General features: G+C 53.0%; 15 protein-coding genes across 18 annotated transcripts in view; 8 read left to right on the top strand and 7 right to left on the bottom strand.

Moving 5' to 3' along the window:
- The window catches only part of CCDC102A (coiled-coil domain containing 102A), a 7,040-nt gene extending 6,671 nt beyond the window's left edge, over nt 1-369 (bottom strand). The window contains exon 1 of the mRNA XM_074152277.1: nt 287-369. The gene's annotated coding sequence lies outside the window, so the exon portion shown is untranslated. The remainder of the gene's footprint in view (nt 1-286) is intronic.
- Nucleotides 370-6,611: 6,242 nt separating this feature from the next.
- Nucleotides 6,612-11,259, top strand: ADGRG5 (adhesion G protein-coupled receptor G5). The gene is made up of 12 exons (XM_074152586.1): nt 6,612-6,675; nt 6,797-6,890; nt 6,991-7,108; nt 8,071-8,205; nt 8,356-8,472; nt 8,644-8,686; nt 8,840-8,946; nt 9,472-9,590; nt 9,928-10,193; nt 10,278-10,377; nt 10,726-10,926; nt 11,124-11,259. The coding sequence occupies exons 1-12, from the start codon at nt 6,612-6,614 to the stop codon at nt 11,257-11,259; spliced, it is 1,500 nt and encodes a 499-aa protein (XP_074008687.1).
- Nucleotides 11,260-22,650: 11,391 nt separating this feature from the next.
- ADGRG1 (adhesion G protein-coupled receptor G1) lies at nt 22,651-29,308 on the top strand. The gene is made up of 13 exons (XM_074151564.1): nt 22,651-22,690; nt 23,211-23,666; nt 24,150-24,273; nt 24,350-24,497; nt 24,582-24,710; nt 24,953-25,069; nt 25,606-25,651; nt 26,025-26,125; nt 26,209-26,324; nt 26,898-27,172; nt 27,822-27,933; nt 28,203-28,471; nt 28,620-29,308. The coding sequence occupies exons 1-13, from the start codon at nt 22,651-22,653 to the stop codon at nt 28,739-28,741; spliced, it is 2,055 nt and encodes a 684-aa protein (XP_074007665.1). The 3' UTR covers nt 28,742-29,308.
- A 790-nt stretch (nt 29,309-30,098) lies between these two features.
- On the top strand, nt 30,099-35,303 carry ADGRG3 (adhesion G protein-coupled receptor G3). The gene is made up of 13 exons (XM_074152609.1): nt 30,099-30,144; nt 30,633-30,662; nt 30,753-30,912; nt 30,995-31,112; nt 31,677-31,817; nt 31,897-32,019; nt 32,103-32,142; nt 32,227-32,327; nt 32,805-32,917; nt 33,069-33,352; nt 33,905-33,998; nt 34,466-34,752; nt 35,188-35,303. Exons 1-13 carry the CDS (start codon nt 30,099-30,101, stop codon nt 35,301-35,303), a joined length of 1,653 nt encoding a protein of 550 aa, XP_074008710.1.
- A 1,126-nt stretch (nt 35,304-36,429) lies between these two features.
- On the bottom strand, nt 36,430-43,662 carry LOC141467267 (uromodulin-like). The gene is made up of 9 exons (XM_074151732.1): nt 43,507-43,662; nt 42,527-42,593; nt 41,833-42,000; nt 40,006-40,211; nt 39,260-39,420; nt 38,464-38,709; nt 37,654-37,813; nt 37,091-37,235; nt 36,430-36,530 (listed from the first exon to the last, which is right to left on the bottom strand). The coding sequence occupies exons 1-9, from the start codon at nt 43,660-43,662 to the stop codon at nt 36,430-36,432; spliced, it is 1,410 nt and encodes a 469-aa protein (XP_074007833.1).
- A 2,647-nt stretch (nt 43,663-46,309) lies between these two features.
- DRC7 (dynein regulatory complex subunit 7) lies at nt 46,310-60,362 on the top strand. Its single transcript, XM_074152240.1, has 17 exons — nt 46,310-46,446; nt 46,893-47,052; nt 47,921-48,046; nt 49,230-49,424; nt 49,761-49,910; nt 50,229-50,447; nt 50,910-51,038; nt 51,939-52,014; nt 52,512-52,640; nt 53,461-53,589; nt 54,246-54,472; nt 55,361-55,576; nt 56,636-56,746; nt 58,162-58,272; nt 59,314-59,508; nt 59,996-60,135; nt 60,272-60,362. Exons 1-17 carry the CDS (start codon nt 46,310-46,312, stop codon nt 60,360-60,362), a joined length of 2,541 nt encoding a protein of 846 aa, XP_074008341.1.
- Nucleotides 60,363-62,882: 2,520 nt separating this feature from the next.
- On the top strand, nt 62,883-80,758 carry KATNB1 (katanin regulatory subunit B1). 3 transcript variants are annotated; one of them, XM_074151765.1, is made up of 20 exons: nt 62,883-63,191; nt 63,319-63,458; nt 66,048-66,178; nt 68,279-68,396; nt 69,811-69,911; nt 70,450-70,491; nt 71,241-71,324; nt 72,307-72,422; nt 72,960-73,031; nt 73,288-73,438; nt 73,872-74,059; nt 74,170-74,303; nt 75,102-75,152; nt 75,323-75,399; nt 76,054-76,173; nt 77,161-77,310; nt 77,641-77,717; nt 78,110-78,184; nt 78,909-79,025; nt 79,628-80,758. In XM_074151765.1, the coding sequence occupies exons 2-20, from the start codon at nt 63,419-63,421 to the stop codon at nt 79,758-79,760; spliced, it is 1,977 nt and encodes a 658-aa protein (XP_074007866.1). In that variant the 5' UTR covers nt 62,883-63,191; nt 63,319-63,418; the 3' UTR covers nt 79,761-80,758. The 3 variants fall into 3 exon arrangements, with proteins under 3 accessions (XP_074007866.1, XP_074007867.1, XP_074007868.1); XM_074151766.1 differs by lacking the exon at nt 62,883-63,191 and having other exon boundaries at nt 63,419-63,458; nt 74,173-74,303; XM_074151767.1 differs by lacking the exon at nt 62,883-63,191 and having other exon boundaries at nt 63,419-63,458; nt 74,173-74,303; nt 75,323-75,408; nt 76,072-76,173.
- Nucleotides 80,759-81,781: 1,023 nt separating this feature from the next.
- On the bottom strand, nt 81,782-106,365 carry KIFC3 (kinesin family member C3). Its single transcript, XM_074151483.1, has 21 exons — nt 106,129-106,365; nt 97,547-97,661; nt 95,751-95,896; nt 94,362-94,509; nt 92,133-92,317; nt 89,868-89,933; nt 89,124-89,267; nt 88,787-89,026; nt 88,381-88,554; nt 88,102-88,249; nt 87,883-88,013; nt 87,674-87,785; nt 87,249-87,430; nt 87,066-87,170; nt 86,682-86,812; nt 85,911-86,034; nt 85,355-85,484; nt 85,014-85,243; nt 84,224-84,358; nt 83,475-83,583; nt 81,782-82,940 (listed from the first exon to the last, which is right to left on the bottom strand). The coding sequence occupies exons 1-21, from the start codon at nt 106,363-106,365 to the stop codon at nt 82,915-82,917; spliced, it is 3,018 nt and encodes a 1,005-aa protein (XP_074007584.1). The 3' UTR covers nt 81,782-82,914.
- Nucleotides 106,366-112,741: 6,376 nt separating this feature from the next.
- Nucleotides 112,742-142,431, bottom strand: CNGB1 (cyclic nucleotide gated channel subunit beta 1). The gene is made up of 32 exons (XM_074151731.1): nt 142,333-142,431; nt 141,951-142,000; nt 141,740-141,811; nt 141,493-141,622; nt 141,214-141,256; nt 140,957-141,038; nt 140,791-140,872; nt 140,331-140,370; nt 139,811-139,961; nt 139,630-139,705; nt 139,047-139,083; nt 135,448-135,622; nt 134,240-134,356; nt 132,019-132,148; nt 130,333-130,567; nt 128,911-129,043; nt 123,170-123,268; nt 122,112-122,269; nt 121,774-121,953; nt 120,808-121,016; nt 119,890-119,940; nt 119,685-119,771; nt 119,253-119,317; nt 118,654-118,776; nt 117,264-117,405; nt 116,862-117,021; nt 116,148-116,245; nt 115,979-116,062; nt 115,452-115,570; nt 114,714-114,860; nt 114,314-114,509; nt 112,742-112,954 (listed from the first exon to the last, which is right to left on the bottom strand). Exons 1-32 carry the CDS (start codon nt 142,429-142,431, stop codon nt 112,742-112,744), a joined length of 3,783 nt encoding a protein of 1,260 aa, XP_074007832.1.
- A 9,681-nt stretch (nt 142,432-152,112) lies between these two features.
- Nucleotides 152,113-156,954, bottom strand: ZNF319 (zinc finger protein 319). Its single transcript, XM_074152195.1, has 2 exons — nt 156,878-156,954; nt 152,113-155,041 (listed from the first exon to the last, which is right to left on the bottom strand). Exons 1-2 carry the CDS (start codon nt 156,952-156,954, stop codon nt 153,376-153,378), a joined length of 1,743 nt encoding a protein of 580 aa, XP_074008296.1. The 3' UTR covers nt 152,113-153,375.
- A 762-nt stretch (nt 156,955-157,716) lies between these two features.
- On the top strand, nt 157,717-162,736 carry USB1 (U6 snRNA biogenesis phosphodiesterase 1). Its single transcript, XM_074152175.1, has 7 exons — nt 157,717-157,820; nt 157,927-158,078; nt 158,219-158,402; nt 159,000-159,053; nt 160,215-160,320; nt 161,179-161,262; nt 161,569-162,736. The coding sequence occupies exons 1-7, from the start codon at nt 157,717-157,719 to the stop codon at nt 161,671-161,673; spliced, it is 789 nt and encodes a 262-aa protein (XP_074008276.1). The 3' UTR covers nt 161,674-162,736.
- Nucleotides 162,737-163,794: 1,058 nt separating this feature from the next.
- Nucleotides 163,795-168,931, top strand: MMP15 (matrix metallopeptidase 15). The gene is made up of 10 exons (XM_074151514.1): nt 163,795-163,920; nt 165,016-165,164; nt 165,402-165,524; nt 165,635-165,942; nt 166,156-166,317; nt 166,437-166,660; nt 166,803-166,941; nt 167,178-167,328; nt 167,417-167,532; nt 167,785-168,931. Exons 1-10 carry the CDS (start codon nt 163,795-163,797, stop codon nt 168,228-168,230), a joined length of 1,944 nt encoding a protein of 647 aa, XP_074007615.1. The 3' UTR covers nt 168,231-168,931.
- Nucleotides 168,932-173,510: 4,579 nt separating this feature from the next.
- Nucleotides 173,511-186,451, bottom strand: CFAP20 (cilia and flagella associated protein 20). Of its 2 annotated transcripts, XM_074152296.1 has the most exons (6): nt 186,266-186,451; nt 179,768-179,847; nt 178,591-178,702; nt 178,051-178,239; nt 176,786-176,896; nt 173,511-175,944 (listed from the first exon to the last, which is right to left on the bottom strand). In XM_074152296.1, exons 1-6 carry the CDS (start codon nt 186,347-186,349, stop codon nt 175,939-175,941), a joined length of 582 nt encoding a protein of 193 aa, XP_074008397.1. In that variant the 5' UTR covers nt 186,350-186,451; the 3' UTR covers nt 173,511-175,938. The 2 variants fall into 2 exon arrangements, with proteins under 2 accessions (XP_074008397.1, XP_074008395.1); XM_074152294.1 differs by lacking the exon at nt 173,511-175,944 and having other exon boundaries at nt 176,777-176,896; nt 186,266-186,349.
- A 5,804-nt stretch (nt 186,452-192,255) lies between these two features.
- Nucleotides 192,256-216,953, bottom strand: CSNK2A2 (casein kinase 2 alpha 2). Its single transcript, XM_074151991.1, has 11 exons — nt 216,850-216,953; nt 216,490-216,601; nt 205,828-205,929; nt 204,972-205,022; nt 198,884-198,943; nt 196,690-196,773; nt 195,531-195,641; nt 195,218-195,319; nt 194,798-194,898; nt 193,964-194,112; nt 192,256-193,762 (listed from the first exon to the last, which is right to left on the bottom strand). Exons 1-11 carry the CDS (start codon nt 216,951-216,953, stop codon nt 193,686-193,688), a joined length of 1,053 nt encoding a protein of 350 aa, XP_074008092.1. The 3' UTR covers nt 192,256-193,685.
- Nucleotides 216,954-222,125: 5,172 nt separating this feature from the next.
- CFAP263 (cilia and flagella associated protein 263) lies at nt 222,126-229,866 on the top strand. Its single transcript, XM_074152534.1, has 9 exons — nt 222,126-222,190; nt 222,620-222,746; nt 224,086-224,247; nt 225,307-225,462; nt 225,884-225,964; nt 226,488-226,643; nt 227,330-227,437; nt 227,992-228,147; nt 229,652-229,866. Exons 1-9 carry the CDS (start codon nt 222,126-222,128, stop codon nt 229,712-229,714), a joined length of 1,074 nt encoding a protein of 357 aa, XP_074008635.1. The 3' UTR covers nt 229,715-229,866.
- The last annotated feature ends 19,397 nt before the right edge of the window (nt 229,867-249,263 follow it).

Raw genomic sequence — 249,263 nt, 5'->3', positions numbered from 1 at the left:
GGTGACGCGCCCCCCGCCCGCGGGAGCCCGCCGCAATTCCTCCGCGCCCGCCCCCGCCCCGACGGCGCCCGGACCGCCCGGTACCGGTCCGGCCCGGCTCAGGTCGGCCCGGTACCGCCGTCCCGCCCGTCCCGTCCCGCCGCGCTCCCGTCCCGCCCCGTCCCGCCCCGTCCCGTCCCCGTCCCGGCTCTCCTCCCACCCCCTCGCGAAAGTTTTCCCGCGAGTTTCCCGTCGCGCCGGTGCCGCGTCCCGCCCGCCCCTCCCGGCCCGCTCCCCGCTCCCTCACCGGTTGTCGGCGCGGCGGCGGTGCGGGCAGCCCGCGCGGGCCGGGGCGCTGCCCGGCCGAGTCTCCTCCTCCTCCCCCCTCCTCCTCCTTTTCCTCCTCCCTCCCGCCCCCCGCCCGCGCCCGGGGCGGGGGGGGGGGGGGGGGGGGGCCGGTCCCGCCGCTGCCCGGCCCCGAGGCCGCGGGCGCGTGTCCTGCCGCCGTGGGGGGGTCCACGGCGGGATAGAGAGGGCGCGGGGCGGTGGTGGTGCTGGCACGCGTGGGTTTGCGGGGTCGTGGGGGCTTTACACGCGGCGCACACGCGTGTTGCACGCTGCTGGCACGTGGCTGCGGGTGGGTGTTTGCCCGTGGCGGGGGCTTGGCCGCGGGTGGTTCTGCGGGCAGTTCTCGGTGCAGGTGGGGTGCACGCGAGTGTCGGCTTCACGGGGGGGTGTGTGTGTACGGCGGTGCCTGCACACACGCCTGTTGTGAGAGCGTGTGCGGGCTGCACGCGGACGTGCTTGCGAACACGCGTGTTACGGGCCAGGGTTTGCACGCGAGAGGTTGCGCGTGGTTGCGGTGGCTCGTGCAGGTGTGCGCGGGAGCACGTTTCCTCCTGGGTATCTGCACAGGAGCATGGTTGTCCCGGTTTGAGCAACACAGGACTAATTTCACTTTTAATGTTTGGAAAAACTGCACTTTTAGAAGAATCTAGTGTCAGAATTCATGAAAATATTTCTAGCCAGCTGTGGGACGTGGGTTGCTGGTCTCTCTTTCTGAGCTCCCCAGGTGCGGGGACAAGGAGGAGCGAGAGCCGGGCACTTGACCCAAGCTGCCCACGGGATTATTTCACACCATGAACGTCACATTCCTTATAAATGAGAAAGTTTGCTGTGTAGTGCTCTCTCTCCCTTGATGGCCATGATCCTGAGAACTTCTTGCCCCAGTGCTGGACCCCCAAGCCCTTCCCTTCCTCCCGAAGCTGTAGCTGGGGGTGCCCAGCTTCTTGCTGATAGAATGGGCTGAGTATAATCCTGGTATATTTTATACTGGTATCGGGATCAATATTGGTTCTTTAGTATTATTAATGTTAATTATTTAGTCTTATTCTATTAAATCTATTTATGTTTCAACCCTTGTGTTTCCTTGTTTTCCCCAATTGCCCTTCCCAGGTGTGTGGAGGTCATCGGGTGAGAGAATAATTGTCTAAACGACAATAAGTTGTGAGTTTCTCAAAGCGTAACAGTGGTGCATAGCGGGGCTTGCACGAGTGCGTGCGCATGCTCGTATACGTTTTCATGGGTGTTTGCACACAGACATGCTGGCACATGAATGTGATGCTCGTGGGGCTGCAGCTGCCAGACTTCAGCTTGGTCCCCAGCTACTTTCCAGCCTGGGCCTCTTCAAGATTTGAGAGGTCCTGGAGCTGCTGCGAGTGTGGTGCTGGGAAGCCGGGTCCGGCTGCCGGAGCAGGCCTGATCCTTCTTCCCTGTGGCTCTAGCTGCTCCTGCAGGATTGGCATCACTCGGCTCCAAATCCATGAGTTGGAGGCTGAGGCTTAGGAGGGGACCCAGGGGGGAACGTGATATCCCAACTGAGGGTCCCACAGGTGAGCAGGTCCTGGACGGCCACGCAAGCACTGTCCCTGCATCCCTGCACATCCCGGTGCTGGCTCCATCCTGCTCCCGACCAAGCAGCAAAGCCCCAAGCCACCATTTCCCCCCCAATATTTTTCCCTTTGCTGGATGCTTTTCAGCCAAAAACTTGGGAAATACAAGTGGCCAAGAGGATTTGTTTCCCATGGGATGTGGAAACAGTGCCATGGGATGCCAACACCCTTTTCTTCCCCAGCATCAAGCAAAGCAGGGAAAAAGAAATCAAATTAAAGCAAAACTGCAAATGCCCATGCATGTTCTTTCCAGGCCCGGTATTTTTCCATTGGAAACAACCCCAAAAAGCTGGAGGAGGGAGCTCTGCTCTCCCACGCCCCTATCCCTGTATTTTGTGCTGGGGAAGCCCAAATTGCGGCTTCACTTGCAGCCGGTAAAGTGATTTTGCAGGCGGTTTGGCCAGAGCTGCTGGCGTGTGCCAGCAGGTTGGATTTTTAACCCGCTCCCAGCACTAAACCGGGCTTTGAAAGCTGGCAAAGTTTTTTTCCAAGTGTGTCTTTACTGTTTGCTTGGACATGAGTGTCACTGGCAGGTTCAAGGATGCGTTGCAGCATCCTGGGATCTGTGGGTTTTGCCCTTGCAAAAATCAAACCTCCTGGGACCAGGGGGACGTGTCCTAAGGACGTGGACAGTGAGCCATCTCTGTGGTCCATGGACCATCCTCTTGGCATTCTCTTGACCTCCTCCAGCTCTGGGTTTCCAGTACCTGGCTGTGCCCAAAGGGCTCCTAGCTTCGGGGTGGGTCAGACGAAGGCAGAGACCTAGAGACCTAGAGACTCATTGCATGAGTGGCTGCCAGCACTGAGCAAGCACAGGGCAGCATTGTAGTCCCGTGGTGGGCACCAGTGTGGCTGAGCCATCTCTGCTCCCACCACGTCTCTGCACATGGCCACATCACTGCAGCTGGATCCAGCAGCCCTTGGAGCACAAGGTGAAGCATTTTGGCGCAAAACTAACCATTTGGGATGGGGGGGGGGAAGAGAAGACCTTTTTTCCTTTGGCTGGGCTGGCTGGCATTGCTGGGGAGCTGTGTCATAGTGCCTGGGGGTGGCACAGACGATGCTAGCTCCATCCCAGCAATAGCCATCAAACTGTAGCATCATGGAATCATAGAATATCTGAAGTTGGAATGAACCCATAAAGATCATCGAGTCCAATTCCCTGCTCCTCGGGGGACCACCCAAAACTAAACCATATGACTAAAAGCATCGTTGAGATGCTCCTTGAACTCTGACAGGGTTGACCACTTCCTTGGGGAGCCTGTTCAGGGACCGACCACCCTCTCAGGGAAGAACCTTTTCCTAATGTCCAACCTGAACTTCCCCTGACGCAGCTTCATTCCATTTTTTCGTGTCCTGTTGCTGGTTATCAGAGAGGGAAGATCAGTACCTCCCCTCCGCTGCCCCCCTTGAGGAAGGTGTAGACTGCAGTGAGGTCACCCATCAGTGATGGGGTCACCCCTCAGTGATGATGTCGTCTGTCAGCGATGATGTCACCTGACAGTGATGAGGTCACTCCTCAGCCTTCTCTTCTCCAAGCTGGACAAGCCAAATGACCTCAGCTGCTCCTCGTAAGTCTTGTCCTTGAGACCCTTTACCACCTTGGTCACCCTCCTCTGGACACACTCCAGTAGTTTGATGTGCTTCTATTGAGGCGCCCAAAACTGCACACAGAGCTCGAGGTGGGGATGCACCAGTGCAGTACTGAGTGGGACAATCACCTCCCTCGACTGGCTTGCGATGTGGTGCTTGATGCACCCCAGGGCACGGTTGGCCCTTTGGGCTGCCAGGGCACACTGTTGACTCCTATTTAACTTGCCATCATCCCAAACTCACAGATCTCTTTCTGCGGGACTGCTCTTGAGCCTCTTGTCCCCCAGTTTGTGTGTGTAACCAGGATAACACCATCCCAGGTGGAGAATCTGGCACTTGCTTTTGACACATCATATGGTTGGTGATTGCCCGGCTCTCCAGTATATCCACATCTCTCTGTAAGGCCTCTCTACCCTCAAGGGAGTCCACAGCTCCTCCTAGATTAGTATTGTCAGCAAATTTACTTAATGTACATTCAACTCCCGTGTCCAGATCACTCATAAAAACATTAGTGGAGCCCTGGAGGAGCCCACTGCTGTCTGGCTGCCAGCCTGATGTTAGCCCACTTACTACAACTCTTTGAGCCCAACCTGTCAGCCAATTGCTCACCTGACGTATGACGGACTTGTTTTGCTGTGTGCTAGACAGTTTATCCAGAAGGATACTGTGAGAGACAGTATCAAAAGCTTTGCTAAAATCCCAAAATATCACATCTGCTGGCTTCCCTTGGTCAACTAGATGGGTGACCTTGTCATGAGAGAAAATTAAGTTGGTTAAGCAGGACTTTCCCCTCATGAACCCAAGCTGGCTGTGACAAATGACTGCGTTGTCTCTCAAATGTTTTTCAATAACTCCCAGAATAACCTTCTCCATAATTTTACCAGCCACTGAAGTGAGACTAACGGGCCTGTAATTACCAGGGTCTTCCTTCTTACCCTTCTTGAAAATGAGGACAACATTTGCCAGCTTCCAGTCAACTGGGAGCTCTCCAGACTCCCAAGACCGTTGAAAAATAGTGTAGAGAGGTCCCAGGATGACATTGTCTTGCTCCTCCAGTGCCCTAGGATGAACCCCATCGGGCCTCATAGCCTTCTGTGCATCCAGCTGGAGCACAAGATCAGGGTTGGCTGGGAATCTATCATTCCCCCCATCATGGTCTTCCAACACAGGGCTCTGGGGGTCCCAGGGCCCATCACTGGTGTTAAAGAAGGAGGTGAAGAAGGCATTGAACATCTCTGCTTTGTCTATGTCCCTATTTGTGAGGTGATCAACCTTGTCAAGCAACAGACTGATGTTATCTCAGATCCTCCTTTTGCTGTTAACATATTTTAAAAAGCCCTTTTTGTTGCCCTTCACAGTGCTGGCCAGCTTGAATGCTAATTGAGCTTTGGCCGCACAAGTCTTCTCCCTACAGTGGTGAAGAGCATCTCCATATTCCTCCCGTGTCACCTGTCCTTGCTCCCAATGTCCCTACACTTCCCTTTTCCACCTGAGTCCTACCAGCAGATCCCTGCTCAGCCACACCGGCCTTCTGCCCTGCTGGCTTGACTTCCAACACTTGTCAAGTGTTGATGCTCTGCTTGGAGCAGCTCCTGCCCTGGTGGCACCACTGTGGTGCTGGTGCTGCCACAGCTGCCGGCCGGGCTCCTCAGCTCGGGAGAGCTGGGGTTGCTGGTGAGCTGGTAGCGGGGAGAAGCTCATTAGAGGCAGAAGGTTAATTATATCAGACATGCCCAAGGAGCAGGTTGTCTTTGGGCCATGCTTAATAGCAGCTGACTGCCATGGCAAGCATCGGCCTCGATGTCCTTGGGGCTTGGCAGTGCCAGGGATGCTCCCCCCTCTGCTGGTCCCTCGATGGGCTGTGAAAACGAGTAAGCAAAAGGAAATCTAAAAACTCTCTTGATGTGATCTGCTCATCTGCATACAAACACTTCCTTTTCTGTCGCCTCAACGGCTGTGCAGGCAGAGACGGAGCAGCCGGCGCCATTGAGGTGCTGCTGATGATGGGAGCTGCCCCATGCCCAAGGTAGGGGCTTCACTGCAGTGAGGGGGGGATGTCGAGGGCTGGTGCAATGCCAGAGGCTTTCCGGGGTGCTGAGATGCTCCCTACGAAGGCAAAACCCACCTGAAGTGACATCTGCACCCTGCCATTTCAGGAGGGTGCAGCGAGGAAATGATGCCCTCTCTGGCTCGGTGGCGGCAGGGGTGGTGTTCGGCATTGCCTGTCTGTGCCGGGTGGCAAGGGAGGTTGGGGCACACACCTGCATGGGCCACCACAGTGAGCCAAGAACTAAAAGTGTTATTTATTGCAAAACGTCTTAAAGGGGACATGGTGGCTGTCCCTTGCTGGGGGTCAGAGGGCAGCCTGTGCATGAAGCTGCCCATGATGCTGCCCACCTTGCTGCTGCTCCTGACCATCACCAGCCTCAGCTCCTCGAAGCATCAATCCCATTGCTGCACCCACAGCAAAACTGTTTGTGCGTCGGGGTTGCACCCCGGCACCGCCAGACTCACGGCCTCTCTCCCCGGCGGTGTTCCCGTGGCAGGCACTGCTGAGAGAGGCACCGGGTGTGCTGTTGCAATGGGTGCAAATCTTGCTGCCAGCTGCCTTCCCCCCACCACTGCCGGCAAGCCCTGGCACCACGGTAGAGCATGCTGGCCACCCTCTGGTTTCCAGGCTGCTTGCTGGGGTCTTGCAACCATGGGCTGGGATGGCAGCAATGTGCGAGTCCCGGCTGGGGCAGGGAGAAGGCAGAAGCCTTGTCCCTGCGGTTTTACAACCTTAGTGATAATAAGACAGATGTGAAGAGCATCCTGCACCCCGGTCACTGTGGCAAACACCCTCCTCCTCACCTCACACTCACATCCGCTGCTGGCACAGCCGCTTAGTGCTTCCAGGCTGGGACTTTGCCACCATGATGGCTTCAGGGGGACTTGGCTGCTGGGGGCAATGGGGGAAGCCACCAGGACCCCATCTTTGTCCTGTAGTCAGCGCGTGGGAAAGGGACAAGGTCCCTGGGGACATGGGTGGGGGCTCCAGGGAGCTGCCCATATCCTGGGTGCCTTTTGCAGGGGAGGACCACGGTGATGCCCACACTACCACTCATCACCTTCATCCTCTGCCTCACCACCTGCGTCCTGTGGGGTCAAGGTAGGGACATCTCCCATGCTGGTGTTGGGCTGGGCACTTCTGGGGCTGGGGCCATTCTGGGCTCCCTGGGCTGGGGCCGACGGGCAGGGTGCCATATGCTGAGGCTCAGCTGCTGAACCAGCTTCATCAGAGCAGGGTGTGATGGAGAATGACATGGACATCCTGGAGGAGCTGCTGCAGCAGGGCTGTGGCAGCACACACCATGCCATGGAGAGGTGAGCGCTCTCACCCCACTGCCTCATGGACCCCCCATGTCCCTCCAGATGCAGGGGCTGGATCCTGTGGCACCCTGGCCCGAACACCCTCCCTGTGCAGGTTAAATCGGCTGGAGACCCGCAAAAAGAAATATAACTTCACGGGCAGCATGATCGAGACTTACGTGTTCAAGCTCAGAACCGAGCACTTCAGAGGGTTAAATCTCAGCAGCAGGATGGTTGGTCTCCCTGCCCGACTGGGGCTATTCCTAGGGGATTCCTGAACCCTTTCCCCTTCCATCCACGCTGGGAGGTGCTGGGGGGGTGCTGGGGTGGCTGACGTTTGCCCATACTGGGTTTCCGTCATACTCCAAGGATGCTTTATACCAGCAAAGCCTCCTGAGATGTGGCTCTGCCAGGGTGCCACAGGCAGCCAGGGTTGCAAGTCCCCAGCACCGTACTGGGATAAATCCAGGGGCTTCTAAAGCTGGAGGGGAAGTGGGGGGGAGAGTGTTCTGCAGCCAAGAGCCAGGATTTCCATCCTGAAGCTCTTCTGATTTATGAAAAAGGAAGCCCTGGCCCCCACCTCCCTGCACTGGGAAGGGAGAGGGAAACTGCGGTGGGGAGCATGTGGGGCGACTTCCCTGCAAGGGGGTCAGGCAGCTGCACCATGGCACTTCCCCCAGCTGTGGGGCTGCCTGGCCAGGGAGGTCCCACTGCTCTGGCCTGAGGTCCCTTCCTGCAGGACAAGGCAGGTTTTGCAGGTGGGGGTACCTGCCTGCCAGCTGGGACCCCCCGCTCGGGACCTGGGAGCAGAGACCATCCCGGGGAGCCCACTAAGGCGTGAAATCCCACTGGGAAAGCATCCTGGTGTGATGACATCTGCCCCGTGCTCGCTTCACAGCAGGGCCAGCAGGACAGGGGCGCACACCCATAGGTGATGGACACCTCTCCCCCCCCCCGACACAGCTCCCCATGTGCTGGGGGGGGCTCCGACATCAAGATGGGAGCGGCTGCCATATCTGCACGTCTGCAGGCACTGCGGCAGAGCTGGAGCTGCTGCTGGGGCTCAGGGATGACATGGGCCCACACCAGTAACTGTGGTGGCTGTGTTGGGGGGGGGTGCACAGCACCCTGAGATCTCCTGAGCCAGCCAAGCACAGGGTGGCCAAACCCATCTCTCCCCTGCCCACTGGTGCAGGATGTGAAGCGGGGCAGTGGCAGGATGTTCAGACATGCCATTAACTTCCCAGCGGAGCTCATGAAGGGTACCCAGGCACAAGGAGTAGAGCAGGAGCTTGTCTGCATCTACATCCACAGCCCCTGCATCTTCCAGGTGAGCCGCAGGTCCTTGCACAGACCCCCCCTGAGCATCCTCAGCCAGCAGCATGCCCGCCCCATCACACCCTTCCAGCTGAGATGCGCAGGGCGGGTGGGATGTCCTGGGGACCCAGGACTCTCCCTGCACGAACCCCGACTCTTGCAGGATGCCCACAATAGCTCCGTGCTGAACAACGACGTGGTGGGAGCTTTCCTGCAGAGCAGGCATGTGGCCGGGCTCAGCCACCCCGTGAAGATCCAGTTCTGGCACGACACGGTGCTGGTGAGCAGGGCTCCACTGCTGGCATGAGCCAGGGAGGGTCCCAGCACCAGCTTTTCCCCTGGAGCTGGGGAAAGAGATAGTGTCCTCGCTTTGCTTTGGAACCAGAAGGTTCCTGGGGTCACCAGGGAGCAGCAAGGGTCTTCAGCTCTCCCCCTGTTCCCTTCCCACCAGGATGCCTCCAATGCCACCTGCGTCTTCTGGCAGCCTGGAGCCGGTAAGTGTGGCCATGGCCAGGACAGGGGCAATGCCAGCTCAGTGCCACCCCGAAGGCATCACCCACCTGGGTAGCCCTGGCAGGACTCAATGTCCCCTCGATGTCCCTGTCCCCTGGCTACTGTGCCACTCTCTGATGGTGGCTCTCTGGCAGGCGCAGGCAGCACAGGCAGCTGGAGCGAGAAGGGCTGCAAGACCATGCACAGGAAGGGCACCGTTATCTGCCACTGTGACCACCTCACCTACTTCGCCGTCCTGCTGGTCCACAGCCCTCCTTCCCCCTTCCTTCTTTTTCCTTCCTTCTTCCTCCTTCTCTCTTCCACCTTCACTCCTTCTTTCTTCCTTCCTTCCTCCTTCCCTCCTTTCTGCTTCTTCCTTCCTTCACTCCTTCCTTCTTCCTTCCTTCTTTCCTCCTCCCATCTTCTTCCTTCCCTTGTTCCCTCCTTGCCTCTTCCTCATTCCCTCTTTCTCCTTTCTCCTTCTTCCTTCCCTATTTCCCTCCTTTCAGCTTCCCTCTTCCCTCCTTCCCTATTTCTCCACTCTCCATATTCGTTTCTCCTTCCCTCCTTCCATCTTCATCTTTTCCCGTTCCCTCCATTCTTGTTCCTCCTCCCTGAAGGTGTAGGTGGGGGTATGGGGTGGGGGGGGTAGGGGCTGTATGGGGGGTGTTCTGCATGAGGCTGTGGCCAGGGAGGTGGTTTTGCAAGCCCCCCCTGCCTTTCCCAAGTGGTGGGTGCTGCTGCAGGTGCTGCCCCAGCTCACCCCCTCCCTCCCCGCTCCTGGCAGGTCCCGATGGGTGCTCTAAGCCCAGCCCAGCTGGCATCGCTCACCCACATCACCACCGTTGGCTGCTCCCTCTCAGCTGCCACCACCTTCTGCACCCTCCTGCTCTGCTGCTTCTACAGGTAGAGCCATGCCGTGCATGCCATGTTGTGGTGGCTATGCCATGCCATGCTGTGTCATGCTACTGGATGTGCCACACCATGCCATGCCTGCGACATTGGGCTGTGCCATGCTATGTGAGCCATGTTGGGCTGCACCACGCTGTGCCATGCCCTGCCCTGCCCTGCCATGCATACCATGTTGTGCTGTTCCATGCCATGCCATGCCATGTCATTCCATACCACACATGCCTCGTTGGGCTGTGCCATGCCATGCTTCACCATGCCATGCATGCCGCACTGTGTGCTGTGCTACCCGGCAGGCACCAACCAGCACCCCCTGCCCTCCCCTCTCTTGCAGGCAGCAGCTGAGGGACAACACGACCAGGATCCACATGCATCTCCTGACTGCACTGCTCCTGCTCAACTGCAGCTTCCTGCTGAGCACACCACTGGCCACCAGCACCATGGGGCTCTGCCAGGTCACTGCTGCCCTGCTGCACGCCAGCCTTCTCTGTGCCCTGGCGTGGATGGCTGCTGAGGCCTTCCACCTTCTCCTCCTCCTCGTCAAGGTCTACAACATCTACATCCAGCACTACCTTCTCAAGCTCTGCTTCTTCGCTTGGGGTGAGCGGGCACTGGCCTGGCCCTGCCTGCCTGTGGCATGGCTGCCCCGGCACAATCCCACACAGCCTCTCCCTGTGCCCACAGGTCTGCCCATGCTGGCCGTGGTGGCTGTTTTTGTTTTCAAGAGAGATACGTACGGGTACCACACCATCAGCACCTCTGAAGGCTACAGGAACGCAACTATGTGAGTGAAGGGGGCTGCCAGCTCCCTGGGCACCCTGGGCACACCAGGCACCCCATAGACCCTGGGCACCCCTGGCACATCACACACCCCAGGCACCCCATGGACCTTGGGCACGGCATGGTCTCATGGCACAGCATGGACCCCAGGCACCCTGGGCACAGAGCAGGCACCTTGGGCACACGGGCCTGGCCCAGGGCTGGGGCCAGCAGGAGCCAGCCGTAGCTCCGTTGTGTGTCACTTTTTGGTGAGCCCAGCTCTTGCCGGGTGCTCACCTTCATCTCGCCACGCATGGGGGCACCCTTTCTGGGGGTGCTGGCCCTTGTCCCTAAGAGAGTCCCTCTCCACCAGGTGCTGGCTCACCAGCCCACCAGCCCATTACGCCACTGTCTGCTATGCCGGCCTCATCCTGCTCTTCAACACGCTGGTGCTGGGGAGGGTGGGGATGATACTGCGGAGGATCCGCCAGCAGAATGGGCAGGCGAGGAAGGACTGGGCGACTGTGCTGGGGCTTACCTTCCTGCTGGGCACCACCTGGGGGCTGGGCTTCTTCAGCTTCGGCGTCTTCCTCATCCCCCAGCTCTACCTCTTCACCATCCTCAACTCCCTGCAAGGTCAGCGGGGAGCACCGGGGGGGAGTTTGGGGAGTGCGGACTCTGTCAGTTGGGAGCTGTGGCGTCCTCGTCACCTTCCTGCTCCTCACAGGAGCTCAGTGCACCCACAGCAGTGACCATGTTGCCACCCACCCACAGGTTTCTTTGTCTGCCTCTGGTACATCACTGTGCACTGCCGGAGCAAGCTGGGCTCCATCAGCAACACCTCCAGATAACGTGCCCCAATGCCAGAGTGAGGGGCTGCAAGGGGAGCTCAGGAGCTGCTCCCTAAGGATGTGGCATGGTGGCATCCCCTGGGCTGGACAGTGGGCGCCGTGGATGCCACAGGTTTCTTCAAGGGAAGAATTTGGGCTCCCCTCCATTAGTAACCAACACTGACTTCTTCTGCTGAAGGTGGACGCTTCTCATTAAAAGCCACTTTTAATTGCTGATGCAGGTCTCCCCTGCCACTGGAGGAGGTGCAGCTCTGCCCAGGGTCCCATAGCTGTCCCGTCACCCCCGGCCCCACGGCCAGCAGAGCTGGCAGAGCCGGCAGCCACGCTCTGCCGTGCTGTTAGTGACAGTCCCACTAGATGGCATGAGGATTTCAAAGATGGTCCCAGCTCTGGACTGTGCGCACACAGGGCCAGAGGGCGGTACTGGGTAGCAGTGCTGGTTAATGGTGCCAGTTACTGGTGCTGGTTAGCGGTGCTTGTTACTGGTAGGTAGCAGCCCCCTGACAGCCAGGAGGGGACATCCAAGCCCCCTCAGGGAGCTGCCGTTGGAGCGTTGCACATGGGACAGGCAATGACAGGATGTCCCTGGCTACATCCCCCCAACCTGTTTGGTGCCAGCACGGCTGCAGCCTGCTGGCTGTGGCTGTAAGGCCACGGCACCCCCACATCCCCCTGGCCCCGGGTTTTCACCCATGACAGCACCCCACATGCTTGCCCCAAAGCCACTGTGAGGACAGAGGCTACGTGCAGCCCCAGGTCGGCCGGCAAACAGGCGAGCAGGGCTCCAGCTTGGCATCGGGTGGGCATGCTGGCGCGGAGGGGAGGGTGGGAAGCGAGTGTGTGAACCAGTAACTCGGCCTTCCTCCTGCTCCAGCTTAGGAAGGCAGACCCTGAGCAGAGCTCCTCAACACAACCAAATGCTTCATCAGGGTTTAAGCCATCCAGCCTGCGAGAAATAAACAGTGAGGCCAAATTGGGGGGACTAAAAGCACCCAAGATTTTGCCTTTCCTGGTGCCCGAGATTTTGGAGCTGGGCATCTGGCTCTGCCTGCCGGGATGCAGAGCAGCATCACAGTGCGGTGACACCGGCGTGGCTGTGGCAGCAGGGTTCCAACCATCCCCATGCTTGTAGCTTGTGGGGTGTGCCAGCGAGGTACCATTTGCTGGTGCTGCCCGTTTCTGGTCTGGTGGCAGGGGACCAGCCATCGATGGGCAGCCTCACGGGGTGACACGCTGCCCGTCTCTGCCTTCCCGTGCCTCTCCGCCAAGCAGCGTTTCCCTTCCTGGCTGCTTCCTGAGGGCTGGTCCCAGGCAGCCAAGGAAGCCACTGGCTCTTGTTCTTTGTTCCATGCACAAAGGGCAGCCAGCGCTGCCGAGTTTCCATCCCTCCCCAGGACAAAGGCCCATCCCGCTGGGGCTGTGCCCCCTGCCTGCCACCGACGTGCCCCCATTTTGCGGGCGCACTCCCACCGCGTGACGATGAGCTGTGCATGGCTCACTGCTCCACCGGCTGACTTCAGCTATTAAATAAGAAGCCCGGGGGCTTGGTGCGATGCCAAGCACCCGGCCTATCCCCCATGAGCCCCACCATGGGAGAGTCACATCCCGGCTGTGCTGGCTCCCCCCGCCCCGGCTGGTCTCAGGATGTGCTTTCCATGCCCCTTCCTCCCCGCCTCAAGATTTTGGGGCTTGCGGTGTGAGTCACGCTGGCTGCTGGTGCCTGTGTACACACCAGCTATGGCGCAGGGATAAACCTTGTTCCAGTATCTGATGGTGCTTGGAAAACGATCGCTTGGTGGTTGCCTCCTGGCAGCAGGAACACGGTACCGCAGGGCACGGTGGTCCCTGGGAATTGAGCTTGTTGTTGGGACTAACGGGACACGATGGTCCCTGGGGAGCTGAGCCCATTGCCGGTAACCAGGGGCAGAAAAGGTACTTTTCCCACCTTGCCACAGCAGGACCCAAAACACTCCCCGAGGTCCCCTGGGAGTGTAGGGCGGGCTCCCACCACCCCTGGTGCCTCCCAGCCCTGGGCACTGCGGGCAGGAGAAGGGGGAGCCAGCCCATCTAACCTCCCCAAGGAGAAATAATCCTGTTTACCTTTCACTGCACTGTACCAGGCAGGAGTACCGGTGCCAAGCTGCTGGCGTGGAGTTGTGGCGTCCCTTTTTTCCCCAGGAAAGGCGGCTTGGTGTCACTGCAGTGCCTTCATGCTCTGCTGCCGGCCCAAGCCCAAGGGGCAAAGTTCTGGATATATTGCAAATTCTCCAAATTGCTGGGAAACAAGCAGCCAGGGAAGAGACTAAATGCATTTGGGAGGAGAGGGGCAGACCTCAGTTCCATTTTGAGATCTGCCTTTGGGAGTTGGCTGCTGGGGAGCAGACAAGCCCAATTCCTGCATCCCATGGGATCATCCTCACCTAGTGCTTGTGCAACCGCCCCCCAGAGCCATTTTTCCCCTGGACTTCCCTAACATCATCGCAGGTTTATTAGCCAAGCCTAAACAAATAAGTTGGGTTTATTGCTCTCTCCACAGTTGGGTTTTACAGCCCTGGCACCTGGTGAGTCACTGTTATTGTGGCTGCCGGCTGGAGAAACCCCAAGGTGAGGTGGGGGAGACCCACCTCCCCTTTGGATGTATTTTTGGGAACAAGGCTGAGGGAGGAGGAGCCAGGGCAACCGGGGAGTGGGAGCACCCACAGCTGCGTAAAGCTGTGGGGCTTCCTTGGGCTCCCCTGTGATGGCCATCCTCCGAGGTTCCCGAGGCTGCCCCGAGATCGCCCACCGCATTTGGATGGGGGACCTCCAGGCACCCCCTCCCACCAGCTTCACCATCCTCATCCTCACCCTCCTCCTCTGCTGGTAGTTGCAGCTCCCCTGAGAGCACTATGGTCTCCCAAGGGGCTTTTAGGGGGGTCTCAGCACCCTGAGCCGGGGCTGGCACTGCTTGGCAGCAGGGCTGGCACCCACCAACTCGCCCTCGGCTTCAGATGGCGCCGGGGCACCGCTGCCTGTACTTGCCCCTCTGTGGCTGGCAGCAGCCTGGCAGGACAGGCCTGAGCCTGCTCGTCACACAACACACTCCCACTTGCGCGCTGCCAGCACCAGCACCTCTAGGGGGCTTTTAGGAAGTTTTAAGGCTTTTAGGGATTTTCAGAAGTTTTAGGCTTCTTTCGGAGCTTTTAGGAACTTCAAAGTGTTTTAGGAACTTTTAGGAGCTTTTAGGATCTTTTAGGGCTTTAGGAACTTTAAGGGCTTTTAGAAACTTTAAGGGTTTTTAGTGTCTTTTAGGGCTTTTAGGAGGTTTTAGGAGCTTTAAGTGCTTTTAGGATCTTTTAGCACTTTAGGAGCTTTTACAGTGTTTAGGAACTTTTAGGCTTTAAGAGCTTTTAAGGCTTTTAGGAACTAAGTTTTTTAGGATCTTTTAGGGCTTTAAGAGCTTTTAGGGCTTTTAGGAACGTGAAGGGGTTTTAGGATCTTTTAGGGGTTTTAGGAAATTTTAGCATTTTTAGGAGCTTTTAGGGCTTTAGGAGCTTTTAGGATTTTTAGGAACTTTAAGGGGTTTTAGGAACTTTAAGGGGTTTTAGTGTCTTTTAAGGCTTTTAGAGCTTTTACAGCTTTAGGATCTTTTAGGGCTTTTAGGAACTTTAAGGTTTTTTAGGAGCTTTTAGGGCTTCAGGAGCTTTTAGGATTTTTAGGAACTATTAGAGCTTTTAGGAATTTTTAGGCCTTTAGGAACTTTAAGAGGTTTTAGGAGCTTTTAGGGCTTTTAGAGGTTTTAGGAGCTTTTGGAGTTTTGAGGATCTTTTAAGATTTTGAGAAGCTTTGAAGGTTTTGGGGAACTTTTACAGCTTTGGGAAACTTTTATAGCTTTGAGGAACTTTTAGGGTTTTCAGGAACTTTTAAGGCTTTAGGAACTCCTCAGGTTGAGCAATAAACCATTACCAGGCCAAGTGAGTGCTGCTGGCCTGATCCCAAGGGCAAATGTCCCTTGTCCTCCCTCTCCATGCTCAGCCAACATCTTTGAAGATAGCAGCATGGCCTACTGAGTTACAGATAACATCCTGATAACATCAACAAGTGCAGACGTTGACCTAAAAATAACTCCTGATAACGTTGTGTGGACAAAAGGTTCTTTGTTCCCTAAACAGCGGCAAGAAGATGGCATAAAATGTCCTTTCCTCCCTGGGACACGGGGTCTGCACCTGAACCCCCGCTCCAGGAGGGCTGGATCCTGCGGGAGCTGCCACTGGGTCTAGCAGTGTTATTCCCGGGAAGCGGATTTACAGTGTTTCCCAAAGAGCTGGTCAGGACGACCCGCAGCAAGAGGCTTGGCTCACCGTGATGCTCCTGTGGCTCCGGCTGCCATCAGCGTGTGTTTCGGAGCCAGCCCCACTCCCCATGGCATGGGGACAGTTGGGCTTCAAAGGCAGCTACATTAGCCACGGTCTGGCCGCGTGAGCCGCTTCCCATGGGAGCCTCTTCCCAAGGGCGCCTCTTCCCGTGGGACCTGGGGAAATTTGGGGCTTGGAGCTGGGGGGAGACACGAGCCTGCGGGACGTCCCCTGCTCCGGGGTTCCCAGCACAGCCATGGCACCTCCAGTGCCGTGGACGCCTTTTATCTCCACCGCCTTCCCTGCCGGAGAAAGAGGTTGTTTCCACCCTTCCCCCAGCAGAAAGAAAAGTCTCATTCAAGCCATTGAAAATATCTGCAAAAGCAACTATTTACCCAGGCCGCTTCCTGGAGCCCTCCCTCCTCCCTCCAGCTCCGAGCAGCCCTGGCTTTCTCCGGTCTGGCTGCTTTTCAGGGCGCACAAAAGGCTGGCGTGACTGGATGCGGGCACTGCTTGGCAGCCGCTTTGTCCACTCCTGCAGCGCCCATCACTGCCATGATGCTTCCAGCCTCAGCTCCCACTGCTGCCGTAGGGTCCCAACGGCAAGGGGCAGGGTGCCCATCTCCGGCCTTGGGATGGGTGGTGGGAGCTGGGGGGGAGGGTCGCATCCAGGCTCTGCCCCCCACATCCCAGCCCACCTCCTCCAGGGATGTACCATGGGGGACCCCCTCCCCAGCTCGCCCCGGCTCGGGACCTGGGCTTCTTGCCCTGCTTCTCGCCTCCCTCATTTCCTGCAGGGAGCGGGACAGGGTTCACAGGGACACTCCGTCCCAGCTGCTTTCCCATTAATTGTTATTTTTTAATCCCATCGGCAGCCAGGCATGCAGCCTGCCAGCCGCCCAGCTCCTTCCCTCCTCTGGCCGCCCGCCAGCCCGGAGCTGAAGGGCGGCAGGATGGGGCACCCCCCGCTCCCCGCTGTTCCCAGCTCTGCTCCCCCAGCCCAGCCGGCTCTCGAGCCCGGTGCCGGTGCCGGTGCCGGTGCCGGCCGGGCGGGCTGATGCAGCCCGGTGCCCCCGGTCCGAGCCGGGCTGGGCTGGGCAGAGCCGGGCAGGTGCCGTGACCGAGGGCTGGTGGCCCCGCGCCCCCGGCAGCGATACCGAAGGGTCCCGGAGGGGTCGGTGCGGCGCGACCCGTCCCGGTCCCCCCCCGCTCGTCCCCCCGGGCAGGCGGTGACTCAGCGGGGCGGGAAGGGGCGGGCCGGCTTCTCCCGCTGCACCGCCACCGGCCCCGCCGGGCTGGGTGGGCTGCAAGGTGCCGAGCCGAGCGGTGCCCAGCGGAACCGGGGCAGCGTGCCCGGCCCGACCCGGTCACAGGAATCGGGGGCTGCGGGCAGCGGCTGAGCCGGGCGAGGGAGGAGGAGCGGGGCCGTCTGATGTTTCCTTTCGGAGTCCCAAAGACCACGGTAAGGGGCGCTGCCCGGCACGCCCTTACTGGGGATACTGGGAGGGGATGCTGTGGGGTCTTCGGCGCGGCAGGGGACACCCACTGGGTGCGGGGGCGAGTGGGGTGGGCATCTGCGCCCAAGGGGAGCCTTGGGGCCAGCCCAGCAGGACTGGGAGGGCGCTGGGGGTCTGCGTGGCTGGGACTGGTCCCACTGGGCAGCACCCTGGGGTCCTCAGCTGGCTGGTGGGGCAAGCCGTCTGGATGGAGCTAAGGGGTTCTCCATGGGGGCATTTGGGATGTCCCCTGCTCTGGTAGGCACGGGGACATCTTGTCTCTCACCGCCTGAGCGGTGGGTGCGACACCTCCGTCCGGGCAGGGCTGTGGGTCTCTGCTCATGGCCAAGGCACGAGTTGTCTGGTGGAGCCTCCATCCCTGCTAAATGGGGCTCATCCTCGCCTGCCCCACCACCCCTCGCCCCTGCCCCGGAGCCGGGCTGAATTCCCGGGCCACAGGGCCACGAAGTCCCCGGAGCCGACCGGGACCAGCTGCTCCCGGCTGCTGCCGACGGCACAGCCGAGCCCCACGGAGTGTCTGTTGCCAGGCTCTGTGTGCCGCCACCGCTTCCCACCCCGCGGGACCCACTGGCGCGCCCCATTCCCCCTCCTCCTCCTCCCAGCATCCCCGTGGGACCGCCGGCATGTCTCGACAGGGTGATCTCCCTCCCCTAAAATGCCTGTTGGGGGGATTCCTCCTGCAACATCTCAGCTTGCTGCTGCTGGTCCTGGCACGCTGCTGCGGGATGCTCTGGGTGCTCCCTGCCCACAAGCTGCCCCCCCAGAGGGACCAGCAAAACCCAGTGAAACCAGCTGGAGAATTGAAATGAAGTCTCCTGGAATAACCTCCTGGCAACAACTCTGAATGGCTGGTGAGGAGGGAAGGCAGCCAAAGCTCGTTTCACGGTCTGAGGGCTGCAGTAACCCCCCTCCAAGCTCCGCTGCCAGTGGGGAGACAGGAGTGCTTTGGAGATGTTGGCGGAGGCAAATCCTTTAAACCCGGGAATGCAGCCACGGTGGGTTTTGCCGTGCCCTTCGCTGGTTTTGTAGCTCCCATGTGAATTGAGCCAAGGCCTAAAAATGCTGCATACTTGGTTGCAGTCCAGCTCTTAATCCCGCAGCCTGGGGGCTGCTATTCACAGAGCAACAGGTTTGCAAGCAACTGTGTGCTGCCGGGATGGGGACTCCCGGGGCTGGCTGTCTCCGCACCTTGTGGTAGCACCTACGGGTGTCGGTGGGACGCAGCCCTGCGGGTTTGCAGACAGCAGGCTGGGTGGCTCCCAGTGTGCTAGCACCTGGTAGTACCAGCTGGACAGCAGCCTGCCAGCGCCTGTTTTTTGGGAGGACTTGATCCACCAACTCCTTTCCCATCAGCTCGCTGACAGCTGGGGTTTGGCAGAGATCTGGGGGGGGGCCTCTGGCCTCTTACCTGGCTCCTTGGGTGCCGCAGCCTTCGTCCTGGCTGTGCTTGGCTTTTCTATAGCTGGAAAAGCCCACTGGGACTGGGATCACGCTCACTGGGCTCCAGTTTGGCTGCTTCCCGTGCCAAATGCCTGGGAGTCTGATTTGGGGTGGTCCTGGACTGCCCTGCACCTCCCTTCCCTGGCACCCATGGCACGGGCAGGCGATGGGGACCTTGCTCGTGTGGAGTGGGATGAGACCTGGGAGGGGACAAGGTGCTTTGGAAGCCGTTTAAAACCCAGGGTGGTGGTTTGGGTGGAGGGAAGGTACAAACTGACTCGCAGGAGGAGGCCAAGAGGTTGCCCCTGAAGAAGGCTGAGTGGTGGGAGAGCACCATAAAGATGGCTGGCTGTACCCCCCGACGCCGGTGACATGGCATGGAGTGCCGGGGGAGGACAACCTGCGCTGCTTCATTCCCCTTTCATGGCAGCCCTCAATCTGCTGCTGGTGTACCTGGTCCTTCACAGGCTGTTGGCAGCCCTGCCAAAGCCACAGGCTTTGCATGCCACTGAGCTGGGTGCCGCGTGGCCTAGGCTGCTGGAAGCAGTGACTTAGTTGGCTGCGACGTTTCTGCCCGTGGTGTTTCTTAGGAAATGGACATTTTCTTTATTTTTGAACACGAAGACCCAGCTTTAAGCAAAACCTCCATTTCAAGAGCCTCAGACTCCGGCGATCTGCCTGTGGCAGCCTCCCTTTGGCTCTCCCCACGCCTGCTCCGGAAGGGATAGTTGCCAGTGGCTGGTGAAGGACGAATCTGGCAGGGAGCTGTGCTGCTCCTGTGGGAATCTTTATCAGGTCTGGTTTTGTCCCATTGGCAAAGCTCAGCTCGCGGGTCCTGGGTGTCGTGTGTGGCCCCGCGGCCTGGGAAAAGCCGATGCCGCAGCACAGGCTTTGGCACGGCAGGGCTGCCGGTGCAGTGCAGCTGCCGCTCAGCTCCTTGGCCATTACCAGTCGCTCTGGGTTGGACCCTGCCACCCACCGGTGACGGGAAAGGCCCGCATGCCGATGCCATGAATAATATGCAGGCTGGCCCCTGCACACACGGGCCACTGGCCAAGGACAAGGGCACTTTGTGAAGCACCCGGGTGACTGACGCTGGGGCATCCCCTCTGCAGGGAGGGTCTCTGCTGGGGTCCCCACCACCTCAGGCAGCTCCAGCCCCAGGGCACATCATCTGCCATCCCTACGATGGAGGCCGGTCATGCAATCTTGGGGAGCTTGGCCTGGCTTGCCTCTCTGTGCCTCAGTTTCCCCATCTGGTTCCCGAGTCCTTGCCTGCGTAACAAGCTGCGGGTGACAAGCTGCACGCTTGTTGCCATCTCGAGGAACAGAGGGTCAGCATATTTTTCTAACAGACCTGGAAGGAAAACAGAGGTTAAAAACCCTGGATTTCCCTGTTTCCAGTGTTTGTTTGAGGCATCAGAGCATCTTCCCTTCTCCCTGGGAAAAACATCACATCCAAAAGCCACATGCCACCTCCAAAAGCTTAAATACCTGCTGCCAAGTCACCCAGAGAGCAGTAAGGTGGTAGTAAACACCAGGCTTTTTGTGTGTGTGTGTGTGGTTTTTTACATTGGTTTTTTTTTTTCCCATTTGCCTCCAGGTTTAGAGGCCGCAATATTATTCCTTGGCTTTTCTTTCTGAGACCAGCATGTTCTTTTAATGGTGATGGGAGGATACAATGTGATGCCCGGGGCTGAGTCTCCCTCTGTGCCAGAGGTGAGGGAGCCTGCTCCAGACTGCATAGCCTCAGGTGCCCACCACCCTTTTTTACATTATCTGGCTGGTTTTGGGGCCAAAACAGGAGTTTTTCTATGTGTTATTGTTCTCAGTGGAGCTCAGCCCCAGGCTCCAGCTGGGGCAGCAGGTAAAGCCATCCTGCCCATGGAGAGGAGGTAGGGTTGGTGCCAAAGGGGGTCTCTGCTTGGTCACTGCCATAGCATGGGGCTTTTGAAGATGGGTGTCACTGGGGAGATGCCCTGGTGGCAGTGGGGACATGCAGCATAGCTGGGTACCCGGGGGTGGAGATGCCATGCGTCCCTACTGCAACCCGGGGATGGGAAGACGATGGGGCAGGACCCAGCCCCGGTGTGGTCTTGGTGCATCCTGCTCCCTCCAGTGCTGATTATCACTGGCACAGATGGGAACCCCGTTTTCCCGCTGTGAAACCATTTTCGGGGAATTTTCTCTCACTATTGTTCGGCTCAGGAAACAGCAATTGGCATCAGAGTGAGCGGGACCATATAGGGCTTGGAGGGGAAATAGCAGTTCCCCCACCCACAGCCTCGCAGGGATTGCTGGTCCCGGTTGAGTAACAGCTGAAAGGGGCTGATCCTGTCCTCTGACCACCCCAGTAAAATCCCAGCAGAGCCAGTGCAGTGGGATGGGCTAAAGCCTTGTTGGAAATCAGCATTCCCCATCTGGAAGGGATGCTTTCCTGGCACGCCGGCTCTGTGCCATCACGCCACAGTTGGCATTCATGTGCCAGTCCGTTGCTTTTAAGTGATCCAGGTGTTTCCCATCGCTACCGGCATCTTGCCACCCCGGATCTGTGCTTTTTGGATACATGTGTGTGATTCCCAAGCGTGCAGCAAGGCCACGCCAGGGATGACAGCCCTGTCCACATCCAGCTACTGCTGCCAAGTTGTGCCTGTGCTGTACCTTCTCACCCAACACTGGGGAACCTCGTAAACGCCACACTCAATTATACCCATGGCAGCAGGTTAATTAATAACCAAACAGCTCATCTTCACTGATACCCATAGCAGCAGGTTAACTAATAACCACAAGGGCCAGTGGGTGGGCTGTGCCCACAGTGATACACCAGTGCAGGATGTGACCTGGATCCTTGCTGGTGGGAGAAACCTCCAGGAGAAATCTGTGCTGTTGGGACAAACCTCCTAACAGCGATGCTGAGTTTTCAAGCAAGCAGTTTTCCCCCAGCCTTCCCATCTGACGACCCTTGGGTGCCTGGGAGAGCTCATGAGCCTTTGCAGGTGATGCTGGTGGGTGCCCGAGCATGCACTTGCAGTGAACAAGACAGGGTTTGGCCACTTGGTGGGTTTCAAGAAGGATGCTTTGAGACTGGCACAGGAGTGGGATGCAGCAATGGCAAACCATGTGCCAGCTTGGCTTTGGGCATTGGCAAGTGTTCAGCTCTGCCAGCTGGTCCAGCAGTCCCCACTGATGTTGTCCCACCCTGGGGGGGCTCCTGCTGATTGCTGGACCCTGGCAGGATGAGTCCCACCAGACTCACCCAGCTGGGGTCATAGCAGGGCGAGGAGGAGGTGAAGCTCGGTGCACCCCAGCAGCACCGGACGTGCAGTTCGGGTGTGGGGAAGGCAGAAAGTGCGATGGGAAGGGCTGCGAGTGTGAAGGCTGTGGCCGGGTGGAGCGTGTGGGTGTAGCAGCACTCTGGGGTGCTCAGCGCTGGCCTGGGTGCAGGTCACAGGAGCTGCTGCTGCATATAAAGACAAAGAAAAGGGTGGTGGAGCAGAGTGCAGGATGAATGGATGGGAACAGGGGATGTGGAGGATGTTGCCTGGCTGGTTGCGAGGGGAAGAACGGGTTTCGGCAGCCACGGTTACTGTGTTGGCATCACCGGGTCAAACCTGGGAGAGCCTGTTTCTGCTGGGCTGAAATGACGGAGTGGTTTGCAACGTGCCTGGCTCCTTGGCTGATCTGCGGGAGCTGAAAGCACAAGAGAAAATAATTTCAGGGCTGGCAAATTAGGAAACCGCTGTTTCCTTCTGTTTCCACCGCTCGTGATAAGAAGCCAAGGCCCAAACTGAGATGCAAAGCAGGGAGTGGAAGAGGGGACTCCTCCTGTGCTCAGTGGTTGGTGGTTGGCGCCTGTGCCGGGGCGGTGGGGCACCCTCCCTGTGCCGAGAGCCCGGGGACCCAGCTGCTGGCCTCTCTCATCCTTCCAGCCCGTGGCCAGGCAGGTGCCCGCTGCTCGTGGCTCCTCCTGGTGGCAGAGGCACTGGGGAGCCAGCCGTTGACACCGGCCTGTGTCCCACTGGCACAACCTTTGTTCTCCATCCCCTGACCCCATGGTATGGGTGATACATAAATACTCACCTGGCCCCTTTCCTTTGTACCCTCCCAGGCTCTGCTTTCTCCTCGGAGGCCAAGTGAAAGCAGAGAGCTGCCCAGGATGAAGGTCCTCCTTCTGCTGCTTCTCTCTCCCCTCCAAGGTAGGCTGTCCCCAGCCATGTCCTGCCCTGGGCTGGTGGACCAGGTTTGGGCTGCTGGACATAATTGGCAGCCCCAAAAAATTGGCTGGGGGGAACCAAGGGGCGTTTGCAGCTGTGGTTTCCACAGACATGAAACATCTCATGGGCTGACATGCCTCTGGTGGGGTCTCTGGGGCAGGATGGGTCTTTTCCAGAGTAAGGAGATAATCTCCATCCATCCCTTCCGGAGATGGAGAGCTCCTCTGTCGGTCCCTGCTGATGTGGGTGGTGGCACCAAGAGATGGGAAGTCCTGCAGTCCCAGGAGCCTCGGCTCCCCGGCAAAGCCACACAGCATGGCTCTGCGGACATCAGGGAGGTGGCCGACATCATGCAGCCCATCGAGGATGCGGTTGGGATGCCAGGACGCCAGGCAGAGAGACTGGTGTGCCACACGTGATGGCTGCCGTGGGGGTGCAGTGTTTGCCAGGTGTGGCCGTCCCTCTGGCTGAACCGGCATCTCCATGCGCTTGTGCACTGCAGGGGTGGGAGCCAGCAGCCACCGGGCAGAGGACTTTCGCTTCTGCGGTGACCGCAACCAGACCCAGAACAGCTCTGTCATCTACGAGCACGGCCCTGCCACCATCTCCATCAAGAACACAGCCCAGGCGCTGATAATAAAAAGGCCCTTTTTACCAAACAAGAGAAACTCTTACTACACATACAGCTTGCCCCCTGCTTTGGGCAGGTACCGCTTCTGTGTCTACTGGTTCAAGGCCAACAGAACCCTGAGGCTGGCGTACGGGAAACAGAGCTTCATCCTGGGTGGGGACCCGTCCAGCAGCATCACCCGGGGGAAGGAGAGTCAGAAGACTGAAAGAACCAGCACCTCCATCTTTAACGTGTCCTACATCTCAAAGGGCGGGAAGAACACCTCCCTTGAGAGTGCATCTGAATACTTCTTCCCTTGTGGAGGCAATTATTTTAATGAAATGAAGGGTTCGTTTCATGCCCAGTTCATTCTAGCCATCAGCAGAGCATTGGTGGTGGTTTCCCAGTATATGGTATAGCATAATGATGTAAATACACAGCTGAAGGGTGATGGAAGGGGACATAGGTTTGCTTGAAGCAGCCTAGAGGCAGACCTGGTACCCAGGCTCCCTAAAGATGAAGACGGAGATTTTCAAGTGTTTTGCCCCTTGAAATCGTGGGCTTTCCAGAGATCTTCAAGGGGCCTGTCTGCATTGCTAGGCACCTGGCTAGCCTCAGCCAGCCTAGTCCCAATGGCCTTGGGGGGAGCCACGCTCCAGGCAGCAGGAGAAGCCCTCTGGGTTGGGGGTCTCCATCAGCTCCCTGGGCTTGGGGTTACCTTGCAGCCCTCTGCTTTCTGCTCCCACCAGGGTTGTGCCTGGCTGGTTTGGGGCATGGGGAATCTGGCTCTGCCCATGCATCTCACAGCATTTCCTTTCATATGCCCATCAGCCTCTCCAGAGAGCATGCCCGTCTGTGAGGAAGATGTGGAGGAGCAGCTCACCGCCTTGGACAGACTCCTTGCCCAGCCCCCGGTGCCAGCAGCGGGAGCCACGGAGCAGCAGATGCTTCGGCGGTGAGTTCCCAACTTGTGCTGTTCCTGCCGGTGCAGTGCCTGCCAAATCTTGCTCACTGCACCCCTTCCCTGACAGCGAACTTGGGGAGCTGGAGAAGACACTGGCCAAGGTGGAGCTCGAAGGGCAGAACCAGACCTTCGGGAAGGCCACCGTGCACGCGACTGTCCTGAGGGTCCAGCCCACTCAGGCTCCTCAGCACCTGGCCTTTGCTTCCCAAAGAGAGGTAGGTTCTGGGCAGCCTGCCCTGGTAGTCTTGGTCTATCAGCATCCTTTCCCAACCTCTCTCTTTACAAATCTCTCCTTGCAGGAGGGCGGAGAGGTCCATGGGTTCGCAGTGGACCTGCCAAGCAGCTTGTTCATGGTGGCGAAGGAGAGGGAGGATGTGGTAGAGCACAGGGTACTTCTCGTGGACATCAACAGCCAGACCATGTTCCAGGTAATGCCCATGCGCATGGCGTGGTGGGGTGTCCTCGCCATGCTGGGGGCTCCAGTGGTACAGGACAGCAGGGATGCTGCCCAGAGCAGGGTGCTGGTGCTTACTCAGAGAAGATGCTTCAAAGATGAGCTAGAAGCTTGATGGGGAAAGAGACATGGGACCTCCTTCTTGGGGATTCTCACCCGCTTCATGCCCAGCAGCGATCACTTCCCATGCTGCCATTGCCTCCTCTTCTCCCACAGGACGAAAACAGCAGCCGCGTCTTGGGTGACAAGGTGGTCGGCATCTCCCTGGTGGACACGGTGGTGGCCAATCTCTCCCACCCAGTGGTCCTCACTTTATTCCACAACCTGCTGCCGGTAGGTGGGGAAACAGCCTCATTGAACCTGGTCCCACCAGGAATGGAGGGGTAGGAAGGACTCAGGCCCTGCCAGCTTAGAGAGTGGTAACCATCCAGCAGGCTCATGCCTTTGGCCTGCCTGCACAGGGTCTGCTATGCCTTCTGGGGCTGTATCATGATTGTGGCTTCACCATGTGCACTTGTGGTGGCGCTGCCTGCTCCTGTACAGGAGATGCTGCTTTGCAGATCCAGCCCAGTGTTCCTGAACTGGTGGGGGGACACTTTGAGTTAACAGTCCCTTGGCTCATTCATGGCCCTGTCAGGCATCTGCTCAAAGCTGAACCGTTTGGAAAAGGGGACCTGAGAAGTATCTGCTCTGTGAGCTGCCAAGAGAACAGTCTCTGCCTGGAGCCTACTCCCATGATATGGGAGGATCCTGTTTGTCTCCAGGATCCATCTTGTCTCCTGCCCCATGTTCTCCCCTATCGAATGTGCTTGCCAGGCAACAAACCCCCAGCTGCATCCTGATCAAGGCCCATGGTTTTCTCATTGCAGAGGAACGTGACCCCGCTGTGCGTCTTCTGGCAGGAGGACACCACTGGTGAGTGCTCCTGCACTTGGGTGTGAATCCAGGCACTGCCTTTGCTCCTTTTGTAGGGTACCACAGACCTTCTGGTAGGGGTAAAAGGCACTCTGCACCTCCCTTCCTCACTCCAGCTCCATAAACCTTTTTCACTTGGCTGATGTCAGGTTTAGTTCTCCATAGCTAACCCAAGAGCTTTCTGCCTTCCTAGGGATGGGTCCTGATGCTGAGGGTGCTGTCTGAGTGTGTCTGCTTGCCATGGGACAAGCTGGGATTCCGACTTTTGTCCCCCTCCCTGCCATAGACACCTTGGACACCTGGCCCTGAAAGTCCACAAACCTGAAGAAGATATTCTGCTGCTCACTGGATGCTCTCCCTCTCTCTTGTGCAGGCAGCACTGGGAGCTGGGACAGCTATGGTTGTACAACAGTGACGGGGAGCAGCCAGACAGACTGCAGATGCAACCACCTCACCTACTTTGCTGTGCTGATGGTGGGTAGTGTCTTCCTGCAGCTCCCTACATCATTCCCTCTGGCTGTTGTTCCTCACCATGTTTCATTCCTCCTTCTCCTCAGGTATCCTCCCCAGAGATCACCTACATACACAGGGATTACCTGAGTATCATAACCTACATCGGCTGCCTGATCTCAGCTTTGGCATCCATTTGCACCATCTTCTTCCTCTACTTCAGGTTTGACAGGTCACCCCATCCTCCCTGTTTGTGTCCTGTCCATTGCCACTACACCCGGGTGGGCACAATGCAGTTTGTGGCCTGGCTAGAAGTATAATGAAGGAGCCATGCTTCAAGAAAGAGGAGTTCTCCTCTCCAGAAACCACCCCCTTGGTCAGGTCTCCCACAGGGTGCTCAAGAACACTGTTTTCAATGATTTTGGAAAATCAGCTTAGTTGTTATCGATCTGGCAAGCAGAAGCCTGCAAAGATCTTTTCAACAGCTCAGTGGAGAGCTCTTCTCCTGAGTCATGTTACTGATCCTATGTGGATGATTCAGAGCTGAAATGATGTCGCTCCATAGCCCGCAATGGCCTAGACCTGAAATGCAGGGTCAGCTGCAGGGACCTGAATTTGCATGTGTAATGGGTGGTCCCACCTGTGAGGTTAGGCTCTCAGCCCCTGACACCACCAGAGGGTCTCCTGGCACTTCTGGCAGGGACGAGTTGCCCTATGTGTAGCTGTTGGGTGTTGTGGGACACCGAGGATGCTGGCCAAACACAGTGGTGAGGTCTCCTCCCCCTCACTTCTCCAGAAGCAAGCAGCGAGACCAGATCACAAGCATGCACATCCACATGAACCTGCTGGGCGCCATCTTCCTCCTGGACATCACCTTCCTCATCTCTGAGCACTTGGCTTCCAGCAGTAGCGAGGCATTCTGCAGGGCTGGGGGGCTGTTCTTGCACTTCTCCCTCCTGAGCTGCCTCACCTGGATGGGCATCGAGGGCTACAACCTCTACCGGCTTGTGATTGAAGTCTTCAATGCCTACCATGACCACTTCCTCCTCAAGCTGTGCCTGGTGGGCTGGGGTGAGCATGGGGAAGGCAGAGATGCCCTGTATGCAGGGATAACAGGATGGAGGGGCACCTGGGTAGGTCTTTCCCACCATATATGGTGCCTGGATGGGGATGGAGACATAGCTGTGGGGCAGCAGGTGTCTGAGAGCAGAGGGGTCTCTCTGTCAAGAGACTCAGTGGAGAAGGAGACCCAGTGGCTGAGAGCAGAAGCTGGTGCTAGAGCAAGGGTGGGTCACCCTGGGGGTCACCCAGCAAAAGAGGCATGTGAGAGCCACTGCTTGGGGTCTTTAAATAGTAATGGGATGCTCTCTTTCTGAAAGAAACATTCAGGACAGCCCAGAGGGCTGGGCTTGATGCACTAAGCACCTATGCATCTCTGCTGTGCTTTGGGCAGGGGGCTGCAGTAGGAAGATCTCATGATCTTTTGTGGCTTAAAATTTCACAACCCGGGAGAGCCCCGGCTGGGGTCAGTGCAGCACAGCTCACTTCCAGGCTGGAGCTTACGCCAGGCATCCTTGTTGCGTGCTCCATCTTCAGTTCCCCCTTGGGAGGGAGGACATTGGTTTGTACTATACATGGGGAGAAAGAGGCAACAAATCTTTCCAGAAGGACCGAGGGCCAGGGACTAGGGTGGCTGCTTCACTCTGTTCTTGCCACCCAGGGCTCCCGTTCTTCTGCGTGACATTGATCTTCCTGGCTAGCTGGACTAACTACGGCCCCTTCTCCATTCCCATCTATGAATCCGTTGGTGGCAAATCCACCAATGCAACCATGTAAGTAATGGGAAATGGGTTGCCTGGTCCCTGGTCTTGGATAAAGTCAAATGGCTAAACCTTCACATGTCCTACAGGCTTTCCTTAGCCCACCTTTTCCTTAGGTTTTCTGGGGCTTTGTGCGGGGTGGTGGTGGGGGATCCCCTCTCCCTGTTTAACTAAGCTGGGTGTTGGGTTTGCACCATGCCGTCCTGCTTCCCCCATCCCTTCCAACTCGTGCCCCTGTGGGATGACACAGCATAAACCCCTGCCCTTTCTCCTCCCTCCAGATGCTGGATCACAAACCCCTTGATCCATAACGTCGTGAACCTGGGTTTCTTCAGCCTGGTGTTCCTCTTCAACTCAGTCATGCTGGGGGCCATGGTCCGGGAGATCCTCCGGCAGAACAAGAAAGGCCACAAGCTCAAGCATGTCCTCGCCCTCTTTGGGCTGAGCATCCTGCTGGGCATCCCCTGGGCACTGGTCTTCTTCTCTTTCACCTCTGGCGTCTTCCGCCTCATCTCCCTCTACATCTTCACCATCATCAACTCCCTCCAAGGTGAGCCTGGGATGCTGGGCACTGGGGCTTTCATGGGGTATTGGTGAGGTGGTGATGGGGTATGAGAGGCGCCATCCCAGGCAGGCTGGCTGGCTTGCTCTTGGCTTGGTTGGTGGGGTTCACCCACCCTTCTTCTCCCCTCTCCCAGGTTTCCTCATCTTCCTCTGGTACTGGACCATGGTGCTGCAGGCAAGAAAGTCCCCTGACTCGCAGAGCAGCTCTGACAGCGTCAAACTGCAACCCAACAGCAGCCAGAGCCACCTCGGCTGAGCCCTGTGATGGCTGTGCCACGCCGTGCCGGGGTTCCCCACACGGACGACAGCCATGGGAAGGACCAATGCCGTCCGCTTTGCTACTGCATCCACCTTGTAGGGCTGCTAGGAGCCCAGGGACCTGCAGTGGGGCTGCCCCCACCTTGCCTCTGCCGGCCCCCCCACCAATTTTCCTAGCCACCTCATCTCGCCGGGCAGCAGTGCATCCCTTGGCTTAGCATCCTTGGGGCAGGAGGGAGGGATGCTCACCTGGGCAGTGGGGGCTGCAGAAAGTGGAACGGGCAGGGCACAGGCTCCCCGGTGCCTCCGGACGTCCCTTCCTGTGCCCTGAGGGCAGGGATGATGAGTGGGAGAGGCCCCATCTTCAGCCCTTGCTGGTGGTCACCGAGAAGTGAAGACAGAAGTCCCCAGTGAAGACAGACTAATTCTGCCCCCGCAACATCCTCTAGCAGCTGAAATAATCTATTTTTGTTATTTTGTTGAATATCTATTTCAGAATGGTGTAGAAGTTTAACGAGCGCATCCACACACCAGACTTGTGCCCATTAAAGTTGCTACTGCTCGGAGCGTGGCTTGCTGGGGTCTCTCTGCTGGGCATGTTGATGGGTTCTCTGATGGGATCTGTCCCTTAGTTGGGGTTGTCCCATCCTTGGGGCAGGACCTGGTGTTTCAACCTGTAGGATTCTGCTGAGCTGGAACCAGTAACAGTGCTCCCAGCAGAGCACTGGTACCCCGGTGCCGTAGGGGTCAGGGTGATGGAGGGGGATGCTGCGGCTCAGGAAGCTGCTGCAGTCTGTGGGGACCATCGCTACCCACCAAAGATGGAGGATGGGAATCTGAAGATGGAGGCTTCGCAGAATGGGAATTGTGTCTCCACCCCACCAGTTCCCCTTCCAGATGCTGCTCCACTTGCAGCTCATCCCCCTCTGCCTGGCTGCTGGCCAGGACGTGGGAACATTCCTGGGAAGGGGATGTTTCACCACCAGCGGTGTACCCCATTTGGGAGAGGGATGTCCCAACACGTTGCTGGGCTGGTAGGGGACATTGTCCAAGGATTTGGCAGGATGGGGAGGAGAAGGGGAAGGAAAAAAGCCCTGAGTCAACTGGGGGAAGTGGCTAAGGGGGAAATGACGTGGCTCTGATGGTTATCGCTGTTGCTTTGAGGTGGGGCAGGAGGTCACTTGCCAATCCACAGGAAGGTGTGAGGGCTTGCAGAAGGGAAATGAGGACACAGCTGTTGCCTCAGGAGGAGCTGCAAGCCCTGGGGGACCCCAGGGAGGGAGCAGAGCCACCGGGACGAAGGGAGCAGAGTGTTGTGGAGGACCAGGAGCAGCCAGGAGACCCCACAAAGCACCATGAACCTGCTCCTGAGCACCATCCTGCTCCTCCTGGTGCAGGCCGGTGAGTGGTGGGTGAGGGGGACATGGGCACCCCCAGTGTGCATGTGTGAAGGGGTCTGAGCTCAGGGGTAGGTTTTCCTTAGGAAAGTGTTGACTCAAAGACCATGGCAGGGTTTCACCTCAGAATGTGGCCAGGCCACAAGGGGGTGTCACCTGGGATGTGCAGAGCGCTGGCAGAGGTGAGTGGAGCAGGGGAGTTTGCTGCTGGGGGCTATTTTAACACCCCGGACCAGCAGCCCAGGCTCACTTCTGCGAGACACCCCGGGGGGCTGGATGCGGTGATGTGTTAACACAGGCATGGTGGCTTTGCCTCCACCAGCCCTGACGGCTGTCCAGTTGCCTTTTGAAGCTTGTGTAACTGTAGAGCTGCACTTTTCGAACCTGGCAGCTGCCAGATTCTCCTGTCTCCCCCTTCCCCTGTGGGCAGGGGGAGGACTGACCCTAGATTTTGGGGGGTTTCCCCCATTTCCCCACATGCTCTTCTTCCAGACACTTCTAGAGGACAGGAGAGCTGTGCTGGTAAGTGGTCCCCCCTCCTCCCTGCCCTCACCCCCAGTGCCCACCCGGTGCTGTAGGGCCCAGTGGTCACCCTGCTCCCTTCCTCCCCAGCCCTAAGCCGCGGTGACAGCCACCACCAATGCTGCAAGACGATGGTGGAGTCGGAAGAGCAAGGCAACAGGATCCACAGCCTTGACCTGCCCCGGCGCTGCCCAGAGCTGGGGCACTCCAGCAGCCCCTCTTGTGCCTGCCTGCGGGAACGCTGGCTCAGGTAGTGGGCAGTGGTGCCATGGTGGGGTCTGGGGGCTCAGCCCCTCCATATCCCTCAGTCCCACAGCCCTCCTGCCCCACAGGCTGCTGCAGTCGGCGGGGCCAGTGCTGCATGACAGGCTGGCTGGCCTGAAGGTGCTGCTCCTGAACATCAGCAGGGCTGTCACCCGTGATGTCCTCATCACCTTTTCCCCCACAGAGGTGAGATGCACCCCTCTCCCTCACTCAGAAGGCCCCGCACTTTCCAAGCATCCCTCAACCCCTGCCCTTGGGGCTTAGTGTACCATGGCGTGTTCTTCCTCCACCCTGCTCCACGGTTGCGTCATGGACCCATGTCAGCTTTAGCATCCCTTGCCAAGGAGTCACGTGAAATGGTGCTTGGGAGGGAAAAGCCCTCCCTGAGGAGCCATCCCAGCAGCTGGTGGGTGGGCAGGGGGAGGAAAAGGAGGAGGAGTAGGAGTGTATGGGACCTTGTGCCTCTTGCCCACCCCCCAGGCTCTCCCACTCTCTGGATGTCCCAGAGAACCCTGTCCCGTGGGGTGATGGTGGGTTGAAACTCTTCTGGTAGCTGCTCCCAGCTCTGCCCCTTCGCTGCTGGGTGCTGGGGATGAAGTTCTCCCCTTCTGCCCTCAGGGGTCCTGCTGATGTTGCTGAGAAAAACCTACCAGGGAGGGCTGAGTTTGTGCCCTGAGCAAGTTTGGTTGGTTCTGAGCAGAGAGGTGATGCTTACAATAAGCAACCCACCACCACTGCTCTCTGCTGCAGGGCCCTAGGATGCTAAACACAACGGAGAAGGGGAATGCAGGCAAAATCCAGCTGCCCAGGGAGATATTCTGGTCCCTGAGCAGCCAGACAGTGCGTGTGGTGGTGACGGTCCTTAACATCCAGCAGATTGGCATGTTTGAGGTATGAGCTAGTATTGCCGGCATCCCTCTGGCCACCTGCTACCTGCCGGCTCGGCTCAGGCAGCATTGTCCCCACGCAGGAGGTCAACCAGACGGGGCAGGTCCTGAACAACACTGTGGTAGGCATCACGGTGGGAAAGACAAGCATCTCCAGGCTGCAGGACCCTGTGCAGCTCACCTTCGCCCATGGGCAGCTGCCCCGTGTAAGCCAGCTGTGCCCTTCCTCCATCTCTCCTCTGGTGCCCCTCACCGTGGCATCGGCTGATGACACTCTCCCCCCTTGCAGGTTGTCACCCAGCAATGTGTCTTCTGGGATCTCAACAAAGGTATGGTCCTTGGTGGAGCTGGGCCAGGAGGTGGGCGCGGGTGCTTTGCCTGGTGCTCACGGCCGTTGCCCGTCCCTGTCGCAGGGCACGCAGGAGGCTGGAACAGCAGCGGATGTGTCACACAGCCTGGGGACAAGGGGACAGTCTGCTCCTGCAACCATCTCACCTTCTTCACCCTCCTCCTGGTGACAATTCCACTCCCCACAGCTCCTGCCCATCCCCCAGCTGCGCTGCCTGACCTGCGTTGGTGGCCCCTCAGGTGTCACCAGTAGCTGCACAGGGAGAGTTATAGCTGCTCCTGGGCAAGCCCAGGTCCCAAAATCAAGCCCAGCCCCAGCTCAGGAGGGCAGAAACAGCTCAGCAGAGTGGGTACAGGATGGAAACAGCCCCCCAGTGTAATGTAGGCTCTGGAGCAGCAGACGAGTGCTCATGGTGGTCCACCATAGCCTTCAGCTATCCCTCACCCCACTCCAAGGAGCATCTCCTCTAAGCCAGCACCACCCCTTCCTCCCCAAAGACTTTCTGGCAGGACAGACTGGGGACTTGCATTGGGTCCCTGTAGCAGACCACCAGGGTTTTCAGCCCCATGGCTCTGGTAGCTGCAGCTGGGTTTTCTCTGTTGGGCCAGGGCCTGTCTAACCCAACATGTGTATGTTTGGCAGAACCCAGCTCTGGACAGGTCCACAGCCCAAGCCCTGATGGCTGTTGCCACTGCTGGCTGTGGGGTAGCCATGGCTTTCTCCATCTTCACTATCGCCTTCTGCATCTTCTTAAGGTAGAATATGCCAGCAGCTCCCTGGGGGCTCGTCAGGCTGGGAGAGATGTGGGGCAATTCTGGTGCCTCTTCATGAACCTGCTGCAATATGGCATGGGGCCCTGCTCAGCTGTGACCCCCCACTTTGTCTGCTCTCTCTGGGGACACTCAGGTGCAGGTTCAGGTTCGAGGAGACCCTCTGCATCAACCTGGGGCTACACATGAACCTCGTTGGCAGCCTGGTCCTCCTCAACCTGGCCTTCCTGCTCAACAGCGGGCTCTCCAATGGGACCCAGCCATGGGCCTGCAAGGTTCTGGGGGGGTTCACCCACTACTGCCTGCTCTGCTGCTTCACCTGGACAGCGCTGGAGGGCTTTCACTTCTACCTCCTCTTCATCAAGGTCCTCGGCACCTACATCCACCATTACCTGGTGAAACTCTGCCTGGTCGGCTGGGGTGAGCACCACCAGCCCAGGGGGAGCTGGAGGGAGAGGGGGGGTAGTGGGTTATGACCAGAGGGAGAACGGTGTAGTGCAGTGATGGGCAGAGAGCGAGCAAGTCCCATCCTGCCCGCAGCTCTTCCAAATGCCATGGTCAGGGCTGGGAAGTGTCTTATATGGGCTTGGTGCCCAAATTCAGGGCAGCACCTGCAGGCACCCTGCATCCTGCTGGGGACCAGCCTCCTGCTCATCAAGCAGGTGATGTCCTCAGGGGTCTTTACTCCCACATTGCCAGTCCTCCCTGGGCACCTTGGGGGGCACTGGAGCAGACGATCCTGAAGAGAGATTAGGGTACACCTCAAGCTCTGCCACCCAGCACTGTCCTTCACTCTCCACACCATGTCCCAGCAACTGTTGTGCCCCCAGCAATTGTGCAACCTCAGCTGGACCCTAAGCCCCATCTTCCCTGAGGTCAGCGCATCCAGGGCCATGCAGAGACCCTAAGCTGACCACCGCACCCACAGCTTGCCTTTCTGGCATTCTCCACATGTGTCCTTTGTTCTTCCAGGCTTCCCTGCTCTCGTCGTGTTGGTGGCAGGAGTCATCGGCAGCTACGGAGAATACCGCATCCAGACCATGGACGACCAGGTCATAGCCCACCTGTGCGTGCACCACTGCCCACAGGGCGTAGGTGGCCCTTTGGCATGGGAATTGTTAACCAGGTCCTGCTGGGAGCACAGCAGATGGGGGTTGTGCCCATCCTGTTCGGATTTACGCTGTGCTTCCGCTTCCCTAATTATGATTACAACACAGCAGCTTTCTACAGCCGTGGTAACCACTACCCACTACCACCACCTCTTGTTCCGAGCCTCCCTGGTCATGCCCACTGGCCTCCAGGTCATGGAGGGACATCCAAGGTCCACGTGGAGCTTCCCCAGGTTCCTTCCCAGCTGAGCAACATGAGGGCAGCAGATCCTCACCACTGCCCCTGCTGCTTCACCCTGGCCTTGGCAAACCCCACCAGCACAAGGGTGTCACTGCATCCATGAACACACCCCCTGGAGAGGCTCCCATGGGTGCTGCCAGAGCTAGCAGAGCCCCTGGAGGCACCACAGTTGTCTCTTTTCAGGTGCTGGATCACTTCCAAACATCTCCCGGTGCACTACATCACCAACTGTGGCTACTTTGGCCTCATCTTCCTCTTCAACATGGCTGTCTTCGGGGTGGTGACCCAGAAGAGCTGCTGCCTGCAGGCCACGGGGACTGTGCAGGGGGACCATAAGGCCTGGAAGGTGGCCCTGGTGGCAGTGGGGCTCTTCTGCCTGCTGGGAGCCACCTGGGCCCCAGTGTTCCTCACCCACAGCACCTCCTCTGCGCCCATGCTCTACCTATTCACCATCCTCAACTCTCTCCAAGGTCAGGGCTGGCTCTGAGGTGGGCTCCTCGGGCGTGGGTGGGGAAGATGGAGGAGGCAGGAGTCAGCCTGACAGTGAGTTGACCAGGGGTCCCAAGGCACCAGCACTGTCATGCCCTTCCTTTTGCAGGGCATTCCAAGCAGCAGGTCCCTGCCACCGGCGTGGAGCTGCTCATGACTCCCAACCACATCCACTCCACTGGGGGTGGTTTTCCCCCAAGGGAGCCATTCCTTAGTATAGGAACAGGGACATTATCCACCCAGAGCATGTCCCAGCCAAATGGCTCACCTGAAGCATGGGGAGACCCTCCTGCAGGAGCAGGAGTGAACTGGGGAACGCCCTGGAAGCATCAGGGAAGTGTCGGCAGCATCCCAGCAGGATGCTTCCCACCATCTCCTGCTGCTGCTGCTGAATGTCTGCCTTCCTTTCCCTGCAGGAGTCTTCATATTCGTCTGGCTGGTTGTCCTCTACTACCCAAAGACAAAGGAGACCACTGGCTCCCTCTCCCACATCATCAGATATGACAAAACCACCGCAGCCTCCCAGGACTAGCTGCTGGCTAGACTTCCCTCCCTGCCTGCGTGCAATTGCCGAGAGCAAGCTTCGATCCTGACAGATGCAGCTTTCCATGGAGGACAAGGGCTGAGTTTACCCTTCAGTGGGCATGATCCACCCTAGCAGGGCTCTTTGCTTTGGCTCTCTCGTTCCCTATGGCCTACCTTGGGCTCCAGAGATGTTCCTTCTGCCAAAGTCCCTTCTGCTGCAGCTCCCCCATGGTCTCGCTGTGCCCCTAAGCTCATTCCTGAGGGGATCTCACATGGGCGAGGAGGGAGTGCATGACCCACCTGCCTTCAGCCAGGATGGAGCCAGCCCCCTCTTTGCTAGAGGTGGCACCTGGTGCTAGACCAGCCCAGCAGTGGGTTTTTCTGCTATTGGATGTGGGAGGACTGACCCAGGAGGCTCAAGTCTGGGAATTAGCAAAAAAAGAGAAATCCCACAAGCTTCTTTATGATACGTCCTCTCCAAATGGACAAGAGCTGAGCCCTTTGGGCAGGGATCTGCTCAACGTCCCTCCTGCAAAACATCCTCTTTTCTTCTCCTTATCTGTATTTTACTATTAAATCTCTGCCAGCTGCCTGAACACGGTGGATTTAGTCTTTGACACTTGCAATATTGTCTGTTATTTGCTTTATATTAGGGATGTATTGATGGGAAAAGTCTTGCTGGCAATTTGTCGTGAATGAAAGGAGAAAACTGGCATGAAGGAAGAACTCTGCATGGGATAGATATACATACGCATGTGTGTGCACGCACAGTGCAGCCCTTTCTCTGCTCATGCTGCGTCTGTGTCACACAGAACCATGCAAAGTCCAGCTGCGGTGGGCAAGTATCTAGTGTGAGTATCTCCACCTCCCCAGGCGCCTGGGTGACTCTCTGGGGAGGAGGACAGCAGGAGGAAGGAACCTCCCATCCCTGGCTACTTATTTCAAGCCTAGAGAGCCTGGGCCAGGAGATGAGAAGGTCCTAGGGATTCTACAGGTAACAGAAACACTCTGATGTGACTCATCCTTCAAGCACTGTTGGCATCCAACCATCATCTCCTTCCCAAAAAAAACCTGTAAAGAAACAGGCAAGAGCCTCTCTGCTACTATCACGTTTATTAGGGAACAGCCGTTCTCTACACCGTTCGCTGCCTGGCGCCGGTGGCCGCAGCAGCCACAGTGAGCACACCGAGCACGCACAGCAGGATGAGGGCTGCAGGGAGCCATGGGTTGGGTCCTGCCAAAGGAGAGAAAGGCTGGTTATACATCTGGGTCCCCTGAGACAGTTCTGAGCCCTGGCTGGGAGCAGATTCAGGGGAGGTCATCTCCTGTGAAGGCTAAGAGCCACTGAAGCTGCGGTTTCTTTGGGTTCCTGAGGGCACTAACAGGACTCAGTCACCCCAACTGGCCTCACCTGGTGCCTCCACCCACACCCATTGCCCAGGGTCTCCATTTAGCTCAGCATTCGCACCTGGTCTGAGCTATGCTGAGGTGGGCTTGTCCCCAGCCCTGGTCCTGGAATGCTGTTTGGATCTTCTGGATTGATCTCAGCGCTCAGAAGGAGCCTGCCTTGCTGGGTTGATGAGGAGGTCCAGCGTGAAAACCCAGCCTTCCTGGCCTGGGGTGCTGCACCGACAGCCTTCTGGCTCCTGGTCCCTTCCCGCCCAGCTCCCTGGCTCAGCCCGACCTGTGCCTGGTAGGGAGTCGCTCACGCAGGGCTATCCTCTCTGTGTTGGTCTGGCTTCTGGAGCACACTGTGCATGGCCATGACACCTGAAAGACTCCACACATACGTACCCCCCAGGTCCTGTTGGTCAGTCCTGGAATGGTGGATCTCTCTGCCCAAGGGAGGGGCAGCCAGCAGGCGGATGGGCCCGTAGGAGACAATCTTACTGTAGTCATCCTCCAGTGCCCGCTTCCTCCTCCAGTGCCTGGGGCATTGCTGTCAACAAAACCAAGGGAAGGGTGATGGGACCAGAGGGCAGGGGAGAAGCCTGCTCTGGAGGCAAGAGCTGTCCTGGTGGTCTCCCCCAGCAGAGGCACAGTTGGGGCTGCAGCCTGTGGGCAGTCCAGACCTCAGAGCATGACAGAAGCCTGAAGGACCTGAGCCTGCTCCTCCCCAACTCCTAGCATAAACCTCTCCTCCTGCAAATATCCAACAGACAGAGGGAAGAGGGAAAGGAGCTCTCTGGTGGGTCCAAGCCCTTGTACCTGCAGTTCAGGGTGCCAGGGTGAGCTCCCGCTGCTGGGAGGTGTTTATTGTGCTGAGGCACCCAAAACCACAGCAGATCCCCTTCTCCAAACAGCAGGCCAAGGGAAGGGAGGTGCCCCTGCCCAGGCAGACCACCAGGAGAGCTCACCTTGGAACAGGGCTCCAGGCTGTCGGGGACACAGAGCCGGACACGGCAGTGCAGGAACACCTCGGGGTAACCAACAAACCGAAACATCTGGAAGCTGAACTTGGCAGTAGTGCTCTCTCCAATAGCATTCAGGTATGTCACTGTCTCATCATGGGGACACCTGGGACATGATGGCTGAATCAGCAGGTGGCAAATGAGGGGAAGCATCCCAGCCTGGAACACCAGAGCACACAGGGACTGGGCGCAGCCCCCAAGCTTTGCTGAACAGGACTATTTCTGTTGGTGCCAGTGGGGATGCCTTTCCTTGGCACTCTGCGTTGTGGGACGAGCTGCCACCAGAACAGGGCCTGGCTCGTGCCTTGCTCTGTGGGGCCTCAGCTGCTCTGCAGGGGTGGAGTGAGCCTGGCTGTGGCTCCAACTTCCCGGATATCTGCGTTACTGGCTTAACTTGGCTGCAGCCAGCTCTAATGCAAGCTCTTCAGCAGATACCTCTATGCGCATCCCAGCAAGGTTTCCCCTCTCCCTTCCTTGCCCTTTACCTCTCCAGCTGGCCAGGAGTGATGCTAGAGGGAAGGCAGCACTATTGGCAGCAGAGCTGGGTTGGGAGAGGGAGCACAGTTCAGAGCAGTTAGGGGGCTCATCTATGGGGCTGGTCCACCTATTCAATGATGGTGTCAACCATAGGTTCCACCTATGATGGTGTCACTGCTCATTGCTCCCACACAACAACCTGTCCTTAGCACCCAGCAAAGAGACATGATTGTGCTCATGGTGCAAGGAGACCAGATGTACCAGGGGCACCCCACTCACCCCTTCTCAATGAGCTTGTGCCGTGTGTCCTGGTAGGGATCGGTGCTTGGTGTAGCCCAGCAGTCCTCAACACTCAGCAGGTAGTATTTGAGCTGGTGCTGTCCTTCTATCTTCAGCAGGACATAGAGTGTGTCCGTGATGGGGATGACTGTAGTTGGCAGGTGATAGGGCTGGAGGTAGGAGGGAGTCTTGTACAGTCTCATGCTGACGTTGAAGTGTCCTTCTCTGACCACAAACTGCACCAGCCTGAGAGGAGAGGAGGAGAGCTCACGAGCAGAACAAGAAGGCAGGAAGGATGTAGCACAAGTCAGGCCATTGGTGCAGAGGCACTGACTCTGCTCCCAGGTGGAGCCTTGTGAGAGCCAGGCCCCGAGCTGCTTCCTGGTTGTCCCGCACCATGTGCAGACAGAGGCAAAGACCTTCAGGGGTTCCCACTGACCTGCTGGCCAGTGACGTCTATGAGAAAGGCAACCCAGGGGGTCCTAACCTGCACCTCCACTCGGGCCTGCTGGGGGCATCTTCTTGTTCCCATCCTTTATTTTTTGGCTAGCTGGTTTCAAGCAGTGAGGATAGGAGAAAGGTAGATTGTGTGTGCCCCTCTGGCTCTGTCCCAGGCCCAAACCTTGTGTTGAAAAACTATGTTGGGAAGAAAAAGGGAGACACTGCGATGTGGCATTGCTCTCAGAGCTCTCTAGTGGCTCCCCAGGGCCTTTGCAGATCACCTTATTGAAGGCATCTACTTTTCTGCAAGTTCACAGCTATCATGTCAGCAGCAAGGTGAAGAGGGATCACTCACTTGTCAACAGCAGTGAGAGTGAAGGGCAGTTTCACCACCTGCTCGTAGGCATAGATGCAGGAGAAATGCACCTCCAGCTGAAACCTCCGGGAGATCACGCCTCCGCGCGCTTCCTGCTCTGACTCAATGACGTTGGAGTATGACACATGGGAGCTATTTCGCTGGAATGACACAGAAACCAAATCTCCAGACCATGTCTAAGCTCATACACAGAGCAACAAGCTCCGGTTCAGATGGTGCAACTCAGCTGTAGCTGTTCCAGGCCTCCTAGATGTCTGCTGGGGTTTTTGCTCAAGTTCCACGTCCAGGGGCAACCATCACCGGAATAGGCAGGAGTCAGCATAGTGACCACAGGTGAGGGCCCTCCTGTGCCCGGTTTCTCTGCACCAGTTCCTCTGCACCCTCCCTGACCCACGAATCAAGTGAGGGACCAAGGGGCTATAGTCAGGGCTGCAGAGCTCAGAGGATGCTGCCAGAAAGCCGAGGGCTGTTGTCAGCTAGTAAAGAGCACAGTGAGACTTCTATGCTCTGCTGAATAAGACAAGATGTGCTGCCAGCAGGGGTTTGCTGGAGGCAGAGGAGCTTTCTGACAGCCCCCAGGGAAGCCTTCCAAGGGGAATGAGAACTTTATAGCACCCAGATATAAAAGGAAAAGCCTTCGGGGCTTCCCCTTGCTGTCCCCACTTAGCGTGTCTGCTCCTCTCGCAGCTTCAGAGCTATGCAGAGAGGCTCTGCTGGATCCTCACCTGAATTATTGATCCGCAGGCAGTGTGGTTTTCACCTGTGAGAGTGGCTGCAAAAAAAAGCTCGTCCTCTTCTTCCCTTTCTGAGACCTTGCATTCCTGGTTCTTCAAGTGGACAAGTTCCCGGGGGATTTTCAAGAGTTCAAACACCTCCTTCCTCACCATCATCTTCATGTGCTCTTCCTCACAGGCCAACTTCAGTACCACATCTGGGGGAAAAAGCAATCTGCAATAGCAATAAGGAAGAGGCCTGGAGGAGCCCTAGGTCATAGAATTATAGCATCGTAGAATGGTTTGGGTTGGAAGGGACCTTGAAGATCACCTTGTTCCAACCTCCTTGCCCTGGGCAGGGACACCTCCCACCAGACCAGGTTGCTCAAAGCCCCGTCCAGCTTGGCCTTGAACACATCCAGCGACGGGACATCAGCAGCTTCCCTGGGCAACCTGGGCCAGTGTCTCACCACCCTCACAGCAAAGAATTTCTTCCTAATATCTAATCTAAATCTCCCCTCTTTCAGTTTAAAGTCATTACCCCTTGTCCTATGGCTCCACTCCCTCATAAAGAGTCCCTCTTCATCTCTCCTGTAGCCCCCTTTAGGTACTGGAAGGCTGCTATAAGACCTCCCTGGAGGCTTCTCTTCTCCAAGCTGAACAACCCCCACTCTCTCAGCCTGTCTTCATAGGAGAGGTGCTCCAGCCCTCTGATCATCCTCATGGCCCTCCTCTGGACCCATTCCAACATGTCCATGTCCTTCCTGTGCTGAGGACTCCAGAGCTGGACACAGTACTCCAGGTGGGGTCTCATCAGAATGGAGTAGAGGGGTAGAATCACCTCCCTCACTCTGCTGGCCACACTTCTTTTGATGCAGCCCAGGATGCTGTCGGCTTTTTCGGCTGCCAGCGCGCACTGCTGGCTCATGTTGAGCTTCTCTTTCACAAACACCTACAAGTCCTCCTCAGGGGTGCTCTCAATCCATTCTCCGCGCAGCCTGGATTTGTGCTTGGGATTGCCGTGACCCAGGTGCAGGACCTTGCACTTGGTCTTCTTGAATTTCATGAGGTTGGCATGGGCTCACCTCTCCAGCCTGTCCAGGTCAGACAGGCTCCAGGTCAGCTGTGGGATCACACCATCCCACCAAGCTCAACAGATCCGCATCCCAGTCTTGTTGGAGGCTGCTGGTAGAGCCCTTCAGAGACACTGGGCAAAAGACAAACCTTTGGGAACATGCAGAAGTTAATGTGGGTCTGTCATTTTGTACTGGTTGCCTAAGACCTGCACAAGTCCATGGCTGCCACTACGCTGAACAGACACAGTCCTTAAGCCTAAGACATCAAAAGCAGATGTTGTGGGTCTGACCCCCTTCAAGGGCTGTCTACAGAATCACTGCAGTCTGTCAAAGGCACCAGACAGGGACAGCGATCCCCACTTTCAGATGAAGAAGACACAGTTTTTGGCCAGTGTCTGGAAGGAGCCTTTACTGTAGCCGTGATGGAGTGCATGTGGTTGTGCCGAGACTACAAGGCAGCTGTGCTCTGCAGCATGCTGGGGTGTCCTGGCATGACTACACCACAGCATGGCTTCTTGACAGCAAAGGCTTCCTTCTTACAGGAATTAAGACTTCTGGGGAGGAAGGAAACAGCCTGTGACTAGGTCTTGTACCAACGTGTAGTCAGGGCATGGCTGGGGGGGGGGAGCGGGCAATGCACCCGGACATGCTCCTGGAGCCTGCAGTGAAGAGCAGGGGTAACACCAGTGCACCATGCCCATCACCCTTCCATCTGGTGCCCGTGGACAGACTGGGGAGGGTTCACCAGCATCCCCAGCCCTACCTTGGCAGAATGAGCCTGTGAAGCCCGGTTTGCAGCTGCAAATTGGTCTGTCCTCCATCACTTGGCAGGTCCCCTGATGCTGGCATGGGTTTGGCAGGCAGGCATCTGGGCTCCTCTTAAAATGGAGGGCAACCCCTTGCCTCGGGTCACGTGGGCTTGCCAGCTCACCTGCAGCAAAGGAAAGGTGAGCAAAAATATCTGAAACAGCAAGAATATCTTCCCAATGCAAGATGCAAGTGAACTCGCCCCACAGTGTGAAGCCCTGCCCAGCTCGCACGGGCTGAGATCCTCACTTAGAACCAGAGCAGGCACATCTGAGGAACAACCTGACACCTCAGCTTGCCTGGGAGGATGTGATTGAGAGCCTGGGAGACCTCCTCAGCATGGCCATAAACTGGATCAGAGCTATGGAGCCTGGCACCGGCTAGCAAGGAGAGCAGTGGCACATCACAGCACCTGTGCCCATCTCCACAGGTTATATTCCATACACGGCTGGGATGGAGAGCTTGAGGTTTCTGCCTATTTTGCACCCCAGTTCCTGCCCCCACTGAGCCCTGCTCTGTTGTCCCCCCCTTAGCAGCCTTCAGCAGCGCCCAGAATGAGGAACCTGGACACAGATCAGGGTGAGGGTTTGACCTCTCCTTTCCATACTACTCGTCTGTGACCCAGCAGGGACAGTGTAAGGGGTACTCACTCTTGTTGCCTTCACAGCCAGCCAGGCAGAGGGCAGAGACCAGCAGCAAATGTCTCATAGTCCTTTCCTGTAAAAACAAGCAAGCTCTGGGTCACTCAGATTTTTAGGATGCTCACTGTTGATGTTTGCAGTCATACAGAAAGAGCCAACACTCAAGCATCGGTGCGATAATTTCTGTACTGTATTTCCTCCAAAAACTCTAGGTTCAATGGCACAAAGTTGTTTCCTATCCTAAAGGGCCAGATCAGAAACACCTCCCCGCCAGGCTAACACAAGGGTCAAGTACCGGCCTGCATTTAGGTAGCTATTCCAGAAAGGGGGTTGGAGAAACCAGACCTCGAACCTGCAGGGATATGCTGACAGTGATAAAGCCACATTTCAGTAAGAACAGGCACTCTGAGTAAAACTGCACAGCCGAGGCTTCAGTCCAGGCTCCCCGGAGAGGAAAGGAGTTTCCCTCTTCCCACTACAGCTTTTTGAAGAGACAGAATTTGCAATAGGATCCTTGCTTTTCCAGTAACTCATACTCATAGCAAGGAGGCAATGAGATTAAAAAAAACCCCAAAGCCTTGAACACAACTAAAATTAATGCTACAAAGCCACAGATTAAGTTGATCTTCCCCATTAGTATAGATAATGGATTTCTTTAGGGAAATTAATGGCACGGTGCTGGATGAGCCCTGACACTGGAGTCTCCTTATCATAGACATAGATACTTGTCAGCTGGGGCTGGCAGCTGGAGCAATGCTCTGCCACCCCTCTGCCCTGCAGGTGTACTGAGAGTGCATCAAAGCCAATGCCAAAAGCCCCGCTCTGGTCTGGCAGCACATCGCGTACCCCCTCTGCCTGACCCCACGTGGCTGCGACCACCAGACCTCATGACAAGGAGGGTTTATTCCTCACTCTGCTCCAGGCTCACTGCAGCAGTCCTGAGAGATCCCACCAGTGTCAAGATCTCACCTTGTTCTCATCCCACTTACCATCAACAGGCCACTTGATTCTCCTCCACCCCCGGGTTGCTCTTGTGCTCCCGCCGCGTGCCTTTTATCACCCTCCAGCAGCTCATCCTTCCCCCCCATGCAGACACACTGCCTCCGTGATTGCACAAGAGTCAGTTTAGCATCCTTCAGCTGCATTTCGGGAGGAAAGGACTCTACCACACATCCTCCGGCACAGATGGCCCTTCCGATTAGCTGAGGGCTTGTGAACGCTGACCCAATTCATGGCCTTGGTGGGATCCCAAACAGGGGCAGTATCTGCAGAATCCCCAGGAATCTTGGGTTTTGCACATCCAACTGGTTTCGTGGCACCTGCTTTTGACGCAGCAATAACAACGGATACCACAGCGGCACACACGAAGGCCAGATAACTGTATGTACTGAATTGAGGGGTTTGCAAGCACAACGTACATTTGCTTTGGATGTTTTTGTACTGACTGCCAACATCTACGATCTGGTGAGAATTACTGGTGAGAGATGGAGGGATGAGGGCTTGATCCTACCACACTTTGGGAAACAGTAACCAGCTGCAAACAGCAGTAATCATTCAAAGTGATGCTTCTTGATTTATACTGACTATATCCTGTGTGTCCTCAGAGCTTTAATTGCTACAGACACCATAACATAGCAGCAAATGTGAACGTCCATCCATCCAGTTTTTTCCTAACCACAATGAAAAACAGAAAACAGAAGTGTTAAGCACCTGACCCTGCTGACAGCCTAATGGACTACCAATTTAAAAAAATGGAAGAAAAAGAAAAAAGAATAAAGAAAAAAGGCCTCCTGCCATCCCTTGCTGCCAGCTTTTGGATGAGAATCTCTGCTTTCCGTTATGTATTTTAGAAAGTAATTAACCGGGGCATAAGCTTGCACAGACTCAGAGATTCAAAGGCAGTGCAGCCCGCAGGCTGAGAAAGCAACAAAGGAAAATGATGAGGAATGTGGGAAGGGGCTTTTTTTGTGGGTTTGTTTTTTTGTTCTTTTTTTTCAAGAGAGTGAAACCTGTAAGTTTACAAGCAGCCTTGTGGCCTCTGAGGGGCTGGTGGCAAAGCTATCCTGGCAGGCAGGGTTTAGCCACTTCCTCTTTATTTTGCCCAAAAGTCTTGTGGACGGAGGAGGCTGCCACCATAAATGTGCCTTCTCCGGGGGGCTGTCGGGAGCTTTCAGCCTGGGGGAGACTCAGGACGGCGGGCAGGGAGGGCTGGGGCAGCCGAGAGGGTGCGAGATGGCCACCTGAGGAGCCCCGGGGGGCAGCCCGGGATCGGGGGTGGCCTGCGGCCCGCCCGGGGTGGCCTGCCGCCTGGGGGGAGCCCTGAGGGTAGACCGAGTGGCGGCCCGGGAAAGACCGGGGGCAGGCCCGGGAAAGGCCGCAGACCCCGGCAGGGCCCCCAGCCGCCCGTGCGGCGGGCGTTGCCATGGTGCGCGGGCCCGGCGGCGGTGCGGCCGGGGGAGGCGGCGGGAGGGCTGGGGAGCAGCCGCGGCGGCTGCAGCCTGGCCGTCCTCGGGGCCGTGGGGCCGAAGGGGTGGTGGCGAGGCCGGGGAGCAGCGCTGGACCCCGGGACACCCCCCGTGCAAGGTCTGTGCCTCCCTCGCGCTGTCGGCTCCTCAGGAGGTCAGCCCGACCTCAAGGAGGGGGAAGCAAACAGCCCCGAACCTCCCTGAGATGTCATTAAATAATATAAACAGCGCTCTGTCCTTGGAGGCTGCTGACTCTGCTGCAAAACATACCCTTCCCTTCAAGGCCCCATAGCGGCCGGCCGGGCTCAGAGCAGCCCAGACAGCATGGGCTATGTGGGCTGTCAGCAGGTGCCCAGCAATGTCCGGAGCTCCTGGGAGCTGCTTCCCAGCTGGCAGCATTCCAGGCAGGACAGAGGACGCAGCATTTGCACGGGAAGCAGGGGCCGCACCATGATCCGAGGCTGGACGTGGGGATGTGCTGTCCCCTACTGAGCCGGGCTCCCCCTGTTCTGCCGTGTACCCCACGCTCAGGGGGGCCAGGAACATGCAGCCACTTATTTACCAAGCCCAGCCCAAACTCACATTCAGCGCTCACCCTTTACTGTCACACTTCTGGCTGCCTCAGCCATCTTCATGTACTAAATTCCAGGAGGGAATTCTGCCCATCTGCTCTGCTCTGGTGAGACACCCCCCCTCCTCCAGCTGCCTCCAGCTCTGGGGCCACCAACATCCGAAGGTCATGGACCTGTTGGAGCGGGGCCAGAGGAGGCCACGGAGATGCTGGGAGGGCTGGAGCCCCTCTGCTGTGAGGACAGGCTGAGAGAGTTGGGGGGGTTCAGCCTGGAGAAGAGAAGGCTCCGGGGAGACCTTAGAGCCCCTTCCAGTCCCTCAAGGGGCTCCAGGAAAGCTGGGGAGGGACTCTGGATCAGGGAGGAGAGCCATAGGACGAGGGGGAAGGGTTTGACACTGAAAGAGGGGAGACTGAGATGAGATATTAGGAAGAAATTCTTTACTGTGAGGATGGTGAGACACTGGCCCAAGTTGCCCAGAGAGGTTGCAGATGCCCCATCCCTGGAGGTGTGCAAGGCCAGGCTGCATGGGCCTAAGTCCAGTGAGCATAGTCTAGTGAGAGGTGTCCCTGCCCCATGGCAGGGGGGTTGGAACTAGATGGTCTTTAAGGTCCCTTCTAACTCTAACCATTCTGTGATTCTGTGATTCTAAAACACTACAGCCAGAGTGCAAATGTTTCTGTGTTGCTGTATATCTGGTGTATATCCCTTAATTCACCCTGGTGCATGCATTTCTGCTGTGCCCAGGAGGAGACAGAATGGATGTCCTGGAGGAGAAGGAGGAAGAGGAGCAAAGAGAAGAAGAAGAGCTGAAGGCTTTGGAGATCAATGATAACCTCCAGGACATGGAGATGAAGGTGTCTGTAGAGCAAGTCTGCATCCCAAGTGATGTACCGTAAGTCACGTGTGTCTGTCAGTTACTGGGATGAGCAGAGACGGTCCCTGTGGGGCCCATGGGGAGATCGCACACGTGTGGGTGGCACATCTGGTCCCCTGGCATGGGGAGGGGAGTGAGCAAGTTTCGCATGTTGTCCGAGAGTGGGCGCGTGTGAGTAAAACAACTCACTTCATTGTACATTCATTTGCTGCTGTATCATGACACTATATAAAGATGCCTGAGTCTCTGGGTATATTTCAGCTTGGCATCACTCCAGAGAAGCTTGGCTATGTCAAAATCATATCCTTGGATATGATCCCCATTTTTTTTCCCTGGGAAACAGGGAGCCCCTGCTATGTTTTGATAGCAGATCATCTTGCCGGAATTGCTTCCGGCTTATTATCTGTGTCTCTGCCCCCTCCTGCCCTGGAAGTGATTTTAACTGGAACTGATTTTTAATTTAGCTCCATTGACACATCCCAATTACCATCCTCGTACAAGACAAATTCCCTGAAGGAAAAGAAGCTGCTGCACATCGCTGACCATTTCCTCCAGCAGTACACTCACCTCTGTCCTGACCGCAAGCCGCTCTTCCTCCACCCGGTCAACGAGTGTGGCGTGGAGGTATGGGGCGGTGTGCGGCTGGGCACGGGGAGCGCTCGGTTTCCATAGTGCGGAATGCTGGGGAAGGACAGCAGCCCTTCCTGCCCTCCCTCCTGGCCAAAGGGAATGGGAGGCCACTTGCCATGCCCACAGCACCCTGAGCAGGCACACAGCACCCTGGGAACACCCCAGCTGTCCAAATCCACAAGCACGTTGTACCACGCACATAGTGATGGTGCTATGTAGGCTGCAGGCAGCTTGCAGCCTTGCAGCATGACACTTAAGAAACAGGAACATAAAGGAAAGTAAAAGAAACACACGAAAGAGTTAAATCTTAGGCTTAATCACAGATATGGAATCTCGATCCAGAGTTAGGTCTTAATCCAAACTTCTTAGAAGTTACAGGGAAGGAAGTAAATGTGGAAGTTTGTGGTCTGGTTAAGCTGCACAACTCTTGTCTAGTTCTGGACCTGATGCTCCCCTGGGCATCTGGAATTGCTACTTTGGGGGACCATATTTCCCCCAAATTTATTGTATCATTAACATGCAAAGCAAAAAATGCTGGAGGATGTAAAAGCTGGAAAGGGCGGTAGCTATTTGTAAGTTTAGAGAAAGAGTTTCTTACTTGAAACCTTAGAGAAGAACTGGCTCGTATCTGTAATGTGTCTGGGATGAGCTTGAAGTTTTAGCCATAGACAAGCAGACAGCCTCTCAGCTCCATGCAGTTTCCATCTCAGAACAGGCGAGGAGGGTTACTGACACTGTTGATATGCTCTAGGGAGGTCCTGAACGTGAGGTGTGACATCCAGGGGTGGCTGAAGGATGGCTTTGGACAGGAGACTCTGCCAGGCATCTGTTGGCTAACCAGAGTCCTCCTGTTGCCCTACAGAAGTTTGTGAGCACAACGGTGAGGCCAACCCTCCTGCCTTATGCAGAACTGTACCACTGGGATGGCTGTGCCAGCTTCATCTCTGATTACCTCACCATGGAGCCCCTCAAGTCCCCTATTGCACCGGTAAGAAAGGGGCTGCAGTCCCATCAGAAGCAACCCCATGACGGAGGTGACAGCAGGACACAATGTGGAAACCGTAGTGGCTGGGATTACAAAGGTCTTTGACCCCTCCATCATCCCCTCATTACTTAGGCAACCCCCCCAGTTTTCCCAGGCCCTGTGCGCTCTGTTTGGACCCATAATCCCAGTACGGTGGAGTGTTGTACCTGTCAAGTAATTGAGCACCGTTTCTGCAAGACTTGGCCTGACCTTGCTCTTGGTCAACCCAGATCTGGTCTGCTGTGGGTTGCAATGGCAGACAAGCTTCCCCTCCAAAGGCTTTGGAACAAAGGAGCATATAAAGCCCAGGGGATGATGCTTGACCTCAGTGACCAGTTCTTAGGAGCTTTAGACATTTCTATCCCAATTTTGGGGATATTTTGGGGTGGCTGAAGGGAGATTTCTACACTGGCAAGAAGAGGTGATGTCAGAGTTAGGGCAAGTTCTTGGCTGGTGTGAATCATCTAGGGCCAAGGGAGCACACTCTTTGCTAATAAGGACTGCTGACGCCCTTCAGAGTGCCCCAGACGATCTACACCAGCTCTGTGCTGGCCGAGTGTGTCCCAAGAGTCCCAGGGTCTCAAGAGGAGCTCTGGCACTTTGCAACCACACAGAATGTATCTCCATTTAGCAGATGGAGACTGCCTTGATCACCTAAGCTGATGTCCGAGCTCTGGGAGTGGACTGTCTATGTAGAACCTCTCTATATGCAGTATATGCATGTTGATCCCTTTGCTTGGTCACTGGTGAGGGCCAGAAGGGAATATGTTCCCTCCTTTGAATTATAACTTAGCTTATGGGTCTTCTGCTTTGAAACACTGCAGACAGTCCAGCTAGAGGGGGAGGTAAGCCCCACTCCAGCGTTGAGGCTAGCATTAGATTTTCAGCAATTTGACGAGCTTGTCCTGCCCATCTCTCCCTGTGGTTAAATTTGTCACCAGATTTGAGGTCAGATTTTCCCCAGATCGCTTTGCGGGGGGGACTTTTGTGGTCTGTGGCATATATAGGAATTTCATATAACAGATTCCCTATGGGTGCAGAGCCTAGGGATGTGGGCAATCCCCCCTCTCTCTCTCTCGCTTTCTGCCTGGTGCATGCTTCAGCTTCACAAGACAAGCACTGAGAACATGCATCTCTCTCTTTCAAGCCCAGTTCGCTCTATTCCCCAACAACCATCCTGAAATACCAGCGAGGGAACTGCTTTGACTTCAGCGTGTTGCTGTGCTCCATGCTGATTGGGGCCGGGTATGATGCCTACTGCGTGCACGGATATGCCACCCGTGAGATGTGCACCCTGGACGAGACTCTGAAGGTGTGCCCGCTCCTCAGGAAACCACAGGAGGTGAGACCTGCAGCAAGCGGGCAGGGAGGAGCCCAGCATTGCATGTGCAGCCTGTTTGTTTGCAGTGAGCTCCAGGGTTGAGCTAGGGGGAAAATCTTCAGCTCCACACTGGGTTTCAGTCTGTACCAAGCAGGGACCTCACTAAAGGAATCTTTTGAGTGATTTTCCACAGTTCCTTAAGAGGTGTCTTTGGCTTCACTGAATTCCTGCTTACCAGGTCCAATACTGAAAACTGCCAAGGGTTGGGAACTGGGAGGTACCTGTAAGCCATAGATTTTCTCCCTTCTTTTGATCTCTGCTGGGTTTCACAGCAATACCCTGCTTTTGTGGAGGCAGGAACCAAAAGAGAGGATGAAGAAGTCCAACAAGTATAGAGTTAAGCCCCCACCAGACCTGCAGAGCAAGTTTGAGCTTCAGCAGGAGGCCAAGAAGGCAAAAACTGAAGCTGCTGAAAAGAATGAGGAAAAAGATGTGGAGAAGGTCACGGTGAGTTAGTGAGGTCCACCTCACTGTGAACTCCAGGAGCAAGAGCTGAGACACAGGTAATGGCTGACCAAAGAAAGGAGGTCACTACCCTCTGCCACAAAGTATGACACGACCCTGATCATGGCCATGAGCCTCTGGGAACACAATGTGTGCTGGCACAGTAATATGTGCTGGGTATGTGCTACATCACTCTTCTGAAGAGTGTTTAGGGCCTGGAGATTATTAGAAACAGGCAGAGGAGAGATTAAGATTGCTGTTGGGTTGGACTAAAGTGACAATAAAATGGTAATAATTACTACTCTGTCCTCTGCACTACAGGAAGTGGAAAAGCCTGAGCGTGACCCTTTGTGTGGCTTACGGGTGCACGCGTGGGTTTTGGTTCTATCTGGGAAGAAGGAGGTTCCTGAGACCTTCTTCATCAACCCCTTCACGGGAAACAGCCACAGCACCATGGATGAGCATTTCCTTGGGATCGAGAGTGTCTGGAACCACAGGAACTACTGGGTGAACATGCAGGACTGCTGGAATGGCTGCAAGGTAACGAGCCCTTAAGCACCCTGTGCCTGTGAAGGACAGTTGGGCTAACCTGAGTCCTGGGGAAGTCCAAGATCAGTGGTGATCCCAGTTTCCACTTACCATTCCCTGGGTTGGCTCTGGGAGGTGAGGGAATGGGTTAGAGCAACTTGACCTTGGGGCCATGCATGCCGCGAGGAAGGAGGCAGAAGCATTTCCAACAACTTCCTCTCATCTGTGGCAGAGGCACCATGAGGAAAGGGGTCTGCAGGCCTCTAGGCACAGGTGCAGTCTTTGGGGTCCCACCAGCCAGCCAAGCATCTGATGAGCCAACCTCACTGAGATCCAGGGCCTGCCTAGGCTCTTTTAGCTCTCTGACACCCAGCCAGGTCCAGAGCATCACAGACGTGCAGGAGCAGCATTTCGTTTAGTGTCAGGCCCTTGAGACTGCCCTGTAGTTAAGTGGGTTTCTTTTTTATGGCCTAGGATCTCATCTTTGACTTGGGTGACACTATCCGCTGGGAAGTTATGCTTTCAGGGAGCAGCAAGCCTCTTCAGCTGCTCTCAGATGCTGAGGAGGAAAAGGAGTTATCTGACAGGGACTCAGATGATACGGTGAGTGACCCAAATGATGGCTCTCGTGCAGTGGGAATGCTGTATGGAACTGGTGTGTTCGCAGGCCTGCCTGCTGCCCTCTCCAGGTCGGATCACTACTGCTCTAGTTAGGCTTTGGTTGGCTCTTTAGATCCTTCTCCATCTTGAATAGTTCTGATGTTTTTTGAAGCAGGACCCCAGGTGGTACTTCTGGTGTCCTAAGTGGCTAGGGATCTCTGTAGGCCTCCAATGCATTGATCTTTGGGATGAAATAATTTAAAAAAAAATAATCCAAACTGAAATTTTTCTGGACACACTTTCTCTGCTGGTCAGCACCTTCATCTCCTGGCTGCTAGGTGGAGTTGCCAGCAAGGTGTAGAAATAACGTATGTACTCTAATAAACTAAAATTGCTGTATCCTGGAAGAAAAAAAAGGTTATGTTTTCCTGGTGGGAGAACACAGCATGATAAAGCAGGCATTGCACCAGCACAGCAGGACAGAGGAACAGTACATTCCCTCCTGTTATCTATACTTCTCAGCCTGCACTCCTAACTGGGGAGCAAAGCGCCTTCCATGGTCTACGTAAAACAAGCTGGTCATTCGTTTGAATGATGATTGTCATCCTATCCAGCATGACCGTTAGCTAGAAGGTAATTGCATTAAGCTGGAGTAGGGCTGTGCTATTGAGAGCGTGGGAATGCAATAAAGCTCTCCTTCCACGTAACCTCCGGTGTGCTGCTTGCCTCTGTCCTCGGGCTGTGTGTGACCGACACAGCTCCCCTAACTGTGCCACTGTGTTCCCCAGGACCAGTTTTGCACTAACTGAGCTCTGATTGCTGCACTGCATTCTTTAGAACCAAAATGTCTCCTGGCACAGTAAGAGAAGCTGCCAAAAATGCAAATCTCTGCTTCTGTTTCAGCAGGAAAAGGAGGAGGGAGATACAAGTTTTGACATGCCACCTTCGTGGGTAGCCCCAATTCAGATATCTCCCAGAGGTATGTATTCTTCCTTTGCCTTTTGCTTGCCCCCAGCTAACGTTTTAGTGGATCTAGGGCATTTGTTTATCTCACTCAAGAGTTCTCCCCTCAGGATGAGGGTACAGCAGTGAAGTGCAGAAGATGAAGGCAGCAACAGCTATCGGTTTGAATGCCTGCCCTCACTGCACTGTCTCATCCCCCTGCAGACACACACACACACACTGTGTTTTCCTGCTAGCTGAATGATTTTACCAGGGACGGACTTTCTGTTACTGCTATGCACAAGGGACTGCCCCTGCACTGTCAAATATTTGCTTTGGGAGAGAAAAGAGTTATTATACTGTTATAACATTATAGCAAAACAGGCAGGGTCTGAACAGCTTTACTGGCAGCTGAATGCAATCAATAAATGCATGGTTTCTCTTAGACCATGTTTTTCTCCCTCTTGAATTATTTTTTCCTGGGGCTGAGTACAAGGGAGTCAGTTTTTCTGACACCTCTCTTGTCCGCTGCAGAGTTTGAGACCCGCTGTTCCGACGGGAGGAAGGTGATCCTGTACAAGAAAGCAAAACTGGAGAAATGGGCACCATACCTGAATGGAAATGGGCTGGTGAAACGCCTCACCGTCTACGCAGACTTAGGCTGTAAGAGGGATGAGGGAACACACTGGATGCACTGAGCCTGGGATGTGCTGATAGGAAGTGGGGGGCAGTTACTTTCTGCCAGTCTCTCTTGTGCTTTCTCATCCTCCTTTCACCTTTGTGGGGGACTTATCTATTGTATTTTCAAACGCTCCATCATGCTCACTGGCTGTCAAGCCCCAGAACTTTCCAGCATTGATAGGGGTTCCTGACAGAGTTTGAATCTGTTTTACACCCCAATGGTGAGGCTGTTCATGTTGCTGCTTGGATTTCCAGTCTTCAGAGAAATGGAAGGCTGGTTTGATTTGATCCAATAGCATCACTATTCCCACTGGTGTTGACAGGAGCCATAGAAAGGGGCAGCTATGGACTGTGATATTTCTGTACTCCAAAGGATTATTCTTCAACAGCTGGTCCAAGAAACTGCAGATTCCTAACAGGACATACAACGTCCTGTCCTCAGCCCTCTTGGACAGTGTACTGTCCCCATCTCATTTCTCTTCATTAAATATTTGGGATAGAATTTCTCTCCCCTAACTGTAGTCATCTGCTGTGCCACCTTCTCCCCCTGAGCTGATTACTTTAGTTCTTGTTGATGGAGAGGAATAAACCCTTTTAAGGTATAATTCATCTAGTCAAGCGTAGTTCAGGATTCATCTACAAAATGCCCCTGGGCACAGGGCCAATTCCAGTGGCTGTCTGACGTGTGCTTTGGCTGTATCTGGACACGGGGTGCTTGTGCAGATTCTGAGAACTCATCAGATGAGTCTCACCACCTCCAATGGAGTGACATAAGGTTGTGAAACGGTTTGTCTCCTGCCAGGTACTGAAGTAGTGGAGGTGAGGGAGTGGTTCAAAAACCGAGAAGACATGTTGGATATGAGAGAAGTGAATAAGCAAACACAGCTGACCACAGATTACTTCAGCCCAGGACACTTCCTCTGTCTTAAAGGTATTCCAGCTCAGCTGGGCAGCCACTGCAGCTGATGGGACTTCATGTGAATCCCTTCTAGCAGTGGCAAAAGCCCAAAGTTGGGGGGGCTGCAAACTTGTGGGATGTATCGCCTAGATAAATAATATGGTCTCCAGTGGAGAGTAGACAATTGGGTTGTTGGTTTCCAGTCCTGGACAGTGCTCCCTCCCCAGAGCAAACCAGAAGAAAAACACATACCTATCACATATATAAGATGATATAATTTACTCTTATCAGTAGAAGTGATAGAAGTAGAAACTTTCTCCTTAGTATTATATTTGGTCTCTCACTGTTGTGCAGCTGGGGAAGAGAAAGTCCTGCATCAAGTCTGTTGCTAAAGCGGCATTTCACGCCAAGAGGCTGTGCCCATTCCTGGTTTGGGAAGAGCAGGATCCAGGCTTCACTCCGTCACTACTGCCTTACTGTGTAAGGAAGGCAGTGGCCCTGCAAAGCTGTCCTGCTGCCCTTAGGCTGTGGAATATCGGTACAGAGCAGTGAGAACATTTCCTTCTTACGCTCTTATATGCATTTGATTTCTTGATGCTGAAGAAAATGAGACTTCCTCTGGACACACTTGTGTTCACCGTACTATGGTTGCTAACTCTGAAAACATGCAATCTCTATTATATCCTTAGCTCATACCTATACGTCGCTGGAACCTGAGACTGAATATATGATGGAGTTTTACAATGAGGCGCGAGTTGATGGCCTCCAGAAACGTGTTGAAACTCCTAATGAGATGACAGAGTACTTCGTGGGGCGGGATGACTTCCTGCACGTCCGGTACATGGAGTTTGGCAAAAGACGAAAGAAAATACACTTGGCTGGCACCAGAACTGACATTAACTCCCGGCCTATAGTGGTACGGCCAAGGCAGAAACAGAAAAATATCCGTCACTGTGATATTTATACTATGCAAAACGTAGTACCTAGGGCTTTAGGCTCATTTTCAGTGAGCACAGCCAAGGCAAAAGTCCAGATGGGATGTCCAAGCCTTGTTCAGCTGCTGTGTCTCGCAGTTGCTTGTCTTAACAGAGAGCTACAGTGTGAGCAGTTGTCATGAACTAAATTGAGCAGCTACAATGATACCAGGAAACTAAGGCTTGGAAAAAGTGTGTCAGAGGAAAGAAAAAAAGCTTGACTAGGATTTTGGAATGAAATTTTTACAGGACTCAAATCTAGTCAAGTGATTTCATGTTCTGACTCCAAGCTAATAACATTTTAGGCTTCTGATGAAGTATCCCACCACTCTGATTAGTTACAAGCAGGTAATCTTCCTCTCATCAGGTCCAATTTGGAGAACAGAAGAGGGAGGAAATCTGACATCTGGCAGTATGGTTCAAACACTTCACCTGCCAAGACAGAGCCATGCAGTGGCCGGCCTTTGGACCAGCGCCCAGTATGCTCCTTTCTCCTTCCCTATTTTGGGGAATGTGGGAAACTTTGTTGTGCTCCAAAATACCTTGCTTCCTGCAGTACCCTCAGGCAGGGATGCATCCCAAGCTAACTTTGAGCTTGGAGAGCATACTTGGCTCCACAAATAGGAGACTTCTGCATTGCTTTAGGCAGCTTTGTGCTTTTTTTTCTCAGGCACAGGAAAGAACAGTAGGACCATGGGCCAAGAGATGCCATCATAGTCCTAGCAGAAAAGCCCAATTTTTACCTTGGGTTTTTACCCAATTCTGCAAATATTGCCAGTTTTCTGTGTTGGCTAACCTGCTTCCATCTCTTTGTCTTCTCCTCTCATTAGCAAATCAAGGAGTGTTTCCACAGAAACCCAGAAAAGCCTGCTGATGAAGATGTAGCAGAACGTATCTTTCTGATCACAGAGGATATGATCCAACTGACGTATCACCTCAAGGATAAATACATTACTGCCTCAAAGAAGGACTTCTTCAAAGTGGCAGAGGGGGATAGGAAAGGAAATGAAATGGTCACGAGCCCAGAAATGTGCATCGCATACCAGGTATGGAGAAGAACTACTTGTATTTTGAACTTTTTCTACATTCACAAGACACAAAGGGAAGGTGAAATGTCAGTAGAACTATAAGCATGACAGACCCCATGGTGTCCCCCTGCTCCATCTGCCCCCCTCCATCACAGACAGCCTCCAGGCTAACAACACGAATGCCATGCTGGAAGTAATGGGGCACGCAGGGCATAGTGTAGGGTGAAAGGTCATCTTTCCAGACTTGGTCATCAGGCAGCATAGACACAGCCACTGGGATCTTGCAAGATGCTGGTTCAGCAGCTGTTGGGCTCAGTCCTGTGGATTCAGAGCAGGGAAGCTGAAATTTCCTCTGCTGTTCTCTTGAAGAAGAGACCACAGCAGAGAAGCAGAGGCAGACATCCTGGGTTCTAGCTCAAATTCTGCCATGGACTTCTTGGGTCACATCGTTGCTTAAACATCCCAGAGTTTACCCTGGAGGTGCAGAGGAAGATGCTGAGGCATAATGCAGTGCTGGTAGATAGATAGCCTTAAATGAAAGATATTCCAAAAAAAAAGTGGAGTGCTGTCATTAAGGCAAATTCTCTCATTCAGGGCTGGGGGGAGTCACTTACTAACATCATTGATGTGAGTCTGTAACCAGGGGCAGAAGTCTGCCAGTAAATTCTGCAGTGATGCTGCACAAATTAGGAAAATCAAAATGAGATTGCAAATACAGAATTTTTTAATGTTATGCACGTTTTTTTAAAGTTTCTATTTTCCATTGGGGAGAATACATGGAACGCAATTGCTGGATGAAAGGTTGCCATCCTTTCATCTCTAACCCTGCCAAACTGCTTCCAACCAAATAACAGCAGCATCAGCAAAGCGCAAGATGTGCCATCTGGCTCACATTACTGCTGGATTCAAAATTGAAATGAAGTCTAATAAACTGTTGACCATGGGCTAGATGTTTCAATGGTGGGAATCGGTGTTACTCCATTGACTGTAGCAGAATTGTGCCAATTTCTGTTAGCAGAGTACCTGGTCCCATGCACAGAGAGCACTACTCTCTTTCACGAGCTTATCTGCTTCCAGGCAGGGTCTTCTGAGAAAGAGGAGAAGCTGCTCCATCTGTACAAACTGTTGCAGAAGCTAACAGTGGAAGAGAAGCAGCTGAAGCTGCAAGTCCAGCAATCTGAAGCAGAGGTAAGAGGGAGTTGTCACACTGTTGTCAGAGCTGGTCAGGCATGGAAACGGTTTCAGCTGGACGGTTGCCAAAGCATCCTCAGCATCAACTGTGATAAAAATAATACTCTGGTGTCATAAAGCTGTTTTCCATGCTGAATTATCAAGCCTTCAACCCAGTCATTGTTCAGCAAAGATGTAGCTTTAATGTATTTATGGTGAGTCACACACTTTCCAGCTCCTGCTCTTACTCTTTATTCTCTGGGAAGAAGACAGTTTCAGAGAGCAAATGACAGCATATGAAGTGGGGCATCTAGAAACATATCTGTCTTTTGCCTGGGAACAAGACCAAAAAGAAAAGATATTGTATGTAATGTCATATCTACTTGCTAGGCATTTCCAGGAAGGCCTATCCAAAATATTGAAGTGACTTTTTGTGGGAGCAACTGTAGAGAAATACTTCATAAAATAGATTGCTTGTATTGCTAACCACACTGTAACTGCTGTAACAAATCCATGTTCTTAGAAGTCTTTGTAATTATTTCATGATAAATACAACCATTCTAATGGTAAATACAACCATTCTAACCATTCTGGGCTGCATAGGGAAGAGTGTGGCCAGTAGGTCGGGGGAAGTCATTCTCCCCCTCTACTCTGCACTGGTGAGGCCACAACTGGAATACTGCGTCCAGTTCTGGGCTCCCCAATTCAAGAGGGATAGGGGACTACTGGAAAGAGTCCAGCGAAGGGCAACGAGGATGATTCAAGGATTGGAGCATCTCCCTTATGAAGAAAGGCTGAGAGATCTGGGACTCTTTAGCCTGGAGAAGAGAAGGCTGAGGGGAGACCTTATCAATGCTTATAAGTATCTGAAGGGTGGGTTGAAGGAGGAGGGAGCCAGACTCTTTTCAGTGGTTGCCAGTGAGAGGACGAGGGGCAATGGGCACAAGCTGGAACATAGGAGGTTCCACTCAAATATGAGAAAAAACTTCTTTCCGGTGAGGGTGCCAGAGCCCTGGAACAGGCTGCCCAGGGAGGTTGTGGAGTCCCCTTCTCTGGAGATTTTCAAGACCCACCTGGATGCAGTCCTGAGTAACATGCTCTGACATGCTCTGGGCAATCCTGCTTCGGCAGGGGAGTTGGACTAGATGATCTTTATGGTCCCTTCCAACTCTAAAAATTCAGTGAAATTCAGTGAAACGGAGGCAAAGCTGTTGGATTTTATTTTTTAAATGTTTTGGTAAGGAAGAGGAACCCCTCAAGGAGCTGGAGAGGGAATCTCTCAGCATGATATGAACATATTTGTACAGATCTTCTATATTTAAGCTTATGCTACAGTTCTTGTACACAGCATCTACTCTGTTGGCAGGTCAAGCATGTAAAAGTACTGTCATTTTGTGGGAAAGCTGAGGGTCTTTTTTCTGATTTTTTGGAAGGTGTTAAATATTTTGAAGGTCCGCAAGAATGAAGAAACTAACGTTAAATTGTCAGTTTCAATTTATAATACGGAGAAGAATGAAAAGAGAAGACAACAGTATGAAGCCATGGTAGGTAGACTGCATTAATCCCAGTATTTATTACATGTACACAAAGAAACACAGAGTAAGCCTTTTCTGTCTGAGGAATTATCTCTGAAGAGCTTTTTGTATCATTAAAATATACTAGGCCACATCCCTAGCAGGTGTAAGTCGGCACAGCTTCAGTTGACTTCCCATGAAAACATAACATGATCATGCTGTGACCTTCTGACTTTCTGCAAAAACTCGCATTACCGAGAAGGGTTACTGTTTTATTTTGTTTAGTTAATAAAGAAAAACAATTAACAAGGATTAGTTTATAATAGGGATTATGGAGGGAGTATGATAAAGGATTCCAAGCTGCATCTTTTTAGCCAGGGCTCATTTTATTAGGCAAATAAGCACTTCTTTATGTGATATGAATCGATTATTTTCTTAGTTTTCATTATTACTTGCAAAGCCAATTTTGTTCCAGGATCTCTGTTGAGGAATTAATACCTTATGACTGGTGTGGACAAATACAAAAAGATTCAAGAATAATTACTCACAATTTTTCTAGATCTCCAAGATGATTCTTGTGAATGATTTTTAGACTGAGCTTTCCTGAATAGAGAGGTTATAAAAGGTGATATTAGGTTTCATGCCAAACTTCTGGCGTAAAAAAACAAGCAGGGGCAAAGATCCAAGCACCAGCTATTTGCCAGCCTGCAAGCTGGTATCACTCACAATACCCAGTCCTCATCCATTCCTGTCCAAATACAAATGCATTTTGTAAAACCCTTCTTGCACCTCACTGAGTAACACAAGAGACATCTCTACAATCAAGGAAATTAGGAGAAATGTTAAAAAGGACAATAGAAAATATAAGGAATAAAATCCGCATTGGGAAAGGGCTGGTATGGAAAGCTAATGCAAAGCAGTAGTTTTTGATCAAACTATAGGAAAAAGAAACATTATTTCCTACCTGGGGGCAAGGAGGAGCTTTCGTCTTTGCTTTTATTTTGCATTATCACAGGATGTTTGGGAAACAGGTAAATGGGACCGTGACTCTCTCTGTCCTTTCCCCTCCAGAAGAAGACAAGGGAGGATGACCTCCGGGGTCCAGGGGAACAGGATCTGGATTACCTGGCACCTTTTATTATTCAAATCGGCCACAGAGAGAAAATGACCAAGGGGCAGGCCCTGCGTGTCAGAGATGACTGCCTGACTGATTTTAAGCACCGTCTCATTAATAAAGCCAACATCATCCAGGCTCGCTTGGAAAAGGTATTCCCAGCCACACTCCAGGATGTGCACGTTACTGGACTCTCCTCTGTACTGGCAGGAGGGTAACACACATCTCTGACAGCAGGCAAGAAACAAACCTCCTTTGATTACTTCAAGAGAGCCATAAACATGCCTGTATTTTTTTTTTTTGTCCTTAGCATGTGAGATCAAAGAACAAAATAGCTCCAGGGTGAAATTTAATCCCTATCTCAATTGGAGCCGATTTGGTTCTCCAGCGCTTCTTAACTACAGTGAAGCAACACATTCAGGTTTCGCTGCCTCTCGCTGTTCCATGTTTTGATTCCCCTTGTTTTCTTGTTCTATGAGACCTCATCTCAGACTTACTGCCTCCCATGAAAAAATACCAGCTCTGATTTGCTGTTTCCTTCATCTCAGGTGCCTGAACTTTAAGTTGCATTTTTGTGTCCCTTTGTTCCTTGCTGTCCTCTCCATCACCCTGACCTCTGGTTGCTTGCTCCCCCAACAGGCGGTGGAAGAGCTGCAGAAGAAGGACCAGTGGTTTCAGAAAAACCAGAATCGGCTCAGCGCAGAGGAGGAGGGTGACTTCCTCACCCGTCGCTCTGAAACCACATTCCACATCCATATTCTAGCACTGAGGCTCAAGAGGTACTGGGAATGGCTGCTTGAGACCAGGGGAGGTCTAGCGGTCAGCTGCCAGCACTCAGCACTGAGGCTGTTCTGTAAAACGTTCCGCTCCCTGTCCCACTGCAGTTCACCTCCAATGTACCCCTTCTTGTTCTAGGGAAAAGCAGGCCGCACCACAGAAGTACCTTGCTCTTGAAGAGAAGCTGCGCAAGGATCCTCGCCTGGCAGAGCACCTTGGTCACACCTGATTTCTTTATTCCTTCACAGCAGACACTGGAAATCCGTGCTGAAGCCTGTTAGAAGCAGCCTGAAAAAAAAAACCAAAAAAACAAATGGGGAGTTTTCCTACTTGACTGCAGTAAATCTTTCGTTATCATCAGATTCATGGAGATTTTAATGGACTTGTAGCATTCCACTGTCTTCTTTTATTTTCTTTTCCCTCTTTTGTTTTAAGGCCCATCTACAATTACATCAATTGCCTTCTCGTGCAATTCCATCATGGTTGAGACTGAAGCCTGAATGAGACCTTAGCTTTAAGGTCTGTTTCAGAAGTTGCTACAAATTACGCACGCTCTGTTGCAGAGCTTTTCTTCCCCAAACCTACTGACATCAGGAGCAGGATTATTTGAGAATACCGGTTCTTTTCCAACAATAATATTTGAGCAAATTTATAATTTAGTTTCATAAGTAGCACAAGCAGATGTTTTGAACTTCTGAGTTCACAACAAATATAAAAATTCTTTGACCTCATTAGAGCTATTAAGTACAAAACCCAGTGAAAACTAATACTCACATTGACAAACTTTGGATTTTAACATCTTTATTCTTCTCTTTGAGTATCTCCACTCACCGTTCACAAATATTGGCAGACAGGGTAAAGTGTCAAGAGGAATCCAAAAAGCATTCCAAATCTAAAAAGTCGTAGGCAATCAAGTCTTTTGGTTAATAAGCATTCCCTGCAATCCCCAAATGGAAGTGAGTATGTGTGCACCATGTATTGGTATTTAAGTAAGTCCCTGAGCGTGCTAGGAAATAATTTCTGATGTCACCTATAGTGCATTAGGCACCATGGACACCTGTGGTGATTCTGCCTACAGTTCCCAACAGTTACGGTCTTCAAGGAACAACCTCTAATGATCACCTTCAGTGAGGACTATATTGATTGCAGCAGGGGGAAGGCAGGAAGGTATTTTGCTGTGATACAGCAGAATAAGGGACGTGACACCAGAAATACAGCACAAACCAGAGCCGATTAAACTTCTTGTTTTATGGTAGCTGTCCATTTTAAGTGTAATAGATACACTAAAGTGCTTTTACAGAGAAACACCCCCCAACTGCCTGTTTTACTGCAAGAGTCATTTTCTCTTGTGTTGTTTGTTGCATTTTAAGAGGTGAATGCAATGTGAAAACCAAAAGCCACCATTAGGCCTAATCTGAATATCTTGAGTGATTAAAACATACCAAATTACCCTTATAGACAGCCTATTAATTTAGGTGCCACTTGAAGGATGCACTCCATTTTGGGCTCAGAAAGGGAGAACAGAGAGTTCAGTATCTCTTGTGGGAGAGGGTTGGGGTGTTTGACACCCACCACAGCAAATCCCCGGGTCTGGCCGGGCCTCCCAGCTCCCAGTTTTGGAGCTCCGAGATGTTTCGTGACAGCACATCATGTTCCAAGCCATTCGACAGCAGCAGCAGCCTATTCCACACCAACACACTGTTTCTGACAGCTCTATGTCCATCAATGCTTGACTAATGTGGCAACCTGGCATGAACAGAAACAGGCCAGGGAAGGAGAAAGCTCAGAATGGAGAGAGAGATGTTCCAGTAAGAACACACTACTGAAAAGGAACTTCAGGAACTAGCCAAAATAATTTCCGCATCACAAGGACCATGAATTGCTGAAGGATTGAGGGAGATCAGGGAACTGAGAAAGAAAACCCTAAGGTGTCTAAACAGAAACAAAAATAGGAGCAAGCAAGCCTGTGGTTACAAACTCATCAGTGTTAGTTCAATACCAGAAAAGACAACAGAACAAATTAATTTAAAATCCTTTGTACAGGCACTAGGGACATTAGCAACTGCCAAAAAAAAAAAAAATCAGCTAATACATATTATCAAGGACTAGTATCAAACTAATTTGATTTCCTCTTTTGATGGAGTAATTGGCTTCAGAGGCAGGGAGGATTGAAGTGGCACAACTCCATCTCATCCAGGCTGAGAGCGCCAAGCACAGCTCCCCGCGGTGAGAAAAGCGAGGCCCCAGCGGCTCGGGGGTAGCAGGAGCCGGAGGCTCTGTGCCTGGCAAAAAGGCACGGAAAGGGAGATTCCGAGAGCCCCGCTCCCGCCAGGGCTGCGCTCGTAACGCGATTCCCTGGCGAGGGGAATCGTTTCCGGGGGATACACCGGCACAACCGCCGCCGGGCCCTGAAGCAGAAAGGCGGGGAAGGGCCTCTGGGCCGCCTCCACGGAAGCTCCTGGCTGAGGCCGCTGCAGCCTCCCCGCAAGCCGAGAGGCGGCGCTGCTCCGCCCCACCGCGCCGCAAAATGGCGGCTCCTGCTCACCGCCCTTCTTATTGGCCTTGCTTGAAAGTCTCCGCCAAGAAGCTGCGTGATGAGTGGCCGGCCGCTCTGCGGTCGCTAAGGCAACCGCCCTTCCCTCATCTCCTATTGGCCGAGCGGCGTACGGAAACCACGCAATTGCGGGGCTCGGCGCGGTGAGGTTCAGGGGCGCCGGCGGCTCTGATTGGCGGCGCTGGGCAGGGGCGGGGCGCGGCCGGGGTTCGTTGTGAGGGGCCGGTTGTCAGGTGGCTACGGTGTCGCTGGGGGCGGGGGGGGAAGGGGAGACCGGTACCACCGGAGCTGCCGCCGGTAGAGCTGGGGCGGCCGGGCGGGCCTCGCCGAACGCCGCCGCCACCGCCACCACCAACGTTCAGGCGTCCCCTGGGTGGCTCTGGGCGCCGCCCGCTGCTCCTCATCGCCCGGTGAGGCTGCGGCGGCCCTAGCAGCGCCCCCCCCCCCAAGGCACCGCCCGCCGGGCTCCCCGCTGGCCTGTCCCTCCCGTGATGGTCCTCAGCGGTAAGGCCTCACCCCGCGCCGCCGCCGGGTCGGGCGGCGGGCTGGGCCTCCGCCCCGCGCACCTTGCCCACCGCCTCGGCGCGGCCGGGCTCCGCCGTAACACCGGCCGGTGTTTTTTTGCCTGCAGGGTGGCCGGGGAAGCTCGGGTGGATGTCCCGGCGGCGGTAGGAGACGGAGAGGCCCCTCCGGGAGGAGGAAGGCGCTTCTGCCCTGCCCGTCGGAGAGCCATGGCCGTGGCCGTCACCACTAAGACGGCGTGGAAGCTACGTGAGTGTCGCTGGGCTGAGGGAGGGCAGAGGAGTTCCCCTCTGGGGGAGGGGGGTGGAAGGGGCGGTTTGTGAGAGGAACCAGCTAATCCCTGTTTTGGGTGTGGATGCCCCGGCCCTCTTCCAAGGTTGCTGACTGGAATTGTTAACGCCTAGAAATCCTTTTTGAAAACATATCTGCATAGTGGAATAGTGTAGGGCCTTTACATTGCTATTTTCAAAAGGTCACTGCCTGTATTTTTTGCTGTAATGCCATCCTAAATTTCTAATTAACCCTCTATGACTCTCCTGTAGCACAGGAACAACCAAGGGAGTGATGGAAACCCAGCTCCAGAGTCTGGGCTGTGGCGAGAGGTCCCTCGGGGTTGGTTTAGCTCCTTTGGGGTGTCCTTCATCGCTGCTCACTTGTTACAGAAGATGCACTGAGCCCTGCTGCAGGAGGGATGAGATGATGTTTGCAGGACCTGGAGGTCTCATGCTTTTGAAATTGCTTTGCAAGAGACAGTAAGAATCTGCTGCTTTTACATCTGTTATTTTTCTTCAGATGGAGCAGTAAACAGTTGCTGACTATAATTTCTAGCTGCTTCACTGGTCACTGATGAGTTGTTTTGTAGGAGCTGTTGAGGAAGGCATAGAAGCAATGGGAAGCGATGGGTTGTTCAGAACTGCCAGCTTTAGACTAGTGACTTGGTCTAGAAATTGGCTAGCAGAAATATGGCATCCATGACTGCTAACACGTTCAGGGAGCTGAGATAATTGACTTAGTATTTCATATCTTTTTGAGCAGAAGGCCAGTTTGCTATGTTTTCTTGCCATCCCTGCAACTCCAGTTATAGGAAAAGCTGGAAGTTGAGCAATCTTTGTTCTCTTGTAAGTGGGCAGAAGTTCTTGATCTTTGTTTTTGCTAGGCTCTGCCCTGTCTTAGCATCCTCTTCAGAGCAAGAAGCGTTCTGAACATTAGAAATGCTTTGGCAATGCTAGTTAGAAGCCTAGTATTATTGAGTTGGTGGGTGATATCTGATGACAAATACTTCATTAAAAAAAAAAGTTTGTGGGTTTAAAGAAATTGGCACTTCACCCAGTGAGAGGATGAAGTTATCTAGCCAAGGCTGGCATCAGGTTATAACCTGGCTTTTCTGAACAGCAGTTTGAGTACTTCAGCAATGACTTTTAAACTTAAAATATATTGTTAAGAATGAAATCAAGAGGAGGGGAGAAAGTGGAGCTGCTGACGCACTGATTTCAGCAGCAATGCTCAGCATCCTTTCAATTTTAACTAGTGAGTTGGTTTGTTAATACTAATTGAACTGTTTGTTACTTTCAAGTCTGTGTATACACAAATACTTTACTTTGATCTTTCAACACAATACAAGCATATTTTCAGATTTGCCTTTCTCATGTAATTTACAGTCCAGTTACCTTTGTAATTTGAAAGGTGTTTCTCCAGCTAAAGTGAAAGTTGCAGTTTTGCTTTCAAAAAAGTACTCGGAGTTTGAGATCAAAGTACCTGTAATTATTGCAGCCGCCTAATATCCTTTCGGATTAGTGTTTCATGCAAAATGATCAAATTGTTCCTTACACCAAAACAATCCAAACAAAAGCTGAGTTGATTGCTACCTAGCTTTTTTACAAACAAGTTTCATAACTATTGGCGTGCAAATCCCATGAACTTTCACAGGAGAGAACTATAAGATGAAGAAATTAGTAAATACGTCTTCCAAAAGACCCTGCCAAAAATTTGAATGGATTTAAAAATTTGCTCTGAAAATAAGATGTTTAAGCAAAGATACTCATTTGGCTTCTGTTTGCCCCCAAACTTGTTTGTTTCTGATGAGGGTTCCTTGGAATTTGATTGTTGCGAAGCCCTCTGTGTCGGAGCTTCCCCTCAGCCCCCAGTTTTTTAACAGTCTTTTAGTATCAATCACATTTGTTCTTTTGTGCTGTTTGGGGCAGTTTCCTTCCTTTGTCACAGTTTCACACTGTGTTGCTAAGTTTCACCTGTGTTGCATAGTGGGAATGTAGCAAAGCCTCTGCCAAAGCTCAGAGAAGGGAGCTCCACCTATGCCAGCTGCCAAGTCTGACTTTATTTGCTGTGTAAGGTAACAAACTGTACTGCTGCTAATCTGCCAGTTCTCCTCAGGTTGGATGCTCTGCTGCTGCTTTCTAGAACAGGATTACAGGGCATTTCGCTAGATGACTCTGGCTGCTGCATATTATTGCAGCTTCAGAGACAGCTTGGCTTACTGAGACCCAACTGGGTAAAGCAGCTTCTGTGAGCAGGTTTCCACAGTTGAGCAAATCTTTTAAAAACTATAGAGCTTCTGCTAGTGAGAGAAGGGTCTTTTTGTAAGCCACATCAGCACTGGAGTCCTGAAGCTTGGTCAGCAAATGTCTGAAGTGCAGCAGGCAGAGCCAAGAAGGACTGTTTCAAGCACGATAATAGTGTATCTTCTTATCTGAACTGTGGGCTGCTGCAGCTTGTCCGGTGGAAACTGGAAAGTTTTTCTAGGAAGAAGACTTTTTTAGTCCTTTGGGAAGGATGGGGTGAAAATTGTTATACTAGTCTGTAGTAACTCTTTGTTTTGTGCAGAAGAGATCACGGCTCACAGCAGCAATGTGTCCTCACTAGTCCTGGGAAAAAGTTCAGGCCGGCTGCTCGCAACTGGAGGAGATGACTGTCGAGTCAATGTATGGTCAGTTAACAAGCCCAGCTGCATCATGGTAAGAACAGGCCTGTTCTCCACTTTTGGGGGATGGGAATATTAATTCTGAGGTATGGAGGGTGCGAATGAGGGAAGAAATTGTTGAGTTGTATCCTGTAGTACTTGTGAATCGAGTTTACCAGCACAAAGCTGAATGACTGTGTTCTAGCTAAAGATAGGGATGGAATTTGGTTACTGGTGAGACCACTGCCCCAGGGAGAATCTGGGCTGGCTGGCTGCTTCAGCTGTGCAAGTGCTTGCTCAGGTAATGAATATTGTCCTTCCATTACCAGGCTACAGATAATTAAATGCAGAGTTTTGTACAAGGTTAGTTAGTTGTATAGTGCAAGCTACAGGGGCCGCTTTTATACCCTGAGTTTGCCCTCGTTGCAGGAAACATCCCCAGCAGGATGCATTCCCACCTGTCCCACAGTCACTAACTGTCAGCACAAAGTTTGTGAGAATAGTTTGCTAATTCGCCTGTGGCCTGAGGAAGAGTAATGCTGGGTGCAGTGTATTAGAAAGAGTAGGGTTGCCCCAGTAGTGATCACTAAAGTGCACTATAAATATATCAGCAGATGTCTATCCTATATTGATCTTTGCTTTGAGTGGGTGTTGTGGGAAACCATCTTTAGCAAGTGTCCCTCGTCACTTGTTTAATTAACAATGCAATAATGTTGTGTTATGAAAGGTATTTCTCTAGCCAGTGTGAACCTTGTGAGGAAGAAATCAGGCAGGTGGGGTCAAAAAGGCTAAAAGGAGTATGCTTCTACTTTATTTTTCCATTCATTTACTGAGGTCAAGTGTAAGGAGGTTGAAATGGGTGCAGAAGGAGTTGCTCACCTTTGGCAGTGCTGTGCTTCTTGCATAGCATAGCTAAGCTGTGTCTTTCCAGGCGCTTGGTGGTGGCAGGACAGCAGTTTGAAACCAGAGTATTGCCTACCATGAAAAGGAAGGTTAAAGGACTAAATATCTCTGCTCCCATGGAAAGGGTACAGAGAGCTGTAGCTCTTGCGCTGCCTGGAAACCACAGATGGTAGAAGCTGGTGTTTCTGAGAGGCAGGGACTGACTGGAGCTGCTGAGGACTTGTGCCACTCTTGCATATCAAAAGAATCTTGATTTTTGGTGTTTGTGCTGTATATTCATCTTTGGGGTTTAGATTGTTAGGATTCCAGATGTGTATGTGTTGGAGAAGAGGGACTTTTTAAGTAGCATTGTGACTTGCTTCAAGTGTGAGCTCGCTCTCTAAGCAGTGGTGGTTGCAGCTGTAGAGTATGTAGAGGATTTCAGTTGTGTGTGAAATCCTAAGAAAGCCCCATCAGAACAGGCAGCTTTCAGCTGGCGTTCCCAGCTCTGTGCCTGTGCGGGAGGCACAGAGCTAGCTTAGCTATTTAAAAAGACCTATTTAAGGATGGGGTAAAGCATTAATCGACAAGCCGAAAATCTGCAATAGTAGTATTGTTTTTCTAGAGCTAGTTTTAAATATCCTTGTGTTTTAATTAAATACCTCCCTTTTCAAAATACTTACACAATTTGTAAGCTTTTTGGATGTTCAAGGATGAAAGGAACGACGTGCATGTGAATTGCTACCTTATGCCTCAAGTTAATACTTCAGTAATAGCACCACGTTATCACTGTGACACCCATTGCTGGCAGCAACATACGGCTCCTTGCTTATGTGATGGTTTCGAAGTAGCCCTGCTTTTGCTCTTGCTTTGATTTTGTAACCAGTTCATGACACTTAAGTGACGCATTTAGAGCAAACACAGTGCCATTGCGTTTGCACAGCATAATTTTTATAATGTAAGCGTGTGTCAACCTTGTCTGGGCATCCACACCTAATGTTTAACTGCCCATGTCTCTGTTGATGCATCCTTTAAAAATTAGTCAGCGTGCCCCAGAAAGTGGGATAACATGGAAGATATGTGCCCAGTGCTGTATGCAGTGATGGTCTGTAGGATGCTCTACCATACTGGTAGCTGATGAGGAAGAAAGACCAGTGGCAAAACCAGGTGGTCCTTGGCTAAGTACTTTAGTTGCTAATCGAGTGTGAGCAGTGTCATTCTGGACAGGGCTGTGTCAGTAGCTGTTAATTGTGACTGGTGGTTTTCTTTGCAGAGCTTGACAGGCCATACAACACCCATCGAGAGCCTGCAGATCAATATGAATGAGGAACTCATTGTTGCAGGGTCCCAGTCAGGGTCCATTCGAGTTTGGGACCTGGAAGCTGCCAAAAGTATGTTTCCGTGGGTTTTCACTTCTGATAATGCATGTTTTTTGGAATATCCTTTTGCTTAGTATCTATGCTGACCCAGAAGGTTCCTGGCAGGTTCCAGGTCAGGAGCCTGGCATTGCTTTCATCTTGATTTCCAGCTCTTAGAGAGCTTTTGTGCACTTCCTACTGAGACTGTAGAAATGTGTATCCATGCTCGAGCAGAAATTTGTATGTTTATTGTGGAGACTGATCTGAGGAACTAGTTTCTAGGGTTTTGACCCGAGTGTGTTGAAATCTATATTCCAGATCAGTTTCCATGCATGTATAGAATAACTAGGCATATAGAATTTGTATTCACAGTCTCAGCTTAAAATTGTCAACTGTAATAAAAGAATCCAAAATCGGATTGGAAGTTTTAAGTATATTAGGTTCTGCACAAGTCCAGGAATTCCCTATTTGCTGGTCTCTTGTTCTTAGGTTCTAACTTTTATTTTGTTCCTCAAGTGATTTTTCTCCTCTTTTTGCTCTTGCATGTTCCTCAAGTGATTTTTCTCCTCTTTTTGCTCTTGCATGACCATGTAAATAGGCAAAGACCTAATTTTTAGTAAATCATAAAAGCTGTGAACTCATTGAGCTCTGATCCTTTAAACATCAACTGTTGAGTCATGTCTTATTTATTGCATTTTTCTCAAATCCTAGAACAAGTTTTCAAAGGTGTCATGAATCACTTGAGTGCATTCCAGCAGGAATACCATAAAATGACTGAATATTTCTTATAAGCTGCTACTTGTTCATAGAAAGAGTGTGTATTGAAAATACGTACATTGGCTGAGCTAAGAAGGCAAACAGCAGGTGGCATAAATAATTAAAAGCACTTTTGTCATTCAGACGGTTAGCATCAGTTCAGTTATAAAATAGTTTGGCTCTACCAGTGGAGAGTAACTGATCTGCCTGAATTTATTAGGAGACCTGTGAGCCAGTGTCTGTGCAAATGACCACTCCAGTTCTGGCTTAAGAGCTGATTTCTGCCATGGGAATCATCAGACCGTCCTGGATGATGGATGACAGAGATTGCCTCTGTTATTATCTGGGCAATTTTTCTTCCTCGAAGTTGACTTCTGCATTCATCTCTTCTTTCAGAGATACAGTGTACCAGTCCTACTGGTCCTTTCTGGTTTCTAGAATTACAAGGGGTGTCACTTGGTTGATGACTTGCTGAAACACTGTGATCGTTTTGTTGTCTCATGCTTCCTGAGTGTCCCTTCCCGGTCTTTGAGATGCTTCTTGCAAGGGGCAATTGGAGGAGTCGAGGCGAATATTGGAATGTAAGAGGTGGTAGTAGTATGGCTAAACTTCTGCATGCTGTTTGGAGGAAATGAACTGCTATATATTTGTTCCCTATTCCTTCTCCCTGCTCTGCCTCTCCTTTTCCCAGTTCTTCGTACTTTACTCGGTCACAAAGCGAATATCTGCAGCCTTGATTTCCACCCTTTTGGAAGCTTTGTGGCATCCGGCTCTTTGGACACAAACATTAAGGTAAAGCTCAGCTTCCCCTAGAGATTACCCACTTTACTTGCAGTATCTTTGTTATGAAGAGTGCCAGAATGTGTTTTGTGCCAAGCTGTTGGTAGATGCTGTACATCATCATTTCCATGTGTGTGGGCAGGTGTATTTGTGAGTGCTTGTGAAATTCGTGCATGTATTTCCAGTGGTAGCTCATGAGTATGATTCCTCTGTTGTGGAATGTGGTTCCGAGTTAGGTGCCAGCTGAGACTGGATGTCAGCAAGCGCAGATGTCCTGATTGCTGTGGATTGCATCTGCTTCATTGGGCTGGTATTTCACTGTAGGAACTGAGCTTCTGTAGTAGGAAATACCTTACAGAAGCAATTTTCACTTGGGGAATTGGGTTAGGAAATACTCCTGAAGCAAACAGGGGTTTAACAGCCCCTTCAGTGTTTTCATTCTGTGGTGTTCATCAGTGTAGTGACAGGCAGAACTCTTGTTCTGATGGGACTCTGGGGCTCCCTACATACTGCTCTAAGCGTATCTTCTCTTTGCTTTTCTTCCCTGTAGCTCTGGGATGTAAGAAGAAAAGGCTGCGTCTTCAGGTACAAGGTAAAATGCTTTATTAGTCTTCAGGCAAAGAGGGGAGAAAGATTTCTGTTGAGGACTTACGAGCAAACCTAAAAGTGATTATGTACAATTAGCTTTCTCATTTTCCACTATAAAAATAAGCTCTGTACTATTTGTGAAGTAGACTGGCAAACCTCTGCAGGCCTCTGTGAACTGTGTGGGAATATGAAATGGATATCATAGGAGCTAATGTTCAGTGGTCTGGTTGAGTGCATGGAGAGCATCCATGAGTGTTTCTTTATACTGTGACTGATATTACCGTGTACCGATATCCTCACTGCACCAAGATGCTTCTGTTCTTGGTGTCTTTCTCTACCGAAAGAACTTTCTGTATATTAATTTCATTTTCTGTATATTAATTTCATTTAGAAGCCAACTTAATGGCACAGCACTTCTATCTGACCACCCATAAATCTGTGTAATTTAAAATTTTATTCTTATTAATTAAGCTGGGTCTGTATTTACCGTGCTTAAACTGATGTCAGAAGTGTCTAGATGAGAGAGATTATACCCATTTAGTGTGGATGGATATAGATCTTGAGTGTAGTGCTTAGTGTTCTGTGAACTGTGGAGTTTGTGAAAGTGACTTGATTTTATGTTATTATATTGTACAGGATTAAAAGACAAAACCCAGAATTCCCTCTTAAAAACAAAACAAAAAAAACCCCAACCCCCCCCCCCCCCAAAAAAAAGAAAGAAAATACTACATGGTTTTTTTTTTCTCACTTCAGGGTCACACAGAAGCAGTCCGATGTCTCCGCTTTAGTCCTGATGGCAAATGGCTGGCCTCTGCTGCTGATGATCACACTGTAAAGGTAATTTATTGTGACACCCTCCTTATGTGCTCGTGGGACTTAGGAATGCTGGGATTGTCTTTTTACCCGGCATTACCAGCACTCATTTATAAACACCTTTAGTTCATTAGGCATTTGTCTGAGCACTGGGGCTTTGCAGGGACCAGTCTGTTTATGAGTATCGTGTCCAGTGGCCCACAACGTCCAGCAAAGAGCTGCATGTGTTGAAATGCACTTACCCAACAGACACGTTGGCACTTCACACATGAAGGTTCATGTTATGATGGTGGTAGAGTTGTGATACCTGAACATTGGCCTCGGTCCTCTCAGTAAATGTTACCGAATTAATTGTCTGCTGCACATTGTTTCACCGTACCAGTTTCTGGCTCTGCTCAGTTAATTCAATAGGAGTGTGTTATCATACACATTGCATGTGATGATCAGTCTGAAAATTGCTGTCACGACTGAGCAGAGCAAGAGAAGGAATTCAGAAAAGTATGGACCGAGCAGCGACATTGCTTTTTTCAGGTGTGGTAAGGAGGAATATGAGCAAAGGACTGCTTTTTGTTTTCAGTTTCACATGAAATAAACCAATCAGTCATTTCACTCTGGATTTTTTGGTGGAAACCAGAGCGCTGGAAGAATGAGTTGTGAAGGGATTCAGAGCTTCCAAATTTCAGTTTGTTTGCTTTTGAGATATAATGTGCAAGGCCAGGTGCAACTGCTGTATTTTATCCAAGTATCTAAATATAAACCAAAAAATTCTAGGGAACAAATTAAATGGAAAGTTTAAAAAAGAATGCTAAAAAAAATTGATAAAAATAATGCAGCCTTAAATGGCTGGGATGGTACTCCTTCCCTGATCATTGCTTGCTTTGACAAACTTGAGTCTGTTCTTGGAGGTGAAGCATGAGGAGGTTGCCAGAACAAGGAAATCAGAAGTGTATTGGAATTCTCTAACATTAAACCTTTTCAAGAGTCTTTCTGTTCTTTCCTTCTTCAGCTGTGGGATCTGGCTGCTGGGAAGATAATGTTTGAGTTTACAGGACATACCGGCCCAGTAAACATTGTTGAGTTCCACCCCAATGAATACCTTTTGGCTTCTGGCAGTTTTGACAGGTACATAAAGGGAGGGAGAAAGAAGGGAATTGTATATGTTGGTTCCCTTTCCCAATGGCCTGTTTTTTAGGAATGTAGAAAATAGGAATGTCACACAACACACAAATGTCACACCTGCCACTGCAAGCGCCTGGCATCTCGCCAGCAGCATGTCACATCTGTGGTGCACAGAACATGAAGATCTTGCCTTCTTATCCAAAATTGATGGCACCTTCTGCCGCACTAGAAAACAACACGATAGCCTTGAGCATCTCACTGATCCAGCTGACACTGTCTGCACAGCAGGCTGCCCTGCTCAGCTGGCAGGGTGTCCTCCTAGCTCTGGGTCAGGTCTGAATACCTATCTGTATCTAAGAGCCTCTAAGTATCTGTGGCTGGATTCACAGATCTTGGCCAGACTAGCCTTCTGTGTAGGTTCATGATGTGTGCACAACAGCTAAAGTCATTCGAGCTGTTAGCGTATTATTTCAGTACTGGATTCTACAGTGTATTTCTAGAGGGATGAGTGATGATCATTTTGTTATGTTGTGTGTACAGGACTGTTCGGTTCTGGGACTTGGAGAAGTTTCAGGTTGTGAGCTGTATTGAAGAGGAGGCTACTCCTGTCAGGTATATTAAATTCTCACTGTGGTGTACTAGACAGACTAAAGAAGAGGAAAAGGGAGGATTTCCTGAAAGAGAGACTTTACTGGGGTGAAGTTTGGGCTGCTGGAGATGTTGCAGAGATGAACAGCAAATCGGTAGGTTCATTGTTAGAAGTGGGGCTGGAGGTGTTCACTGAAGTCAGGGATACAACCCTGGGGTCCTTGTGGGACTATGCAGTGTTTGAAAACTGTGCCTAATTCCCCACCTGCCTTCCTCCCAGATGTGTGCTCTTCAACCCAGATGGCTGCTGCTTGTATAGTGGCTTCCAGGATTCACTGCGTGTGTACGGCTGGGAGCCAGAGCGCTGTTTTGATGTGGTCTTGGTGAACTGGGGAAAAGTAGCCGACTTGTCTATCTGCAACAACCAACTGGTAAGCCACTGCTCCCAAGGAGTGGGGGAGGCCACTGCAAAACACGAGACAAAATCCTCCTGTCTCCTTGCAGGCCTTCTGACTTTTGAGCTTGTGTCAGACTGTAAGTGGCTGGGGCTCACAATGGGCCCAGCACTTAGACTGAGCTTGTGTGCTTTTGCTTTCAGCAGCCTTGTGCTCTGCTTCATATCTCTTTGGCTTCTAGAGGAAAGAACTGGCACTTGGTTTGACCAGTATTTAGAAACTATGGTTGGCAAAAGTTTTATCGTAGCCTGTCATAAAACATTGGCAGCTTCAAGTTGAAAAAGCCAAAGCACTGAACTGAGAAATTCTCAAGCACAATTGCTCAGTGTCACTCCATCATGCCTGCTCTCAAAACGGCTGGTGTGTACCCTGCTCCCTGGTGAATTACCTTGATCTTTTGCCTCTGCAGATAGGAGTCTCTTTTGCACAAAGCACGGTCTCCTCCTTTGTTGTGGATCTCAGCAGAGTCACAAAGTCGGGTTGCATTCCTCATGGGCTGATGAGGGATGACGAACCTCTTGTGCTGCCTACCCCCATGGGGTCCTCCCTTCGCCGCATCTATGACAGGCCCTCAACTAGCTGCAGCAAGCCACAAAGGTGAGGGGATCTGCTTGTTGAACTTCAAGATTTTAAGGAAATGTACAAGAGTGCTCTTGCTCTCTGACAGAGTTCATGGTCTTGCCCTGACAGTATCTCTTTTTCCACAGCAGAGTGAAGCACAACTCAGAGAGCGAGAGGCGCAGTCCCAGCAGTGAAGATGACCGGGATGAGAAGGAATCAAAGGCCGAGATCCAGAACCCAGAGGATTACAAAGAGATCTTCCAGCCCAAGAACGCTATCTGTCAGTACCAGGCTTTATTGTGCTTTTGAGTGGTGTTTGGATTAGAGCTGTAGGTGCAAAACGGTTTCAGTAGAAGTGAGCCTTGGCTTACTATAATAGAAGCTTTGCCTGCAACTGGGAGAGTTTAGAAAGCTTATTTAGTATTCTGTGCTTGGATGTTGAACCACGAATCATGTTGATGAACTGCTGGAAGGTGGTACCTTTACTAGGGTGCAATGATGGCTGGTCAAAGCCTGGCTCAGAATCCAGAGCTCTGCTGTAAGCATGCTGCCTTCCTTTCCTGATTAGGAATGACTGCTGCGTTACAGGATCTTTATTAGCTTAGAATTTTGGTATGTATAAAATCAGCAGCCTCCATTAAAGAAGGAAAGGCAAAATGTTTTATTATAGCAGAGATTGTTGTTTAGGAGGCATAGTGTAATGCCTGTATCTCATTTTTAAGGAATTCGTAGTAGTTATTTTGATTTACTTATGTAAGTCAATTTAGCGGGAGGTGAATTTTTTCTAATATAATTTGTTATGACAGTGCCTTTTATTGTGCTTCACACTTCTACAGCAGCAATGAACTACACAAGTCAGTTTTGTCCCTCCCATCCATGAAGGCTGAAAGCCTTTGGTTAAACTCAACAATAGCATCAAGGCCCGAAGAAGTTAACTCTGTTGCTGTATCACTGACTGCCCTAATCTGTGGTGTTGTTGGAGATCCCCCAGCTCCATGGTTGATTTATTGCTCATCTGTAGCCTCAGACACTCCATGTGTGTGTGTGTTGTTTTTTTTTTTCCCTCCTCTTTCTGTAGGTCGAACTCCTCCTCGAAACAATGAGCCCTTTCCTGCCCCTCCTGAGGATGGTGAGTATGAAGATGACCCCTCTGTGGGAATGGGGTTAATGGCCCTCAAAAGAGGGAGAGATACACATCTGCAGAAACAACTGCTTGTAGTCTAGCTGTCCAGAACCTTTTCAAATTCTCTTGAAAGGAGCAATCAGTTTCTGCTTTCCCACTTCTTTTCATGTCGGTAGAGCCTGTAACTGCAAAGGAAGCAGTGAAGCCCAGCCAAGCTGCAGATGTCCAGACCCTGTCGCCAAAACAAGAACTTGTACGTACTGTATGATCTGTTAAGAACTGCTCATGCCCTCACTCTGAAAGATAATGTGAGTGCTGGAGACTTTTTGATTTCTAGTCAAGCTGATTCCTTTGCTGAAGAACAGTAAACATGCAGCTCCAGTCTTTGTCCTGCCATGTGTCTTGCCTGAGCAGTAGAATCAAAGGCCAAGCCTCCAGCAGGCGATGGTTCTATTGTTTTTGTTTATTACTTGCACTTGCAGTGATGTTTCTCCTAGCATCTCAAAATTGAGGCACTCTGAAGAGAACCAAGTGTCAGATTCCTGCAAGTGCTTGAACTTGAGGCTGTTTTGTAGCCAAAATCACAAGCAGCTGTTGGGCCAGGATACATTATGCTGTCTTCTTTAGAATTCCCTCTTCGCCTTCAGGCTGGCCACGGCCCATTTCCCTGATTTTACATGCCGATAACAACGGCAGCACTTGGCATTTCTGCTGAGGCATCTCCATGTTCTTTGCAAACCTTAATTACATCTTGGTATGTACCTGAGAGAGAACTTTATTGCCTCTTTAACTATGCTAGCAAATTGGAGACTGTTTCCGCATTAGCTGAAAGCAGGTCAGGAAAAAGGGACATCAGCCTAGGACCAGATTGTTGCTGCTAGAGGTTTTATCCCAATTTCTCCTGCAGCCTGAACCGGTTCAGAAGCCACCGATTGCCTCCTCAACTCCTTTGCCCAGAACGGAACCATCGGTGATTCCTGCAGCCAGGAATGAGCCCATTGGCCTGAAGGTCTCTGACTTTCTACCAGTAAGTGTCTCTGGACAAAAGTTTCCAGCTGGTGTCTGTGTTGGGTGGCATCAGAAAGGGAGTTCTCTGAGATGCAGAATAGTGTCTGAGATGCAGGACTGCAGCCTGCAGTCATCAGTACTGAATGAGAACGTGCAACCTCCTGCTCTCCCTCTGCTCACTTGGTGCTTCCCCTGCCCGCTCAGTCTCCCGTCTCCCAACTGCTTTGACTTGCAGTTCCTCTGGAATTAACACCCCTGGGTTGCTGGAGTGACCGGCAGTCACCCCCATTGGGATTGACAGCAGTGCTGGTCCGTGCTCACGAAGAATGTGTTGTTGAAGTAGAGAGTAAGAGATGAGACAAAGACACTGAGCAATCTAGACAGTGATTCATCTAGAAAATTGGTGTCTGCCATTACACATACATAACTGTTTCAAGAGTCTTTCCCTCCTGTGTCTCAGAGGCCTCTTGGTCTCGCTCAGGAGCTTGTTCCCTGCCCTGAAAAGGGAGAAGGACCACAGCATCCTTATTATACCAAACTCTAGATGTGAGCAGAGGAAGAGAGATTCCAGCGTGGTGTGGGTGGGAATCAAATTGAGAGTCTAATAAATTGTGCAAGATTTCTGCTTTGTAATAAAGTTTGTTGATTTTGGATGAGCATTTCACATAAAAAACAGGGTTTGCATGAAATAAAATTCTTCATCAAAACTTACTGGTTTTGAAAGTAGCTTACTTTTAATTAACTTTCCTACATTTTGAGACTTTTTCCAAAGCTTCAAATGTGTTTGTGATTGACCCAGTAGAAGAGACAAAAGAGAAGTAGCTGAAACTGGAACACATTGAGCATTTCTGTTTCAAAATGTTTATAAAACAATCTGCAAGGAAGTCAGTGTTTCCTGTCCCTCTACCCCAAAATCAGCTCTTACTGAGAGAGCGCCAGAGGCAGCTCCTGCCCTTCTGTGCCCCCCTTCTCTGTTATGCTCCTCCATTGGTGTCTGTACTTTCAGGCTGTGAAAAACCAAAACCAGAATGAGCTTGTGGATGAGGAAGCCATGTCCCAGATCAGGAAAGGCCATGAGACGATGTGTGTGGTACTCACCAGCCGCCACAAGAATCTGGACACCGTGCGGGCTGTATGGAGCACTGGTGACATCAAGGCAAGGATGTGGAGATACCTGAGGCTCATGAGGGGAGCAGCTGAGCCACATTTTTGGCTTGCCTGGGGCCGATTCTGCCTCGCACACAATGCAGGGTCTCACAGCTTTTTGTCCCCAGGGGTGCACCACAGAGTGCTGCTGTGTCCCACCTAAAGTTGGATTGTCACAAAGAAACATGGAGAAGACTTTCTCATGCGAGAGCTATCTTTTATTCCCTAGCCTACTCCATGTTTCCTCTACCTTGTTTTTGAAAAGCGGCACTTGATATTACTGCATTAGCGTAGCCAGTTTGAGCTTTGCGATAGACGACTTCTTCCTTTTCTCTCTCAGAACTCTGTGGACTCTGCAGTGGCGATCAATGATCTGTCTGTTGTCGTGGACCTCCTGAATATTGTCAACCAAAAAGCGTGAGTCCTGGGTGGGGGCAGCCCCTGGGGTATCCAAGAGCCATCTGGCTGTCCTCGGAGCGCTGCGTTGTACCCACCACATGTCCAGTGGGCCCTGACAGCGGGGAATGCATGAGTTTGTAGTCAGATCTTCACGTCTGCGGTGCCAGTAACTGCTGGAGTTGTGTGGGGCCTTTTCTGTAGGCAAATGATGTCTTGCAAGGAAAATGGAAGTCTTTGGGCTTCATAAAGTGGTTCTGCTGAGTCAGTAAGTCAGAACCTGCCACTTCCTATCACAAGGGGGAGACAGTGAACTTGTTAAGTAAACTTGGGTGCTGCTGCCCTGGACTTTTTTGCCGGAAAGTATTGTTTATGTCATCTCAGTCTCTGGTCTCAGAATGTGTCCTTTTCAGGTCTCTCTGGAAGCTGGATTTGTGTACTATAGTCCTGCCGCAGATAGAGAAACTACTCCAAAGTAAATATGAAAGGTGAGGCCCCAAGAACGTGGTGAGCTTGGGGGAAAAGGTGTAGATATTCATAGGAGAGCTCCATTGGGTATTTTGTAGCTAAAAGAAAATCCTGAAAAATCACAGCAGATGCAGTGTAGTGCCGATATGATGCCTGGAAAAGAGCAGTGGAGTAGCCAAGTGTGTAGGGGAAAAGATATGGAAAGTATGCCTGGGCAAGAAGACTGGGATATTGAGATTTGGTTTAGGTGTGTTGGATCGAAGGCAGCTCTGGCAGCCAGGAGGGGTCAAATCAATGTAGAACAAGTGGGCTCTGTGCACTGATGGGAATGAAACTGTTGACTTGAGACAAGGGGAATGAAGTCCTGCAACAGCCCTGGGGTCACTTGGAAGATTGCTTTAAACCTCATCATTAGGTGGTAAAAAAAAAAAAAAAATGCGGCCTTTCTCAATATGGAGTTTCTGCCTGCCCTTCCTACCAGGAGAGAGGCTTCGGATGAGTCCCCTCAGCAGGACATCTCTGCTCTTGAGTAGAAGGTCCCACTTAGCAGGTTAAGGGCTCATGTTGTCAGCACTGACTCGAACCAAGCCTGTGTTGGTACTTGGCTGTTGCTCTTCTCACCAGGTTACAGGTGGTGGAGGGGGGTCATTTGAGTAGATCATCCCCGGTGAGTGGATGTGAGTGAGGACTGTGCTGGGAGGACAGGAAGGACATTCAAGAGGGACCCGATTCTCTGTCTTTCAGTTACGTGCAGACTGGCTGCACCTCCCTGAAACTCATTCTCCAGAGGTTTCTGCCACTGATCACAGACATCCTTGCTGCACCACCTTCTGTCGGAGTGGACATCACCAGAGAGGAAAGGTGAGGCACTTACCTCTGCTTCCTCCCTTTCTGAACCAGCCTTTCTCTTGGGTGAGCTTTGCTCCTCACTTTAGAGGCTTTGATACTAGACTGGGCATGCCTTCCCTTTTGTCTGCAAACACCAAACCCTCCCACTCTGAGAAAAAGAGCAAGGACTGCTTTTCCCCTCCGTCACTGTGTATTGAGTCATAACTAAACAAAGTGTGAGAGCGTCAGGAGTAAAACCACCCTGTGGCTTCACCCTCTGAACCTCACAAGACGTGTGAGTTGTCAGCCAGGCCCTGGATTTCCAGTTCACTCACAGGATAGCTCTGCTCTGAGAACTGGCCCTCCAAAACCAGTACCTCCTTCCTCCCTGTACTTTACTGCCAAAGGGAAGAGAGGAGTGAAAGAGCCCTTCTGTGGATGCCATTCTCCTGTGTCATCAGGATGTGGGCTGAATATGTGGTGTTTCTGCAGAGCCGTGCTCACATTTCAGCCTCTTCCAGGCCATTTGCAGTTTTTTTTCTCCTGCTTGAGTTGCACCTTTTGGCACTACAGGAACAAGCACATCTCTCAAGCATCTGAGGACTCATGCTGCGTCTGCTCTCTTCTTTTTGCAGGCTCCACAAATGCAAGCTGTGCTACAAGCAGCTGAAAAACATCAGCAACATTGTCAAGAACAAGTCTGGGCTCAGTGGCCGCCATGGTAGTGCCTTTCGGGAACTGCATCTCCTCATGGCTGTCCTGGAGTGACGGCTGCCACCTCCTCAAGTGCAAACACAGGTGGCCAAGCTCCCCTCTGCTCTTGGTCTGGCTGGATTTTACCTCTTTCTGTGTGTCCATCTTCCCCTTACAGCATGGCAGGGAAGTGGAATCCTGCTGGCCCTGGTGCCTTATGGGCTGGATGGAGGACCTTAGTGGGGACAGGCCACTGCTGTTGAGGGGACCTGGCTGGCAGAGGCCTCGCAAAGGCCCTGTAGGGAAGCAGCTTCATTTCAGCTTTTCATCTCAGCACCAGGCTCTTGGCTGCTCTGTCTCTGTGCTGGCCTTTCCCTGGTAGGAGGGCTCAAAGCCTGCTGTCATCCCTCCTTCGCCTGTGTGTGTTGTTGGTTCTTGTCGCTCAGCTCTGTGGTCTGGGGCCGCCTGGCCCTGCTCTCTTTTTGCACCCCACAAAGCCCTGCAGTGGGGTGGAGTGTCCATTCCCTGCAGAAGGGACATTTTCAACTGCTGTGTGGGACCAACCCCTTTGGCTTCATCAAATGTGGGCCAGGACGCTGTGCCACCCTGCCTGGTGCAGTCTTGAGAACCCGTATGGAGAGGAGGCTTCTCTTGGCTTCTCAGAAACCCCTGCTGGCACCTGGACCACAGAAGATGAATTTCTTCAGACTGTTGCTGGGACCTGAGCTCTGCCTGGATCTGTTAATGGATGTGGCTGAAACAGGACTTGTCATATGTGTTTGCCTTTGCAAATGAGGATTTGGGAGGGTGGAGGAAGAGAGGGACACGGACTAATGTCTTTCTACATCCACTGGACCATTCTTAGAGGGTTTTTTGTTTTTTTTTTTCTTTCCCCCTAATAAATGTCTGTCAGAACCTTTCTGTCCCTCTTTCTTCTTTCCTATGGGGAAAGAGGTCCCTGTTGGTGCTTCCCCTGCTCCTCCCAGCCTGTCTCCCATTTTATACATTGGAGCCTGTTCTCCAGGAAACTGTAACTTATAATGAGTTTTATTAAAAGATTTGTAACTTTTTGTAAAAAAAAAAAAAAAGTTGTGTTAAATGCCTGACTCTCTTGAAGTAGGGTTCACCTTGGCACAGCTCCTGGCTGGGAGTGTCCAGGGAAAGCAGGAGTCCTAGTAGCATGTCCCATGGGGGCAGCTGGTTGTTCTCGCCTGTCCTACTGAGAGGCTGCGGTGAGTAAGTGCATGTGGTGAGAGAGGCGGTGAGCAAGTGAGAGAGACAGCACTCACCTGGTGGCTTGCAGAAACCCTGGGGGAGGTTTCACTCTGCCTTGGAGTTCCCAGCCCAAAGAGCACAGCCATTGTTTGTGGCTTGTCCTTCTCCCTGTCTCTTCTCCCTAGCAGATCGGGCATAGTGGCAGTTCTTTGTCTCCGTGGTTTTCTGTGAGCTCTCGAGCTGAGCTCTGGTGTTGGAGGATGTAGGAGACACTTTCAGGTGTGTGTAGTGGGGCCAGCAGGAAACCTAAAGTCAATCCCTTCATTTCTGATGCTTCATCCAAACACAGGTTTTAGGATCAAAGGGCAATGTCCTGCTCTGGAGCAGGAGGAGCCTCTGGGCTCTGGAGGAGGTGGCTCTGACAGCAGCTCATGCAGCAAGGCACCCTGGCATTGTTCCATCGCAGGACAGCCCCACCATGGCTGAAGGTGCTTTGAGGACCAGGGAACTGGTGATGTGTCCTGCTGCACCAGCTGGGGCTCTTGGGGATAATCCTGTGCCTGGATCTGACTGAGGTGTGAAAAGTCTCCACCAGCCCCCAGAGCTGGCAGCAGCTCGAGATGGAGCAAGATGCTGCACTGCTGGGGCTTACTTAGGATTTAACAATTCCATCTCCTGCTAATTAAGGGAGTGCGATAGCTGTGATGTGGGGGGCTGTGCTGGCAGGATCCTCTGGTGACAGCTGCAGGAGGAGGGATTTAATGGGCTTTTCTGGCCAAGTGCTGAAGGAGCCAGAGGGGAGCTGCTGTGCAAGGGGGAGGGAGCACCCACCCCAAGGAGGGCTCAAACCCACTGCAGGGAAATAGCAGCACAGGAGGACTGGCTTTAACAGTTTATTTAAAATAAGTTTTGTTACAAAACAGGATTATTTTTTTTTAATTATTAAAATACATAGAAACATCTAATCTTACAAAAGGCTAAATTTATTTTTCCCTTTTTTTTTTTTTTCTTAAATAGAATACGCTGTGGAGGAGTGAGGGGAGAGGGGCTGCAGTGGGAAGGAGCCATCAGTGCATCCACTTGGTTATTTGCAGCAGGAAGAGGCGCGCTCACAGGTGAGTGCTCGGAGGTGCAGGGGGCAGTGCCATCTCCTCCAACTCCCCCATCAGCCACCATCGCCACACATAAGCCAACAGGCTTTTGGGCTGGAGGTTTAGGGTGGTTTTTTTTTGTTTTCCACTTGTCTTTCATTCCAAGACCATGTAAACAGGGTATAAATATTTCAAATGCTTTCATCTTGACCACACTGTGATCTCTCTTGACAAGACAACAGGTAAATAACTCTACAATAGCTTCATTCGAGACCGCTAAATCTACCCTGGTGCTGTGTAACATGGGCAGCCCCGCCACTGCCCTCCCTCTGTGCCGGGGGTCCAGCGTGGGGCCTGGCAGCACCAGCACCAGGATGAAGGGCAGCTCGACTCATGCACGGCACCAGGGCCCCTTCATGCAATGACAGGGCTTAAGAAACCTACAGGGACAGGAGCTACTGGGATCTTTTCCTGGCTTAAAATGGAGGAGGTGCTGCTTCTGAAGACAGTGGGCAGCTGCCCAGACACAGTCTTGGGGGAGCTGTGGCTAGGCTGGCCCCGTGAGGGGAACAGATAAATGTTGGGGGGGCTTGCCTAGCTCTGACCACCTCCTCCAGCCAGACACCTACACTGTTGTAAAAACAAAGCTGGAGCGAGGGAGGGAGCACCCAGCAGCTCCCCACTCTGACTGAAAACAAAATAAAAAGTCACAGAGCTGAGGGGCAGAAGGGGACAGATCTGTGTCCCCCCACCCTGAGATGGAGGTCCGGCTGCTGGCAGACCCTGGCCCTGCACTGCTCATGGTGAGAGGTGCTTTCATCCTCTGATGGCAGGTCCTGGTGGGCGAAGGGACAGCACCAAAGCCTTTCGTGTCCTCCAGCAGCCAGCTCTCTGTAGCACCTTGATGCCGGGGCTGGCACTCATCACACGGGGACTGGCCTCAGCTTCCCTGGGGGGGGGAAGACGTGTGGGTCACAGCAGGCAGGGGCCACGGCTGTCACTGCCCCAGCCACATCCAGCAGCATTTCAGCAGGTGCTGCGTTGAGCTGGTATCATAAGCATTCCCACCAGCATCCCTGTGCATGGCATAGCCCGGCACCCCTGCCCTGCCTGGGAAGCGGGGCCAAAGCAGAGCCCTCCACCGGCTCCCGGCCGCAGACACTCACCTGGCAGCCGCGGCTGCCCCTAAGTCAGGCTGGAATTGAAGGGGAGAAAGGTTCAGCCCCGGACAGTGCCCTGCAGCATCACTCCTCCCACTCCCTGAAGTGCACCCCGAGCTGCCACCAATACTTTTGCATGAGGGTGCCCTTTGGGAAGTGCTAACCAGGCTCCTGATGGCTAATTAACCATTACTTAACAAGATTACAGATCAGGCTTTGCCTGCCCGTCTCTGGCTGTGATGAGGCTGGTGGCGGAGCCTGCTCTGACAGACCCCAGCCGGGCACCGGAGTGGGGAGCGGGACCACGGTGCCCCACCACCCACCTGAGGCCTGGAGCTTCCTGCGAATGGAGGCGGCGCGGCTGGAGAGCTGCCCCGGGCCGGTGGACACATGGCCCCGACCAGGGGGTGCTGCAGTCCCTGGAGAGTCACCCTGGGGGAAGATGGGGCACAGCCCCAGGGTCAGCCCATGCCAGTCCCCAGAGGGAAGGAATGGGGATGGGTTTGCAGGCAGATCACGCCTGCCTGGGTAGTGATGCCCAAATATGCTCTGGGAGTACCATGGGGCTGCTGCAAAACAGGGCTTGGAGTCATAGAATCACAAAATCATAGAACGGTTTGGGTTGGAAGGGGCCTCTAAAGGCCATCTAGTCCAAGCCCCTGCCATGGGTAGGGACATCTTCAACTACACCTGGTTGCTCAGAGCCCCATCCAACCTGGCCCTGGAATGTTTCCAGGGATGGGGCACCTCCCACCTCTCTGGGCAACCTGGGCTAGCGTTTCACAAGGAAGAAATTTTTTACACTGAGGACAGTATCTCGTCAGAATCTCCCCTCTTTTAGTTTAAAACCATAACCCCTTGTCCATCTTGGCTTGGAAGAGCCAAGGTGGCAACATCAGCTGGATGCTACTGCTTGGGGAGAGCCTGTTCCCGCCAGGCAATGGTTCCCAATTGGGGTGGCTCCAGGGGCACGACCAAGAGCAAACAGCCCTGAGGACCATGTGGGGGCAAAACAGGGGGGACCCCCCGGGGCAAGGGGGAAGAGGAAGGGCACTGGTGTCCCCTCTGTTACCTCTAACTGCTCCTGACTGGGCCAGGAGGCCAGCTCAGCCTTGCGGGAGACGGGCCCCAGCTCCACGGAGCGAACCCTCTCGGCGAACTTCAGGGAGCACAGTGTCTCGCTGGTGTTTTTCTCAGCGGGGGAGACCTGCAGGTGGGCAGGAGGAGGCAGAAAGTCACCCTCCCGGCTGCCTGCACACCCCCAGGGCTCCCTCGCCCCGGCAAATGCAGTGGTGCTGGGTCGGCAAGATGCTATTCTTAACCTGCAGCTCCCAGGATAGCCCTCTCCACCCAGGGCAGTGTCTGAGCCAGCCGGGTCCCCAGCGTGAGGGACAGCTGGGAAAAGCTGCAGCAGGTGGCAGGGGCTCAGACAACCCCTGGGGGGGGCTTGGTGCAGTCACAGGCAGCCGGGGATGGGGGGGGGGGGGGGGGGGGGGGGGGGTATCACAGGACAGGGATGGAGGGGCTGCCAGAGCATAAAATCCTCCCCGCAAGAGAGGGGATGGAGAGATGCCAACACGGAAGGACACTGTGCCTATAGGGACGGCATCCATGTGCAGGCAAGGAGGGCAGGATCATGGACCTCTTGAGTTCATCCCCCATCCCTCCTTTTCATCCGGGGCACAGAGCTGCCCCTGGCACTGCAGTTGCAGACCAGATGTGTACACCCAGTCCCTGGATCCCAGCCCGGCTCCTGCCCCCAGCATCCCTCCTGCCTGCCCCAGTGCCAGGGCAAGCAGAGACCAAATCCGTCTCCAAAACCACGTCAACGGGCTGCGGAGATGCCAATGGGTGCTGGGTACCTGCACCATCATGAGGGTCTTGCTGTCGCCACTGAGCGAGTCCTGCAGCAGGTAGGTCAGCTTGGAGTTGCGGAAGGGCACGTGGCCCTGCCGGGAGCGCAGGGCATAAATGACGTCACCCAAGGCCGAGAGGGACTTGTTGATGTGCTGCGCCTCGCGGAGCCGGCTGCCCTCTGCACCCGACCGCCCCACACGCTCCGATCCCGCCAGGTCCACTAGGTTCAGCTTCCCTGGGGACACACAGCCAAAGCCCCCCCAGCTGGGTCAGCGCCTGGCCCCATGCATCCTGGAGATGCTGCAGCCCAGATGCCCCACTGAGGGGCTTGCCCTGTGGCACCCACCTGTGGTGCGGAGCCCTGTGCTGCGGTCGAGGCCACGGATGGTGACGATGAGGAGGGCGTGGGAGCGGGAGCTGTGCTCGTTCAGGTTGGTGCACTCCGTCGCCCGGTTGACATGGCCAAACTCAAAGACCTGGGGAGAGGTCGGGGAGTTGCGGGGGTGAGGCCAGCCTGCCCCAAACCTACCACAGCTGCCCCTGTCACCCAGGGATATAACCCAAGCAACACAACCCCATGAGGTGCCTGGTCCAATGGGGTGATGATCACTGTCAGGTCTCAGCCTGGGTGACACACCAAAGGCAGAGGGTGACAGACAAGACACTGTAGTGACAGCCGGCATCCTGCTAATCCTCCGGGAGCTGCTCAGGCCTCACGCTTTTATTTTTAACCCCCTGCGGCTCATCCCATGGGACAGTGACCATCATGCCCTACTCAGGGACCTATTTTGGGGTCTATCGCTCCCCAGTTTTCAGAAACACTCCTGAATCTGGGGGTCACGCACTAGAGACACTCCCCCAGTGCTACCCTCCTGCTCCCGCCGTCCCCCATCTGCTCGCACCTTGTTGATGTCCTCCACACTTTGCACCCTGAACTCGGTCAGGCCAGGCACGTAGAGCTGCCCACTGCCGTCGGGGCACAGCTTGATCTCCAGCTTCTCCTGCGGCTCCTTCACCAGCAAGTCCCTGGGCAAAGGGGTACCTGTCACCATCCCTACCCGGCTCCCCTTTGGCACAGCATTACCGCTGCTGGTGCCAAGGCTGCCAGAGCAGCCCTCTCCTCCCGGGGATGCTGCACATCCTATTTATAGACCTTGACTCTCCAGCTCCCCGTGTGCCCGCTCCCCCCCCCAACCTGGCCCACGTTCTCATCCCATCCATTGCTCTTTATCACCATTCCTGATCCCCATTATCCACATGGATGCGCTTCCAGCCTCCTCTCAGCCCCTCCTGCCTGCAGCTGGGCAGGGAAGGAAAATATTTCCCATGTTCCAGCTCCCAGTTAGTGATTTCTAAATATAACATCCAGGGAGGCAGGGGCAGGGAGGAGAGGGGGACGCTGCATCAAGGCCAGGGGAGCAGAAGTGATGGCAGAGCTGGAAGCCCGTATAAGTGACAGAGCTCGAGGGCAAGTGCTTTGAAAGGGCAGCGTGCACTGAAAAATAAAAATAGATCTTTGCACAGCCAAATCCAGCACCCAAAGCCCTGGGGACAAGATGTGCAGCCAAGGCAGGGCTGGTGGGATGGGGAGGAGAGCAGTGTGGGGTGATGCCCATGTCGGCTCCCCAGCAGCTCCACTCATGCCCCCAGAACACCTTTCCCCCTCCCCATACCTGAGTGCCTCATTGTAAATCTCAGCAGCGCTGACACTGATGGCATAGTCCCAGTCGGCCGCCTTGCCCCGCACCTCGGAGAATAGGAGCTGCAGGGCCCGCTGGTTGATCCCTGGGTTTGCTGGTGTTCCCTGATGGATTGGGGGGAGAAATGGGAGGAAAAAACATTCTCTAGCATTTTATGCTGTGGGTTTTTTTCTAAGCAGGAGCAAAGACCAGGGGGGTGCTGCAAAGGGCTGTACAAACCCCCTGGCAGCAGCAGTGACCATCACTGGTGCACGCCAGGTCCGAGCTGGACACCAGCCTGGTTTAGGGAAAGTGCCCAGACTGGACACCACGGGACGAGAAGCTGAAGAAGAGGGAAGCAAAGCCAGGCAAATTCACCTCCATTGTGTAGGTTTTTCCTGCCCCTGTCTGCCCGTAGGCAAAGATGCAGACGTTGTAGCCGTCGATGCAGGAGGTGACCAGGGCTTGAACCTCCTGAAATACCTGAGGGAGACCAGGAAGCGTCAGGAGAAGGTGGCTGCATCCCCAGCACATGCCAACAGCATGGATGGCAGCACCCACCTCCTCCTGGGATGCTTGTGGGGGGAAGACCTTATCCAGCTCAAAGGACACCTGCTTCCCCTTGTGCAGGAGGTACAGGATGGCATCATCGTCATCATCAAAGGTCACCGCGTTGGCTGCCTCAGGGCCCTCACCATCCTCCTTTGTGATGGGGCGGACTCGCCCGAAAACACGGATGTTTCCTTGGGTAGGGGGATGCAGGGATGGTGTTAGCTCCAGCGCATCCTGCTACCACCCCCGGTCACTGTCAAACACCGAGCGGGCTGAACGCTGCATCACACTGCTGATGGAAGCATCCCATCGCTGACCCGAGCATCTCATGTGGACGCGGAGCGCCATGAGGGTGATGCTCCCCTGTCCTTCCTGCCCCGCCTCAAGGACATGCTCTCCCGCAATGGGACCTGCCACCCCCCCCCGCCACGCACCTTTCAGCCGCACCAGCTCGTTGTGACACTTCTTGCGGAGCTGCAGCTCCCGCCGGTACTTGCGCAGCAGCTCCCGATTGGTGTTGTTCACCTCCTCGATGGCTTGGCCGATCTGAGAGGGACAGAGAGCAGCGGTTCAGCAAAGTCCCTAGCATCCTCACCCTGCATGGAGCAGGGGAGCTGGGGTGGTAGTTCTGGAGGGGCCTCACCTCGGTCCTGGCACTCCGTAGGGTCTCCTGGAGGAGCAGGGGGAAGTCGCGGACCTGACGCTTCAAGCTGTTGTAGTCGTGGGTGAGTGTGCGCAGCGCTGGCTGCAGAGTCAGCAGGTTGGTCCGGACGCCTGCAGGCATGAGGTGGGGTGAGGGGCAGGCAGCACAACCTCCCAGCACCAGCCAGGTGACCCTGCAAGCCCCCCGTCCCCTCCTCACCCGCCAGGTTTTCATGCACCGCCTTCATCTCCACTTGGGCACGGGAAAACGCCTCTTCAATGGCGCGGTTCTTCTCCTCCTCCATCACCTGCATCTCCTCCAGCATCTGCCCATGGGCTCGCTCCAGCTCTGCCTCATACATCATGATCTGGGAAGGGAGCAAGGGGGATAAACACTGAGCCGGTGACCACCCGCTGCCACATGGCATCATCCACACAGGCAGGAACCACGGTGGAGCTGGAGGGGGTGATTTCTGATTTAAACCCGTTGTGCTCAGACCTGAGCTCGGAGCTGAGCTGCTGTCTTCTGGGAGCTCTGCAGCTGCTGCTCCATCTCCTTCAGCACCTGCCTCTGCATCCCCACCTGCTCCTGCAGGTACTGGTTTCGGGACTGGCTCTCGCATAGGGCTTGCTTCGCTTTGGCCGACTCCACCTCCACTGTCTTGATGATGTACTGGGGAGAAAAGTACCCAGAGATGGGATGTACTGAGGAAGCAGCACCCGAGGGGCACAGGATGGAGCTGGTGTTGGCCCAGGGGGCAAATTTACAAAATCGTGGTACCATGCTGATGTGCTCAGGGCAGAAGTGTGGGTGGCAATTGCAGGGCACCCACTGGGCACCACTCGGCACCCAGCCCAGCTCCCTTTGCCCGGCCAGGAGAGATAGAGAGCCCCATGGTGCTCACCTTTATCTGCTGGGGCTGGGACTTGAGGCTGGCGATGGTCTCCTGGCTGTCTCGCAGCCGTCGGCTAAGCCGCTCCTCCTCCTCGGCTCTCTCGGCCAGGGAGTCCTTGAGCCGCAGCTCCACCTCAGCCAAGCGGTTTGTTTTCTGCTGCACCTCCAGGTCCAGCTCCGCCAGCTTGGCCCGTGTCTCCTCTGCCTCTTGCTGCAGCTGGGACAGCCGCTCCTGCAGCTCGGCGTTCTCCTGGCCCAGAAACAGTACAGCCGAGGCCACGTCACCCATGGGTGCCCATCACCCTGCTGCCACCGCCGCCACCACCACCATCACCACCGCGACTCACCTGGAGGTGGGCACAGTCCTGGCACGGTGCCTGCTGCTGCTGCCGCAGCTCCCGCAGCTCCCTCTCACACGCCTTCATCTCCTGCTGCAACCGCTCATTCTCGGCCGCCAGCAGGTCCCGGTGCTTCTCCACATCCGTGCCACCCTGCCAGGAACGGGGATGGATGCCTGCTGCACCCCAGGGAGCCTCTGCATGCCACCCCCTGCCTGTTACTCTCAGCGGAGCCCCCCATCTGCTGCACTGGGGAGCCTCAGCCTGCTACACCCCAGGGAAGTAGCCCGTAGCCAGCCCACCGTATCTGGGAACCCCCAGTCCACAGCATCGGGGGAGCCCTCAAGCATGTGGCACCCCAGAAGCCCCAGCCCACCACAGGGGTCAGAGAGCCCCCAGTACGCCCAGGGACCCCCCAGCCTACCATATCAGGGAGCTCACACTCTGCTGCCCCTCGGGAGCTCCAGCTGCCAGAGGGGCTTTCTCTTCCCACCACAGGGTGACAATACCAGGGAGCCTCTGCCGGCTGGGCCCCAGGGCCACCAGTCATGCCATTGCATTGGCCAGAAAATCCCACAAACTTTCATCCCTCAACATCTCTCTGTCAGCTCGCAGGGTCCAAACTGTAGCCCTGGGGAGGTTTTAGTCCTTCTCTGCCCTCCCTGTGTGCCCCCCACCCCACTCCTCAGGGACCCACAGCTCTGGCATCCCTCGGGGTAATGGTGGCTCAGCCCAAGCCCAGTGGCAGCTCACCAGCTCTGAGCGCAGCCGGCTGATCTCTTGCGCTTGCTCCAGGAGCTTCGCCTTCAGAGTTTCAACCTGTCAACATAGGCAAGGTTAACCAAGAGGAACCTCAGCTGCTTTCGGAGGAGACCCTGCGGTGCCACCCCAGCCACCGGCGTCCAGTCTGGCTTGCACCTTCATTACGCCTTAATTTTCCACCTTGCTCTGAGCACCTGATTCACATGAGCTGATTAAAACAAACATTAATGAAAGGCTTGCTTCGACCTTGTTTGACCACGGGTATAATTTGTCCATGTTGAGCATTAGGAGAAACCATTATTAAAAAAAAAAAACACAACACATCGTCTTTGGAGAAGGAAGAAAACAAACCTATCCACAACAGGAGCCAGAAGCGCCTCATCCTGCCCTTAAAACAAGCTTTGCTTTGCCTTTGCTATTTTTCTTTCTAGGAAAGTTATCTTGGGAGAAAGGGAACAGGACCTCAAGGAGAAGTCAGGACTCAAAGGAGAAGTCCATGTGTCTGAGTCCAATGGGAGGATGCTCCCCAGCCACACCATCCAGGCAGCCGCCCACCCCATGGGGACCAGGCTGCCCTCCCTGCAGCTGGATTTCATAAATCCTCCAATCTTTTGTGCAGGGACCAGTGAGGCTCCCAAAAAAACATGCAGTTATTCAAATTAACAGCTGCAGCAAGTGCTTCACAAAGCCATTCGTCTCCTGGGTTGTGTTTTTACAGGGTTTGCCCGCCCGCTCCGTCCCTCAAACCATCGTCCTCTCCCCAAAACTTACCCTGGGGAGGGCTGGACCCAGCCGCGTGGTTCACCATCATTCCCCCGAATCCCAGCCCGGCTCCTGGTTTCCCCGCGCTGGGGAAGCCACCATGCCATCAAACCCGTCACCCTGACGCGGCTGGCTATTGCCCCATCCCAACAACTAGCTTTTTCTAAGCAACTGGGCCTCAGTGGACCATAATTTAGGAACTGCTGATTAACACTGAATGCAGATGTGCTGACATTGTGCTGTAATTAATTATGGTAAGTTATTAAGCCACGCCCTCGCGGAGCCGGCAGCGTGGCAGGCCCTGCGCGGGTTCCGCGCGCTCACAGCCCGCGCTGGGGAGGGCGGCTGCTCCCTGCTGGCGTCAGGAACACCCCTCCCGCTGCCTGGGTAGGAAAATCCCATTTCCATGTTCAGTAAAGTAGATTATTAAGGTATTTTTAAAAGAGGGGAGGGACTGAGAAGACAGAGTCACAGCTCGTTCCTGGGAAGCTGCCACCCCGACTGGCCAACGCGCGCGCCAGAGCCTGCCACTGCTCCCCACGCCAGCAGCGCCCGAAAATGCCGACGCTCCTCCACCCCCCCTACCTGCTTGGGCATCTCTGGCCACGTCCCACTCTCCAGAGGTGACAGGGACTCCTTGGCAGCTGGATCCGGCTCGAGCCGTGGCCCGGCCATCCCCAAGCTTTGGAAGTTCAGGTCAGCACCTCCCTCTGGGCAGCTGCCGAACTGGCCGGCGCGGGGCTGGATCCTGCCAGCGCTCACACTTGTGTCATGCAGACTATGCCAACCAACTGCAGGACGATTACCTCCACCTTTTTGACACCCGTGGAACAAGCAGAACCTGACTGTAACAGCTTCCACAACAGCCACATGCAAATCCCTTTATGAGCACCCAGAATTTCAATCTCCCTGGGACAACCCAGGTCCTTGTGCCGAGGATGTGGCCACACCGGCTCAGGAGATGGTTTCGAGGGGATTCTGGTTGCGGCAGGCAAAATGCTCTCCCCTTCAGTGAACAACTCTGTGCCTTCACCTTTGCTTTCCATCTCCTGACCCTTGAAAATCACTAAAATTAATCTGCTGGGTCGGTCTAGTGAGCTTAACTTGCAGCAGCAGCATTCCTGTGCTGGGAGGATGGACAATTGCCGCTGCAACCCCGACGGCCTCCTGGCTGCATCACATCCATGGAGCTGTATGTCCTCACCAGCATTATTGTGGATGTCAATCAGGGGCCTGCGAGCATCCTGAGGGAGGGATCCATACGGATGGGATGGGATCCATCCCATTCATGGTGGGACAGCTGCAGTGCTCAGGAGCACCTAGCTCCCAGATCATCCCTACACACACGTGTGGAGAAAATGCTCCATGATGGACATCCTACGCTCCTTCCAAGCACACCCCTCACTAACTGCAAGCCACTGCACTCTGGCCAACCCAGAGCATGAAGCTGGTGACACCAACAGACCCCCTCGTGTCCCCCTGTCCCTCTCATACCTGGCCTTGCAGCTGGAGAGAGTGGGAGAGCTCATCGTTCTCCCAGACCTGCAGCCCCAGCAGCTCCTCCTGCAGCCGCAGCTTCTCCTCCTGCAGATGCGCCATGGAGGCCATCACCTTCTGGATCACTGGGAAGGGCTGGGCCGCTGGCAGGCTGGTGCGTTTCCCAGTGCAGAGTCTCCCTCCTGCAGCAAGAGCAAAGATGGAGCCGGTCAGGATCCAGCTGCCTCGCTGGGGAACGGGATGCCAGCAAAGGGAAGAGTCCCCAGGGGCTGCAGTGGAGATGGGACAGCGGGAAGCAGGATTTGCGGAAGTCCCACAGAGAGCAGCGATGAGCCAGGAGGCGTATCCCGAGCACCACGGTGCCGGCCAGGCTAAACGGTGGGGGTCTGGCCAGGTGAGCCCCTTGTAGGGGTAGGAGCCAAAGGGATCTGCTGATACCAGCAGAGCATCCCAGGCCATAACACAGAGCGCCTGCCCACGCCACCGCACCGTGACCCAGCCCCATCACACGCCAGGATGCTGCTGTCTCACTCAGATAACAACCGCCTTCACCACGGTGCTCTGATTCATCCCAGCATCCTTTTTTCTGAATGAGCAGGTGCTGTGGAAAACTAGTATGCAACCGTGTTATTAAAGACTGCATCATTATACACAAATATAATGGAAGCCCAATTAAAATTATACGGGTACCCTGAATGGCCATATTGCCTAATCCTTGCATGTTTGGTTTTCTAACCTTCCTAGTATTATTTTAAACATCGTTTTCTGCATGTTAATAGAGCCACCAGTGCTGACAGAAGCCAACCTGGCTGTACATCAGAGCCTACCAAACGAATCCCTAAATGACTTGGTAGTTCCCAAGAAGAAATGAGCTGGCCTGAGTCATTCCTGATGTGGGGATGAGGCACCGTGGCATGGAGGCCAGGATCCTGGCTGCCCGGCGCCCTTCCCTGACTGCTGTGGATTTTGTCTGCTGCCACCAGAAACCTGAGGTTTTAAAGACAGGAGGTGATGCTGGGAATGGCTTTGCTGCCTGTGGGCAGATGCTGCCTGCTTTATGGGAAAGGTCCTGAATACAAGAAACAAGACTTTTTTTGTCTATGAGTCAGACCTTCTACCTTTAAAAGGAACTAAATAGCCAGCAGAGTAGGCAAAAAACGAAATGCTGGGACCAAACCGTGGCTCTGCTGTTGTGCTGGGCTGGATATCCTGAATGAGCACCAACAGGCACCAGCTTTTCTTTCTTTCCATGCCGAAAGCTCAGCCCGGCTTAGGCAGGGGACTGTGATCTTCCCTTTAAAGCCAACACACACAAAACCCACTTCAAAACTTCTAAAGTTAACAGGAACACCAGCTCTCGCCCCTTGGGGAGCGTGCAGGGATAAGAGAAGATTACGGGAGGCACCAGGGCTCCTGAGGACACACCATGTGTCTGCACACAACATCCACACTAATCCTGGGCTGGGACTGAAGACAGAGCTGGGTTCAAAGCCATGGCACCAGACTGCAAGTCAAACTGCCGGGCAAGGGTGATCCCATATGGATGATGCGCTCCAACACCTTCCTCCTGCAAGAGCATCCCTGGGAGAGGAGCTGCCAGCAGCACCTGCCCTACATCCTCCAGTGGGCTCCAAGCACAACAGGCACGACATGCTGACCCTCCTGTTTTCCAAAAGGTTTGAAACCTGGTTGGAAAGGCAGCTGTTTCCATGGCTCTGCTCCATTACCATTGCCATGCAGACTCCCTTCCTCCTGCATCCTTGTCCCTTCCCACCAGCTGCCCCGGGAGCTGCTCAGGGACGCAGCTAGGGCCCATGCCAGGAGCAGCTCCCGGGATGTGCCCCAACAAGCCATGACAATTTGGGCCTGACGATGAACAACGGGAAACCACGCGGGTTCACCTGCCCTGGCACAGTCACGCATGCTGCAAGCGTTTCCACAAACGTTACATTTTCCTTAAGAGGGAGGAAAGAGCAGTGGGTTTGCTGGCGCTCACCTGCTCTGTTCACCCAGTTAAATAATTCCTCGGTTGCCTGGCGTCACCTGACAGCTGGCTGGTGTTTCATCTCTGCCAAGACCCGATCTCCCCAGCAAGCACAGCCACATGTCTATGTGCACCCCGAAGGAGAAGAGGTCCCCCCAGTACCCACTGGCAGGTACTGGGCACTCATCCCATCGCATCCCTCCTCCCGAGCGCCCACCGGCGAATCCCAGCTTCCCCCTTACCTGCTTTCTCCAGGTTCATGGTGGATGCCGCCTGCACCTGCGCGGCGGCTGCCGGCTCGTGGGGGGACGCCGGCGGCTCCTCTGTGGCTGATGCCAGAGCCTGGTGCTCACTCCCCTCCCACCGCTCACCTGCTGTCTCCCGGAGGACCTGTGTCCGCAAGAAGAAACAGGATGGAGAACTGAGATGCAACGACCGTGCCCATGGTGGTCACATTTCACTGGGCCAGCCAGGAGCAAGCAGGGAGGAGGTCGCAGAGGGATTTCGGTGTTGGGAAGCTGCAGCAATGAATTTATCGTGTTGCTTTTAGTTCTCCCCATAAACAACCCCTTCCCCCAGCTTGATCATGCAGTTATACTGAATATTACCCATTTTTCTCTTTATAGCCTTAAAAAAAAAAAGAGCCTGCCTTGCCAGCAGGGTTGAATGTGAAGTTGCTCACTGGTGAGCCGTGGCTCAGGTAATGCCACAGCCCGTGGGATGGAGCACAGCTCCAAAAAAAAACAAAGAAGAAATCTGGAAGGAGGGAAAGGACTATAGAGAAGGTCCCAAATTTCTGTATCTAGCATATCTATCACTGGCTTGCACAGAAAAAAAATAAAATCTGGGGTTTTTTTTAATCACCATTTAAAAAAGCAATACAGGATGGATGCCTTTGGAAAGCTGAGCTGCAGATCGTCCGAGCTCATAGAATCGCTCCCTGCCCTGCTCACAAGTGTCTTTTCTTACTTATATCTTATCTCAGAGCCCGTGACATCACTTCATGGGCCAACGACGCCAAGGAAATCCATCTCACCCCGGGAGAAGGGCAAATACTTGGTAAATGCCAAATATTTGTGCAAGTAATTGGGAAGGAGGCGGCAGGAACATCCTCCTTGAGAAGCCATGTGTCTGAGGTGCCTCTACATTTGAGACTCCAGGAGGGTTTCGCCAGACAGAATTCATCAAGGCTGGTGTGAGATAAGAAGGAGAATTTAAATGATTTGCCCAAAGCCCAGAATGAACCGGTGGCAGCAACACCAGTACACGTTGTCCTGACACTGTCCCTGGCTGCGGTAGCCTTCCTCCTCTTCCTCCTCCATCCTGCTGGCAAACACCATTTCATGGCACTGCATTTTTTCATCACCCTTCTGCCTTAAGCTCTCCTGCCTTCCTGACCCAGAAATGTTATTCTGAGCTGTTCCCCGGCATTTTTCAATGCCTTACAACTTCCACACACAGGCAGCAGCTCTGCTCGAGGCAAGCAGCGCTGAAGAGGAAACCGGCTGTGGTGATGGGGGGAGACCAGCCAGCTACCCTCAAGGGATGTCCCAGCAGGATGCAAGGCATCCTCCCCACCACCCCAAAACCAGCCACCCCGGCCGAGCCGTGGCCATCTCCGCGCTCCTCACCTGGAGAGCCCAGCAGAGCCCGCTGGTGTCTGTGGTGTCTGACCAGCTCACGCCAAGGATTTTACGGTGAACCAACACTGGCAGCAGAGGAACCTGGGGAGAGGCAGCCGCTCCACTCCCAGTGACCAGCGTGTCCTGCCCACGGCCTGAGACAGAGAAAAAAAGGTGTCACTGGATCAACCTGAGAGCCCAGGAGGGTCACAGCCTTCGGCCCCACTCAGCAAACCCACCTCCTCCTCCCCGCTGCCGCCACCGCACCGGTGCAGCTGAGACAGTGCATGAGTTTTATTAAAAATGTTAATTATGTTAATTAGAAAAATTAGCCCTTCGGGGGGTGGAGACTGGTTGCCAACAACTAGTAATGAGAATTCAAGGTGTAGCATTCGTCTGTCCTCTGCAGGACCAGATCGGTCCCCACACTGGGGACATCCCACACCTGCCCTTTGCCAAGCCGTTCCGCTCCCGCGATCCTATCTCAGAAAAGCCGCCAAAGCCAGCTTGCATCACCGAAACCAGACGGACAGACCAGCGTCACCTCCCTCCGCTGCCCCCAAATATTTCCTTTATTTGTCAGGCAGCCAAACCCAAAAGCAGACAGGGCAGCAGTTCTCTGCCCTTCTGAGCTGCACAGAAGGAAAACAGGATCTCGAGGAGCTTTTTCCCATGGCTGCATTCTCCTCTGCCATGGGAAAAGAGGGTACGTCCCCACAGGACCTGTTGGGGACCCTGTGACCCCTCCCCATCCGCCTGCCACAAGCACTGCCACCACTGCAGCCAGCCAAACGGCTTCTCTGGCAGGCAGGAAAAAAAAAAATCAACAACCCACAAATAAAACCCCACTAATGTGTTTTTTTTTTCTTCTCTAAAATCATGTGGAAGTGCTTGGGCCCGAGATGGAAGCAGCATCTGGAGGGAGATGTGCCCCGATGAAGTCGGTCCAGCACTCTGGACTTCTTCCCAGCCTGTAATTAGCTATAACATTTCGTGCGCGCGCGTGCTGTGAAAATTGAGCATTTCCGAAGTGCTGGTGAGTGCCCGGATAAAAGGCGTTGAGTTCCCCATCCCGGCACCAGCGGCGGCAGCTGCCAGGCAGAGGAAACGCCGAAAACCCCATTTTCAGAGGCTTTGATGCTGGTCAGTGTTCAGCTGGGCTGGCCTGAACGCGAGGGAAGAAGCAGCTCCCAGCTAACCAGCTGCCAGCACTCAGGGATGGTCAATGCTGAGGTCAACAGCAAAAAAAAAGCCCAAACAGGGGGGTGTTCAGCCTCCCGCTTTGCCTAAACCCATCCAGCACCACCGTGAGGGAGATGGGAAGGGCTGTTTCCCCCCAGGCGGCTGCAGGCTGGGGCAAGCAGCTGCCTGCCTGCCTGCTCAGCCACCACCGAGAAAAGCCCTCAACTAAACTCACCTACAGGGTCTGTGCACCAGGGAGAGACAAGCAGTCCTTCCAAGGAGCCAAGGCCTGGGAGAAGCAAGGGCCCCGTGTCTTCCCTGCCATGCGTATCACTTCGTTTTCTTTCTTACATGTTAAATTTTAACGTTTTTCCCTAACCTTCCCTCTTGGAAGGGCCAGGAGGGAGACGGAGGCAGCCCTCTCCGCTCACCTCCCTGGCTGCCTACCACTTTGTGCCCGCTTCTGAGTCTCCGTTTCTCAAATCCCAAGCTTCATCCGGAAAGAAATGTGAAAAATGCAGGCTGGCCTGTTCCCAGCCTCTCCTTCCCCAAGCGTGAGCGAGGGCGTGAGCACGGCAGGCTGAGCCCCAAGGGAGAAGGACAAGCCACCACACTGTACTCACCGTCCAGGGGAGGGCCCTTCGGCTTCCAGGTGGCTCTGGCAAAGGGCACGGATCCCAGATCCCAGGTTTTGCGGGATGTGATCATGGCACGGGGGTCCCGAGCGCAGCAACACCTCTGCGGACAAGCGCAAGGAAAGACATCTCAGCCCGCCTTGGTTTCCAGCCGGGAAAGCCCAGGGGACCGTGCCGGTGGCGCCAACCGCGATGGCAACCCCATCCCCAGCTCCCGAGGGAGGTTGCATCAATCCCGATTTCCCTCCCGGGCACTGAAAGCCCCGGGCTCCCTCCGTGCTCCCAGCGGACGTGACATAAACCCTGCCTGTAATTAATTTACTCATTCCTCAAGCCTTTCCAGGCTCCTCCGAGCCGAGGGCTATTTATGAACTGCGGGAGGGCGGGCAGCCCCCTGCCCGCTGCCCAGAGCCGCCTCGGCGGCGGACGGGGGCGCGGAGCCCAGGGGGACCCTCGCCCTCCCAACCCGTGGCCCCGGGGGGGGCGGTGCCGGTGCCGGTGCCGGTGCCGCTCCCGGCGCGCAGGAGGAGCAGCTCCGCCCCGCGCCGCCCCCCCCCCGCCCGGTGCCGGTAACGGTCCCGCTGCGCAGGGGCCCGGCAACGCCCCGCCCCGCCCCTGTCCCGGTGCCGGTCCCGATCCCGATCCCGATCCCGGTGGCGGCGGCGCCGCCCGCTGCAGGGTAACGGGGAGCCGCGCTCTCCTTGTCGCCGCCCCGGGTGTCCCCAGCCCCCTCAGACAAAGGGAGCCCCGCTCCGCTCCGCTCCGGCCCCGCTCGCGCCCCTCCCCCGCCGGTGCCGGTGCCGGTGCCGCCCCCGCGGGGCCACTCACCGGGCGCGGGGCGGCGGCAGCGGCGGGACAGCCGGAGCCAGCCCCGGCGCCAGCCCCGCCCTCGCCCTCCCCGGCACTTCGGTAACGGAAACGGCGGGCTCCGCCCCCTTCCCGTTCCCATGGAAACCCTGGAAACCCCCCGACGGGCGGCGGAGGCGGGGCTCCCCTTTCCCTCCCGCCCCGGGCGGGCCCGGCGGGGCCCCGGTGCCCCCCAGCCCCTTCTGCCGGAGCCCTGGAGAGCTCAGGGGAGCCCTGGTGTCCTCCCGGCCCGTTCCAGGGCGTCCCGGGCCCCCCGTCCTCCCCTCACCTCCCCGTGTCGGGGCCCTGGGGGCTCCCGTTGCGTCCCCCGGTACCTGCGCTGTGTCCCTGGCCCTTCTCACCCCGGTCCCGGTGCACTTCGGGGAGCCGCGGTGCACACCCCCCCCCCGGCACGGCCCACTGGGGTGCTCCTGCCCCTCTCCTCCTGTGCCAAGCCCCGGCGCGGCCGCAGTGCAGTTCCCCAGGGGGACAGAGCCACCAGCACCACCGAGAAGGGAAGGGTGGTGCCGGTGACCCACACGTGGAGGACCGTGGTGACAAATCGCAGCCTCACCCCCTGCCATGTCCCCACCGCTCCCAACCCCCAGTGCATCCGCAGGCACCCGTGCTGACTGGCACCCTGGGCTTCCCGGGGCCCGAGGACCCGGATTTCACTGGAAAAACGACCTGGTTCTAACCCGTGGGCGTGAAGGAAAAGCACAACGTACCCCAAGAGCTTTCCAAAGGCCCTGGTGTCGGAAAGGCAATAAAAAGTTCTGCTTTAAATATGATTTATATGCATTTTTAGGGTGCGATTTGTATCTACCTGCCTGTACTGCACACACGATCGTTATGCTAATGGCTGGCTTGGGTGACACCAGTTACTCATGACTTGTTCATGGTAATTAACCGGCAGTACCGGATATTTCCCACAACAAAACTTAATTGGCATCCATGGCAGCAGCGTGCTCACGTCCGCATGCCCGATGTGGAGCGAACCTGTGGGGCGCATGGGTCCTGGGCAGGTTTGGGGGTGCAGGGGTAGCCATCCCTTGGGAGGTACAGGTTTGGTGCCAGCCCTGAGGGGCCAGGAAGGCAAAGGCTCTGCCCGCCAGCGGGGTGTGTTCCTCTTGGGCCAGGGGTCTGGCACGTCCCACCTCAGTCACAGCCTTTCGCTCGCTCCTGGCCGGGTTTGGAGCAGGATTCAGCCTTGTGCTTTCATCTCAGCGTCTCCCTCTTGAGCATCCTCTGAGACTGCCCCCCAGGACACACTGCTGCCCCATCCCCTGCCACGAGCCAGCTCCACACACGGGGGATGACGGGAAGTCACTGTGGGGGGGACAAACCACACCAGCTACTCACTCCAGGGAAAGAGGCCTGGGAAGGGTCACCTCCGTGTCCCCATGCTATCTACCCCAGCACCTTGTCCCCGAGAAGCAAAAGCCACGCTGACCCTGTGGCTGCCCCACAGCCAGCGCAGCAAAAACCTCCCGTCATCTGCACAGCGGCACCTCCCCTTCCCTTCAGCCTGGGTTTATCGGCGTCCCCAGCGCAGAGCCCTCGGTGTGGATGGATAGCTGTTTGCCTATACACACACACACATATATCTACACGTATGTACCCGTAAAGGCCCTAAGCAGTTGTGCTGATTTGCATAAATATTCTATTATCTGCTCAGCTCCTTCAGCTGGTTTGGTGATGATACTAACACACATAAAGTTACTTTCTACTTTCCGATAACAACCGTAATGCCATGTCATCACTGACGTCATTTATGAGCTGCAAGGGTAAAATAAATGTTTATGTGAATTACTTTAGCTGGTAAGTAATTTTCTGACTTTTGAATGCTTCAGGTTTTTAACGCTATTGCAATTATGCCATACACCTAAGTTGTATCAGTTACATCAAATAAATCTAAATTAATCAGGCGTATGTGTGAATTCCCCAGCTTAGAAAAATAACTTAATGAATAAGCATGGAGCAAAATTTGAGATGGGGTTTTGTGCCAACCCACATTAAACTCCCCCACCCTCTGAGCCGCAGGGCTGATTTTTGGCAGCCCCAGCACCCCAGGGACAGCATCCCCAGGGATTCAGGGCCGGATGCCCGCCGGTGGCCAAGCTCCATTTCCCTTGGCCACAATGCTCAAGGGTGTGCTGTAAATCCCATGGGATGCCCACTCGTTCCTGGGCGAGCTGGGGGGCTTCAGGCAGTGGGACAGCACAGGAGCCCATGCAGGCAGCCGGTACCCTGCTCGTACACCCGTCTCCCCAGGGATCCATCCACTCCAGGATAATCTCAGCCTGGTCCCCTAGTGATGCTCTGGCTCTCCTTTTCTTGGATGTCACGTCTCTATGACCTGAGCAAGCACTAGCTGACGACATCACCAAAGGTATTTTTAGAAACGCTGCTTTGCAGGCAGGCAGAGAGAAGGCAGCGACCCGCAGGGCTCGCTGCCAGCAGCACCCTCCTGCCAACACCCAGCAGGTAGCGGGGAGGCTCCATTTATCAGCGGCCATCGGCGCTAAAACACAGCTGCCCTCCACGGGTGGCACTGGCGGCACTGGCCCACCACAGGGCACGCAGCTGGGGGACACTGACCCCGGCGCAGGTTTAGCTCTTTGCTTTTAGGCCAGCCTTTTCCCTGGCCAAAAAGCATCACTGCTGTGACACTGTTACATCAGGCAGGTTAATTCGCCTTTTACTTGGATGAAGGGAAGCTCCAGCAATCGAAACACATCGCTGAGCGGGGCTTTTTGCATTAGGCATTTGTTCTGCCTTGGGCAAATATTTAACCTACATAGACAGCTAAAAAATCCCCCAATTCCCAGCAAAATTTTAACTCCCCCTCCTCTCCCTTTGAGCAACCCAATAACCTAGTGCAGTAATGCAGGCAGGAGCATACCTGAAGCCTCTTGTATACTGGGATGCTTCCTGTAGAAAATTCCCACCAGAAGCACCAGACATTGTGAGAACATGTCCCCAGAGCACAATTAATTATAGCCCAGCTCATTATTCTAATTTTGCTCCTCCTTGAGGAGGTGAGGGGAATTTTTAGCATTGCTGAGACACCGTTTGCCAAGCTGACATGAAACGCCTACCAAAGCAGGAACAAACCCCCTACATTCCGACATTGCCATTTCACACAAAGACCGGGGTTTTAATTAAGTCTTAGCATGCTCCTGAGAAATTTAATACTCATATTAAAGTTCAACAGCTGAATTAATTCAACCCAGAGGCTCCGATCCTCGAGATAGGGTTGCATTGAGCTGGGTGGGGAGCGGGAGCTGGGGAGGGGTGTTGCAAGGATCGCTACTAAAATCCAGTGCGTTGGGATGCCTCCAGCCTTGGCAGCAGCTTTGGGTGGTGGCGGGGGGCTCGTCGCTGCTTCGGTCGGCCCCCCGGCCAAACCCTACAGCCGGTTAGGCCAGGTCTGGGCTGCCAGGGCAGGAGGGAGCAGCCCAGGGCAGCGTGGAGCCAGTCCAAAGCCAAGGAGACAGCCAGTCCAGCTGGGAGCTGCTGCACGCCACAGCTCGGCTCTGCCTGGGTCTGTCCCCATCCCCCCCCAAATCTCCTTTAGATCAAGCAAATGACAAAAACAACATCTTTTTCAACCTCTGCATTCTGAGAGAGAAAATCCCTACTCTGCAAGATGTATCAGCCATCAGACGGACGGCTCTTCCCTCCACTCTGAATTTCCCACCTCGGACTGCGATGCAGAGCCATCTAACCAAAACCTCAGCCTCCGTGTCTCCCTTTTACCTACCTTTTCTCTTTGTCATATTTTTCAGCTGGCTTCAGGTACAACTTGGGTTTGGCTTTAATACTGGTGCCCTCCCCCAGGCAAAGCACGGCTGGGCTCATCCTGCACCACGCCGGGAGCTGCTCTGCGGGAGGACCGCAGCTCACCTGCTAAGTCATTAATGTTTCACGGCATTAACCAATACGGGTTCCTGCTTACAAAGCACTTCTTAGAAACAGGTCTAAAAATATGCATGAGGTGTCCCAGCCGAGGCTAAAACTGCTGGTTTGAGCGGACCCAGCAAGGGAGGCAGCTTGATACCAAGTAAATTCCATCCAGTACGTTTTATTCAGCAAATAAAAATTAAGGCTGTGCCGAAAGATCGCTGCATCCCAAGCAGGAGGTCCTGGTCCTCTGGCAGGAGCCTGCTGGCGGTCCCCTTGCTTATGGGGCATCCTTGGGACCCTCCACTTGGGACCTTGGGTTCTTTCTGCAATTCTTTGTCATTAAAATAAAATGTATGAAGATAGAAACTGCAGGTGGGTGTTTTTTTCAGAGTTTTGCCACTGTTGCTGCTCATGTTCTCCTTGAGGCCAAGCCCCCATGCTGCCACCGAGCCCCTGACCCTGGCTGGTGACACTGGTGACAGTGTGCCAAGGCAGGGTTCAACTTTCCTCTGCACAGGCAAAAGCAATGGGAATGACCTTTAAAAAATACATCCTGTTTTCAGCAAACCCATTTATTTTTAGTGCCCTCCAAAGTGTGCTTGACTTTGGAGAATAAATGAAGCAAAAGCAGTAATTCTGAATAATTTAGGGAACAGAGTTTTGGGGCTGATGTCAGTGGCTTTGCCATGCCGGGGGCGGGGGAGGAATGCAAGGCTCATAACAATATCCAGCTAGTTTAGGCATGGGCACTGGTAAATCAGTAGAGCCTCTACAGGGAAGAGGGAAATACCCTGTGGTCGTAAAGTAAATGCACCCATGTAAAGGAAAACACTGTGATGGCGGGTAATCCACAGGGCAGGCTTGGCTGCATCCTGACTGCAACGTGAAAGCTGCACCTGACAAAAAGATGAATATGCAAAAGAGGCAGGATATTCTCCAATGGAATTAAATAGCCTCCTGCTAACTGGTTTTGATTGCTCAATATTGATCTGTCTGCAAAATCCCACTGTGAGTCTGTGCTGGCATGGGTACAGCCATGCTGGTGCTGCTGCCACCAGGTCCTCGGAGCACTCTGTGTCACCTACAGATTTTAATGTGGGTGGACTGTTCGGTGGATGAGGAATTGGTTGGATGGTCGCATCCAGAGGGTAGTGGTCAACAGCTCAATGTCCAGATGGAGATCAGTGACAAGTGATGTCCCTCAGGGGTCCATCCTGGGACGAATACTGTTTAATATCTTCATAAATGACAGTGGGATCGAGTGCACTCTCAGCAAGTTTGGGGACAACACCAGTCTGAGTGGTGCAGTTGACACACCTGAGGGAAGGGATGCCATCCAGAGGGGCCTGGACAGGCTGGAGAGGTGGGCCTGTGTGAACCTCATGAGGTTCAACAAGGCCAAGTGCAGGGTCCTGCACCTGGGTCGGGGCAACCCCCGGTATCAGCAGAGGCTGGGGATGAAGGGATGGAGAGCAGATCTGCCAAAAAGGACTTGGGGGTGTTGGTGGACGAGAAGCTCAACACGTGTCGGCAATGTACACTGGCAGCCCAGAAAGCCCCCCTCATCCTGGGCTGCATCGCCAGCAGGGCGAGGGTGGGGATCCTGCCCCTCTGCTCCGCTATGGGGAGAACTCCCTGCAGTGCTGCTTCCAGCTCTGGGGCCACCAACAGCAGAAGGACATGGACCTGTTGGAGTGAGTCCAGAGGATGCCACGACAATGATCTGAGGGCTGGAGCCCCTCTGCTGTGAGGACAGGCTGAGAGAGTTGGGGGGGGTTCAGCCTGGAGAAGAGAAGGTTCCGGGGAGACCTTAGAGCCCCCTCCAGTCCTTCGAGGGGCTCCAGGAAAGATGGATACAAACTTTTTAATAGGGCCTGTGGTGATAGGACAAGGGTAATGGTTTTAAACTGAAAGAGGGAAGATTTAGACTAGGTAGAAGGAAGAAATTTTTTATGCTGAGGGTGGTGAGACACTGGCCCAGGTTGCCCAGAGGGGTTGGAGATGCCCATCCCTGGAAACATTCCAGGGTAGGCTGGATGGGTCTCTGAGCAACCTGGTCTAGTGGAAGCTGTCCCTGCCCACGGCAGCAGGGTTGGACTGGATGGCCTTTAAAGGTCCTTTCCAGCCCAAACTATTCTATGATTCTATGTGCCCTAGGGATATTCAGTGGGCACAGTCCAGCTGTTCCGCCTGTCCCACCATGTCTCAGTGCCAGTGTGTGTGGGGTGCTGTACCACCACCGCTCTGCAGCTTTGACACCAAAAGTCCTCCAGCGGGACTGAAACATTATCCACCCATGCATTATTGACACGTTATATATAATGTATGTCCCTCTCTCTGCACGGGGGAGGCAGGTCAGAGCCCCACAGCAGCAGTGCCTGCACCAGGGGGGCATCAGCAAAGCCCCTTCGTGATGCCCAGGCGCCCATCTGCATCCGAGCCCCCATTTCCCTGGCACCATGGGGATGCTCCCACTGCCTCCGTGCACTGCCGGGTGATCCCTTCCCTGCTGTGGTCTTCCCTGCACCAGAGCGTGCCAGCCCACCCCATACTATCGTGGCTTCCCGCTTAAAAAGGAACAAGGCTGGCATTTTTCTAGTTTAACTTACTGAAATGTATTTCATGGTGATTTAATTATTGTGGATCCTACTGGGACCGTATTCTCATTCTTTTTTCTTCTAAGGTAAAATTGAGATGGTGAAGAAAACTGCACTCAGTTAATAGAGTCACCAAAGAGATCTGTGAATCTCTCTGCCAAAATTTTACAGGGAAAACTATTTTTTCCTCTTAAAACTTAACACACAAATAGATGCACGACTACCACAGAAACTCATCTTGTTTCAACATAAAAGCATAATTTCCTGTTCCTGTGTTGCTGTTTCAAAGGCATCATTCTGTCGCAGCAGACTACAGAACTGAAAACCGCAAATAAAGTGCCAGGATCTGTCCTCAGAGCAGGTTTTACACGCAGTGAGGGTCTTCTGTGTCTCGGCTAAACCAGTGGAAGTTGGGGAGACAATCAAAGGAGGAGTTCAGTTCCAGCCTCCTGTGAAGGTTTAGGGGAAACAGAGCAGCACAGTGCAGTGCAAGGCTATTTTAGAAAAGAAAACTTTTACATCTACACCCAATGAATATTAAACAGCCACAGGCTTTGGCTCTGCCACCTGTGCCTGGCACTGCGTGAGCAGATTTAATTTGTCTTTACGAAGAGGATTGGACCCACACCCATATTTTTCTGCATATGCCTTAGAAAGGACTGGGATGTGAAGGGTGAACCCAAGTCCTCTCTGCCAGGAGACCACTCACAACTGGAGAAACAAGGAGACAGTAAGGAAAATCTGGCAGCACAGACAGGAGGAGCAGGCAGGAGGGTGTATGCAGACTGACATGGAATAACTGCCAGCTCGCTGTTTTTTTTCACGCAAACCTTCCTGGGCTTTCAGGTCTATTTGGGGATCCTAGAGAGGTGTTGGGTGAAAAAATAAGGATGAGGTGGAGAAAGAAATGGTACACAAGGAGGGACTGAGGCATGGCCAGCAAGCTTAGCATCCTGGGTGAGGTGGGACCAGGGCTCTCTAGGGCTCACACATCTCTATTCAGCTGTCTTCACCTTCAGCCCAGCAGCCAAAAAGTGCTGCTTAATTAACCCCTTGGGAAACAGCAGCAGAAGAAATACAGAGCCTATGTGCAAACATCTGGGCAAATTTCACGGAAACTACTGCAATCCAGAGGCATTTTGCTGGTTTTCAGCCCCAGCCTTTGCTTTTGATGCAGCCTCTGCCCGCTCACCCCCAGCTTCACCCCACCACTCTCACCTGTGGGCCCAGCCAGGCCAACCCTGGTCCCGGGCATAGTTTTTGGAAGCATCCTCCTCCATGTGTCTGTCTCCACACGGTGCTTACAGGTAGGCAGCGATCCCCACCAAGGCTGTGCCGCTCGCCCTCCTCACCACGGGCAGGGATGCTCTCTGCAGCCTGCATCTGGCTCCTCCTGCTGCTCCCCTTGCTCCAGCCCTGCACCGACAGCCCAGCCAGCGCACACAAAGCGTGCATAGCTCCACACAGCCCGGGAAAGGGGGCCGAGCTCCGGGTACCCCACCGCAAGCCCCCCCGGGACCCTGGGAGTGAGCCAGGCTGGTGTGGCCGTGCTTGCGTGGTCAATGCTGGCAGCAGCTCTCTGGGGTGGGATGCTTCACCACACTCTTCCACACATGGTGCCACGCAGCTGGCACACTGGCACTGAGAAATCGTTGCCTTTTCATCAGGGACTTTGTTAACTCTGTCCCAATCCCAGGGGTCCCTGCACGAAGCCCCCTAGCAGCTCTCCTCTTGCCTTGTTAAGACCCTTTTGTAAAGATGGTCTGTTATGGTGCCCGGTCCCAGAGTGTTCCAGCGGCTGATACAGAGCCAAAGTGGCAGGGATCCCTAGGGACGCTCCACTCGAGCGAAGGCAGAGGATGGCTTCCCGCACCCAGCACCGCCTTCGCCACTGAATTTCTCAGCCTGTGCAAACCTCCGGTGGCTCTGCCCTGTCTGTGACCGGAGATGGAGAAAGCAACGTCCCTTCCACTCCCATCTGCCAATGCATTAAGAAAATGAGAGCCGATTAAAGTCCATCCCCTCCTGAGCACCATTGGTCCTGGGCAAATTGCTGACACAACCTATTTAGTAGCATCAGCAAGCAGGTGGACTTTCCTCCCTCTGCAGACGCCCAGATTTAGATGGGTTCATGGTTGCTTGGGTCTGCCACTCTGAGCATCGGCGATAGTCAAAACAAGTGGTTTGATTGCACAGAACGAGTGTGTAAATTGGATTATTTATTTTCCATCACCTGTTCAAAGATTGGCTCAGCCAGTGTCTTTGCTTGCGGACCTGCTCCTCCACTGCACACTGTGGGAGGGGGATGGGATGGGATGGGATGGGATGGGATGGGATGGGATGGGATGGGATGGGATGGGATGGAGCTCAGCAGAAAGGGCTCCTATGTGCCCACACCACCCCATCGGCCCCAGGGCTCCTGAAGCACCAAATCTCTCCTGTTTCTCAAGGCAGGCAAGCTGGGAAGTCCCATTTCTCTCCCACTAATCTCCACCTGCAAGCACATTCTAGAAGGCAGCAAAGAACAGTAAAATTGGGGAGATTTGCAAAATAAACAATGATCAAATGCAAAGACCTTGGTTCCTGCTACGGAGGGTGCCTGCCAAGACTCACAGATCATATCAGGCTAATTTACAAAAGGAAAACCACCCTAATTAGTGTTCAGGAAAGCACTTTAATGAGAAGCACTTTAGTGTAAAAAGAGAGAGCGCCAAGAGGTCAAGTTGTTCCTAAATGCCAGAAAAACAGGAAACGAGGTGGAGTTGCTCTCTGCCTGCTCAGGCCGCAGCACCGTTTTCTCGCTTTTTTAATAATATTTCAGGTTATTTATGAGGAAATAAAGTCCAGATCCTCATGCTGAGGGACAGGGCAGTGACACTGGACACAGTGTGCTCTGAGCGTCATAGTGCCGGATGTGGCCAGCTCACCCTGAGGAGGGCTGGGCAGCCCTGGCAGATGTCTCCCCTGCTTTTGGGGCACAGCGTAGGTTTTATGGCTGGAGTTTCCCCTTGCGAAGGGGAGACCAGAAGCCCTGTCAATGCTATGAGTCCCCTCTCACCAGCGGCTGTGACGGCAGCTAGTAACCATGGCAGCGGAGAGATTTTCACGTGATATTGGCATTTCTGCAGCACAAAAGAGCTTCTTATCTAGAATGAGTAACTAGTCTGGCTGGTCTTCATTCCTCCAGTTAGTGCTAGGACAAGAGTGGCACAGCACTGCCCACGTGATGCTCACTGTGGGGTGAATTTGGACCGTCCACAGTGAGACTCACGATATATGGGAGGTTCCGCGATGCAAAGGGACGCTCGCACGGGGGCTGCAGCATGGAGGCAGAGCCAGGCACCACTCCTAGGCAGTTGCAGCTGGAAGGGCAGTGGTGGCTGTCCTGGTGAGCTCAAGCTTGCAAAGCGGGCACCTGCAAAATGTCTGAAGCACACTGGGATGTGCCATCCCCTGGATGTCACAGCCCATGGCTGGCAGGGATGTCCCCCGGCCCCCGCATAGCATCCCCACAACCTGATCGATGTCACTTCTCCAGTTGTTTACATTTCTCCCCAAATTCCTTCCAATTTATCCAAGAAAACAGTTTTTAGACTTCAACTGTTCAGCTTCCAGCTCTTCTCATGCATCAAGTGACTTCTAAAAGCAGAAAAAAATGCATGAAATAACATAAGCCTAGGTATCTTGGCTTTCCTTCTTCAGATGACTCAAACCCAACCTGCTGGGTATTGCTCAGCTCTCCCTAAGACATTCACCCTAGGGCATGAACTAAAGTTGGAAAGTTTCATCCCAAAATAAGAATGGGTAAATGATGAGAAAAGGAAAGAATGAAGAAACAATGAGAAAAGGAAAAACGTCATCCAGCCCGAGCTAAGCCTAAGCTGCTGTTAATAAACGCTGGTGAGGGCACCCATTGGCTTGTGTCCTTCTGTGCCACTCCTTCCCAGAGTGTGGTCTGGCTTTTTTTCCAGGGTGTTAACTCCAGTGAGACCATTACTACACTTAAAAGGAGCTGTGTGCTCAGGGCAGAGAAAACCAGGCTCTTATTGGCTCCATTTTAGAGGAAAGTAAAAGGGATTCAGGGGGATTTAATCGCAACTGTGGACTCAAAGCAGATCTACAGAACAGAAAAAAAAATATATAGGCAGAAAAAGTGGTTTACAGACTGTTTCCAGAATTAGGACTAAGTCCTGCTGGTCAAGGTCTCCAGATTTCAAGGTTAAAGTGCTTAATTTTGTTTCAGTCTTTCTAATTAAACACCATTTAACTGGGCTTTCCATTTATCTTGCAATTTCTTTCTAGACCCGAGTCTAATCCCCAAACCTGCTTATTGTTTTTACTTTCGTTATAACCTTATCAGTGATTAACCTGCAATTGCACTTAATCTTTTTAGAAGATTGCTCCTACTATAAATACAGAGAAGCTACCTGCTGTGTTTCTATCCAGAGGAAAACAACTTGCTCCACAGTCAGGTGACTGTGGTGGGTTATATTATTCCTTTTGTAAGTTGATTTTTTTAATGAGAGACATTTGTCTTCTCTAACTTCATACAAAACATTAAGTCAGTATCACTTTTCTGCAAGACATAACAGCAGAGGCAATAATGAATATGAATATTTCTTCAGTATAAAAAGTATATATCTCTCTCTATTAAAAAGGGTGCAATTATATATTAAAACATTATATATAAAGCCTCCAGTAAAGATGCTGCTTGTGATAGTGATGCAAAAACCACATTCATACAGATCCAACAACAGCAAGCTCTGCTGCTTCCTTCAACAGTTATATATTCCAATTCTTTCACTCAAAAGCAGCAACAGCTAAAATCTCATTTCAAGAAAACCTGGTTTCTATGGATATGCACCTCTGAGAAATCCGTTAATCAGAAATATGTCAGGAGGAAGACTGCAATGCAGAATTTCCAGGGTGCTGGACTGGCAATAAGCAACTGCCCGGCAAGATCCCCCAAGTACTGCGTTATATTATTAGAGGATCCCATATTGGATCGATCCAATGCTTAAGGACATCAAAGCGGGATGAGCAAAAGCTAATAAGAAATGCAGTAAAAGTACATGGAGCGTTACCAAATCCATCAGGAACATTACAAGGGCAGTGGAAGAAACAGACCTGTGGTAAGTGCATGCTGCAAGATATTTAATAGGAACAAATGCAAAGGGAGCCCATTCCAAATACAGCAAAACTGATAAATTAATGGAATTACAGAATTCTGCAGAAAGCCAATATATGGCAATCCTCAAAACAAGAAGCATTGAACAAGTTGCCCGTCTCTTAGCTGACCTGTCGTTTCTAAATAGTCCTGCACAGCAAATAGATCTGAGCTCAACTCTCCTACCCAGCCTGTAAGCCCAACCCTACTTTGACCTTAATTATTACCTGGAGAATAATCTCTCCAAAGAACTAAAGCCATAAACAGATCGCAGAGGAGGATAATTTAAAATTTCCATGTGGTTCCAGAATTACCAGTTATGTATCCATCACCACCTAATGCTGCATCTTGAAAACTTAAGATCTTCATGCAAGTATTAGCCATTTAATAAAGCTTTTACCCCTCCTTCTGGTGATTAAAAATATATTACAATTCTACTGGTAGTATTATGTGACCTCTGAGCCTCTAAAAAGTTTATTGGAAAATCTGTGGGGACTTTCCTGGCTTTTTCGGTACCTCAGTGAGCAAAAAGATGGAAAACAACTGGAATTTTGAAATAATTCTACAGTAAATGAATGGTAATCTGCATGGTATTTATTGTAGATATAGTGAGTTATGAAAGCCATTACAGCCCACTGCTTATTTAAACATTTTTTCTAAACCATATCAAATTGTAGAAGCAAATCGGAACCCCAGTTTGACTTTTGCAGGTTTCCTGGTTTGATTATATAAATATTTATATAGTGGGGGGAAAAAAAAAAAGAAAAAAGACTTTGCACTCCCCACCAAAACCTTCTGCCCAGCAGGAAACCACTTGCAAAGGACGAGAAGTATTTAGGGAGGTATGGGTGAGTCCAGGTTTTCCCCTGCACTGTTTAGGGCAGTGGTGGCTTCAGACCCTCCTGTGGCTCATTAAATTTGTTTAAAAGAGAGCAAGGCATGGTTAATTAACACTAACATATATTATGGCTTTTTCTGCCACAGAAAGCCATCTAGTTTGCAAGAGAGTGAAAAAAATGCAACAAAATAAGAAGACCCCATAGGTGGTGAAGATGATCCCCAGGCTGCTGATGGAAAGAGGGATGACCCACGTAGAGGGGTGATGCCAGTGCTGACACCTGCCGTGAAGAGCCTGGCCGTCTCACAGCCAGACCTGTGAAACCTGCGGCACTGCTCACAGGATCTGCTGAACACCCCAAAAGTCCCTTGGCTGTGGCTGCTCCCTGTGGCAAAACCTGTCCCAGGTTTTCCTCCTGAGGATGGAAACCGGCTCTTCTGGATGGAGCTAGTGGTGCTGGGGCGACCTGGCCAGCCAAAACCTTGGGGAGGGTCTGCGTCGTCTCACCCAGCACCATCTCGCCCACTGCTGCTTGCCACCTCTCAGCTCACCAGCAGTGCACTCCAGTTGACGCTGGGTTTGAGGAAGGCAAGGAACTGGTGATGCTGGAGGAGGATTGGACACCTCGATCCATCAGCTGGGCGTGCTGGCTGCTGACCAGGCGTTCGCCTTCCCATCCCTGCACAACTGGGAGTGTGCTTTCACAAATGCCCTGTCTTGCAGTGATGCACAAAACCAGAGTGGCTTCTCCATGAGAAACGTGGCCAAGAGCCAAGTGACCGAAAGCGGCTGGAAAATGGCTGCTGGAAATGTGGCAGATCACTGAGGTCCAGAAATGAGCACAGGTGACCATCTGCACACTCATGCACGCTTCCTTACACACTACAGGCTCTGGCCTGACTGACATTCTGGCTGGGAAAGGAGAGCCCTTACTGCATTTCTCTTTACAATTCCAGCTCGAAACCAGCACAGCTTCTCCCTTCCTGCACTCAGTTTATCCCTCCGGCAGTGGCAGGTTGGTGCACCCATGGAAGCCCGGGGCTGGAAGGCATCTCCAGAAACATCTCCTCATCCAGGATTGTGCTTCTCCATCCCTGAAAGATGCTCATCAAATCTCTCTGTAACAGCCACCTGTGATGGAGAGCCCACCACCTCTCTGGGGCGGATGGCTGGCAGGAGCTCCTCTTCCCAGCAGCAAACCCAAGGTGGTTTGCTGGGACCATGCAGGTGCAGGTCCCACCATGCAGGGACCTTCAAAGTGCCTTGCAGTCCATGAGATGGACTTCAGCCTTCTCGTGACAGTGTGATGCGATCTGTACTCAGCTTGTGAGCATAGTCCACATCCTTTTTGGATGAATCACTCTCCAGCTGCTGCTGACAACCTTGAGCCCAACAGAGAAACCTTTTTTTTCCTCTTTCCCCTGGTTGTTTCTGGCCAAGCAGTGACTCAGCTGTCAGAGTTGAATAACTCTTCACACTTTATCTGAGCACTCATTAAACATCCAGAGCCATAAAAAGCAATTTCTTCAGGGCTCCCTCTCTGTAAGGCTGCATTTCAAAGCAAGAGGGCTGGCCTGAGGTTTAGTGGGAATATTCATAAAGACACTCAATAAAAAGGGATCTCCAGAGCATGGAAACCTTGTACGGTTCTGGGTCATATGGGTTTTATCAACAGTGGGTGAAGGTCTAGGCAGAAAAGAAAGGCCAATCCTAACCGCAGCACATAGTGAAGCCTACAGCCACTGCATGGAAATTGTTAACAACAAAAAGCTTCTACCCTAGGTGTTTGCCTGACTCCTAGTCCTACCCCAGGACCTTCTTGTTTTTCATTTCTCTTCTTTTTCTTCTTCTTTCTCTGAAATCTCAGCAGCAAGGATTTCTTCATCCTCTTGTGCCGTGGGAATCACACGAATGGTGACTAAACTATCAGAAGATTTTGAGAATATTTCTTCTCCCAGGTGGGTGCATGCTTTGTGGGAGGTGACAGGCGATCTCCGGTGCACTGGTGATTTCGGTGGGATTGGACTGCAGGTGGAATCCTGCAATCCAAAAAAAAAAAAAAGCAAAATCAACCTTAGGAGACCTTTGTCCACTACCCCCAACCACAGTGTCTGCAGTGTGCAAAGCCAGGTGGGTGTTTTGTGGAGTTTCACTGCACTGGACCTCATCAGGACGTCAGCTACCTGCCAAAGACGACCCCTGTGAGGACGCAGCTGGATTATACCTTGCACACCTTGAGAGAAGTGCATAGAGATGAGTGCAATGGAGCTTTCTCATGCCTCTCGCACTAGCTCCTGTTTTGCTCCTGAAGTGTCTGTAGGGGTTGATCTCGGCAAAAGCTTGGCAGAAGTGGTGTTGTCAGGGAGCAGCCCCAGACTGCCCTGACCCAAAGCCTCCTTTAGAGAGAAGCCTCAGAAACCTCACCTACAGCCATGCCGTGGACAGAGATGTCCTTCTAACGGGGTCCTGCTAACCCCATGAGTGGGGTGAGCAACTCATTCATGCACCCTCCAGTGATGGGTCTTGTTGCCACTGCCAGATGGAGCACACGATACCACTCGTCCCCACTGCCTTTAACTGGTTATTAGTGTTAAGCACCGCATGGTGGGAAGGCTCATTGCACTTCTGTGAAGGACTGCAGAGATGCAGTTATGCTCAGCGTCTCCCGAGATATTTACCCAGCCTCAAGGCCACCACACTCTCCCTATCAGCTGCTCTTTCACCTCCCTTTACATGTCCAGACGTGAGAGTCTACATAACTCCATGCTGGGAAGAGCAACAACAAGGTCTGCACGTTTTTTTTTACCAGTTCAGCAGAGATACTTGGAAGGAAAAAAAAAACAAAAAAAAACGCAACAAGAGCAGAGCCATTTTCTTTTTCAGTTGCTCATGATAAAAAAGCAAGGGCTACTTCATTGCAGGTCACACAGAACTGGCAGGATGGTATGCCTGCTGTGGGGGGCCTCTGCCACAACCATGCCATGAAAGCTTTGCAAATATTGACTGGGCTGTGGCTGCTGGGTCCCAGCATCCCCCTCCGTCCCACTAGCACATCAATTAATTACAAGTGGCTCTGTCTCTGTGGCACGGAAGAGAAGTTCATCTGTGGCTATAGCCCAGCTAGAAACTAGACTCAGGTTTAGCATAGCTGGGCAAAAAAATCAGTGTATTCCCCTTTTGTGTTGTACAACAAACCCCTGTGGGACAATGACATTCTCCCAAGGCTATGTGTAAGACGCTGGACAACCCCTTCCCATCTGCCCACGCTAGGTCAGACCCCAACGACCCAAGCTCAGGCCTTTGAGCTACCTAAATGACAGTCTTTGGAGCTGGTTGGGGAGACCTGCAACTCTGCATCTAATGAAGCAAAGCCAAATTGCCATCCTCCCTGCACTGACCTGCATCGCCTGCATCGCCTTCAGCTCCTTCAGCCTCCACCGGAGCTGGGCCAGTGGCCCCTTACCCCCCATCCTCCCTGTGGCGGCCAGGGCGGCCTGGAAGAGCTTTGGGGTGTCAGCTTTCGGAGGGATGATCAGGGAGTCTCCAGGGGCTCCTTTCTCATCTTTGGGTTTATTGTTGTTTTTCAGCATTTTCCTACAGGAAGGAAAAGCAGACAGTCTGGGGACATGCTATATTAGATGGATTTTATAATGCAGAAAAATCAGACTTTAAAAGGACAGGGATTTTTTACACCTTAGGAAGGACAGAATAACAAATCTAAGTAATGCTAAAAACTAAAGTGAGTATTTTAGTAGAAATTAGTAGAAATTTAGTAGAAAGCAGCAGCCCAACACGCACTTGGCCTTCTTACGCAGCAGCTTCTGAGACTCTGGATAATGTACCAAAATCTCATTCAAGTCCTTCTTATCCAAAATGAAGAGGTTAGCGAAGCCGTGAGCTACGACGTTCGCTGTTCGGCGATTCCCCCCTCCTGCCGCCAGCAAGCTGAGAGACACACAGCAAGACGTTAATGCTGTTATTAATGGGATCAGCACAACACTTGTAATTTAAAATCTCCCTTTTCCCATTGTGTCCCCTCATCTCTCTCTTTCAGAGGACTCACAGTTTAATTTTCACTCCCAATTAAATTTTCCAAGCCCAATTTTCAAAGAATGCTGGGAAATGCTGACATGGCACGCTATATTAAAAATGATTTGCCTGTTTGAAGGTTTAAATGTTGCATTTTACACCAGTCTAGTGTCTGCCGGGCTGTAGAGGTGCAAACTCTGTCACTGTGTTATGAATTGGTACGGGACTTTACATGCCCATGAAATGGGCATATTAATGGCTGGGGGACTGTTTTATTTCTTATTCGTTTTCCCATCACTCATAGACCTCTGCTCACTGTCACTAACTCCCCAGGCAGAAAACAGCACAATGACAAAATAGCGGGAAAGCTCCAAGAAAAATGCTGTAATTTGGGTAGCAGACACTGCTCAGTGTTTGTGGCTTTCAATCGCAAAGATTAATTAGGGTGTTGCTGATCTCCCCACTTCCCACCCAGAACCCCTCAGCTCTATTTTCCTGGCTCCTCACCTTATTTCTCCAAACACGGATCCGGCTTTCAGAGTCACCAGCACAGTTTTTCCATCGGGTCCCCCCAGCACCTGCACTTGTCCCGCTTGGATAATGTACATCTCACGGCCGATTTCTCCCTGCAGTGAAGATGGGTGCTGTGGGGGGTGCCCAGAAATAGGGAGACCTTATGGATGCCCTAACCTGCATCTTGTTGGAAACCCTCATGACCATACTGCCCTCTCCAAGCTCTCAAAACGCTTTGTCCTGACAGTTCTCACTCCCAAGCACCCTCATCTAAGCATCCCAAAGTCTTCTCCAGCTCGGCAGAGAGCTCTCCTGCTCTCTGTGGCTGCAGCAGAGGATGTCAGTCTGCACAAGACCCACAGCAAGCCAGGATGTTTTCGCTCTGAATTCCCTCCCTGTGAAGTGGCTGGGTGCCACAGTGATGGGCCTGGCCTGGCTTTCCCCGCTCTGCATTGCTTCTAGTGCCCTGCACAGCCCTGCCACGACACCGGGGATGGGAAAGCACCTGAGCATCTCATTACCTTCTTACACACGTAGTCATTAGGCAGGTAGACCACTGATCTAAGCCGCTTCAACATGTCAAAGATCATCTGCCTGTCGCAGCCCTGAGCCAAAACAGAGCCAACAGGGCCATTAGTCTGTGCCAGCATAGCAGGCTCCGCCAGCCAGGAACCACCTGGCAGAGGGTACCTGGAAGAGGGCCACTTTGCTCACGATGTTGTAGTTCACGTCGATGGCAATGTCCAACCTCATCTTGTCCGGCAGCTGCACCAGCAACTCCGACTCATCTGTGAGACAAAGCAGAAAACTGGCTGTTTCCAGCACTTGGTCCAAGAGCATGTCCTTGGTGTGCCAGTGGGAAAGCAGCCTGTGTTCTGGTGGCAGAGGGCAGGAGCCAGCTCACCCAGAAGGGTCTCCCCCAGCCTCTGCCCACCCAACAGCCTGCAGGTCTAAAGCCCATGAGTGATGGAGAGCTGCCCTTTGCCCCGACGGCTCTCAGAGATGGACCAAGTGAGCCCAAGCCAGCATTTTTCTTGGCCAGGAGAGCGGGCACAGAGGTCCTGCCTGATGATTTACTGGTAGGGTGAGCTGGTGGACACTCTGGCCAGCGATTGCCAGTCACTGCCCTCTCCCCAGGGACCGGGGGTGGATGTTGGGCTCAGTGTGCTGCGAGTGATGCTGGGCCACCATGGCGCTGCAACCTGGTGGCAGCCTAAAAACTCTATAGGTGGGCAAACAAGCCCGTATAGTGACGAGTCACATAAGCCACACCCCCCCATACACTGCCCCCCTCCCATACAATGGAAAATGTAGTCCCATTTGACAGTGACCTATCTGCTCTGCAAAGCAACCACAGTAAAACATGAGGTGCAAGTGTTGACCTTCAGAGCGGTTGGATCTCACCTAGCATGCCTTGCGAATGCCACGTGTACTCATACCACGTTTTCACCCGGTTCTGAACAGTTTTGGGAATTTTGTAGAAGTTCATGTATTTAATGGTACTGTCCATGCAGCTCCGATAGTAAGTTTGCCCTGCTGTAGCCGCGCCAACCACATCTCTCATCTGAATGGGAGGAAGGGGTGGAAGAGATGTTTTAATTGCTGTCACTTATCCATCGTGGAGGTTAAGCAGTCTAGAGCACGTATGCTGAGTCCTAACAGCATCTATCAAACCCTTTTTGTCTTCTGCTGATGCTGAGAAGGTCCTTGCATGGGGAAAACAAACCTGGACTTACAAACCTGTGGACAAACCCCGCCAAAACCTTCCCTACCTGAGGCTGGGTATCCCACGCGACTCCCCCTCACCTGCCCTATCATGACGGAGAAAGCAAAGACGCCCGTGAAGTAGTTCAGCAGCTGGAAGATGATCTCAAACAGTGTCTTGGGGTCTGGCAGGCCCCCAATGGTGATGAGGGTTTTGACTGCCCAGTAGTAGCAGCGGATGTAGCTGGGAGGAAAAGAGGAGGCAGATTTGAAGGCATTTCTGGCATGAAGGCCTGTTTCACCCCTGGGAACTGAGCTCACATCCTCTGGCCATGGCACGACAGAGCCTGCTGAGAGTAACTATGGGAAAATTAAGGGGCTGCAGCCTCCCCACCACATCTGCAGGTGCTTCTGGAGACGCTACAGGAGCAGGACATAGGGTCCCCCTAGAAACTTCTGCAGAGCTCAGGTGCTCTGCCTACTCTCATTTTTTGCTTCTTTCGGCCCCACTGCTGTAAACTAGAGATGTATTTTCGGCCACATTTACGCTTTTAGAAATAATCAGGGGAAAAAAGGGTTTGTTGACAAATTGGTGGCATAAGACTCAAGAGATGTCAAATGAATTCTTGATTCACTGCTCTTGGGCACTCCCTTGGATGTTATAGTTACACCTACAGATAGATACAGATATGTATATCACACAAAATAACTAGATAGCAACAACATTAACATGGGAAACTGAGTACTGAAAGGGAAGGCAAGACCAGCACTAAGGCTGCCTAGGTGACAGTCACTTGTCTCCACGCTATGCCCTTACCCATCCCTTTTTTTTTTGCAGGAAACTCATTTATTGCATGGTGCTAAATTAGTCAAATATTACTTAGTGTTTTATTTTGCCCATGTTGTACAACTCGCAGTTGTGGGCATTCGCCACAAGGCAGCTTTCAGTTCGCGAGCCGAGTGCTCCCCCTGCGGCATCCATTACAATGAACATTTAACACGTGTGTCTTGGAAATGCCACTGCGAGGAGACCGAGTGGCCACTGTCCCTGTCTCCCACCCTGGGAATGGGGGCGCTGGGCTGGTCGGAGGAGCCTGACACATGGCACCTGGAACCCACACAGCTTCAAGCCTCCATCCTTACCTGGCAGCAGGTCAGCACCAACAGAAACAGGGCTCACACTGCCATCCTGCTCAGCCAGGGAGTATTTCCTTATTTCCCAGCACCAGGCTCCCAGTTTTTCAGCCTCTTCGACCTGCCACTGCCTTCCACCTCAGCCCAGTTACAGCCTCTGCCTCGCGGCACTGTTTATTACTGCACATCCCATCCATTCTGCCCCTGTCGTTCTCCCTGGCTCCACATCTTCTCCTGGCACCCCCAACCCTTTGCTTCAGGGGTTTTTATGAACCCAGCTGCATCCTAACACCTCCCTTCTTGCTGCCACTCATCACAGCAAGCTGTGCTACTTGAGGACCCAAGCCCTGGATTGTACCTGTTTCCTTCCCCATCGTAGACCCAGGTGGTAGAGCCCAGTCCCTCGTAGGCTGATGCCCAGTAGTAGAGGCAGGAGTTCACGTGCAAGCTGTACAGTAAATAGGCAGTAGTCCGAATCACTCTGTAAAAAAAAAACAACGGAGAGAGCAGGAGGGGAGATGATACAATGTGTGCTGGGAGAAACACATCAGATTGCATTGGCATCACAAGGAACTTCGAAATGATGAGCTGGGTGCGGACAGTGCAGGTCCTGCCAATGCAGGAACCACAGAGCACACAGGAACGTGTGTCTCTGCTGCTCCTTCCCGCAGCCCTGCAGCTCCAGAAGTGCCAGAAAAATCAGCTTATCCACTGGTGGCTCCTCTTCATCACCAGGACCCATGTCCCCGCTGGGTCGGGGAGAGGTGATCCTACCCACCCAGACTCCAGGATCCCCACATCCTGCCTGCATCAGCCAACACCCATATCAGCCGGCTTGGGAACAGGGAAAATAGATCAGAAACCCAGAACGGGCACATACCAAAGTGAACCTTCTTCCCCTGTCGCAAACAGCAACTCTACGCTCCCTCCCTCGCTCCCTCCCTCCCTTCCCCTCACCTGTAGATGTATGCCTTGCTCAGGATAGCCTCCAGGCGGTTGTTGAACTCGAAGAAGGCCATGTACTGGGAGGAGAAGGAAAGCAGCGTGCTCCAGCTTCCCGCGGCCCCCACCAGGAGAGTTATGTCCCCATAAAACCCCACTCCCCTTCCATTTCCCTCCTACAGCCCCTCCACAACGTGAACTGCCACGCAGCGATTTGGCCCCATCTGTAGGTGCCCTTTTATTCAAATGTGAGTGTGTTTTAGGATTTAAATGAAGTCTTTGACCAACAGCCCCACAAAGCCTTCAGGACAAGACTTCCCATTCATTTTACAATCCTCTTGTCACCACTAATGAGTCTGGCAAGCCGTAGCTTACCCCAGCCAGCATGGGACTCCTTCATATCCATTGCAAGTGGTGTTCTGCCTGGTTTTATAAGTACCGACTCACCTTCAGACAGCGAGGAAAGCGCAGGAGCGGGTTGACACCAACTTTGAAGTAGAAGAAATCTAGGGGAAGGAGGCACACCACATCCATCTGAAATAAATACGCACAAAGAGAGAAACCTCTGTGGGACCTGCAGGCGTGGTGGGGTGGAGCTGCAAACCACCATTCAGATTAAAGATTCAGATTAACAAATAAAATTATGTCAAACCTTAAAGCGCTGTGATCGCAGGTAGTTCTCTTTCATGGCCTTTTTATCAGTCTGGTTGGGAATAGGAGGGGGTAGAGTTGAAGATTGATCATTGCTTGCAGAAGGGAAAGTCATGGCCAACATGGTTATGCCTGGCTTTCCTTTTCTGCACCACAACAGGGAAGATGCTCCCTTTGTCCCTGGGAAGGGGAGCAGAGCAAAAGGGGCAGAAGACTACCTGGCCACATGCCATCTTTCTATCCTATCTTGGGACATGCTCTGCTCATTTTGCATCCCAGAGAAAGCACATCACAGTGCCAGCACGACAAAAGTCAGAGTTTACAGGAGAAACCTCCTTGTCTGAGCATTTGCATGAGCCATGGGAAGGCTGTACCCTTGAGGTTTTATTTTTCACAACTTATTTAATTGGATATGGAAATGAAATCAAGGGCTTTCACTTATCTCGGGCATGTGATCTACGCATTCAGATTGCAATCGCTTTTGTCATATCGCGAATGCATTCTGTGCTCCTGAAAATTAAACCCAGTTTATTATGCCACCTGCTCTCAATTAGCAGTGTATGGCTGTGCTGGGGCCAGTCCCCGTGCACGCCACTGCACTGCTGGCAGCACTGCCCCATGGACCCTCCTACCCAGAAATGGGACCACCACAGACCACACGTTTTCTAGATGGGCTGGTGTTGACTTTAGGGGAAAAATACATTTGGTGGACAAAAAGACTTATCCACTACATGGCAGGAGAGATGATTGCAGTCCTCCAAAAGTGGACACAGCTCTGATGGCCATGGCCATGGTGGGAGAGCTTGGAGAGCTTGATTCAGAGGTTGGTGACCGGTACCATCCATGTCTTTTGGGGTGATGGGCATGGGAGGTCCCTGCAACTGATCCCCAGTGGTGGGATGCGCGTGCTGCCACTCACTATTATGTCTCCCCCTTGGACAAACTGCAGCCGGGTCTGAAAGACAAGGATGTCCAGCAGATAGATGAGGTCACAGAGGTAGTCCACAGCCAGCCAGCAGTGGATGTTTGATGGTGTCTGGTACGGGAAAGCCCAGCGGACGGGGATCAACCAGCAGTTCCAGTTCCAGGCCATCACAACGAAGAACAGCCACAGAACATACATCAGGTCTGCACACAGGGAACCGCATCACGATTAGCTGGGCACATGTCCCTTGTCCTCATGAATCCACTACACAAAGGGGTTTTCATCCCCTGCCCTGCCCTGCATGCAAGGAAGAAACCTGCAGGAGGTCTCTTATCAACAGCATTTAATTGCAAGTAAGCTGGGCTCTAGATGCAAAGTGAATACCACCGGTTGCAGAGCACAGTGCTTTTTATCAGAAACCCTCTTCTAACTTTGCTGGTTCATCTAGGTTTGCTTTTGCTTGGCTCCCACAATACCAAATTTCTTGCTTGGCTATTTTCCCCTTGAGGCTGTGCTGAGCCAGGGGCTGGCTGCCTGAGCCTGTGGGCTTTGAAAAGGCTGGGAAACAGCAAAGACTAAGGAAGGAGCTAGGTTCCTATGGGTTGTCCCCAGGACAGGGGTTATTTAATTTGTGATTTTTATTTTTATTTGGAGTTTTCACACCACAGGGACAGCATTTGCCCACTAAAAGCCTGAAAAGCAGAATGTGGCTGCCCCTTCCCTGAGTCCTCGTGCTCCTGATACCCACAGCCATCGGGAAGTATTTCGGAAATCCTGTGCCTTGCAGGGGAATTTAAAACTCTGGGGTTTAGTAGGCAGGTGTAAGATAAATTGCTCCTTGCTTAATTGTCCTCCCTTTTCCACAAGGTCTCATCTTTTACACCTCCTCCCTTCCTCACCCCCTCTCCCCCCTCCCAGCTTGCCCCAAGCCTGGGTGCATGGCTGCGCTCCATCACTCACTGGTGAGTGGGTCGATGCTGCTGGGGAACCGGTAGTTTTTCAGACGGTCCAGCCAGGGCCGGTACTTGAACACACAGCACAGCATCTCACAGTAGTGCTCGTCCCCTGCCAGCCTGTCCCCCTCCGGCTCCTCTCCTGGGGGAGGCACAGGTGCTGCTGCGGGTGCCGGCCTAGCAGGGGCTGGGAGAGACCACACAGTTATTTCAAAAGGGCTGAAGATCTTCTTACTGCAATTTGTTTTAAGGTCTTTAAATTATTAATAAAGCAGCTGTCTCCCTGAAAACATGGCGTGTGTGTGTACCTGTCAGTTAAACACTCCCAGCCCCGCTCAAACTCACATGCCGTAGGGCTCTCGTCATCTGAGGTGACATCAGGGTCAGTCAGCTTCTCCTTTACCTTCTCAGTCCTCTCTTTGAAGAGCTTCACAAGCTCCTGGAGCCGGTTGTTGATGATGGCACTGCTCAGGCTCGTGGCTGAACCGATGCGCTCGGGCAGGCTGCAAGGAGACCATCAGGCTTTTCATGCAGGTAGGCAAGCCCAAGTGCAGGTTCATGACCCTTTTTTTAACTTACAGGATCCTGAATTAGGATTTACCCATATTTATTTGGCTATTGCGTAATCAGAACAACACAAATTAAGGTGGTTTCAGTAAAATACCATCAAGCAGCACCAGCCTCAGCCTCATCCTTGCCCTGAGGCGTGAGATGCCCTCAGAGGGACTTGGGAAACACCAAGATCCCAGGCTAGATTTTATGTGCTCAAGAAAAGAAGATTTTAGAAGAACTATGGGGTGGAAATGTGCACCAAGCCCCTGAATTTATGAACTATCGCATCTCTTTTCAGCCTCTTTATTAAAACTAGGTTGGATTCAGACCAGGATGCTTTACCCAGCATGACTGAGAGCAGCACTAGAAGGGAGGACAGAAACAAGCAAGACTTTGCTTCCCAGGGAGGGCAGGTCCCTCCGAGGCTGTCTCCTGAGGCTACAGGGAAGCCAGGACCAGAGGTGCGTGATGCACAGCTTCTGCTGGCTTCCTACATGGAACAAAAAGTTAATTTCCCTGCAATCAGTTAAAAAAAGGTGTCCCCATAGTCCTATAGCATATGTAGATCAAAGGTGCATCTTCTCTGTGGTTAAACCTACTCTTAAGGAGAATATTTCTGCCTGGTTACAGGAAAAACAAGAGAGCAGTTTCTGCTCCAGGAAACATCATGATTGTTATTTTTGGAGGAGGGGTGAGTTACTTGTTACACAGCGCTAGACCTACTGCGTGCATGGCTCCCTCTCCCTTTGGTATCCGAGCACTTCTAGGATCTTTGCTGTTTCCACCCAAGCCCTGGAATCCGAACCCCTGGGAGCTCAGCTGATCTGGAGCCCCTCGGTCGCACCACGCACCTTTCCTTCTGCTGCTCATCCCAGCCCAGTAGTGCTCGGGTGGGGGACTGGCTCACCAGTCCCTCGTCCAGACCATCCTCTGGGGCCGGCAGCTTTCTCCTGTGGGCACAAACACAGCAACCAGGCTTGACTTGTCCTCCATCCTCAGCCAGCTCCTCTTTCTCCTCCTCCTCCCAGGTCTCATCTGTTTTCACTTCCCCTTCTCCTACCACGGTCAGTTTTCCCCTAATTTTTAGTGTTGTCTGAAGTCAATGGGAGCAAACTACCCTGCTGTGTTGCTGATAAAGCCCTATTTCTTCCTGGGCACCACCGAGCCATGGGCTTCATGCCTGTGCAGCTACCCAGCCCATTTTGCAACCCTTTTGGGCACCTGGCAAGATGCACAGAGGGTTGGCCCAGCTCTGTGCTCGTCCCCGGTGCCACACCATCACACCACCATGCTTCGAGAGACAGGCAAAAAAATGCAATACCAGTAAGGTGGCATAAGAAAGTGAGGTCTGGAAAAATGGGAAGGTACTGGGGACACCACCTGGCTCTGAGCTGGCTCCATCGCACCTTAAATCACTGAATCAAAGAGTGAATGGCAGAGCAGGGGGTACATAACACGGACCCTCCAGTGGCTGCTGGTACCTGGAAAGCCAAGTGCAAAGTGCAACAGTTGAGAATAGCTCCAGGTTCAAGAGGAGCACTATAAGGGCTGTCCTTGCAATGCTGAGCCAGTGGCAGCTGATGTCTTCCTAGAATCATAGAATTTTCATGGTTGGAAGGGACTTTTGAGATCAGCGAGTCCAACCACAAAAAAACCCACACACAAACAGACACAAACCAACAATCTCAGGCACTAGAGCATGCCCTGAAGTGCCATGTCTACACGTTTCTTAAATACCTCCAGGGATGGCGACTCCACCACCTCCCTGGGCAGGCTGTTCCAGTGCCTGACCACCCTCTCAGCAAAGTCATTCTTCCTAATACCTAATCTAAACCTCCCCTGCCACAACTTCAGACCATTTCCTCTGGTCCTGTCTTTATTCCCTTGGGAGAAGAGGCCAACACCCACCTCTCTACACCCTCCTTTCAGGGAGTTGTAGAGAGCAATAAGGTCTCCCCTCAGCCTCCTCTTCTCCAAACTAAACATGCCCACTTCCCTCAGCCTCTCCTCGTATGACTTGTTCTCCAGACCCCTCACCAGCCTGGTGGCTCTCCTCTGGACACGCTCCAGCAGCTCAATGTCCTTCCTGTAGTGAGGGGCCCAGAACTGAACACAGCGCTCAAGGTGAGGCCTCACCAGTGCCCAGTACAGAGGCACCATCACTGCCCTACTCCCGCTGGCCATGCTGTTCCTGATACAGGCCAGGATGCCGTTGGCCTTCTTGGCCACCTGGGCACACTGCTGGCTCATGTTAAGCCGGCTGTCCACCAACACCCCCAGGTCCTTTTCTCCTGGATCTTTCCAGCCACTCTGCCTGTATCGCTGCCTGGGGTTGTTGTGACCATAATGCAGGACCCGGCACTTGGCCTTATTAAACCTCATCCCATTGGTCTTGGCCCATTGATCCAACCTGTCCAGGTCCCTCTGTAGAGCCTTCTGACCTTCAAGCAGTTCAACACTCCCACTTAGTTTGGTGTCATCTGCAAACTTGCTGAGGGTGCACTCAATCCCCTTATCCAGATCTTCAATAAAGATATTAAACAAGACTGGCCCCAAAACTGAGCCCTGAGGGACACCACTGGTGACCAGCCGCCAACTGGATTTCACCCCATTAATCACAACTCTCTGGGCACAGCCATCCAGCCAGTTTTTTACCCAGTGAAGAGTACACTTGTCTATGCCATGATTCGCCAGCTTCTCCAGGAGAACGCTGTGGGGGACGGTGTCAGAGGCCTTACCAAAGTCCAGGTAGACAACGTCCACAGCCTTCCCTGCATCAAGAAGGCGGGTCACATGGTCATAGAAAGAGATCAAGTTGGTTAAGCAGGACCTCCCTTTCATAAACCCATGCTGGCTGGCCCTGATCCCTTGGCTGCCCTGCATTTGCCATGAGAGCTCACTCAAGATGATCCTCTCCGTGATCTTTCCTGGTACCGAGGTCAGGCTGACAGGCCTGTAGTTCCCCGGATCCTCCTTCTGGCCCTTCTTGTAGATGGGCGTCACACTGGCCACCCTCCAGTCATCTGGTACCTCTCCTGTTGGCCAGGATTGTTGATAGATAATGGAGAGAGGCTTGGTGAGCTCTCCCGCCAGCTCCCTGAGTACCCGTGGGTGAATTCCATCCGGCCCCATAGACTTATGCGTGTCCAGGTGCATAAGCAAATCATTAACTTCCTCCTGGACTATGGGGGGGTTGTTCTGCTCCCCATCCTTATCTTCCAGCCCAGGAGGCTGAACACCCTGGGGGTAGCTGGTCCAACTATTGAAGACAGAGGCAAAGAAGGCATTAAGTATCTCAGCCTTCTCCTCGTCCTTGGTCACAATGTTTCCCCCCTCATCCAGGAAGGGATGGACATTCTCCATCTCTCCCTGATTCTCTTTTTGTTGATGTATTTATAAAAACTTTTTTTGTTGTCCCTTATATTAATGGCCAGGTTGAGTTCCAGCTGGGCTTTTGCCTTCCTAATTTTTTCTCTGTATAACTTAACAAGATCTCTGTACTCCTCCTGAGTTGCCTGTCCCTTCATCCAAAGGTGGTAAACCCTCCTTTTTTCCCTAAGTCCCATCCAGAGCTCTTTGTTCAACAGGCCGGCCATTCTCCCCACCCTTTAATTTTGCACCTCATGGGGACAGCCGGCTCCTGGGACTTTAGGATTTCCTTCTTGAAGAGCATACAGCCTTCCCGGACCCCTTTGCCCTGCAGGATTATCTCCCAAGGGACTCTCTCAGTCAGTGTTCTGAACAGCCTAAAGTCCACCATCTGGAAGTCCAAGGTGGAGGTTTTGCTAACCCCCCTCCTTACATCACTAAGAATTGAAAACTTGACCATTTGATGATTGCTAAGCCCAAAACTGCCTCCGACCTCCACATCTCCCACTCATCCTTCTTTTTTTGTGAAACGTAGGTCTAGCGAGGTGCCTCCCCTGGTAGGCTCTCCTACCAGTTGTGTCAGGAAGTTATCTTCCATACACTCAAGGAACCTCCTAGCCTTGCCTGCTCTCTGCTGTGTTATATTTCCAGCAGATATCCGGTAGGCTGAAGTCCCCAACCAGAACAAGGGCTGGCGATTGCAAGACTTCAGCCAGCCACTTATAGAATACTTTGTCAACCTGCTCATCTTGGTTGGGTGGTCTATAGCAGACTCCCAACACAAAATCCCCCTTGTTAGCCTTCCCCTTCATCCTTCCCAATAAACACTCAACTTCATCATCCCTGGAATCTAGCTCTATACAGTCAAAACATTCCCTAATGTACAGCCACACCCCCCCCTCTCCTTCCTTGCCTATTCCTTCTGAGGAGCTTATAGCCATTCATTGCAGCATTCCAGTCATGACCATCATCCCACCACGTTTCCGTGATGACGACTACATCATAGCTGTCCCGCTGCACAATGGCTTCCAGCTCATCTTGTTTGTTGCCCATGCTATGTACATTAGCGTAGATGCACTTGAGCTGGGCTCCCAATTTCACCCCCATCCTTGGCCCTTTACCCCCAGGCTCGTTACCAGTGGGCCTGGTTTTATCCCCTTCCCCCTCCACCTCTAGTTTAAAGCTCTGTCCATGAGCTTTGTTAACGCCTGGCCTAGTACCCTTTTCTCCTTTCGGGATAGGGTTTTCCCATTGTTCGCAAGCAGAAGTTTCTAAACGTCTATCCCTTTTCTCAAACGAAATGACAGAGTGAGAGTCCTCACTAACCCAGCATCCTTCAAGCCTTGGCATGCTTCCCTTGGGTTTAATCCTGACAGGCCCAGTTAGCTCCCTTTCCCCTCTCATATCTAGTTTAAAGCCCTGTCAATGAACCCTGCTAACTCCTGTCCCAAAATTCTTTTCCCCCTCTGGGACAGGTGCATCCCATCTGCCCCCAGCAGGCCAGGTGTCTCGTATAGCTGCCTCTGTGCTCAAAAAAACCCAAAACCCTGCCAATAACACCAGTCCCAGACCCACGAGTTGACCTGTTGCCTCTTCCTATTAATTTCCTCATTCATGGTTGCCACTGAAGGAATAGAGGAGAACACAACTTGCGTTCCTGATCCCTTAAGCAGCCGTCCCAAGGCCCTAAAATCTCTTTTAATTGATTTTGGCCTCCTTCTACCCACTTCATCACTACCCACCTGAAATACTAACAGAGGGTAATAATTAGAGGGGTTTACTAGGGTGGGAAGTTTGTCCAGCACATCCCTAACCCGTGCCCCAGGGAGGCAGCAGACTTCCCTGTGGTCGCGGTTTTTTCTATATTTTCATATAGAAAATATGACCTAACACAGCTGATGGCTCCCTTTGGCAAAGGGGTTTTCTGGGATTCCTTCCTTACATATAGGCAAGCAATGTGACAGAAAAAGATCTGCATATGACGATATCAATCACGGCAAAATCTGGTTTGCAAACTTGCACTGAAGTCCAGAGTAAAAACTGTGTTGATGGACTCTGGGGTCCAAAGATGCCCAAGATGTGCTGGGATGCATGATGTAGGTGTTAATCTGAATTGTTGTCCATTTTCTACATCACCTGAAGGGATAAGAGAAAGCCCATCACCTTGACCCTGATTCAAAATGAGAGCTGCTGTGCCTGCTGCTGGGACTGGAAAACATGGACATTTCTGTCTCAGAAAAATAGCCTGTCCTGTTCATTAACTTGAGAGAGAAAACATGTCCTGAGCAGCAACTGCCAAAGGTGTTTTCCCAGACTGATCCCAAGTGCCGTGCAGCTGAGGATGAGCCTCAAGTGCTCTCCAGCGATAAGCTTGTTGCCACAGGACAATTTTCATCACTGGGCTAATAGAAAAAGGCAGTGAGATTCAACAGGCTTTAAATAACTGGCCTCTTAATGCTGTTAATATTTACACTGCAGGTATTTCGTATGACTTCTTAGGTTGTGCTTTCCCAGTTTAAAAAGCTGTTCAACAGACTGGATTATGGACATTTTTGTGATTTTAGTTTCAAGTCCTTCAGGAGCTTGTTTACTAAAAGATCCAAACTGTTTGTTTTAGTAAACAAGCCCTTCATTTTTATTTTTAATTCTCTGCAAGAATGAGCCTCAAAAAAATACCACCAACAACCAAAAAAACCCATTGGCTTCCTCTAGCCTCAATTTTTAAACTCAATTTTAGTCCTCCCCCTCTCTGAGCATCCTTGATCTGAAGGCACAAAGTCCGGAGGGATATGCTGCAAACCCTTCCAGCAAAAATGCAAGAAGAAAATTGTTGGGTTTTATGATAAAAGCCCATACCCAGCACACAGACTCTCTGGGCTCTGAATTTGGGAGCACAGATGCATATGAAGACAAATGCAACCTGACCATTCCCTGGGTGCTGAGCCCATCTCCAGGAGGACACACAGTTAAGACTGTCCCCAGCCCCCAAAAGCTTTGAACAAAATTTAACCATTTAATTTAAAAATGCAAACAAGAGGCAAGGCTTTTGCTATCTCCCTGCCTTGCATGGGGTGACACACACCACACACACATCATCCCGACTCGCTGTCCGAACCTGCCAGAAACAGGTTGCTCCATATGGTTGTATAAATTTTCCTGTACCGGCACTGCCAGGAGGGTGAGACCCCCAGAAGCCAGGGACCGCGCCAGGGCAGAGCCATACCTGGGGGATGCCAGCACCGTGCCAGGCACCGCCAGCATTTTGGGTGTGCCAGCAGTGGGCACTGGTAAGTGGTTGTTCTCCACAGCATCACCTCCGCTGTCCACGTCCCTGATGTCCACAGTGGGGTAATTGCCTGGCCCATGGAGAAGACAATAATTGCAGTGAGAGGGGTGCAGCCAGGATGAATCCCCCATGCCCATGTCTCTGCGGAGCTGCCCCCAAAACCCTGCAGGGTGCTGGAAGGACTCCCCTTTTCCCTCCATTCCCTTCTCACCCAACGCTCCTTTATCCTAGCAGTTTGGATCATTTCTTTTTCTTTTTTGCCCAGTTTTTAACACTATAAGAACTTCCACCTGCTTCCCTTCTCCTTTCCCAGCTTGCAGTGATTGCAACTACTCCATGCCACTGTCAGAAAATGGTGGAAATCAGGATTACCAGTTGCAAGTGTTACACAGGAATCCAGGATTTCCAGCTGCGAACCTGCCTCCCAGGGTCTAGAAAATCTCCTGGGTCTTCTGAACATAAACATATGGATTGTGCAAGCTCAAAATTACACGAGTGTTTGCTTTTCATGCAGAAAAAGGCACTATTTAAGTATGGATTAACAGCCTCTCTCTTTTGCAGAGACTAAAGTTTAGGAGCTAGAAAGTTGGCTGTTTGTAGTGGGTAAGGAGATATGCCCATTGCGCAGGGAGAAATGGCGCTGGGGGTTATCTTGGCTGGACCCCGCAGCTGGCTGAGCTGTGAAGTGTCATCCTGTTTCTTGGCTATACAACAAAACGCAATGAGCTCCTGCAGGATTTCTTCTAAGAGAGGTTTTCACACATATGAAAGACCCTGTGCATCCCCTCCTGTCCCATGCTGATGGGGGACCCGTGAGTCGGAGTCTGGCTCAATCAAATCACTGTTTGGGTTGCAAAGTTAAAATCCCATCACGTGTAAGGAAAAGCAGCAAAAATTGTCTCACTGGTAAAAAAACACAGCAAAGCAAAGCTACAGAAACATAATTTGTCCTTCTGGATTAAAAGGCAGAAAACCGTGAACAGCAAATCTCCATCTTACTATCCTCTTAGTACAAATGGGTTATATGAACACTAAGGAGAAAACTGCATGTGTGCTGGATATTTAACCCTCTGCCTGCAGGTCCTTTGGGAGAGTTTTTGGCCAAGCAGGTCAAAACATATAGCTTGTCATTTACAGCTATTGGCAAACACTCTCTAGGCATTAGCTAGAAAGGCACATAGTGATGAGGTGAGAGCAGAAAAAAACATGAATTTTGTTCCCCAGCCTCTGTGCTGCAACATGAAGCGGGCTTTTATTTATTTTTTCCTGAAAAAGCAACAAAAAGCAACTACTCCAGGAATAACCCCTTGCCCCCCTCAAGCTACACAAGCCCATGGTCAAAGCCAACATCTCTAATACCTAGGGGGGATTGCTCCTCATTGCAAAAATTGGGGTTGACAACTCCAGCCTTTGGCTTGCTGGCAACAAGGACAGGGATGCGGGAGGCAGCGGTGGCTTGGTAGCTGGGGACATTAGGGAGCTGGTCTAGTGCCCTGCGGCCCGGAGGGGAGGCGTCCCCACCATCGGGCTGCTTGTCATGCACCAGCCGATCTAGCTCGACGTCTTGGACACGCTTGGACATGCTGCTAGGCGCCTAGGTGCTTCAAGCAAAGGACAAGGATCTGAAACTGCAATAAAACACAGAGTGGTTTGAGACAGGACAACTGTGTCAGCACAGAGAAATGCAGGACTGCTGGGGTTTTTGTTGCTGCCCGCCACTCACAGATGTTGGTAGCAGCAGTGGTGAGCATCCTACCACACACTTTTCTAGCATCGCTGCAAGATCAGGGTGCTCTGCAGGGCTGCATGAGCAGAGAAACCTGCAGTCTGTACCAGGGGTCAGGTCAAGCCATCCCTTGTGCAACTTCCCCAACATCAGTGGAGTTATCATTAAACCATAGAATAGTTTGGGTGGGAAGGGACTTTTAAAGGCCATCTAGTCCAACCCCCTGCCATGGGCAGGGACATCTTCCACTAGACCAGGTTGCTCAGAGCCCAGTCCAACCTGGGCTGGAATGTTTCCAGGGATGGGGCATCCACTACATCTCTGGGCAACCTGGGCCAGAGTCTCACCACCTTTGGCATAAAAAATTTCTTCCTTATATCTAGGCTAAATCTTCCCTCTTTTAGTTTAAAGCCATTACCCCTTGTCCTATCGCAACAGGCCCTTATGCCAGGAACTGCCTTTGCTCAATCAGTCTGCAATAGGAGCTCACCACCTAAGTTTTATTACTAACCATTTATCTCCTAAACAGTTACATGAAAATGCACTTTATGCCAGTGGTTATTTCCCAATTTGAGAAAAGTGTAGAGAAAATCCTCTTTATCCCCCCTACATTCTTCAGCAGAAGGAGGAACTCTTATTGCACATCAGAGATTGCTTAATCAACAAGGCTCAGTACTGTGTAAGGACCAGCCTTTCAAAGCTGGCTCCAGCTGATGACAATATTGCCATCAGGCTGTGCCCACAGGATGCTTTAAGGCAGTGAAAAGCCCTGACGGCCCACGCAGGCCCATGTTGCAGAAAATGCCACTGCCCGCCCCCAGACAGCAAGCAGCAGGGAGGGAGAAGCTGGGCATCGCATTGCCTGCTTTGGTTCATCTTCATTCAACGTTACGCTGCTATATATTATACCTTCGGCATCGGTTTCAGCAGCTTCAGCTGTCGCCTCTTCCACCTTCAAAATCAAAAAAGCCATTTTAAGGAGAAGAAGACCCACTCTGTCAGTAAAAGAGCAGACTTTGCAGTTTGATTGGGTGCCCTGTATCCCCCAACCATTCCCCAGCCTCTCAGCTTGTTGTTCAGTGCCAGTGTTCTAGGGTGAGAGCACCTCTCCTGTGTTGCAGAGTTACTGCTGCTGTCTCATGTCCCCATGTCCACTCAGAGGTGGGGACATCTCAGTGGGCAACATTCCCAGAGCTCATCCCAGTCCTTGTTCCTTGCCAGGGCACTGCATCCCCCTGGGCAAGCTCTGAGCCCCCAGCACGTGCTGGGCAGCAAGAGCTCATTGCAGACCTGAACCCAAGCAGGGAGTGGTGACATACCTGTACAAAAGCACCTTCAAGATCACTTATCTCAGCTTCCTCCAGCTGCTCAAACCTGAGAGCCTCCTCTGCAAAGTAGACTTCATCCACACCCTCGTCAGTGGTGAGACAAGGCGAATGGAGCAGGGGTCTGCATGGTACAGATCAAGCAGACATGAGTGCCTGAGCTCGCTTTTGCCCTTTCTGAGGTTGAACATGTTGCGGATGGGGGGCATCATGTCAATGGGGCACATATCACATCAATGGGGATGGCATCACATCAACAGGGGACATATTACATCAACGGGATGGGCATCATGTCAATGGGGGATGCATCATGTCAAGAGGGAGAACATCATGTCAATGGAGGGGGCATCACGTCAACAGGGATGGCATCACATCAATGGGACTGCATCACACCAACAAAGGACACATCATGTCAACGTGGGGGCATCACGTCAACAGGGATGATGCACAGATCTCCCAGTTTCAGGGAGCACTGCTCCTCCAACTGCATCGCAAATGCCATTGGCAGGTGGGCAATACTACAGAAATACAGTAGTGGTGCTGCTTGGGTTAGAAGGGAGTTGGAAAAAATCCTACATGGGAGACAAGGTGAGAGGTGCATAAGCATAAGCAAAAGTTACATATGCAGAAAGTACAGGCAGTACATTTCTCCTGCTGTGCATAATAATTTCTCATAGATATAAAATTTGCCAAATAAAAAGCCAAGACCCTAATTTCCAGGCAGGGCTGTCCCACAAGCACCATCGGAATCCCACTTTGCCTGTGCAAGACACCACAAGGACACATAATTCTCATTTTCCTTTAGCACTAGCACAGACCCCCAGTTCCACCATTCTGACAAAGGAGGCTCACAAAACAGATTTTACTGCTTTTATATAACTTTAAACTGAAAAACAAAAGCCTCATTGTGTCATTCTTTGCGCCTCTCGCCAGGAAAGAGAAAATCAGGAGATAAGTGCAAAGTGAGGATTTGGGATAATGAAAAAATTTTATGGCAGCAAAATGCATGAAAATTAAAAAAACATATTTCTGCATTCTTGGCAGGTCCTAAGTCAGAAGATGTATGTAACAAGCAGGGGATACTTTTTCTCTTTTATCTCCATGCTCTGAAAAACTGTTATTTTCCAAAGTAATTTTAAAATTCTTTTTAATAATTTTCCACCTTTTTTTTTTTTTTAATTAGGCTCCCTTCAAATGCAATCACAAGTCTTTTCATCCTAATCTAAACAGAAAACCTGTTGCTGTCTCTCTTTTCCCATAAGCAGAGAAATGTATCAAAGAATGAAACAGCATCTCATTTACCCTACAACTGAAGTTCAAGTTTCTATAGTGGAGCCCCAGGAACAGATTTTGATAAAATAAAAAGATATGGTTTTAATACTGAATAATCACATGTTTTCAGCTCCCTCCTGAAAATCTAGCTACTTCAGAGGAATTAACAGAGGATAATATTTTAGCACTAGGTAATAAATCCCGAAACGTTTCTCTCACGTGAAATCAGAGCAAAGCACTAAACTAAGAAGAAAGGTTTTTCTAAATACAATCTAGACCAAAGTCACCATCTACAAGAGCTGACAATAACTCAACTATTTTCTATAACAGGAAAAAAAAACGTAAAATTCTACCTACTTGTATTAAGCAGCATTTGCAGGTACAACACATAATCCTGTCTTTAAATTCAGCACTGTAACACTCATAATAATCCCATCTGCCCTGAGTTATTCGATATGGTTTTAAATAACGTGGACCATCCCCAGGGGCTGGCTGCTTCCAGCTCCGGATGAAGGCACAAGCCGCGGCTCCAGACCCCGCGGGAGGGGACGGCCGGGGGCTGCGGCTGCCACGGGTGGCTGCGATGGAGATGGAGCCTGTGTCTCCAGGAGACACTCGCCTGTCACCACGTGCTGCGTCAGCAGCGAGCCCTGGGCTGAGCCAGTTTGCTAAAGCATCCTTCCTCAAGCCCATCCTTCCTCAAGCCCATCCTTCCCCAAGCTCATTCTTCCTCAAGCCCATCCTTCCCCAAGCTCATCCCTGCCCAAGTCCATCCCTCCCCAAGCGCACCCCGGCCGCCCGCTGGCTGGGAGCTCCGCTCTGCCAAGAGGAACTCACTCCTCCGCTGGTGTTTCAGCCTCTCCAGCTTGTGAACGCAGCTGAAACAACAACTGTGTTCACACTCCTTTCCAACAAAGCCATAAAGACAACGGCAGCCACTCACCCCGCGCTCTCCTCCTCCTCCTTCTTCTCCTCCTCTTCCTCTTCCTCCCCCTCCTCCTCCTTTTCCTTCTCCTCCTCCTCCTCCTCCTCAGCAGCACTCAGGGAGCACAACCACAGCCTGGGGAGGAGAAACTCATTAGGTGAAATCCAGAAAGCAAGGCTGACCTCACAAGAGGAGCACTGCCGGTCTCCACAGCCCCTTTGGCTGGAGGTGCTCTCCCTCTACCCCCCAGCCAACATCTGGTTTCACAGTCCATTAGTGTCTGCAGCCCCAAGCGGGTGGGAGGAAGAATGGGAAAAAGCTTGGGAACGCAAAACCAGAGTCCTGAAGCCTTCAAATTTCCCTTGCAGTGCAGGGAGAGGGTGTGCTTCGGGGTCATTTGTTGCTGGTTTTGACCAAAACCTCCTTGTAAATGAAATCCAACCTCCGGGACAGGATGTGCTTGCTGCCCACAGCTTCTCAGGCTCATACACTAAAGAGAAAAAAAATCTGAAAAATATTTTTGTAACATCTCCAGTGTCTTCTGGCTGAGCAGAAGAGAGCTCTGCTGAGCAAATGTGGCTCCAGGCATCGCTTGTGGCTTAGTGCAGTTAAGTGGAGTGCACCCCACCTATGTTGGAGTTGGGGACCACCGTGCTCACCCTCCCCTGCACATGTGCTGGGCACAGGGAGCATTTTGTAGGACTCCCAAACCCTTTGGGAGTGTGCATGGACACCTCTCATCCCCCTGCTGCAACGCAGCCCACTCCCAGCTCTGAACACATTGCCCAGCCCTTGGAGGACGTCAGCAGGGGTTCTTCTTTCTTTTGGAAGAAGCAGGATGAATTATATAAAGACTCCTGCTTCCCAGTGTCATAACAGCTGGATGCGCAGTTGATGGTACCGAGGTTCAAACTCTTTTTTAGGGCCAAAATCTACTTTAGGGAAGCCTAAGCAGAGCATCCTTCTGTAGAGCATCATGAAGCATTGCACTCATGGCTCTGCCACTCAACACTAGAAGAAAAGATTGGTTTGGCTCAAACACCTTTTGGGTCCTTTTGGTGCCCCTCTCTTTGGAAACGAGCACCTTGGCCTGCCCACTGCCAGCTCCACCACCAGCACTGGCAAGGAGAAATGCCCAGGGATGTGCTCATCCCCTTCCATGGCCACCATGCTGGTGGTCAGAGGGCACGTAGAGCTGCCCATCAACAGCATCTTCTTTCTCCTACCTGTTTTCTTCTTCCTGAGGTTCCTCCTGTATGGGGGGAAGGGGATGAGCATCTGCCACCAGCTCAGCCTCACGACCCCAGCCCATCATCTCACATGTGGCTTCATTAATCCAGTCATCATTGACTTCTTCCAGGACGAGGTCGGTGTCCTCAGTTTCCCCAGGGACAATATTAACTGGAACGGGAACGGAGAAAGGGAAGCCATGAAGTAAGAGTAGCCCATTTTTGAGAGGCCAGAGGTAGGGCCAGGGCAGATGCCACATGTTTAGCTGCTCGATGCGGAGGTGCTACCATGTGCCAGGACTGAAGCACTTTTAGCAGGAACAGACCCGTGCAGCCCCGGTCTCCTCGAGCTGTGCCATATGGATGCCTTGGGCACTTTTGCCAGAAGAAAGAATAAAATTCACCATTTTGTATCAAGCGCATCCAAAGCCCTATGAAGACTATAGCCCTTTGCATACAGATGCCTGTGGGCTTCTGTACACACATAGCAACCTCCACCAGCAGACAATTTGGCCCATCTCCAAGCCACATTTTGGCTCTTCCTGCAAATAGGAGCCACGGCAGGAAGAGCCCAAAGCCCTTACCAATCCTGAGTGAAATGCTGCGCTGGCACAGCCTGAGTGCCCTGGTTTTGCAGAGCAAAACCCAACCCAGAGCCCACATTGCAACGCCAGGAGCAACATTCCATGTCTGCTCCGAACGCTGCCCCAGGCACGGTGTAGGAAGCATCCCGCACACTCCACAATTCCCCAGCATCACTGGGGTGAAACACACTGTGGGTTCATGGGGGGTTGTCAGACCAGCTGCAAAGCAAAGAGCGTGGGTCTGACCCAGGACCAGCCCTCTCCATGTCCCAGAGGTACCCAACGTACCATGTCAGGCACACACCGGAGAAACAGAGGAGGAAGCGCATCCGCATACTGTAAAACCAGTTTATTCTGAGGTCTGGCTGGCAACAAGACTTACATGTCTGCGCTGAAGCTAATAGGAAACATGCAAATTTAACTACAGAAAGGCAGGAAACCCACCCCCAGTCAGCTCTGTGTTGCATTTACTCTCCCCATGGTGCCCACACTGCCTTTAGCCCATTCCCTCTAGATCTCCATTAAGTAAAACGCGGGACAGCAATCAGCGAGATGGCTTTTAAAATACACCACCACTTTTGAATATATTACATGAAAACAGGGCAAATACTAAAATTGTAGCCTGGTGCCAGCAGGGTCCACTATGAACACGGGGATGGGGCTCAGGGTGGTTGCTCGGCTACCTAGATCATCCTAAAGAGATGCAATGAGGTGGTGGGAGACCTTTCAATATATCAAGGGGACTTATAAGAAAAATGGAGAAAGATTTTTTACCAAGGCCTGCAGTGACAAGAAAAGGTGCAGTGGTTTTAAACTGAAAGAAGGTCGATTTCAATTGGAGAGAAGGGAGAAATGTTGTACGATGAGGGTGGTGAGACAATGGAAGAGGTTGTCCAGAGAAGTTGCGCTTGTCCCATCATTGGAAGTGTTGAAGGTCAGGCTGGACGGGCCTTTGACCAACCTGATCTCGTGGAAGCTGTCCATGACCACGGCAGCAGGGTGGACTGGATCATCTTTGAAGGTTCCTTCCAACCCAAACCATGGGGTACAGGTGCTCTCACCCCATTCAGCCCAGCATGCCAGCTCTGGCTACTCACACACACACACTTCTGGGCTGGTGACAGCCCCTGGGATCCCTTCCCTGCCAGGACTCTCTTGCCACTACCACTAGTGCTGCATCTGAGGAGCTGTGAGCTTTGGGAGAGAGCAGCCACAGCTGGGAGTAAGGAGAGTTTGGGGTAAAACATCAGGAGAGTTCAGGCAAAGGCTTTTAACCATTAGCTCCTACCTGTTTGCCTAGAGATTAACCTCAGCTGCCTGCATTTGCTGCTGCAAACCAGAGCCCTTTCCACTTGCTCAGAGAAAACGCTTAATGGAAGAAAAACAGTAAGAAGCTGATGAAAGCTTAAAGAGCTTTATAACATTACACCTTGGAGGGCAGAAGTCGACTAAAAGACACCTGTGGGCTTCAGCTGCAGGTCTCAGGGGTGAATATTTGGATGCTGGTGGGGGGGTTGAGAGGGCCAGGAGTGCTGGGAGGGTGCAGCAAGAGGCTTTCTGCCTCTGAGGTGTCCTGAGTGATGCTTTTCTACCCTCCTATAAATTATAGCTTCAGTCTCATAGACATTATTCTGCAAAACCAATAGCTCTGGTTCCTGAAGCCAAGAGGGAGCCAGGACAGGGACAGCCCTAGGACCAGGGACAAGCAGCCAGCCTTGGGTCCCTGCCTTCCCAGCTGGGAAGGAGCTAGAGACCATTTGCAGATTCTCCTTTCCTTTTTCTCCCCAGCTGCGCTTTCTCCTCAGGTTGGTCTCATGTGGTTGTGGGAAGGGCTCGCCCGCCACCGTCTTCGTTTTCCATTTGTTTCAGAGGCACTAAGCCCCTTTGCCCCCTGAAACAAAAGGAGAAGGAAAACATTAATGAGCATGCTGGCAGTTTGGTGCCGGGGCAGATCTCTCGCTCGACCCAATCTCTCCCTTATTCGGGCAGATTAAGTGACCTTGAGATGCCTCAAGGCACCAAAGTGAGCTGTAACGCGGGCCAGCCATGCACAAGGGGTGCAACTGCAGTGGCATGCAGTGCCTGCACATCCAGTGGCATCCCACTGGTTTTGCCTCTTCCCAAGGTCCATGGCAGCACTCAGATCTCCAGTTTGTACAAACACATGGAGAAATGCCTTCCTGCAGGGTTTCCCACTCTGACATCTCACCAAGCGGCTGCTGGCTCAGCAGGAGCAGCCTCCTGGCATGTCCCTGGAGGGATGCACAGCCTCCGCAGTGGGTCCCTGCTCCCATTGGCAGCTCCCATGGCCCAGCCAACCACTCCTTCCCAGGGACAGCACTTACACAGCGTTGTGGCATCTCCCCTGCTCAGTCCTATCTGTGGAGGCAGCAGAGACTCCCAGTCGGGCTACCTGTTTTGCTCAGCATCCTGCAACACGGCTGGCATGGGGAACCAAGCCCAGCTGTCCCTTGTCCCTCTCCATGGGCAGGCAAGCAGCAGTGTGAACCCCGCAATGTCTTCCTACACCCATGCAGACTCACATCTAATCCCAGGATTTTGTTTTCCCAAGGTACCTCCCTAGACATCTCACACCGGGCTTGGCAAGCACCCTCCAACTCAGCAGCAAACATGCCAACGGGGGTGATGAAGGCAGAAGGTTTGAATTCCCTTGTAATCCTTTGATCAAATCCCACCAGCTTGGCAAACATCTTCCGGCACAGCTTGAGGACAGACCTTGATCAGTTCTAACCTCAAAACCCGGGAGCCAAGGATGTGGGGTGCTGCACTCAGAGAGACTTCCAAGGCCTGAACTTTACCAAGCCTGTGCCACAACCCTGGATCTGCTCCTGCTTCTCAAGTGGCAACAGCCTCTCATGGCTTCCCAGGAGATTTCAGGGGCTCCCCAGCTGGCACCCACAGCAGACCAGGCCACCAGCAGCTCCTCATCCCAATAACCACTTTCTGACCTCAGCAAGCTAACCAGCATGGTGAGATGGAGCAACCACTTACTTTCTTCCACAGGACTCCAGGTTGCTGTTGCCACTCCCTGCCAGGAGGAAAAGGGAAACATGAGAAGTTGCCCATTTTCAGTAAACCTAAATTTTTACCCTAAATGCCCCATTTTCAGTAAATGTGTCCCTTTTACCCTAAATAGCCCATGTGATTTCTAAGGGCATGTTGGATGGCTTGGCTGTGGGCACGAGCATCCCAACACACAACACTAAAGGGCAGGAGCACATCAGTGAGCTTGCCTAGGTGCAAGGGAAGGAAAGGATGCCATTGCTGCTTCTCCTTAAAGCTGGGCTGTGCCCAGGTGAGATGCCAGGGCCTGGACACCACCTGGTGCCATACAGAAAAGCAAGGAAGCGGCACAGAAAACACAGGCTACGAGCTCTCTTGCTGCTTAGAGGCCAAATCCTGCTTTTCATCAGCTAAGCAGGTCATGGGGATTTGCTTTCTGGAAGGAGCTGGGTGACAGTGCAAACCACAGCAAGTCCCAGCACTGATCTGGTGGCATCTGTACAGCAGGGGACGCCCTCCCCACCAGGGACAAGGCATTCACGCGCCTTTGCCTACCCAGCAGACAGCATACCTGTGCGTCCTGCTTCTCCCTGGTCACCGGTTGTGGCATCACCTTCTCCAGCCCCTGAATAAACCAGGCAAACATCCTAGTGACCAGAAACCACTGTTAGACCTGGCTGCCGGAGCCTTGGATCCCACATCAGTTGTCCCTCTGGCCATAGTACCCAGGCAGAAGTTGCCACTGTGGTTACCTGCTGCCATCCCCAGACAGGGACTGAGGGATGACGGTGGCCACCTGCTCTGGCTGCCTCTCGGCGACTGCCGGCTCCACCGTTCCTGGGATGCTCTGAGTGGCTGAAATGCTGCTTTTTGACTTTACCTGGGTTTTAGTCCCTTTTGTACCTGCTCAGGTTTATTTGGAAGGAGAAGGGGAATAGGCAATGCACTGATCATCTTATAAATTTTTGAGGAAGGGAAGCAAATGAGGAAGGGTCACTTCCCACAGAGGGACAGGCTTAGGGGAATCTCCCTGGCAACTTCTCCCCCAGGGACCCAGCCTGGGATGAGGACACAGGTGGCTTGGGGACAGACGTGGTGGTGTAGGGGCAGTGCTGTGCTGCCAGGACCCAGCATGCCCACCCCTCTGGGCAGTCAGTACCCCGGGACACAGGGGTAGAGGGCAGCCCCAATGTTGGTGCCTGCCTGCACCCAGCTTCTTGGCAGCAGAGTCTCCCCTCTGAAAGGGCCACCCAGGGAAGGGGCATCGCTCACCTCCTGCCACAGCTTTGCATTTCTGCTCCTTCGGCTCCAGCTGCAGAGGAACAGAGGGATAGAGGGACAGAGGGACAGATGGACGGACGGATGGATGGATGGATGGTCTGCAGCCCCACATCACCCTGGGCAGGCACATCCCCCACCCCAAGGGGACCCAAGCTTAGCCCCATACACCCTCCGCTGCAGTTTCCCCTCCATTTCATTGACAAGAACCATTAAAGCCACACTCCAGCAGCATTGCTGGCACCAGCGGGTCCCAAATGGAGGGTGCCCCTGGCATGCAGGCAGGTCAGGGAGAACCAGGACAGCACCCTGAGGTCTCTCTTTCGGTCTGCTGAATTCCCCGGAGGTTTTCCTCTCCAAGGTCCCAGCCAGATTATGCAAGAGGATGAGGAGCCCACTCCACTGTCACCTCTGCCCAGCAGCCCCCTGTCTTCCCCAGCTGGGCGGTGCTCACCTCTGGCTTTTTCAGCATCTCTGGCTGCGGCACGATCCTCTCGAAGCCCTGCACCAGCCAGCCGAGCACCCGCGCTCCTGCCCTATGAGGAGAACATGGTTGGGGAGCTCATCCTGCACCCCTCCTGCCCTCCCGCATTCCCCTGCCAGCCTCCCCAGGGACTCACCATTCCTCTGTCACCATATCTGAGCCAGCCTCAGACCTGCAGCCATCCAGCTCATCCTCCTCAGGATCAAAGGGGGTTATCTCTGCAGAGATAAGGAGAGCGGGGCTGTGGGATTGGGGGAGAGCCAGGACCTGCACTGCTGGGACCTCCTGGTCCCCCCATCAGCTGGCTCAAGGAGCCAATAGCACCAGCATCAATGATGGGGTAGGTAGGATGTGGGATGCAGGAGTCCCAGAAAGGCCCCCGACTCTCCTTACCTAGAGGATCCTCTTCCTCATCCTTGAGGACCTGGACCTCCGTCTGAAAAGCAAAACAGACCGTAACTTGCCTGGCAGCCCAGGGAGGCTCATCCCTCTGGGCAGGGAGGGAAACCGGCCCTCTCCCCAGGGATGGATGAAGGCAGAAGCCCACACAGGGCAGGTTTAGTGCTCCCATTTAGCATTGGAAGAGTGATAGGAAGAAAGATAAGAAAAAGAAAAGGTAAGAAGAGTTAGAAGCCCAAATACGCCAGACCATTGCTCAGATCTGTCACCTACCTGATCGGGAACATCGATGCTTGTCTCGAAGCTCTTCCCGAGCGCCTGCAGAGTCCCTGGGGCCGGGACCGGCTGGGGAATCACCTTCTCCAGACCCTGAGAGAGCCAGGAGAGCACACTGCTCCCCACGCTGCCAGGGAAGGGGGTGAGTCAGGCTGGGACCCCCCCATCCCAGGCATCCAGTCCCCAACTGAAAGCAAAATCCCAAGCAAACCATGTTGCACACTGGAGGGTGCAAGTGCAATACCTCTCAAACACAGAGCCTGGGTCCTCAGGGACCGCAAATCCCACCTTCTTTTCCATTTCTTCAACGGCAGCAGGAAAAAAAAAAGAAAGCTCGCATCACTGCTCCACCAGCCCCCAGTGTGCTGGGCAGGAGGAGGACCATCCGGTAAAGGAACGCTGATCTGCTGCCTGAGCCAGCGCGTCCCCCCTGCTATGGGGGCTTACCCTCAGTGCGTGCGTGGTCAGCAGCATCCCCGGGGCCACTGGCCTTTCCCATCGTTGCCTTCAGGGTAAAAGGCAGAAAGTGTCAGAGCATGAGGTGCAGAGGACACTGTCCCCCGTTCAACGGCAACTGCAAACCCTAGGGACGACTTATCCTTCCTGCTGCCTCCCAGCAGCTCAGAGGGGGGATGCATCCTGGCCCCCATCCCTCCCGGGGAGATGCTCCATCTCTGGGGGCTGCAGTGCTGGGGCTGGAGCATCTGGGAGATACTCCCATTCCGGAGATGCTCCATCTCTGGGTGCCGCAGTGCTGGGGCTGAATGCAGAGGCACTGGGCATCTCTCCACTGAGCTCACGGGGCCCCAGTACACTGCAAACTAGCACCCCACTCACCTTAGCCGGCTCCGGGTCCTGCACTGGGCCCGGGGGCCTCTCCTCTGTCAGATGGGGCACTGGGGGCTGGGGAACCACCCGCTCTATCCAGCCCAGCATCCCTCCAACTGTGGGTTGGGGTCTCCGGCTGGTGAGAGGCCAGCAGCAGTGGTGCACGCTCCCCAGGGAATACCAGGTGCACTGGACGCTCACGCTGTCTCTGGGGAAGCCCAAAAAGGTCCTTGGTGTCCTTCCGTTTCCACTTCCTGCTTGGGAAATACAGCACTGCAGTACAGCCAGACCAAACCCAGCTTAAACCTTGACACATCACCGTTACTGCGAGCAAACTACACCCTTCATTTTAAGCTCACAGGCTCAGTTAAACTTGCTTTTCCTAAATGCAGCCACTGATTTGGGGGTTTATTTTGCACAAATCTCCATGGCTAGGGTCACACAAGGAGAAGCGCTCATGAAGCCATGTCAGATAGATCACAGAAACTGTGATGCTCTGCTCAGGGTCCTCTATGCTCTTTTCATTTGAGGGCTGAAAAACAACAGTAATTTGTGTGGAATTTGTTTATGAGCAAGTTCATGCCCCAACATGCATCAACTCTTTGTGCCCCTAGGCATTACCTTTCAGCCACAGCCCACGGCCACCATGGCCACTGGGGCACCTGCCTGGGGCCCTGGGGAGGGCAACAAAGGCAGCCAGCACTAACTTGCTGTGGCTGCCGAGATGGTGATGGAGTAGGTAAACATAAGATGTTGCAGAGCTGGGATTCAGCTATTCAAGCTCTGTTTGCTTGGTCTTTTTGGGTCCCCCCACCCTTTCTCAGTGCAACTCTGGGTTGGGGTGCAGCACCAGCAAGCTGAGTGATGCTGCATGTTCCCAAGCTTGGGTACAGAACAAGAGCTGGGGACTCTCACCCAGCTCAAACTGGGGATGTCTTCAGCTGCTGCCCCTCCAAAAAGCCCTGCTCTGCCCAAAATGCCCTTCCAAAGACCACTGCTCAAGGAAGGGCTCAGAAGTATCTTGGGTGGCCCCCATGCTGCTGCTCACGTGCCTGTGAAGGGCAAGAGAAAGCAGATCACCGAGCTCCATCCAGCCCCGCCAGGAGACTGCACAGGAGTTTTGATCCCGGGTTAACGCATGGCCCCAGTCCCATAGGGCAGCAGGTTATAGGCTGGAAGCCGCTCAGCGCCGGGCTCTTGCCCAAAACCTGGCATCTTAAATCTCAACCAGCCAAGGTCCCCAGGTGGGGTGACATGCATCCTTGGCTCTTTGCTTGCCCTCTTGTGCAAGCCCAGGAGCCAGGTTTGGGTGCAGCCAAAGCATCACCCCACGCGGCACGTCCTCACACCATGGGCAGGCTCAGCTCTCTCAGAGACCCTCACATCCCCAGAGCAGGACAGGGTGGCTGTAAAACACCTCCCAGGAGGCCTGATGACCAGAAACCAATTAAGAAATTGCCTTTTGCCTCCTACTGGGTACAAGGGATTAAGGAACTGTGAATGACCCAGGAACAGCAATGAAAACCCAGCAGCACCATGTGGCACAGTGACATTTCCACCCATGCTTCAGAACCTTCAGAGGTCCCAAATAAGCCCAATGAGCCCAAAGAAGCCCTGAGAAAGTCCCCCGGGGCTGGAGCGAGCCCCCTGCGACAGCCAAGGTCTCCTTCTCCCTCCACATAAGCTTGCACAGCTGTAAAAGCCTGGAGCTTAAGCCTGTCCTTGACCCGGGAAGGAAAGTGGAGGGCTGGGGCCGTTCCTCTGGCACAGCCGAACAAGAGAGGGGCAGCAACATTTGTGCGTCCTCCAAAAAGCAGTTGCTGGAAGAAATTGGAATCAGCAGCCAGGATTTGCCTGTAATGGTACCCATTGCAATCCTCCATGTTGCAGGCACTAGCTGGTGCCCATTGTGGCAGCTCCACGGGACTCATGCCAGCAGGCAAAGGGCCCCGGTCTCTGAGAGCAAGAAGTGGAGCACAGGCCCATCATCCCTATTCAGAGCATGGAGCACCACAGCCTTTCCCTCCCCTCCGGCACCAGACCAAACTCTTCTACATTATACAGCTTCATCGGCCTCGCAGCATCATGGACCTGCACCCCCGCTGTGGCTCATCCTCCAGCTCTGTTTTGGAGCACCAAACCCCCACCACCACATGCAGAGTTGGCCCCACAGAAACCCCAGCTGTGTCCCTCACCTCCATTGCTGCCACTTACCCCACACGCTCACTGCCGCCTCCCTGGGAAGCCACCCCCTGGATGCACAGGCTCCCTTGGCTACTGCAGCTTGCCACTGACCCCCCAGACCCATCCCAATCCGCTCAGGGCTCTGTGAGGATTATCCCAGCGCTGCCCGCAAATGGGATTACCAGCACTCAGCTGTCCCAAATGCCCCAGCTCCCAGCAGCCAGCCTGGTTTTGGTGCAGGATAGTGCAAAGAAAACCCCCAAATCAAGCAGGTTTGAGCATCCTCAAAATCCCTGCAGCCACCAGAGCTGCCCCAGGCACTCACTGGCTGGGTGCAAGCCTGGCAGAGCTGCGGGGAAGGTTGATGTCTTACCCAGGCACACGTGGGTGCAGGGATTTGCAGACAAAGAGCAACGGAGCTGCTGGAACCCCACGGGGCAACAGAAGGGTGACGTGCTGAGGGTGCTGCGTACAGGGATGCTCCACCTTCAGCTCTGTCCCGGCCCTGGAGGATCTGGGGCAGTGGGCAGCAAATCTGTGCTGGGCTGAGCTAAGCCTCCCCTTGCTGAGTGTGCCAATCACTGCCTGATCCGTTTACCTCCGACCCTGCGTGACTGCCAGCCTTTCCCATCGCCCCTAATCTCGGCTGCAATCACACCCTGGTATCAGCACGGCTTCACTGTGCAACGTCCAGCCCCAGCTTCTGTTTCTGTCCAGAACAGCACACGAGCCCCCTGGTTTGATTCCTCCTTTCCTGGTCCCATGGGTGTCCCCAGCCTGGTGAGCAGGTACCCATCCTGCCTGGTCCAAGCTCAGCACCTGAGCTTTGGTTCACAGCCAGGGAAACTGAGGCACACAGCAGTGGTCTATCATATCACACCCTGTGCACCACCTGCCGGGCCCAGGGAAGCCAACCAAAAGGCATTCCTGTATTTCTAAGATATTGTTCACTCTGAAGCAGAGTGATGACTGCTTAGACCTCAGCATTAGCCACTAATTTTAATGGCAGAAACATGAATCGAAGGTGCTTGCCACACTCTCCCGGGCCTCGTGGCTACCAAAGCCATTACCCAGCCTCAGCTCTCCTCACTTTTCTCCCTGTGACTCTGACCAGCAGAGCTGTCCCAGAGTCAGCAGGAATCAGCAGCAAACCCTCTATGGTGGCCAGGAGAGGAGCTCAGGGCTCCCATCCCAGGCCAGGCATCCCTGGCCAGTGGTGCTAAGGGGCAGTGAGGCAAGCTGCGTCCCTGCATGTGCCAAAGCCCTGTACACACGTGCCATCATCACATGGAGCAGATGGGCCACTTCTGCTTCTCCCTGGTCCAGCCTGCCCCAGGAAGCAGGATGAGCCCAGAGATGGCCACCACTGGCATGCTGCCTCCATCATCAGGCTGCAGGGTCTGGGGGTGCTGAGTACAGGGGCAGGAGATGCTCAAGCACCTCAAAAAAATAATCTCAGTTTTATCTGTTGGGGGCTTCAGCTGCCCCAAATGCGCACCTCCAGGCCAGGGGGCAAACCCTCTGCTCCCCGCTGCAGGATGGATGCTGACCCCTGCGCCAGGGCTGGGGGTGGCAGAGGAGCCTTGGTTCTGAAAGCAGGGGATGAGGGCTGCTGTGTAATGCCTAGAAAACACTGGATCAGCAGGAAAAACCACCCCCGTGAAGGGAGCAAGCTGCAGTGGGCCCAACAGCCCCATGTGCAAGCTCCTGAGGAGCAGTAGTGGCTCCTGGACAGACACTCTATTAAATCGACTTGTCCCCACAGCAGTGTCAGCAGTGGAAGTGGCACAGGCTCAAATCCTGCAGTCCCCCGGGGCACAGCCTGGCCCAGGTCCCACCTGAGAAGACAGTGTTGCCTGAAAGAGCAAAGCAACGCAGAGACAGTTTCAAGTGGACTTTTGTACACTCATGAAATCCTGCAGTGAGGGGTTCCAAAAAAGCAGCATCTGCTGATGACTAAACCTGCATCTCTTCTGGAAACACTTTGTCTTTGAGCCAGACCTGCCTACAAAGGTCTTTTGACTTATTTCTGCAAGGGAACGCCCAGGAGGAACCCTGGGGAGGAAGAGGAAGGTTCCACTCCTCACCTGGGTGATGTTGCCAACACTCCTGGCACATTTGCTTGAGAACTACTTTCCATCTACTTCTGCTGACCTTTCATTTCTGTCCCTAGCTTTTATGCGTGTGGGGTAAGGCAGGAGGGATCAGTGGCAATGCCTGCATGGAAAATAGGTGCCAAGCAGGTAAGGTCTTCTGGAAAAGCAATCAGACCTTAAGGGGTTCTTTATAAAGTGCTGAGAGGATGCTGCTCCTGGTCCTCCCCCAGCCTGAGCCTGGGGTTCTGGCACATGCAAAAATTATGCAGCTTTGCTGTGATTTAGGGAAAGCAAAGACGAGAAAGTAAAAGCCTGTGCAACCAGTGGTGCTGATGCAGTTTGCTTGCCTGCCCCGAGGAGACGGAGTATTTCCTCAAACCACAAAGTTCAAACATGGGCACAGTTTAGGACTACTGGCTGCCATTTAACTTTTTGTCTTCCCATTCCAGCCAGGAATAAGAACTTAAGGCAGCTGGGAAAGGTATCATCCTTCTGTCACTGGACACGATCCTGCTGCGTGGCACCAACACGCTCAGCACAGCCGCCACAGAGGGACTGGTGACCCAGTATCAGTGCCAGTGAAGGGGAAGGGGTTCCTGCCTGACGTGGACATCCCTCGTCCTCCTCCACAACAGCTCCCCGCTGTAATTTAAAGAGCTCTGAATGGAGCAGCTAGCTGGAAAGGAATGCCCAGATGTCTCCCAGCCACAGGATCCTGGACGAGTGGCTGTCCCCACTCTTGCCTCAGTTTCCCATTTCTGCATTCCATCCCCAAACCTTCAGCCAGAAGCGTTTTCTCAGTGATCTGGAGACAAACAAACATGCCACTTGGCTTGGGTGTAGAAGAGAGGAAGTCAGGTCATCTGCACGTAGCAGGCTCTTCTCTTCCTATCACAGGACAGGGGGGATGCAAAAAAAGCCAAAGCTGAAACAGTCGTGTGTGGGGTTGAGGTCCTCAGAGCACAAAACGCATCAGCTTCTGCCTCGTGTCTGGCAGGCAGAGAACCCTGCCTGCTTCTGCCATGAAGCCCCAGCAGCAAGCTGTGCTCCGAGGAGGGAGCAGTCCCCAGCTAGCAAGGGGCAAAACCACATTGGAGACTCTGCTTGCATTTGCTTTTGGCCCCTGGAAGCCTTGTCCATACCCTGTGGCTCGATTTTTGGTTACCAGGCAGATGAACTATCATTTTTCCATCAAAAAATTTCAGGGGAAATAAAAAAAACCCATGAAAAAAAAAAAAAAATCAAGCGGAGCCAGACAGAGCACAAAGACAGACATGGGAGGCAGTGAGGGGCACACGGCCTCCACTGCAGAAACCTTACACACCCACAGGAAGGTATAAATAACTATAAATTTATTAGTAAAGCAAAACCAGTTGACACTCACACAGAAGAGCAGGATGTGTTAATACAATATATATACACACATACATGGAGTATCATCTTAGAAACACACGGAGAGCAGTGTTAAAGGCACTGCAAGCCACACAAACCTCATCATCCTTGGCTGCAATTTCCCACGGCCCTGGGAACTCTGCCAGAGGCACGAGTGCAGGTTGGGAGGAGCCTGAGAACCTCATCAGCCATGAAATCCCTTGGACCCAAGGCCCAGTGGCATTTGGAGACAAGCCCATGGTCCAGCTGCCTCCCTGCCGAGCATCCCGGACATGCTGCAAGAGCAGCATCTTCACATCCAGCAAGCTGCAGAGGCAGCTGCCAGGAGATGCTGCAGGGGCAGCTGGGGAGAAGCCAGGCTCACCAGGGCCTGCGTGTGAGCCACCGTCCCCAAACCTTGCCAGCCTGCTGTTATTGCATCTCAGCATTATGCCTGCCTATGCAGGAACCTTCCTGCACGTGAACTCACCACCCAACAGAGGAGTCGTCAAACTCTGACGAATAACAAGGGTTTTTTTTGCTTATTATTAATAGCAAGGCTCCGGCTACAGCCTGGACTTGATGGTAAATACCCAAGGGAATCATAGAAAGTGCTCTCCTCCCTCCAAGCAGTGGAAGGCCAGGCTTGAGCACCCACAGATGGTCCCAAATCACTGTCAGATGACACTTTCCCCCTTGCCGCCTGCTCCAGTGCACAGGCCCCAAGACCAGAGCCCGAATGTCTTACCACCAAGCTATTTGGAGATGGCACCTGCTCCCCTGAGAGCCGGCAGGGCCACCTGGGCATACCCATGGTCCCAGGGGTGTCCACACCACGGCTCACTCAGCACACAGCTGCTCCACAGGCATTCCCGGGGAACTGAGCAGTCTGACCCTAGTCCAGTGCCACGACTTCTCCCAGGAACATCTAACAGCCCTTCACTGACTTAACCCCCAGCCTTGGAGATGTGCCAAAGGGACCCACCACGGAAATGGCCACTGTCACCCCAGTGTCTGTTTGCTACTGCTCTGCTCTGGCTCCTGGTCCTGGTTCACACTCCCTTGCCAGAGCCAGCTGTACCACGGACACGACCTGGCTGAGCCAAGCTGCCAGGCCACAGGTAAAGCTGTGCCCAGCGAGATGGACAGCCTCATGAGGGGAAGGACCAGAAGCATCTGCTGGATTCCAGCAAGGTTCAGGTGCCAAACACCTGACCTCATCAACAGTGTTTTGGTACCACCTGGATCCAGCCTGGGAGAGAAACTGGGGGTGTGGGGGGAGGAGAGAGGGGAGAGACTCCGCAATCAAAATGGAAAAAGGGATGAAAACCAAACTGCTGCTTACAAATAAGAAGTGAACAAAGGGCAAAGAAGTAGAATGTCTTATAAAAGTATAAGCAAAAGAGCCATGGAGGGGAAGGGGCTGGGACACAGCTAAAGGTATCTCGCAGGTAGGGTAAGGGGAAGTGAAGATGGGAAAAAAGCCCAGGCAAGAGACTACCTTCTTCCTGGACGCAGGAAGCCAGAAGAACAGGAGCACTAGAAAGCAGGATTTATCTCCTGGACAACATCTCCGCCACCTCCGGCCAGCCTAACCCTCCCTGCCACCTCCCCAGCAGCATCCTATGCTCAAGCTGCCTGCCAAAGAGAACAGCCCTTTGGAGGGACCATCCCCTACTCCAGCCTACAGAGCATCCTCAGGCAACCTGGCAAGCAGGTCTTGAAGACACATGTGAGCACTTGCCAGAGGGGCTGATGCAACACCATCACCAGCATGGCGACCCTTTTGAGTGCTGTGGGGTGGTGAGCGAGGCGAGAGGCCAAGCGGAGGCAGCACGAAGACATCCAAAAGTCTCTTGAACTAAACGCCAGAAGGGAAGTGCAACACAGGGACAGAGTAGAAACACGTTTTACTCCCAAGAGGCTTTGGCCACAACTGCTCTTTGGTTTGCAAATGAAAAACCAGCAGTTAGCAGAGAGCCCTTCATGGTGTAACGCCCAGGGGACATCCATGGGCTCCTCAGGCCAGCCCCTGCCTCCCCACCCAGCACCACGCTCCTGACACCCATGGGCCTCCTGCTGCTTCCATCACGTCTCACCTCGCGCTACAGAACATGACCCAAAGGCACAGTGATGGAGATTGACCTACTCCCCTGGGTACAAAACACAGCTACTTCCAACCAGACAGTCTCCCTATAAAAACACACCCAAGACTCTTGGTGGCCACTCAGCCACCTGCTCTGCACAGGTCCTCCACCCACCGGCACTGAAGTCTGGCAACAGAAGCCACCATAGGCTTCTACTGGATTTGGGCTGTTGCAGGACAGCAAATGAGATGAAGAGACCGAGTCACCACGGCCCATGGCCAGTCCTACTTAATGATGCTCTAATTACACATCAAGACGTTTTCCAGCCTGGAGGCACCTACTCACAGGCACCGGCTGATGACCTGGACCCGTGCTGGTCCCCACTGAGCTGCCCATGGCGTCCCCTCTTTCCCTGGCACGGACCCCCCAGGCACACAGTCCTGATGATGCTTCCTCTGCCCAAGATGCTGCTTGGCTGTTGTCACATCCTAAGCAGAGCCGGAGCTCCTTGCTGGGACACCAAGGGCTTTCCCAGCATGAGGGAAACGCTCCCTGGAACAGTCTCTGTACCCAGCTGGTACCAAGGAGACAGGACCTGGCAGCTCTGTGGCCAGCGCATGGTGTGGAGCCGTGTCCAGGGCCCACCACCATCCTCCTCTGCCCCAAGCACCTGAGGATGTGCAGCCACCCAGGGAGGGGAGAGAGCAGGGCACAGCCCTTCGGAGGCCACGCTAACCATTTCTCCAAACCCCTCCTCTAGCCAGCAGCTGCCTCAGAAAGAAAAACAGCCGTAAAAGCCCCCCAAGGCTCCAGCAGCCTCCATTCCACACTCCTCCTCTTACTAAAGATGAGCCTCTCTGCAAGCTCCCAGCTCTGGGCACCGATCCTGGCTGCTGGTGCTGTGCTCAAGCAGTCAGGGCGACCACTGAACCCCAGCTCTGTGGGACCTCTGGCAGCAGTGCCGGGCCACCCAGGGCAAGAGCAGAGCTAACTGCAGCCCAAGGTAGGAACAGAGCGAGGGGTCAAGGGGTGCCGCACTCCCCATCTGGCCCCAGCCCCATGCTCACAGCCTCTGTCCCCACCAAGCCCTTCTGTAAAGACAGGATTAGCCTTCCTTGGTTTTACTCCTCATTTTTACTCCTACAGTAAAGCATACACTGAATTTACTACATATTAAACAGCAAAAACCAGCTACCTAGAAACAATGAGCCTTTTAAAAATCCAAGTTATCACTTCTTTTTTAAAAGATCCAGTATGACATCAAGTTAAACTATACAGTATTTTCAATGAATATTAACAAACTGCTTTAAAAAAAAAAAGGGAAAAAAAAGGGAAAAAGAAACACAGACAGAAAAACTCAGTAGGAAGTTCCACATCCTTGAGGCAGCATGAAGTAATATAACTATCGGTCCCTCTTCTTTGGGCAGCAGAGAGCAAAGTCTGCTTTAACCTCCTTAAAGCTGCGCATAAAGAAGACTCAGCCCCAGGGTCACCTGTCACTGACTGTCCCAGCCCCCCAAAATGTCCCGTTCCCCCTCACTGTGCTGGAACTGGAAATGAAAACTTTTCTCCACCTTTCAGATGAGCATCCCCTACCCCCAGCAAAGCAGGCACAGCCCAGCTCTCTGCATCTGTCTATACTTGACAATATTTATTAAACTTACCCTAATCACCTGTGCAGCACGTGCGAAACTTGCTGGCTGCTTTTCACTAATTAACAGCTCGTCACAACACTCTACCTCAGCCAGCCAAGACCACAGAAGAGCTGAGGCTGGCAGAGACCTCTGGAGATCATCAAGTCCAACCCCCTGCTCGAGTAAGGTCAGCTACAGCAGGTTGTCCAGGACCGCATCCTGTCAGGGGCTTGAATATCTCCACAGATGGATATTTAACATCTTAGTATCTCCACAGACAGAGGGGGAAGGCTGGTGGGCAACCTAGTAGGCATGCCTTCAACCTCCAAGGCATCTAACTGGCCTGTAACGGGTCTCTCAGTCATGAGAAACTAGCAAAATCCTGCAGAGGAAAACACCTGAGGCTGCATCGACCTTGCTAGGGGAAATTTATTTTTAAGTGATGTTTACAAGAACTGTGCAAAACCTGAAAAATACATAAGAGGTAAAGAAAGAGTAAAGGGGTAAAACAGGACTCCTGCAAGAGAGGGGAAAAAAAAATACTCCTCTTTTACCCACTGCTAACCTTCCCTTCCTGTGGAGCTGAGCCCACAGGCCAGAAAGGATTCTCCTGGCTTGCTCTGGTTTCCCCATGCAAATCAGACAGCAAGCCTGTGGCACAGGTGTGGGTTACTGTCAGTGATGGAAATGTCTCCAAAGTTGTACGTTACTAGTAGTGTTTGCCTCACCCTTTAGTGTTTGACCTGCTGAGACAGCCCTTTACCTGAGGCCCCTGGGGGTATGCTAATCACCCCAGCAGTGCAAAGAGGGAAGGGGCCTGGGGCTGGAGGCATGTCTTGGCAGGAGAGCCAGGTCCCTCAGGAAGCAGCTTCTAAACGCCAGGAGCAGGGCATGGAGGCTCTCCTCGCCATGCTCTCCGGTAGCGGCGTAGCACTTGCTACTGTTCCCTGTGCTGCTGGCAGGGCTGGAGGCAGACAGGCACACTCACAACCCCTGCAGAGTGTGACAGCCAGCAACTGCAAAAGCAGCAATGCCAAAGTGCTTTTGGAGCTGTGCGACCCCATGGCTTTTCCCTTTCTGCACTCTGGGAAGAGGGATTGCAGGGGAGGTTGGGGCAGTCAATCAATGCTAACGATCCGAAATCATCCTCTCAACTGAGCTTGGAGCAAGAAAGTCAGGAGATCCCAGCAGTGGAAACCTGCTACATCCTCGCTGAGCAGCACACCCCTGGAAAAGTGAGGGCTGGCTTTGCCTGGCTGCAGAGACCTCTCCAGGAGGAGAGCTACCCAGCCCTCCCTTCCCACCCTGCCAGGCAGGGCAGGGGAGAGGCCGCATGGCAAGGGCCAGTGCCCGCAGCGGGCAGCTGAGCGCCCAGCACTGGAACTGCAGGTACAGCCTGAGCTACAGTCCAGGGGATGCCAAGCAACTATAGGTATCGTTTCCTCTCCCCACCGCCCTCCTTTCCTCTCCACCCCTTCGAGCTTTTCCTGTCGTCCGTTGCCCCTGCGATACAGGTGGCGTATCAACTACAGAGGCCAGAGGAAAGTTTATCTGCCCACCCACTGTACCTCCCCTTTCCCCCAAACTCCCTGGAGGCCGTCCACAACTGAGAAGAGGGAAGGGGTGGCCGAGGCTCAGGAGCGTCACATGCAAGCTGAAAGCCGCCAAGGGGCAGGAGCCTCACGGCAAGCAGGTGGCCACCTGGTAGGCGCCCTCGGCCGTGTGCTGGACGCTGTGCTCCTGCAGCAGGCCCAAGTCCAGGAACCGCTCCCCACACCACATGCACTTGTACTGCTGCTCCCGGGCGTGCACGCTGTGGTGCTTGTTGAGGTGCTCGCGCTGCTTGAAGGCTTTCTCACAGGAGGGGCACTTGTAGGGCTTCTCACCCGTGTGCACGCGCCGGTGGCGTTGCAGGTCCGAGGCGTACTTGAACCGCTTTTCACAGTCGGGGCACTTGAGGGGCTTCTCACGGGCTGGGTCGCAGCGGTGCTGCACAAACTCAGAGGAGGAGAAGAAACGTCTCTCGCAGAGCGTGCACTTGAGCGGCTTCTCGGCGCAGTGGGCCAGCTGGTGCTTCTGCAGAGCCGAGGCTCGCTTGTAGGACTTGTTGCACACCGCGCACTTGAAGGGCCGCTCCGCGTTCTGCACACACTTGTGCCGCAGCAACTCTGAGGACTGGTTGAAGCCCTTCTGGCACACGTTGCACTTGAAGAGGTTTTCTATGCCGTGCACGTGCTGGTGGTACACCAAGTGCGAGGGCTGCACGAAGCCCTTCTCACACAGGTTGCACTTGAAGGGCTCCTCGGCCTTGTGTGTGCGGCGGTGGCGCATGAGCGCATACTGCTGCTTGAAGCTCATTTGGCAGAGGTCACACTTGAAGGGCCGCTCTTCACTGTGTGTGCGCTCATGCTGCCGCAGGTCCGAGGGGCGCTTGAAGGCCTTCTGGCACTCACTGCAGCGGAAGGGCCGCTCCCCGCTGGGCGTGCAGGGGTGCTGCAGCAGCTCCGACGACTCCTTGAAGTGCAGCTCACAGATGTTGCACTTGAAGAGGTGCTCCCCTGAGTGTGCATACATGTGGCGCACCAGATGGGAGCGGTGCTTGAAGGTCTTCTCGCACACCGTGCACTTGTACGGCCGCTCTGAGCTGTGTGTCCGTTTGTGATGCACCAGGTGGGACGACTGGCTGAAGCTCTTGTCGCACAGAGTGCACTTGTATGGCTTCTCCCCCGTGTGGATGCGCTCATGCCGGGACAGCTCCGAGAGGTGCTTGAAGGTTTTCTGACAGATGGAGCAGCTGTAGGGCTTCTCCGAGGGGTCAAGAGGCTGGGAATGCTCTGCCTCGGGAGGCTTGTAGGTCTTCTCACAGATAGAGCACTTCATGGCGTTGCCATTGTGGACATTGTGGTGCTGCGCCAGCGAGGTCAGGAGGGAGAAGCCCATTTTGCAGACACCGCACACAAAGGGCTTCTGCTCCACCTGGATGCACTGGTGTTCAAGGAGGTCAGTGGCCTGGTGGAAGACCTTCAGGCACTGGGTACACTGGAAAGAGCGGTCATGGCCTGGCAAGCACTGGTGTTCATGGGGGTTGGATAGGTGAGCGAGGTCGTGGCCACACACACCGCATTTGTGGGACGGCTCTCCAGCCTGGACGGGGGTGTGCTGGTGGTGCTGCAGCCCAGGGTCCGGCTGGAGCAGGATGCCGTAGACGGTGCAGCCCAAGGGGTTATCAGCAGTGCTGGGCGGGATGGAGTGCTCTGGGAGTGCAGCTGCCCCAGCGTGGTGCTGCTGCGGTGGTGGCGGCTGCTGCTGCGGTTGCTGCTGTGGCTGCTGCCAGCTTTCTGACATGCTTGGGAAAAAAAAAACAGGGTTTTAGTAGTGACAGCTTCAGCTTCTCGGTTGAAAGGGTTCAAGTCAAAACAAAAACTCAAAGTATCCAAGATCCCAATTCCTCCTAGCTGATCCCCTGAAGTCGAGGACAGAAAATCCAGCCCACAGCCAGGATCTTGGGAAACAAAGGGGTGACAGACTCCACAGCCTCCTCCTTAGATCAGCACAAGTTCTTTGTGGACTGATTTGGTTTGACTTTTTCTTTTTTGGACAAAAGAACAGGAGGCAGAAGCAAGTGCCTTGAAGACAGGAGGAGTCCTTTCTCCGTGCTGGCTGCAATGTGCTCACATTTGGGAAGGGCAAGGGATGCAGCCCAGGGAGCAGCTCTCTCTGCAATAAAGAAGACAGCTCATGTCAGGTCTCAGAGGAAAAACAAGGCAGCTCTCATCAACCTCCCCCCATGGCTCACTTTGAAAGCTCTCCTGTGTCCCTGCAAAGCTACTGGGAAGCCAGTGGAGGGAACTTAACCAGAAGCAGAGTCCCCCTTCCTGCTGTGCAAAGGGCGCGGGATAAGGCATGCTCTGCCCAGCACACGTTTGAGCGGAGCGCTCTCACGGGAGGCAGTACAGCTGCCCAGGTCCCAGTCAACCCAGCCCACTACGCTGTCAGTTGCTCGATCTCCCAGCCTCACTGGGGCCACTGGTTGAGAACACCAGTCCCTCTGCAGGGCCTGAGGTACACCAAATGTTGTTCAATTAAGAAGCTACTGGGTTAGATTTTACAGATATCAAGGCAAACCCCCCCCGATCCCATCCCAGCTGAAAAACCCCTGTGAAGCAGTTCTGCTCCTCCTGCAGATCGGGTATTGGGTGCATTTCCCAAAGCATGTATGGAAGAGATTTCCCCCTCTACAGGCAGCACTTGTAGACTAGGAATAGCCGGAGAGCTCAGGGGAAAGTTTTCCCTCGACATTATCCTATTCACAGACAAAACACAGAACCCACAGGTATCACGGACAGCACTCTCTGTGAAGACAAAAGAAGTGTTAAAAGCAATGGTTCAGCTGAACTTCCTACCAAACCACGGAATAGAAGTACCCTGGAGTCAAACAACCTGCACCAGAGGTGCTGCCTGGCATTACTATAAAGCATCACGGGGATTTTGCTCACTGAAAAGTTCCAGTCTTTCTAGATATGCCCAGTAAAACCTGATATCAACTTAGAGAAGAGTAAAAGCTGCCAGTGAGAAGCAGATAGCAGCAGTGCTGACACACCTCGAGAGAGAGGAGTCCAAGCCTTGGTGAGCAGCAGCCAGCGCTCCTGGGCCACTAGCCCCTAACCCTGCAAGAGCACACGTGTTTCTGCGTCAAACCGCCTGCCCTCGCTCAGAGTAAGTAAAACTTTGGTCTTCCAGGTTTGTTGTATTTAAAACTAAGTGATAAGGAGCATCAGAGAAACATACCGCCCAGCGTTCCCATCTCTGCTAGCACCCAGCTGGATCACGCCTCAGAGTTTGGGCAGTGCCAGACCACACTTTTGCGTATGGTTATGCTGCATTACTTTGTCCACCAGCACAGAAAAATGTTCAGAGGCCCCATGGCAGTCCTGCCGGTATGCAGGATCTCCTCTTTCTCCTACATAGCTCACCTTGACTGTTGACACAAAGGGCTGGCAGTTACGGTACCTAGCACCCGAGCTCAATGGGACACACGACCTCTACGCAGCCCAGCCACCACCTTCCCCGCAGGCAACACAAACCATGGCAGGAGTGACCCAACGGCAACAGCATCCCTGATCATCCGGCCTAACGGGGAGGGGAAGCTTGGGAAGAGTAAGAGATACCAACCTTGGCTTACCGAGGGCTCTGCACAGGTACCCGAGCCGGCTCCGAGCCTAACTCATCCCTCCGTGGGAGGTGGGAAGCGACAACCATTCAAGGAGAGCAGCCGGGAAAGCCGAGGTACTTTCAAACCGGAGCAGCGGCCCGCAGTACGGCCCGCTCCGGCATGGCCGGCCCCGACTCCTGCCCGCCCGGGCTCCCGCTGTCCGGGCCTCCCGCAACCGGGCCCAGGACGCCTCAGGGAGCAGCGCGGCGGACCCGCGGGGCGCGGGGGCGGCCGGGGAGCTGGGAGGCCAGCCACCCCCGCCACAGCCCGCGGGGAGGCCCGTCCCGCCGCTCGCCTCTCCCCATGGGACGGCTCCTCCGGACCCGCCGGCCTGCGGACAAATGCGGCGGCTGCGCCCCGAGGCCTTCGCTGCCGCCGCCGCGCCGGGTGGCCCCGCGGTGGGGTGGGGGGGGTGCCTGTCCGGCCGGGGCTGCCCCGGCGAGGCCCACACAAAGGGCGGCGGCGGCGGCCGCCGGGCCCCTCACCTGCGACGGGAGGCCCCTGTCAGCCCGCCCGCTCGCCGCCGGCGAGGCCGCGGCCTGCGCGCTGCGCCCGAGCCCCGCGCTGCCGTGGCGGCGGCAGCCGGGAAGAAGGGGAGGGCAGGGGTCGCCGGTGGCGAAGGCGGGCGGGCGGCGGCAGCAGTGTACGGGAGGGGAGCGGAGCGGGCCGGGCCGGCCGCGGCGGCGGCGGCGGCGGAGGAGGAGGAGGCGGGGCGGGGCGGGCGGCGGCGGTGGCTGCCCCCTGCCGGGCAGCGGCGACTACAGCGCCGCCGCCGGCACCAGCAGGGCGGGAGGGCTGGCCGGCCGGCCATGCGGGCCGCGCTGGTGGTGTACAGCAGCTCGGAGGAGGAGGAGGAGGAGGAGGAGGATGGGGGGCGCCGGGGCGGCGGCGCGCAGGGTCCCCCCCCGGCCAGGTGGGTGCGACGGGACGGGCCTTCGCGCGGGGGGGGCGGCGGGAGCCGAGTGGAGTAGGCGCGGCCTTCTCCTCATCCTCCTCCTCCTCCTCCTCGGTCCCTGCAGCACCGGCCGCCCCCGCCTGTCCGTCCCCGCCGGCCTGCCGGGCGATCCGGAGGCGGAGGAGGCCGTTAGAGACGACAGCTCCCGGCACGGCGGCCGCGTCCGCCGCTTCCCCCACGAGCGGGGCAGCTGGGCCACGCACGTCTACCTGCCCTGTAGGTAACGGCGGCGGCGGGGGGCCCAGGGCCGCAGGGCCCTCCCGTGCGCGGCGGGGCCGGGATCGGCGGGACCCGACCATCCCCGGTGGGGATCCGCGGGGGAGGGACGACCCGGCCCTGACCGTGCTGCCCCACAGACAGAGCCCAGGAGGAATTTCTGGAGCTGCTGGAGCTGCTGGTTTCCTGCGCTCGCACCTACGTCTCCTCACTGGCTGCCATGGAGGAGTTTCACCTCAGCCTCTCGCAGTGCGTGGTGCTGCACTACCACTGGATAGACCCCTTCATCCGCTCCCTCAAGGAGCGCCTGGCCCCCTTCCACAGGTAGGTTCGACATCCATACCCGAAGCTGTCTCTGGCAACAGTAAAGCCCTGGGGAGTTTTCCTCTCTGCCTCAGGATCTGGCACCGGACAGCTCACGTTGCTCTCAAAGACAAGGCTGGAGCTGTGTCATCCCCTAAACCACGGGTGGTTTCATTGCTTACATCTGGTCAAGCACCTGCCAAGCATCACAGGGCTTCTGTCCGTGTCAGGGCCTCAGAAAACCGTGGAGGAATGGGTTAATTTAAGCCCAGAAAGGTTCTAGTTGCACTGATTCAGGCCATTTGCAGCATGCATTTGCCTTTGTCTTTCCACAGCTTGGTAGAAATCCTCTCCCCCTTCCCTTCCCTTCCCTTCCCTTCCCTTCCCTTCCCTTCCCTTCCCTTCCCTTCCCTTCCCTTCCCTTCCCTTCCCTTCCCTTCCCTTCCCTTCCCTTCCTTTCCCTTCCCTTCCCTTCCCTTCCCTTCCCTTCCCTTCCCTTCCCTTCCCTTCCCTTCCCTTCCCTTCCCTTCCCTTCCCTTCCCTTCCCTTCCCTTCCCTTCCCTTCCCTTCCTTCTTTTTCTTTTTCCACTAGCTGAAATAGGATCTTTCTTATTTCAGGTTCTTCTGCGTGGCTGACCAAGTGAAGGTTTACACCAACGAGAACAAAACCAGGTGAGCGAGCAGCGGGGCAGCCTGCGGAAGAGGCTGGGCAAGGTGTTGGGTGGATGGGAAGTGTCACTCTGCCTGTCCCACAGTGATTGGGCTGAGCTGTGTGATGGGGCAGCATGCAGCCACCTTCTGTCCAGAGGTTTCACACCTTTCCCCGGCTACTTGCACAAATTTTTAGCTTCAGCACTGATTCTCTACAAGCCGTTGGTCTCGGTGGTGGTGGGTGAACCTTCGGCTGCAGGATTTCATTGTTCTGGAGAGAGGATATCTGTTCACAATATGACCTGATGCAGGCCTTTCTGCTGGGATTCAATTTGTGCTATGGTTTCACAACAGCTAAAGGATGCAGCCGTGTTCGCTGCCGTCTGGTTTGTTCTGCGGTGTCACAAACCCTCCTGCCCGTGTGAGCAGCCTGGGGCAAGCATAGCTGGGGGCCACCTCTTTTGGCAGCAGTGCTGGTTGTGAAATTGCAGTGCAGGTCTTGTAAGAGCTGGAAAGAAATAGCTGAGACGGTGTTAATTCTCCTGGCTGTCAGCTCAGAAGCCTGATTCCAAATGAACACGATTAAGTAGTTTAAATGTTAAAGCAAAGGTGATTAAAAATTGTGAAAAGTTGCTGAATCTGGTGGGAATGGCAGCCCACGATAGTCATGGGCAGGGCAAAGCGGATCCTGGGTGAGACTTAGTCTTCCCTCTCCTCCTGGAGTCTAGAAAGTGTTGTCCAGACAGTCCTTGAGGTACCTCTTTGTCACATCTCTCCAGCTTGATACTTCCTGTTCCCCACTTCCCCTCCCACCGTAAAACCCCTCCGGCAACTTCCACTTTTTGAGTGTAGCTCCTGCACAGGCACGGCGCTCTGCTGAACCCCTCGAGCTCGTCCTTTGCCTGGAAAATATGTTTTCATGTCCCAAAAGGGTGCTGAGTTAATCTGGTAAATCTATGTGGTATATCATCCAGTCCTGCTTCTTCCTGCTACCACATCTTTATTTCTGTTTTTCTTCAGAATATGGTCATTTTCCCTGAGTCTTAAACCTGCCATTCCTCAAATTAGCTTTTGTTAGGGGGTAGAGAATTTGACCGATAGGAATGCAGGGCTAAATGCGCTTGCTGCGGTGCTTTCTGCAGCAGGAAAGGGTGCTCGCTGTCTCTCCTTGTCTTTCTCTAGGACCTTCATTGGCTTGGAGGTCTCCGCTGGGCATTTCCAGCTGCTGGAGCTGGTCTCGGAGGTGGACAGAGTTCTGGAGGAATTTGACCTTCCCACGTTCTACAAGGTGAGGGGTCTCCCAACCACTTCTCTGCCGGTCTGGACATGCTGGCTGGTTCCTTGTGAGAGGTCCATGAAATGTTCACCTCAAATAAACAGGAGCAGTGAGGTTAGGCTCTGAAGTGTTCTCCTCTGGGCTGGTCAGTGATGCTCGTACTTAAGACCTTAACATCCATTCTCTTGCTGAGAATGGGACTAGCTCAAGTCTGTGACTCTGTATTCCATGCTGTGCAGGAGGCTAAGGATGTTAACTATCTGGTGGCCTTTTGAGAGTTGGGTTTCTGGGACAAAGGGCCAGAGCTTACGTCATGGTCACGTGCATGTGCATGAAAGCAGAGCTGTCCTAGGATTGAATGACCTTAGGGTGAGCACTGTGGGCAATGCTTGTGCCTCTTCCTTTGGCAGTTTCCTGGAGCATCGGTCCATCCTCTTTGCTTGGTACTAGCTTCTGGGACAGGTTTTGGGTTTTGAAGGCCCAAACCCTGATTTTTCTGTCTCCAGAGCTGAGCAGGGGGCTCTTGTTATTCAGAAGTGACTCACCTACTCGCTCCAGGACCATCTGTGAGTGGTTCTCTGTGAGTGGTGCAGTTGGAAAAGCTTCTGCAGAGCTGACCACAGGGAGGCTGGGAACCAGGCATCCATGCCTGCTGTTGTCCAAAAAGGCTGAGATGGGGAGCCCAGGGTTCATCTCACCTCCAGCACTGTCTGTGTCAGCTCTGCAGCTGCTGAGCTGGCAGAGAGAGCTCCCACGTTCAGGATCCTCCTACTTCTGCTATCCCAGGCAGGGCAGCATCACACCAGATCTCCTGCTGCGGCTCTGTGTATTTTCAAAGTCCTCATGAGCCTATCCCTGTTTTGTCCGCAGGACCCATCATTCCATATCAGCTTGGCCTGGTGTGTTGGGGACATGTCTGGCAGACTGGAAGGGCAGTGTCAGCGGGAGCTTCAGGTGTGTCCCTATGCAGTGTGGAGAGCAGGGGAGGAGCAGAGCTGGTGTCCAGCCACGTCTCCCCGCTGCTGTCCAGCCATGTCTCCCCACCGAGGGCGGAGAGTGGGAAATTCTCTTCACTGAGCAAGACAAACTTCACTGGGTTAAAAGAAGAGAAGCTTTTGAGGGGAGCGTGAGTTAAATCACCCTCCAGAGGCTTCCAGCCACAAACAGCCTCATCTCTGTCTTGGTTCAGAGAGGGAGCTGTCGACTCCTTCCTCTGGCAGATCCACCCGCCTTGTACTGATTCCTGCATTTGTTTTCCAGGACATCGTGGACAGGTTTGAGGACTCTGCGCTCCTGCTGCGTGTCCAATGGGAGCAAATCCGTTGCAAGTCAGGGAACAAGTACTTCTCTTTCCCCTTGAGGTAGAGAACAGTGGGTGTGTGCGTTTCAGAGCCTCGAAGACCCTAGTCTTCATCTGAGCAGCTCGGAGTGGTGTGGGTTGTCACGCATCTTCCATGCTCTTCTTGCCTGCTCAGCATCTCTGGGTTGTTTGTGGCCTCAAGTCAGGCTACTTCCAAGTTTGAGTTGCTGGCTGAAGAAATGTGTGCTTGTAGCAGATTTCAGTCTCGCTGCTGTATGTGCTGCAGTCAGCACCGGCAGTTCCAGCCATCCCACACTCGCTGATTTTGCTGAATTTTTAAAAAAAAAAGAAAAAAAAAGTTCTCTATAAAAGCCATAGATGCCTTATGGGAAGGAGGAAGAAGGTAGCGTGGGAGGCTGTTGCTGAAGAGAGAGTGTCTCGCACGTTGGAAATGGCACTGCCCGATTGTCAGGAGCATGCCTTGAGTAGCAGGAGGCGAGGACGTGGAGCTGGGCTCTCTCACCAGAGCATCTCCCAACTTTAAGTCAGGACAAGTTCCTGACTCATTTGGTGTCCCTCTCACGATGCTGCTGCCTCTACGGAGAAATTTCAGTATCTGATCCTTTTGCCAAACAGCAAAAGATGAAATCCGGAGGGAAGAGGTTGGGAACCCCTTGTTTTCAGTCCTGCGGGCTGGGTCTAAAAGAACAGCTTTGGTTTAAGATTGTGCATGCCATAAGCCCAGGACGTTTTTGGTGGGCTGCTGCTCTCTGGAAGCTCGCTGCAGCGTGTGGGCGAGCTGGAGAGAGGGCACTGTCAGCTTTTGCCTGAGATGGAAGGGTCGTGCCCACGGGCGAGTCAAGGGGTGGCAGCTCCTGCCTGGGCTCCGTGCTTTTTCCCTGTGGGAACAGCACCCCTGGTGTCGTGGTGACCTTGGGGACCGTTGACTGGACATTTTCCCTGGGGAGAAGCTCCTTTTTAATGCTTTTGTTCCTGCTGGGAGGGTGGCAGCAGTCTCTCGGGTGTTCGGAGCAGGATACTGATGTGCTACCCTGAACCTTTCATGCCGTGTCTGTCTGATGGAAGATTCTGGGACTTCTGAGCAGTAAAAATCTGTCTCCTAATGTCATAAAATTGTTTCCGTGATATATTTCAGCTGTTCCCTTTCAGACGTGCCCAGCTCCCGCAGACTTTAGATGAGGCTGTGCCTGCAATCCCGTCTGTGAGCTCAGTGCTGCCCATCCCTGCACGAGAGAGACCGGGGGTGTCGTGGCCACGGGAGCGTCTCAGCATGAGTTGTGGTGTCCGCCAGCACCCGTGCGAGAGCTGGGATTTTAAAAAATCCGTACCAGGTTCTGTTAAGTCTGTAGCCGGTTAGTTTCCGGGCTGAGGATCTGCCTGATAAGGCGGGCGGTTACACCCTGAGTTTTCTTTTGGGGAGGGAAAAGCAAACGAAACTGGATATATTTAGTCCCTGGGGACTTCCAGTGAAACCGGCTCGGGCACAACCGGTTTCTCCGTGCCCCGAGTCCAGCAGCGCCAGGTTAATGCTCAACCAGCAGGGCCCGGGTCCTGGCCCTGCGCTGCAAAGCCAGCAGGTGTCGGGGACCTCGCTCCTGCCTTCCGGGGACGGAGGACGCAGCCGGGCTCGGTGGGGGGGGGCGGCGGGGACAAAGTCCGGGGATGGGCGGCCCGAGGCGGCGGGCGCGGGGCCTGGGCTGCGCGCGACGGGACGCGGCTCCGCACGCGGGGCGGCTGCCGGGGGCGGCGGACACCCGTGGGAGCGCGCCGCGGCCCCGCCCCTCGCCGCCGCGGCCCCGCCCCCTCGCCTCGGCCCCGCCCCCCGCTCGGCGCGCCCCCCCGCCGCGCCCGCTCCCCGCCGCGCCGCCGCCGCCGCCGCGCCCGCCGTCCTTCCGCAGGGCTCCGCTCCGCTCCGCGGCTCCCGGCGGGCAGGGCCGGAGCCGAGCCGCGCCGAGGCGAGCCGCGGTGGCTGCCCATGTGCCCTGCGCCGCCGGCCTGATCCCCACACACAAAGGCGGGCTGGGAGGCGACGGGCCGCGCCTGCCCATGCACCGTGCGCGGCCCGCGGCGGCGGCCCGGTACCGGGCCATGAGGGCGGTGTAGCTCCCGCGCGGCCCGGCCCGCTGCGGCCGGGGGGGGCAGCCGCGAACCGGCGGCAGCGCGGGATGGCAGGAGGCGGGGGCGCCCCCTGCCGGGCGGGCGGGGCGCTGCGGGCGGCCGGCCGCCCCTGGCCGTTACTGGTGCTGCTGGTGCTGCTGGTGGGGGCGGTGGGCGAGGAAATCAACGCAGAGGTGAGCGGGGGGCGCGGTGCGGGGCTGGCGGCGGGGGGAGCTCCCCTGGGACACCCTCCCACTTCCCCTGCCTGCACCTGCGGCCGCCGGGCAGGCAGCGCCGGCGGCCGCAGGTGCAGGCAGGGGGGCGGGCGGGGATGTTTTGGGGGGGGGGGGGGGGTAGTTCAAAGGGGGGCCCGGGTCTCCCCCGGGGGCGACGGGCAGCGACTGGCGGGGGAGAGGAAGCGCTTTGTGCCCGTGCGAGGCCGCGGCGGGGGAGGGGGTGAAAGGGCCTTTGATAAAGTCTCTGCTCCGCCACCCTGCCTGGCGGTGGTGGAGGGGGATAAAAGATGAATTTTTTCCCAATCAGGACATTACATCGGGTTTTTTTGGGAAAAGAATTGGAAAAAGGGGGGGGGGGGAACTGGGAAACGGGAAAAAAATGGGACATAGGGAAAAGAATTGGGAGAAGGGGAAAAAAAATGGAAAATTAAAAGAGAAAAAAATAGAAAATTAAAATTAAAAGGGATAAATAAAGAAGAAAACCCAGCAATTAAAAGTAATAATAAAAATTAAAAGTAATTAGAAAAGACAAGAGGAGGCGGAGGCTGGTGCAGGAAGGAAGGGACCCGGCGCGCCCCAGCAGCCCCCTGCCCCAGCCGCTCTGCAGGACAGAAAACCCTTTGTGGGTGGGAGCCAGGGCAGGGGTCCTGGGCTGCTGGTGGGGGTGGGCCTAGCCCCACGTCCCTCTGCAGCTCCTGGGGAACACCTCTGGAGGAGGGCAGCAGGGGGACAGGCAGCCAGCCAGCAGGCTGGCCCCCCTGCCGGCCGCCTTCTCCCCAGGGTCAGGGTGGCCGACAGCCTCCCCTGTAGCTGAGGGTCCCCCCCACTCCGCGGGGCAGGTCTGGAGCTCTGTTCCCTGCCCACGTGCTCCAGCTTGCCCTGCCTGCCTGGGTGCGGCGTTTCCCCCTGGCAGCTGGCAGGGACACCCCACAGGAAGGGATGGGGCTGGGGTGGCAGTGGGTGGGGGGGCCGGATCCTGCAGCTGTCTCCCCGGGGAGCTCCAACTCCCTTTCCCCGCCGCTGCGGCCTCACGCCATGCTCCCCCTGGTGCAGGCATGGCTGCGGCTCTACGGCTACCTGCCACAGCCCAGCCCACAGATGTCTACCATGCACTCGGCTCAGACCTTCTCCTCTGCCCTCGCCGAGATGCAGAAGTTTTACGGCATCACCGTCACCGGCATCCTGGACGAGGAGACGAAGGCGTGAGTTTCTCCGTGTCCTCTAGCAGAATGCAAGCTCCAGCTCTTGGGCTTTGCCTGCCAGCCCCGGAGCTCTGCCTGCACGTGGAAACGTGGGCGCTGCCTCCCGTGGGAGCTGTGTCTCCCTTTTTGGGGGCTGCACCCCTGCAGCCAGGACACCTCCCTCACCGTCCGCGACTACTGTAACTCGGGGACCTTGGCCACGGTTGGCTGAGCCCTGGCTCCATGCCCTCCTGGCAGGTGGATGAAACGTCCCCGCTGCGGGGTCCCGGACCAGTTTGGGGCACGGATGAAGTCCAATATGCGGCGGAAGCGGTACGCGCTGATGGGGCGGCGCTGGAGCCAGAGCCATCTCACCTTCAGGTACCCACCACCTCCAGGGCTTCCCACTCCCCCGGCCCATGGAGAGCCATGGACCCCCTCGGGGAGCGAGCACTGTCCCAGGCCATCCCCAGCAAGCTCTGTACCCCCAGCATCCAAAACTACACAGAGAAGCTGGGTCGGTACCACTCATATGAGGCTGTCCGCCGAGCTTTCCGGGTGTGGGAGGAAGCCATACCGCTGGCTTTCCGGGAGGTGCCCTACGAGGACATCCGGCAGAAGCGGAAGAAGGAGGCCGACATCATGGTGCTCTTTGCCTCTGGCTTCCATGGAGACAGCTCCCCCTTCGATGGTGTCGGGGGGTTTTTGGCTCATGCCTATTTTCCTGGCCCTGGCATGGGGGGAGACACACATTTCGACTCGGATGAGCCCTGGACACTGGAGAACACAGATGTGTCTGGTGAGTTGAGGACCAAGGAGGTGGTGAAAGCAACCAGAGGAGCCCGATGGGCCTCTGGGTTTGAGGGCAGGGGGATGCACTGGTGCTGGCAGGGGTGGCAGGGAGAGCAGCTCCGCCGTGGGTGATGCAGGCAGCTCCCACCGGAGCACCCTCATCGCAGGGTGCTGGAGACAAGGACCTACCCTGGCTTGCTGATGTTGCCTCGCCCTACAGGGAACAACCTTTTCTTGGTGGCTGTGCACGAACTTGGGCACTCGCTGGGCTTGGAGCACTCCAGTAACCCCAGCGCTATCATGGCCCCCTTCTACCAGTGGATGGACACTGAGAACTTCCAGCTGCCCGAGGATGACCTCAAGGGCATCCAGCAGCTGTACGGTGAGGAGACGGGTTGGGGATCAACCCAGAGGTGTGACGCTGTGCATGTGTTTGGGGAAACTGAGGCACGGGTGCTGCTGGTCTGCATCACCCCATCCCTTCTCACCCACCCAATCCAGGTACCACAGACGGGCATCCTCAGCCTACCAAGCCTTTGCCCACTGTGACACCTCGGAGACGTGGCAGGCCAGACCAGAGACCCCCTAAACTTCCCCCCCCCGGGAAACCAGAACGACCCCCCAAACCTGGCAGCCCAGACCGACCTGACCAGTATGGCCCCGACATCTGCGACGGGAACTTTGACACAGTGGCGGTGCTGCGTGGGGAGATGTTTGTGTTCAAGGTACCTGCTGGGACCCCCTCCTGCCCATTCCCTGGGGATGTGGTGGGTCCCTGGGTGGAAGGACCCCCCTGGCGAGATGCCTGGCACTGGGACTGCGTTCCCGTGTCCCCCCATCCTCTGCCAACTCCCTGTTTCCCACCAGGGCCGGTGGTTCTGGAGGGTCCGGCACAACCGGGTGCTGGACAACTACCCCATGCCCATCGGGCACTTCTGGCGGGGCCTCCCCGGGGACATTGATGCTGCCTATGAGAGGCACGACGGGAGGTTTGTCTTCTTCAAAGGTGAGCAGCAAAGCTGGCTGGGAGGGCTGAGGTAGAGGGGGACCCCAGTGCCCCCCCAAGCTGCTGAGAGCTGGTTGGCTTCATCCCATCCCGATCCCCCTCCCCAGCTGGAGCCACTGCCAGACTCCAAAGGGACAAGGTTGCCACAGGCATCATGCCCCAGTCCCTATCCACGCGTGTCCCTGCCACAGCAGCTGGGGCATGGCCACCTCATCCCCTTTTCTGTCCCCCTCCAGGTGACCGGTACTGGCTCTTCCGAGAAGCCAACCTGGAGCCCGGGTACCCACAGCCCCTGGTCACCTATGGGCAGGGCATCCCCTACGACAGCATCGACACGGCCGTCTGGTGGGAACCCACGGGGCACACCTTCTTCTTCCGTGGGGACAGGTAAGTGGCTCTGGGTCCTCCTCCCTGCTCTGCCACCTCCCAGCCCGCAGCAGGGACCCCCATGTTCCTCACTGCCTCTCTCCCCCAGATACTGGCGCTTTAATGAAGACACCCGCTCGGTGGACCCCGGCTACCCCAAGCCTATCTCTGTCTGGGCGGGCATCCCTCCCTCACCCAAGGGTGCCTTCCTCAGCCAAGATGCCTGTAAGTAGAGGAGGAGAAGAGGGCTGGGCAGGAGGGGGGGACACCAGAGAAGATGGGGTCACCCCTCTGGTGGCCTGACCACATGGGATGGAAGCCAGGAGGGTCTTCAGGAATCAGCAGTGAAGCCCTTTTGAAGGATTTCACTGGTCCTGGAGCAAACTCTGCTATCCTCAGCACCTGCAGGGATTCCCAGGTTATGGGGTGCCCTGCGCCTGCCCACTTACCCCTTGCCTCCATCTTCTTCCCCCCCAGCTTCCACCTACTTCTACAGAGGCACAAAGTACTGGAAATTCGACAATGAGCGGCTCAAGACAGAGCCAGGTTATCCCAAATCCATCCTACGGGACTTCATGGGCTGTTATACGGAGCTGGTCCCTGACCCTCATCCCCACTGGCCTGATGGGGACCGACCCCCCTTCAACCCTGATGGGAATGGGCGGGCCGATGGCGAGGAGGAGGAGGAGGAGGAGGAAGACGAGGAGGATTACAGTGAGGGAGGCCACCAACCGGGTGGGGACGTGGACGTGGTGGTGCAGATCGACGAGTACACGCGCACCATGAGTGTCGTCATGGTGCTGGTGCTGCTGGTGCTGCTGCTCTGCATCCTTGGCCTCATCTACGTCATTGTCCAGATGCAGAAGAAGGGCACGCCCCGAATGCTCCTGTACTGCAAGCGCTCCTTGCAGGAGTGGGTCTGACCCTGGCTCCCTCCCCACCCCACCCCACCACCATGGTGCTAACGATGGACCTGGCCTTCCCCTCCCCTGTCCTTCCCTACTGCCTTGGCCCCTCTTGCCCCATTGTTGCTTGATGCCCCCCAGCCCCGCCCCCCCCCCCCCCCAAGCAGCTGGGCTGGGACCAGGGGATGGTTACAGAGAGGCTGGAGGGCATCCAGGTCCTGCCTGCTCCCCCACAGCTGTCCTCCTTCCCCAGCTGTGACCCTCAGGTTGCCACTCATCATGTTGCACCTGCCTGTGCCACAGGGTCCCAGCAAGGTCCCTTCCTGCCCCCTGAACCCACCATGGCTTTGCCTGTTCCGCATGGGGCGGTGTGCGGATTGGGGGCCGCTTGTAAGTGCTGTGAGCTGGCGAGTCTCAGGTGCCAGCACCTGCAATGACAGGGAAGTCCAAGGGGAAGGGAGGGCCAAGCTCCCAGCCATGTTTCCAGTTGAACTGCAGGGATACAGGGATGTGGTGCCTAAAGATAGTGCAAGGGAGGAGACACCACCACCACTACCACCCCACCACCCCCTCCTGCCCCTCCCCCCCCCCGCCATGGGCTCAGCACAGCCCAGACACTGCCTCTGTCGTGGGCACAGCCCTGGGGACACGCGGTCCCACGGGCAGGGCAGCGGGCACGGCCACCTTGTGTATGTATTAAACAGGTAGGGTGTGTGGAGAGCCGTGGTGCCATCCTTGTCCTTTCTGCTGCGGGATGGGGACAGGAGACCTGCCAGCTGCCCTGCACGAGGTAATGGAGGATCGCTCAGGGGTGCCACCCTGCCTGGCTGGGTGCCGTGCTGGGGGATGTAGAGAAGGGGCCACCATGGCCAGCGATGTCCCCACAGCAGCCTCTGCCTTGGGGCTACCATGTTTTGGGGGAGTCAGTGAAAGCATCCCGGCAGCGGACAGAGCTGCCTTTCACCAGCTCCCATGGCAGCAGCAACAGCCTGGCCGGGAACACAGACAGCCTTGTTCTCCCCCGGCCGGCACCACACTCCAGCCCCGGGCGGCCACCTCCCTTCCCAGGGCAGCCGGGGGATGCTGCGGGGACCCTCCCGCAGCCGGCTTAACGGGTGCTTTGGCTCCCTGTCCCCACACAGCCCTGGCGGGTTTCCTGGGGGGGTAGAGGGTGGCTATATCCTGCCTCATTGCTGCAGAGACTGGGGAAATAATGAGGAGTGGGAAAGATGAGACCCGGGGAGGGCAGTGGGAAATTGGCTTTATCCAGAGAAAAATGTTACTCAGCCTTTGATGGGAAGAAAAACAGCCACAGCAGGCACCGCGCAGCAGTGATGAAGATAGCGGCTTCCCTGCCTCTGCTGCGGATGCTCACCAGGGTGGCGAGAGCTGGGGCTGGGTTTGCGCTGAAGTCAGAGGTGCAGCCTCAGGGTGGGTGGCTGAGGCCTGGTGCAGTTAATACACCAGTGGTGGGGGGGGGGCAGCCAGTGCCAGGTGGTGGATGTGTGGGTCTGACCCTATGGAGTCAGGGGGTTCTCCCTGTGGGACTGGACTCCAGCCAGCATCCCCTTCTCTCCCCTCCTCAGGCTTCCTCTGGCAGCACCCAGCCCTGCACCTCAATAACCCCCCAGCACCCCAACAGCGCCTAGTGCCCCTGCCGGGCTCCCCCCATTGGGCTGGTAGCTCTAACACAAGGAGCATCAACCCCTCCCTGCCCTGCTCCCCCCCCCTCCCTGGGGCTCCAGCTGCCCCTCTGCCCCCATCCCCATCCTGGCAGGAGGGCAGCCCCCCCTTCATGGGTGGGGATGAAGCCTTTGTGTCCCCCTTCTGGCCCCCATCCTTCCGCCTCCCTAGGACCCAGAGCTGCTGGCTCAGCGCCCAAGACTCGGCTGCAGCCATTCCCGGCACTAAATTACCCTGAGCCACCCCACTACTCATCAGCCACTAATTACTTTAAAAGGAAAGCACCGATGCTGGCTCTCGCCCTGCTTTCCCGGGGCTGCCGGTGCTGGTGGGGGGGACCCTGTGGCCCGGGCAACCCATCCCCTGGCCTGGCCTCCATCCCTGCCCACACCGGGCAGTGATTCCCCACCATTAGCCGATTCCCTGGGAAACACACTTGGCTTGGACTCAGCACATCACTGCAGCCAAGCAAGAAGCCAAAATCAGGGACAGAAAAACCCTGAAGAATTGGGGGGGGTGGGTGGGGGTGGAAAAAAAGGTCTCCAAGTAGCTGTGGGCTGTTGTATTCCATCAGCCAGGCCATGCTGGGTCACATTCCTTGGCTTTTATCTCCTTTCAGTTTGGTTTTTACCATTTTGCCCGGATTTGCACTTGTGTGGGTCCTCCCCAGGGCCATGGGAGGATCCACAGCTCCGCAGAATGGGATCCCTGGGCGGGCAGCCCGGCACCCCAGCCTGCCCTGATCCGGGGCCAAACCAGCACCAGGAGCTACCAAACAGCACAAACCTGACAAAAGGCGAGGCAGGAGCAAAGCGTGGCTGGGATTTGCCGCTCCCTGCCCCCACAAAGGCAGCTCCAGATGCATTTCCCATACTAGATGCACTTCCCATGACAGATGCATTTCCAACAACAGATTTATTTCCCACGGCAGCTGTGTTTCCCTGTCTCCCGGGGAGTGCTGAGGGCTCGGCAGGATGCAGGGGTGGGGACCCCAAAGCCTGGTACCCAGAGAGATGCCAGACTCACAGGGAAAGCCAGCTGAGCTGGCCAAGGATGTCCAGGGCTAGAGGCTCATGGCATGCTCTTCCCTGGGCAGTCCCTCGACAGGGCAGGGGGCTCCTTGCTGATTCGGGGTGGGACAGGGGCTGGGAGCCATTCCCTGGGAAGAATTAGTGGCGCTGAGAGCAGAGGCCGAGGCTGCCTGGGTTCAGCGTGCTGGGACACCACTTCCCACCGCCTCCCGCTTTTCCCCAGATGCTGCAGCAGAGCCAGTGCCAGGAGCCCAGGGCCATCTGGAAATGCTCATGGACAGCACTGAGGGACCCTGCCGGAGACAAAGCTCAGCATTTCAGCAGGGGCGGGGCTCTTTGCCAGAGGCTCCCGCTCTGACCTACATGCCCACAGCGGGGTCAGCTCGCCTCCAGCCACCAAGGGATGCAAGACCCCAGAGAGGGCAGGGATGCACCTGCTGCAAGGGACAGGGGTTTTGGCGGCTTGGGGGAGTACAAGTCCCACTCAGCCTGGCCCTGGCAGGCACCACGCAGCCCTGCCAGGATCCACCCCCACCAGGCAACTCCCAGCTTCCCAGAAATAGACTGGAGAAGCCTGACCTGGAAAAGACCCCAGGAGCTCAGCGGCCTCCAGGCCCTGCCGCTGCAGGATGGGGCTCCCCATGCCGCCAGAGCCTGGGTGATGGTGGTGACGAGGGCTGGCAGGGGCTCTCTCTGCCTGCTTGGCACCATCACAGGAGAAACAGCACTTCCTCCTGCCGCCTCCTCCTCTTCCTCTGCGAGCCAGGGTGCGATTCCCCACACACCGCTGAGAGGACCCGGAAAGCAGAGAGGAAGCCAGGCTTGGTGCAGAGGAAGAACCGGGGCTGGGATATGCCAAGCAGCGACTGGCCAGCCCCAAGGCTGGAGGAAACGATGCTGGGGACAGAAGGAAGGGCCGTGGGGCCCTGGGAGGGGTTGAACCTGCTGCCTGTGTGCGCTGCAGGCAGAGCTATGCTCCGGGTACTGTCCGGGCAGGTGTTGGTGCCAGCATAGCCCCGCTGGGGGTGGGATGCACTGAGCACAACGTGCACTGCTTATGCCTGTCACCTCCCCTTACACCCACCCCGCAGCCACCAGCACAGCTCCCCGCAGTGCCAGACCCTTCATCTCACAGGGAGGAAAGTAATTTCTGAGGGCCCAGGGGCAAACGCACGAGGTGATGGTGGAGCAGACAGTCTGCAGGTCTGCTTCAGCACAACTTAGCATCCATTATCTTCTCACCTCCGAGGCTTTCCCTGTCACATCCCGGGGTAGCTCTCGGGACGTACAGCCACTCCCTCATCCAAATAAAGCCTTGCTTGTGTGGTCCCATTTTGCAGCCTGCCAGGAGAAGCTTTCACCCCTCTCTTGCAGGCACTAGCTGGGCAGGAAGATCAGCTCTCCCTGCCTGCAGAAGTGGCCAAAGTCCCCAGTACCATCACTCATTTTTCCTGGGTGGCGGCCAATGGCAAAACTCAAAGTAAGTATTTCCCTCACCTCCAGCACCACCCACCCCACACTACAGAGCAGCTGCAGAGGATTAGCATCACCCTGGAGGTGTAATCCCTCCACAGACTACCACAAGACATCCAGGGAGATGCAGAACGCGAGGCAAAGGGCAAGGAGCAAAGTTTGGCCCAGACTTCTTTTGATTCCTGCATATCACCTCCGTGATCAGCGCTCTGTGCTTTGCGTCAGGGTCTACTCAACAGGAACAAGACAAAAAGTAAAGGGAAGGCCATAGGCAGGGGCAGACGCCTGGATCAGTGTCCTGCTGTGCTGGGCTCTTACCCAGGCTGCTTCTGCCCCAGCGGCAGGGCAAAGGGACAGAAAGCTTTCCAGGAAAAACCCTGTTGTCTGCTTCCCTTGCCCTGGCAGAGCCACCAGAGCCGAGGGAGGTCCCAGCCTTGGCTTGCATTGCACGGTGACTGCCGGCTGCTCCAGCTCAGTCCAAAGCATGTCTGTTCCAACATGGGGAAGGTTGCTCTCCCCCGGCTCTTGCTCTGAGGTGCTGCAGCCTGTGCACTTGCCCTCCTTCGACAACTGAGATTTCAAAAAGCAGCTTTGCATTTGATGTAGACAGGAAGCAGGGTCCCAGCACTTCCGTCCCGACCAACCACGCGCATGCAGGACCTTGCCCCAGCCAATGGAAGAAGGTGAAAAGCCAGTGGAGGCAAGGAAAACTCACCTTTGGGAGGGCCCCACTCCACCCCAGGTTGAACACAGGGCTCCCTGCGAAGAAAGATTCCTTTCTCTCCCACTAGACATGAACCACAATAAGGACTTAAGCAGGAGGGAAGGCGCAGGCCACCCACAAAAAGGCATACGAGGAGATATTTAAGGCCTTTTCTCCCCAGGCTGCCTGCACCAAACTAGGACCCCCCTTTGCTCGCCACTCACCCCAAGCGGGGGCTGCCCCAGGAGCACGCAGGCAGTAGCCATCCTCAGGGCAGACTCCCATCTCTGCACCCACGTCCTTCTTGTCTTCCTCCACTCTTTCCACGTAGGAGAGCTTCGTGTCCCAGCCAGGCCAAGAGCCATAACCAAAGCAGTAAGAAGCTGGACACTTCATCGCAGGAGTTTTGCTAGTGCACATTTACTGTAGGAAACAACTGCTGACAAGATGCCTGTGACATTGTGGCCTAGCGCCAGAAGCATCCTCTTCTCCTGCAGGGAGAGCATCCAAACTTCACTCACAGTTAAAGTTTTGATAGGAAAGGGGGAATAGAAGAGGAAGACTTTTTTAAGAACACGACTTAAGTCCACCACTATCTGGCGCTAAAGGAAAGAGCCAGTATCTGATGATGCTCCCCTTTGTGCAACATGTAAACAGGAAGATGCAATATTTTGGTTTACATTAAAAAAATATACAGAGGGTGCACATGGATGTAAGGGTTTATGGCTGAGAGTTTGTTCCAGCAAATCCGCTGGCACAGCTCCTAGAGGTCAGGCAGGAATTGGCAGCAGGGCCCATCTGGTCTCTGGGCAGAGGAGCCAGCTCAGGACCTTGGGGAACCCAGCCCCTCGTAACACAGGAAGGTCACTTGCTCAGAGTAAGCCCCACTCCTCAAGGACAAGGGGTGACTCCAGCGTGGGCCCCAGCGGGCCAGGGAAAGGCAGCAGCTCCTGCTGAGCGTTCAGCCACCGCTGACTGACAAAAACACATGCTCATGAGGGAGGGCCTGTGGGAAAGGATGCACTCTTTTCTCTGCTAGGGTGGGATGGATTCCCTCAGCAGCTTTCCCAGCCCTGGCAAGCTTTGCAAACATGGCAGGAAAGCCTCACTATGGACTTCATTAAGGTTGATCCTTGGCACACGATACAGTGCAATTCCACTTAACAAATCTCAGGTCCAGCCAAGCCTTGATAGATGTCAAAGCAAGATGGATGGTGCCTTCCCATGTGGGTTTCCTTGGCTTGGCTCCTCAGAGCTACCAAGCTCTTCAGCTGCTACGAAAATTGGAAAGGTCTTCTGCAGAAAGCCTTCTGCAAGTACAATCCAGCACCACGTGGCAACACGGGGTCAGCACCTCCAGTTCAAAGCCCACTAGCTTTAAAGGCACAAATTAGGCAGCTGCATTATAGGTGTCCCAAGAGCTGGCCACAGTGGTAAAGTGGAGTCCACACAGAGGACCTGCTGCCCATGAGGGTGCACCAAACCGTCAAACCAGGTGGAGAGTCAATGGGCAGGATTAAACCCAAAATCTGGGGCAGATGTCACCCAACAGGCCCTCCTCATCCTGGGAGAGACCAGCTTTGTTTTACAGGATAATAATGAGAGTGAAGTCTTCCCAATTCAGTGCACAGCCCAACACCAGGGAAGGATCAGCAGCTGCCTTTGGTACCTACCCAAAGGAGCAGCCGTGGGGACCTTGGCCGCAGGGAGGAAAGGCATCAGCTACTCCCAGACTCTTTCTGTTACTGGGAGAGGACTGCAGCCTCCCATCTGCAAGCCTGTCAACAACAAAGGCAGATTGGTTTGAGGCAGGGAAGGGCAGCTTCAGCACAGGAAAAGACTTCCGCTCCTCTTATGCTGCTTTGCTAAACCTCCCCTTTGATCCCTGGGGAAAAGGACAATTTGGCAGCTGGAAGACTATTGTGTGCCTCTTGCTATAAGTAGCTGCTAAAGGCTTAGTTGAGAGGTGGAACGACTTGTTTAACTACACAGCAAACACAGTGGTGCCCTAACTGGCAGGTAGGACCAGTTTGTCACTGCTGGGAAAATGGCTTCAAGTAAGAAGGGAACGAAAAACCCATTTCCATGTACTGAAAGTGAACAGTGTGAGATTTTGTCATAGGTAGAGTACCACAAACCTTCTGAACCGGAGACAGATCCTGTATCCTCTACGGAAACCTTACCATTTTTCCTCTCTTGTGTTGTTCACATCTGTGCTATCCCTTAAACAACAAGGCTGCCAATCAAAGTCAGAGGCAAATTCTAACATCTGGGTTCCTAAAGAAACTCTTCAGCACTCTCTGATGTGCTAACATGTGCAAGTTAAGGATCCATCATAGGAGGAAGAAGCCAGAAGTAGACTTACAGAGTCAAATGTTTAATAACTTTCCAAGAGTATTTCGTCCATATTTAGAGCATATATAAAATAAGACATGGAAAACAAGGAAAGAAAAAATAAAATTGGTATCTTCAAGAACACACACTTAACCCCGTAATTCCTGCTTGGATCTTCTCTTTGGAGGCACAGTGGCCGCTTAGAGCAAGCCCTCTGTGCAACAGAAGATCAGGTATCATGCTACTTGCAGTGTTTAGGCTCAGCACTTTAGGAACAGCTAGGAAAACTCTGATTCTGCACAACTCGCACACCAACAACATAGTCCCAGACCTGTTACACGGTTAATTGTGTCCTGTCCAGAAGAGGGATACCAGATGAATCAAAGTTACCCCAGCCAAGGTGAGCTGATCTAAAACTTGGTCTCAGGAGGGCCTTCTCTTCCACCTGCTTTTGTTTTCCTACTGACCCCAAACATTTCTCACATCTCTTCCCAGTGTAGTGTTATTGCTGGACAGAGCAGGGAGAAGAAAGGAGACACTTATTAGACTCAGCAGCACCAAGACAACTGTACTGTGGGCGCTCCAAGCATTGCCCAGATACCTCCAGGAGGCTGCTACAGCCCAGAAGGCAGGGACAAGTTCCCTAGAGGTGTTACCTCCTGTTAACACTGCCTTCTACCTCCCACTAAGGTCAGCACCCAACAGCCTTCCCCAGTTCCTTGAGATTTTGCCCAGGAATCTTCTCTGCTAGAAGAAGCACCTGCACTGTGACAGGCTGGCCCTGGCAAAGAAGGTGCTTCCTCACAAACCTCAAGACTGCTGCCAATATGCCAGGGACTCCTCTTCCATCACCATAACAGCAGAGTTTGGCATCTCCTCCTGCTAGGCAGCCACAACCTCGCCTATCCCTTTCCCACCTTATAGCACCACCGTCTGCGCTGGGCAGGCAACAGAGCAGACGGCAGTAAGTATGGGCTAGAGGAACACGAACAGCATCTCTCCAGCAAGACAAGTATGGAGCTGCAGCCAGCTCTGAAGAGCAAAGCCGCTGTGCTGAGTAATAGGTGAAAGCTCCAAGAAATGCCAGGAGGCTGCCACAGTACCCAGAGTCCTTCAACCCGAAGAGGAAGGACGTGGGGAGCACAGCTCCCTGCACAGCTCACCCTGCTTCTAGAAGGGAAGGACAACTTCCACGTGTTTTGGCAGGAAAGCCACTCAGCGAAGCACCCCCACAGACTGCTCACCCTGGCAACAGCTAGAAGAAACTCTGGATTGTGAAGGCAGTGGGACGAGGAAAGCCAGCCTGGCCCATCTGCTGCTCCCACCCTCCTTGCCCACAGTTAGCTCACCTTGGCCTTGTTCTGGACAGGCAGGTATAGCTTGAACTCAGCTGGGAGCTCATCCTCCGAGTAGAGCCGGTCAGAGAAGTAAACTCGTCGGATGCGACAGTTGGCGTGGATCTGAGAGTCAAAACAGAGTCAGTCCATTTTCCATATGCTCTTTCCACATCCAGTTTCACTGTCATGCAGCAGCCTGGATTCCTTGGCTCAGCAGCTGGAGAAAAGACCTCACTGCCTCTCTCTGAATCTGACAGGGCATCAGAGAAGAAACATTGGGTCATGCCCTCTGCTTTGCATTAGATGGTCTCTCCAGCTGGCTCAAGACAGTTGGCCAAGCTCTGGTGTCTCTGCAAATTGAGATCTGCCTTAGTTGCTTAGAGGGTTATTTGCTATGAACCCACCTCTGCTTTTCCACTGATATCAGCATTTGCTAGAACACTTTCAGTCTCAGCTTGCTGCATGTTTAACACTCCCTCTTCGGGGCCTCCCTGAGGTCAAGAATGAGACTGTCCAATCTGCGCTTCCTGCACTATCAGCTGGCAGTGAAGTAGTCGCTCCAGTCCCCCTCATGGGTATGTGAGAAGGCAGACATTTCCCAGTTGTCTGCTCATCTCAGGGCAGCCCCACAAGGAACTTTAGCAGTTCCATCATGCTAAGGCACAGGTGTGCTCCGCACAAAGGCATTCCCCAAAATAACACATGCCACTGAACACAGCAAACATGAATCCCTGGCAAATGGAACAAGTGTCACATCCTCAGCGGGAACAAACACTGCATCAGCTCTGGTCCAAGGGGCTCAGTGAAGGTAGGGTCATTCCACCCGCACTAGGAAACAAGCTTGACCGCGTTTACATACACACCATAACACCCTGGGTCTTTACCAGCCAGGCTCCCGCTCAGCCGGTCGCTGTCTGGCAAATTGGGCAGTAAGGCAGCACACAGCTCATTTCCAGCAGACCTCCTCCCAGGAGGACGTGTGGCATGTTGCATGGAGCTTTAAGGGGACTGCAACTCTTACCCTAACTGACAGCCAGCAAGAGAAACAAGATGGAAATGAGCTCCTTCATCCCAGTGGCATGAGGCAGCACCAAGACCTCTGTTGCCTTGGTTGCAGCCTTTTTCCCCTCCTGCAGTGCTCCTCCATGCAAAGACCAGGACTGGCAAAAGAACCAGTCAGGGCAAAACCCAGATTCCCAATATACAGTAAGGCTGTCGCAGCCAGAAGGAAGATTACCAACCACAGTTTCTGTGGGCAGGACGTGCCTGCTTCTCACCTGAACTCTGAGGGTCTCGATGTAATTTGTCCCATAAGCCCGGCGTGTGAAGTCTGACAGGTTGAACTGGATTTGGTTCCAGCCATCGTCCAGCCGCATGGGCATGGTGCAGATGAAGGGCTTCACCCGAGTCGTGCTCTGGTAGTTACTTGCCCGAAAACGCCGGCGTACGTTCTTATCATCCAGCACCTGGGGCAAGGAAGGAAGGCTGCTGACCCAGGTGTCAGGGGCCCCCAGCTCACCGAGACAGCTCAGGCTCTACCCGTCTCTGAGACAAGGCTCTCCTACTCCCACCCCTCCATTTCACAGCAGAAGTATTTTTAACACAGAAAACAGACCCATTTTCAGGAATAGCAAAAAGGTGCTTGTGAGCTGACTCATGCTCCCATAGCAGAAGACCCGACACATGACACAGCCAAAAACCCAAAATCGTTTTGGGGATGACACGCTGCCTGAGACAAGCTCCAACATAAGGCTGCAGGCTCCCTGGCACCTTCCTCACTGGTTCCTGGAAGGGCCTCCCCACTGCACGCTCCTCACCTGCACTTCGAAAGTGAAGTATTTCTTCAGGTTCTTGATGATCATCACTAGGAACGGTAGTTTGATGCCCAGGGTCTTCTTTGGGTCAGCAGGGCACGTGATGTATGTGGTACTGAGAGGGACAGAAAACTACTTTAGGATCTCACACGGCACAAAGCACACAGCCTGGATCTCAAGTCTCTCCCTTGACTTAATGCAATTTTGGACGACAGGCAGAAAAAGACAGCTGTGATCGTAAGTTCTCAGCAACAACCAAGGCTTCCTGCAACAGGATGGAGAGTTTCAGAGGTGGCTGCAGGAAGAACCAGATAAAAGGCCCAAAGAATGCATTTTTAAATCCCACTTTTCTCACCCAGGGCATGAAACGCCTTCCTGGACAGCTACACCTCCCCAGTTTCAAGGCCATGTCAGCGCTGTTTCTTAACACAACCTCCTCTTACCCTTGACTCAACAGGCAGAGTTCTCCAGAGCACAGCAGAGGCCCTGCATGCTCTATATGGCTGGGAGAACAGAGGTCATGAGCCCCAGAAGTACACATCATGCCTGGCAAGTTCTGTATCAACACATCTTGGGAAGAGAAGTGTTGGCTCAGCCTGTCTGCAGGAGAGGAGTCTCCGCTGCCCTTATAAGGAGTGCCCTGATCTGAATCACTCCTGGAGAAGCCTTGGAGACTCAGAACCCACTCATGGAGCTGGCATCTCTCTCCCTGGTCAATGGAGACGAGGTTGCTAAGTGAAGCACCACAAGCAACTCCTCTAATAAATCTCCCTTTGATCTTCCTGCTGCCGGGAGAGCAGCTGTCACGTGGGGAGAGCAGCAGAGCAGGTCCAAGACAATAAAAGATGCAGAAGGCAGAGTGCTGCTTTCTCAGTAATTGGCAGTGCTGGCAGTAATTGGGACCGGTATCAACACAGCTTTTTTCCCCAAGTGATGGAAAAATAACAGGACTTTATTTTTTTATCTCTTAGCCTGACTGAGGATGAGACAGAACTCTACAAGCACGTACATGGAAAGGCACAGTACACTGCCACAGAGGGGTATCGTATTCTTCAACTTATTGACAAAGAGGTTGGAGCAGAGTCTGAAGGAGACGTCTGCTGGGCACCGACATCTTTCACTCTGCTCCAGGGCCAAGCCCACAGGGCACACTAGAGCAGAAGAAGATGCCTTCTCCTACCTGACATTAGTTCCTTCAATCTCCAACACCAGCGACTGAATGTCATTGTCGGTGATTCGCTTGATGTGGCCGTTGCGCACCTAGAAGAAGAGTGAGGCAGTGAGCACAGATGTTACTTGAGAGGGAAACAAGAGGCACCCACAGCTCCATTGAGAGGGGGAAAAAGATCTCAGGAAAACCCATCTATGTTCACTGGGCTCTTATTGTCCTGGCCATCTCCGTCTCCAAGGCTTTGATCACTGCCCCAGAGTGCCAGGACTCCAAGCAAGAGTTTATGGCCCAGCATGCTGCAGACACCAAGTGCAAGACTTAAATTTATCAAAATACACTACGGTGAAAATGAGTGACTCAAGCTTCATGTTAGAGGCCCAAACAGACAAACATAAAAGTGTCAGAGCAAGATCAAACTAGAGTGGGATAAGGGGTAAAAACAAGTACAAGCAATACAGGGGCAAGAAAAGGGAGCCACCAGCCAGCCACATCACCAAAGGCTGTAAGTCTCTACTGCTGGGCATGGCTGACAGCCTCTGTGGAAGAGCAGGACCATAGGAGAGCTTGCTTGAAATTCTTCAGAATCACAGCGTACGGAAACACAGAGCCATCATCTGCTCTGCTGAGGAGCACAAGGATTTTGCTACTCAGATGCAGCCGGCTCCTCACAGAGCTCAGGGAGGCCGGGGCCAGAACCAGGAGCCAACATAAATGCATTTTTCTCCACAAGCCACATGGCTGAATCCCAGGGTCTGAGGATTTATTTTTATTTTGATGAAGCAGCTTACTTCCCATCAAATTTATCTCCATTTAAGAGGCACTTTTGCTAATTAAGTCCTCTGCTCTTCCCCAGTGCTTGATCAGCAAATTGCAATTCTCCTTCCGGCTCCACGAATTAATTTCTTTAGCACCTATCACTGCTGCTAATATAAAGGATACATTAAGCTTCTAATGGGATGGTTCCAGTCATGAGCTACAAAATGATTTACAAGTTTAGCAATTCATCTTCAGAGTTCATTTCTTCAGAGGACCCTACCTCGGTGGTGTTGCATACATTTGCTGGAAGAAAGAGACAAGCTAGATAAGCCCTACGAGCAGCCCACCGCCTGACCCATCTCTACACTAAGCAGTTTCAAGAAACCTCAGCCTGGATCCCCAGCTGCTGCTGCTAAGCATGAGAGCACATCTCACCCTGCCTCAAGCCTACACAGATACTTCCAGAAAACATTAAGCTCAGAGAGAGGATCCTTACAGGATAACCTTATCTCTCCTTTGCATCAAATGCAACTCCCATGGATTTATAGGTCTGTTCAGGAGAAACCAACTGCCCAAGGTCTGGATGAGTTGCCTTTTTTTTTTTTTTTTAAAATAAAATCACCAGGCCCGCAGAAGCCCCATGTGCCTCTTTGTATTTGAAGCAGTGACTGGCATATGGAAAATTAAATCCTGGAAACCACAAGGATACAGCATGCAGACTTAACACTGGGAAATAACCATGCCCAAGCAGGTGACAGCAGTGCACAACAAAGCCTGCCTCCACGCCACGTAAAACAGCTTTCACCAAGGATAGCTTATGGGCTCCACAGAGGGAAAAAGGTTCAGGTTTAGACTTCTCTGGAGAGAACAGTAAGAAAGAAAACAGCTAAACATGCTTTAAACCAATTAGTCAGCAGTGTTTCTATCTGTAACCAGGTCCCCTTCCTTAGTCTGTGAAGGTTTTCCTTCCCCAGATTACAGGGACAATGAAAAGCAGCCACTCTTCCTCCTCAGCATTGCCAGAAACAGGATGAAAGACAGCAGAAAAGAGAGGAGCTAAGCACAAAACAGCGAGGCTGTGGCAGAGCCCTTCCTCCTGGTCCTACCTAGCTCAGTGTAAGTTTCTGCGAGCTGCACTAGTGCCCAGCTGCAGGGCGACAGTGGCCAGGTCACGCAGGAGCCCTTCCGCACAAAACCCAGCCTGTCTGTATGTCCCTACAGCCAGCACTGGCTGGACAGACACACAGACATTTGGAGTGCAACGCCCAACACCGGCTGGATCAGAAGTACAAGCAGCCTCACTGTTTTGGTAAGATAAGGCTGAAGGGCACCGTCAGTGCTCGCCGCCAACAGTGGCTCAAAGCGCTGCCCTCTGGGACTCGGTGGTGCCAAGCACCCCAGCTCAGCCCCTCGCCTCACTCCAGAGGCCAGCCCCCTGCCGGAGGCTGAGCCCGCCTCCTGCCTGCTTCAGGGACCACCTCCCTGACAGAGGACACATCTTGGTCACAGCCAGAGGAGCGCTTCTCTTCCTCTGCTAGCTCTGGAGGTCCCTTCACAACAGGCTCGCACAGACCAAGAGGCAGCCTCTGGCTCCATCGAGCAGAGCCAGTCTCAGGACCCAGGAGGGATGGTCCTGCTGTGCTCGCAGTGACTACTCAGCAAGAGCTCCCAGTCTCCAGGGTCTTTCCCCTACCTCACGGAAGCTCCAAAAAAGTTTTCAGAAAATTTCAGAAATCTAAACAAAACACTCCACATTTCTACTTTGCCAATATTCTCTAGCCATCTTAAGCCTAAGAAGGTGGATTTTTGAAACTGGAAAAAAGGGCAATAGCCCTCTTAGAAAATAAAAGTTCTTCAAATGTCTAATATCCTCTCAATCAGGATAACTGGGAAGTTGCCTGCTGCCCAAAGACAAACTGGGAAAGCTTTTTTTTGTAGATGCAAGCCTCAAATCTCACAGGGTTTGGAGGGAAGAGCAGCTTCACAGACAGGCTGAACATATATATTTCTTGGGGCTGCTGTTGCTGCTAGCAACACTAGTCAAACGTAACAAAGACCAGAGGAAAAACAGAAAGGAGCAATCCTCCCCAGGCCAAGCCACCCACCCACTGGCAGACGGGATGCTGCGGTCCAAGGCCGACCTCTGGAGGCTTGCTCCCACATTGTTGATGGCTGCCCCGTCATTAGGCAATGGACTTGTGCCAGCAACAACAAGCTGAAACACAGCCAGCACCATCACCCAGACTACCTTAGGCATGGGTACACCCTTGCCTTGGGACAGGCCAGCGCTTCTCAAAGCCACTGGTGGGTCCAGAACAGGCACAACGCCCTTATGCCACCTCCTTCCCCCAGGGAGAAGGGGCAAAAGAAGAGGCAAAAGCAGGAGCTACCTGGTGGTGCTGTACCACTTGGTGCATGCAGGTTTGGGGAGGAGTGAGCAGCATGGACTGCTGTACTTGAGATGCAGAGATCTGGGATGACCCGGACAAGGATGCTGTGTGAGAGAACTAACAAGTCAGAGAAGGGCTGCAAGAGAGGACCCCACGTTCGTTCGCAGGGACTTGATCCTGGCCATGCTTATCAGGGAAATTGCCGTCTGCATCCTGATAGCAGAGCACGTGTTTGATATTCAGACAGGTATTGAACACTAGCTGACCTTGCGCCCTCCCAACAGCATTTGAAATTGCTAACGATATTCCACACTGACATGCCAGCAGAAGGAATACGGAGAAAACAGCAAGCAGATCAATAGGTTTGACAAGTTTCATTGAACTGTCCCCATTTGCTGTGCAGAAAATCGTCAGCGAGTCCCCTGGAGACTGGCTAGCTTGTCTCCACGTGTCAGCGGGGGGAACCATGGTGGCAGGAATAAACAGAAGACTGAGCAACGAAGGCAAACAGAAAACACATTGCAAACAGGTCTCCAAACCAGGCACACACAGTGCTGGAAGACGGAAGAAGAGAGCACAGCCCAGCAGTTACTGTCTCTCTGTGGATGAGGCTGAAGGAGGAAGCTCTGCCTGCAGGGATGGTGGGACAGTCACCACGCTCTTCCCGAGATCTGGACATTTCAGTCCTGCCAGAGTCCCCTGGGACAGGACGCTGGTGAACAGGCCGGATTGGGCTCAACAGGGTTTGCTGCCAAGGCCTGCCCAGAGCTTACCCACAGCCCTTGAAGGAGAAGAGAAGGACTGTATCCTACTACTTAGAGGGAGGTTACAAATGCTCACAACAAGGAAAGGCTTCCAGTGTCCCATTTCTACACCTATATCAAATGAAGAAGCCTCTACTTCACACTGTCTCCATCAGCACAAGCAGTGCACATCCTACTAGGGCCGAACAAGAAATAGTTTCCTCTATGTCACAAAAGCTTGAGATTCCCTAAGATTTAAACAAAACAAAACCAAACAAAAACAAAACAATCACTATCTGCTGGTACTTTTTGCAAGGATAAGAGAGTTCATATTAGGCAGCTATGAATACAGTAATCAGGACGTTCACCTAGGACATGGGAGAACATAAAATCACTTGCTTCCAATTCTCACCAAAACTACGGGTGCATTTTATGCACCGTTGAAGAGAGCACCAATCACTTACTGCAAAGTGATTTTTCCAGAAACACTAACCCTCTCCTGTGGTGATGCCAGAGCTGGACCATTTCTGGGATGTCTGAGTTTGAACAGATCAGCATTTTCCAATAAATAAACAAACAAACCCACTGGAAAAATCCCTCACCGTTTCTAGACATTTATTCACTTCATGGAAGTGCGGCCCAAGCCAGACGCCAGCCTGCCCCTCTGCTGCCAGCCTGGCAGGTTCTTGCCACGAGCCAGAGAGGCTTCACCAGCAACTGAGCACCCAGCTCCCTGCCCGCGGCAGGTCACCAGCACCCAAACCATCAGAGGCACTTCCCCACGCTACAAGCTCACAGAGTCTTCGCAGTGACCAACACACCAGTCAGTAGAAGGAGCAGGATTTTCTGAAGGGGCTGAGCAGGGGAGATGACACCCACACACAGTGGAGCAAAGACCTGAGGGACTCCTCTTTCTCAGCTCCAAGGCAGTGAGATGCTCTAAGTGCTGCCCTTTGCCTCCTGCTGCTGCAAACACACCAATGGTGTCGGATCAGGCATGCCAAAGCTATTACAAACCCACCACCCAAACTTCTTTTAAATGGAAAAGCAAGGTGAAAGAACAAGCAATGCCAATATTGACAGGCAGAAAACCCACTCTGGTTTTACACCACACCTTTGTGAGCAGGGTGATCCTCACAGCAAGCTCACCCAAGCTGGCCGTGCTTTCTTAGCACAGACAGATGTCTGAGCGAGGAAGAGTACCCGCACACAGCCCTGCCGCTCACAGGGCTGCTGCCGCTGGGCAGTGCCAGAGGAATCCAGCCACATGCAACGCCTACAGGAGGTGATGGAAACAGCCTGCATACGCAGCTGCTGTTGCCATGAACATTTTTCATCAGTCCTTTCTGGCCAATCCAACGACTATTGCACTCAAATAGACCACTGTTTACATCCATCCTGCAAGCAGAGTTCCTGCTGGCTACCCCACAAGTTGTGCAATTGCAATGGTATCACCCTGCAAAGGACAATTCACATTGGAAGGCACCTCAGGAGATCTCCAGTCCAAACTCCACCTCCAAGCAGGGTCAGCTCAGATTGCTCATGGCTTCATCCAGTGTGGAGATACACCACATCCCTTTGCCTAAGAGCCTTTAATGTGTCATGTCCTCACATCATCCAAATAAGCTGCCGATCTTCTTTTAAAGTCATGAATATTTGTGCAAAATCCCTATCGCAGGCACATGCACACAGCCAGACTATTGTGGGGCAACCCATTTCTTCTCAGAGCTGCATGGGTAACCCACTGATGGGAAACAGGATGGGCCTGTGCTGCCTGTCAACCATCCCACGGCTTGTAAATGCTCACGTGAGCCCACTGAGGTGAAACAACACTGCTGCCTGCTGAACTGCCTTGAAGGCTTTCATTCCTGCTGAAACTACAAGCAATTCAGGTTAAGTTCAAGCACCAGTAACTGAATACCTGTCACAACCTCAGAGAGGGGAGCCTGCTCTCAGAGAGTATAACAAGCTTTTGCAGACTTGCTTTTAGGCAGCAACACGACCTTGGGTAGTTTGTGACGGGGAGGAAGCAGCAGGTATCAACACCTCCAAACTTCCTGATACAGGCTCCCTGATGCAAGATACCCAGGAGAAGGCAGGGGACCTCCAGAAACAGCAGGAAGGAAAAATAAACAGATCAAACATTTGTCACTTGTTGTATACCCTAAAAGCCACCACGTGGCCTAGTACCTTTAGCAAACCAATTTAAAAACGGGTCATATGTGAGGGAAGACCCCCATTTCAGTTACACCCAGCAACCACAGGGAAGCATCATTTTGTTGTCTGCTCCTTATTTCCCGTGTTTGGCATTTTTTGCAGCCTCTTGCTGTGCTGCACATCCTGACACGGGGCTGGCCTGCTCCCCTGCGGGGGCTCTGCTGCTCAGCAAAGGCAGAAAAGACACTTTTTACAGTAACACAATCTCCTGAAAAAAATATGCTCAAACCCCGGGGAGCTTGCGGTAACCTGGTCCAGGTGGCCTACCGAGGGCAGCCTCACAGGGGCCCGGGCCTCAGTCCGTGGGCCACGGCCCCTCGTCTCGCCACGCCAGGCCAGGCCTGCCCCGGGCGGCTGAGGCGAGCGGCCGCGCTGCTCCGCCGGTCCCGCCTCCGCCTCACCTTCTTGTCCCAGATCTGGAGCGGCTTGCTGCCGATGCTGTACAGCACCGAGAGGAACCCGCTCTGGAATGTGTTCTTGAACATGCCGGGGGCCGCGGAGGGCCGGGCCGGGCGCTGCTCTCCCGCCGCCGGGTCCGGTGCCACCGCTCTGCGCAACGATACTGCGGTTCCTGCGAAGGCCTCGGCGCTTCCGGGTCGTGGCGCCGCCGTCACCAGGGAACTACTTTCCGCGCCTCTCGGCTGACGCCGGATCTACTTCCGCCCGCCGCTGAGGTGTTGTGGGATCGCGCGCTGCCATGGCAACGGGGATGGGCGGGGCCGGGGCGGGGCGGGCAGGCGGGGCCCGAGTCCCATCGCCCCGCTCTGGGCGTGTTCGTCAGCCCGGGGGCTCGGCTGTTCCCTCCGTGGCGCCCCCATTTGCCTCCGTGCGAGTTTTACAAGCCCAGAGTGTCTGTGTGGTGTTTGCTCTCCTTTGCTGCTGCTTCCTAGTTCCAGTCTCCTCCACAGTTCTCAAGCTATACTTGTCCCAGTGGGTGACATACATCTCTCCATCCATCCACCCATCCATCCATCTGTGCATCCATCCATCCATCCACCCATCCATCCGTCCATCCATCCATCCGTCCGTCCACCCATCCATCTGTCCATCCATCCCGTCCATCCATCTGTCCATCCATCCACCCATCCATCCACCCGTCCATCCATCTGTCCGTCCATCCATCCGTCCATCCATCCACCCATCCATCCATCCATCCATCCATCCATCCCATCCATCCATAGAATCATAGAATCATAGAATCGTCTAGGTTGGAGGAGACCCTTGGGATCATCGAGTCCAACCATCTACCCTACTCTACAAAGTTCTCCCCTATACCATATCCCCCAAAACCACATCTAAACCAGGTGAAACTATACCTTTAAATGCGAGGCAACAGAATTTTACACCAATCATAATAAAGGTATTTATGACTAAAGTCACTCAAACTCCACCTTGAAGGTAAAAAATAATATAAAAATAGCCCGAGAAAGGGGGGATGCTAGGGAAGACACCATTGGGAACAAGTCAGGGAGGACCCCATCACAGACTGCCTCTGACTCCGGGGACCAGTCGAGGGGCTGAGCCTTTCTTCCCCCCCATAGGGACGCCTGTGGGTAAGACTTAGACTGTGCCGAGTGCTTCCTCGGGGAACTTAGAAATCTCTCTAGAGGGTTACCTGTCACATTTATAGCCAGGCTGTATTGTTTGGAATTTTGTCACGCGCTTTGTACCATTAACATTTTTTCTTTTACTTGCACGTGCTTCACAGACAGTGTATTTATCACCGGCAAACCATAAGAACCTTTCTATCTGTTGCTTAAATAAACTGCACTGCTTAAGTAGCTAGCCGTTTGGGTTTCTCACTGAACGCGACCAGACACTGGAGTGCGGCAGTGCTAGTTCGTGAGCACGACTAGACTGAAGGTGCAGTCCACTGTTAGTGTATCCAGAATCATGATAGTTTAAAATATATTAAACGCGACTGGGCTGATAGTGGTGAATTGGGCATCGCTCAGGATTTAAACCCAGCCGCCCCGAGCCTCCCACCTCGGTGAGGAGCGTTAGAACACAAGGTTTATTTTCTGCAAAAACTATTTTGCCTCTTGACGCAACAACGGGGCCTTGCAGAGCTGAAGAGGCTTAACATGAACAGCCTGGGCAAGAAATTACAGTTTTTAACTGAAACATATTACATTTCTTCTTGCTGTGATAACACACGTAGCATCTATTTTCAATGTACAGGCACAAAAAATTACCATTCTGCACCAGCGCTATGGTCCTGCAGTTTAAGGCCAGGCCCCCGTGTAGCTCTTGCTGCTCACTGATGCCCGGTCCAAATCCTGCTGATGACCCCAGCACTGCCTGCTGGTTGTGCTCATCTGTCCCCTGGGCTACCAATGCTCCAACTGTCCCAACCGCACAGCCCCTAGCAGCAATCGGGTTCTCGGCACTTTCTCCTTCGTTTACAAAATTTCTCACACAAACAAACGGAGCACATGAAAAGCAAGGCATTATTTAGAAATGACCAGCTATATTTAGTCGGTGGGTTAGAGAACGCTTTATATGGCACAATTAAATAAATTGTTCCCTTAATCAGACGGTAGGAGACAACCGGGACAAATATCCAGCTGCCATTAGGGAACAGCCTGTGCATTCACACACTCTCCACTTACCATTTTAATGTCGTGTTTTGCTGCGAGTGATGTACATGTTGTGGTTTCGTATTGTCCCTATTTCTCAATGAATTTTAACAGAAAATAATACCCATTGCCTCTCCTCCTTCCCCAAGGCACGTGTGGGCTAAAGGCGAGGGCAGAAGCCAAGAAGCCTAATGAGATGTTAACACGTATTAATAGTAAAGGCTGGCATTTGGAAAGAGGCCTCTGGGAGATGTATCTCAATGAGACTCACACACTGATGTTATCCACCTTGAAGATTGCTGGGAAGATGTGGGAGGTGTCCCTGCCCATGGCAGGGGGATTGGAACTCGATGATCTTTTAGGTCCCTTCCAGCTCTAACCATTCTACGATTCTATGCTACATCACCCTGGTTCCCAGGGTACAGAGCAATTGGAGTCTGGGGAGCAGGTGGAGGAAAAGGCCCATCCTAAGAGAATAATCTGGTCCAAGATGTGAGCAGAGGTTGCCTGCTCCAGAAATAACCGTTCACTAAAGCATTTCCTGCCCTTGAGAGTTCCCAGAAATCCAATACCTTCAGAGGAATGAGATCTTCAGGAAGCGGCTGAAACATTCCTCCTCTGAAGTTTCACATTGCTGGGTGCAGTTACTAGAGCAAAACGTAGCAGCTCTCTCCGGTATCACCAAGTCTGCGCTTGCCCTGGAGCACACACTTCAGGTTCACACTTCAGGCCTGGGAAATCCTAACCTGGGCCATCGACCTCTCAGCTTATGCCATCGCTGGAGAGCAGATGCCAGGGGTGGGCTGCATGGCCCAGTGGGCCAGCTGAAAAGACAGTGCTAGGACCAGTAAAACCAGAACCAGGTTCAGTCAGTACCTTTGTGAGTCAAAAGCCTTCACTGCACGGCAAAAAACCAGAACAAAGCAAGGAGTGTGGGATCCTGGGGGTTGTCCAGATGACTCCAGCTGTCTTTCCCAGACTGGATTTTCCTACACGAGCAGGACTGGATGACGGGAAGCTGTAATGAGGAAACCAAAAAGGAATTGGGCAGGAGATCCATAGCCACTCCATGCAAGAGGAGGCAAGGTGCAAAACTGTTTTTGGGAGGGGACCCAAAAGGCTTTGGACCTACTGCTGGCTGAACTCCGAGCAGTGCAGGAGGAGGAAGAGGAAGCCGGGCTGCTGCAGAGCAGAGGATCAGAAGAAAACAGGGGTGTAAACATCAGTGAGTGCAGGAGGAGATGGTGCCACTGTGTGCTGGAGCTCTTTGGCAGAGAAAGTCAAGGAAGCAGGACACACTGCCTTGGTGGGACCACTGTGCAATGGATGTCATGGTGAAGCAAGGGGCGAGAAGGAACAAAACTTTTCTGACTCTGGACAAACTGGAGACAAATAACAGGCAGGCAAAGAAGAGTTTATTTCTGACAAGCAACAGTTAAAAAGAGCATCCTTTATAGATGAGCTGTCGACTTGGAGAGGACCTGGGCTGCAGCAGGCAGGAGGTGGGAATGGGGGCCATGACCCAACAGCGTCAGGAGAGGGATGGATGAGGTAGCAATAGCACTTGGACATACCTCCAATGCTGCAGGGACCTCAGTTCAGCATATGCTTGCAGCACTGCTTCTAGCCAGCACATGTGGACCTCAGGTGGACTCTGCCATGGGCTCTTCCCTGCAGGGACAGGCTCTCACCACTGGCCAGATCTACACCAGTCAAAAAATGAGTCTTGCTGAATTTAGGCATCAGGGATCACCAGAGTCCGAGTCCTGGATACAACAGGGCTATCATTACACCATGCCTTGGCAACGGACCAAGCCCTGCCTTACAGCACCAGTAGCTTGAGTTTAACTGATGTACATGTTCACATCTGGCCCCACGTAGGCACAGCTCCAGGGGTGATGCATGAGGAAGGTGTTGGCAACTTTCCACCTGTACCACTCACAGGTTTTGTGTGAGGAATCGCTGCTGCATTTCCGCTTCAGCCACTGCCCAGGGCTGGGCGAGAGCAGGACCCTGTGGTTCTGCACCAGTGGGAGCCCATGGCTCACCTTACCGGAGCTCTCCTCCCTGGAAACCAGCCACAGGGCTATCTTTCCCAGTCAAGCCTTAGCCCGGGCAGCTTCAGTACAGGGGAAAACTGTGTAGTGAAAAACACAGGGCAGTGAAAGGATGGGACAATGGAAGAGAAATGACCATGTACAGTCATACGGAGTCCAGCTGGAGGTTTTTAAACCAGAGTTTCAAGTGGTCCATTAACATCTAAGATCACAGCTCAGCTTGGACAACCGTCAGCGTCACAGCCAGGCTCTCCTGAGACCTGCTGGTGAAGCACCACTTACGTCAGGGAACACCTGCAACACAGAGGCCCATGGGCAGAGCTCCAAGCTCAAAGCTTTTTGCAGTGATGGTGCTGGGGAGGAGAAAAAAAGTCTCAACCCGAGAAAGAGGAAGAGATGGGAACTCCTGGGGTGCAGAGGCAGAGCCCTGTCCAAGCCCCATGGCCTGGGAAAAGCAGGTACCAGCATTAGGTACCAGCATTAGCACCCAGGCCACCACCCAGACAGGCACCTCCAGAAGAGTGTGGGGGCATCAGAAGGTACACCTAACCTCACAAGGTACACACCTCTGCTGGCGATGATTTTGCACAACTAGTTCTCCTCGCCCAGCCTGTCCTCGCAGGGCACCGGGAACAGCTCACACTGCCAGCATCCTCCAGTGTGGCCAGTCCTGCTCCCACAGCTCCCCTCCCACTGAATACTCCTCCTCATATGGTTCTTTTAAAACTTTTATTCAGCAATATAGAATTATTTTTATTATAATATAGAACTGTCCATTGTGATACTACATCCCCTGCCACCCCCATACCCTGTCAGAGACAGGCACAAGCTGGGTAACTGTGGTCCATCAAAGGTTGGGGAGGGAACAGCCAGAACAGAGAAAGGAACAACTAACCAACAACTGCTTTGCACACCCTTCACGTTTCCACACTTTCTGGGTCAGGACGAGCTCAACAAGGAACCAAAGGCAGAAGAACCTTTAACACTTGGAAGGAGGGGCTGCAGTCATAGAGAGAGGAGTGCCGTCCAGCCAGGCACGCTGCCCCGCTCTCAGCCCTGCCCGTGCCGCACAGTCTGCCCACCGTCGCTCTGCACACACTGATAAGACGTTTGATTTGGTTCTCATTCTGCTTATGGAAAATTGGGAGCAACAGCATTGGACCTGAGAAGAGATGGGAGGAGGGAAGTGAGCGTGACAGGGCACTGCTGGCTTGACACAGAGCTTCTCCAGCCCCAGGTGACGAGGAGATGGCTCGGCCCACGGCCCGCCACTCCGCTCCCAGCCAGGCCTGGCCGCATCCTCCATGCAGCAGTTGCATCCCAGGGCGGGAGGAAGGAAGAGCTACTCCCTGGCTCAGCACGTCTTCAGAAAGAGTCATCCACCCAGGCTGAGAGGAGATAAGCATGTGGAGAACCCCCAACTTCCAGCCATGCGTCGGTAACTTCTCCTCTAACCAGCCACGCACCAGACAGGCTGAGACCGCTACCCCGGGCACTGGCTGTCCAAGTCCCATGTTCCAGAACAGCCAAACCCCCGCTGTCCCCAAACCCTGGCATCTCCTGTGGAAGTGGAGGCAATCTGCCACAGCGAAACTCTCAGGGCTGACAGCGGGAAGAACTGCAACCAAAGACTATGAGATCCCAAAATACTCAGGCAAGAGGGGCTGGAAGAGCTAACCTAACCTCCTTGAGGAGGCAATGCCTTCGGCTCTCACTCTTTCTGGCTATCCCATAGATTTGAGACGGCAGACGTTCAGACGTATAGATATTTATTGGTTTCAGTGAATTATACAAATGGATTGACCTGCTATTGATGCCAATAGAACTTTATTGGAATATGGAATGTAAACAGATGTTTCAAATAGAAACATTGCAACCTTATAAAAAAATTAACTATTTCAACAATGCCGCAGAAGGAAATTCTGTGTTTAGGTGCTGGTGGGAAAACACTATCTCCAGCTTCTAGGTTTGAGTGTCACCAGAACCACTTGATGAAATTACACACAGAACAAGTAGAGGAGGCAACTGTGAATCGTGGGGCTATAAAGCCATCGAGGGATCTGATGAAAGAACCCGCAAGATGAACCCCCCACCCCCCACAACAGGATCAGCACCCTGGAATTCTACAAATGGCTGACTTTGTTAAACACTACGTGGGATCCCAAGTCCTGGATCAGTAGCTGCACAGCCCCCTCCCCAACAGACCACGCCACTGTTTGCTGATCCTTCGCCCTCCCCACGCTCTCCCGCCCGGCCTCCTCTCACTCTTCCATCCTGCAGTGCTGGACCGAACTGCTCCAGAGCTGTGCTCTGGCACCAGTTCTCATGGGAGCCACATCATGAGGTACGTGGTTGCACACCTATCACAAGCAGTCTTGCAACACTGACTTTCTTGAGCTCAGTAGGAAAGTCTGGATAGTCCCTTTGTGCTCCTGCCACAAGAGCGGCCCCCATTCACCAGTTTCCAAAGCAGGTCTATTGAGTTTCTTCTCAGAGCGAGCCTTTGTCAAACACATCCGGAGGGAGGATCTCACCTCTCCCCAGCAACTCAGATCAGCACCTTCATTTTAATGCTCCAAACCAATCCTGAGATGCTGCTGGGTTTGTGGGTTGTTTTTTGTAGAACCTCCCCCCTCCCCCCAATTGCCCCTGGCATTCGCAATTGAAACTGGAATTCAAGGGCCAAATTCAAGCCCAGAGTGAGCAGTAGGACTTGGAGCTCAAAACAGAGTTGCACCTGCTGACCCCCAGCCTGAATTTGGTTCATCCAGTCTACAAGTCAGAAAGGCATGTTTAGAAAGAGGCATGCTAAGGGCTGATGGTGGAACGACCAGTTTGTCTCCACCAGCATGGTGGGAAAGGCTGGACTGAGAAGGAAGAGAAGGATCCATAGAGATGTGAACCAGAATCAGTTGTGTTGAGCCCTGGGGATATCACTACACGTTTAGCTCTTGTAAGACCATTTGCCCAGGGCTTTGGTACCACAGGGTTAGAGTTAACATTAACCACAACCACCAGAGAGGAACTGAGGTTTATGACCCCCCCCCCCCCGGTTAGATTTCTGCCAAGTATAAAGGGGAGGGGAAGGAAGGGGGGGGTGTCCTTGGTTCTTTGCCCTTCACTGTGTGACTGAAGGTTTTGCTTTTATTTGTAAACATCTTGAATTACCCGTCGTTTTCCAGTCTTCATCGTGCTGTTGTCAGGCCACTGGAGAGCACAGCATTTTCTGAGCTGGGTTGGGACTGCTCCTTTACCACTGGATCTGCAGGAGATACAGACCAGGCAGGAAGGGGAAAGAGCATTTAATAAAGCGGAAGCTCCACCCTGACAAACCGTTCCAGAGAAACTGCCCTTAGAACCCACATAGCTGCTAAGGCTTTCACAGAGCAGGCAGCCAAAATTTGCCCCCACAACCCAAGATCCCTCTCCATCCCAGCTGGCCCCAGCTTTTCCACAGACTCACAGAAATAGGGGTGCTCCATCGCCTCCTTAGCAGTCAGCCTCTGTTGATGGTCATATCGCAGGAGCTTGTCCAGGAGGTCTAGGACTTCAGGACTGACCAGGTGTCTGTTCTCACTGTGGATGAAGTTCTCCCAGCGCTTCCGGGAATGCCTGCAACGGGACCAGCTGTCACTGGCCAGCTCTGACCAGCACAGCAGCACCCAGAGGTCCCAGAGGAATCACCTGCCACTACCCAGTTCTGAGAAGAGATGGCTGTGACAGACACTGCCCACAGCTCCTCCTTGCACAAGCTACTGCTCGGTAAGCGCTTGCCCAAGGCGGAAAACCCTAGTATTTAGGTACACAATTGTGTGGATGTCCTATGCCTGGGAAAGGCACAATATTGCACATTCCCTTGTCTACAGGGACTAGAAAACAGCATGCAGGGTGACACTCTCGGGACCAGAAGTGCTCTGGCTTGTCAGCCAGCCTCACAGAAGCTGTCCTTGCTACCCCATCCACCTCTTGTCCTATTCAGAAATCTCAACTGGGAAGTTTTGAGCCCCTCAGCCCACACTCAACTCCAGTGCCTACGTCTCCACTTCTAGGATGTCAACGAGCAGGAGAAGGAAGAAAAACAGGGGATGGCTTGTGGATCATGGGAGAGGCAAAAGGAAACAGCTTGCATTTCAGTGGCCTCCTGAGATGATATGAGCAGCCAAATGGGAAGTCTGCAAGCAGCACTGTGACCCAGAAGATCAAAGCAGGCCTTTGCTGAGAGTCTTTCAAGGGGATGGACATCAGTTTATCTCCCTCTCTGTGTGGAAAAAAGCCTGCATTTCACTTCTCCACTTACTGGCCCAGGATATCATTGAAGTGCGGGTCCAGTTCTATGTGGTACTTCTTGAGATACCCATACAGCTCATCTGTGCCCAGGACCTTTGCGATGCGAACCAGCTGGAACAAAAGGCATGTTGAGAGAGAGCAGAAGGGCAGACCACCACTCTTGCAGAGGCAGAGCTGCCCAAATCTTAGAGCTCTCCTTCTGGAAACATCCCAGATGGAAGGAATATCTCCCCTGAAACTTGTTTTTGCAACACATGCAGAAAACAAGTCTCCTACACAAGGCAGTAAAGCATAACCCCAGATGGCTTAACTAAACACATAGCAACATCCTCCCAGCTGGTGTCTGATCCCCAGAACCTCCCCACTATACACACAGAGATGAGGCAGTGACAAACGTCTCAAGAAACAAGCCAGGTAGCAAAGTCTTTACTTGGTCATAATTGTCCTGGCCATGGAAGAAGGGCTCCTTTCGGAAGATCATGCTTGCCAGCATACAGCCTAAACTCCACATGTCTAAGCTGTAGTCATACATCTAAGGGGAAAAAGGAGAAGCTGTCAGAAAAGGCACGCTCACCACAGCCCGGTTCCCCAACTGCACAGGCAGCCTCAGCCTTTTCACTTCACAGCCAGCCTCTTTCCAACCCAGGCAATGCCCTGGCAGGCAAAACCAGACAACCCGAAGGTGGCCAAAGTGCAACCAACAAGTGGTATCACTGGCTAGCAAGGAGGAGGCAGACTCTTACTTGATAGTCCACAAGGAGCTCCGGTCCTTTGAAGTACCTAGAGGCCACACGGACATTGTATTCCTGAGCTGGATGGTAGAATTCGGCCAGACCCCAGTCTATGAGCCGCAGCTGAACATGCAATAAAGAGACACAGAGTCAGGAGCCTCAATACGAGCCACTTAGGTGAAGCTATGTTGGCCAAACCTCTCAATCCTGTGATGTAAGTGTGGAGCCTGGAGCCTGGGTTGCAGGGAAGTGCTCTGAGGACAAGAGATGCTCTCAGCAGTGCTCTGGTCAGGCTCTTCCCTTTCCCCCATCACCAGGTGGTGGGACAAAGCCCAGCTAGAGAGCTCCTCTGCCTCCTGAGTCCAAGGACACTGTTACTGCTGGGCAACTGGCTCCTTACCAGAACCAGCAGCCACATGGACAGGTCACTGCATACTAGGGAACAGGCAAGAGCCAGCTGTCTGATCCTGCTGTTTAGAGGGGCTGGGCTGAAGGCAGTATTGATTTTAACTGGGAGCAGGAAACGAGGTAGGAGGGGGCCCCACCACATCCTGCAAGGCAGACCACTTCCTCCACAGCCGCAGGGATGGATGACCTGCCGTGTTACTGAAGAACAGCAGGTCCAGTAAGAGATTTCCCCCACCTTATAAACCTTGCCTTGCCTGCAGAGACACCGCTGATTGAGAGGGATGGACCTGTGGACCAGCTGCTGCAAATCCCAGGTCCCTGAGTAGACAGGGACACATAAGACCCAATGAGGTACAAGTACCAGGATGGGGTGGGGAAGCTCCCTGTACTGCCCATTTCCATGGTAGTGAGCTGGGAACAAACGTTTCCCGTGATCTAACTAGCATGCTCCTGAAGTGAGGAAGCCAATGCAGGACAAGCAGGCTGTACTACAGGAAGAGCTTACGTTCCCTGGGTAAAAATAGCCACGTGTGTTTCACACAAGGCCACCCTTCTTCTGGCCAGGGCCTCTGGACCCTACTGCCACACCTCCCCAGGTGGAGATTAACAGCCCAGACCTGCTCCTCTCAGCAAAGAAACCCGGTGTGGTGAGCCAGTAAAGGTTAAAAGGGTAAGTTCAGCTGCCCAGGCTACGGGTATAGAGGCAGCAGAATTTCAAGTTTCCCTAGAAAAATCCTGCTTGTAAGCCCTGGTGCCACAGTACCTTTTTCTGTTGGTGGTCTATCATGACGTTGTGGGGTTTGACGTCCCTGTGCATGATCCCCATGCTGTGACAGTAATCCAGGGCCTGGCAGACACATGCACATACATTAGACACATCTGTAACCACAGGCACAGCATTAACAATATAACAGACAGTTCTTGGCTAGGACCACGAGTGCCCCATCCACGAGGAAGTGCTGCAACCCTGGCACAAGCAACTGGCATTTTCAGCACGTGATGAAGTGACAAGCTGGCAACTAGACTGTATTGATCTCGTGTCCCGCTGCAGTCCTGGAACTGTTCCCTGCAGAGTCTTTGAAGAACACAATGCAGAGAGGTGACCCACCTGATGACAAGCCCAATGCTCCAGCCTGGGCAACCCTGTGCTTCCTAGGTCACACTCTCTTCCCCAGAAGGGGATTATTCTTACACGCCTATAGTTTTATGGCCTTCCAGTGCAGCTTTCCAGTTCTGTCCCAAAACACATTGAGCTAGAAAGTCACCTCTGCCCTGTTCATTTAAGCCGAATGTGCACTTACAAAAGGCAGGTGATAACATGCGAGGGAGGGCAATGCTGCTTAAAGCTTGAAGGCAGGAGCACCCCAGCTCCATGACCTTGCACCGCCCCCCCCCACAGCTGTTCCCTTGAGCAAGGGAGTGAGAATGTTGTTTTCTCATCTCCAAGGGGAAGGGAGATCTATCCATCAACATCTATCAGATGCTCTGAGATTTCCAGCAGCACGGAAGGAGGGTACAGCCTGCAGTCATTCAATATCCAAGACATCAGTGCCAGGGAAGTAGCACTGTCCTTAGGCCCCTGCCAGTGGGAGGCAGAAGAGGTAATAGCTTCCGTCACAGCAAGGCCTCAGGGGATAATCCCTGTAATGACGTGAGGCCTTGTAACCACCAGAAGTCACAGCACTTGGTAGCCCTGGGACCTCCAGTACAGGAGATCTACAACAGGCTGGGCAAACTGCTTCCAGGGATGAGGCTGTTATGGTGTCTTGCTTGTCTCAAGGCTGGATCATCTAAACCCCTCAATGCTAATCCTGGGCTGCCTCAGGCTCCTTCCAATCTTCAGTAGGAAGGTTTTTCCCTTGCAGACAGGTGCAGAGAAGAAAGCCTTCCTCGAGCCCACTAGATCTATCTCAGGAGGTGTCCTGTAATCACCAAGTCCTGGAGAGCAAAGGGCTTCCCCTAGCCTGTCCCACTCAATTCCAGAGGCAGGGGACCTGCTAAGTGCCAGCCCAGAAGTCCCGAGGCGCTGCTAGGGCCTGACACAGCCAAGCTCCAGCGGGTCAGCACAGAGCAGCCCTGGGATCAGCCAAAACCTGTAAGGGCTCCTTAATGCACTGCTGGGCCCCATGTCCTGCAGCCAGAGACCCCAGAGAGGCAGCGCAGCAGATCTCACAGATCTGCCACGTGGCTCCATCAGCATTTCCATGGGGAGGTGCAAGCTAGGCTAGTTAAGAGGAGGTACTTAAGGCACTCCTTGCCCTTCATCACAGGGGCAGAGAAAGCTTTGGTTGGGAGGTCTCAAAGGAAAATAACAGGCAGCATAACCAAAAGCTTTGTTCCGTAAGACCACATCCATGGAGTTCTGTGACCACAGGCCACCAGGACAGCCAGCTTGTTCTTGAAGTATCCTAGATCCCCCACCCAGAGACAGAGGGGATCTAAGACCAAGTGGGCAGAAGTCACCTTCTGGGGCTGTATTTGAATACTGCAGCAGAAGAAAGCCTGGAGCTAGCAATTCCTGTCCTCCACTGTCCTAAATGTGCTAAGTAGTCCCCAGTTCCCCAGCCCTGCAAACACCTCTCAGTGTTTGTCCTGGGTCTGGCTGGGAGGGAATCAATCGATCTTATAGCAGCTCAGCGGTGCTAGAGACTCAGGGAGAACAAGCACAGCCCTTCCTGGCAACTAACAATCACAAACACTTCACGGGGAAAGAAAAGACCCCAGAGAATCAGAGACTCTTTAGAGGTGACCAAAGGTCCCCACTTTGGCTGTAATACCTCGTAGCAACAAGCCAGGTAACCAGATCTCTTCCCAGACCTTCTCGGGTTATGAGACATGGATTCTCATTGAATTCTGCATTGAACACGAGAGAAGTAACCGCTTAGTAGTATAGCCCCACTACTGCCACTCTCATTCCTGGTCTCCCCATCCAGACTGCCATATACAATGCCACTCACCTTCAGCAGCTCATACATATAAAACCGAATATCAAAGTCTGTCAGGATCTGGTACAGTTGCTGAAACAGATTTGGAAAGGGAGGAAAAAAAAAAGAGAAAAAATAAATACTCCAGATATGGATTAGTTTTGTTTCCTGTACCCCACCTGCCTCCAATCACTGATCCCATTCCAGACCCCTGTGAATGCTGCCACTCTCATGGGCTGCCCTTGTCTCAGACCTGCCAGGGCTACGCACTAGGAAATCCAGAAAGACCTCCTGTGAAATGCTGCTGGGATCTTTCAGACCTGTCATGACTTCTTTCCAGTGGGAGACAGGCAGGCTGTCTGTCCAAAGAGAAGACAGCAAGCCCTTCAGAGCGTGTTGGAGTTGGTACAGAAGATTTTGACTCTGCTCACTTGCAAAGTCATCACGGTGACTTGACAACAGGGGTAAAAGCATTCAGAGCAGGGAGCCTGGAAACACGTTCGCAAGGCTTCTAAGTGCTCAGGGTGGGGCAGAGAGAGGAAAACATTAACCTAAAGAAGCATGGGATGGGGAAACACGAAGGGTAGAGACAGTCTCAGAGCTGTGGAGGCTCCCCTCTATCCCAGGATAAAGCCTAATGCAACTCAACAGCACGGAAATGCTTGTGGGGCCGAGGAGAGCACAGCTTGGAGTCTCAGGGAAGTGCTTGTTGCCAGCACACACTCACCATCCTCCTCTCCTCTCTGTCCTTCTGTGGCTACTCATGCAGAAGTGACAAAGATCCAGGGTGCACTTTATCCTGCACCATGCCACCAGCACCATCACTGAAGAACTCATCATCCTGCTGCTCCCACACCAGGTCACAAATGGCCCCAAATTTGCCTTCAGCTCTATACCTGTCATTGGCAGCGGTGCCAGCCCGACCCCCTTGGGCTGTGCTCTCACCCAGGGAAAGCAAGGCCAGATGCCAGGAGAGGGCAAGGAAGGACACTCACAGGGCAGCAGCAGGACCAGACCCCTCTGCCCTTTCCAACAAACAAGGATCATCTCACAGCTCAGTCAAATCACTGATTGCATCAGCACTGGAGCCAGCTGCCCATCACAGGCACCACTTGGCAGCTTCAGCAAAAATCCCAGAGCAAGGGATTGAAATCCACATTCCAAGAAAGCAGCTCTGGCCTCGGATCCCCTCCAGGCCCATGCCGAGATCCTCAGGATCCTGCCTTACTTAGGGCCAGATCCAAACAACCCCACCACCCCCAACGCTGCTCTGGGAAATCATCCGACAACATACAAGTGTCACACACACAGAGCTTTAATAGCCTCCAGGACACAAGCTGTATTATATTCTCATGAGCTGGGATGATCCTAACGCTTCAGAGCAACCCACTGAAGCAGAGAAGTGAGCAGGATGCAAAAAAGACAGCCACAAACTACAGCATGGACAGAACTCCTGACTGGGTTGCGCATGGCTCTGATGCATGACCCAGGGCCAGCAGAGGCCAGCTGAGCCCTTCCAGGAGTTTGTTTAAATGGCTTGCTTAGGTAACAAACACTACAGGAGGACAGAGACACTTAAAACCTGTCTTTCTGGGAATCACCACCCTGTTCAACTTCACCTGCAACATCAATGCACCTGGGGAAGGGGGAGCACAGGAGAGGCAGTGCAAGAACAGGGCTATTTTTCCATTTTCCCCATTCCCTGGCTCCTCTGCCTCTCACTGCCCGTAAGCAGGAAGGGGATGGAATGGAGGTCACCGATGCCTTTCTTCTCAGGCCCACAATGCTGTCACTTCTCCAACTCATAGCCTTCAGCAGAGGCAGCCATTGGGCAACCAGCTTTCAACAGACTACCCTAGAAACCCAGCACCTCTGACCCTCTCACTGTGCCAAGGCCAAGAGTATGGCCAGCAGAGCCCCAGCTCTGCTTGCTGGGGGGAACAGTGCCTGCAGGAGTGCACTCAGTCTCACTGCAAGCAGCCGGTGAACACAGGTGGGCTTTGAAGGACAGAACCAAGGTTTCCACTGCAAGTGGCTCCCGCACAGCAGCTTTGAGAGTGAGCTCTGAATCCCCTCTGCCCAGCCTAGCAGGGGAAAGCAGACCCCTCCTCTGCAGACATGTCCCATGTCCCAGCTCTTACAACTGTTTCTTTGGAGTAGAACTATCAGAAACATCACTGTGGGGATCACTCAGACCCAGCTCAAACATATGCTCAGGTAGTAGCCAGCACTCAGGATGACACAAGGCCTCAGAGACCTGGGCTGGTCTCTGTTCTCCATACAGGGCACAAGGAAAGGTCAAACTCACCCCTCGGCCCCCTCCACCCCTCTCCAGCTTTCAGTGGTATTTTGTCACATATCATGTAACCAATGGTAAACTAATCCTGTTAGTGCTCAAGGAGGCAGAGACATGCTTCCCCTCTCCATGGGGCTGACAGGAGTTAAATGCTTATTCTTCTCCCTTGAGTGAGCCACACAGCTGGCTACCTGCAGGAAGCATCTGCAAAGCAGCAGGATGGCTGCGAGGAGCTGTTGGAGGAGAGACACTGCTTTGGAGTGCAGGGCAGACAGCAGCAAAAGAAAAGGAAACAGCTCTCAAAGCATCCTGGCCTCAGCAGCCATGCAAGGGAAAAGAATCTTTCAGGCTTCTGCATTGCGTATTCAGGGCAACAACTGTTTTTTAAACTAACCTTGGATGTACAAGGTTAGTTAAACGCTGGCACATGCTTCCCTCACAACTTGGCCTGAAAATTCAGAGGTGCACGCAAAGTAGAAGATTTCACTCAGAAGTCCTCTGTCCCCACAACTCCAACAGGTTGAACATCCTCAAGCAACCATTCACTGCTCACCGTTCTTGCCCATCTCTTCTTCAGCTGCAAGCCTGCTAGTACGTTTAAAGAACACAACAGCAAACCCAACTTAGCACTGCTCCCCAAGACCTGGCTCTGCCCCCCCTTCCTCCCCCCCCCAAGGGATTTGCCTCTTTGGGGCAATGAAAGGCACAGCACCACAAAATATATGACAGGTGACGGTGGCTGAAGGACAGGCATCTCGTTTCTAGTTTGAAATCAATTAGCAAAAGACGTTTAATTTAACTGATGGTTACTCAATGGACTGCGTGGCTCAGCAGTGCAGCTATTGTTTAAGGAAGATGACTGTGGGTAGCTTGAGTGCTCACAGATGATAAGCAATACAGCAGGTCTGAATTGAAACACGAGCCCCATACACAAGCTGCCGTCCTCACACAGCAGAATACGCATATAGCCTAGATACAATTCATCATCCCTGCAAACACAGAGCCGGCACTTTCAGAAGGGACCCAGTCAGGTAATTTAAGAAAATGTGATTAGCTCTAGGGAGGTATCACCTAAGTCTCCTGTTTATACCACCATTTAAAAATAGCCAAACCGTGTGGAATATAAGCTTGCACTTCTGATTCAGAATTGTCCACAGCCATGGCTTAGGCCCCACAGAACTGCAGCTTCTGCCCATCACAGAGAGCTGAGGAAACCCAGCTGCCATTTTCATGGGCGCATGGACATGAATAGTGGCCTGCCACTGGAATGTGCAAAGGGGTGAAAGTATTAACATTATGCAAAAAATAATAACGTTGAAGGAAAGAAACTTCCAGAAAGGAGACAACTGAGGAGACATCCAAGCTAGTGAGCAACTATTGCCAACAGGCCAGAGAAAAACACAATTCTCTAAAGCAGTCGGCAACCCTCTGCTATACGTGAGCTGCCCTGGGAACCCCCTCACACCCACGGAGGGTGACATGCCAGCGAGGTGCATGGGACTCATCAGTACTGCTGAATCCACAAGCCAATGCAGAGATGGGCAGATCAGCAGCAGCCACCTCAAAACAAGAAGAGGTCCCTGTCACCAGGATCAGCTCATGTGTCACAGAATTTGGCTGCCTGGGGAGATCAGGACTGTAGAGCAGAGGAGACAATGACCGGGTGCTCTCCAGCTGCACTTCAGAGCAAGAGAAGACAGCTTGGGAGCCTCTGTATATAAGATACCCATGGGCACTTGCGAGTAGCAGCAGCTCTGTAACCTGCCGGTTAGCTGCAGCCCCAAGGACCTACCCAAACAGGCAGGAGAGCTCATGGGAGTGTAGCTCAGCCCACACGCCCCACACATAGCTAGCGAAATTCAGACATCCTGCATGCCCTGGGGGACGTGCTTGCATTCCCAAGTCAAGTTATTCCTGTCTTGGTCCAATCAGCATCAAAAGCATCAATACTTTCTAAGATTTGCACAGCTGTGAACCTGAACTTCCTCCAGGACCCAGGCTTTTTCCTAGGAGTCTAGAAATGATCTGCTGCAAACTCATATAGTTGTTTCTAATGCAACAGCCAGAGCTGAGCACTGCTGCGGCCAGACCAACGCTGCCTCACTGGCTGCAACAGTGACCATGTCAGCTCTCACAGTGGCTGGGACTGCTGACCTGCCATGGGCTCCAAGCCCTGCATTTTTATGTTAAGAGTTCCTGTTGGCCACCAGCCTTAAATTACTACTTAACACTCCACTTCATAAATGTATTTCAGTTACTGAGTGATAGCTTGAATGATAATTTTTTCCTCTAAGGACATGACAGAGTGGTGTAATCACATTTTGACTAGCAGACACACAAAGTGATCCTCAGCAAGGTGTGCTGCTGCCCCTATTTTATATTTTATTTTGCTGCAACAACCTATTTTATCTCAAGCCATGTATTAAAAATAAATATGAATAAACAAAAATTTTCGAAATAGTTAAAAGCTTCCAGGATCAGCCTTATGAAGAGTCCCTGGGTCACCAGGAGAAGCATAGGGGCACATTCCCAACATACCTGAGGCACTGGAATAGCCCAGCTGATGCCATTGAAGCCCAGACAAACCAAGCCTGCTTTAATTAGCCCTTGAATGTCACCACATAGCACTCCTGGCTGTTTCCTTGATGGAGGCAACACTCGATCTCCCCACCCAGAGCTGTCAGGGCAGACGCTGTTGCAAGTTACTATTATTCTAGCCTCTGCAGTAAGTCTCTACATGAGATTAAATAGCACTAAGACCACCACTGCCAGCGCGCTCTGGCTGTGCACAGGTTCCCACCCAGCAGGACTCAGCACACCAGACCAACCCCAGAGGGATGGAAAACACGTGTGCTGCCGTGCAGGGCTGCAGGTGAGATGGTCCTTGGGCCAGCTGACAAGCTGCCTCCTGCCACCAATCCCAATCCAGGGTCCTTCTCTGGGTGCTTGGTGTATCTGCTGAAGCTGCATCCTGTAAGGCATGCACCTACAGGAAGAAAAAAGCACCATCCCATACCATGGAATGAAAGAGATTTCTGAATAGTGCAGGAGGGAATGGCTGCTGGCTTTCTAATGGCAACTGCTCAATTAATTCCCCATCACTGACTTAATGACTTAGGGTAAAGATTCACATGGGGGAAGCAAAGATACCATTAAAATAGGTGTGGTTGCTAATTATATATCCCTTTTATGCATCAGTTGCTTCTGCCAGCCAGCAGCATTTCAGCAGCACAGGCAGTTGTAACTGCACTCAGACAGAAGGACCCCAGTGTCAGGGAAGAGTGTAACCACCTGGAGTTCCACAGGAATCAGAAAAGCCAGGGAATACCCTGCAGCCTCCAGCAAGCTCTAAAGATGTATGCAAGACTGCTCACTCCTCTGCTACCAGGCCCAGCAGCAGTGGGAGACATGCTCTCCAGCCTCTGCCACCCCACAGTCCCCAGGTCTGAAGGATTCCAGCACAAATCGGTGCCACCTGCTCCATCAACTGCACTGCTGTAAATAGAGCATCGCAGCACAGGGATTAACTTGGGTCAAATATATAGCACAGCAGTAATTACTAAATTGAGAGGGGAGTAACAGTATCTAACCAGTTGAACTTACTCCTCAAAGTTGGGAGGAAATTCAGCACACAAGCTTTTTACTCCTTCTCATCTAGAGCTTATTTACAGGTTTCTGATTTACATGGGAAAATGAAGGTGAAGCTGACAGAAGTGAAAGCCCCAAACTCCCCCCATAGCTCTGGCGGAGTATCTGACAACCCAAGATCACAGCACTCTTAGCAGAAATGGGAAGCCTCCCCCTTCCACCCTTGGGCAGACTCACCTTAAAATCTGTGTTATTGATGTACTCAAACACCAGAGCAGGGGTCTTTGACTGCAAGAGAGAGAGAGAGTCATGGTTTAAAACACCCTCTTGACCTTTATTTGCTCCAAGAGACCTGAGAAAGCTTTTGCTTCCTGCCCAGCCCTTGCTGAGGAGAGCGGGGCAGGAGCAGGACAGTGAGATGCAGCCCTCCTCTGTCAGCGGGCAGAGGCGAGCTCCACTTACACCCCACGCAGCAAGCACCAACTTTGGACGGTGCTGCTCCTCCCCATGCCACAGAGCAGAGACAGCACTGGGCAAAAGGTGTCACCAGGGGGTAAGGACTTGCAGCCCATCACAGGAGGAAGGTCAGCCAGGACTGCCAATGCTATAGCAGTGTCATTTTCTCTTGGTGGCTGCCAGCAGGCTGAGAGTCACAGACCCCAGCCAGCTGCTAGTCAGAGCTGGGAATGGGGTAACTGTGGCAATGCAGACAAAGGATACAACCTCTGGTCACTGGGCAGGACAGCAACCAGAAGGATAAGAAGTGATTAATACCCCATTGCCCTGGCAGATACTTATGTTCCTGTAGCCTTCCAGCTTCTGCCTGGCATCTGGCTCTGTTTTCTTACAGCAAATCTGTAGGGCTACAAAACTTCTCCCCCATCAGCCGTGGGAAACTCACAGAAGGGGTGTAAAAGAGTCTGGGGAACATAAGCCCATCCAAACAAACCCACCACCTCAGGAGACCCTCATGAGCTGGACACCACTTGCCCCTGGCTGGCACGAAGGCACAGACAGCCCCTAACTCGAGCTGAGGGCAGGCGCTGCCGCATGGCTTCTGCTCACCACCCCACCGCAACACACAGCCACCTACCACTGGATCCTTGACAGTGTCAATCAGGTTAATGATGTTGGTGCCACCACGTAAATTCTCCAGAATCTTAACCTCACGTTTTATCTTCTTTTTCTTCACTGGCTTAAATAGACAAAAGAAATTAGAAGTGAGAGCCCTTTCAGAAATTAACATTGATTTCTGCCACCGATTTTGATTGGATCATATCATCTCCCCTCTTCTCTCTGCTCCCACCCTCACAAGGGAACATTTTTAGCTTCGAAGAGGAGACAGACACCTTGCATGAACTAGGATTTCCCCCTCATCAGTGAAAGCTTTCCACTCATCAGGGGAAAACTCAAACTGCTCCAGAGAAACAACCACAATTGTGACTCCAGTAACTGTGGTTAAAAGAGCCTTGGCTGCTATATGGAAATCTCAGCACACTCCTGTTACGCGTTTATAGCCACAGGACAAGCATGGTGGACCTCAGATCTCAGCTTTTTTTATTTTTTACCAGTACAAATAAATTTTTTACTCCTTATCTCAACCCATTTCCCAATGAGTACTTTAATGCAAGGAAATGACAACCTGAGAGTCTCCCAACAGCAAGATTTCTAGTAAGCTTAGGCACTGCTGTGCCTCATTATGTGCATGTATCTTTCGCAACCACCCTGAGAGCACAGACCCAACTGCACAGCATGCCATTGCATCCATATACCATGATTATTTTTAAAGCTTACAAACTTTTAAAGTTTTTGACTCCTCCTTGAATCTGCGTAGTCCCAGGAACTCCCTTTGCAAAGTAGGCTTTTCTCTGGACATCACCCTGCAGTGAGTGACAAAGAACAGCTGTTCCCAAGGCAGGGGCTAGGAGGCTGGGTTTGCTTTTACGCTCTCCTGATCCCGCGGTTCACTTCAACACAAAGGAACGATCATTTCTATAACTCATCCACTCCCAGCACAACTCTAGCTGTGTGTCTGCTTGAAAGGAAAGGCAGCTTAGAGCAGCTAAGAGGTGAGACTGTTTTAATGAGCCTTGGTTAGCGAGCAGTGTGGGCATCACCGGCTACAAGTCACCGAGTCTAGCAGCCCTTCACTGCAGAGCTGGAACATCCCCTCCTGTGCCACCAGTAGCATTGCAGGGACATCCTGCAGGGACTGGTAAAGCCCTTGCCCTGTCTGTGAGGTTTGCTGATGAAAAGACTCCTCCCCTTCAGACATTCAGCTTTCTAAAACATTCACGATCTGTCACAGAGTCTGGTGTGTGAGGAGGGGAGTAACAGGGCATGGCAAAGAGGCACCTTACCAAAGTGGCCCATGTTATCAGATGTCTACGTGAAGGACATGGAGCCTCAAGCGCTCAACAGCTCATGCTCGCCACCTTGCCTCTGCAGCAGCCTCCCACTTTGATGATGGCTGCAGAGCGCTGATGGGGCAACTCACACTCCCGTTACAGGTGAATCCATGGCAATCCCTGGTTTCAGACCCCTCGCAGGAACAGATGAGCAGACGGGAGAAGGAACAGAAGCTTTTTATATAGTGGGAAAATATGCCATTTATACAAGTGATAAAATATGCTGTCTTTCTAGGCTCTTCAGGTGGCTGAAACCTTCAGATTCAAATCCTACCCTTCTCTTCCAAGTTAAAAGGCAGGAGCTAGACTTTCAAGCCAAAAGATGAGATCTCAGCCTGAAGCAAAGTGCCAAAAATAACAACAATACTGGCACAGGGAGCATCAGCACCTCATAAAGCCACCATGGAAAACGGCAGCAAGGTCACCGCAGCTGTCAGCCAGGGCTGGAGCGACACAGGGCAGGGTTCACTGGGGAGGGGGCCACCAACAGCCCTGGGGCAGTGCCCAGACATGGCTGGGGCCCAGACATGTCCCATGTCCCACATGGGAGGTGGGACAGACAGGGAGAAGCAGCCAGAGCAGGGAGATGAAAAACAGCAGAAGTAAGGGCTACATTTCTGAACCTGAGAGGAAGATGCTTCATTAGGGACTAATTTCATTTATGTCAGCATGGGGACAGACGCCACCCTTGTGTCGCCTACATGCACTGATCTTACCAGAAGGCCAGGATGGAATTAGAGAATGTAATGCAGTTACTCTGCTCATCCAGAGAGGCAGATGCACACGCAGGCTGTTTTCCAAGGCACTTCAAAGAGGGAGCTGAGCTACTACTGTCCTGAAGGTGCTCACTGAATGGCATCACAGTCGGTCTGCTGCCACACCTGCACTTGACTGGGAGCCGAAACAGTGCCCAAACACAGCCAAGAGGATCCAAAGCCCACTTTGAAATACCTTTTCCTTTGCACTGTTGTTATTTCAAAGGCCTTTTGCATCAGCTGGGTAGGGGAGGATATCCCTCTGAGATTTCCTTCTTCCGTAGCAACTACCACTCCCACTGGGGCAGATGATCTTGTCTTCCAGTCACTTCCACGTGTTTCCACCTTTTTCAGGATGGGAAAATGATGTCCTGCGTGATCTCCACAGGAATCTACCCCTACCTACAACACACTTACTAAGTCTTTTAGCAGATAGAATCAGTGACTTCTTGAAAAAAGGAGAGAAGAAAGCTGGTCCTTTTTTAATGAAATGCCTTCGGGTAATCGCCAACAGCAGCATGTCCAACATCACCGAGGGAAGACACTCCAGCGAACGCTGGCTCAACACAAGGGAGAGGGAAGAGCTGCTGGCTGTTTGCACGTTTTCCTGCTGAGCTGCAGCAGCAGCAGGGAGCTCGGGCCAGGCCGCTCGTGCGTGGCTGCACAACCTCCACGCCAGCCACCAGCCAGGGCAAGGGCCCTGCAAGCCTCTGGGCAGGGTGGGAGCACAGCAAGCCCTGCTCGTTGTGGGGCCATAAGCAGTGCATCGCCAGAGCGCTCTGCTGCCGGCAGCCAGTGGTCAGGACAGGGGTTTCCACCACTAGGTAAACAGAGATGAGGCGAGGAGAAATGCCACAGGCTGAAGTAATGTTGTCAGAGGAAAAGCTACTGCCTGGAAGTTTCCTCAGAGAGCAATGCAGGGGAACGGAGGATTTCCCCATTGCAGATTTGCAGGACAAAACAGTAGTGAGCACTGGCCTCCCCCCCACCCCGCACAGCTTTCCCCACGCCAGCCTGCCCAGCCACACACCACCTCCTACCCACATGCCCACACCACTGCTCCAGCCACAGCTGCCATTGCCATCTCTACCCAAGAGCACATCACCGGGGCTCAGATTTTACCCGGTAACTAATTCCAAGTGTAAGCTCTTACATCTGGGAAGTCAGACACCTCGGTGCAAACCACTCCAGCACATGGAAACCGTCCTGCACTGGAATAAGCGCCCACAGCCACAGAGACTGCTGACTCTCCTCCTGTCCCCAGACCCCAACACTGCTGAAACCACGGGCAATCAGCAGCATATCATATCCTCCAAGCATCAGGATTAAGTCTGGGTTGCTGCAACTGTCTCTCAGTCACCCGATCCGTCTCTCCAAGGATGTTGACTCCAAACACACATGGATTAAATGTGAACTAACTGAAGCTATTATGGCCTCCAACCATCTGCCTCTCCCAGCAGGGATAGCTTCTAAAACACTAGCCCTTGCAGCCAAAGTATTTTAACAGTACTCATTTAAGGCTATTTTATTAAACCAGGTATGAAGAGCAGCATTTCAGGTTGTTTCCTACATGGCTCAGTCCCCCCACCACCCTGGAGATGGGGATTTCCAGCAGAGGAACGGAGCAGTCACCTAAGACAAAATTAACTGCTTCAGAGTTTGATCCACTTGCGTTTAGCAAGGCAACGCTTTATACAGGTGCAGACTCCCAACTCCATCTGTTCCCACAGCAGAGGCATTTCAAAGCTTTCCTCCATGCTATGATCCTCCAGCGACCAGTCTGAGTCAAACCCTCACTGCAGCCTTTCCCTCCAACACAGGCTCCAACAGAGTCCCTCTGCTCTATAAAAACACCTATTTCCATGAAATCTGTAGAAACCTGACAGCTTGGAGACTTCTGTCGCATTTGACCAACCAGTGCAAAAACTACCGTGGGGGAGGAGGGGAAGAAAGGCTGACAGACAGCAGGATTGCATAAGGCTTGTCTCCATAGGAAACCAGGCTAAAATACATGTCTGGGTTTAACTGTGTCTACGATGGGAGGGGTTTAATTACTTCAACTGCAGCAGTACCCTTAAAGCAACATGACTGTCTCACACAAGCCAGTTTTCCAATTTCCCAGGAAATTGCTTCCTCCCTCGGGCAAACTGGAAGCGAGATGGCTGTAGACGCTGGAAACAAAACACGCAGCTCGTGGCTGTCCACTTTGCCCAGAGCAGAGGGACAAGGTGAACTCCAGCCACATGAATGAAGATGGTCTCTGCTGGACCTGGCTGTTCTCCCTCGACTGTCCCCAGCTGGCTACCCTTTGCTCCAGGCTTCCCACACTACCAGTCAAAAGGATTCCATGAGGGTGCTTCAATCCACTTGAAAGTCAGGCAGAAGAGACCTGTGCTGTCCCAAATCAGGGAGCATCATGTGATGCCATCCCTCTGCAGAGGTAAGAAATGGCACAGGATAAGTAGTTGCTTTACAGTCAGGTAGATGCAGAAAAAAACACCTCTTTGTGACTGAGAGATCAGATCCTGGGTCATTTTCCATGAGATCATGTAAACTTTTAAGCAGGGAAGGAGTCCAGCTGCAGCAAACACCAGCTGGGAGAATTAACATTGTTTGCTAAAATAAACCTTTAAATACAAGGCTGCAACCATCACTTCCTGTCTTGAACAAATAAATGGCTGCCTGGTTAATCATCTTTTTGCTTGGTTTATAAAGCAAAGGGAATACACTCTTCTGTCAGATGCTTCAGTTCCAGCCTTCCCCAACAACCTGGGGACCCATGGCTTGAATTCAAGCAAACAGAGGAAATAAATTTGTTACCCAAAGTTCTCTGCGCATTTCCACACTGAGAAAGAAAAGTAGCAACCAGGAAGTCACGTGAAATACGAGTTAAATCCAAAGCATAAAAATCATTTTACATTAGCCAAAAGCTGGCAGTCAGGCAGCGCATACACACTGCCAGCTGAGGAGCACACGTGCTCCTCTGAAGGAGTCACAGAAGGTGCTGGGTTTTGCCCAGCAGGTGTTCTGAGAAAGAACTGGGGTCAGCACAGCAGGGGAGAAGGTTTAGCAGTCAGAAGATACAAATCTGGGAGAAACTAAAGTAATTTATTCCACCATCCTTAAAGAAAAAGATCTATTCTTTGCTCATCAAACCTGAATAGCCTGCAAACACCACGATGCTTCCAGTGAATAAGCAGGGAAATCTCAATAGACAACGTTCAGGAACAGCAAAAGGCTTGAGCAGCATCCTTATGACAGGCTTTTAACATTTAAAAGCTCGCACTAGAAGCTCATTTGTCTCTAGCAAGTATTATTGAAAGGATCACAATGATCAGCCTATGAAGTGCAAGCCAATTGCTCAATAGGAAAATTGGCTTCAGAGCAGCAGTGCTTATTTTGCCAGACATCAGCTGGGAAACCAAATAATCATATTCAAAAGACTTACAAAATCAAGGAGCCCACTTGTGTTAATATTCTGTTGGTTGTTTGCATCTTACAACTTCCATTATGGGAATTCGAACTTTCCCGAGCTGCTCTTGAATTTTAGAAGAGAGGGGGGAAAGAAACTACTCTGAAACTACTACAATGCTTTCGCTTTTTTATTTAAGCTCAGTAGAATATACCAGCACGTGTTTTGAGGACAGTGCCCTTCTTTCCTCCAGAATGCCCCTCCTCTCCTCATAGTGCATCCCAAAACGGCCTTTCTGGGGCTTCAGAACTGCCCACAATGCACCAAGACATCTGCTGTCAACTAAAAGGGAGATGGAGAAGGACTAAGCCCCGACCCTCACAGCTACAAGGGATGAGAATCTTTCACTCAGGCTCTGCCCCAGGCCACTGCTCTGCCCCCACACACTGCTGAAACTCACCCTCCTCCTCCTCGCAGGAGCTGCAGCTTAACAGCTCACCAGTTCCTGGGTGCTAGAACACCGTCACAGGAGTTAGCAGCAGCATCTCCAGCCTCTGCGAGACACCCAGTACTGTTTCTTGGTCTCAGCTCCAAACAAGGCCGGACTCCAGCAGCCAACTGTGCCAAGCACAGTGTGGGCAACTGGTGTTGAAGAGAGAAGAGCTGTGTGCCCAGCATTCTTGCAAAAGGGCTCATTTCAAGACTGCCAGAGGAGGAAGTGGGCCAGGGAGAGCTGATTCAGTGCGTGCAAATGCAGGAGGAGCAAGAGACACAGACAGCTACCAGGAGCAGGCATTGAACGGCTTTGGTGGAAGGTCACCGATGCAGTCAAAAGCTCCAGCCTGAGGGGCCAACATCATCCAGCCCTATTTCCCTGTGCAATCCCTTCTGCACACCAGCATGGGAGTCATTTCAGCCCCCGTCTAGAACACGCTCATGTATGTGGGCTCTAAAGCTTTTAGGGACAGAAGAAAATTTACCAGACCCACATGGCTACCTCCCCCAAATGGTTCTCTAGCTACTGGAGCGATAATTTGAGTTCAGCACTGGAAGGATCTTGTAGCAGTGCCTGGTATGAGCAGCAGCTCTGGAGGGTTCACACAGCACAAAAGGGGGGACAGGGGAAAAACAAAGCCAAACAAACAAGAATGCACTTGTGAAACCATGTACATGGTTGAAAGTTCCAGTTCATGGACTCAGCACAGAAGGACAAAAGCCACCAAAGGAGAAAGGGGTTATTTCATCACTGCTGCAGAGCCTTCATTTCACTGGTCCCTCTCCTTGTAACTGTATTTTCCCCTAACCTCCACCTGTGTGTGCTGCCTATGCAGATAACAACCATACAAGGAGACAAAACAGTCTCTTTATGTGATGGGTTCAATGCTTTGCAGTCAAGTAGAGTATAGACACACACACGCATCAGGAAAGGAAGAGGACTCCCGCGCAGGGCTGACAATATGGATGCTGTACTCTCCGTACTGAGCAGACACTCAGATGGCAGTAGCTGGTACAAGAGAATAGGCTGTGAAGGACGCTGCGGTATAGCCGAAGCTCACCAACAGCCATAACCATAAGTAACTAACAGCAGCATTCTTGCCACAAAGAATGACCCACAAAAGTTACGAGCAACGTGGAAAGTTTATCTTTGGCTTTTAGAGTGGCAACTTGCAATGCTGTTCACATCTCCCAGGAACACTTACCCTTGAACAGAGGATTCCCTTTTAAGGCATGAGGCAGATGTTTTGGAGCCGCATTAGCGGAAAAGCAAAACAAGAAGTTCATCAAAGAGACAGCCCAAAGGTTGCAGACTGACCTCAGCAGTCCACCAAAAATCTAAATCTATGTGGTTAGATATGAAAGAGCAGAACTGTGCTTTAGATACCTGCATTGGATGTAGATGACACATGACTCACTGGAAACAAGGATGTCTTAAACTTCCTTTGTAGATGCCAAGGAATGTCAGACCTCATCCTGGGAGTCAAACCTTAGCATCAAACTTAAGCAAGACACAAAAGCATGTACAGGACATATTCACACATTCCCTCTTCTTGGCTTGGCCCTCCCATACGCATGCAGTAAGCATTCCCACAGCTGTACCGAGGCCAGTCAGATCAAATAGCCCACAGCAGCCTCCTACACCAGCTAGGCACTGCAGGAGCACAGCTGCCGGCTAACTCCATGCCCTGCTACCCCAGAGGGGTAGGAAGGTCAGCACAGAGCAGAGTCCTCCACTACCTACCAAGACGACTTCAGCCCCGCGGCTTTTTTTTTTGCTGAATCTTTGCTCCCTGAACAGGTTGAAAAGATAGGGAGTTGTCCTCTGCTTCGCTTCTCAAGATAAAAACTTTTGGAGGACACCTGGCATGGGGTGTCTTGTGTGACAAACAAGGGCTCCTGCCTTGCTGCTTTGCACACACTGGCCTACACAGTGCATCCTGATATCTGGCTGCAGTGGAGTGAGTAGCAACCTGCTTGCTTCGTTTGCCTTTTTTTAAAAGGGTTGCAGAATTTTCCTGGGAAAAGGGAAATTAAGAGCATCATATTTGCAAAGAAAGGCACTTGACCCAGGAAATGGTAATGTTATGGTCATCTGCATGACCTTAATTCTGCTCCTTTGCTGACAGATGTTATGACCACAACATAGTGGCAAGAGCACATCCCATTTTCCTGCAGTATTATGCCTGGTCCTGCACTTGGGGTAGCAGAACAGAAAGGCAATGCTGGGTGTGCTGGCTACTGGCCAGGGAAATGGAGCACCTTGCTTTATGCAAGCCCAAAAGGCCTGGGGCACTGTGATACCAACCAGAGCCATTAGCTCCCTGGACTTGTCCAATGCTAAAGTCTTCACAGGGCACTTAAACAAGGCAAGTGACTGCCAGAAGAGGAAAAGCAGTTATATGTTCATGCAGCACTAGACTAGGACCTATGCTCTAGTCTCAGCTTTGTCGAGGCTAAGGGACTTGCCCAAAGTCACACAGGAAATCTCTGTGGCTCAGTTCTGCATCAGAGAAAGGGTGATAAAATTTCCTGACCTCTCTGGAGGAGGGTATAAGATGTTCAGGTAGCACAACATCAAAGAAGGGGAGAAAAAGAGGCAGGGGAAGTACTTGCTACATGCTAACTTGAGCTTAGTAAGGATAAGCTGCTTCAAAGAGCAAGGCTGGGAGGAGACACCAGTCACCTCCCATGAGGTACAGATACTAAAACAGCGACTCTTGCTAAAAATCACTCTAACACATCACATAAATTGTCCTCTCAAAAAGCTCTTAAAGAGGAAGGAGCAACTGTGCTGAACAGCCACATCCATCACCGAGCAACAGTCTTCCCCTTTGTCCCACCCCTACAGCCACACAAAAACCTGAAGTAGGTTGTGTTTCCCACCTCACAGGACCCAGCCTGAGAGACCCAGACTCTTTGCTAAGGCTCCAATGTAGATATATGTAATTGCATTCACATTTAAGTCTAGCTACAGGAAACCAGAGGCACTTTCCAGAGATCAGAGTGATGTTACTGCCACACTTCACAGGTTTTCATAACATACACAAGGCGGTGCTCTGAAACTCACTTTTCACTGACACACTTTCCACAGAGAAGAAAGTTCATCTTTATTTATCTGGACTTTCTGCTTTTCCTTGCTCACTCGAAGGAATGCCATCTGCATGTTAATACAAGTAGGGGGAGCTAGGGGAACTGGTAGCAACACCATCTTCTTCAAACCTGGGACAATCTAGTCCCTTGCTCTCAGGGAATCAAGGCAACCTAAAAAAAAAACCAAACAAATTCCAAAACCACATAAAAGCATCCAAAGGAGGGGGAGGCCCAAACAGTATGCCAGAGATGCTCAGCTTGGTGAGGACACATGAGCCTCACCACTCTATCACCCAGGCTCAGCCACCGGGCTCTCCTGGACGGCTCACCTGGCCACCACCTTGACCACAGCCAAAGCAGAGGTGTGCATACCTCCTCCCAGAGACAGATGGGAGATCACATCTTGCCTAGGGGCGCTCTTGGACAAACCGTGACATGTTCTCTGGGAAGCCAAGGAAGATCCCAAGGAAGCAGGCACAGTGAGCGAGTGGGGATATCAGGAGAGACAGCTAGCCACACCATCCGAGGGGATCTAGCAAATGCCCTAAGGCTACAGCCCTGCAGAGAGACACATGTGCTAAGTAGCTGCTAGTCTTAGGGGCTGCAAGGGCAGGTTAAGCTCAGACACCCCCCACACACACGCTGCCAATCAACATGTGCCCAAATTCTTAGAACACCCATGGTCAGACACCAGCTCCCATGTGCTCTTGGGGAACAAGTGACATGTGTTGCTAGTCCAACAAGTGACAGCCACAAGTGTCAGCCAAGCCAAAACCAAAAGCACCTCAACTCTTAACTTTTCATTTCTGTTTTTTTTTAACACCCCTGTCTACCCCTAGATGAGCAAGGCAGATTGCTGCTAGGACACTTACCACAGCTTGCTGTGAGCCTGCTGCTTCAGCGCCAAACATGTCCTGCAGCGTCTAAACCCATGCGTTCAGCCACCCCAAACAACAACCTGTTACTGCTGCACAAGGGTCCCCGCAGCCTGACTCCACTAGGGCCAACACACCAGAACACAGGTCACTGACACTGCCAAAGTTCAGCCTCCTCAACTTTCATGGTGGTTTTGGCCTGCCTGTGGTGAAGTTCTTTTCCATGTCAGATCCTCTAAAAGACCAAATATAAAATTTTGCCTGCTTTTTTACCTGCTGAGCATCCCACAGCCTGGCTCTGAAAAGGCCACACACCAGCTGTCTAGAGGTTAACAGGATTCCCCCCTCCAGGCTTCACATTCCTGTTGACATGGCAGTCCCTGGGCTGTTTTAGACAGGCATTACCAGATACGATTTACCAAACGCAGGCAGTACATGCAATGCTGTTCAAATGTCAGGACTCGCCGCTCTCCTCCTCCACAGGATCTCTCAGCCCAGAGCTATGCTGGAGAGGAGGGGTGGAGACATCAAACATCTCTACAGCACGTGGGACACCACATGCATTTCCAAATCCACCATCCCAACGTCCTTAACTAGACAACAGGAGTTTTGGGGTGAAGAAGAAGATCCAACAACCCTTTGGCCCTGCCTAACCCAGATCCTCTCCTCATCATTTCCAGCCACCGCAAGCCCCTACACCATCAACGGGACACTCACCTTGAGGATCTTCACGACGACCCTCTCGTTGTTGGTGATGTTGATGGCCTCGAAGACCTCACTGTACTTCCCCCGCCCGAGCTTGCGAACCAGCTGGTAGTCGTCCTGATTGCTGCGGGCACCAGGGGAGAGGAGGAGGATGATGATAACTGACAGGGCAGCAGGCCGGAAGGGGGGAGGGTACGGGGACGGAGGACCCTCTCCCAGCCCCCCCCTCAGCCGCCCGCAGCCCCCCGGGGACACCCTAAAACGGAGGGGAGGGGCAGGGACCCCTCCCCGTGAGGCCCACGGGAAGGTGCGGGGCCGCCGCCGGCCCGGTGAAGGGGAGAATGGGGGGGGTTTCCCCACGGGGCGCTTTACCCCCAGCTCGGGACGTGCGCCTCGTAGTCCCAGTACTCGCGGCTCCTCAGGCTGTTCACCTCGGCGTACACCCGCGCCCGGCTGCCGGCGGCCGGGCCGGGCATGGCGGCGCCGGGCGGCGGCTGCAGGAGGAGGAGGGCGCGGGGCCGGTGCGGGAGGCTGGCGAGGCGGGGCGCAGCGCGCAGGAGGGCGGCGGCGAGCGGCGGCAGGGCCAGGCCGGGGCGGGGCAGGGCCGGCCCGGGGGCGGCGGGCGCGGGGCCCGCGCGGAGCGTGCCGAGGCCCGGGCCCGGTGCCGGCGGCGGCGGCGGCGGCTGCAGCCTGGGCCGGCCCCGAGCGCCGCGCAGCCAACCCGGAAAAGGCGCCGCCGCCGCGAGAGGTGCCCGCCCGCCGCCGCCCGCCGCGCAGCAGCGCCCCCCGGCGGCGCGGAGGTCCGGCCCCGCGGCGCCCGCCCGCCGGGCGGCTGTCGTCACGCCTCGTCACGCCCCTTCCCGCTCGCGTCGCAACCGTCACTCACCCGTGGGGCCGCCGTCGCCCCTCCTCCGCCCGCCTCCTGTCGGCGCCTTACCCAGCCCCCCGCCCTCTGGCACCCGCCCGACCTCCTTCTGTCCCCGCCACGGCTTCGTCGCATCACGCTCTCGTCACCCCCCGCACCCTGTCGCAGACTCTGTCACCTTTGCCGCCCCCGTCACCCCCCCCCTCAATCCTGTCACAGCCCTGGTCAGGGCTCTGTCACACCGTCACCCACCCCCCCCAGCTCCCCACCATCACCCACCCCCCCACCCACACACACCGCCCCCCTCCCCGGCACCTGCCACAGCCCCTGTAACAGTCCCTCATTAACCCCTGTCACCCCACCACCTCACCCCCAAGGTGGGACCTTGGATGGAGGAAAGGCTTCATGTTCCTCTGGAGGGACTTCGCAGAACCACGGGCTGGCTGAGATTGGAGACACCTCTGGAGGTCATCTGGTCCAACTCCCTGCTCCAGCAGGGCCACCCAGAGCTGGCTGCCCGTGACTGTGTCCAGATGACTTTTGAATACCTCCACGGATGGAGACTCCACAGCCTCTCTGGGCAACCTGAGCCAGTGCCTGGTCACCCCCACAGTCCAAATGTCTCCATTTCAGAGAGAACCTCCTGTGTGTCAGTTTGTGCCCATGGCCTCTAGTCCTGACACTGGAAACCATGGAGAAGAGCCTGGGTCCATCTTCCTTGTACCCTCTCTCTGGTCCCTCAGTCATCTTCATGACCCTTCACTGGGTTCTCCCCAGTATGTCCCTGTCTCTTTTATACTGAGGAGCCCAGCACTGGACGCAGCACTGCAGGGGTGGCCCCACCATTGCTGAGAAGAGGGGAAGCATTTCTTTCCTCTAACTCCTGGCAATATTTCGCCTAAAGCTCCCTGGGACACCATTAGTCTTCTTCACAGCTGTTGTTCAGCTTGGTGTCCACCAAGACCCTCAGTCTTTTTCAGCCATGCTGCTTCCCAGCTGGGTGGCCCCCAGTGTATATTGGTGCCTGGGGTTGTTCCTCCAAGGGACGGGACTTTGCACCTCTCCTTGTTGAGGAGAACTTCAGGAGGTTCCTGTCAGCTGATCTCTCCAGCCTGTCCAGGTCCCTCTGGATGGCAGCATGACCCTCTGGAGTACCAGCCACTCCTCCCACTTTGGTGTCATCTGCCAACCTGCTGACGGTGCGCCCTGCCCCATCATCCAGATCATCAATGAAGATGATTGGACTGACAATGCTTTACCTAATGCAGAGCCCGCGAGACCATTCACCTTCTTTGCAGCAAGGGCACCTTGCTGGCTCCTGTTCAGCTTGGTGTTCACCAGGACCCCCAGGTCCTTTTCAGAAAAGCTGCTTCCCAATAGGACTGGACCCAGTATTGACCCCTGGGGTATGTCACTAGCAACTGGCCTCCAACTAGACTTGGTGCCACTAATCACCACCCTCTGGGCCAGTTTTCAACCCACCTCACACCCTCATCTCCTGATGTGATGTGACCCGGGGGAGCTGCCAACTCCAGCCCTTCCCCAAGCCCATGCCAGCTGGGTGCAGCCAGGTCTCAGCACCAGCCACCAGCCCATGAGATGACAGAGCAGAACTCGGGACACGGGTTGCTTGGTCTTCCTCTGGTGCTGCTCCTGACTGGCCTCCAAACATCAGCTTAGGCTTGGCTGGAAGTTAAACTTGGCTCCAGGCTGTTTCATGCTGGCTGCTGAGGAACCTTTCCAGACATCAGGTCACAGAGCCACCACTGTCCTTACTTTTCTGTAGACACTTTCAAATCAAAACCAAGGTGAGGTTGGAGCCTTCAAACTGTGTGTAGATTTTGCACTTCTTGGTATTGCTATTAATGGGAAAAGCAGCACTTGGTAGACAGAGGAGATGAGCCTTAGGCTGCTCGCCCTGATGGAAGTACATAGAGAGATTGTTTTCTTTTCCTTGGGGTGCTATCAAAGGAAAAGGATCCACAGGGTCCTTGTTTCAGAGGGCTGAAGCTGATGTGAGGGCTGGCCTTTGAGTCTTTGAGGAAACCTAAGGAAAGTATCCCTGGAAAGATAATCACGAGGAGTCAACCGTGCACTGCAAAAACCAGTGAGCCTTCCAGGTGCCTGAGACTGAACGATGAGAAAACTCAGCAAGACTTTATAATTTCATACTTTGGGTCCTGACCAAATGCAGTCCAGGCAAGACTTTTGCAGGCTCTTTGGAAAATAAGGAAGACGTGTTCAAAATGCTTGCTCTCCCAGGGCACTCAGCACCGGAGAGACAGTGCAAGCTCGAGACCCACTCCTGCCAAACCTGCCTTAGCAAAGCGAGACAAAAATCAGCTGTCCTTGGGGAAGTCTGCCATGTCCAGAGTCCAGCTTACTGACCTCTTCCTACCAGGACTGCAGAGTGAAATGAACATCATCTCCTAGGACCCAGAGAAGCCACAGAAATGCTAAAGCAAAGCAGTCAGCCGTTGCATAAACTAGAATTAATAACAGTGTATGCAAAGGCATTGAGTTACAGGTTTAAAGCAGTGCCGTGATACTGGCATGTGCATGTGGCTTTTTCACAGAGCAAGATGGCTGGAGCTGCAGCGCTGCACAGCTGAGACGTTCCTCTCTCCCAGTAAATTCTGCGTGGGACCAGGGTAAAACCCTGCATTGAAAGGGAGACTTGCATTCCACAGGGTGCTGCTCAAACATCAAGTTGGCTAAAATTTTTCTGCAGGATCATTTTCCCGGTGAAATACGTCGGGTTGTCAGCAGTTTCATCACTGGTGACATCTTCCTTGGCGCTTTCCAGTGGGACACAGGCAGGCTACCGAACCAGCATGCCAGCCTGATCTCTGCCAGCTCCTCCAGCTGCCACCCCAGCCGCCTGGCTGCAGCAACTGGGGCTGCCTGCTGGTTTCTGATGCTGCCCGACACTTCCTGCAACAAAAGCACTGTCTGCAGTTTCAGTGCAGTTTGCCAGGCTTTACCTACTTTCTCTGAAATGCTAGTGAGCTCTTTTCATTATTATTATTATTACTGTTTTCAAATCTGACCAGAAAGGTCCAGCTGTTTGCCAGAGCAAAGTCAGGAAATACATGTTTTTGGAAAACACAGGTTTTAACACAGGTTTTAATTTGACCCCATGTTAAGCTTTTTCATGGGATCCCCGTCCCATGCTGCACCCTCCTCCTCATCTTGAAATGCTTCATATCTGGCACTGAGTTCTGTAGGGGATGAAGACCCTGCAGTGAACACCCCAGGGTGTTCTTCCCTGCACCCAAGGAGGCCACGAAGCATGGTTCCTCCCATGGATCAGATGCCGTTATGACTCAAGATGTGTTTCGAAGATGAATTTTGACATATTCTGGCCAGAAATAGGACAGGCATTGCCAGGGCACTGATTTTTCTCCTGTTCATGTAATTAGGTTGACATGCATCCCTCATACCAGAAAAGCAGTGGAGATGCATCACTGGCTACATCATCAACTTCCAGGGGAGAGATACACCTTTAAAATAGACCTGCCACCCACCACTGTTGGTCCTGAGCGTCCAGCACAGGGGAGTCAGAGCACATCACTGTGCCGTGGTCTGGATCCAGCAACAGGGACACTTAGAAACGATTTTCCACACCCTCACAAAGCTCCTAAAATCAGACATGCCTGCCGGGGCGGCTGCCTTCATACTGGTGCTGCTGTTCCCTCCGGTTTTACAGCCAGGCCATGACAAAGCAGAGTTTGTGAGAGGTAGATTGCGGTGTCACAGGCAGAGAAAGCCCTGTTGTGGTGCAGGTGCCCCCCAGATGTGAGCTGGGGGCTGGTGTTTGCCTGCACCCGGCTGATGGCCGGATCCTGTCCAGCGTGTCTGGCGAGGAGGAGCCTGGAGACAGCGCCTGACCAGGAGCTTCTGGGAGCGGGCACTGCGGAGACGGGAGCGATGTGTACCCCAGGGGACCTCCGGGGGGTGTCCCTTTGGCATCGCACCCCACTGTGTCACTCTGCCAGCCAGGCAGAAGTGCATTTGCACCACAGGCACCTCGCTGGGGGCTCAGGGACCCCACTGTGCTGCAGCCGTTCAGGCAGGGCCCAGCTGTGTCTCTGGGGCTGCCTCCCCCACACACACACCCCATGCCCTTCCAGCAGCATGTTTCCCCCCTGCCAGAGGCTGCAGGACCCTCCTGGACTCCATCTGGATGGAGAAGCAGGGCTGGAGCATGGGGATGTGTGCACACGTGTCCCAGTGTGTGTGCACATATGTGTACATGAGACCCCATGTGTGTCCATACATGTGTGTCCCTGTGTCCCCACGTCCCATGCCCCTGTCCCTGTGTCCCCCCATGTTCCGTTCCCTATGTCCCATGTCCCCCTGTGTCCCCATGCCCCCTATTCCCGTGCCTGTGTCTCCCCAAGCCCTCTGTCCCCCCATTCCCCTTGTCCCCATGTGCCCCCGTGTCCCATGCCCCCTGTCCCTGTGCCCGTGTCCCCCCATGTCCCCTCTCCCTGTGTGTCCCCATATCTTATGTCCCATGCCTGCCTGTGTTCCCGTGTCCCATGACCCCTCCATGTCCCATGTCCTGCCATGTCCCCATGACTCCTGTGCCCGTGTCCCCTATGACCCCTGCCCCCCCGTCCCCCATGCGTCCCCATGTCCCATGCCCCCCTGGGCCTGTGTCTCGTGTCCCCCCACGTCTCACGTCTCCTGTCCCCATGTCCCATGTCCGCCCGTCTACCCGCGTCGGCCCCACGTCCCGCCCCGCGCCCCCGCCCGCCGCCCGTTGCCAGGCGACGCCATGGCGGAGCGGGGTCTGGCGGCGTTGCCGCTGCCGCAGCTCCGGGAGCGGCTGCGGGAGGCGCGGTACGGGCGGCCGGGCAGGGACGGGGCTCCCCAGGCCGCTGGGCTCTGCCAGGGGCTGGGCCGAGCCGGGGTGGGCAGGGCCGGGCAGGCTGCCCCCCGACTGCCCCCGCGCTGGGCACCATCCCCAGAGGCCCCGGGGGTCGGGCTGGGCCGCGGGTGCTGCCCGGCCGTGGTCGGAGGCTGCAGCCAGGCTCTCCCGCCCCAGGCCCCTGGAGGGACACGGTTCCCCGGGTTCTGCTGGCTGCCCCGGGTCCGGGAAGGAGCGGCTCTGGCCGAGACCCTGTGTCCTGGCTGGGGTGATCGGCCACAGGCCCTCCCGCCCCATTGGGCTGGCCGCCATGCTCTGCAGCCACCTGGTCTGGCTCAGCCGCTCCCCGATGCCATGCTTGGCTCGGCCAAGGGCTCAGTCTGACCCCCTTCTTCTGGCAGCCACACCAACGCCCTGCTCCGAACCGAGGCAGAAATGTTTGAGAAATGGTACTGTAAGATGGAGCCATCTGGCCCCTCACTCCAGCTGCTGACCGAGATGCAAGAAGCCACGCCGGAGCTGATGCAGGTACTGCTCCACAGCCAGGGCAGCAGCCGTGCAGCCACAGGGATGGGATTTTCGGGTCTGGCTGCACAGAGCCATGACCCTTCCTCCCTCCGCAGCCCCTCTGATCTCCCAATCTTGGTGCTTGTCTGACAGGAGGTCAGCAGGCAAGCTGTCCAGTTTGACTTGGGGTGAAGAAAGGCCACCAGCAGTGCTCTGCGCTTGGGCTTCACGGTGGCGAGCCCTTAACCCAGACCCTTGCTTGCAAAAACGTGCTGCTGGACTTGTGGGTATAGGAGTTTAGTCTGCCTTACCTTTCCTGCACTCTGCAAAGGCCAGGCTGCCTTCTGGTTTCTCCTCTTCCAGCTGATGCTGTCCCTTCCCTGCACTGTGTCCTCCTGAATGGTGACTACCAGGGAGATCTGGAATGGGTTAACCCACACACAGCATAATTTGAAGTAGAAGTTAAACAAATAGGGAGGCTGGTGACAAGACAGCAGGGCTGTCAGGTCTGTGACGGCTCCTCTCCTCCCTCCTGGGGAAGTCCATGAGGGCTCAGACCTTTGTGCATTCCCACTCAGGTACCTCTGCTGAGTGCATGTTGATCTCTTCCTTCTCGCTGGAGCCATGAACAGGCTTTTGGAGCAGATTTTTACCTGCTGGCCCGAACATCACGTACTTGCCAGAGGCACAGTGAACAGAAGCTCTAGACTCTTTGCGATAGAGCTCCTTTCAGCCAGCGTCCTGCACTGGGTTTTAGTGCCTGCCTGAGCCCCAAGTAGCCGCTTTCTGCTTAGTCCCAGACTGAGCCCTTAGAAACTTTGCCTTGGCCAGGTGGGCACTTGCCCTCTGCAAAGCAGCGCCTGCCTCACTGTGTCCCCACAGCACTGGGAACTATTCCCAAGTGGTGTCAGTTCTTCCGAGACCACACTCCAGCCTGTCTGTGCTGCAGTAAGCTCAGCTCCTTAGGGTGTCTGACCCAGGCGGTGGTAGGAGACCCCATACCTACACTAAATTAGTATCCTACACAACAATTAGTATCTCACCACAAAGAGGTGTTTTACCTGCCCATGTGCAGTTGTCACGTTGTGTTTAACCTCTAGCCCTGGCTTTGCCTGTTGAATTGAACTGAAAGTGCTTGCATAGGAGGGTTTTGAGGGAGGATGAGAGGACAGATGGGGTCAGCCCAGGTGTGGCCCTGAGTTACCTGTGCTCTGGAGAGGCCTCCTTGCCCTTGCTGTAAACTGGAATCCTGTTAATGTGACTGCTGAGATTATTTTCTTTTTGAATACAGGAAAATGCAGCAACAGTTGGCCAGTGCTAGCTTTCTAATGGCATCTGCGTTGTTCCTTGGTTGTTGCAGACACGTGGCAGGTACAAATCCAAGTTGCATGGGGCCATGGACTACTTTGTAGGCCTGACAGTGGAGCAGAAGTGTGAGCTGGCTGAGCGGGAGCTGGCTGAGATGAAGGATGAGATTGAGAGGATGAAGGAGGACTCGGAGCAGATGTTGCAGAACCTGGAGGTATGACTCTTCAGGACCCTTAAGATCACCAAGGTGTCAAACGGTCTTGTTACTTTTCACACCTCTTTTGACGTGCCGTGCCTCAGGCAGTGAGACAGACTTGCTTGGTAGGGCTGTTCATAGCAGAGCATTGCTGTGAGTGGTCCTGAGTTGAGAGTGGGAACTGGAACTGCCCTCTCACCTCACCCCTTTCTTGAAGGCAAGCACACCAACAGAGATCAGAGGTGTCCAGTCTCTAAAGATGGATCTTATTATAGCAGGAACTAATAATAATAGAGGCGAGGGGAATATTTTTAGGTAGAGTAGCTCAAATCTGCTATGTGAGATGAAGAAGTCAATGCTTGAAAGAAAAATCTCCTTTTAGACAGTTTCTTGAAGGTCTGCTGTTTGTGCCAGACATATTTTTAATTCTAGCAGCTCCCAGAAACTTCCCTATTTGGCTGGGCTCCATGCAGTCCTCTCTGGGGTCTGCCTTTCCGCTGTCTCTGGGATTTCTTCAGAGCATGCTCCAAGTCTCTGAGACTGCGTTCCTGCTGCAGGCTCTTTGTGGCTATATCACCATCTCTGCCTGCCCTGTGCTGGCTGCCAAGACCTCCTCCTAGCCAAGATGCTCAGGAGTTTTTGGGGAAGGAGAGACCTTTGCAGTCGGTTCAGACCACTGATGCTGCCTGCAGTGGCCAGAAGAGGTGAAGCAGGCAGCGCATCCCTCTTGTGTGGCCACAGGGCATGTGTAGTAAACAAAGGGTGGTAATTTGTCTTGTGTTGGCTTTGTCAGACTGGCAATGTTTGTAGGCCAGGGTGGAGTGACAAATGTTGAAGTTCAGGCACGTGAAAGATTTTTGTTCTTGTTCTTTTTGAGTCAGTGAAGTAGCAGTGCTGTCTGAGCCTGCACCACGTGCCCTGAGCTGCATAAGGCTGAAGCTCAGTGCTCTCACGGGAGAGATGCTAGTAATGCCAGCAGAGAGCGTGCCTGATACTTTCCAATGTTCTCTGTTCCCAAAGCTGTTTGGACAAGGGAAGTTAGCACCTCTTGACTGTTACGTGACTTTCTTTCTACAGGCAGTCATAGAAGAAGCAGATGTTTGGTGGACTGATGTTAAGAAAGCCATGAGTGACTTTGAGAAAGACATCATCAGCACCATCTCCAGCAAGAAAGGAAGTATCATAGCTTCTGAGAAGCTGCTGAGATACATGGAGGAGAAGAATCGCCAGAGGGTCAGTCCGTGATGGCAAATTTTGAGGCTGGTGTGTCACCTGACAAGTATGTTGGTTAGGAAAATCCTAGTTCCTGTGTGGCCATTTTCAGACTGTCTTATCAAGTCTCTTTGGACAGCCCTTGTCAGAGTTGTCAGTTGGTGGGTAGCCAGGTGCTCATCAGGCTGCTGAGCTGCAGCCCAGCTGCCAGCACAGATGACACAGGGCTCTTAGCGGAGCCTGGGGAAATGCATGCACCTGCCCCCACGTTTGGGGCAGGGTGATGCTGAGCAGCGTTTCTCACTGGGCTCCTTTCTAAGCCAGCAGTGAAGGCCACAATGCAGATGAGGTGAATGGGAACTGCACCATAAGGAGTGGGATCTGGGTGCTCTTTCTCCTCCCAGGCTCTGCTATTCTACTCTAACCTGTTGCCTTTCTTTAGGATCTACTGAGAGAGAAGTTGCGCTTGAAAAATTATTTGCTCAAGGGTTACAAGAAGAAGCTGCAGCAGCAGCTCAGGCAGGTGCGTTGAGGAGAAGCAGGGACTAGATGGGTCCTTCAAAAATGAAAGGAGCAAAGCCCAGTGCAGACACAGGGCCTGCTGCGTGTAGAGATGCGTGGCCCTTCTCCTCCTCCCCTTCCTCCTTTGCTCCTGGCCTTTCTGCCTTTGTCTTCTGCCCAAGTTCAGATCTTGCACATGTCTGTGTGTGTGAGAGATGACCAGAAGTCTCACGGGAAGCTGGCAGATCTCTTTGTGCCCTTGGTGCCCTGGAAAAGATGTATGGTGGATCAGGGGACTGACTGCTGCTGGCATGGCAGAAGCCTCGCCAGAGGGGCCCTGTCTGCACTGCTTGGACCCTCTAAGCTAGGACACAGAGCGCCCAATCAGTAGCATGCTGTGTCTTGCATTTCTGCCCAAGCCCCAGGTTTACAGCCAGGCTGAAGACCATGATGTTCAGGTCTGCTTTCCCCACAGAGCAAAGCTGTCTTCCTTGGCATGCAGCTTTGGTCAGCAACGTACAGCTCTGCTTCCTTGGGGTTTACAGAAGGAGCAGATGGGAGAGACACTCTGTGAGGTCCGTTTGCAGGAGCTGCAGGTTAGAAATGCCCAGTACCAGGAGAAGATTGATGAGAAGAACCAGGAGCTGCTGCAGCTAAAACTGACCTCAGGGAAGACTGTCCAAGTCTTCAACTTCTATAATGTGAGTGAACATCCCAGCACCTCCTGTTTGACTTTCTTCTCTTTCTGAAGGTCACACGCAAGCTGGTTAACAGCTCTTGCATCCTTCCCTTTCTCAGTCAGAGGGTGCCGAACACCTCTCTGCCTTCCCACTGACTTAGTAGTTCGGTTGGGAGGTTTGCCCAACACACCAAAAGCAGCTCATTTATGTCTGGCTGCGGCCTGACAATGGGCTTCATGCTTTGCAGCATGGTTATTTTACACCCCAGTGGAAAATCATAGTAGGAGAGAACTTTGGTGCTGACTTGCACAGAAAAATACATTTTTTACATAACCTGTGACATTTGAAAAGATGTGATGAGCTGCAACATCACTCTGAGTCTCTGCTCTCATCAGTGAAAAGTGCTTCTCAGATGGGTGTATTTGCTTCTCTCCGATCAGCTGTTCTGTCTGGATCAGTCCTAAACCCTGGCTGCTGTGCTGTGGGCTGTGCAGCAATGTGTCACCGGGGACATAACGAAGCAGGAGCTGCATGACCAGGGCATGATGCTGCCTTCTGCAGGGGACGAGTGGTGCCACAGAGCTGCCCTGGGAGCAGAGCTCCTGTACCGCCAGCTGAGACCAAGCTGGAGGAGTAGAGGGGTGGCTTTGCAGGTGGCTGGGAGCTGCTGCTATGCCCGCTGATGCTGTCCTGCTCTCATGTTCCAGAGGAAGCTGCAGGACGCCATGGAAACATCCACGTCTCTGACGAAAGACATCTCCCAGAGGAAGGAGCTGCTGGAGAAAATTGAAAGAGAAGCTGCTGTGGTGGAGGAGGTAAGAGAGTGATTTGGGAAGACCTGAGACTTCATTTGGGAGGACTCTTTTGAGGTACTTTTTGTGGTATGTGGGATACTGATGCTCATTCAAGGCCCAGTGCTGAGCTGGATAGCTGTGTGCCTTTCTGGGTCTGAACAAGTCCTGGGACTCCTGCTGGTGCCGGTGAGCACTGGCAGGTTTGCAGAACAGGCCATGTTGTGGATTCTGGCCCTGGCTCCACAGGGACCTGCCACTGCCTTCTTGAAATTCTGTTTCCTTGAACTTTTCATCAGCAGTGTCCTCCCCAGGGAGAGGTGGCACTGCTGTCATACCAGTCTGGGGACACATAGCCTGGCAGGGACACCACAGCTTTGGGAAGTGGGTTCGAGGGACTCCCTAGCAGTGCTGCCTGGCAGAGATGGAGGCACTGGTGGATGCATCCCAATGCTCCCCCTACTGTGCTGGGGAGTTAATTTATCCTGCCTGCCTGCTTCCCTGGGGGACTGGCTACAAGCTGGCAGAGGGACGTTTCCCTGGGATCTCCTTGCCCTCTGTCCCTGTTCCTCCGACAGCAACGAGCTGAAGATGAGAGTGTGAATCGGCAGCTGCGGAAGCAGCTCTCAGATTACAGTGTCCCCCCTGTGCTGAGTTACGTGCAGAAGAAGATGGCTATTACTGAACTTGAAAATAACCTCAAGGGTTGGGAGAGGAAGGTGGCAGTTGCCAAGGTGAGTGAGACTGGGCTGGGCATGCAGGCGTCCAGATGTATGCCAGCCGGGCACTGGGTCATGGTGGAGCTGTATCTGTCTGCCCACCTGCAGCTACCCTGGGGACTGGAGTGCTTGCTCCTGACCCCCCAGGAAGCCATGTGCGACTTCTTGCATGGTGGTTTCACCGGTGCCTGGCAGAGCTGGAGGCTCTTCCTGTTTACGGAGCAGCGATTGCTCCCTACCCCGAGGATGGAGGCTAAATTTTAATGACTGGCCTCAGAGGGGAAGCCAAAGCAAGGACACAGCTTGTAATTTGACAGGAAGCACTGTTGGGCTGTTGCTATATTGAAACCTCATGTATGTAAGGAGAGGGGGACGTATGGCAGCCCGATATGTTTCCAGCTCTGCATATGTGACTGCACTGGCCTTTTCCAGCGCCCCCGATGGCTCCCTAGTGTTTGTAGTCCTCTTTGATGATTTCAGACATTTCTTACTCACTTGTATCTTGACTCTTCCTGAAAAGGAAAGGCTGGCCAAGACCCATGAGTGCATTACAAAGTTGCAAGAATATCTTTGATTGTTCTCCTGTCCCAGCTCTTGCAGGCTGGGAGATGGAGAGATAACACAGAGGAGCATAGTCAAAGCCTGGAAGTAGCAGGACATGTCTGTACCCTTGCCCCATGTGCACAGCAGTGCAGGGAGAGAAGTGTCTGGGCTGGATGGGACAGATAGTGTGGTCCTTAACACCCTGTTCATCCTCGAGTGGAGATAGGCTTAGCTGTGGCTGAGACGGGGAGAGGTCTGGGCTTGCACCTGTCGAGCGCTCGGCTCCCCAGCACCCCAGTCTGCAGTGGACAGGGCTTATGTGGTCTAGCCTTTCTCGGAGGTCAGAACTGTGGGGATTTGGGCTTGACCCCTCAGCACCAGTGCTGGGAGGTCAGAAGTAGTGGTCCAGCTGTGCCTACCCCAGAGCTGGTGAGCAGCCAGCCTGCTGGCTTGTCTTTGTGCAAGCAGATCCCTTCTCACCCAGTGGCTCCCCTTGACTAGGAGACCCAGGCTCTGGCTTGCGTGCTGCCTATGCTGCAGTGCCCAGAGTCTTGCCAGCCTCTGGGAGCTGGAGAGCAGCAAGGGCTCAAGGGGCTAAAGAAGGAACCTGTAGTTGTCCCTGAGATGAGAGTGAGGCTATAAACCTGTTTTCTTTGCCAGCCTTTCTGTGGCAGGGCATGTCCAACACCCCTGCTACCATGCGAGGGGCTGTAGGTTGTTATACAATGCTCGTGTGTGTGGTCTCCAGGGCCTGTGGAGAGCTGTGGCATTCAAGGGAGAAACCAAAGCTGATGTAGACCTGCAGGAGCTCTTCTCAGCACACCACAGTCAGCAGCGATCTCAGTGGGAGCAGCAGGGTTGAAGGGGCAAGCAATACAGCAGCTCAGGCCAGGCTAGATTCCAACCTTGCTGCTTTCTCCACAACATATCACCGCTGTCTGAATGTATTAAGGGCTTCTCCTTTCTCCTTTTGCAGATGTCCTTGCAAAGCTACCGCAGAGCATGGAATGAGGTCAAGATGTCTGCTAACGAGCACTAGGCTTGTCTGATGCTGCAAGGCGGGCAGTGGAAGCTGCAGAAGGAGCCAACCTGTGGGGAAGTTCGCTGTCAAGTGGGTAAATGTAGCACCCTGCAAGCTACAGTGAGGTGAAACCACTTCTGCATGAAATGATAAAGAAACCCATGGCTCTGTTGTGAGGCGATCTCTTTGGTCTGCCCCAGCATGTCCCAGGCTCTGCTGCCTGGCCCCTTCGCAGGCCCTGCTTGATCAGACAGCTCTGCTCTGGGTGCTCTCCCGTTCTCTCCATCACCACAGGCAGTTCTTCTCTGGTGATCAAATATGACATATTCATAGGAACTGTCCTTTCTCTCTGGGCAAGCCCTGGTGATCACTTAACGCAGGAGGAACCAGAGGGGATTCCCTGGGAGACATGAGAGTTCAACACCTCTGGGTGTGCACTGACAACAGAAGACAGCAGAGCAGTGTGAGCATATAGGGCAAATCATTTCAACATGGCATGCATGAACCACGCAAGCTTTCTGATCACAAAAGGATACTTCATTTACCTAAAGAAACAAAACAGCAAGAAGGGAGCAGCTACCCCTCTCCCAAGCACCTGGGGCAAATGTAAGTATCCCTTGGAGATGGGAAGCATTTTCCCAATGCAGCAGTTATAAATCTTCTATGACTGCTGAGCCTCAGAGGAGTTCAGGTCTGTCTGTCCCTTCTTGGGGTTGAAACCAACTTCCTGAAATATCCTCACTGCTGGTCTGGAAGCCTCTTCCCAGTCTTTGGGTGGAGCCTGCAGATCAGCTCATGCCCTGACTAGTGTGGGAAATGCAGGAGGTCTTGTCCTCTTGGTGGTGGCCAAGATCAAATTTGCTGTAGGAGGACACTGGGGTGTAACAGGAACAGTCCATAGCATTTCATGCCATCCTCACTGAGAATACTTTTCAGGACCCATTTCTCAGTGACTAATCTGACACGTGACAGGGTTGCTGGCATCACTGCCAGACAAAAAAGGCAGGACTGTGTCTCAGCAGTGTCCCTCCTGCCATTGCTCTCGGTGGCTGTGGACTTCACCAGGCTGAGAGGAGGGCAGATCACAGCAGTTCGGTCCTTTATCATCACTGGCAGCAAAGCACCACTGCTTCAGGGGGCTGGCTGCCTTTGGGCCGATGATGTGCCTGTGTGTCCCAGATGAAGTGACCAGCATCGGTCCCTGTGGCTGCCCATGATCCCTTCAGCCGAGCTCCACACCTGATCTTTTGGTACGTACTACAAGGAACCCCTCTCAGTTTTGCCTCCTGAGCATCTCCTGTGCTGCCCACATCAAAGGCCCTTGGAGGTCCCAGCAGCGGGAGAGGTCCAGCGACCAGGAGGAGTGCACTGCAGGGAGACGGTCACCCTGCAGTTCATGCAGAGATGGGTGTCACACATTCAGACAGTCTCCCATGCCTGCTGTTTGCAAGCCATGCGGAAGCCCAACAAGTGTTCTGCCTGTTGTCCCAGCATGGAGTCGGAGATGAGCAGAACGAGCAGGAGGCAGTTTGGCTAAATGTCTGCCTGGTCTGGGTTGGCACTCTCTCCCTTACCAAACAGCCTGCCACTTTGTCAGCGTCCCTGTGGCTGCAGCATGTGGTTGCAGCAATCCTTATCAGCAGGCAGTGATCCATGTCCACCACAACGGGCATCCTCAGGAGGTTGCTGCAGCACTTTCCCCTGCCTGGCTGAGGGACCACCATGAGCCTGTGCCTCTGGGCAGCCCCTGGCCTCAAAAAAAACCCCAAACCAGTGGAAGACCAGTGGGTACTTCTTCCTCCCAGGACAAGCCCTGTTCCCCTTCCTTCCATGGGGCTGTTGGCAGGAGGGAGTGGGAAGGCAGCTCTCCACCCTGCTGGAGGGAGATCTTTGCCACAGGAGCTGGGGGTTACCTGTGGTGGGATGGATCCAGCCCGAGACCCAGCAGTTCACAAGGTCCGAGGCAGAGAGGCTCCCATGGGGGAAGCATATAGGCTGGATGATGCTGCTGAACTCCAGCAGGGCAGCTGTCCTGGGCATAGTGATGTTGTTGTACAGCCTTGCATTGTCTAAGTCCTGGTGGGGGATGACAAGAGCTGATTGAATTCTTGAGCTGGTCCTCCCATTGCCTCTCCATGGTGCTCAGCCCAGCCAAGGCCAGCACCTGCTGCCTGCGAGGGTGGGCAGAGGGGACTGGGTCCAAGGAAGTGCCAGGGGCAAGCACTGCCTGCCTCTGCTCTGGCTGAAGGATGCTCACCCAGCTGCTGGGCAGCAGCAAGACCCTGCTGAACAATGCGAGGTGGTGTTATTCCTTGCTGATTTCAAGCCTTGCCCGGGGCGATGCGGGGCCCCTCACAGAGCACAGACCTGCTTTGCAGGCTGGATACGGTGCTGAGGATCCAGCGCTCATTCAGAATGGAGCTGAAGGCCAGGAGGTTACACTGTACATCCTGCAGTGCCACCACCCACAGGAATTTGTCTGTGGCCACAAACTGATCTCCAGGGGGACAGGCTAGCTTGGATCCCACAGGCTGCAGGGGAACAAGGGCCACATTGCTGGGTGCACCTGGCCCTCACTGTGTGGTGCTCACCCACTGTCCCCGTCTTCCCTCTGATGGCCCCCCCTGTCACTTGCTGTGGCTGTCCTGAGCTTTGGCCTCGCCTGGGATTGATGCCAGCATTTCCCAGGCTTGCTCACCCATGGGGCTAAGCCAGTGGCATGGTGTGTGGTGCACGAGGGTCACATTCTGCCACCTCTTTCACCTGACGCTGGGACAGCACAGAGACACACAGCGCGTGGCTTCGTGCTGCCCTAGCCAGGCAAAGAGCTGGGGCCAGGGAGCCAGGGCCCCCTTCCCTGCATGCCCACAGGGAGAAGAGGGGACAGCTGCTGGGTGCTGGCTTGGAGGGGCTTGGCTTGTGCTGAGCATGTTGGGCCATTTTTTTGCCCTGGTCGTGGGCACTGGCATGTCCCAAGCACCCTGGCAGTGGGCAGGGACACAGGGAGACGCGATGAGCCCATTTCAAGCGCCCAGTTCCCAGCTCCCAACCCCTCTCCATGGGCCTTAACCTGCTGCACTCTGCCTGCTCCCTCACACCCTGATACCCCCCTAGTCCCGTGCTCTCCCCCTGCTTGGCACCCTGATGCTGTTGGGTGCCTGGGAAGCAGGACGCGTCACGAGCTGCTCAGTGAGCTCACAGTGGCATCCCTGCACAGTGGAGGGTGCTGCTGGAGGCTCTTGCAGCACATCTGCCTGCACAGTGCAGCATACAGCTGAGGCACAGCTCCTCCTGCCCCAGGTGCTGCCAGATGGTTTCTCCCTGCGATAACCTCTCCTGCTCAGGAGCTTCCTTTCTGCGTGCCCACCAGGGGTCTCTGCCCACCCTGGTCCCACTTGCAGGCAGAAGCAAGGGCAAGGAGGCAGGAGGAGCTCTGGTGCTTGCTTAAGGGGACTTATAAAAAACTGAAGGACCCCAAAGTGCATGGGGGTGGTGATTGGAGAACCCAGAGCAGGAGCTGTTACAGGGGCACCATCAGGATACAGCTGCCTGCGGCTGGTCTTTCCCGCAAGGAGGTCCTGGTGGGAACAAGAAGTCCCTTCCCAGCTCATTCCAAGTGTGCCTTTGGAGAGCAGTACAGAGAAGGTGGGATGGTATCAGGGATGTGAAAACTCTTTCTTTCCAACAAGGAACAAGGAACAAGGAATTACAACATTCTCATTCTCTAAGCAATCCTGCTTCAGCAGGGGAGTTGGACTAGATGATCTATATGGTCCCTTCCAACTCTAAAAAAAAATTCAGTGAAATTCAGTGAAGGATGAGAAAACTGTTGAGAAAGAGAAATTACAGTACCCTGTTGTATGCAATAATTAATAGCTACAAGCGAGAGGAGCTGGCAAGGGGCAGAAAGGAAAGGCACTGTGGCTCCTGGAGGGCTGACACACTCCAGCAGGTTATCCCCGGATCACACTTCTCCCTGGCAAGGTGTGCAGTGGCTGTGGATGCACGTACCTGGATCAGCCCCTTGGGAGCCCCTTGGGACAGCCAAGGGAAGGGAAACAGTGCAGGGAGAAGGCTGGAGGGAAATCCAGGTTAAACCTGTGTCCAGACCAGGGGAGCGTTATTCCCAGCGTTTATTCCCAGCATTTGAATACGTTTATTATATGCAGAATTAGCAAGGGCAGGGTCCATGCCATGGCATGTTTAGGACAGGGGCATCCCAGGGAAACCTTGGATGTTTTTTTCATGGTTCTCCTCCCTAGATATAGCCAGTCCTGCATGGAGGAAATTCAGTACTCTCTCTGTGTTCCTACAATAACTCTGTTAGTGCTGATCTGTCCCACTCAGAAGGGCCTTTTGTGTGTATTATCGCTAGCTCTTGTGATGTTGTGTTTGAATTAACTGGGAGGCAGCTGATGATCTCAAGGCTTGTTTGTACTTGATCTGTGCCAGAAAGGGCCACTTAACCCTGCAAGAGCCAGGAGAACCTCTCTGAGAGGTGGGTTTCACCTTGCCCTGCCCATGAGGATGCTGCCCCAAGGCTGGTGCCCAATCACTAGCTGGGCTGTTCCAACATGGTGCTACTGTTACTGCAAACAGAATGTTTCCAAAGGTGACACTGGCAGCTTACAGTGACACTGGCTGAGCTGTAGGTGCCTAGTACCTGACTCACTGTAAGCACGACTTGACTTACTTCATGTTATCTGGATCCACAGGAGTCAAAGACAACCTGCATGAGACCAGGTGCTGGTGGAACCATGACCAGCCCATGTTCTTGACCCATGGGCTGTTGGCAAGCCAGCTTGGTGACACTGATCCCTTCCCGCTTTGCAGGTCTTAGAGGAGGTCAGCACTGCCAGAGAAGCATGACCCTCATGGCAGCTCCTGGGCAGCACGGGACCCTTCCCAAGGCCAGCCTTTGCCCAAATGACCAGCTGCCTCCTTGCCACTGCTTCTGGGAGACAGGCACCTCTTGTGAGGAACTGCAGCCTCCCAGCAGCCTGGCTGCAACCTCAGAACTAACGAGTTTTAAGCCCTGTGGTTAATGAAGGCAGCCTGACTCTGCATGGAGAGAAAGCCCAAAGCCTACCTCCAGCTCTGCCCACAGCAAGCTGAACACAGCACTTCGGTGAGCTTGCACAAAGCCTCCCTTGTGCAGGAGGGGATCCAGCCAAACAAGTGATCCCCTCGGCTGCATGTCTCCTGGGTACTTCATCATTTATCTTATTTGCTGGATTGTTCCCACTACCAAGGAAAATTTAACAAGTAAAAGCATCTGATAAAAATCTATTGACCGCAGTGAAACACCAACCTAGTCAAACCAGTCTGTACAACACGACCTTTGCAGCCTTCGAGACATGTTCATTCAGTTTATCACCTAGAAAAACAAATGCTGTGTGATACCTGCAACACCATCAGTGCAATCAAAGCTTGTGTTTCCAAAGCACAGTGAGATGTTTGAGAGCCGAGTACTGCTTCCTCCCCAAAGCCCAGTTCCCTGCTGTGCAATGACGTGTTTCTTAAGTCATGTCCTTGAAATTTTGTGCTTCTCCTTTCGCATTTCCAGATCACACTGCTCTCCTTGGGGCTGGCCTTAGCACTAAGGTCCTGACTCCTGGTGACAGCCCTTATTGCTGGCTGCCCAGCAGGAGCAACTCACCTTGTCTTTGCTGAGCGACTCTAAGAAAACAACTTTGGGCCACTGGTGCCTTCAAGTCTTACAGGATTACTCACAGGTGGTTCAAATGTTGTCTTGGAGACAAATCTTCAAAGTGAGATTTGTCTCCAAGGCAAGATTTGAACCACCTGTAAGTAATCCTGTAAGACTTCCAGTGCTGTGACGGATAGTTTTGGTTCTGTGCCAGAGGTAGCAGCTGCAGTAGAGGCTCCTGTGGTGAAGGCATGCATGGCCTGGATAGGTCAGGTGCCAGCACGCATGGCAGATCAAGGCCACCAGCATGACAGTGAGAACACGTGCAAACCCATCTAACACCCAGAGACGATGGTGTTTCCTGTCCTCAGAGAAGGTGGCCTAGGACTGTGCTGCCAGTAGTGAATGACTCCAGGCAAGCAGAGCTGTTGCACAGGAGATCTGCTGCACTTAGCCAGCTCCATGGCTTGAATACATCTCTCAAAGCACATGTGGAGACCATGGCAGCTGTTGCCTGCACCAGCTGCGGCAGGGGACTGTTTCCTGGCGTGACCCAGGGTGCCCTTGGCCAGAGTTTGCATGGAGCAGCCTGGTGATGGAGAGGGCACCAAGTGGCCCAAGAGACATTTTGTGAGTTGGCTCAATACCTTTTGAAGGACACTGGAGTCAGGTGACCCTTAAAATCCCTTCCAGTCCTGTCCAACATCAAATCCCCCCTTCCCAATAAGAACAGAGGACAGCAAATAAAAAGAGAGGGAAGGTATTAAGAAAGCAATGGCAGAAAAGGAAGTGTCTGAGGAGGCCTTTGTTCAACATTATAACAATGGTGCCAAGAGTGGATCCAGGATAAACCCATCTTGCTAGCTCAGATTTCACAGAATCATAGAATGGTTTGGGTTGGAAGGAACCTTAAAGATCATTGAGTTCCAATCCCCCTGCCCTGGGCAGGGACACCTCCCACCAGACCAGGTTGCTCAAAGCCCCATCCAGCCTGGCCTTGAACCCCTCCAGGGATGGGGCAGCCACAGCTTCTCTGGGCAACCTGGGCCAGTGCTACACCAGCCTCACAGCAAATAATTTCTTCCTAATATCTAACCTAAATCTCCCCTCTTTCAGTTTAAAGTCATTACCCCTCGTCCTATGGCTCCACTCCCTCATAAAGAGTCCCTCCCCATCTCTCCTGTAGCCCCCTTTAGGCACTGGAAGGCCACTACAAGGTCTCCCTGGAGCCTTCTCTTCTCCAGGTTGAACAACCCCAACTCACCCAGCTTGTCTTCATAGAAGAGGTGCTCCAGCCCTCTGATCATCTTCGTGGCCCTCCACTGGACTCTTTCCAACGGGTCCATGTTCTTCCTGTGCTGAGGACTCCAGAGCTGGACACAGTACTCCAGGTGGGGTCTCATCACAGTAGAGCAGAGGGGTACAATCACCACCATGGACCTGCTGGCCACACTTCTTTTGATGCAGCATAGGATGTGATTGGCTTTCTGGGCTGCCAGCACACATTGCTGGGGCATGTTGAGCTTCTTGTCCACCACCACTCCCAAGTCCTTCTTGGGAGACAGCTGTCTTGGGAGACAGGGCTGCTCTCAATCCATTCTCAGCCCAGCCTGGATTTGTGCCTGGGATTGCTGTGACCCAAGTGCAGGACCTTGCACTTGGCCTGGTTGAACTTCATTAGGTTTGCAACCACCTCTCAAGCCTGTTCATGTCCCTCAGGATGGCACCCCTTCTCTCCAGTGCGTCATGCATGCCACACAGCTTGGTGTCATCAGCACACTTGCTGAGGGTGCACTCTATCCCACTGTCCATGCCTCCGACAAAGATCTTAAACAGCACTGGTCCCAGTACTGACCCCTGAGGAACACCGCTCATCACTGGCTTCCACTTGGACATTGAGCCGTTGACCGCAACCCTTTGAGTGTGACCATCATGGCAGTTCCTTATCCACCGAGTGGCCCATCCATCAAACCCATGTCTCTCCAGTTTAGAGACCAGGATGTCACGCAGGATAGTGTCAAACGCTTTGCGTAAGTCCAGGTAGATGACATCCGTTGCTCTCCCCTTATATACCAATGCTCTAGTGCCATCTTAGAAGACCACCAAATTTGTCAGGCACGACTTGCCCTTTGTGAAGCCATGCTGGCTGTCACCAATCACCTCCTTGTTTTTCATGTGCCTTAGCAGCAATTCCAGGGGGATATGCTCCATGATCTTGCCAGACACAGAGGTGAGACTGACCAGCCTGTAGTTCCCCAGGTCTTCCTTTTTCCCCTTTTTGAAAATGGGGGTTATGTTTCCCCTTTTCCAGTCAGCAGGAACTTCACCAGACTGCCATGACTTTTCAAATATAATGGAAAGCGGCTTAGCAACTTCATCCACCAGTTCCCTCAGGACCCGTGGTTGGATTTCATCAGGTCCCATGGGCTTATGCACCTTCAGGTTCCTTAGATGGTCTCAAACCTGGTCTCCTCCTACAGAGAGCAGTTCTTCATTCTCATAGCCCCTGTTTTTACCTGGTCCTTCAACTTGGGATGTGTGAGGAGAGAGGCTGGCAGTGAAAACCAAGGCAAATAAATTGTTGAGAACCTCAGCCTTCTCCTTGTCTGTTGTTACCAGTTTGCCATTCTTGCTCTATCTATACCTGAGATAGCACAGCAGTAAACATCCCAAACCGGAACACCTTCAGTGAGATGCCAGTTAGATACTGGAAAAGACAAGATCAAGAGTCTAACATGCTCTGTCCTGTGTGATCATGTCTTGTATTGGCTCTGTAGGTGAGGCGTAGTTGAATGAGCATGAAGGACCCAACGCTAGTCAGACTTCAATGTCAGGTTTTCTTCATATTGGAGCGAAACATAAGTTAAAAGGAATTTAAAAGGGGAAAGAAAGCCTCGAGATCCGCAGCTTCTGCCAGGCCACCAGTCTATGGCATTGTTCCCACCAAGTAGAGCAAAACTAAGCCGGCCAGCCAGGATGTTGGTCCCAAGTCTGATTTTTCCAGCTTTGTTCATCTGTTTTTCTGATGGTCCCATCACCTTGGTCTAAACAACAAGGATCAGGAGTATACAAAGAGAAGTCTCCTTAACACTCTGCCTTGGACTGGGGCACCACTGGCTTCCTAGGGCTTCCCCAGAGCAATAGCTGGAAGTCACAAGGCTGTGTTCTTGGTTTAAGTGATGGTGTAATTTGTGCTACAAATTCTTCTGTCCTAGGAGGAGGAGATGCCATGCAGACTGATGGCTCTTCCAGTTTCTGCCTTCATCCCTGCCTACATCCAGCTATCCTGCCTCATCGATGTGAGGATATGAGAGCTCCCTAAATTTTCTTGTGTGACATATCCCTACTCCCGGGGGGAACTGGGCTGTTCTACCACCTGCAAAGCTGCAGGATGCCCGAAGACACGGATGACTGATAGAGCATCCAATGACTAATGCAGTGGTTTGCACTGCAGAACAGGGTCATGCTTAATAGCCTGTGACAGAAAGCTGGCCAGGGCCAAGATGCGGTGCACAGATACTTTTATGAACAACTCTGCCCGTTGGGTATGGGATCCTTTGCAGTGGGAGGCAGCGTGGCACAGCCTATTCACATTTGCTGAACTGCTGCAGTGCCACTTTCCTCCAGGCATACTTACCTTTTAACTGACCCCATGCTGTTTCCCAGCCACTGTTTCCTAGGTCCTGGGAAACTAAAAATTTTCTTCAAAGGTCAGCTAAAGGTCCCTCCTCTAACCACTGACATTTCTAGCTTAATCCAAAGCTTACTTTGAACCCAAGGTAGCAGATTGTCAGCATGGGCAGAAGGTCAAGAACTGAAAGCACTCAAGCTCCTAATGCAGCAGGGACCCAGCCACTCAGCACTGCTGATATAAGCATGCTGCAGCGCTAATCTAATCGGTTTGTGAAGCTCGAGTGTTATTTTGCAATGTGACTCCTCTCGCTAGAACTCACATCAATATTTAAAATCATTTGCTAGCTAACTCGCAACCCCAAACCTTATTCCTTTCGTCTAGATGCTGGTCTCAGCACAGCTCAGCTTGGGATCTGTAGGCAATTAGAGCAAATCTGAAAATCTTAGCTGCTTCCCACAAAGCAATGAGTTTACATGACCAAGAGGTCACGGCTATGACAGGACAGCTGCTACGGTGACCTATCTTGCAGAAACACGCCAAGAGAAGGAATGCAGCCAGTCAGGGCTGCCACTTGGCGTAACGGGGATGCAGTAAGGGCTTGTAGACGTGTCTGCTTACAGAGCACAGAAAAACGGGAAGAAGCTCGACAAATTGTTCCCAATGCACTGCTAGTCGTTAACGCTGGGATTAATCCCACAGAGCAAGAGAATGTGGTTTATATCAATCAGCCCACTGAAGCTAAAGGAGTTGCTCCAAATGCACACACAAACGAGCAGGGGGAGCATCTTGCACAGCAGCGCAACGAGTTGTGGAGCCACAGTCCTTTTCTAAGACCTCAGCGTTGAGTGATGGAGCTCGAGAGGCGGCCGCTCTGAACCTGCCGCATGAAATGAAGTCTAAACCTTCACAGTATGCCCACATCCATGTACTTCGATAGAGGATATGTTCTAACCCCTCCTTTGCATCTTTCCCTCTGCACATATCAGAAATCTATTAATACAGGAGGAGAAGAACTTAAAAAATGGACTTAAGTTTAGCTCTCTGTCCATACAGAAGGCATGGGAAAGAAGCAACTTTCTTCTGGTTTTCATGAGTGCTGAGTACTGGATGCCATGAAAATATCTGAGGCCATTTATTTGGCTTCCAATTTATTGGCCTCAGGAGCCCGATTTTATGAACTACTTCTTTAAGCTCAGCAAAAGTTGTTATCACCACAAGATTGACACAAGGGTCCTCCAGAAAATGCTTGTGACTTTGTAGGGGATGAGTCATCATCAGAATGTCACAGATGCTGCCAGTCCTGACCTCTTCACTTAAAAGGCTTGGTATTTACACTGCTGCCTTTCCAACACAGCTCCGGCAGTAAAACAGCAGCAATCCTGACGCATGTACCCACTCGCCAGCTGTCAGCAGGTGACCGTGTCTCTCTCCTGGAGGCTTTTGGGCTAAAACACATGATCATTCCTTACCTTTCTGAATCTGCATGTGACAATGAACAGCCTCCCAGAGGCACTAATGGAAAGAAACATATTCTGACTATTTATAGATGTAAATAAGATCCTGTTTCCAGCTGAAATATCAAGGCTTTGGAATCTGCCTCCTTCCTAGACAGCTCCTGGAGATGCTCACAGCCTGGGCTTCTGGGACTTTCCCGAGACTTTGGGGTGAAGGAGCAGAGCTGGTGATGTAAGATGCATTCTCTGATGGGGAATACTGACCCGCTGCAGTGGGACTCCCCTCTTGGATCCCTCCTTAAAGAAGGGACAAGATTTAGATTACTGGGATACAGTGCTATTTCTGAAGAGCTTGTCCCCAGCAATACAAGCTACATGCTTACAGAAAGTTTGATGCTTTTAAATTAACAAAGTTATTTCATTTCTGCCAGCAACCTGCTGTTCCTTTGAGACTATGCTAAAACGTAAAGCTTGCTCATTAATTACTTCAAATGTCAAGGTTTCATTACAATGCCTCTGAGTTAAATTTCAAGCCAGCCAAATGTTCAGAGCTATACAGCAGACAGACAGACATACCCACAGCAAGTTAATCCTTCAAAAAAGATGATGATGATTAATGTTATTGATTTCCCAGCAGCAGTATTTCATCTTTCAAACACAAAGCACGTTAACTGGACTGTGCAGAAGCCAGTGTCGTACCTGTCTAGCCATCTGTAGCCTGGGCTATTCCACCCCGACCACAACTGCAGGAGTGAGTCTGCACTCGTGGAAGGGGAAGAGGAGTAAAACCAGGCTTCATTACACAGCTCCAGAGAAAACACGCACCCATCCTGCTGGATGGACATCCTTCCCCATGGGTGAGGTAAAGGTGCATTAAAAATCAAATTGCACGTAGGCGGGTTATCACAGCACAGCTGAAAATCTTCCTTTGAGCATGCTGGATTCCCAGCCGCCCCTGGAGACAGAAATGAAGGCAACACTTGCTGTCTGTTGCAAGCCATGCCAATTTGAATGTCAGTGTTCCTACAGCAGTACCCCATATTTTCTCCAGATTTAGAGACCATGACTTCAAACATAAGATAACAGCTACAGTGTTGATGGGGTAAATCACCTAACTTAAAGCTGTAAGTAATTTTTGGCCCTTCTCAGCCATGAATGTGTATCAGGCTTAGTTATGAAAACATGACTAAAGTCCTGGCTACCAAGAGAAAGCCCCTAAAAACCGGCAGCTTTAGATTTCAGCAAAATCAGGTGCTGGAAAGCGTGAAGGAGATTAGCTGTTAGCTGTAGGTATTTCCCAGGAGGACAAAAGGAAACACCTCTCACAGCCTCCGCACCTGACCTGTGATGCACATTGGGTGCCACTGCTGCAGAGCCCAGTGTTGGGCTGGAGGTTTCAGAGTCTGTAATTCAAATGGCACCAGTCCCACTTTCCCTTTTTGTGGCAGTCTGAGGGAATCGGAATGGTTCGTCAGTGAAGGTGACAAACACCTTCTAGATGAGATGTATCAGCACGTGTTGCCTTGACATCGCCTCTGCCTGAACATGAAAGTTTCGACTTCCTGACAATGCTTTCAGCGGTGAAAGAGGGTGAAGCATCCAAACAAAGCACCTCCTGATTACACTCTGGGGACTGTAATTTTGCAGTCCTCTTAGATGCTGTATCTGTATCAGAAACTTACATTTAATTTATACTGTTTCAGTAATGAACAGTCAGGATTTAGATGACCGTGGCATGTGTTCATCTTGCAGTATTTACTAACTTCCTTAAAGCTCCAGCTCTGGAGCCATGTTTCAGTAGGGGGAAAAAAAAATTAGCACTTTTTGAAAAATTAAAAATTGTTAAGAACTAGACATCAGAAGAATATTAAAAAAATATCTAAGACCTGCTAAAAAAAATACCTATGACTTCTAAGCCAGTTTCATGACTTTTAGGGCTCAATTCATTATTTTCTAAAGATGTAATTGTCAAAGATGTAATTTAGCTCATAAAAATGTTTGTTGTTCTAGGGATAATAACAAATCCTGAGGTTAATGGATTCTGTAACCTCCTATGTTTTGGTTATTTTTAAAAATCAGTCATTGGCAGCCAGCTGGAGAGTGCTTTACTAGTGAACATCCCCGGAGAGCAGACACTCTAACACTTGATATCATTTTGGCTTAGAGGATATGACAAGGACACAAAGCTCCTCACTGCACCTTGGAAAATGAGAGAACAGCAATGATACAGCCTAAAACATCCTGTGCAGCATCCCACTGACCGGTGCTGCCTTGGCACAGGGTCTGCCCTGTGCCACTGCCACCACGTCAGGGGCTGCTGAATGTGGACTTCAGTTTTGTTTTTCATATAAAGTAATACCACAATATCAGCATTAAGTATTAACAAGTTTGAATGCATTTTACAATTTTTTATCAATGTTTGAAAGCAAAGGGTCACTTTCTTGACTAACGTGACACTACCTGAGAGATCACAAACAACTTATATAAATATCCATGCATACATATAAATATCTGTCAAGTCAAACCCCATTCCTTTAATGCATTGCAGATCCTGTTTCCCTTTTAGGTCGATATATGTTCCTGTTCTCTGTGGAAACCCATGTTATAATTTCTGTGCCATCAATATTTAACTAATATGTTTTTTCAACAGAATAATTAGTGATATATATGGTAAATACGTATCTAAAGAATGTATAAATACATAATAAACATCTATACATATAGGTGCAAAGAGTATTAACATATATTAATGGTGTTTTACTGGCTAAAGATAAAAGTAAGATAAATTCAGCTACCCCTAAAGCAGATAAAACCATCCATTTGAAAATTAAATAAACATTTCAAAATCAAACAACAAGGGTAACCAAAATTAATTTTTGAGAAAGTGTTGTCTCGCGTTTGTTTTTTTTTTAAACCTTCTATCAGAAGTGTTCTTTCCCAATGTGAAAAAACAGGCTTCTGATTGATTTCAGCTCTAGTCAAGGAACCAGTAGTTGGACTGACACTCATTTTTGTTTAGCTGCTGACTCCCTGTCATCTGTTAGCAATACCAAGATGTCTAGCTTTTCTTAGCCAATTGCACTGGAAAAGGAGCTGACATTATAGAAAATCCAGCAAAGACTAAAAACATAAACTTCATTTAGAGTCTTCCTGGCACGTTTTTCACAGATCTACCTCCTTGTATGGGGATGCTAATGGAAACAAGAAACAGAAGCTAAAATAACATTAGGTGCAGGATTATACATTCAGCTAAAACAGGTAAGGATTTGATATTTTTGGATCTTGTCCATACCTTACTTGCATAAATCAAGCGTCTATTTCTGAAGAAACAGCAATGAAAGCAAAAGTTAATTCTTACTCCTAACGTGAACAATGTATATTAGCTGAAGCTGTTCACACCACAATAGGTATGAAGTCATTGCCACCCTGCCAGTAACGTTTACTGTCTTCTCCATAACAATCTAAATGACAATACTAAATGTGAAATATGTGTATGACTTTTTTTTTCCTGAAAGCTTTACCTTGCTATTGCAAAATGTATTACCCACTTAGCCCGTATTACCCATTTAACCTGACGTGTTAAATTCTAAGACAGCATTCAGTGTCTAGAGATCTGTCAAACTAGACCTGTACCGGCTAATCAGTGTTCTTGTTTGAAAACTGATTCACAGTTCTTCATAAACCTGAAACATGTCAGCTAGCAGTTTTATTCCAAACAAATCAGCAGCACACTCTTTTTGCATGAAGTGAAAGACACCTTACCACCCGCCGGGTTAAAACTGCCACTCTCCGAATTGAAGCAATGCTGCAAGGCAATTGAGGCAGGAACAAAAGTATCAATAAAAAAATGACCAGATGAAATGATTTGCCACTTATAGGAAAAACAGGCAATAAAAATAATCCTTCCCTCTTGGTTCAATTCCACTCCTTCAGCATGGTTTGAATATAATTTAATATAAACGTGCCCTTTCCAGAGCAACTGTTCTTATACGACAAGACGAGAGATATAAGACGAGAGATTTACCTCATCTTGATTTAAAGTATCCATTTGCAGGCCAAGCACCACGAGAAGCTTTTAAATATGGCGTGAATATAAAAGATGACAAATAAAAACAGTTCAGATATAAACAAGTTCATAGACCAATAGAGGGCAAGGTACTAAGAGTAAATTGCAAAGCTATACAGATCTATGGTGTGTAAGGAGATAATTTTGGAATTGAGAGCATGAGAAACAGAGACCCCTTAAGGGAAGAAGGCTAAGACAGCTGTGCTCTCTGCTGGTGGGCCTTAGCCCCCTTGTCCAGGCATGAATGAGGGGGGATGCCCTGTGGTGATGGCAAATGTGTGTGAAATTTCTTATTTTAAGTAGAAAAGGCATCATTAGGTCAACTGGGTAATGGCAAACACACCTACCCATCACCTGTAGTACAGAAATGCTAGTACGTTAAACACGGCATTACCTTCAATAAGTATTATCAACTTGAACCTTGCCTGCATACAAAAGATGTAACACTAATTATCAAGAACTATACCAATATTACTCTCCTAGCATGACCAGTTACACCAGACTAAAGATACTACTTGTATACTGGTATTGATGGTACGAGCAGAGGTATTTAAAAAATAGTATAAAACTATTTTATAAATGGTTTCACAGGAAAAGCAAATAGAGGTATTGGACCTTTGGGCTATAAACTCAGGCTTCCAGGTAATTCCCCTGACACATCTCTGGATTGGGCAGGAATTGCCTGGGTGATTTTTTGAACCTTCTTTTGAGAGACTGCCCACGCTCAGACAATGACCAGGGCGTGCACACAAGCCACCGTGGGTCTGGGAGCCACGCAGCCACGCCAGCCTAGCAATGAATCATGGAATAATTTGGAGGGCGCTGGACTCAGCGTCCTACCCAAAGCAGGGCAGACTTTGAAGTTACAGCCAGTCTGAGCCAAGAGGTTACATTAGCTTGAGCTCAGCGCTGTGAAATGCAGGATTAATTGGAAGTGGTGTGTGTCTGGCAGCTTCAGGCATGGTTGAAGACGGCGCGTTGTTGTCTACACCTCACTGTGTTGATATGCCTGCTATCTCCTCAGAATACGCTGAAGGGTTTTGCAATTTTCTGCTTCTAGGCTAAACAGGGAAAGATCTTGGCACTGGCAAAAAAAAAAAGGCAGGGGGAGAGAAAGGGCACTTTTAACACAAGGCACATGGTCTAAGGCACGAGAGACTAATGCCATGACAAACTACCAATATGGAAAACAACCTTATCAGTCATTGTAAGACCCTGTGATATCCTGGCACAGACCAAAAAAAAAAAAAAAAAAAAAGTGTAAGATCTAATTAAAAGGTTAAACTCTGCAGAACTGCAAGGAAGCAAACAAGGAGAGGTATTGTAAACTTGCCATGATTAGAAGAGTGATAAACACCGCCTATTTCAGCAGAAACATGGGAGCAGGAAAATCCTTCAGGCAAGAGGAATTTCACTGAATTTCACTGAATTTTTGGAGTCGGAAGGGACCATAAAGATCATCTAGTCCAACTCCCCTGCTGAAGCAGGATTGCCCAGAGCATGTCAGAGCATGTTACTCAGGGCTGCATCCAGGTGGGTCTTGAAAATTCCCAAAGAAGGGGACTCCACACCCTCCCTGGGCAGCCTGTTCCAGGGCTCTGGCACCCTCACCAGAAAGAAGTTTCTTCTCATATTTGAGTGGAACCTCCTATGTTCCAGCTTGTGCCCGTTGCCCCTCGTCCTCTCACTGGCAACAAAAGAGTCTGGCTCCCTCCTTCTTCAACCCACCCTTCAGATACTTATAAGCATTGATAAGGTCTCCCCTCAGCCTTCTCTTCTCCAGGCTAAATAAAATCAAACTGCGACACTGGGAAGGGTGTTGCCCGTTGTGGGGCAGGTCAGGGTCCTCTGCTGCATGTCTCAGACAGAGCAAAGGAAGGAACTGAGCTAGAGCTAAGGAAAAAGCTAGGTAAATTGCAGACAGAAAACATCTGCCAGACCCTCACTGTAAGACTGATAGTTTAAGACAACAACAAATGGTGAAACCTGCTCCTCACAGCACTCAGAAAAGAGACCATTGACCTGGACAGGCTGGAGAGGTGGGCCCAGTTGAACCTCATGAGGTTCAACTAAAGCAAGTGCAGGATTCTGCACCTGGGAAGAAACAATCCTCGGTATAAATACAGACTGGGGGATGAGGCATTAGAAAGCAGCCCTGAGGAAAGGGACTTGGGGGTGCTGATGCACGAGAAGCTGGACATGAGCAGGCAATGTGCTCTCGCAGCCCAGAAGGCCAATCCCATCCTGGGCTGCATCAAAAGAAGTGTTGCCAGCAGATCCAGAGAGGCGATTCTGCCACTTTGCTCTGGTGAGACCTCACCTGGAGTACTGTGTGCAGGTCTGGAGCCCTCAATATAGAAAGGACATGGACCTGATGGAGCGGGTCCAGAGGAGGGCCACCGAAATGATCAGGGGGCTGGAGCACCTCTCCTATGAGGACAGACTGAGGGAGCTGGGGTTGTTCAGCTTGGAGAAAAGGAGGCTCTGGGGAGACCTCATAGCGGCCTTCCAGTACCTGAGGGGGGCCTACAGGAAGGCTGGGGAGGGTCTGTTTACAAAGGCCTGCAGTGACAGGACGAGGGGCAATGGTTTTAAGTTGGAGAAGGGGAGATTTAGATTGGATATTAGGAAAAAGTTCTTTACCATGAGGGTGGTGGAACACTGGAACAGGTTGCCCAGGGAGGTGGTTGAGGCCCCTTCCCTTGAGATATTCAAGGTGAAGCTCGACGAGGCCCTGGGCAACCTGGTCTAGTTGGGGGTGTCCCTGCTGACTGCGGGGAGGTCGGACTAGATGACCTTTGGAGGTCCCTTCCGGCCTGGACCAATCTATGAATCTATGAATCTATGAATATCTTTCCTACCATAACCTCCTCTGGAGCATGCTGAAGCGTTGTGTTGGGGCAAGGAAAATAACTAAACACACCAGGGAGCAACGTCAAGATGCACTTTGCACTGTTAAAGTAAACATGCAAAAAAATAAACAAAGTAAACAAAAAGGTCAGATGCTGTAAGAGAAAACACACGTCAAACAAGGTGTTCACACTTCTTTTGCCTGACACGGTCATTGACTATGCTCTCAGAAAACCTGTTGATGGATACAGCACCTGGCTCAATTTTCATACAACAGAAGGTCTGGATTTTGTTGGCATTATGATTCACTGTACATGGACACCTGGAAAAGCAGGCAGCAGCAAAGGAAATCAGATGCAATCTAGCTGTGAAAACATACGTATAACAAGAATCTCAGGTCCTTTGAATCCCATCTGCACATTAGGGCACACAAATGCAAGTCAATTCCTATGTCCTGACAGCAGTGTACAAGGTAGTGGGGTAAATAAGCCAACGGTGGCAGCTGCTTCCCTAAGATTAACAAGACTTGTTCATTGAAGATCTACAGCTCTCCAAGGCAAACTGCAAACCTTCAGTGTCAGTTATTTCTGTCTTCACATATGGGTGTAAAAGCCAGAATTACCTTAAGAGTCAGGACAATTGTGTAAGAGCCACCTGTAAATTAGTCCTGCCACTGCAATGGGGGTAGCAGGTGATGGAGGCTCACCCAGGGAAGGCGCCATGTAAGAAGTCAGTGTCTGGCAGCCCCACAGAGCCTGAATGCCATCCTGTGTGCCTTCAAAGCTAGGCCCAAAGCAGAATCCTAGCTATTAACAATCTTTCACAAATACCATGGAATTTAACAATCTGAAGGGTGTGCAAAGAGTGCTGTGCAACGAGCGAAGATGGCAGAGCTGTGCTCGTTCCCTATACAGCCTGGGCAGAACATAAAAGGTTCAGATCCAGAAAAGAGCAATGAATGAATCACAAGAGAGAAACCCCACGACAGTCAGTATGAATGTTGCAACCCATTCATTTCAGCAGGAAGTTTGGAGATTAAATTGGTTGTTGAGTCTGGGCCCAAGTCCACTTAAAATAATACAAATGATTGGGAGGGCAATCAGCTGGCATAAAGGTCACTAGGGTTTAGAGGTGTGGAGCAGTAGATCCCTTACTCCTCCCAAGCATCAGGTTTGTTCATAAATTACCACGTAATGGTTGGAGACCCATGGAGAATGGTGCTAGCAGTTGGGGAACTGCTGAGACGCTTTGCACAGGGAAAATGACATGACTGAAGTGGGCAGACTAAAAATAGGGAAGAAGGTATGGGCTGGTTCTTCCTGCACAAGTGTTTGGAGAAGGGACATGGCTGCTAAATAGTCCTGGAATTTTATCTTCCGCTCTAAGAAATGCTGTTTCTTCTTCTCAGCTCAGACTCTGTGTGTTCTTCTCTTCCTGGCTGTGTCACCACAAGTCACTTGCATGAAGCTGGCTGTGAATGTACAGGAACGTTTTCCAACCAGTATAGCCCACTTCTGCCCAGCTTACGCAGGGCAGTTTAAAATCTCATTCCTTAGGGTCATCACAATGCATACAATACTGCTGTATCAGATAGCGCATTTTGATCCCCAAACCACCAAAGAGTTACACTTCCAGGAGACAATAGCCCAAAAAGAAGCCAGGGAAGAGCTAGAAATGAAATACTTTCCAGCTAGGGAATTAAGTTCCAGGACAGATTTTAAGAAACACTGCAAAATACTCTTCTCCAAAAAAGCCTTTCTAGTGCAAAGTACTGATACCTCTTCAAGCCCTTTTGATTCACTGCCCCCCTGTTAAAACTCATGATACACCTTACCCAAAGTAATGATTCTCAGAAGAGACACTAAGCAGACACTCCATGAAATCCACTGGTTTTGATATCGATATTTTGTATG

This window comes from Numenius arquata, chromosome 8 (assembly GCF_964106895.1).
Source record: "Numenius arquata chromosome 8, bNumArq3.hap1.1, whole genome shotgun sequence".
NCBI lineage: Eukaryota > Metazoa > Chordata > Aves > Charadriiformes > Scolopacidae > Numenius > Numenius arquata.
Note: the sequence above shows the minus strand (reverse complement) of the source record. Positions and strands in the feature narration are given on the sequence as shown.

Excerpts from the sequence above, each read along its gene's own strand:
- ADGRG5 (XM_074152586.1), top strand. The coding sequence starts at position 6,612 with ATGCCCACACTACCACTCATCACCTTCATCCTCTGCCTCACCACCTGC. Across the intron at positions 7,109-8,070 it reads TAAATCTCAGCAGCAGGATG|GATGTGAAGCGGGGCAGTGG; the intron begins GTTGGTCTCCCT and ends CCACTGGTGCAG. Across the intron at positions 8,473-8,643 it reads TCTGGCACGACACGGTGCTG|GATGCCTCCAATGCCACCTG; the intron begins GTGAGCAGGGCT and ends CCTTCCCACCAG.
- ADGRG1 (XM_074151564.1), top strand. The coding sequence starts at position 22,651 with ATGAAGGTCCTCCTTCTGCTGCTTCTCTCTCCCCTCCAAG. Across the intron at positions 26,325-26,897 it reads ATCTTCTTCCTCTACTTCAG|AAGCAAGCAGCGAGACCAGA; the intron begins GTTTGACAGGTC and ends TCACTTCTCCAG. Across the intron at positions 28,472-28,619 it reads CATCATCAACTCCCTCCAAG|GTTTCCTCATCTTCCTCTGG; the intron begins GTGAGCCTGGGA and ends CCCCTCTCCCAG.
- ADGRG3 (XM_074152609.1), top strand. The coding sequence starts at position 30,099 with ATGAACCTGCTCCTGAGCACCATCCTGCTCCTCCTGGTGCAGGCCG. Across the intron at positions 30,663-30,752 it reads AGGACAGGAGAGCTGTGCTG|CCCTAAGCCGCGGTGACAGC; the intron begins GTAAGTGGTCCC and ends CTTCCTCCCCAG. Across the intron at positions 30,913-30,994 it reads CTGCGGGAACGCTGGCTCAG|GCTGCTGCAGTCGGCGGGGC; the intron begins GTAGTGGGCAGT and ends CCTGCCCCACAG.
- LOC141467267 (XM_074151732.1), bottom strand. The coding sequence starts at position 43,662 with ATGCAGCTGAAGGATGCTAAACTGACTCTTGTGCAATCACGGAGGCAG. Across the intron at positions 42,001-42,526 it reads TGGCTGTGAAGGCAACAAGA|GTGAGCTGGCAAGCCCACGT; the intron begins GTGAGTACCCCT and ends CCTTTGCTGCAG. Across the intron at positions 40,212-41,832 it reads CACAGGCTCATTCTGCCAAG|ATGTGGTACTGAAGTTGGCC; the intron begins GTAGGGCTGGGG and ends TTTTTCCCCCAG.
- DRC7 (XM_074152240.1), top strand. The coding sequence starts at position 46,310 with ATGGATGTCCTGGAGGAGAAGGAGGAAGAGGAGCAAAGAGAAGAAGAA. Across the intron at positions 46,447-46,892 it reads TGCATCCCAAGTGATGTACC|CTCCATTGACACATCCCAAT; the intron begins GTAAGTCACGTG and ends TTTTTAATTTAG. Across the intron at positions 56,747-58,161 it reads TCCAGCAATCTGAAGCAGAG|GTGTTAAATATTTTGAAGGT; the intron begins GTAAGAGGGAGT and ends ATTTTTTGGAAG.
- KATNB1 (XM_074151765.1), top strand. The coding sequence starts at position 63,419 with ATGGCCGTGGCCGTCACCACTAAGACGGCGTGGAAGCTAC. Across the intron at positions 72,423-72,959 it reads GCTTCTGGCAGTTTTGACAG|GACTGTTCGGTTCTGGGACT; the intron begins GTACATAAAGGG and ends TTGTGTGTACAG. Across the intron at positions 75,400-76,053 it reads TGTCGCCAAAACAAGAACTT|CCTGAACCGGTTCAGAAGCC; the intron begins GTACGTACTGTA and ends TTTCTCCTGCAG.
- KIFC3 (XM_074151483.1), bottom strand. The coding sequence starts at position 106,365 with ATGCACGCTTTGTGTGCGCTGGCTGGGCTGTCGGTGCAGGGCTGGAGC. Across the intron at positions 86,035-86,681 it reads ATTTACAATGAGGCACTCAG|GGACTTGCTGGTGAAGGAGC; the intron begins GTATGGGGAGGG and ends CCCTTTGCCCAG. Across the intron at positions 82,941-83,474 it reads CAGGAAGCTCCAGGCCTCAG|GGAAGCTGAGGCCAGTCCCC; the intron begins GTGGGTGGTGGG and ends TCCCCCCCCCAG.
- CNGB1 (XM_074151731.1), bottom strand. The coding sequence starts at position 142,431 with ATGCTGGGCTGGATAGAGCGGGTGGTTCCCCAGCCCCCAGTGCCCCAT. Across the intron at positions 139,962-140,330 it reads ATGCAAAGCTGTGGCAGGAG|GTACAAAAGGGACTAAAACC; the intron begins GTGAGCGATGCC and ends AAACCTGAGCAG. Across the intron at positions 118,777-119,252 it reads AGCAAGGCATACATCTACAG|AGTGATTCGGACTACTGCCT; the intron begins GTGAGGGGAAGG and ends TTTTTTTTACAG.
- ZNF319 (XM_074152195.1), bottom strand. The coding sequence starts at position 156,954 with ATGGTTGTCGCTTCCCACCTCCCACGGAGGGATGAGTTAGGCTCGGAG. Across the intron at positions 155,042-156,877 it reads GTACCTGTGCAGAGCCCTCG|CATGTCAGAAAGCTGGCAGC; the intron begins GTAAGCCAAGGT and ends TTTTTTCCCAAG.
- USB1 (XM_074152175.1), top strand. The coding sequence starts at position 157,717 with ATGCGGGCCGCGCTGGTGGTGTACAGCAGCTCGGAGGAGGAGGAGGAG. Across the intron at positions 158,403-158,999 it reads CGCCTGGCCCCCTTCCACAG|GTTCTTCTGCGTGGCTGACC; the intron begins GTAGGTTCGACA and ends TTCTTATTTCAG. Across the intron at positions 160,321-161,178 it reads ACCTTCCCACGTTCTACAAG|GACCCATCATTCCATATCAG; the intron begins GTGAGGGGTCTC and ends TTTTGTCCGCAG.
- MMP15 (XM_074151514.1), top strand. The coding sequence starts at position 163,795 with ATGGCAGGAGGCGGGGGCGCCCCCTGCCGGGCGGGCGGGGCGCTGCGG. Across the intron at positions 165,943-166,155 it reads GGAGAACACAGATGTGTCTG|GGAACAACCTTTTCTTGGTG; the intron begins GTGAGTTGAGGA and ends CTCGCCCTACAG. Across the intron at positions 167,533-167,784 it reads CTTCCTCAGCCAAGATGCCT|CTTCCACCTACTTCTACAGA; the intron begins GTAAGTAGAGGA and ends CTTCCCCCCCAG.
- CFAP20 (XM_074152294.1), bottom strand. The coding sequence starts at position 186,349 with ATGTTCAAGAACACATTCCAGAGCGGGTTCCTCTCGGTGCTGTACAGC. Across the intron at positions 178,703-179,767 it reads ATTGAAGGAACTAATGTCAG|TACCACATACATCACGTGCC; the intron begins GTAGGAGAAGGC and ends TGTCCCTCTCAG. Across the intron at positions 176,897-178,050 it reads TCGAGACCCTCAGAGTTCAG|ATCCACGCCAACTGTCGCAT; the intron begins GTGAGAAGCAGG and ends TTTGACTCTCAG.
- CSNK2A2 (XM_074151991.1), bottom strand. The coding sequence starts at position 216,953 with ATGCCCGGCCCGGCCGCCGGCAGCCGGGCGCGGGTGTACGCCGAGGTG. Across the intron at positions 198,944-204,971 it reads TCAATAACACAGATTTTAAG|CAACTGTACCAGATCCTGAC; the intron begins GTGAGTCTGCCC and ends AATCTGTTTCAG. Across the intron at positions 195,642-196,689 it reads TAGACCACCAACAGAAAAAG|CTGCGGCTCATAGACTGGGG; the intron begins GTACTGTGGCAC and ends TTGCATGTTCAG.
- CFAP263 (XM_074152534.1), top strand. The coding sequence starts at position 222,126 with ATGGCGGAGCGGGGTCTGGCGGCGTTGCCGCTGCCGCAGCTCCGGGAG. Across the intron at positions 224,248-225,306 it reads AGATGTTGCAGAACCTGGAG|GCAGTCATAGAAGAAGCAGA; the intron begins GTATGACTCTTC and ends TTCTTTCTACAG. Across the intron at positions 225,463-225,883 it reads AGGAGAAGAATCGCCAGAGG|GATCTACTGAGAGAGAAGTT; the intron begins GTCAGTCCGTGA and ends GCCTTTCTTTAG.